The sequence below is a fragment of the Xenopus laevis genome, chromosome 4L (genome assembly GCF_017654675.1).
Source record: "Xenopus laevis strain J_2021 chromosome 4L, Xenopus_laevis_v10.1, whole genome shotgun sequence".
NCBI lineage: Eukaryota > Metazoa > Chordata > Amphibia > Anura > Pipidae > Xenopus > Xenopus laevis.
In genome coordinates, this window is record NC_054377.1 from 130,703,923 (window position 1) to 130,954,239 (window position 250,317).

Consider the following 250,317-nt stretch of genomic DNA (forward strand, 5'->3'; position numbering starts at 1 on the left):
ATGCAATATTCACTCAAGAAAAATGCTGCTGCACATCAGGATTTATTGTGAAAAAAGTTAATCCTTTATTTGATCGATGTTTCGGTCCTCACCATGGACCTTTATCAAGATCAATTATAGGGATATGCACAGGCAATGCTTCTGGGAAAGGTACATCTTATTTATATATATAAATATATTGATAATGGGTTGAGTGCAGAGGAATTTTGTATTTGTCTATATGTATTTTGTGGTCACAGCCTCATTGCACCCCCGCCTAAGGATTTTGGAAACTAGTGGTGAGCACAACTTTCCCTTGTTTGTTATATATATATATATATATATATATATATATATATATATATATATATATATATATATATATATATATATATATATATATATATATATAATACACAAAAGACATAAATATTCTGTAAATTATATCCTTATAAACGGTGAGTTCTGATGTCATCAGTTATAAACGGTGAGTTGTGATGTCATTTCTGGCACATCATTGGCACTCACTGAAATTTGTGTATTATAATAAATAAAGTACCCCCAGTTGCTAAAATATGAAGATATTAGAAGTTCGGTGTTTTTATATGGTCATGAAACTCCTCGGTAACTTATAATATCCTTATATTTTACAAGAGGGGGTACTTTATTCACTATACAAAATCACTTGTAGGCAGCCTCACTCTGATCCGGATTTTTTGAACTATTGTGGGTGCTGGCTCAAATTCTACATGTAAATCTTCACTTACTGCCAATATTGAATGAATAAAGTCACATTTATTGCATAAATTTGTGTGTCCAACGTTTAGGCCCACCTTAGGGCCTTTATCAAGGATGAGATCTTCTTCAGGAGTATACAAACAAGCTTGTTTGTGTACTCCTGAAGAAGATCTCCATGAGGGATCGAAACGTTGAGTTAAATGAAAAGTTTTCTTTATTTTTTCCTGAAAATCCTGTAATTTTTTCCCTTACAGATAAAGTTATATATCTATATGCCCATATTTAGCATGAAATTATTGAATATTACGGTCAGTTACCAGTCAAGATAATGGTAAGAATTGGGCATCCCTTCCTACAGTTTATTCGAATTACTCTTATATCATGTTTTTTGGTAGGCCCTAGGGCAGTTCCACTTTTTTTGTGATGTGGTATTTTGATATGTGAAGTTACACTGCGGTGGATTGAATGGACTGATATGCTAATGGACTAATTACCTCACTTACGTAGTGGATGACATCATATCCTGCTTTCACTATAAATATTTGCACTATGTGACTTGTACACTATACTTGATAAAGGGCCTGTGTGCCGAAACATGTTGTTGGAATAAACAGATTTGCAGCAAGAACTGCTTACTGGCTCATTCACAGTTCCTTTTTTCCTAAATGCATATATATGAGATCCACCTGGTTGGCGAGGTCCCCAAATAAGCATATCTGTACTTGATATCCTATTTCACCCAGAGTTGGAAGCAGAGAAACCATCTTTTTAGGGTGAGAAAGAGTAGAATGGAGCCAAAGACTTAGGCTATATAGCACGGGTGGGAAATACTCTGACTGTCCCTTTAAATCAGCCTCTGGCCCATCTGTAGAAAGCTGAGTAATTATTAGAATGTGCAGAATTCCAGCGCTGGGTGATTCATACAAATGTTTTGGGAGGAATAGAAATTCAGGGATTAGAGAGAGAGAGAGAGAGAGAATCACACAGACAAGGCAGGGATTGCGTGATCACTTCATGCCATAGAGAAGCTCTTGAACGTTGAACTGAAGCCAATATTTCCTATGAAACCATGAGCCCTTCATATTCTATTTATGTTCCTTCTAATCATCACCCACTGAAGCTTCTCAGAATTCACCGCACTATCCAGCAAGGGGCCCCAGGGACAGGGCCCTAACATTACCTGCCAGTCTCAGCATTCTATGGCACAGACATTTTTGCCTAGTGATTATCTATATGTTCTACCCCCCCCCCCCCTTAGCTCATATCAGGGTTATGGATTTAGGAAACCAGTGTAGGAATTGTAACTCTGCTGTAGCCACAATTATATCCAAATTTAGTGAATAAGTATTCAGCTTAATTAGCTCTCAACTCGCCTCATTGGTGGAGCGCCCCTGGGCCCACGATCAGATCAGCCCGATATCACCCAAATTGGGGAGAGATCCACTCGTTTGAAGACGACGCCAAACGAGTGGATCTCCTTGTGTGCTCCACCTTTAGGAGTGAGACGAGCAGAGAGAGAATGGGAAGAGTCATTTATTGTGCAAAACAACCATGAGATCAGGAGCAGATGGAAAGGGTAAACGCACAGAGTTTATAGATATAACTAGAGCCACCTTGTATTTTATACTCACCACAGTCAGCTCAAACACATACACTTATATCAACTGTTATGTAATGTAGCCTATGGGGAATAGTGCAGATGAGATATCTGCGAGAATCTGATAAACATACACACTATTCCCTCCAACAATATTATATATGCAAGGTCATTTTTAGTGGTGAGAGTGCACTATATATATGAAAAAGCTGTCAGACCCTTCCCAGAGACTATTATCCCACTGTTACTATAGGCACCATCTCTCCCTACTATATCTGCTATCCCACAGTCACACTCCCTTCCCAGAGACTATTATCCACTGTTACTATAGACACCATCTCTCCCTACTATACCTGTTATCCCACAGTCACACTCCCTTCCCAGAGACTATTATCCACTGTTACTATAGGCACCATCTCTCCCTACTATACCTGCTATCCCACAGTCACACTCCCTTCCCAGAGACTATTATCCCACTGTTACTATAGGCACCATCTCTTCCTACTATACCTGCTATCCCACAGTCACACTCCCTTCCCAGAGACTATTATCCCACTGTTACTATAGGCACCATCTCTCCCTACTATACCTGCTATCCCACAGTCACACTCCCTTCCCAGAGACTATTATCCCACTGTTACTATAGGCACCATCTCTCCCTACTATACCTGCTATCCCACAGTCACACTCCCTTCCCAGAGACTATTATCCACTGTTACTTGTTGCTTGCGGAACTTCCTTTAGGCTTGTTTCCAGTCCCAGGCATGTGTATCTTGTTACCTGTTACAACACAGTCCCATCCAGCAGGAAGTGAGGGCTTTGCTCTTTTCTGAAACACTCTCTGTTCCTAGTAGGGAAAATATGACCAACATGATTTTCTTTCCTAAGCTTCTGTATGTGTCGGCACAATTCCCCCACTCTTGAGATTGGTTACTTCCATATCTCCCCCTGTGACCACCATATCTATTGTAATGCATCTAATAGCTAAGCAACAGGTCATTTATTCTGAGGTTCGCTGCATATGTTTCATAGAATTGCCCATCATGAGGTTTGGCACACAAAAGATTAAGAAATTACTTAATTTAAAAGGAAGGAAATAGTGAAAACTTTAAGTACCAAGATAAGACTAGAAACCTCTGCAGACCAAAGTTAATGTCCCCTTATGTCAATCTATAGCATTGTATATAAAGCTTATAGGAATATAATATACACCAGTTTACTTATATAGTGCACCTTAGAGTCCCCCTTTCTATTCTGCAAGCCAATGTAGAGATTCATGGTAGAACTAGAAACCATATATCTGTATCGTAGATGACATATGAGTGTTTGCTTCTGGTTTAGATGGGGTGTATTTATTTGATCTGCCAGGTGGAAAGTTCTGCTTTGCAGAACTTCAAGGTCTGAGCTGTGTCTTGTGATCCCGAGGTACAGTATATAAATCACAGCTGCTTCCATCACCTTCTAGGAAGGGAGGATGAATTTCTGTATCCCCTCTTATATTGGTATGAGCCAATAAACAGTATTAAGTGCTGCTGAAATTTAAAAATGTGAGGAATTCTGGGGATTCAGAGAAGCACAGTATCCTGCAAAGAGCCTTTCATGGTCTTCCCAAAATCCTTTGATGTGATTGAAACTAGTTGCTTAGTCTTTGGCATAAATGGATTATGTTAGTGCATCATATAGGGCAGGAGCAGGGGATTAACAACTGTCTCCTCTTCCTATGCATGGTATTTAAATATAAAAACAGGGGAAAAGTGCTGGTATAGTTTATCAGTGGTTCAAAGAATATTTTGATATATTTATGCTCTATTAGACTTATCATGCCCAGTATGAACCCTCAATATGACTTTTTGCAATGCATTTTGCACTTGGTGCCTTTAAATCAGTGGCCAACTCGCTATTAGTGTACTATCCATTGGCAGCATGGGATAATGGAAATAATAGTCTATGATGAAGGGACATATACAGCATACAGCCCTGCCAAGTGCCATGCAAGTATTCTGTCCTCCAACACTCATACTGGGATAACACATAGGGTTTTTTTGTTTTTTTTTTACTAAAATCCGAATTTATCTAATTGTTTCATTAAAAGAAGCTAGATCAAACTCCCATACCTGATTTTGGCTTATTTTTTAATTAAATAAGTTAAAAAACGTAATGATATCAAGCAGTACAATTTTTTGGGCTTTTTCCCCCAAATCACTTGTTTTTTTCAAGTTTTTGCCCGAAAACACCGGAATGGTTTGATTTGCGGGCTAAACCCAGCGCAGACCACGACAACTTCCAATTGAGATAGCGGCCTCTCACATTGACTTATCCAGGACCTCCACAAGTCGGAGATGGTGGATTTTCAGATTCTGGCTTTCTGCAACCTCGAGGTATAATAGATTTTGAAAAATTCACGTTTTTTTTCCAAGAAAATTTTTGCCAAAAAACCTCAACCAGAAAAAAATTTGAGTTTAGTAAATAACCCCCTCCATTTCCAAGTCTCTGCCTGTCATTAAAGGAAAACTATACCCCCAAAATGAATACTTAAGCAACAGATAGTTTATATCAAATTGAATGACATATTAAAGAATCTTACCAAACTGGGATATATATTTACATAAATATTGCCCTTTTACATCTCTTGCCTTGAACCACCATTTCGTGACTCTATCTGTGCTGCCTCAGAGATCACCTGACCAGAAATACTACAACACTAACTGTAACAGGAAGAAGTGAGGAAGCAAAAGGCAGAACTCTGTCTGTTAATTGGCTCATGTGACCTTACATGTGGTTTGTATGTGAGTACAGTGAATCTTACGATCTCAGGGGGCGGCCCTTATTTTTTAAAATGGCAATTCTCTATTTATGATTACCCAATGGCACATACTACTAGAAAAGTATATTATTATGATAATGGTTCATTTACATGAAGCAGGGTTTTACACATGAGCTGTTTTACTCAGTATCTTTTAATAGAGACCTACATTGTGTGGGGGGTATAGTTTTCCTTTAAGCAGTTTAGTGTAGCGGGGGCAATGCTCATACCTTGTACAGTAATGGGGGGGGTTGTAGAGACATGTTATCATTATTACATATAATCCAGCGCAGGTTGCTATGTCCATTGTCTGCACAGTCAGCAAGTAAAGTTGGGGTGCTTGTTGCCTCTTCATACTCCTTCCTATACCTGCTCTAATAAGGGGACCTCAATACTCCCCATACCACTTACATCCATAAATGGAGGATAGTAAGTGCCACAGATGGAATCCAGTGCTGTGTTAGAGAGGAAGCAGGTTAGGAGTTTGGATTTAAAGAATAACTTATACGAGCCCTCTCTGCAAACACTGTCACTTTGCTAGCCTTCCTGCTAGTTTATATTTAATAAATAACGTCACAAAGCAAAGGCCGCTCCGTCTGCACACAGACACTTTTATAACTGTGAATAAATTAATGCACTTGTTCCGTGTCTGGAATTAGGTTATAGGTTGTACATCTGCCTAATTGTTATAGACCTAGAAATATGTAAGAGCTATTCTGTGCCAAGAAATATGCTACTGCCTACAGAACTATATGGAAATACAGCGGAGCAGCCCAAGGCAGGCTCTATATGTAGCACAGCACAGGGCAAAGCATAGTATGTGAGGCCTGGCTATTTTTTATAGGTGGTTATTTATCAAGCTCTGAATTTATCTCAGATAAGATAAATATCTAAGCAACCCCGAATTCACGAATGGACCTTATTTATTATTCAAAAAAAAAGAACCTTTGCCCGAAAAGTCAGAAGTTTTTGGTCTTTTCCACAAAAACCACACATTTTTCTGAATTTCGGTTAAGGTCCGAAAAATTAAATTTTTTTTGGATTTCGGGTATTTGGAGCTTAATAAATAACCCCCATAATGTATATATCCTGGCAGCTGTTTGCTTTGCCAGCTGAAGGGCTGCAGGTCCTATAAAACATGTCCCCAGATTAAATTAATATAAATGAAAAACAAGGGTCTTACAATTAAAAGGGGTTGTTCACCTGTAAATTAACTTTTAGTATGATGCAGAGAGTGACATTCTAAAACCATTTGCAGTTGGTTTGAATTTTTTTTTTTTTAAGCTGCAATCTCAGAGTTCAGCAGCAATCTCAGTGATTAGAAATGTCGTCTCAAGTTATGTTTTGACGCATTGCGGCTGTCCACCTTCCAAAACGAGTTCAGTTGCTTAAAGATCACCAGGAATAAAGACTTTTTTCAATTGCTTTCTATTTGTGATAGTTTTTCGAATATTGAAGTTTAAAGTTTTATTTTTCACCTTCTTACATTGTTCTGAAGATGTTGGGGGGGGGGGGGTTGCTGACTTTGTAACTGTTCTAAATTGATACATTTAGTTGATACATTTGTTATCTCTGTCCCTGTAGACCAGAATCGTTAGTACACATCGAAAAAAACACCATCACAAATTAAACTTTAAAATAGCAAAGCCTTTATTAAGAAATAACTAACCGAAACTCCACTTCCGGTCCTCTTCAGAAAAGGCGACAGGGCGACCATCCATCCTGCGGCGCTCGATTTCTCCTCCTGGCTATTGTAAAGGACAACATGTGAAGGAGTCCGATTTCCAGCTGTGCCCCCTGTGTAAGGAGATGTGTCCAGCTCTTCTTCATCCTCCTCCCAGTCGAGGCCGAACCGGTGCTTTTGAATGGTCCTTTATTTGGCAACTTTCGGTGACTTTTTTTCTGCCTCCCCATCAGCTGGACCACAAGGTGCTCAATGGACGCGCTGCCCTCCTCTACCTTCCTACACATCATGTGGACTAGGAGCCAATGAGACAGGGCAGGCGAATCGCTTCTCTGTGTTTCTCTGTGTTTCTGTGTTTTGATTCTGAATGGCATCCCTTAGTGGCCATGTGCAGAATTCTTGCACCCAAGGCAATGGCCTGTGCAGTTTATGATTGCAAACATATTTTTCATTGAATAAAGTCTTGCACTTAGCTCCTCCTATGGGCACATGCCAGCTGGCTTATCTGAGTAACACACAAGGTAGAGGACGTACCAGGGAATGATTTTGTGCTGACCACTAATTCCCACTTCTACTCTGCCCAACACAGGTAGGACTGCACCGAGAGTGATGCTCAGCCCTCTGAGTACCATTCTTGATAATTAGGGCCTCATATATATATATATATATATATATATATATATATATATATATATATATATATAGCGGATGTATTCACACACAGTGAATGGCTTGCAAAGGAAGCTGTCTGCTTTCAGATAAAAATTGTGGTGCCCTAAACATCATTGCTGTTATACACTGATCAATTTAAGTCACCCTTACAAGTCTGAAATTGGGCCTTGATCTACTTCTGATTCCTATCACTTTGGATGGACCTGACAGTTACCTGAACCCTAGGTTAAACTTATGCCCACATAGCAAAGGGATCAGTCCAACAGCTGAAGAGAATTTTGCCAGTTGGCACCTATAAAGGACACCTGCTGGGCTCTATATGAACATGCACAAAGCATCGTCCAAGCCAATGTATTTATCATTTATTCATTACTCTTTAGACAAACCTGCGCCAGCCACATAATAGATGCATTTTAGCAGTGCATTGAAGCCTTATCCATCTCTGTAATTACTGTTCATTAATAAGTCCCAGTTATTAGCACTCTGCATAGATTTGTTAACATGGTCATTTTGTAAAGCGCACATTTTCTTTAATTAAAATTCTTCTTAATGTTTCCATGTCTATTAATGCGATATCAAACTATTCACAGTACTTATATCAACTGGGCACCAGCCCCAGTCTCTCCCATCCCTCTATAATTATTCAGTTTCTCTGTACTCTCCCTTTTATTTTTTCTAAACAAATAAGAGAAGTCATTAGTTTGAATATTTGGTCCAGATGGCTCCAATAAAGAAGCAGTAGTATTTGTATCAAAGCCTGATAACATTAAACATTAAAGACCAACATACAGTATGTACAGGTATGGGAACTTTTACCGAGAATGCTCAAGTCCTTGGGTTTTTCTGGATAGTAGATCTTTCTGTAATTTGGATCTGCATACATTGTCTACCAAAAAATTAATGTAAACATTCAATAAACCCAATAGGCTGGTTTTGCCTCCAACAAGGATTAATTATATCTTTGTTGGTGTAGGGCCCTATAGGGATACAGGCCCTATAGAGTTAATCTTTTCACCATTTCCTTGGGTTATTGGGTAGAATCCCTGTTGCAGAATAACCTTTACAGTGATAGGCTGAGAGATTTGATGACACTGCTCTGACTCACTCCTATATAGTGTGTGCAGGGAGTGGCCTCTTCCTCTTTTGCCTCTGGATGTGATTCCAGCTGGATGTGCTCAGGGGGACTGAGTGCAATAGGCCCAGAAGAAGGCATGTGTCCAAGTCGGGGACCAGGAAACCCCGTGAATGAGGAACAGATATACTAGGGCAGACTTGTCATAGTCTCTCTAGGAGAGAAAGGCAGAGAGGATAGAGAGAAAGAGCAGCTGAAGCTCCAACAAGGATTTGCAGTAAGGGAGTAGCTTCCCAGAGGCTTTATGTGTTGCCTCCAGTCAGGGACCTCAGTGAAGAGGGACTGTAGGGTAGAAGCTGCTTTCCTGACAACTTCCAGGAGGGAAAGGTTGTACTGCATTTGCCTGTGTACTCTCTGTGTGAGCCTGCCTTGTTCTGTGTGAACTCTCAATATGCTGTTTTCCTCAACTCCTGCGTGAGTACTGAAACCTGTGGTCATTTGCCCTTTTTGGCATAATAAACCGTTCCTGATTGTTAAGAACCTCCTGGCGCCCAAGTTGTTTTTGTGTGCACAGTAGCCTGGGGGGGATGTAGTTGCACTACACCATAGAGGGAACACTTCCACTTAGCGAAGGCCCTGCCCTGGGTGTGAGTTGCGTGTAACCCATGCTCTAGTGTTCTAGCTGGTGAATTAACCCCGAGTGGCCCAAATAGGTGTTGCATTGGTATGTTTTATTATTACAGAGAAAAAGGAAATCATTTATTTAAAATGTAGTTTATGGGAGACCATCCCCAGATTTGTGGGCAGGCCAGAAAGCCCAGGCCTAGGATGGCATGCCACCTGATGGCCACAACAAAACCCACCCGCCTGTCGCACAGACTGCAAACTTCAAGAGGTAAGGAGGAGTAAAAAGTTAAAGTCTAACAAAAAAAAAAAAAAAAAAAATATATATATATATATATATATATATATATATATATATTGCCAATTAAATATTTGAGTACAGAATATATCATTATAAAATGTAGTGAGAATGCCTACAGTGCTGACCAGAAGGTGCAGAACGGAGGCGATTTAGGCTCATGGGTCGGATTTGATGATTTGCCACTACCGGGAGCTTCCAGTAAAAACTGACATAAGAGAAACATTTCTGTTGAAATCCTTGGAAAATGGTATTGCTGCAAAGGCTCCAGACATCACTGCAAATAAGCCTTCTGAGCATTTGTGTCGCTTCTAGCTTGACCAGCAATACAACTGTGGAGCAGGGTAATATCTAGTGTGCCCAAGATACAATAAGCAAACATGACTGCAAGCTACTTCCCATAATAAAAACTCACAGAAGTAACTATATGTTTCTGTATCACAGAATACTATTTACTAGTAAGCTACTAAACCCCAGGATACATTTAGCTGCTGTTCCCCAAAATATAATTTGCAGGACACACAATTATAGGTTACTATGGCCAAAAATATTGGGCATAGGCCAGCTGAACCTATTTGAACTAGTAGGACCCACAGCATGTCCTGCACTAGGATCACTCCAGTTTTGAAAAATAAGATGAATAAGGCCCATCGGGGAAGGGATTAATCCCACTTGGATGGGCATGGGATGGTTGTAGGGGAGATCGAGTATTTGGAAAATTTCCTTTATGCCTGTTCTCCCTTATTTCATACTAGATATATGTTAGGATACTTAGGCTATAACTCTTGCTGCCAGTGGATATTGGGTTCACCTAACTGGTCCATTACAGCCCGTCAGAAGAGCCCAGAAAAACTGACCACCCACCCTTTTAATTTTACAATAAAAATATATATGTTACAGTTGTTGGTTTGTCTAGTTTACAGGTTGGCGGTTTGGTTAGATTTAGTTCTGGCTGGTGGGCATGGTAGAACCTGTAAGCTCAGGCAGGTACTGATAGGCACAATGTTAATGGGTTTAAATCTAATAAACTCAAGCTGAGCTGGAATTTTAGTGTCAGTAAGTTAAAAACTGCTGCTTTCTCTGCACATCATCATGGCCTGGTGTTGGTTATTCATGTATTTTATATTTATTGGGCATTTCATTTGGTTTCTATATTTATGATTTTATTTTGGGGTAGGAACACATGCCTACAATTCCCATTGGGGTTTGGGCAGAGAGCAAAAAGTTTTAAGTATGCAGCCAAAATCAGAAGCTGAATGTACCATAATGTATGCCAACAACAACAACAGTGTAGGTTTAGATACATTTTTGGACATTTCTTGGAGAGTATGAGAGTTTTGGATGGAGTTGATGTTTGGTACTACCTGCTTTAATGCTTCCAAATCCATTATACTCCCCACATATAGTACAAAGAAGCCAGTAAGCCTCATCAAAATGTGGTCCCACCACAGTTGCCAAGGCCAACACTTCATCACACAATGTGCAATACTGGATTCTGTTGCTGCTACTTCTCTCCCACTTTCCTCAAACATTATTGTTGTCTTTCTTGCTTTGACTCTGCTTTGTTCTGTGCAAGTGTTGTGCCCCTCACCCTTTCTGACTCTATAAGGTTCCTCTGGGAGGGGGGTTGCGGCGGTTTTGGTGACACTTATACAGCTGAATATCCCCACATCTCATGAGAAATTCAGATAATCCTTTGTGATTACTGTTAGGATTCCATATTATGGCTGCTAACGTCGCATTATAAAAATCCCATGGTTGTATCATTATAACTGTCCCTTCTAGAGGTGCATAGTCCTCACATGGCCTTTACGGCACAAATTTCCGGATATCCTGACATCATGTTCTACCTGACAGTTGTGCCTGAGCTCATGTGAGGATATCCTGGATAGGGGCCCTCTGGGACTGGAATTGAATGATTGGTACACCGGTACAAGTTATTTAATGCTGAACATTCCGGTGCTGTGCTAAATTTAGCCTAGTGATTCTGTTTATAACCCGATGATTAATTATTGTTTTTTTTTTGCAGCATATTCACAGGCCATCGCAGCAAGTGGACATTTTAAGGGTGGTGATAAATTCTGCTGTGGCCCAGTACAAGGAGAGAACATTTCGGAGAAAACAGAACACCATTTCAATATTTATTCAATGAATTACAATACAAGGGAGCATACATTAATAAGATTATTCTATACTTGTACAAATGAAAGTCAAATACAGCATGAAGCATAATGTGGGAATCACACACTTTTTTGGAACAATGGAATGATTACAGCAGTAACATTTGCACATGTTGGGCAAAAAGTGAATCTTTACTGCTTACAGCAAAGAGAGAAGAAGTAATAAAGGATCATACACAGGATAGTAAAGGGGAAGCTCACCTTAAAATGAACTTTGTGTATGATGTAGAGCTTGAAATTGGTTTTCTCTGTTTATTTTCTGTGGAATTTGAATTATTTAGTTTCTTGTTCAGCAGCTCTCCAGTTTGCAATTTCAGCAGGTGTCTGGTTGCTAGGGTTCAACTTGGCAGAGATACTGAACGAGAGGCTGGAATACAAATAAGAGAGGGGCTGAATAGAAAGTTAAATAGTAAAAGGTAACAAAAACTATAACATTTTAGCTTCACAAAACAATAGTTTAAGTCTGCTGGGGAGAGTGATCCCCTTTTGACAGTTGAAAATAGGAAGAAGGCAACTAATTCACAAACTATAGAAAATAAAACATAAAGACCAGTTGCTAAGAATGGCCTTTGTATAATATACAAAAAATTAAGACTGTTCTGGGTTCTACGACCCAAATGGACTCCATGAACACAAAGAACATTATCCTTTATTGTAAAAAGGGGTTTGTAATGTGAACTAAAATGACCAACATACACAGGGGTTAAAGGGCAAATAAAACAAATAATTTATGCTTTCAAAGTTGACTACAGGGGGTCACCATCTTGTAACTTTGTTAAACATCTTTGCCTATGGACTCTCAGAAGGTTTCCTATTGTCCTAAGTGTAGAGAGCAAAATGTTGATTTTTTTCATTATATATGGTTGTGCCCATTTATTAAACAGTTTTGGGAATATGTTACCTTCTTTATTAAAAAGTCTATTAAGTCAGATATTGTATTAAATCCACATTTTGCTTTATTGGGTCTGAAGGACTCCTTTTTGGAGGCAAATAAAATTTCATTAACAAATTTTTCAACCAAAATATTTGACTATTGCTGGTTAGTCCTGGCAGCTTCCCGGAAATCTATTTTCTTATGTTGGATTAGAGATGATTCTCCACAGTTGAAAGATGTATTTTCATATTTATATAATTTATGTATCCAAGAGGTCATTAGATATAGAGTTGATGAATTATCTCAGAGGAATAGGATTGAACGCAGATGGTCTTTTTATATTGCAACTCTTGATGATGCTAAAAGAAAATTCATTCACAAACTTATGGGGAAAGATCATGAAAACTAGTTATTTTATTTAAAGACTAAGCCCTTTCACAAAATGCATTGTTTATCTTATTTAAATTTTCTTGATTGAGTCTTCAATTTTATTTTGTAAAGCTTGAGCTATATGGAAAGTACAAGTCTATTTATATTTATATATTTATATTTGTATTTGTTTTAACATTTTTTTGTTCCAATGTGTATGGTTGATATTGTACGAATTCTTTTAAAATTACATATACATGTTTCTGCATAGCCATACACTTGTGATTATCAAAAAGATATGTAAATTATTCCTATTTTATTGCAAACTCAATAAAAAGAATTTGAAAAGAAAAAAAAAAAATCTTTGCAAGACTAAGACTGTGCACATGCTCAGTGTGGTCTGGGCTGCTTAGGGATCGTCATAAACAAAGCTGCTTGAGTTCTGCATGGCTGGGAAGTAAGGCTGTTCATAAGTATGATTGTTTCCCTGATCAGCAGTTAGGGACCGTCTGACAATTCCTATCCACAGCAGTAAATGAAGGGAGAATTTCACTGCATACAGTCAGGTTTCTTATAAAAATGGTACACATTTTTTAATTAAACTATATTGGAGAAAGGTTTCTTTTTCATTAAAGAAAGTTATATATGCCTTTCCATGCCCTTTAAGGCAGCTCTCCTGAACTGATGGATCTGGGCTAAAATAGGGAGGCCTAGTCTGAAAGCCAATTAAGTAGATACATTATATAGAGTGTGAATGCTTAGTTAAAATCGAGGATGTCCCTGGCTTGCTAATTGGATGTTTATTATGATTGCACAGATAATATGAAGAATATCCACGCACTAAGGTGAGACAATATATACTGAGCTCCTAAATAAAACTTGCCAGTTGGAATATTTGCTTTAGGCTGTAGTTTTTACAGAGATCTTTTCTGACTGCCGCTTATACATGTTTAGCACAAGTCTGTTTTGAGCTAGTAAAACTGTCAGGCCCATGCTAAACCCTTTTCTTATTGCTTAAAGCGCTTAGCACGGCTTAGTGAGCCCATAACCTGCAGATGAATTCTCTATAAACTGTATAATGATAGGGGCAGCCGGCCGACCCTGCAGATTACCTATCCCAGTAATAAAAGCGCAAGAATTCATATTGAGGGATTATTAGCCAATAAGCTTGGCCTTGGTGCACCCTGTCGGATTTGCATGTTAAGAAATAAAATGAATCCTTTATTATCCTAAGGATTAGTGCACCTTTACCAGCTGAATAATATAAAAGAATAAGCCTAATTAAAGAAGTGTCCCAATGAGATCATTTACATATATTTAGGATATTAGGTTACACAATAATATATTTTAAGAATGTTTAAGTGTTTTTAATAATGGCATTGTTTCATTTAAAGGCATAATGTCTTCAAAAATCAAAAATTCCAAGGAGCACTCTTTTTCCGGTAGAGTCTGGAATACAAGCATTATGCTCACTGCCCAAAACTGCACCCAAGGCCATATATATATATATATATATATATATGACCTGCACATGGTTAACTTGTGTTGTTGTGCACCTTGCACCCTATGCACCCTATGCACCCATGGATATTGTATCTGGCTGAAGACACAGACCCCAGCATTCTAGGAAATACAAGGGACCCTTTAATTAATGCCGAATGCTAAGTACAGGGGTTGGCTCCATACAGGCACCTTCAATTCTGAACAGGTAAGGGTATTACAGATGTGGCTCCCTTTGCATGGAGGGTTTACCTTGTCCAGCCAGCACTGCAGAATTGGGCACAACTATTCCTCTATACCAGAGGTGCCTGATTATCTCCCTTCTAGTGATTGGCGAAACTGTCCCATTTGCTTAGAAGAAAAATTCACAAATTTGCAAAACGGCAAAAAATTCGCAAAACACATTCAAGTCAATGGGCGTCAAAATAATTTTGATGCATGTAAATTTTCAGGAGAGTGACAATTTTTATACGTGCGACTATTTTGTCCAAGTGCATTAAAGTCAACATGCGTCTGAATAATTTTGACGTGAATTTATTCATGGGCGGCGAAACAAGTAAAATTTGCAGCGAATCCATGCCTGGCGAATTTATTCGCCCATTACTACTCCCTTCCATTTGAAAGGAGCTCTGTAATACCTTAAGAAAAAGTAAAAGTGAAGGTGTAGAGAGAACTGAATACAGACTCAAAACAATTGGACACTGGGAAAAAACCCAGTGGGCCGCGCCAGCCCAGACCTGCTCCCCGGCATCCCCATCGAAAACTGTAGGCGCCCCCGCCCCCCAAATTGCAGCCAAATAGGACAGAAGTGAAAAGATATGAGGGAGACGGGTGAGGTTTGTGGCCTCTAGACAAGCTCAAGGCTGGGGTAGAGGCACCAGTAATGGCACCGACCCTGTTGAACGAAATACTTGACCAAATAAAAATACCCTTTAGACAAAGAGCAAGAGCCGAGACGTTCCATTACTCTAAATGAGTTCATTGTCAGCCTATATATATATATAATACACAAAAGCCATGAATATTTTGTAAATTATATCCTTATAAACGGTGAGTAGTGATGTCATCAGTTATAAACAGTGAGTTCTGATGTCATTTCTGTCACATGACTCACTGAACTTTGTGTATTATAATAAATAAAGTACCCCCAGTTGTAAAATATGAGGATATTAGAAGTTACCTCGGAGTTCCATGACCTGTATAAAAACACTCGGCCTTCGGCCTCGTGTTTTTATATGGTCATGAAACTCCTCGGTAACTTATAATATCCTTATATTTTACAAGAGGGGGTACTTTATTCACTATATATATATATATATATATATATATATATATATATATATATATATATATATATATACAATATCGAAACAGGGGGGTTGTGGGAGCACTCTAAAGGCTTTAAAGTATATATATATATATATATATATATATATATATATATATATATAAGTATAATAAATGCTATTGCATATGTACCCAAATAGGGGTTATTTTGTTACAAAGTTATGATCGTAAAATTGATAAGCCACCATACCTTGACGTGGTATGGTGGCTTATCAATTTTATGATCATAACTTTGTAACAAAATAACCCCTATTTGGGTAGATATGCAATAGCATTTATTATACTTATATATATACTTTAAAGCCTTTAGAGTGCTCCCACAACCCCCCTGCTTTGATATTATATATATATATATATATAAATATATATATATATATATATATATATATATATATATATATATATATATATATATATATATAATACACAAAAGCCATGAATATCCTGTAAATTATATCCTTATAAACGGTGAGTAGTGATGTCATCAGTTATAAACGGTGAGTAGTGATGTCATTTCTGTCACATGACTCACTAAAATTTGTGTATTATAATAAATAAAGTACCCCCAGTTGTAAAATATGAGGATATTAGAAGTTACCTCGGAGTTCCATGACCTGTATAAAAACACTCGGCCTTCGGCCTCGTGTTTTTATATGGTCATGAAACTCCTCGGTAACTAATAATATCCTTATATTTTACAAGAGGGGGTACTTTATTCACTATATATATATATATATATATATATATATATAGTGAATAAAGTACCCCCTCTTGTAAAATATAAGGATATTATAAGTTACCGAGGAGTTTCATGACCATATAAAAACACGAGGCCGAAGGCCGAGTGTTTTTATACAGGTCATGGAACTCCGAGGTAACTTCTAATATCCTCATATTTTGCAACTGGTACTTTATTTATTATAATACACGAATTTCAGTGAGTCATGTGACAGAAATGACATCAGAACTCACCGTTTATAACTGATGACATCAGAACTCACCGTTTATAAGGATATAATTTACAGGATATTCATGGCTTTTGTGTATTATATATATATATACTGTATATAGAGTCACATTTGCTATAGTAAATGACAGCTCCCATTATCTAAAGAGAATCATAAACCATTTATGAAATAAGTGAATAAGTCTGGTCAGTTGGGAATAACTAGGCCGGTCTCGGACCATTGCTTGCAGTCACTAGTTACACATGTATAATCATCTCCTCGATTTCATCTGGATCATCAACCAATTATAGGAAACGTACATTCTGATGAGCTTTTGGCAGTAACACCATAAAAACCTCCATGTTGGGGTTGTTTCAGGTAGAACTGGTTCCTGTCGAGGCAAAGAAACTGGGTTGACATGTTCCCCCAGGCTTTTGCATAATGGCCCTGTCTCCTTCCCAGAGAAAAGAATGAACTCCCTCCCTATGAAAAGCTTTCTTGCTTGTAACTGATTATAGACTGTGATTGCACTTACTTGTGGTTGGACTTGGACTGAATACAAACAGTGACACGCAATATAATATAATATGTCCGTGACTAAGTGCGTGACTGCAGGATGAGTAGACAAATAGACATTGTTTCAAGGCTTTATTCATATTATGTTGCAACCACGTCCTAAAGCTGCGCATACACTCACCAATAAAATCACATCACACGGGCCGAATTGGCAGCTTGAAGGAGTTATTCACCTTTAAATTAAAATTTTAGTATGATGTAGAGAGTAATATTCTGAGACAATTTGCAATTGGTTTTCATTTTTTATTATTAGTGATTTATGAGTTATTTAGCTTTTTATTCAGCAGCTCTCCGGTTAGCAATTTCAGCAATCTGTTTGCTAGGATACAAGTTACCCTAGCAACCATGCACTGATTTGAATAAGAGACTGGAATATGAATAGGAGAGGCCTGAATAGAAAGATGAGCAATAAAAAGTAGCAATAACTATACATGTGTAGCCTTACAGAGCATTTGTTTTTTTTACATGGGGTCCGTAACCCCGATTTGAAAGCTGGAAAGAGTCAGAAGAAGAAGACAAATAATTCAAAAACTTAAAAAAAATAAATAATCATGGCAAATTGAAAAGTTGCTTAGAATTAGCCGTTCTATACCATAATAAAAGATAACTTCAAGGTGAACGTCCCCTTTAAATCAGCCCTTGTATGGCTGCATTTAGGGGGTTATTTACTCAACTCTGAATGCAAAAATCCAGAAAAATTCATGATTTTTTAGTATAAAATCAGACTTTTAAAAAATCCCTAATTTTTCAGAATTTATTATACCCCGAGGATGGAAAAGTCCAAATCATATAATCTGGTATCTCAGACCTGTCGAGGTTGCATATAAGTCAATGGGAGAAGATCAAATGATTTTTTGATGTGCGCTGGGTTTCGTGCAATACCCCGAAGCTTTCGGAGTTTTCAGGAAAAAATCTGAGTTTTCGGTTGGAAAAAACGTAAAAATTGTGAAATTCACATTTTTTTCCAGCAAACCACATTTACAGGTAAATCTAATAATAAATGAGTGGAAAAAACCCGTGTGGATATAATCAGAGTTTTTGGTAGAACCTGTTGAGATAAATTCTGACTTTGGTAAATAACCCCCTTAGTGAGCAGAGAAGACGTTAATCTTGTTAATAGAAGCAGAGCAACATCACAAGACTTTCCTTTTCTCACTGACTTAATTTTCTTCTGACTGTCTAGTTGGTCAAAAGGAAGAGACAGCAGCATTGTGGCTTCAGATGGATTAGCTGTGTAAAAACTGCTATTAAAAATAGTTAACTCAATTTCTGTTCATTTGTTTCAAGGGTTTACATTTCCAGGTTATCAACAGAGGCTTCTTGGTACCTTTGCCTCATGGGTAAAATGACACTTCCTTCAGCAGCTTCAGGCACTTTTCTCTAGAACACGTTTGGGCAAAGTTAAAGGCAAACTGAAAGAGAGTCAGATCAGGCCTGGATTTGCTGTTGCGGTTATACCCATTAATTCCAAGGCAAGATATAACACAGGGCTGGCAAATGGCTTACTATACTACTACATCCTTTACTTTTTATATCTGGGAGTTTTGCTCCAGTTTTACACCCACTGTATTAAACGGTATAAAAAGGGTGGTTCACCTTTAAGTTAACTTGATGCATTTTATAAAAAAAAGCTATTTCTAAGCAACTTTTCAAATGGCCACCACTTTTTTTTTTTACAGTTTTTGAATTATTTTTCTTCTTTTTCTAACTCTTTCCAGCTTTCAAATGGGGGGGTCACTGACCCCATCTAAAAAAAAAAAACAAAACCTCTGCAAGGCTACACATTTAGGGGCAGATTTATCAAAGGTCGAAGTGAAGGTTCGAAGTTAAAAACTTCGTATTTCGAAGTAATTTTTTGGTACTTCGACCGTCGAATAGTCCAACTTCGATTCGAAATTGAAAAAAGCTTCGCAATTCGAAGGTACTGTCTCTTTAAAACTTTGACTTTGACCATTCGCCACCTTAAAGCTGCCGAAGTGCTGTTTTAGCCAATGGGGGACCTCCTAGAACCTGTATGGAGGCAATTGGAGGAGTTTGGGAGATTGAAGGTCGAAGTTAAAAAAAACTTTAAATTGAAGTAGAGCTTCTCCAAATCATACGATTTTAAGTAGGCCAACTTCGACCCCAAAAAACCTCGACCACCATTCAGTTGGACTTTTTGAATTCGAAGTTTGAAGTTTTTTTAACTTCGACCTTTGATAAATCTGCCCCTTATTGTTATTGCTACTTTTCATCACTCTTTTTTTTTACTCTCTTGTTCGCATTCCAGTGTCTCATTTAAATCAGTCAATGGTTGCTAGGGTAGTTTGGACCAATAGCAACCAACTTGCTGAAATTGCAACCTGGAGAGCTGCTAAATAAAAAACGAAATAACTCAAAAACCACAAATAATAAAAATCGAAAACCAAATGCAAATTGTCTCAGAATATCCCTCTCTACATCATACTAAAAGCTCATTTAAAGGTGAACAACACCTTTAATTATGAGTAGTGGGTCACCAGCCACATCAGTGAAGCACCGCACCTGACCATACGATCTGCTCCATATCTGAACACCAATGACTTCACCAGGTAATACTGCTGCCAAGTCCTACAGGAAAGATTTGCTCATTGTGCTGCTTATTTGAAATAAGGTTCTTTTGTGTTTTGTTTTATTTTGTTCTATTTAGTCTCACAGAGTGCCGTGTTCATGGTGTAAAAGGACTGATGCCCACCCAGAGCAGAACTCAGACATAACACAGGTTTTATTTGGAGGTCTCCACCTGGGGGGAACAAAGCCCTTCAGTGAGACCCTTGTACATCTGGAGATACAGTCAAATGCTCGCACATTAAAGGATAACGATACAGGGTGTTGTGCCTGTACCCAGCATTCCCCTGTAGTGCATGGGGCGGGTGCCTGCCAGTACAGACACAGTGATTTCTTAATTTGACTCATGAAGGTGCCCGGGAGCAGATAAAAAGATGGCGGTGAATTCTGCAGAAAGTGCATTTTTATGACAAAAGGGCCGGTCAGGGTTTAGCAATTACAGTCTCTGGGTGGCACAGAGCAAACTGGCACCACCCACCTGTGAAACTGCCACATTACACTTCAATTCCTGCTTTGACAAATGTGGCAGTTTGTTAGGATTGAACTGAATTCTTGCCTATGGAGTGTTGTGCTTGAGTGGCCGCACTAAATTCTAATGCCCTAGCAAATCAAATCAAGTTGCCTGAAAATAATTTTTTGGATGATATAGTAGGTGCCAATGTCATTTTCCATGACACTTAAACACATATAAGGTCACTTACCTACACAAGTGCAGTGTGCAAAATACAATTGCAGGCGCTGTTCTCTCTTCTCTTTTTTTTTTTCAATAGAATACGGCGTTTTTCCCATAATTCCAGCATCGGTGTGGCCAAGTGCAGCATTACATTGATCAGAATTTCTTCTGACAAGATAAAACAAATGCAAAAAAATAGCAAAAAAGGATTTAGTGAATAGCAGTGAATTTTTATAGAAAAGGACATTGAGATAACCTGTACCACTTCTCTCATGTGACACAAAAACAGCTCCCATTAATGCAGCAAATAATTCCCTGGGGTTATAGACAGTATATAGACAGTGTCCCAGTGCTAAACAGGATAAATGGATAACTGCAAGAAACATGTAACATTAGATAAGCCCTGACATTCCAAGGTTTGGCTGAGAAGCCCAGGGGTCCGTGTGTGACAGACGTGAGATGGAGACAGGGGGAATGGGGAACATCAACCCAGACAAGGGCATTAGAATTATAGAATGGAACCAAGAGCCAAGGAAATGTTTAGGATAAAAGGTATTTTTATTGCAGCCCAGAGCCAGGAATTTCCATAACATTTTGCTTCCAATAAGGATTAATTATATCTTATTTGGGATCAAGTACGAGGCACTGTTTTATTATTATAGGGAAAAGAAAATCATTTTTAAAAATTTGGACTATTTGGATAAAATGGAGTCTATGGCACACAGCCTTTCTGTAATTTGGAGGTTTCCTGATAAGGGATCCCATGTATGTACTGTGATACAAACCAATCATTTTACTGAAAAACAGGGGTGTAACTATAGAAAGTTTGGGGGCCCGATGATGTGACAATGGGGACCATGAACTATTCATCCCACTGCTGAAAATTCAGTAAATAGATCCCAATATAAACAGCTGTTGTTACCCTATAATAAGCAGTTCATATAAATAGTTCCATTAATTGATGTGCTAATTAAGAGTCAGTTCATTGGAGTTTAAACCCGGCCCACCTACCTGCCCCTGTCACACTGCTCTGCCTTCTCATTGTTGGATCCCAATGTTACATACGTTTTTGCACAAAAGTGGATGTTCACCTTTGAGTTCATTTGCAATTGGTTTTCATTTTTTATTATTTCTGGTTTTTGAGTTGTTTAGCTTGTTATTCAGCCGCTCTCCAGTTTGCAATTTCAGCAATCTGGCCGCTAGGGTCCAAATTATCCTAGCAACCATGTGCTGATTTGAATAAGAGACTGTGATATGAATAGGAGATTCAGTTCAGTGTGAAAAAGTCATCTCATGGTTTATCATGTGAAAATTCATGGATGAGATTCAAGTTGAAGAGAAAAAAACTTTTCTCCTAATTCAGCTCCAATTTCCCCCTCCCCCCCCCGTTTTCACGCGGAGAAAGGTTTTTCTGAATTGAAGGTTTTTCTGTAAATGATGTTACGTTTCTAGGCAAGTCCGGGCAGTTTTTGCAGAAGTTATGTTAATTGCATAAATGTTAATTTTACTTTTAAGTGACACAATTTGCATAATTTTTGCAGCTGCAGATTTCACTGACTCCCCCTCCCTGATGCTAGCCCTGCCTAATATATAGGGACAGAGCAAGAGAATAATGTTGGGTTACTGCCTGCCCAGCTTTCATTTCCCCTCGAGAATTAAGGATTGATAGCACTAGGTAGGTGCCTAATATAAAGTACTGTATAGGGGTAGAGATGAGGGGTTGGAAGTGTTGGAAGGGTTACTGCCTGCTCAAGGGGCTAGGGATTAGTAACATTATATAGCTGCCTAATATCCTTAAAACAATGTACATCGTATATTTTCTTTGACTGTATTACACACACACACACAATATATATATATATATATATATATATATATATATATATATATATATATATATATATATATATATATATATAAAAGGTTCACTTTCAGAAGCTCACACGTTATTTGTAAATCCTTTGGCACCCTCTAGTTAGCTGAGCCTTGTATCACTAAGGGCTCTTACACATTGGCGTTTTTTGCTGAGAAATGCACTCAATTATTGTCAAGACGCATATACCACGAGTATAAGCCTATCCGAGTATAAGCTGAGGTGCCTAATTTTACCTACGAAAATTGGGAAAACGTATTGACTCGAGTATAAATGCAGCAGCTACTGGTGTTTAAAATGGATTTAAATGTCCTGCCCTCTAAAAATAAAATGCAAAGTGGGTTTAGGCTCTGATTACAGTCCCCAATAGACTTTCTGGTCTAAAATATGGGTTGGATGTAATGAGGAAGGTGGCATTGTAAAGGAGGTACAGTTTGGGTTGGATCAGAAGATGTAGGGATTGGTCTTTGAACTAAATAAAATTGTGGTTATCAGTAAGTACCGTTCTGTAATTTCCCGCCGTCACACGTGTCACGCCATGTTCAGGGGCGGAGCAAGGTGGCGTGACGACGGAGCAGCTGCGGCTTGCAGAAGAGCACACTAGCCGCACAGTGCAGGATGGACTCCGGTCAGGCAGCCATCTGCTTCAGGGAAGAGGCACGCAATGTCAAAAGGCTTGCAGCTCCGTAATCACGTTGATCAGCTAGGTAAGTTTATACTGACTCGAGTATAAGCCGAGGTAGACGTTTTCAGCACATTTTGGGTGCTGAAAAACTCAGCTTATACTGGAGTATATACAGTACGCATCAAATGCAGATGGGACACAGCATGTTGCATCCCACCTGCGTTCGATGCTTACATGCGTCTGTGTGAGTACAACCCTCTTGTTAATAATTGAATGTGTTTACTCCTGCGCTCCCCTGTGGCTGAATGGAAGAAAGTAGAACGCAGGGGAGCACAGCAAAAAAACGCCTGTGTGTAAGAGTCCTAAGTGCTGCAGTAAATCCAGGTGAAACTTCACTGACCTAAGCCATTACTCACTGTAGCTTTATGCATTAATCTCCTCCTTGGAATGGTATCATAAACCTTAGAATAAATATAAAAGTAAATATATTAGGGCCCATTGATGGACACGCTCCGTCCACTAGGATGGACGCACTTTGCCACTGCTAGTAAATGAGGCCCACTTTTTTCAGTGTCTGGTCCAGTGACACCAGCATAGAAGAGGTAGGAGATTATTAGGGATGCACCAAATGCAGGATTCAGCCTTTTTCAGCAGGATTCGGATTCGGCCGAATCCTTGTGCCTGGCGAACCGAATCTGTATGTAAATTAGAAGCAGGTAGGGCAAACATGTGACTTTCCACAAAAGAAGAAATTTTTCCACATTTTCCTTTCCTGACCCTAATTTGCATATATATATATATATATATATATATATATATATATATATATATATATATATATATATATATTATATATATATATTTGCAAATTAAGATTTGGTTAAGGATTCGGCTGAATCTTTCACCAAGGATTCAGGGATTTGTCTGAATCCCAATTAGTGGATTGGGTGCATCCCTGGAGATTAGGCAGCATTGATATCATTCCATGCACAGAGCTACTTTATTTGAGGATTTGTTCAGCAGCCCTGAGCTCTATATTACACCTGTGTCACACAAAGCAGTTAAGGTTTTAGTGGCGCTTAAAGAGTATAATCCTGGCTTTAAAGGCCTTAACTAAATGGAGCTTGCAGTGTGTGTCTCCTGCCATAGGCACAATGACGGGAAATTAATTGCCTGGCTAATATTTCTGTAAATAATCCAAGCAGTTCATCTGACTGGCTGTAACCAGAGGTCTGCAGGAATGTGTGTCTCTCACAGACTCAGCCGCACAGGGGAATTTTCCTTTTAGCCCAGTGGGTTCAGTCACATCAGTTGATCTAATAGAAATGGATGTCGGCTGTTCTTCATAAGCTCATAGCAATGGCAAAGCAGCCATCTCAGAGGTTTACTATATACATACGTTTGCTCCTAGCATGAAATAGAGGAGATATTCGGCTGATGGCTTCGTGAAAAAAGAAGAGGCTTCACCTTGGCCATAAAGAGAAACCATTGACTGTCAGTTTCCCATATGCTCTTCTATTTTGCACATGTTGGTAATAATAGAAAACAATAACAGATCTAAGCTTCATTTTATAACCCAGGGCTTTGTGAAATTTGCTGAACTCTTGCGGAGAAATGTACAGTATCACACGCATGGTGCATGGTGCAAAGTGAATAACAAGCCTCCATGTAATTCCTATTTATCACCTGCCCTGGAAGTGCCAACAGGTACAGGACTTTGTGCTGCAATATGGAATTCACCTGTGCCCCCCCCATGAATACTGTGCTGCCTGTGTTTGTACATGAGTACTGTGCCTTTTGCATTTGCACGGATTGAGTGAGGAGGATAAATGACATCTGACTTCACTAAGGATTATTATTATTAACCTTATGGGCCAACATCTTCTCTTACTTTCAGCTCATGCCCTCTGGCACATTCACCTCCTGCTAAGCTGGAATCCAGAGGTGTAACAACAGCGCTCCAAAATATTCGGCATAGGGACTCCTGCGGCCGTAAGCGCGTCAATTTAAAGAAAAAGAAAGCGAGGGGAGGGGATTTCAACACTATGGAAGGTGTCCGGGCCCCCCTGTTCAAATGGTCTTTTATTCAAATGGTTGCTATGCTGATTTGCACCCTAGCAAACAGATTGCTGAAAGTGCAACTGGAGAGCTGCTGAATATAAAGCTAAATAACTAAAAACTCCACAAATAATAAAAAATGAAACCCAATTGCAAATTGTCTCAGAATATCACTCTCTAGACCAGGGATTCCCAACCTTTTGAACCCATGAGCAACATCCAGAAGTAAAAGGAGATGGGGAGCAACACTAACATGAAAAATGTTCTTGGGATGCCAAATAAGTGCTGTGATTGGCCAATTTGGAGCCTCTATGTGGATTGTCAACCTACATTGAGGCTCCGTTTGGCAGTGGACCTGGTTTTTGTACAACCAAAACTTGCCTCCAAGCCTGGAATTTAAAAAATAAGCACCTGCTTTGAGGCCACTGAGAGCAACATCCAAGGGGTTGGAGAGCAACATGTTACTCACGAGCTACTGGTTGGGGTCCTCTGCTCTAGACTCTAGATCATACTAAACGTTAATTCAAAGGTGAACATCCCCTTTAAGTTTGGACACAATAGGGCTTAGAGGCAAATATTAATAATGGAGATTTTCATTTGCCCAGAAATGCATTTGTAAAGACACTGCCAGCATATAAAATAGAAGAGATTCTATAGAGAAGAGGTTACATTTGCACCCTGAGCATTTAATTTCTTGGGCATTAATAACTTCAGCTCTGAAAGATGCTCTGCTGGATTGGGTGATTTACCCCAGATATAGAAGAATACGTTGAATTACTTTTGGCTGTCTTGCTGCCAGTGCCAGGCATGTAGGATAAGTGAGGAATGGAGTGCTGATATTTTTGCACTTCTACAGGAATCTTGTGCTGTCGGTGGGGCGTTGATAAAGAGTTCCATGGATTACACTCAGGAATTTCATTTGACATAAGAGTATATAGGGAGACAGTGTAGGGACTGGCTCAGATCTAAAGCAGAGGAGCCTTGACAACATAGAGCCAAACAAGACTTCACTACAGCAGCCGTCAAATAAAAAATGACGGAAGGAATAAGCAGATGAAATAGCAAGGAACGTTTATGAGCGCTGTAAAAAAGCAACTGAACTTTTACAGTGATGATAAAACGATGTCTCTGCGCTTAGCCCAGAATGTTAGAAATGTTGCAACATGTTCTGTAAAAATGCCAGCATGTTACATTGTGCTTAAATAATTATCTGCCCATTAAAAGATTTCAGAGTGCATGTTGTAACAATTACACTTTATAAAATACAAAACATCAGAGGCAATCATGGACTGGGGGCTGGAAAGCCGAAAGAGTCGACACCATTGTGGACCACTACTCGTGTGCTTCATCCAATGTGGAAAACATGATCACATGTACTAGGTGCTCTACAGGAGGCAGATACATTGGTGAAACAGGACAAAAATTGTGCACAAGGATAAACCATCACAGACATAAAATCAACACCAAATCATGGGATACACCAGCGGGGCAACAAAATCACAGTCTTCAGGACATGCAGATCTTAATTCTAAAAGGGAACTTTAAAACTGAACAGGAAAGAAGGATTTAAGAATTCAAATGTATGGAGTTATTTAACACATTAAGACAGGACCTTAATTTAGGGTCAGGTTTCATGTCACACTATGTGACCTGACTGAATCCAGACTCCTGGACTATTTACAACCCACCTTAATTCATTGTATTATCTCTAAAAATGATCTCTATCTATCTGTAACTTCCTAATGTATTGCCCATGAATAATTTCACTGATCTAACAGAATATATGCTGTGCCTTTCTAGCTTTCATTTGTATTTTGCCTGACGAAGGGGCCTTGGTGCTTCAAAAGCTGCAATGTATTTTTAGGGGCAGATTTATCAAGGGTCGAAATTCGACCATCCATTAGAATCCAACGGCATTCGAAGTCAGAGGATTTTATTCATTGTATGATCGTATTCTGATCGTACTCCGATCGTACCTCGAATCGTACGATTTTTATCATACGATCCTGCGATTTTCCTTCGATACCCAAAAACTTAGAAATATACTCTGGCAGGTCCCCATACGTTAACATAGCACTTCGGCAGGTTTAAGTTGGCGAAGTATTGAAGTCAAAGTTTTTTTAAAGAGACAGTACTTCGACTATCGAATGGTCGAATATTCGAACGATTTTTACTTCGAATCAAAGTAAATTCGAAGTCTTAGTATCCTATTTGATGGTCGAAGTATCCAAAAAATTACTTTGAAATTCGAATTTTTTTACTTCTAAAATTCACTCGAACCTTGGTAAATCTGCCCCTGTTAGCCAATATAGGTATCACTTCTACAATACTTTTTGTATTTGTTTGTTTTTTAATTTATTACTCATATTCCGGGACAATTGGGAAACTTTTACAGGGACATATGCCAGAGGCACACGATGCTTTTCCTTCAATGTAGAATAGGGGTACAACTGACTTACTGTATATACATATGTACAATATACTGTAGTGCTCATATTAGGAGGGCTGCAGTAAGATGCCATAGACAGATTCTATTTATTGGTTCTGTGAGGGACTGTTTGTGTACTTGAAATGCCACGGCCTATTTTGAATCCCAGACTGGACCTGCAGGAAACCCTTTAGTGTACTTGTAAAGCCCCTGAGTTATAGATATTTCCCTTGAGTGAGAGATGAGTGCCCTTAGTAATGAATTGTTACCTTGAGTTGAACTAAGTACCATAAATTATGGATATTTCCCATGAGTGAGAGCTAAGTGCCCATAGTAATGAATCGTTCCCTTGAGTGAGAGCTAAGCACCCTGAGCTATGGACCTTTCCCTTGAGTGAGAGCTATGGATCCATAGTAATTAAGTATTCCCTTGAGTGAGAGCTAAGCACCCTGAGCTATGGACCTTTCCCTTGAGTGAGAGCTAAGGATCCATAGTAATTAAGTATTCCCTTGAGTGAGAGCTAAGCACCCTGAGCTATGGACCTTTCCCTTGAGTGAGAGCTAAGGATCCATAGTAATTAAGTATTCCCTTGAGTGAGAGCTAACCAACCTGAGTTATGGACCTTTCCCTTGAGTGAGAGCTAACGATCCATAGTAATTAAGTATTCCCTTGAGTGAGAGCTAGGCACTCTGAGTTATGAGTCTTTCCCTTGAGTGAGAGCTATGTGCCCTTTGTTATAGATCTTCCCCTTGAGTTAGAGCTAAGGCTTCTAAGTAATTATGTATTCCATTGAGTGAGAGCTATGCACCTTGAGTTATGAGTCTTTCACTTGGATGAGAGCTAAATGCTACCATATATTATGGAGGATCAGGCAACCTAAGTTGAGGATCAAGGGAATGGAACTCCAAATGCCTAATATTATGAATGCTTAGCAACTGCCTGGATGCTAGGACAGATTAAAGGGGCAGCTCGCATTTAGGGTAAGGGTGCAATATACAACTGTGTTCAACATCAAACCAATGAATAAGGATTGCTTAAATTTTTTTAAAACTCTTGTCTTTGTACTAAACACTAGTGAACAGTAAAACTCAAAACATTTAACACTTCTTCTAGAAAACTACAAAGTATAGGAAGGCCATGTCCCATAGACTCCATTATAATAAATAATTCAATATTTTAATAATGAATTTTCCTTTTTCTCTTTAACAATAAAACAGAACCTCATACATGATCCTAACTAAGATATAATTAATCTTTACTGGATGCAAAATAAAACCAACTGGGTTTAATTAATGATTTTTTAGTAGACTTAAGGTATGGAGATCCAAATTATGGAAAGCTCCTTTATCTGGAAAAACCCAGTTCCCGAGCATTCTGGATAACAGGTCCCATACCTGTAAGTTGTGATAACAATTACTTTCTGCAGCTAAAAGCTGAAGAGTTTGTGTGTGTAAATATTTCACCGCAACTCTTAAATTTTAAGTTGAAATAGGAAGCCATTAAAAGAAACACTATAGGGTCACTACATATATTAGATTTTTTTTTTTTTTTTTGCACAGTTCAACAATATTTTTTCATGCTGGAAAAAAGTGGCTGCTTACAATTTGCATTGAGGATTAACTATTCAAAAAATGTGTTAGAGCTCAGAGCTAACATCTAACACCCGATTGTGTAGGATGTTGTGATGGACATCTGTATTGATAAATATGTGCTGACACACATTAGCATGGAAATTAGGGATTCACCGAATCCAGGATTCGGTTCGGGCAGGATTCGGACATTTTCAGTAGGATTGGGATTTGGCCGAAACCTCGTGCCTGGCTGAACCACATCTGAATCCTAATTTGCATATGTAAATTAGGGTTGGGAAACAAAATCACTTAACTTTTTGTAACAAAACAAAGAAGTAAAAAAAAATACAACTTGTTTCCACTTTTTTCCTTCCTGTTCCTAATTTGCATATGCAAGTTAGGTTTCAGTTCGGTATTCAGCAGAATCTGAAAATATTTCCGACCAACAGGTGCCCTTTACGGAGGTGAAAATTAAATTTTATACTTCAATATTGAAAAAAATGGTCACAAAAAGAAAATTAAAAAAATGATCTGAAAACAACTGAACTGAAAAAAGTGAACACATCTATAGCTATGGGACTGGGATTAATGAGACAACAAATGTCAGGTTTGCTGTATTTGTTATATTTGACAGGGTCAGAAATTGGAAAATGCAGTAGACCCCTGCATCACCCTTCCCCATCACGTGGTCTGTGCCTCCACTAGGCAATAGTATGGATGGACCATTGGTGTAAGTTTGGGGGGGTTGCAGGTTGCCACATTTGTCTTTGCAAACTTCCTAAGTGTCATCCTTTACTTATTTGTGTCAATGAAGCTTATGAATAAATGATATCTATTATATTACTGTGATGTGGTTGATCATTACACATACAATCTGCTTACACTGCTTTGGGCCTGGAGACATAACTGCACTGCTGGTTCCGGTCTCTCCAAAACAGCTCGAGAACTAGGGGAAAGCCGAAGAGGCACATAGTGAGAGGGGTATGAATGTATCTCTCTGTTTGACTAAGTGGTGGTTCAACTTAAATTTTAATGTTATACAATGCCTCATTTTCAGCAACTTTTCAATTCCCCTTTATTTTTTCATTTTTTTTATTTTATTTTTATAATTTTTCAGTTATTTACCTTCTTCTGTCTCTTTCCAGCTTTCAAAAGATGGACCATTGATGTTTTATGCTTCCCTAGCCTCGCGTTTCTCCATTTTCTCATGTGCTGTATATTTCTTATGCTTTTTATTATTATGGCCGTCCCCTTTCTGTTTTCACCAAACACCCCCTTATATATCCTCTCCTTTTGTATTTATCTCACAATGTCTCACTATACTACAGTACAGGTATGGGACGCTTTGTCCAGAATGCTTGGGGTTTTCTGCATAATGGATCTTTCCATTATTTCGATCTTCATTCCTTAAAGGAAAACTATAGCCCCAAAATGAACACTTAAGCAACAGATAGTTCATATCATATTAAGTGACATATTAAAGAATCTTACCAAACTGGAATATATATTTAAGTAAATATTGCCCTTTTACATCTCTTGCCTTGAACCACAATTTTGTGATGGTCTGTGTGCTGCCTCAGAGATCACCTGACCAGAAATACTACAACTCTAACTGTAACAGGAAGAAGTGTGGAAGCAAAAGACACAACTCTGTCTGTTAATTGGCTCATGTGACCTAACGTGTATGGTTTGTTGGTATGTTTGCGAGTACAGTGAATCCTACGATCCCAGGGGGCGCCCCTTATTTTTTAAAATGCCAATTTTCTATTTATGATTACCCAATGGCACATACTACTAGAAAAGTATATTATTATGAAAATGGTTTATTTACATGAAGCAGGGTTTTACATATGAGCTGTTTTATGCAATATCTTTTTATAGAGACCTACATTGTTTGGGGGGTATAGTTTTCCTTTAAGCCTGTTGTATAACATTTCTAGCCTACTTCTTTATTTAAGCTTTACTTCTCCTTTAAAGGAGAAGGAAAGGCTTCGTACACTTGGGGGTGCCAAATGTTAGGCACCCTCAAGTGATTGTATTGACTTACCTGAAAGCCCTGGTATCCCAGCCACATGCCACAGGTCATACAAGTTCCCCCAGTCTCGGGGTAATAGGAAAGCAGTGTCCTTAAAGAAGAAGGAAAGGCTTTGTACACTTGGGTTGCAAATGTTAGGCACCCCCAAGTGATTGTATTGACTTACCTGAAACCCCGGGCCAGTGCTCCTATCAGCAGAAAACTGCACCTGCTCAGGGTTCTTCCAGTGAGCACCATGGAGAGATACACTTCCATCTACCTTTTCGCACGGCTGTGCATGCGCAGTAGAATGAAAAGCCGAACTTTAACTAAAAAGTCGGTTATTTCGTTAACTGCGCATGCGTTTGCCCCGGGAAATTTGAAGAAAGAATAAGTCGGAAGAGGATCGCTCCGTGGTGCTCACTGGTATAACCCCCGGGCTGGTGCAGTTTCCTGGAGCACAGGCCCGGGGTTTCAGGTAAGTCAATACAATCACTTTGGGTACCCAGGGTTGGACTGGGGGTCCCGGGGCCCAGCGGGACTGCTGTTCAGGGCCCCCCTCTGACCCCCCGCCCCCCTACTGTGATGCGCTGGCTTGTCGCGCATGTACGGTGGTGTTTGGCGCGCATGCGCAATGACATTGCTCGGCATCACTCGTCGCACATGCACAGGCAGTGCTGCGCAGCACCGGTACAACATTTTCTTTTTTGCCAAAACCAAATATCTGGAGAGGGGGTCTGGCCCGGTGGGAGCCCGTGAGGGTTGGGGCCCACCGGGTTTTTTCCCGGTGTCCCGCCGGGCCAGTCCGACACTGAGAGTGCCTAACATTTGGCACCCCCAAGTGTACGAAGCCTTTCCTTCTCCTTTAAAGGACACTGCTTTCCTATTACCCCGAGACTGGGGGAACTTGTATGACCTGTGGCATGTGCCTGGGATGCCCAGATCTAACAGCAGCACAGACCTGTGGAGTAGCAGCTATAGTAACACTTCTGTTCATGCATCAACACCTACTCATACCTGTCGGGGATAGTGGAGGGCCCCATCCTCACTAGCAATGTATTCAAACAATAATATAAACTAAAGCTGTTAATACGAGTCAATATATGGATATATATAGATATATAGATACCTGCATACACAACGCATGTCCGTATGCTTAGCTCTGTGCAATGGAAAATGATGATAACAGTGTTTGCACACGGAGCGTGTAAAGGAAATACGAGAGATTTCATTCACCCCGTCGCACGAGAGCCTTTTAGCTCTGGATATTGCTCATTCCCTTCACAAGTCTGACTTGAGGCTTAGGGTGGGGGTTTTGTATATACACACACACACACACACACTGCCTGCCCGCAACGCATTATTCATGTTCCATAACAACAGATGCATCTACTCGTTCTGCCAAAAAAAGAGAGAGAAAGCAGCCAAATGTGCTTACTATGATAAGGACAGAGATTTTCCAATTTAGGGATAATTGGCTGGTACCCGGTGCCACTGTTACTGAAGGAAAACAAACACAAAGTGGCTCATGCAGCTAATTGTCCAAACAGACAACAAAACATCTATACACATGCTCCCAAATGTGTTGATTTTAAGATCACAATTTCTATAACAAAGTATTGTCATTATCATCCTTTTTCCTTTGTATAGCCCCAACATATTCCTTTCCTTTGTATCCCCTGCCCCAGTAGAGCTCAACACCCTACGACATTTACAAAAACACTATTCACACACATTGCAGATACAGCTGGAATTGAACCTAGGACCCCAGTCATCATACTTATAAAGAAGGTAAAAACATCCACATATCTTCTTATCAAATCTTAATTAACTAGTAGTAGATCCACAAGAAGAGAAAGATACATTGGAGCAGTCTCTCCTAGGACAGGAAATAATTATTTCCTAATCTCTGGATTAAAGGGACAGTATACACCTCTTTTCAACACAAACTGAAAAAAATAGGGCTTGTGCTGCACCCACTTTTTGTCTATTGATTTAGTTGCTAAATATCTATGGTTTATGTTATTCCTGGCTGAATATTAACAAGAACATTAATTCCACTTCAGCATTTCCTGTCACTGCCACAAAACTTTAGAAGAGCCGATGAAACTAATTACCAGTCCACTGAAAAGCCCCTGATAATGAGCTGCTCAAAACTGCATAGATAAGGTTGTTTTTTTCTAGTTTTCAAGATATTTGCCATTAAATCTTATTTAATGAATCTCAGTCAACAGGGCCACTGTTCTGTATGGCCTACCGGCCACAGTCGGCAGAAGATTAAGTGAGTGAGCAGAGGAAAGTCATGTGATGTTGCTCTGCTTCAGAAAATAAGGTTATTGAGCAGAGAAGAGTCATCTGATGTTTCTCTGGTCAGTTTTACACAGAGCAACATGAAAGACTTTCATAGGCTCGCTAACATAATTTTCTGCCAACTGCAGGATGTCAGACAAACTGAATTGCTGGTGGTGCTGTTGATTCAGATTCTGAATGATTTTACTTTTATTTGTTTCGAGGGTTTACATTACCTTTAAAGGAGAAGGAAAGCTACAGAGGCATTTTATTGCCAATAGATTAGCTGCAATAGTGCAAGCTAGAATGCTATATTTATTCTGTAGAATATTTTACCATACCTGAGTAAAAAGCTCTAGAAACTCTCTGTTTGTTTAGAATAGGAGCTGCAGTATTAATGTGGTGTGACATCACTTCCTGCCTGAGTCTCTCCCTGCTCTGGGCTCAGATTACAGTAGAGAAGGGAGGGGTGGGGGGAGAGGAGCAAACTGAGCATGCTCTTGCCCAGGGCAATGAGGTTTAAGCTGAAGGCAGGAAGTCTGATACAGAAGCCCATGAGTACACAATAGAAGGAAAGAAATGCAGTGTTTCTTTTGACAGGGGACTCAGAGCAACATTACTTTGGGGGTTTACTGGTATATTTAGATGGACCTTTCTGATAAGGCTTACTTAGTTTTAACCTTTCCTTCTCCTTTAACACTTTAAAACTCCTTTAAAGTTTCAATAAGGAAAGGAACATCACGGTGCAATGCATTGTGGGTTATGTAGTTCCTGCATGCTGTCTGTAAGCTGTGGAGAAGTTGTTACAATTTGTAACATCAGTGTTTAGTCCCTCCTTCCCTGCCAGGATTTCAAATGATGCAGAAAGAGAAGAACAGCTGGATTTCAGCATAGAAAATGGCATTTATTCATACTTTATGAAGAAACTATGATGGGTATATTATGGGTTTCTGTGTTATGTGGGCCTCTTTATCAAATTTTGGTTTGGAAGCCGGAGTTCCCCTTTAAGTTGTTCCCATTCTGCCCGACCCCTACCTGGACCAGACAGCTGGGTCACTCCTGTAACACATTTGTTGGTGTAAAATGCAAAACTACAAATATACTACAATTTAGTGCTGATAATGCAGAAGAAAGCTGAGGCTAAATGGAGAAATCGTTCTGTCGTTGCAAGGGATCAGTTTTTATCTGGAAATTCCACTAAGTACTATTTCATTCATCCCGTGTCTCGTGATTCTGCCCCTTCAATCCCATGTTCCATTTCAATATCCTGTGTGTTATCTAAGGAGATTTTCTTCTTTATAAATAGGATCCGTAGAATGAACTCATAAAGTTGGAAGGATTATAATAGTTACATAGTAACCTGAATGGAGCTGCACAGAGGCCTCCAGGGACTGAGGATAATGGCCACTCAGGTCAGACTTCTCATACCTCACGAATGTTTAACATGTTGTTTCAGCCGTCGCACAGTATTTCAGTAACTTGAAAACAGGAGGAAAACTAAATAGCAGACTCCTGCCTTGCACCTCTGACATAGTAACACAAACCCTAACCGGCTCCAGAAAGGAACATCATTTTTAGATTGAAACTGCATAGAATATATAAGCGTATGTGTCTTTTCTTATCAGGAGGGTGAATCAGGAGGGTTAATACTACAAAATTATTCAGGGGTTGGAGTTCACAGCAGCCATCTCCGGGGTCTTCATGTCTTCTTCTGGCACTGCGGCAATTTCTGTAACCTTTGGAGCATACGCAGTAGTCGCGAACCGGGAAATTGCTCCAACTACGCATGCGCCGCCACATTGGTCTCATTCTCCAATCCCTAAATCTGCACGAGGGGTAAGTAAAAAGTTAGGGGCATTTACCCGGGGTAGCAGCTAGGCTGGGGGTGAGGAGGGAGGGGTCTATGTGGGGTAGGGTTTTTTTTAATAAGGGGCTTGTTTCTCCTTTAAGCTACGAAAAAAATGCCTTACCCTTTAAAGAAAACAGGGATTGTTTGTCCATATATTGCAATATATTTAAGCTGGCCAACTACATCAAAGTCATCCCATATCTGGCCAGTCCTATGCTCAATTTTATCTGATTCATTAAAATGCATGTAAAGGCAAAAAATAAAATCCCATTTTTACTTTCTTTAATGAAAAAGAAACCTATCTCCAATATACTTACTTAAATTAAAAAACGTGTATTGTTTTTATAAGAAACCGGACTGTATGCAGTGAAATTCTCCCTTCATTTACTGCTGTGGATAGGAATTGTCAGATGGTCCCTAACTGCTGAGCAGGGAAACAATCATACTTATGAACAGCTGGGGAGCCCCCGCCTTACTTCCCAGCCATGCAGAACTCAAGCAGCTTTGTTTATGACGATCCCTAAGCAGCCCAGACCACACTGAGCATGTGCACAGTCTTAGTCTTGCAAAGATGTATAACAAAGTTACAAGATGGTGACCCCCAGGCCTGGACTGGGAGTCAAAATAGGCCCTGCCATTCTAAGTACACAGAGGCCCAAACAGCCCTCTACCAGCCCAAACATCCCCCTACCAGCCCACTATATGGTAACTTTCTATTGAACCATACAGCAGCCCCTCTGGCATTTGCCAGAACCCACAGATTGCCAGTCCGGGCCTGGTGACCCCCTGTAGCCAACTTTGAAAGCATAAATTATTTGTTTGTTTAGGCTTGTGGTGCAGTAAGTTCATGTTTATATTTAGTATACAAAATACAGCATTTCTAGCCTTATTCTATTTTAGACTTTACACGCCCTTTAAGAATTCAATTGCTTCATTATACATTTTACAAAGGGATTAAGTTTTACCTGCAATTTACTAGCTGCTTTCAAAGTAAAACTCCCAAACTTGGCTGCAATTTTATTAGACACCAGTGGGATCACCTGACTATAGCTGGGAAGGGTGGGAGCTACAACATGGAGCTGGTCACTGCTCCTGTATTACTATAACAAACAAGGGAAAGTTGTGCTCACCACTAATTTTTGAAAACCATTAGGCGGGGGTGCAATGAGGGTGTGACCACAAAATACATATAGACAAATACAGGAGTCCTCTGCACTCAACCCATTATCAATATATTTAAGACAGAGACATTTTGTGCATACTGCTACTGAAAAATGCCTTACCCTTTAAACAAAACAGGGATTGTTTGTCCATATATTGCAATATATTTAAGCTGGCCAACCACGTCAAAGTCATCCCATATCTGGCCAGTCCTGGGCAACTAATCTCCCCAAATTGCAATGTGTGTCTCTGCCCTAAGTCTACTAGAAAATCACGTAAACATTAAATAAACCCAATAGGCTGGTTTTGCTTCCAATAAGGATTAATTATATCTTAGTTGGGATCAAGTACAAGCTTCTGTTTTATTATTACAGAGAATGGAGGGAATCATGTTTTAAAATTTGGATTACTTGATTATAATGGAGTCTATGGGAGATGTCCATTCCGTAATTTGGAACTTTCTGGATAACAGGTCTGATACCTGTAATAAAAAATTAAAATCAATTGCAAATTGGCTCAGAATATCACTCTCTACATCAGCGCCGACTCTGGGGCTGCCGCCGCCCTCCTCTCCCACTCCACACTTAAAAATTAGCATCATAGCGGGTCTAAGGGGGCAGTATCGCTAGCGCAATGGCGCTCTCTGCACTAGCGGAGCCAAAATTCTGGGTTAAAACACGGAAGTTCGGCTCTTAAAGTTACAAGAGGCGACTTTTTGCTGCCCCTTGTAACTGGCCACTTGCTGCCGCCTCTTGGCAGAAGCGGCCCTGCTCTACATCATACTAAAAGTACGGTGAATAACCCCTGGTATAGCTGAAGCATGCTGTAAAACATTCCCTATGTGCCTGAAATAGTCTTGGGACAGTGTTGCATGTAATGATGCCTACTGTATAGATGGCCCCTCACAGAGCCAGAGATATCCTGGGAACAGTGCAGATCTTGAATGCAATTAAGTTTAGTAAATACAAATAAAGTGGTTATTGCCCAGCACTAAACATTTATAGCTTATACATGGGGAGGCCCATGTATCAAAGGGCGAATTTCGAATTGATGTGAATTTTTTTTTTTAATTCGAATATACTCACGATTCGACTGGGAGGTTATTTAAGAAAAAAATTGAATTTGATCGAATTTGAATTTACTGTTCGACCCTTGATAAATCTGCCAGGGGGTATTGTGGTTATATGATAAAGTTGGTTTCATTATTTCCTTTTTCAGTTTCCACTGTTGCTCAGTTAGGCAGTGAAAAATCGCCAACCTGGCTGCCACGCAAGGATTCCTTTGCTTACGGGCAGCAGTTTTTAAAGGGATCCTGTCATCGGAAAACTTGTTTTTTTTCAAAACACATCAGTTAATAGTGCTGCTCCAGCAGAATTCTGCACTGAAATCCATTTCTCAAAAGAGCAAACAGATTTTTTTTTTATATTCAATTTTGAAATCTGACATGGGGCTAGACATTTTGTCAATTTCCCAGCTGCCCCTGGTCATGTGACTTGTGCCTGCACTTTAGGAGAGAAATGCTTTCTGGCAGGCTGCTGTTTTTCCTTCTCAATGTAACTGAATGTGTCTCAGTGGGACATGGGTTTTTACTATTGAGTGTTGTTCTTAGATCTACCAGGCAGCTGTTATCTTGTGTTAGGGAGCTGCTATCTGGTTACATTCCCATTGTTCTTTTGTTTGGCTGCTGGGGGGGAAAGGGAAAGGGAGGGGGGTGATATCACTCCAACTTGCAGTACAGCAGTAAAGAGTGATTGAAGTTTATATGACTTGGGGCAGCTGGGAAATTGACAATATGTCTAGCCCCATGTCAGATTTCAAAATAGAATATAAAAAAATCTGTTTGGTCTTTTGAGAAATGGATTTCAGTGCAGAATTCTGCTGGAGCAGCACTATTAACTGATTCATTTTGAAAAAAATGTTTATTTCCCATGACAGTATCCCTTTAATGCTTGTACTTCGTATTGGGGCTCTCTGAAAAATGCCCTTATCCCATCTCCCCGCTGTTACTTTGAGGCGTGTAATTGACTGGTGTCTAAAAAACAAATATCAGCTCTATCTTCTTGTAACTGAAGGCTGTAAAGTTATCATGAGCACAAACTCACCCAGATAAGCCTCAGCCATAGCAGGAGGCAGACATGATCCCCCTAGAAGCATCTCCTAATAACACGGAATGGCTGTTTTGTATCAGTCAGGAAACTGAAATCTCTGGGGCTTATCTATGATCAGCAAGGAGCTGCTTTCCCTTGTAATGTAGTCAATCGCCCAATTCTTAAGCCATTTCAATTGTTGGAAATTCAATGAAAATTACATCGCAGTGTATAAGAAAACAAAGAATTGCCCAACGAATACTTAAAGGGGTGGTTCACCTTCACGTTAACTTTTAGGGGCCCATTCATTAAGTTCGAGTGAAGGAATAGAAGAAAAAATACTTCGAATTTCTAAGTGTTTTTTGGCTACTTCGAACATCGAATGGGCTACTTCGACCCGACTTTGAATCGAACGATTCGAACTAAAAATCGTTCGACTATTCGACCATGCGATAGTCGAAGTACTGTCTCTTTATGAAAAAACTTCGACCCCCTAGTTCGCCACCTAAAACCTACCGAAGACAATGTTAGCCTATGGGGAAAGTCCCCATAGGCTTGGCTATCTTTTTTTGGTCGAAGGATAATCCTTCGATCAATGGATTAAAATCCTTCGAATCGTTCGTTTCGAAGGATTTAATCGTTTGATCGAACGATTATTCCTTCGTTTGATCGAACTATTTGCGCAAAATCCTTTGACTTCGATATTCGAAGTCGAAGGATTTTAATTCCCCAGTCGAATATTGAGGGTTAATTAACCCTCGATATTCGACCCTTGATACATTTGCCCCTAAGTATGTTATAGAATGGCCAATTCTAAGCAACTTTTCAATTGATATTCCTTATTTATTTTTTATAGTTTCTGAATTATTTTACTTCTTCTCCTGACTCTTTCCAGCTTTCAGAAGGGGGTCACTGACCCCATCTAAAAACAAATGCTCTGTAAAGCTACAAATTTATTGTTATTGCTACTTTTTCTTATCTCTAAAAGAAAAAGTGATTTATAATTACCACTCTTTGGCTTAAACTCATTTTTGGCTATAATTTTTTAATATACATTAATGGCATGCATAGGTGTTTTTCTAAATTATTCTACATTTTGTTAATATTGGACACAGACATGAATAGCAATATCTAAAGTCTATATTATCGCATTACATTTAGCACATATAGAATAACCGGAAGAATCAATTTCACCATATAACCAGGATGTATTAATCTAATGCTGGTTTCTCCAGCTTTAAGAATTGATTGAGGTTTGTTTTAAATAGCTAAAGAATGTAAAAAAAAAATGGGGGAGCACTTGTAAAATTCAAAAAAGACCATCTATCTGCTGTTTTATGAAGAGGATGAGGCGCTAGACCAGATACTTGTTTGAGAAACTGAACATTGAATTTAGAGATTAATTTTTCACATAGATAGACAGTTGATGAATTTATGTTTTGTTTTAGATTTATTCCATATTTAGGGGCAGATTTACTAAGCCTCAGGTGAATATTCGCATTTCAAAAAGTTCGAATTTAGAAGTAAATTTTTGGATACTTCAACCATCGAATTGGACTTAGACTTTGATTTGAACAATTCAAATAAAAAATCGTTAGACTATTTGACCATTCGATAGTCGAAGTACTGTCTCTTTAAAAATACTTCGAAATCAATACTTCGCCAAGTTAAACCTATCGAATTGTATTATAAGCCTATGGGGACCTTCTACAAGCAAGTTTTTGGCAGCGAATAAAAATCCTTCGATCGATCGTTGAAAATCGTTTGAATCGTTCGAATCAAACGATTTTTATTCGATTGATCAAATGCTTATTTTAGCGCTAAATCCTTTGAATTCCATATTAGAAGGATTTCAATTCGATGGTCGAATTCGAGGGTATTAAACCCTCGAAATTCGACCCTTGATTAATACCCCCCTTAAACAGAAAATACGTAATTGATCATTCTTGGGGTTTACTTTATGTATAATTTGGAATTTCTTTTTTCTCTAGTATATGAATAAAACTTTGGGCCAGATTCAATTCAGTGAGAAAAAGTTACTTCATGGTTTATCACATGAAAACTCGTGGACGAGATTCAATTCTAGGAGAAAAAAAACTAATTCAGTTCCATATTTTTCCTGCAGAGTTTTCATACAATAAACCATGAGATACGTTTTCTTGAATTGAATTGCACCTCAAATTGAATCTCTTCCATGAATTTTCAGGTGATAAACCCTTTTCTCACTGAATTGAATTTGGCCCTTTGTCAGAATTTGGAAAACAATATAAGCAAAGTGGAGAAAGGAAATGGGGAATCTGGTAATTGAAACTTTTTATTACTGTATCTCTAAATATTGGATTTCTTTTAATGTCTACTGGTTCAGAACTCCATTTCCTGTGTAATAGAGAAAATATGTGATCTTAAGATTCAAACACAGTTTCTATTTCAAGGTCAGAGTGTTTTCCTTTTTCAGAAATAAAATCTAAGATCTATAGCGTTATTGATGCAAGATTAGACATTCTTACATCTGGAACATTTAATTCACTTGTGGTTTTCTCAGCTTAGATAAAGAAATCTACGTTTTCTGTTTTTCTAAATGAATTCAGTTCAAATGGCTGCCAATTTTTGAACAAGTTGGCAGAGACATAACTAGAGGGGGGCGGGCCCTGGCGCGGGACGTGCACCCGGGCCCCGCCCCCCTCTGTACGGCCGGAAACGGCCGCAGAACAGAGTGGCGCGCGAGCTGCGAGCTGTCTTAAGACATACTGCTACTGAAAAATGCCTTACCCTTTAAACAAAACAGGGATTGTTTGTCCATATATTGCAATATATTTAAGTTGGCCAACTACGTCAAAGTCATCCCATATCTGGCCAGTCCTATGCTCAATTTTATCTGATTCATTAAGAATTCTATTGCTTCATTATACATTTTACAAAGGGACTAAGTTTTACCTGCAACTTACTTGCTGCTTTCAAAGTAAACCTCCATACTTGGCTGCCCTTTTATTAGACACCAGTGGGATCACCTGACTATAGCTGGGAAGGGTGGGAGCTACAACATAGAGCTGGTCACTGCTCCTGTATAACTATAACAGACATAATGGGTTGAGTGCAGAGGACTCCTGTATTTGACTATATGTATTTTGTGGTCGCAGCCTCAGTGCACCCCCGCCTAATGGTTTTAAAAATTATTGTTGAGCACAACTTTCCCTTATTTGTATATATAATTTTTCATGTCACCCACCTAACACAACTATTCAACCACACAGAAACCTGGGTTGTTGACCCCCATAGAAGCATTTACGAGCCATTGGTTATGCAATGCTTATCCAGTGTACAGCCTACATGTAGACACTATCAATAAACAGCCTACAGGAGCAGCATGGTCTCCTGTGCTTGTGTACAAACTGGGTAAACAGGTCAGATATTCTCAAAGCCTGTAAATTGAGATGTTAAAGGGGCAGTATGTTTGTTCAAGATGAGTTCACTGAGTAGGACTGGTGCTTAACATACTTTGAGAAAATTAAGCTACTACTGGACTTTTATGACATACAGTATGTATTGTAAGAAATGTACAACACTGTGTATATATGTGGAGCTGTATAGCTATCCATCTGTATATAATGACAGAGACTAACATTTTGCATATGTATATTCCCCCACCTGACTTGAATGGATTCTGTTCTCAAGCTAGTAGGTCACTACTACCCTGGCCTTGAGGGCAGAGCCACCTGCTTGGCTGTAAGAGCAGTTCTTTGTTTTTCTGTGCCGTGAAGAGATACGGTATCTCTATGCTCCCTTTTACTTACGTAAGTTCTCATGTCATGCGTTCTCAAGTCTATAAAAAGCTGTGATTCCTTTGTTCAGGGTTCTGACTCTTTGTGAGTTCAGAATCCACAGAGCTTGTGTCAAATAAATGTTGTCTTTCACCTCAAGTGATCTAAAAAATTCCATGACAATATTTACATATATAATTGAAATAATTATCATACAGGGTTATCATGCTACACTCTGGTAAATGTATATATAAACCAAGGAGCTCAGGGGACATCTTTGTGCTTTTACCATTTCTAATCATTTTCTGTTTTTGGTAGTTTCTTACATATCACTTTTCAATCATAAATAGAAATCTCTCTTCTGGTTGGCCATAGAGGTAACAGTGCACACTATCTCCTTTAGATGCCCCACTTCACATTTCTATCTGTAATTGCTTTCATTTTAGACCTGTGCTAACAGCTGGAGGGAAACAGCTGCTTCCCTCCAGCTCAAAACAGCTTTGTAAGTCCCCCCAGTAGCAAAATATCAGGTCCTGACAGCGGCGTGACATGGCACCAGGTTCAGGACCTGCTATTTTGCTACTGGGGGACTTACAAAGCTGTTTTGAGCAGAAGGGAAGCAGCTGCTTCCCTCCTGCTTTCAGCATGACTTTAATATCTAAAGGAGTCATGAAAAGAAATGCAAAGATGCTCCTTTAGTCAACAGCCAGTCATATCTATGAAATTAGATAGAATTTGAAAGTTCAGCTCACTGTGGTGAACTCTATTATGCCCCTAGGTGTTAGCTGTTAATGGAAAAATACTGAGAATATTCCACCAGTAAAAACGACTTCAGTCAAAGCAAGTCAACAATTTCATAAACACTGTGTCCCAGAAGAGCCTAGAGCTCGTATTTATCATGCGATAGCCGCATCCCTATGTGTGTACAATAATGTCTGTGGTTCAGTTACTGGCAAAGTGCCTGAAATACGAAGGAGTGTCGTTCCTACTTGGAAATGGATTATATGGTGATGCCTTTCCAGGTATTCAGGGAACTGGGGCACCACCTTAATTTGAAAAAAGAAAGAAGAGCAGGTGAAAATATTTAAATACAGGTGCAGCTCTAGGAACAATAATAGCCAGTTGAGCTTGGAGCCTGGGCACAGGGTGTAGCAGACTTTACAGGCATTACAGATAGGGATCCTACTGTGCGGCATGTCTGTAGGGATTGACTAGTGGACCTACTGAACACAATTTGAGCCATTTTTCACACTGTGCATCTAAAGGGCCCTATGTTGACTATCTGACATTAAACCCTGCTAAATCAGAAGCTTGTTCCAGTAAAGCAGCTGGTTGATAGATGTAGTATGTATAATTTTAATTGAGTAGGACCATGAGAGTCTTCATGGATGGCTTCTAATCCATGGTTGGCAGCTCAGGGGCCCTAGAACAGAAACCATCTAGGAAAGGTTTCATGATCACCAGTAGGTGGAAAATAATTCAAAATCATTATGGAGTTTTTTTTGTCTCTCTCTATAGGAGTCCACAGCTTATCTGTAACATCATCCGTTACTGACCTACTACGTGTAGCTTCTCTTGTTTCCTCTGAGTGCTGGGAGATGTAGATAAATTGCTGGAAGAGCCATAGATTAATTTGGAAGATTCAAAAGCACTGGGTACAAAAATCCAAAGACTCAAGGACTGTAGTAATCAAAAATATCAGTATTACTTGTATATAAATATACATTGTAGAAAAATGTACCTGTTAGAACATAAATAAAGAACACATTAAAGAGATTGTTCATCTTTGAGTTTATCTTTAGTATGATGTAGAGGGTGATATTCTGAGACAATTTGCTATTGTTGTTCATTTAATTATTTGAGTTATTTAGCTTGTTATTCAGCAGTTCTCCGGTTTGCAATTTCAGCAATTTGGTTGCTATAGTCCTAATTACACTAGCAACCATGTGCTGATTTAAATGAGAGACTGGAATATGAATAAGAGAGGCCTAAATAGAAAGATGAGTAATAAAAAGTAGCATTAACAATACATCTGTATACTATACCTTTACTCTTCTTCTAATTGTATTATGTTTAATGTTTAAAATTTAAATAAAAAAACTTAAAAAAAAAAACAATACATCTGTATCCTTACAGAGCATTTGTTTTTAGATGGGGTCAGTGACCCAAATTGGAAAGCTGGAAAGAGTCAGAAGAAGAAGGCAAATAAATCAAAAACTATAAAAAATGAAAAAATTAAGGGCAATTAATTAGTTTCTTTGAATTAGCCGTTCTATAAGATACTAAAAGTTAACTTAAAGGTGAAGCATCTTTTTCAAAGTGCCAAAATCAAATGTTTGAAAAAAACGTTAAGTAGAAACCAACTGAAACATGTTGTTTTGTACAGGAATTCCATCCCCACAATGTAATATTTTGTAGAGCTTCACTGCAGTAACAGTCTTTAACCCTTTGCTGCTCTTTCACTTAAAGGAAAACTATACCCCCCAAACAATGTAGGTCTCTATTAAAAGATACTGAGTAAAACAGCTCATGTGTAAAATCCTGCTTCATGTAAATGAACCATTATCATAATAATATACTTTTTTAGTAGTATGTGCCATTGGGTAATCATAAATAGAAAATTGCCATTTTAAAAAATAAGGGCCGCCCCCTGAGATCGTAAGATTCACTGTGCACATATACAAACCACATGTAAGGTCACATGAGCCAATTAACAGACAGAGTTCTGCCTTTTGCTTCCTCACTTCTTCCTGTTACAGTTAGGGTTGTAGTATTTCTGGTCAGGTGATCTCTGAGGCAGCACAGATAGAGTCACGAAATGGTGGTTCAAGGCAAGAGATGTAAAAGGGCAATATTTATGTAAATATATATTCCAGTTTGGTAAGATTCTTTAAAATGTCATTCAATTTGATATAAACTATCTGTTGCTTAAGTATTCATTTTGGGGGTATAGTTTTCCTTTAAGGGGCATTTCTTGTGGTGGCCAGTGACCGGCTTTATATTTGACTGGAATTCATTTATAAAATTGGGAATCACTGGGATCACCGAGATTTAATGTAATCGGACAATGTATAGAACATTATTTTACATTACATGCAGACATATATTAGCAGCCCATGAAACAAAGGCTTCCTGGTGGTTTCACAAGCATGAAGGGGGGGGGGATAAGTGATTTCCAGCCGTGGAATTAATGGGGTTGCTCATTCATTTTAAAAAATAAATATGACTTGTATATAACTTTGCCCATCCTATTACATAACCCATATAAGTCCAGTTAGACTAGCCACACTCCCTAATGACAGAGTACCATGCTCCTGCTCTGCTAGGCTCACTTCTGCTTATTTTAAAATATTACAATTCTATAGAAGGCCTATGGGAGATGATAGGTAAACCTGTGAGCCAGCAAAAATGGCTGCTAATAAGGAGAAACAAACCCTTGCTACTAAAATCACCTACCCCCCCTACACTACATAGATCCCCCTCTCTGCTCCCCCCCCACAGCCTAGGTGGTACCTTTGCTAAATGCCCCTAACTCTTTACTTACCCCTGGGTGCAGATTCTGTCCAGCGGAGTTCACGGGCGTCACCTTCAGCCGCTTCGGTAATCTTCGGGTCTTTCCTTTGGCAATTTCCGTGACTTTGACACAGTTGTCGCGAAATAGAAAATTGCTCCAACTGCGCATTTGCCGATGCACCGCTCTATTCCCGGAGAGAAGCAAATGGCTGCCTTAAACTCCACTGGACAGAATCTGCACCATGGGGTAAGTAAAGAGTTAGGGGCATTTACCGAGGGTACCACCTAGGCTGGGGGGGGGAGTAGGGGGTTTTAGTAGCAAGGGTTTACTTCTCCTTTAAGCAAGGCTACTGCAAGCTGAGCCAGTAGTAAAAATACTGGATCATAAATCCAGGCGGAAATCCATACAGAAAATTGAATCAATATATGGAGTCCCTTTAAGGCTTTGCTGTTTTGTATAAGGATCCAGCAAAACCAAAAGCTCAGGCTGAATTACGTTGCTCTGTATGTTTTGGCTCTGATGCCATTTCACATACTAATGTTTAATTGGGATGACTGCAGCCAAGAAACTCCAGGTCGCGGCAGTTTTTTCAAAATGCATTTATTTTCTATTTAAAGTCTTAGGAAAAGCTGCTTTCTGCCAAATATAAGTTTCTTGTGACTACAATACCCAGCATGCAATGGGACTGACTTGTGTAGAAGTTGTGAGTTACCAGATTTTGGGCTCTGTAATCCATTCTACCGTCACTCTAACGTATTCTTGCATTTTCCAGTGACTTTCCTCAATTTCAGACAATTTTGGGACAAAAATCTGCTGGCCACCAAAATGTCTAGAGGTTGAGCCGTTTTACCAATAATTATTGAAATATTAGGGCCTTATGGGGCCCCTATACCTCCTGGGGCCCCTCTGTAGTTACACCCCTGGTGACGGGCAAATCTGTCCCATTTTGCTTCATGGAAAGATTTGGTGTATTTTCTCATTTATTTTTTAGACTTATTTTTACTGCACATATTGTGCTATTCTTGGGCTACTTTTGAAGTGCTGCTTGGCTAGTTTTGGACTGGTTTTGAAGCTGACTTTGACTGTTTTTTAAATTTTTCAATATTTAACTGATATTAATTTAATGATATGAACTGTGAGGGAATTATGGTCAGAAGCAGGTATGAATTTTAAGGGTCTCCTAATCTATTTATTCATTCATGTATGTATTGTAGGGATGAGCGAAATGTTTTGCCAATTTTCAGCCAAATATAATGTCCATAGACACTAATAAGTTAAAACAAATTATTGCGCATCAAAAATTTGCTGCACAATATGTCATGCGCCAAAAAATGTTGTTCGATGCATTTTGGGTCAGATTCGCCCCTCGCTAATGTATTTATTTTTATTAATTATTAGACAGGCTAGTCACTGATTAGTTATATTTATATATATATATATATATATATATATATATATATATATATATATATATATATTAAAGGACATTTCAATTTCTACTCTGTGTTGGTTATGGGTTAAACCATACGCATTACCTGCTGGCCTTGTACTGATGTTGACTTGCTGCTTTCTGTACAGGTGCTCTCTAAATTTGGGGGAACACACCTGTGTTGCACAACATAAAACTGGCGCCATGCTGTGGATATGATTTGTGATAATAGATTTTGCTGTTCACTTGGGCTGTCGGGAATTTCCTCCCTTAAAAGCAATTTTGAGTTTCACGGTACTGGAATTCTAGGAAGATTGCTGCTCGATTGGAACTGCCAAGAAACACTGGAGCTCATTGTGTGCCTAGCAGGTGTGATTATCACAGCTTGTGTGTGGTTCCTGCGGTTCATGTAGAGATATATATGTATTGAGTTGGCACACTACTGTGAGGTTTAAGCACTCCACACAAACGCTTCACTTAGAGAACTAGCAGATAAACTTGAAAATACCCTTTAGTCCCAGGCATCATTGAAATGTGTGGATTTGATCCTTTGCCTGGCTGGACTCTTCTTAGATATCAGTAACGGCCAGCATCTACACTAATGGCACAGGATGAGTTATACGGGCAACATTATATGCCAATTAGGTGTCCATTTACTCCCTCCTGCAGCTGCTTTAATTCTAGCATGTCAAGTACAGGTATAGGATCCATTATCTGGAAACCTGTTGTCCAGAAAGCTCCATATTACAGAAAGGCCATCTCCCATAAACTCCATTGTAAGCAAATAACTCAAATTTTTAAACATTCTTCCTTTTTCTCTGTAATAATAAAACAATACCTTGTACTTGATCCCAACTAAGATATAATTAATCCTTATTGGAAACCAAACCAGCCTATTGGGTTTAACATTTAAATATTTTTCCCTTATCCAGAAAACCCCAGGTCCAGAGCATTCTGGATAACAGGTCCCATATCTGTATAACACATATCTGTATAAGTACTTGGTACTAAATAGATGTATTTGTCAGGATCATGTTACTGTGCAGAATGCTGGACAGGACTAGAAGTATGTGTTACGAATCTGAAGTGTTTCAGTACCATACTATTATTATATTAGTGTTGACTGTGGGTGTCTAGAATGAATCCAAGTTTTAATAGAAATAAAATAAGGGCTAGGACATTTAAGCCTCATGAAGAGGGTGGGTCTGTGGATGGAATAAGAAGTGGAATACAACGTATTCTTCCAGATTTGTAGGGCAGGGCTTTGTGTCTTCCTGCCGTTATCAAATATTCATCCTCCGTAACATCCAGTTATGGTTTTAACAGGATGTAAATATCCTGGTGTCCATCAGTAACTGCATTCCATTATAATCATTGTTCAGTTTACTTTCAGATTCTTCTGATAAACAAATGGAATTAGAAGAGTCCCAATATAACCCACGTGGAGAGTAAGGCTACACTAGGAAACCACAAGAGTTGTTTTTCTATGTAACCATGGAGAACCCTTTGGCAAAGCTTCTTAAACTGTACATACAGCAGGTTACATTCACATGGATACTTACCTGTCAGCATGGATAAAACCTCAAAGTGTAATGGTTATGTGGGAAGAGACTGGGAACCTGCTGGCACCCAAGTAATATATGCAGTGGGGCTTCACTTAATGGTAAAACCATATCATAACAATTTGGAGTCTGGTTTGACTGGGTCTTAAAAATCCATATCTGAAAATGCTCCAGCTAAAACCTGTCGAGGTCATGTAGAAGTCAATGGCAGGTTTCTCTTTTACAACTTGAAGATGTTTCTTGACATCATGATCTGCGGTGGTTTTTGTACGATAATCCAAAAAAAAAAAGTCAAGGTTTTGAGGCAACAATTTGATAAAAAATCTTGTGATTCAAGCATCAAATTAAAAAAATCGTGTGATTCGAATTATCACACGATTTTTTCGAGGAATTAGGTAAATTATTGCATGGGAGTTAGGTCGACTTTGCTTTAATAATAAATTGGAAAAAAAATTAAGTCTTAGTAAACCCCCCCCTTCTCCAGTTTCCACATATATCAATTTTCTTTCCCCAACATCCTCACCCATAGTGGGTGTCAGTAGGTTGTTGGACAGGCCCACCTTAAATCATATGGAATTGTCTAAGCAGAGCTAAACAATCCAATTGAGACTCTGCTGTCGATCAAGGTAAGACAGTGGGCTATAATAATAGCACTAAAACTTCTAGTGAATGTGTGTTCACGCAGTAAATACATTGAGGGAGAACAGTCACATTTATGGTGGCTCAGTGGGTAGTGTGTCTGCCTTGCAGTATTGTGGTCCTGAGTATGTTCTCTCCATGTCTGCACAAGTTTCCTCCAGGTATTCTGATTTCTCTCACAATCCAAAAACCTACAGGCGTTAACAGGCTTTTGATTAAAATGTACCCTATTGTGTGTAAATGTGATAGGGGCCTTAAACTGACCAAACACAGGCTGATAAAAGCTGCAGACAGTCCAAGTTGGCAGCTTATTGGCCTGTGCGCGGGGCCCTCAGATGGGCTTTTCCCGATTGATATCTGCCCAAAAGTTGCCCAGATGACGATCGTGCAGGGTTAAAAATCCTGTCGGATCATGGCCGCATCTGTTCCTTGATTCAGTCCCACAATCCCACAGCCCGTATTGGCTGCATTATGATCCGATTATTGGGCCCTCGGGCCCATGGTCGGATCAGCCCGATGTCGCCCACCTCGGTGTGGGCATATCGGGAAGAGATCTACTTGATCTCTGGGGGGCAAATTTACTTATGGTCGAATATCGAGGGTTAATTAACCCTTGATATTCGACTGCCGAATTGAAATCCTTCGACTTTGAATATCGAAGTTGAAGGATTTACCGCAAATAGTTTGGTCAATCGAAAAAACGTTTGAACGATTAAATCCTTCGAATCGTTCGATTCGAAGGATTTTAATCCATCGATCGACCGATTTTTCTTCGACCAAAAAATGATTGCAAAGCCTATGGGAACTTCCCCATAGGCTAACTGACTTCGGTAGGTTTTAGGCTCGAAGTTTTTTTTTAGAGAGACAGTACTTCGACTATCGAATGGTCGAACGATTTTTACTTTGAATCGTTCGATTCGAAGTCGTAGTTGAAGTAGCCCATTCGATGGTCGAAGTAGCCAAAAAAAACATTTGAAATTCAAAGTTTTTTTTATTCTATTCCTTCATCCGAGCTATAATGGGCCCCTAAGTGTATGGCCACATTTAGACTGAAAGCTCCACTGGGCAGGGTCTGATGTAAATGATGTATCATCACTGTAGAGCTCATATTAATTGTGTTGGCACTATATATAAACAACAGAAAATAAAGAAATACTAAATTCTCACTCTCTAGTAAAACCTCAGTGGAGGATGTATCCCTAAGCCTTGTGTGGGATTAGTGAGGTGTGTGGCAGACGCAGAGCTAACGTTTTACTCTGTTCAATATTTATTTCACAGTTTACTGTATGTAACGCTAATGAGTTACTAAGAATTCCAGATGGTTAAGTGCCAAAGCAGAACAATTAATAGACTTAGCTGCATCTTGAACATCACAACTCAGTAAACATTCCCACTGAAATGTTAGTGGTCCCTGATGGTTTAAAGACTCTAAATATAGAAAATTTAAAGGGTGACAGAATCTCAACTGGTGACATCTGCAGTGAGTAAGAAAGGCATCTCCATGCAAGAGCTGCACTATTCTTTCCTAGATGGGAGAACGGAAAGATACCAACAATAGATTAGAAACAGATTGGCTATTTAGCATCACAGTAGAACGTATGGGACATGTTCATTCTTTTGCAAAATACATAAATGTGTCTAAAGGTACAGAGGGGTGTAGGAATGGACCTGTGAATGTTGCACTAATATGTATAGGGATGTATAGGCCACGGCTGTTTTGGGGTGGGTTTCTTCAATGAAGCCACAAGGGAGGGAGATGGATTAACATGCCCAAGGACATTTCTGAATATTAAATGGGCGGTTCACCTTTAAGTTAACTTTTAGTATGTTATAGAATGGCTAATTCTAAGCTACTTTTTAATTGGTCCATGTCTTCTTTTTGACGTTTTTTAATTATATACCATTTTCTTGACTTTTTCCAGCTTTCAAATGGGGATCACATCTAAAAGAACAAATGCTCTGTAAGGCTACGAATATATTGTTATTGCTACTTTTTAATTACTCCTCTTTCTATTCAGGCCTCTCCTATTCCAGCCTCTTATTCAAATCAATCCATGGCTGCTATGATCATTTGGATCCAAGCAAACAGATTACCGAAATTGCAAACCGGAGAGCTGCTAAAAAGCTAAATAAGTCAAAAACCACAAATAATAAAAAATTAAAACCAATTGCAAGTTGTCTCAGAATATCAATCTCTACATCGTACTAAAAGTGAATATGAAGGTGAATAACCCCTTTAATAATAATTGAACCCGTTTGATCACAGCAACAGTGTATTACAAAAGAGAATATCCGCATTATTACATGCAAATCCACTACATTTCCCCCAGAATCAGTACACCTTTACAAAGATACGCAGCCAAGCATGTAATATTTGTGCAGAGTTTATACAAGCCGATATTTGCAATTGAAATTCGAAATGGTAATTATAACCACTGCCAAAATATCTACATTACAGTTTGCATATGTAATAGAAAATTATATAAATGCTTTCAGAGTACAAAGAGGAATCCATGGTAACAAAATAAAACTTATAAGCCTATGTCCCCCCCGAAAGCATAACTGCATTTTCTATCCCTTTGAAACAGGGGCCAGAGCCAATCAAGACCTGATTAGTGCACATCTTGTAGGACTTTCCAATTTGTGAAGCAGAAGGAGGTAGTGATTAAGTTTCCCGGCCCTTCAAGGAGCAGAAAACCAAAGAACAATTTGTCTTGCCATATCAACTAATTATGATTTTTGGCAGGGGGGAATGATAACTTAAATATTGTTATTGTAGCTGATTTTGCTTTTTCTTTGGATACAAGTTAATTTCCATCTATGTGTCCCACGGCACCGATTTTATACCAGTGATAATATGAATATTATATTATTATATTATATGGGTGTTGTTATAGAATGCCAGTGAAGAAAAATACCTGGCATTCTGAAGTGTGTGCTGAACTGTGGAGCATCTGTTAATTCATTTTATAAATGATTGCAGTCTCTCATTTTAAGTACTAAAGGGTAACTTCACCCAAAACTAGTTTTTGTAAAATGAAAGAATAGGTTATTCAACCTAAGTGTACGTGTAAGGCTGGAACAACACGATGCGTCTCCAGACGGGCTGAGAGGATTCGCATGCGAGTAGACGGATGCGACGAAAATAAGGTAAGTAATAGAAACGTCAGACCTTGTCGCTGCATGCATCCAACAAAACGCGACTGTTGGATGTGAACGTTGCGTCTTCATATGACCATCATGTCGGATGCAGGCAGCGGCAAGGTCTGGACATTTATCTATTGCTTATCTTATTTTTGTCGCATCCGTCTCATTGCGTTGGATCTCAAGAAGACGCATCGCGTAGCTCCAGCCTTATTGGTATAAAAGTAGTGGGGTTTTTCTAAACCCATTTTGGTTGTGACTATTGAAACAATTTCACAAAAGTCTGCTCTCCTCCAGGTCTGTTAATCAGTTGGCATCTGCTGCACTGTTTCTGGGGGGGAGATAATAAATCCGCCAGACAAACACTGCTTTCAATTGCAATGACATTTACTAATAATCTGAAACCACTGCAAGTGTTTAATGACTGTATATTGGGAAGCTGCTTTCATCATGCAAAATAAACAGTTTTTGGATGGAGTTCCCCTTTAGCACAAAAGAGCTCAATTCTTCCTGCCCAAACCTGTCAGTTCTCCTCATACCTTTTTCCATCATCTACACCCACTGCCATCTCTTGTCTAAAACAATTCTACCTTGCTGCTCCTTATCTCTGGCATTCTATCCATGAATTCCTCCATAGGGAACACTCAATCTCTTCAAAAAGTAACTGGGATCCCACCTTTTAAAGCCCTACAACTTTGTCTAGTCCAGTCCTGGTACCTAAGGCTCAGTGACCAAACCTTTCTTACTCTCCAACTTGTCCCGGTGCGTTAGACACCCACTTAGACTGTAAGCTCTACAGGGCAGGGATATCTCTGTATAAAACATAAACTTACAAACATCAAAAGGGGCAATTATAAAACATATTCACACTGATAACAGCAATAATAGCAGTTAAAAGGAAAACTATACCCCCAAAATGAATATTTAAGCAACACATAGTTTATATCACATTAAGTGAAATATTAAACAATCTTACCAAACTGGTGTAGGGATGTGTAAAATAGCCACCCCTAGTATTTTGTGCAGGCAGTCACTCCATGTTATGGACACCTAATTGGGTCCTAAAATACAGTTGGGAGGGGTACTGTTGACTCTTGCTACTTCTCACAGTGACCAGCAGATGGCACTGTGCTAGAGTATAAAAGCTTCTGAAGCCATACTTTCAGGGTCCATCTTGTGCTGGCTCTAGCCTGAGCAGGAGGCAGAGCTCGAGTGGAACCTAGACAGGTCAGGTCTAGTAAGAATAGGCTACTCACCCTTATAGATCACTCTAGGAGTGACAGACAGTCAGATTATTTAGATGAGCATCTTGAGGCTCCTACGAGGATTGTAGTGGGATTAAGATCCATGGGTACTCATTGCCCAGAAGTAGGGACTAAGTGTACAGACCTAGGGTAGATAGATTCCCCTCAGGTTCCACTTATGGAAAAGGCTGAAAGCTGGGTGTACCTCCTCAAAGCTGCATGTATTGTTCCTATCTCTGAGGAGAATCATACTGACCAAAGGTGTTGTGAGTACTGCCTATTCAATGTACTGTTTGAACCTGCAATGTTCACTCCACTGAGGATTGTATACTGTGCTCAATAAATCTGTTCTATGGCTAAAGGTGGCCATACACGGATAGATCCGCTCGTTTGGCGATGTCGCCAAACGAGCGGATCTCCCTCCGATATGCCCACCTTGAGGTGGGCAATATCGGGCTGATCCGATCGTGGGCCCTAGGGCCCAACGATCGGATCCTAGCGTTCGCCAAACGGGCGGTCGGATCGCGGGACCGCATCAACGAACAGATGCGGCCGCGATCCGACGGGATTTTTAATCCCATCCGATCGAGATCTGGCCGACTTTCGGCCAGATCTCGATCGGGGAAGCCCGTCGGGGGCCCCCATACACGGGCCAATAAGCTGCCGACACGGTCTGTCGGCAGCTTTTATCGGCCCGTGTATGGCCACCTTAAATTATAAGAACCACTGGCGCCCAATTATGTGCACCCTGATTACAGTTACACTACACCCTGCTTCCACATCGCTGCAAAGGCTCACTCCCTCAGGTTTTAAGGTCTCATCCGGAGCATATGTACTGGGAGTGAAGCTTATAGTAGAGTAAGGTGCACTCAATTTACTATAGCGCTACACTGGTATTTACACTTAAGTAAATACTGTCCTTTTACATCTCTGGTCTGTGTGCTGCCTCAGAGATCAGCTGACCAGAACTACTACAACTCTGAGGGGCAGATTTATCAAGGGTCGAAGTGAATTCGAGGGAATTTTCAAAGTAAAAAAATTTGAAATTCAAAGTAATTTTTTGGATACTTCGACCATCGAGTAGGATACTATGACTTTGACTCGAAATAAAATAGTTTGAAAATTCGATAATCGAAGTTCTGTCTCTTTAAAAAACCTTCAACTTCAATACTCCGCCAAATTAAACCTGCCAAAGTGCTATGTTAGCCTATGGCGACCTTCTAGAGCAGTTTTCTAAGTTTTTTGAAGTCAAAGAAAAATCGGTCGCTCGATCGCTGAAATCCTTCGAATCAAAGGATTTAATCATTCGATCGAACGATTTTACTTCGACCTCAAATGGCCAAATTCGATGTTAAAAACGTCAACTTCAATATTCGAAGTCGAAGTACTCCAATTCGATGGTCGAATTTCAAAGTAATTTCCACTTCGAAATTCGACCCTTGATAAATCTGCCCCTAACTGTAACAGGAAGAAGTGTGGAAGCAAAAGACAGAACTCGGTCTGTTAATTGGCTCATGTGACCTAAAGTGTATGCACCGTGAATCATACGATCCCAGGGGGCGGCCCCTATTTTTTAAAATGGCAATTTTCTATTTATGATTACCCAATGGCACATAATACTAAAAAAGTATATTATTATGAAAATGGTTTATTTACATGAAGCAGGGTTTTACATATGAGCTGTTTTATGCAATATCTTTTTATAGAGACCTACATTGTTTGAGGGGTATAGTTTTCCTTTAATCCCGAGCAATAATTCAATTGATAACTACAATTTATTTTACTCCTTTTTGCTCTTTTATATCTTGTATTTTCAAGGAGAGTGTCACAGAGATGTATTTTTTTTTATTTTAGAATTATTACATGACGGGTGGGAGACAATACCAGGGGCATTTTGACTTCAGCTGACAGTCAGTAGAGATCAGCAGTGGGTAAAATTAGAAGCACTGAGGGGAAAATTCACTAAGATTCGTAGTTGCACCAGGCGTAACTTCGCCGCACTTCGCCAGGCGTAGTTTCGCCAGCGCTTCGCAAATTCACTAAAATCCGAAGTTGCGCTCAGGGGTAGCGTAAGGTTGCGAAGTTGCGCTAGCGTTGATTCGCTAAGTAAAGCGAAGTTACGCTAGCGAAGGCTAATTTGCATACGGCGTGAAATTCAAATTTCAATGGAGGAATACGTATCAGCACTACAAATAGCTAGAAAACCTTCAAATCATCAAATAAAAATTTATTTTGCCCTACACATGTGCCCACTGTCTAGGTAAGTTGCCATGAGTCAGGAAATGTAGGGGGGAAGGAGGGGAGCCCCAAAAATGTTTTCGATGTTTTTCAGCCTATCACCCATAATGTAGAAAACACGCCAGCGTTTTTTTGGGACTTAGAAATTTTTTTGACTTTTTTTGAAACAATCCCTATCTACTCTATTGCGCTTTGCCAGGTCTGAGGTGGCGAAGGAAGTCTAGCGTAAAAGGTAGCGTTCAGTACACTGCGCGCGTTAGTGAATTTGCGTAGTTACGTCGCTAGCGAAACTTCGCCAGGCGTAAGGGTGCGAAGTAACACTAGCGAAACTACGCCAGCGTTCGTTAGTGAATTTGCGCAGTAACGAAATTGACAAACGCTAGCGAAGTAACGCTAGCGTTCGGTGTTTAGTGAATTTGCCACTGTGTGTGCAGCACATGAAGAAGTGGCAGACAGAGCTCATGCTCAAGCAAACATTGGAAATGCAAAAATATATTTCATAGTACAGGCATGAGATCTGTTATCCAGAAACCCATTATCCAGAAAGCTCCAAATTAAGGAAAGACTGTCTCCCATAGACTCCATTTTATCAAAATCAAAATGATTTCCTTTGTAATAATAAAACAGTAGCTTGACCTTGATCCAAACTAAAATATAATTCATCCTCATTGTAAGGAAAACCAGCCTTATTGGGTTTATTTTCTGTTTATATGATTTTCTAGTAGATTTAAGGTATGAAGAGCCAAATCATGGAAAGATCCATTATCCAGAAAACCCCAGGTCCCATATCTTTAGGGAAGGTAATAATTAACCTTAAGCAACTTTGGGGTATTGCACGAAACCCAGAGCACATCAAAAAATCATTGAGACTTCACCCATTGACTTATATGCAACCTCGACACGTCTGAGATGCAGGATTTTCAGATTCTGACTTTTCCATCCTCGGGGTTTAATAAATTTGTGATTTTTTTAAAAGGCCGATTTTATTAAAAAAATTTTTTTTCGTGATTTTTGCATTTCGGAGTTTAGTAAACAACCAGTTGGCACCAGTTGGTCCCAAACATTCTGGATAACAGGTCCCATACCTGTGAACGTTTTCTTAATCACAGAACAAAAAGGCGATTTTTCAGCACTATAGCAAAATGATTTTAGCTGTATGACCTTGCCTAGCATACAGCATTCATGTTTAGAATAATAAACTTGCGTGTAGGCAGCAGCTCTTTTAATTTGAAGAGAGTTATTAGCTGGTGATTTCAAAAGAAAAATATCTTCAGGGAAGGTAATAATTAACCTTAAGCAACACAAACATTTTACTTATTTAAACTGATAGAATAATAGTTTTTACTTTCTGATGAAAGACTCAGTACAACACCCTTGTTTAACATAACCACAATAAAGGGCACTCAACCTGCCTCAGACAGCAGCCCCCCACAGGTTACCAGGGACGTCAAAAAGTCGCTCCTAGTAATTTTAAGAATTCCATTTTTTAAATCAGTTTTTCTGCTCTACTAGTGCAGAGAGAGCAATTGCACTAGTGATGTGGGGGCAGCATGGCTTCAACTGAAATGTCGATAGATTGGATGCAGAAAATATACTTTCACAGCTGTATGTGTATATATATATATATATATATATATATATATATATATATATATATACAGGTATGGGACCTATTATCCAGAATACTTGGGACCTTGAGTTTTCTAGATAAAGGATTCGCCTGTAATTTGGATCTTCATACCTTAGGTCTGCTAGAAAATCATGTAAACATTAAATAAACCCAATAGGCTGGTTTTGCTTCCAATAAGGATTAATTATATCTTAGTTTGGATCATGTACAAGCTACTGTTTTATGATGAAGAAAAAGGAAATTACAGGTATTTAATACGTTATCCGGAAACCTGTTATCCAGAAAGCTCTGAATTAAGGAAAGGCCATCTCCCAGAGTCCATTATAATCAAATAATAAGAATGATTTCCTTTTTCTCTGTAATAATAAAACAGTATCTTGTACTTGATCCCAACTAAGACATAATTAATCCTTATTGGAAGCAAAACCAGCCTGTTGGGTTTATTAAGGGGCAGATTTACTAAGCTCGGGTGAATTTTCGAAGTCCAAAAAGTTCGAATTTCAAAGTAATTTTTTGGATACTTAGACCATCAAATAGGATAATACGACATCGATTTGAAGAAGAAATCATTCGAATATGGCTCAGACTGTTGATACAATGTAAGACAAGGCAGCCGATTATCGCAATATTTTCTGCTACAAACTCTGATTAAATCCGCTCGGGTTTGATACGCTTATTTATTATTACGTTTTCCCGAAAATTTGCTTTGCAGATTTTCACTATTTTTTCAGATTCTTTATCCAATTTTCACGATTTTTTTTCAGATTTTTCATCCGATTTTCACAGAATTTTCACTCCAGAAAACCGAGCGCACATCAAAAAATCATTGAGACTGCTCCCATTGACTTATATGCAACCTCGACAGATCTGAGATGCCGGATTTTCAGATTCTGACTTTTTCATGCCTGGGGTATAATACATTTGTGATTTTCTAAAAGTCCAATTTTATTAAAAAAAGAAAAATCACAAATTTTTGCATTTCGGAGTTTAGTAAATAACCAGTTGGCACCAGTTGGGTGAAAATATTTTCCCCAACCATAGGTCCGGGATAAAAGAGCCCATACTCTGGTTGCGGGTAACAGTAGTTTGTTTTGCCAGCGCTAGGACACTCACACTGGGAGGGAGCAGCCATGTTGTGCATAATGAGCTTCTGACGCCACACACATGCGCATAATTAGCAAGTTCACTCATTATGTGCATGCGTGTGCCCCAACATGGCTGATCAAAGCAGGAGCTCCCTCCCACTGTCCTAGCACTGGCAAGGGGCAATTAAAAAGAATTTAAAAGAAAAGAAAAACTACTGTTACAACTGAACCAGGGCCGTATTTATATATAGGCCGCCGAGGGCCTGTGCCTAATTTTTTTGTTTTTGCTTTTTAAACCCTCCATAGGATATCCGGTGACGGAGCTGAGGGGGTGAAGGGTAGGGGGTCCGAGGAAGAATGCGGAAGAGACGTCAGCGCACACAACATTGGGGTGTGTTTAGTTCCGATGCCTAATACAGCTTTCCCCCTAACCGGAGTGTGGGTTTTATTACCCCAGACCTTTGGTTTGGGAAAATATTTTTGTCCAACAGGTGCTGCTTTCAATATCAATTGAAAAAAGCGCTGAACAGTTCTTTTAAACTGCTTAAACGGGTGCACAATCCAGCACATTAGTGACTTACCTTTACACTGATGTTTTGCACCATTCATTATACATAGAGATTCCAACACAGCAGAAGGCAATGTGGAGCTGTAGCGGCAGAACAAACATCTTTTCCTTATAGAACATGACCCGTTATATATGAAAGACACAAGTGAGGCAAATTTATTTTCTGCTCTGTATAAAACATAGCAATCCAATATGACAATATTTAAAACACATATTTAATCCCCAGGTAATAATTACCATTTTACAAATGCAGTTTAATACTTAAAATAACTACTTACAGGAAACAGCACAGCGATACAAGAAAAGAAGTACATTATATTTTTAGCATTTAGAATGCAATCACTTTTCCTACTGTGGAAAGCACTACAGATCTCCAGCAACCTGTGATTATCTCTTGGAAATGTGCACAAGAGAGGTTTTCGAGTTCTAATCTCTTGGAAATCAGAGGCGCTCAGCAGCAATTCCCATTGAAGAGATGGGAAATGACTGGGAGGGTAACAGGTATTTACACAGCATCTTACACTGAATGGGTAGTTCACCTGTTATCGAAAGTCTTATTTTTAGCAACTTTTAATCTTCATTTTTTACATTTTTATAGTTTTGAATTATTTGCCTTACTTTTCTGCCTCCTTCTAGCATGAAATGAGCCAGCAGCTAAAAAGCTATTACTCTAGTAAAGCTACAATTGTATTACAGTTATGGGATCCATTATTTAGAAGCCCCAGAAAGGCTGCCTCCCATTGACTTCATTGTAATAATAATAATCCACATTTTTTTTAAAAAAGATTTCCTTTTTCTCTGTAATAATAAAACAGTAGCTTGTACTTGATCCCAACAAAGATATAATTGATCCTATTGGGGTTATTTAATGTTTACACGGTTTTCTAGTAGACTTAAGAAATGAAGATCAAAATTATGCAAAGATCCCTTTTCCAGAAAAGCCCAGGACCGGAACATTTTGAATAACAGGTCCCATACCTGTATTATCATTGCTTTTTAATATTTATCTTGCTATTCAGGTCCTTTCTTATTCATATTAGAGACTCTCATTCAGACTACTGCCTTGTTGCTTGCTAAGGTTAATTGATGCCTAGAAACCAGATAACTGGCAAAATGACACCCTGGAGAGCTGCAAAACTAAATCCAAAATAAATCAAAAACAACAAAAATTAAAAATAAAACCAGCTGCAATGCATTTGAGGATGGATGAACAACCCCTCGTCTGAGCATTTTTCCAATTTACATTAAATTCTAGTTTTCTGTTTTTACACTGCTAATACAGGCACCGGAACTGTTATCCAGAATGCTTGGGATCTGGGGTTTTCCAGATAATGGATCTTTCCATTTGGATCGTCATAGCTTAAGTTTACTAGAAAATCATGTAAACCCAATCACCTGCCTTTGCTCCCAATAAGGATAAATTATATCTTAGTTGGGATCAAGTACAAGCTACAGTTTTATTATTACAGAGAAAAAGGAAATTATTTTTAAAAATTTGGATAAAATGTAGTCTATGGAAGACATCCGGAGATTTCCGGATAACGGGTTTTCCAGATAGCGGTTCCCATTACTGTACAATGAATTGGAAACAAAAGCGACAACTGATGTTCCTTTCTGCCACTGGTAGAAATTTAAGTTAGTGAAACAAGAAAGTTTATTTAATGAGCAGAAAAGAGTCATCTCATGTCTCTGGCCAGTTCTAAGCAGAGCAACATCAAATAACATTCCTTTATTCAGTAACTTAATTTTAACCAGCTGTGTCCAGCCTGCCTATGTGAACAGAAGCTGGCGCTGTCGTGTATACAATTTTTTTATATGAGCAATGTATAAACTGCTAATGTCTTGAAAACTAGAAAAACTGTAAATTGCCAAAATGCTCAGAAGAGCTCTATAAGAAATCTTTTATTGACACAGATGACTCTAAATTTGCTTGAATGAACTCAAAGAAGATCCAGTACTGTAACCAATTGTTCTAGACGCTTGAACAGTACTTCTGAAAAGTACAGATGTTTGCCTCGTCTCGCAGCTATAAGCAGCTTCTTGTGATTAAAGGCTTGTAGCACTGCCCAATTGAGTGCTATGCAGTATAACAGTGAATGGAAACAATGATAACATTTTAGAAACAGTTTGTATATTAAACTTGGCCTTTCTCAGTCAAGTCGCAGGTTTATATCCGCTGTTTAAATCAGGAAGTGTACATTTTATTTCACAATGGTAAAGGCATTTTTCAAACACTTTACTATATTAATCTTGGCCTGTACAATGGGTTTAGAGCTAGTTTTTAAATAAAAGAGTGCAAATTCTATGCAGACAAGTTTATCTAACAAGCTCCGGTTCCAAGGAAATGGCAGTGTGTGTATATATATATATATATATATATATATATATATATATCTATCAGTTTTATGGAATCCTATCTGGGGCAGCTTTTTGATCAGGGCTGGGGCAGCTGCTTTATATCTTCTCTAGAAAGCATTTTAGGTTTTGTGACGGCTGTATAAAGTGCCAACTGAACCCTCTGGTCTTGTTATCCATTTTACTATTTTCCGTCAGAGCTGCATTCCTATTCTCACATGAAATGACTAGCACTAACTGTACATTTGCACACGCTGTGCTTGGTTCAGCTCTGTGCTGGAGATGAACAGGGTCATTGATCATTCGAGGCTTATAGACATGCAAGACGGGGCCCCCAAACCTGCTGTATAGTGAATAAAGTACCCCCTCTTGTAAATTATAAGGATATTATAAGTTGCTGAGACGTTTCATGACCATATAAAAACACAAGGTAACTTCTAATATCCTTATATTTTGCAACTGGGGATACTTTATTTATTATAATACACAAGTTTCAGTGAATCATGTGACAGAAATGACATCACTACTCACCGTTTATAACTGATGACATCCCTAGTCACCGTTTATAAGGTTATAATTTACATGCATAGTACAAAAAAACCGCTGGCCCGGTGCACACAGATCACTGGTCAATGCCCAGGTGCTGGAACATAAATCTGTACATGCAACAAACATAAAAAGTCTGCACTCATAGGACTGTATCTATAGTAAGGTACAATGGGTCAGTGTCAGACTGGGCCGGCAGGCACTTGTGGGCCCCGCCGGCCCAGATCCGCTACTCAGTGGCGCTACCCCCTCTTTGTCGGGGGTTGTGGTAAAATCAAATGTTGCATGTGCGCACAGACACACATACCCTGCACCGGAGCGACAGGGGGGGGGGGGGGGCGGCGGAGGGGGGCCCAGGGCCAGTAGCCGCCTCATAGTAAACACATATAATTAAAACACCAGGTGTCATGTGAAAGTGACTGAATAAAAACCGGGACAAATACCCGTACAGTGGAAGTTAAAAAGAGATACGCGTTGCAGGGTCAGACTGGGGGGCCACAAACCGGTTTTTATTCAGTCACTTTCACATGACACCTGGTGTTTTAATTATATGTGTTTACTATGAGGCAGATTGTTGACGGGGGTTTCACTGTGAGATCAGCACTGATGATGTCACTCCACTCACACCCACTATCCACGTCATTTGAGCTTTTGCCACTTCTTTTGCCTTTCTCTAAGTGAATAAATATGTTTGTTTGTATTTGGACTGCACTTCCTGAGGACGGCTCACGTTTAAGAGCCAAAACTTTGAATAAACGCTAAACATGTTTTGCAACACAAGACCCATGAGTGCTGACTGTTTGTTGTATGTGTGTGTGTGTATATATATATATTAACCCCATATTCCTTTCGTCAGTCTGTGTAGCAGCAATGTGTCCTGGGAGATGGGTAGCAGCTGTACATGGTTTTCCCTCCCTCCTGTCATTGAGCAGAATTCCTTTTGGTAAATTTTGGCCTGTGGAGCACCTTGGAGAGCGTTCACTTCCGATGGCGTTTGCTTCTGGGTTTTATTTCGCCCGATGAAGTTTTAGGCCTGGAGAGTTTCCGCTTTCTCTTCTGGGGGCCTGAAGCATCTCTGTGGTTACATGGGTAGACAAAACACAACACATTTTAATACAATGTCCCTGTTTCTATTTCCAAATCTAGTCTGTCTAGCTGTGACGGTGTATATACCCACACAACATGGATTTCTGCTAAATCAGAAAGAGGTGCAAATTTGTTCATCTCACATGTTCCAAATCAACAGCACCACATTTGCCCTTTATCATCAGCTCTGTTAGGGCCGCAAAATCCACCCTGCATTCCTATATTTCATAGAGAGTTTATCAGCAAATACACTTTTTATTCTACTTCTGAACAAGTTAAAATATGCAAACAACATGTTATTATTTCTTATGTATATAGTTCCCTGGTTGGAATCAAACCTATGAGCCAATTACTGCAAGACAGCAGAGATAACAATTGTTCCTCCATGCTGCTTTACATTACATACCAGCACTTTTTTTTTATATGTAACACTTGAAAAACACATTCAGACAACAACTTATCAAAACCATGTTTCTTTATCAGACAGCCAGAAACTGCACTTTTTGCCAAGAAATACCACTGGGTTTTAGATTTCGGTCTCAGGATACAATCCATAAATGTCACAGAGGAAGGAAATGTGTTTCCTCTATGAAAGCTGTGAGCCCAGGTGACTATCACATTATAAGGAATCCCATCCAACGTACAAATGGATTTTACAGTTCAAGTTAGAAATGCTGCATCTTATATTATGGGCTTCTGCGCCAGTCCGTGGCCGCTACAGTCCTTTGGCAGAGAAGATGCCCTCAGTAGATTCTCACTTTCTCTTCTGCTTATTCACAGCTAGGGTTGCCAGTTTTTTTAGAATAAAGTTATCAGCCAGTGCTGGTGGGAGGGGGGGGGGCAACAAAAGGGCCAGTTCATGATGTAGGAGAGGCAGGGTGGTGACAAAAGGGACGGAGGAGCTATGATGTCACGGGCCATCTCCAGGCCAATCGGGAAAGGAGAAAAAGTAACAGAAGGGTTACATTTTACGCAGGGTCCACATGTATCGGGGATTAATTGAGAAGGAAGGTTAAAACTAAGTAAGCTTTATCAGAAAGGTCTATATAAATATACCAGTAAACCCTCAAAGTAATGCTGCTCTGAGTCCTCTGTCAAAAGAAACATAGCATGTCTTTCCTTCTATTGTGTACACGTGGGCTTCTGTATCAGACTTCCTGTTCTCAGCTTAAACCTCCTCCTAAAGCTTGGGCTTGAGCATGCTCAGTTTGCTCTTCTCTCTCTTTTTCCCATCTCCACTGTGATGTCACACCAAGCTAATATGGCAGCTGCATTCTACAGAATAAATATAGTGTCATAGCTTGCACTATTGTGGCTAATCTATTGACAATAAACTGCTTCGGTAGCTTTCCTTCTCTTTTAAAGGAGAATTCAAGCCTTTGCCCGACAAAAACCCTACCCACCCCACGTAGACCCCCTCCCTCCTAGCTTTATACTTACCCCTCGGTGCAGAGTTAAAGCAACGGAGTTCATGGCAGCCATCTTCCTGGTCTTCGTTAAGCTGAGACGGAGACCGGCGAAGTGGGGAATATGCAGTTGGAGCAATTTACTGATTTGCGACAACTGCACATGAGCTGAAATGGATGGAAATTATTGAAGCGCTGGAAGATGGCTGCGGTGAACTCCGATGTTGTGACTCTGCACCGAGGGGTAAGTAAAAAGTTAGTGTCATTTCCCCGGAGGCAACTAGGCTGGGGAGGGAAGGGGGTGGAGGGAGGGGTGTCTATGCGGGGTGGGGGTAGGGTTTTTTTTTTTTGGTAATGGGTTTGTTTCTCCTTTAAGGGGCAGGCTGGGAGGCAACCATATTCACAGCACATGCTCTGAGCTGCTGTCACTTACCTGAGCTTAGGGACAGTACATTGCAAAATGAAAGATACAAGACTGACTAGTAATTCCGTTTCTCTGTATATAGCAGCAAAGACTCCACTGTTCAATCATATTATGGAATAATAACCAGCCCTATAGCATTGGCTTTAGTGCCCAGAGCACACTGAGCATGTGCAGTACCACAGCGACACTTAACAGATGGACAGATTTAAATACATAAGTAATTGCTGTTTAAGGACTGCGGAGTGACTGGGCAGGTGCAATACGATGAATATACAAAATAAGTGTACAGCATTTCTAGCCATATTGGTTATTTTATAGGTATTTATTCTTGCAGTTCTTACAAATCAGCATTAGGAAGCACTCAAGTTATAAAGAGCAATCAAGTTCTTTGCTGTGTGACTGTAACGCCAAACACTCAAGCTCTATTCCCTGATGTGCAGAAAACCATTTGCGCAGACAGAGAAACCACTTCATATCTGCTTCTCATGAGACCTACATTAATCCAATTAGAGGAAAGCTGCCTTGTTACATTCTGCTAAATTTGCTTAGTTTACTTATTGGCAATGCATGAAGCAAAGACTCATTAAGCCCTGCAAGAAAGAGACACTTATAGCCATCTTCTTCCTCTGAGATACAAAGAGAAAGAGAGAAAGTGTTTAGCAGAAAGCAAACTCGGGTTATAGACAGATGGTTGCATACTGGAAGTGATATGTGCAATCAAATGCTTTTTAAAATAAATGGGCAGCTTTGTCCTTGCATCTGTTGAAATGAAACAAGGCCTGACATGTAGGGTTTGAAGCACCACCGGTTGTCCTAACTCATACCTTCCAACTGTCCCATTTTTTGTAGGAAAGTCACAGGTTTTTCGCAGGACTGTCGTGTTTTTGGCTCAACCCGCAGTCCCGTATTGTTTCTGAAATGTCCTGACCTTCTCTTTAATCTCCTGCACTGAACCGCCAGAAAAAGATACAAACTTTCTAACTTAATTGGCTTTTGTCAGAGAGCCCAGAATTGATACTTAAGATACTTTTGTAGCAATATAAGATAAGCAGTTCTCTTGGGGAAACTGTGATTTGCAGCTTAAAGGGCAATTCACCTTCATTCACTGTTATAACATAAAAAACACAGAACATGTGTTCAAACTTTCATTACCTGCCAAATTTAGTATAATGGAAATGTTAATTAATGGAAATGTTAATTAGGGGTGTGGCCACAAAAATGGGGGTGGTCAATAATGCCCCCACGGCAAATCTTTTTGTATCTCTTTCTGTTTCCAAAATGTTGGGAGGTATGCTAACTATCAATACTGACTGCCATAGGATGCTGAGAGCCATAGCTCATTCTCAGCTGAAAAGCCACAGGTTACATAAGGACAGTCTCCCCGGCCAGCCTGAAGTCCAATACACTATTCCTGAAAGAGTTTCTCCAATTTCAGAACTTCCCTAATGCATTATATAAAAGAGTTGGTTCACCTTTAAAGGAGAAGGAAAGGCTTGGTGCACTTGGGGTGCCAAATATTAGGCACCCCCAAGTGATTGTATTGACTTACCTGAAAACCCGGGCTGGTGCTCCTATCAGCAGAAAACGGCACCGGCCCGGGGTTATACAACTGAGCACCACATTTGACACCCCCAAGTGCAGCCTTTCCTTCTCATTGAAGTTAACTTTTAGTATGTTATAGACATAGGCAAATTCTAAGCAAATTTTCAATTGCCCTTTTTATAGTTTTTAAATTATTTTCCTTCTTCCTGACCCTTTCCAGCATTCAAATGATGGTCACTGACCCCCATCTTAAAGGCAAATGCTTTGTAAGGCTACAAATGTATGGTTATTGCTACTTATACCACTTATCTTTCAATTCAGGCCTCTCCTATTGCACTGAAATCAGTGCACGGTTGCTAGGGTAAACCAGATTTGCTGAAATTGGAAATTGGAAAGCTGCTGAATAAAAAGCTAAATAACTCAAAAAACACTAATAAAAAATTAAAACTAATTTGTCTCAGAATATCACTCTCAACATCATACAAAGGGGCAAATTGATCAAAATGTGAGTTTAGAGCTTAATAAATAAAAACTCACATTTTCTATACATTCCTTTGGGGTTTTTCGAACTGGTGAGTTCAAATTTCACCCATTGATAAAATAAATGCCATAGGAATGAAGAACTTGGGTGAGTTTTTATTTATTTATTAAGCTCTAAACTCACATTTTGATAAATCTGCCCATACATAGTAACATAGTAAGTTAGGTTGAAAAAAAGACACCCGTCTTTTTACTTTTTTTAACCTACCTATCTGCCAGTTGATCCAGAGGAAGGCAAAAACCCCTTCTGAAGCCTCTCCAATTTGTCTCAGAGGGGGAAAAAATTCCTTCCTACCAAAATGATAATCGGACCAGTCCCTGGATCAACTTGTACTATGAGCTATCTCCCAAAACCCAGTATTCCCTCACTTGCTAAAAAGCCATCCAACCCCTTCTTAAAGCTATCTAATGTATCAGCCTGTACCACTGATTCAGGGAGAGAATTCCACATCTTCACTGTAAAAAACCCCTTCCGAATATTTAGGTGGGACCTCTTTTCTTCTAATCGGAATGGGTGACCTTGTGTCAGCTGGAAAGACCTACTGGTAAATAAAGCATTAAGAGAGATTATTATATGATCCCCTTATATATTTATACATAGTTAACATATCTCCCCTTAAGCGCCTCTTCTCCAGCATGAATATCCCCAATTTGGCCAATCTTTCCTCCTAATTAATCACCCTCCCCTAAGTCATTAATGAACAAGTTAAATAAAATTGGACCCAATACCGAGCCCTGAGGGACCCCACTAAGAACTTACGCCAAGTAGAGAATGTTCCATTAACAACCACCCTCTGTACCCGATCCTGTAGCCAGTTTCCTTAGACCTTAGTTTAGAAAGCAGTCGTTTGTGGGGCACAGTATCAAATGCTTTGGCAAAATCCAAATAGATCACATCTACTGCCCCCCACTGTCCAGCATCTTACTTACCTCATCATAAAATTTGTCTGACATGACCTATCCTTCATAAAGCCATGCTGATTGTTGCTCATAATGCCATTCACTAGGACAACATTTTGAATGTGATCCCTTAACAAGCCTTCAAATAATTTGCCCCCCTCGATGTCAAACTTACTGGCCTATAATTGCCAGGCTGAGATCGAAATCCCTTTTTAAATATTGGAATAACATCAGCTTTTTTCCAATCCATAGGCACCATACCAGATGAAAGTGAATCTGAGAAAATCAGAAATAGAGGCTGGTCTAAAACTGAACCAAGTCTCTTAGAACCCGGGGGTGTATGCCATCAGGCCCTGGAGCCTTGTTTACATTAATTTTTATTAAAGCTTTTTGGATCATATGCTGAGTCAGCCACTGACTAGATTGAGCTGAGCCATTAGTGCAGCTATGAAGTGAGTCTGGGAATACAAGTTCATATAAAGTTGAACAATTCTTTTACGGTACACATAATTTAGCAAAAGGCTGCCATGACATTTTACCTAACTGCAATATTCAGAATACAGGTATGGGATCAGTTATCTGGAAGCTCATTATCCTGAAAGATCTGAATTACGGGAAGGCCGACTCCCATAGACTCCATTTTAATAAAATATGTACTTAAAATTTAAAAAAAAATTATTTTGTTTTCCTCTGTATTAATGAAATAGTCAGGCGCCTCTTAATTTAATTTATTAATTTATTTTAACTGTTAGGTAGAAACGGAAAATGAATGGGTACTGGTGAAAGGGCGGAAGGGTGGAAGGGTGGTTTGGGAAACCGCGTCCTTTGCATCTAGCTTAATGTATTCCGCTAGTCGGATACACTGTTTCTAGTTCCTCTGCTCTACGTTAAGGAAGGGAGGTGTGCGAGGAACAGAGGCAGCACTAATAGCACCGTCTGATAGATCCTCCTCTCGTCACTGGCAACAGTGTCGCATCAGGCGGCTGATCTTGTATATACGGCGCTCCGGCTCTAACTCAAAAGAGAGGGGAGCGGGTCCTAAGAGGACACTGGAGTTTGGGGTCTCTAATTATTGCCCGCATTAACCCCACTTGCGCCGTTATATGGTCAAATATATGTGGCCATATATGAACGCACTAATAGCTTAGAGATATAAGCGTGGTGCCATATTCTGGTTTAACTATCCACAAATGACATATAGTGACCCACATTTTCATCCGGTCCGTCAAGGCCGCTTATACAGCGGTTAACCAGTATCCTGCTGTATGTGAGAATATAGGAATACAACAGGTGTGATTGTTAACACCAATTCACTAGACTTTCTCAGTCTACAGTTACCGTTCCTGAAGCTGCTGACTCAGTGTCGATTCAGCTTGTGTACCTAACCTTGTTTTAAATATTTTACTATACACTCTTTTGTTTCATATCAATTTTATGTGGTTAAGTAATAAAAGTTAAGTTTTACTTATATCTTTTGGGACCTCAGATTAAAAAGTGGGTAGGTGCAACACTATGGGTCGTACTTTTTCTTTTTCTCCTTTTGTTTAGCCATATATATCTTATGACCCTGCACACCACTGAAGGTTATTAATCTCAATCAACGGAAGGTGCTACCTACTTTTCTTTTCACTTAATGAAATAGTACAGGCATGGGATTTGTTAGCTGAAAGCTCATTATCCAGAAAGTTCAGAATTACGGGAAGGCCATCTCCCATAGACTGCATTTCAAGCAATTAATTAAAAAATTTAAAAATCATTCCTTTTACTCTATAATAATAAAACAGTACCTTGTACTTAATCCCAGCTAAGATATAATTAAACCTTATTGGAGGCAAAACAATCCTGTTGGGTTTAATGAATATCTCAATGATTTTTTTTAGTAGACTATGGGGCAAATTCACTAAAGTCCGGAAATACGCTAGCGCAGCCTTCGCCAGGCGAATTTTCGCCAGGCCGCCGCTAATTCACTAAAATCAGAAGTTGCGATCAGGAGGTGAAAGGTGCCGAAGTTGCGCTAGCGTCAATTCGTCAGGGTAAGCGAAGTTTAACTAGCGAAGGCTAATTTGCATACGGCGCCAAATTTAAATTTGAATGGACGTGTATGCAGCAGCGCACTACACAAGCCAGGGAAAGTTAATAAAAGTTTATTTAGGTGTTCTTATGCACTACACATGTGCCCACAGTATATTTAAGGTGCCATATGTTAACAAATTTAAGGTGGAATGCGGGCACTAAAAAAAAAAAAATTTGTTTGTTTTCAGCCTATCACCCAAAAAACTTCAGCGTTTTTTTGGTACTCAGAAATTTTCAACTATTTTAGAATTTCTTTTTTTTTTTTTTTACTAACTCCTATCTACTCTATTGAACTTCACCTACTCTGACCTGGCCAGGTAAACTCTGGCAAAGGAGGTAACGTTCAGAAAAAAATCTTAGTAAATATGTGTAGTTTTGCCCCCTTCGCCAGAGTGCAACTTCGCCAGTGTTAGGGTGCTAAGTTGCGCTACTCTTTCTACATCGCTGGCGAATTTTGGCCAGGGTGACTGTTAGTAAATTTGCCAAGTGGCAAAATGCCATCACGCTGGCGTTAGCTACTTCGAAATTTAGTAAATATGCCCCTAAAGGTAGGGAGATCCAAATTAGCCCAGGTCCACAGTATTCTGAATAACAGGACCCATACCTCTACCTTATACTTCATCCTAACTAAGATATAATAAATCTTTATTGGAGACAATCCTTGATTTAATTCATGTTCAAAGGTTTTTTTTAGTACTTGAGCATTCTGTATAACAGTTCCCATGGCTATATATGATCTTTAGTTATATATGATGACTGTACCAAACAGTTCACGTTTAAGAGGTAGGAATCCATACATAAGGGGTTAATATTCAGTCTGCATGGTGCAATGCAATGGCCGAGCTGTCACTAAGGGAGGATTAAAAGGTGAGTGATTTATCCCACAGTTTTCAGTTGAAGGGAAAGGCCACTTATTAGTCATTTCTGTGTGTCTGAGTGCTCCTAATCAATTCTGGCCCTGCTCTGCACCTACTCCACTCACTAAATATTGGCTCTGCAATGCCAGAGGAACAAAGGACATGCCATTAAAGTCAAACTTACATTTAGCGAGATCCTACCGTTCTGCAGTCAAATGCTCATTCTAGTGCTGGCTATTAATCATTGCTTCATAAAAGAAGACTGGCTTAAAAGGTCACAAAACAAGTGGCTATGAAAAGGCAAAGGGTGCTTTGTGTTTCAAGCTGTAAAGGGTATGAGAGCAAAGATTTTATATTTGCATTGTATTGCCCTAATGTGACATGAGTGATAAAGTTGTCTCTTGACTCTATATATGTCTGTCCCCTAGCAAATAGGCTTGTTGTCCCTCCAGCAACACATGGTATCAGGGGAAAAAAAATCTTTATAGGGCAATAAAGCAGCCTTTCCCCTCCCTGGAATGGAGAGAGCCAATCCTAAATGGAATAAAGGTAAGAAAATATAGTTTATTCCAACATAACACACGCACGCAGCTTCTGAGAAGCACAAGTTGACGAGGAACAAACTATGTTATTGTCCCCGTGAAAGTTCCCAACACCTGGGAAACATGTGAATAGATTCTTGAGACTTTTTAGACTTCAAAAGCTTCTGCTCACCCTTTTGTGATCAACGCATTACTGCTTTATTAAAGCACACGGTTTGCTTATGAAATATTTTAATGCAACCACATGTGAAGTGCACATGTCATGTTATATTTTGGCTCTAACAGAAAAAAGGAACAATACTGGAAATAACTGCTTATCATATACATGTAGTTCAGTAAACTCAATACAATTTATTTCCAGAGATACAGCAACATAAAGTATAGTGGATCCACACACTCCCTATTCTGTTGGGGTAAACATACAGGGGTGGCACAGAAATAAAACCAATGTGTAATATTTTTATTGCCCTGTCCTGATCAGTGTGTCAGTTGAATTATGAAAAGAAAAATACAAGAGACCCAAGTGTTGAGCAGCTGAAATCCTATATCAGGTAAGCATGGGACAACATTTCCCTTTTAAAACAGCAACTTGTCTCCTCAGTTCCCAAATGGTTACAGAATGTTGTTTAAGAAGAGCTGATTCAACACAACCAACTTTTTTGAAACGTGTCGCTGGCAAAACAAGACTATATTTTTCAGAAAACAATAAGATTTCTCTTTCGGACTATTTTTAATATAAGATTTAGATTATTTGAATTTGAATATGGGGTTTAAATGAATCTTTCTATGTATATTTTACACAACGTCCCAACTTTTTTGGAAACAGGGTTGTACATGCAAGTAGTGGTTGTGACTGTAAAACAGTTGCAAGTAACATATGCCTTGGGGTATCAGCAATTAGAAATTATTGAGCCCAAAGTAAAATCTATTTTTGGTTCCCTAATAGATAACCTATTTTGCAAACATATATTAAAACTGTAAATCATTCAAGCTCCTTTGTAGCGTATGTTTCCCCTATTGTTACACTTTGTATTGTCCCAGAGCTTTGGCTCTCAATAAATCTCTAGATCATGTCTAAAGGTTGCCCTACATGGGCAGATCCCTCGTTTGGAGAGGTCGCCAAAATAGAGGACCTTGCCTGAATAAGCCGACCTTAAGTAAGCAGCTTTGGGCTGATCCCAAGCCTGGGAATGCAGGCAATGGGACTAAAGACTGCATCAACGAACCGATTCGGTCCTCGATCCATCTGGGTTTTTAAAGGAGAACTAAACCATAGCCCTATTCCATTGCCCCCCTCCTAGCTTAAAGGAGAAGGAAAGGTTAAAACTAAGTAAGCCTTATCAGAAAGGTCCATTTAACTATACCAGTAAATCTCCAAAGTAATGTTGCTCTGAGTCCCCTGTCAAAAGAAACACAGCATTTCTTTCCTTCTATTGTGTACACATGGGCTTCTGTATCAGACTTCCTGTTTTCAGTTTAAACCTCATTGCCCTGGGCAAGAGCATGCTCAATTTGCTCCTCTTCCCCCACCCTCTCTTCTCTGCTGTAATCTGAGCCCAGAGCAGGGAGAGACTGAGGCCGGAAGTGATGTCACACCACATTAATACTGCAGCTCCTATCCTAAACAAACAGAGAGTTTCTAAAGCTTTTTACTCAGGTATGGTAAAACATTCTACAGAATAAATATAGCATTCTAGCTTGCACTGTTGCAGCTAATCTATTGGCAATAAAATGCCTCCGTAGCTTTCCTTCTCCTTTAATGCCGCAGCATCTTTTCCTTTTAAAATTCTGCCTGTCTCCTGACCTTAGAGGAGCATGCACAGTTCAATCGATGTCCTGAATTGGCTTCTACTATGCATGCTCTTGCCAGATCCATATTAGAAACTGACAGAAGAGAATCAGAAGTCAGACAGAAGCTGGCCCCTTTGAACTCTGCATATATACAGTATATAGCAGGTCAAGATACAGGGAGACTTTTAAAAGGAATAGATGGTGTGGGGAGGAAGCTTGGAGGGGGAGCAATGGAGAGCAGTGTTAGGGGGCTAGGGTTTATTTCTCCTTTAAACCTACCTGACCAACATTTGGCCTTGGGGAAGCCTGTCAGGGGGCACCATACACTGATCAATAAGCTTCCGACTTTGTTTGTCAGTAGCTTTGGCCGGTGTATGGCCACCTTAACTTCCTAATGCTCTGTGGCTTAGTCCTCTGTTTTACAGGACTAAAGCTGGCCAAAGATTACAAGAGGATCTTATAATGTATGGCCAGCTTTAGTCCTGCAAAACAGAGGACTAAGTCAAGGTTGTCAAACAAGTATCTTTCATCAATATGAGGCGGAAATATCAGGTTGATCTGATCGTTTCAACGAGCAGATGCGGACCTTGATCCAATAAACCTGTCTGACAAGTTTTGGCCTGATATCAGTCGGGTGGGCCCATATGTGGGTAAAATGCCAAATCGGTCGGAAGGGCCTGAACTGGCATCTTAAATCTGTCAGTGTATGGCCATCTTTAGTAAGAACGTTTATTGAAAAGTGAGGAAACTCATAACAGCATGGAAAAAACACTGATTATCTTGCTACACCAAAATTACTTTTTCATGAAAGTTCAAATGAGTCAACTAATAATAATAATACAGATAATAATACAGATAATAATACAGATAATAATACAGATACAAATTGAACTAGAATGAAAGCATATGCAGAATAATAAGAAATAATCCAATGCAATCCTGATAGCATTTGTGGATGAATTATTAAAGAAGAGTCCTGAATTTCATCATGTAGATGACAGGTCTTTGTTTCATTTTGGTAATCCGTTTTAGGTTCTTGGTAAGAAATCACCAAAAGTTCTTGATCGACAAAATGCTTTATAATAAAAGCATTTGCTATTACAGAATCAAAAGAATTGAGGTATTGTACCGATACTGCCAACCAATCAGATTTCTAATTTATTCAGTCTAAATACACTGGAGAGGCCACAATGGGAGAAAAGACTCGCATCAATTCTTTAAAGCTGGAATGTAGTGGGCAAAGCCCATAGAAATCGAGAATTGAACTCTTTCTGTATGTAAATGATACCTAAAGTCTTCAAATTTTCCGAATTTTATCACATGGATAAAACTGTTATATAAGAAAAAAACAGCCCAAATCCGGGTAAACAACACTCTATCAGGGGTATTCGACTTGGGTAGAGGAACTAGACAGGGTTGCCCCTTGTCGCCCCTGTTATTTGCCATAGCTATCGAACCGCTGGCAACAATTCTGAGACAAACTCCCTTGGTTAAAGGTATGTCAATTGGTAAAGTAGATGAAAAAGTGGCTTTATATGCAGATGCTGTACTACTTTTCCTTGCAGATGCTGGTCCTTCACTAAGGGCAGCATTGGAAGTGCTAGAAAGATTTGGGGCAATAAGTGGCCTACAGGTAAATAAGGACAAATCAATACTATTTCCCCTGGGGAACCTGTTGACATAGAAGAGACCTCTGCACTCACTGTAGCAACTAAATTCCACTACCTGGGTATCATTATTACGACAGACACCTCCTTATATATAGCTGAAAATTTGGAACCCATCCTAACAAGGTTTAAAATAGCAATGGCAATGGCACTGGATTAAACTACCACTAACTTTGTGGGGTAGAGTTAATTTATTCAAAATGCTATATTTACCTAGATTCTTGTACCTGTTATGGAACTCACCTCTACATATCACTAACCTTTTCTTTAAAAAAATAAATAGTGATCTAATCTCCTTCATATGGGCCAACAAGGCCGCAAGAATGTCATGGTCTACTCTAACTGCCCCTACAGACAAAGGGGGACGCGCCCTCCCCCATTTGCAACATTATTATTTTGTATCCCAACTATCCTACATTCACAACTGGTTTAACCCAGATGACAGTAACCCTTTAACAAATATACATACCTCAATTCTGGGATCTCTGGAGGCCATACGTAACTCTCCCTATAGGCGGATATGTGACCTCCCTCAGTTGCCAGGAGTAATTACTAGCCCCATTAAAGTATGGGCAAGTATACAACCTAAAGCAGGGAGCCCCATACCTAAAGTTTCTGGCAAAACTCCTCTTTGCAGAAATTCTAATTTGCCCCATATAAAGAATCTAGCAGACTTTAATTACTGGCCACAAATGGGTATAAGACACATTGAGGACTTGATTATAGAGGATAGCTTTGTCTCCCTGGAGCAATTAAAAGCCAAACTGAATCGTAAAGATATACAATTCTTCCGATACTTCCAACCGAGACATGCATTTCATGCACAGTTCAGTTCTTTTCAAATTACACCCACATTGCTGGCATGGGAAGCCAGACTTTGGACTCCAGACCCCAACAAACTGCTATCTCAGCTCTACAATATAATTCAATCCTCACAATTTCCCCCATTCAATAAAGCCAAACATAAATGCCAGTCACTTACTCCTTCTCTAGAGGAGGACCAATGGGAAGAGGCTATAGATAACCTATACCCCTGCCTAATATCACTCAGGGATAGAATGATTCAATTTAAAATGATTCACCAAATATATATTACCCCAATGAGGCTCAAAGCTATGGGTAGACTAGACGGAGCCACCTGTGTAAAGTGCGGCAGAGACTAAACTGGTTTCCTCCACTTGATATGGGACTGCCCTAGGGTAGCAGCATACTGGGCAGAAATCATACAATACACCAATGCATTCCTCTCCTTTCCAGGAATCAAGTCCCCGGAGTTTTGCATATTAGGCATTATAGATGAGGTAGTTCCCTTACAGAAACCCAGAACACTTCTAAGGTCGATTCTTTTCTACGCAAAAAAACTAGTAATTATGAAATGGATGAGCCCCAACCCTCCCTTACTGCAGCAATGGATTGACTTAATAAATGGTACATTACCCCTAATCAAACTGACGTACAATGCTAGGGGAACACCTGGGAAATTTGGGAAAATATGGGACCCTTGGTTGGACGTCAACCCTCATGCATCCCTTCCGGATGATTGATTTATTGAAAGTACTCAATTATTTCTTCAAACCACCACCATACATATAAAATAATTGTAAACGAAGCTGAATAAGTGTAAAGCATATATGTGCTATTTATTGTTTATTTTTTGTTTTGTTTAAAATGCAAAATAAAAACCTTTAAAAATAAAAAAAGTCTTCAACTTTTATTTTTTGGCATGAGCATGGATTTTGTGTGTGCCTACCTATTCTACAGTCACAGGCCCTTCAAAACATGAAGTTTGCACTGCATCCTACATTGTGAGAATATAAGAGGTAGCAAGGCATGTAATTACTTTTATGGCAGAATTCCCCCCACTGATATCGGAAGTGTGCCTGGAGCTGCGAAGAAAACAGTTACAAGACTTCCAGTCAAAGAATCTAAAAATGTCAGCCACATAGATCACAAACTTGTATTACCATTTCATGCACATGATGGCAGTTTTTATATTTTTATTGAAGCAATATCATTGCATATCCATCATAGTATCTGTTCAAACAACGTAGCTCTTGGGGCAAAGGTTCAAAAGTCCATTTCAAGATTATTACCTTTATTAAAAACAATTAAAAGCTTTACCAGTAAGCTGGAAAATTACTTGGTCAGACTCAGAGTAAACAGTTTGATGCGTGGTGAATATTGAATCATCACAGGTCAAATGAACTAAAATCCTTAGGTCTGTTGATATCCAGAACTAGGGATGCACCGAATCCACTTTTTTGGATTCGGACGAACCCCCGAATCCTTTGCGAAAGATTTGGCCGAATACCGAACTTAACCCTAATTTGCGTATGCAAATTAGGGGTGGGAAGGGGAATGCATTTTTAACTTTCTTGTTTTGTGACAAAAAGTCAAGTGATTTCTCTCCCCACCCCTAATTTACATATGCAAATTAGTATTAGCATTCGGTTCGGCCAGGCAGAATCCTGGATTCGGTGCATCCCTATCCAGAACCTGTCCACACCCAGCAGTAGAACAACTATCATCACAAAGGGAGATTGAATTCATATGTTCTAAAATGCTGACCTTAGCCTTTCTAGCTTTCCCCCATTTCCTATTCAGATATGGGATCTGTTATACGGAAACCCATTATGCAGGTCCCTCTCTCATAGACTCCATTTTATCCAAATAATCCAAATTTTTAAAAATTAATTTTCTCTGTAATAATAAAAGTACCTTGTATTTGATCCAAGCTAAGATATAATTAATCCTTATTGGAGGCAATCCTATCCTATTGTGTTTATCATCTATCTATCTATCTATCTTTCTATATCTAATCTATCTATCTTTCTATCTCTCATCTCTCTCTCTTTATCTATCTATCTTTCTATCTCTCATCTATCTATCTCTCTATCTATCATCTATCTCTCATCTATCTCTCTATTCATCCATTCCTATCTCTCTCTCATCTATCTATCTATCTATCTATCTATCTATCTATCTATCTATCTCTCTATTCATGCATTCATCTCTCTCTCTCTCTCATCTATCTATCTTTCTATCTCTCATCTATCTCTCATCTATCTCTCTCTCTCTCTCTATCCATCCATCCATCCCTCTCTCTCATCTCTCTCTCATCTATCTATCTATCTATCTATCTATCTATCTATCTATCTATCTATCTATCTCTCTATTCATGCATTCATCTCTCTCTCTCTCATCTATCTTTCTATCTCTCATCTATCTATCTCTCATCTATCTCTCTCTCTCTCTTCTATCTATCTATCTATCTATCTATCTCTCATCTATCTCATCTATCTCTCATCTATCTATCTATCTCTCTATCCATCCATTCATATCTCTCTCTCTCATCTATCTATCTATCTATCTATCTATCTATCTATCTATCTATCTATCTATCTATCTATCTATCATCTATCTATCTATCTATCTCTCTATCTCTCTATTCATGCATTCATATCTCTCTCTCTCTCACCTATCTATCTATCGACTTCATTAGCCCTGGTTATCAGTATATTTCCAAGGTCATCTGTGTCTACAGTTTTTTTCTATAGACTGTTCAGGCCAAGAAACAAACAACAGAATTGATTTGTGGGTAATGTCAAAGCATCATTATGGGATGAATCTTAAACATGATTATTGTATCTTTGAGGACTTGGCGACTATTTTCAGAAAGTTGGACATAGTTAAATGTGATTCTCGACCAAAGACAACTGCCTTGCCTGCCCTCCAGAACAGACTATTGGTGACATTTGGGCAGACTTTGACTAGTTGAAGACTGTCAGAGCCAAATGAATTGGTCTGCAAGAAAAACAAATAAAATCAATAGAATAGAACATGTCTGGATAAAAAGTAAGAAAAAAGAAAAGACTGACTATCCAGTCGGTAAGGAAAACTGTTTTAACAGCAGTAGCTCATTTTTCAAAAGAATTGCTTCATGTAATGCAAGAACATGGATCCTTTTAATCCCAATTGGGTTTGTGTATTTGGTACAATAATATCTACAGGCTGCTATGTATCAGTATAGCCATATACATTGCAGAATTCATTATCAAAAAAAAAAAGTTAAATTTTTCCATCAAATGTTTCCAAAAAGGCGCGTGGCTGAACTCACTACATTTGCCTGACACAGAGGAATGAGAATGCCATGTGGCTGCCTTAGTTTGTGTGTGGTTAAAAGCACAGCCCGCACTGCCATTCATGAAGCCAAATAAAAGACCGGGCAAGCTGCTAGCATAACATTATGCTTTCCAAGAGGTCTATAAGTTATGGAGGTTTCCAAGAGGTCTATAAGTTATGGAGGTTTCCAAGAGGTCTATAAGTTATGGAGGTTGTCCTGTTTTACGAATAATTTCTCACTAATTAGGGCCTCTTGAGCCCCCCTGTACCCCCATGCATCCGCAGGGTCTGTTTCCACTGTAGTTACTCCCCTGATCTAATGGAATATATGCCACATGGCATGCAATTTGAAAAAATGAGATTACGCATGCTGTGACACAATATTTAAATCTTGAGTTAATATGTAGCACCCTGGCTTCACCCTGCTTGTACTAACCGCTATAGGACATGGGGTGATTCTCACACAAATGGAATTGAATTGACTCAAAAGAACCGCTACTGATGTTTCCACACAATGTCCATTAAACACAATAGTTGCCTCAAAGGGTGATTCAATGGGCCAACAACTCATATTTTCATTCCAAGTTTCTATGGGAATGGTAACGTCACTGTTGATCTTACTTACTGCACTTAAAAAAAAAACGAATGCTTTCTTGGCAGACCAGTTATATTGCAGTCATTAAGTCCTTTAAGAAAAAGGAATCAAAATAATGTTAATTAAATATTTTCCCAGGAGTGTTCAGTCTGGAGTGAAGAGGTACAAATCTTAACAGACATGAACTGGCAAACTAAGTACACTGCTCGGCAACAGCCAAGGAGCAAATGCAACATCTAATCATAGAAATGAACAGAAAGCCATAAAATGTATCTGCCTGGTGATGAAGTCACCATTTTACTCATGTCTCCTAGCAGCAGAAAGATGAATGAATCAAAAGAATTAGAAGAATGCTTTGATGGGTTTCGCATCATAATAAAAATATGATGGAGCATATGTAACTGGTTGAATGAGAACATTTCGTGTTTCTATTGAAAAACCTTGATTCATGCATAGCTTCCATTTACTTCTCAATGTTTCCTCGCTGAAAGAGAAGCTGAATAAGAATAAGAGACAATGCACCAGGCTCCAAAACACAGGCTGCAATAGTTCCCAGGGGTCTATCTATTATCTACAATTTAACTATCATCTATCTATCTTCTAAAACATAAATCTCTTCCCTATACCTCTGTAATAGGGATGCAACGAAACCAGGATTCGGCCAGGATTCAGCCTTTTTCAGCAGGATTCAGATTTGGCCGAATCGAATCTGAATAGTAATTTGCATATGCAAATTAGGGATGGGGAGGGAAATTGCATAACTTTTTTTCACAAAACAAGGAAGTAAAAAAAGTTTTCCCCTTCCGACCCCTAATTTGCATATGCAAATTAGGATTCAGATTCGGTTCGGTAATCGGCCGAATCTTTCACGAAGGATTCGGGGGGGGGGGCGATTCCAAAATAGTGGATTCGGTGCACCCCTAATCTGTAATAACTCAGAAATTCAACAACACTACAAAATGACCTGGAGCTCACACACTTAGTAGGTCAATAAGTAAATTTCAGAAGATTAATGTACATGTGAACTCTTTTGTCTATTTGCGCAGCAGCAACCTCATGGCCTAAATACTAACTTTTAAAGGGGACCTGTCACCCTAAAAAATAATTTCAAATCCTGTTTTATGGTGTTATTCGAGCAAAATAAACTTCAGTTACACTATATAAATGATTTAAATCATGTTTCTTTCAGTTTTGGAATTCACCATTATGTGAAACAGGCAGCAGCCATTTTGTGGACAATGTTATTAAAGGAATTGTTCAGTGTAAAGATAAAAACTGGGTAAATAGATAGGCTGTGCATAATAAAAAATGTTTCTAATATAGTTAGGCTAAAATGTTATGTATAAAGGCTGGAGTGAGTGGATGTCTAACATAATAGCCAAAACACTACTTTCTCTCTTGGTTTCCACGGATTGGTTACCAGGCAGTAAATTGCATAAAATTTGCATGGAAAGTGAAAGGAATTGCTTGCTCCACCTCTATGCCTTAGGCACAGAGACGGGGCAGGCAATATATGATTGACAGCTGACAGTTTTAAAATAATTTACAAGTATGGTTATTTTAATAAAAAAATTGTGGGTTTCATGATTAATTTTAATATGACTTATTATACAGATTTTCAGGTGTGGGTGACAGGTCCCCTTTAGGCACGACTAATATCATTATAAATTCTGGCATGAGCATCACATTATAATGTGGTTTTCATTTAAAGGGGGAAATACCACAAAACTTGATTAAATAACTATATATATATATATATATATATATATATATATATATATATATATATATATATATATATATATATATATATATATATATATCTATATATATATATATATATATATATATATATAGATCTATATATATATATATATATATATATATATATATAGCTATATATATCGATTAAATAACTTTATATACATATATATAATCAATTAAACATTAAAATCTATTAATCTATTATTTTACACTATTCTCCTCTGAGCAATTTGCCTCTACGTGCAGAAAATAGAGTGAGAGACGGGGCAGATTTATCATAAGTGAGATTAGAGCCCGCTGTAAAAAAATTCACTCACTTTCTATTCATTCCTTTGGGATATTTAGAATTAGTGTTCATCAAATTGTGAATGTGAACTTTTACTCTAAAATTCCTGCAGGAATTAATAGAAAATAAGTGAATGTTTATATGGTGAGCTCTAATCTCACATTTTGATAAATCTGCCCCAAGTGTTTGGCAAGACGCATTAGAGCTTACTGGCTTTCAAAATAACCCACTGGCAAAAAAACTGCATGAACAGAGACAGAATACCGTATATACTCGAGTATAAGCCGACCCGAGTATAAGCCGAGGTACCTAATTTTACCTACGAAAACTGGGAAAACTTATTGACTCTAGTATAAGCCTAGATACAACTACAGCCCTGTCTCCCAGCAGCGCACATTCTGCCAAAGCGACCCCCCCAGCGATCAACCGGACTTCTTTGCAAAGCTGATGGTGACAGAGAATTGCCAAACGGATTACTATGTGCATTGTCCGACTACCATGTGCAGAGGGTGCTGTGTGATATTGCCATCACTGTTAATCTTTCGTATAACCAACAGAGGGCGCTGTGTGATATTGCAGTCACTGTTATTCTTTGATATAACCAACAGAGGGCACTGTGTGATATTGCAGTCACTGTTATTCTTCCATATAACCAACAGATGGCGCTGTGTGATATTGCAGTCCCTGTCATACAACCAACAGAGGGTGCTGTGTGATATTGCAGTCACTGTTATTCTTTCATACAACCAACAGATGGCGCTGTGTGATATTGCAGTCACTGTTAATCTTTCATATAACCAACAGAGGGCATTGTGGGATATTGCAGTCTCTCCCCAAGTGAACTGTTGGTATAGGAATGATTAAAAGTGACTGCAATCTCAGCAACTCGGGTCGGGTACCGCTGACCCGAGTATAAGCCGAGGTAGACTTTTTCAGCACATTTTGGATGCTGAAAAACTCGGCTTATACTCGGGTATATACGGTACTGAAGATAGTGAAGAAACTTATAGAACTGATAATATTTAGAAATATTCGTATTGTTCATTTTCCCAATTGTCTACTTTAAGTAACGAACACCAACAGCTACAACCACCTGCAGTAGACAAGATAAATAAAATATACAACAAATAAAAGAGAATACTATCTACATCTAAAGAAAAACACCATATTGAAAAGAAGGAATTATCAAATAAAATTGCAGCTCCTGCTATGTGTATCCTTTGTCAGGACAGAGACAGTAAACCATTAGGATTTCCAGAACACAATTGCCACAGTATCAATGAAAGTTTTTGAAAATTCAAAAAGATAACTTCTATTGGGTCATTTGTTTCACTCGTGATGGTTAACTTTCCAACAAACACAAATCAAGATGATATACATGAGAGGATTATAAGTGAAGTTTATGTTAGGGTTTTCCTTCATTTGTGTGAGGCGCCTGTTTTAGCTGTTGGGTAATATTTCACTGGCTGGTACAAATAAAAGCTGGAGTACAAACGAGACAAATATGTGAGGAGTAATCATAACGTGACTAGTTCAGTAAAGGATTCTGCCTCTCAGTATCTAGTGTGCGTCATGGAAGGAAAGAGAAAGGGATAATTCTATTGCATAGAGACCTGTAAATCAGATATACTGACAAGCAAAGTGGTTTAACATTTGGTACTTTATTGGAATATGTACCGTCCTCCTAATACTGCTTGGCCTAGGGTGGGATTAAATACATACGTATGCCTTGGGTAAATCCTATTTATATTCCAACACAATGTGCTACTACAAACCTATCACTATTACATCGGTATAATCAGATTTGACAGTAACAGATCATGTGAAGTATATAAAACTCTTCACTAAATCATTTGAAAGTTTCTGGTGCATATCATATATAAGGTACTCTCAGAAGTAACTGGCTGCTAATGCCAAAAAAAAAAAGTAACAACACAGTAGAAGTGACAGCACTCGCAGGTCTTCAAAAAAGTTTTTTTTTTTTAAATGTCACAGACTCAGGTCTAATAAATGTTGAAAATAAAAACTTGTTTGTCAATATAGGCCTGAGACAACTTGGAATAAATAATTCCAAAAGTATTTTACATACACATAACTTAAAGCTCACTTTGCACAATACACACTATCCTTGAAAAAGGTCCCAAAGAGGTCCGGAACATTGGAATTTTGTATCATGTGTATGTAAAATAAAAAGACATCACAAAAGGAAGTGCTGGTTAAGGAATTATTTATTCCAAGTTGTGATTATACGTGTGTATGGACCCTCCCTGACTGTCTATCCAATAGATATCTAGCTAAACACTTCCCATATATCTATCGGACAGGTTCAAAACTCCTGTTGGGGCAGTGAACACATTGGTGCCCCTATGTGGCCCTCTCCCGACAAACTTGCAAAGGTTTCTATTATCAGGGTTGCACTGGGCCGGCGGGGCAAGGGGAAAAAATCTGGTGGGCCCAAGCTCTCATGGGCCCGCCAGCCCAGATCCACTCCCTACTTTAAGCACTGTCTTGGATCCTCTCTTCGTGGCTCTGACACTGCCCATCCCTCCCTGGCCCCATTCGCTGCTGCACAAAGGAATAGGTAAGAGCGGAGGGGGGGGGGCAGAGGAGGGATTGTGGCTGGGGTGGTGTGGGGGCCCATAAGGCAGCAGGTCCGGTGGGCCCTGGGCCCCCCAGTCCAACACTACTTATTGCGATGCAGTTATTGGCCCAGGGGCAGCTGGATATGTAGGTGGCCTAATCTGACAAAGATCTGCTCGTTTGGTGACTGCAGTACTGGCAACTGTTGCGTGTTTTGAAGATGACGAATTTTGAGCACATTAACTGCATATAAATATTCAGTATTTTGGATATGCCCAGGAACCAGAATAGTGCTAACTATTACATTGTTGTAAAGCTCTATGGTGAAAATTGTGTATTTACTACCTTGACACCAAAATAACAGAATGTGCTAAGCTTTATTAATAAGAACATGTAATGACTGAAATGGCAAGCTATAGCTTGGGGAAGAAAAAATACACTGGCACACGAGGGATGTAATTGCAGGGAAACCCCTTGCCAAAAAAAGTTTTTGCAAGGGGTTTCCCTGCAATTACATCCCTCCTGTGCCGGTGTGTTTTTTCTTCGCTGGATTTCGTAGGTTGCCGTATCCTTCAAACACTGAGCACCGGGGTAAGCTGGCTATCTGAATAAAGGGTGTGCGAGGGCCTACCTAGTAAGGTATAGCTTGGTAACAGATATACATAGAGAAATCATAAAATTCTGCTTGTACAGTTCTATTCCGCTATTCTAAGCACAGTCCAACAAGTACATTTTACAGAGAGTGTATTTAAATAATAATTTGTAGTGGCTAACAGACATTTAAAATGGGTATGCCGCATGGTCTGTTATCTATTTGGAGGATATGCATTACTCGTTAACTTGTTCAATTTAAATAAGCAAAATGCTTTGTGTGCCTCAAGCCATATGCAGAATACAGATGCATTTAGCAAATACTGACACTTTAATCATTTCAGCACATTATTCACAGTGTGGGACCTTCATCAAAAATGTCTGTTACCTATTTCTAAAGTGTACTTGGTAAGCTGCTTGCAAATTAGTATCCCTGGATAATCAATAGTTGTTGAAAAAATTGTAGTAATTGTAAATAAACGCAAGGTAAGTTGCCGGGGCCTGAGACAATTAGAACTGGATGGAGCAAGCTGTTTTTATTTCTCATCCATGTGTGGATTTTTAATTCCATGGACCATAATTTATTGTTTTATGCAGATCTAGCACAAGATGACAACGATGTGAGCACATATAAAACTGACAACTACACTTACAGCCTTGTAAAGCCAAGGAATTTCTGATTCTGGGTTGGATTGTCTACATCAAAGCAAAAGTAATTTCTGGGCAGATGTTTCTCTTTTCCAGCAGTATAAAATCCTGATGAATGCAGGGATAATACTTTGCAGCTAAGCCAAAGTTAGTCTGGAAGATACTTACAGACTTGAACTGGAATCTTCACTTGTCACGGCTTCATCAATGTCTCTCAGAATATCTGAACTTGAACTGAAATGAAGACAGCAGCAGAGAATAAATACATAAACATGACAATACAGCAAAGATAAAATACTTTGAATTAGAGCGCATCCAAACCACCTCAGAAAAGAATTTACAAATCCAAAAAAGACTGATGTTTTAAAGGGATTGCTCACCTTTAAATTAACTTTTAGTATGATGTAGAGTATGAGATTGTGAGACAATTTGCAATTGGTTTTAATTTTTTACGATATGTAATTTTCGAGTTATTTCGCTTTTTATTCAGCAGTTCACCTGTTTGCAATTTCAGCAATCTCGTTGCTAGGATTCAAATTAATCTAATAACCATGCATTAGTTTGAATAACTCCTATGTATAGGAGAGGCCTGAATAGAAAGACGTGTAATAAAAAGAAGCAATAAAAATAAAAAAGAAGGCTACAAATAATTCAAAACCGATAAAAAAAAATCAAAAAGTTGATTAGAATTAGCCATTCTATAACATAGTAAAAGCTCACTGAAAGAACCACCGACCCTTTAAAGACAATATCTACAGGTATGGAACCGGTTATCCAGAATGCTCAGGACCTGGGATTTTCCATAATTTGGATCTTCATACAAGTCTACTAGAAAATCATAAATAATCCCAATAAAATGGTTTTGCTTCCAATAAGGATGAATTACCGGTAGCTGGGATCAAGTACAAGGTCCTGTTATATTATTGCTAGGGATGCACCGAATCAACACTATTTTGGATTCAGCCGAACCCCCGAATCCTTGGCGAAGGATTCGGCCAAATACCTAACTGAATCCGAACCCTAATTTGCATATGTAAATTAGGGGTGGGAAGGGGAAAACATTTTTTACTTCCTTGTTTTGTGACAAAAAGTCACGCAATTTCCCTCCCAGCCCCTAATTTGCATATGTAAATTAGGGTTCGGATTTGGTTCAACCGGGCAGAAGGATTCGGCCGAATCTGAATCCTGCCGGAATCCCGAACCGAATCCTGGATTCAGTGCATCCCTAATTATTGCAGAGAAAAAGGAAATATTTTTTAAAAAATTTGGATTATTTGGATAAAATAGTGTCTATAATAGACAGCCTTTCCTTAATTCAGAGCTTTCTGGATAACAGGTTTCGGGATAATGTATCCCATAAGCGTATATAATACACAAAAGCCATGAATATCCTGTAAATTATATCCTTATAAACGGTGAGTTCTGATGTCATCAGTTATAAACGGTGAGTTCTGATGTCATTTCTGTCACGACTCATTGAAATTTGTGTATTATAATAAATAAAGTACCCCCAGTTGCAAAATATGAGGATATTAGAAGTTACCTCGGAGTTCCATGACCTGTATAAAAACACTCGGCCTTCGGCCTCGTGTTTTTATATGGTCATGAAACTCCTCGGTAACTTATAATATCCTTATATTTTACAAGAGGGGGTACTTTATTCACTATATATACTGTACTTATACTGAAATTACACTACATGCATACAGCTTCTAATTAGTGGAACTGATCTTAATTATACAGGTATATACAGTAACTGAGCAAACAGCACAGTTGTATTCTCCAGCAAACAGTGTAATTTCTTTCTGTCCTTCATAAATTGTCCTGGACAACTGTATATGAAGTGATTATGAAGTATAAACATTTAGCAGCACCAATAGTTTCACAAATGGCTTCCTGCCATTCACATACAAGTAGAACTTGTTCAATCCCACTGCAGCACTTCTATTTGGTCAATAGAGAATGAATATGGGTATAAATCAAGACAGACTGTCACATTCATAGGACAGCAAGATGAAGCCTCCAGTGTCTTGACTACATATATTTCATTATGGCATTGCACATAGCAGCTGTAGGGATTATGGGGTCAGCAACCCCTCTGTTTCAAGTGGGAGCCATACAAAAGGATTACCGGCTGTGTGACGACCTCAGGTGAATAAATTGAAAATAGATATATATCCAAAATATCTAATGGAAATATCTGTTTACTCAATGCTAGTTTAGAAAAGGTGAACACTCTGCAACACTAGAAACACTTTCCCTAGAAACACTTTAAAAACATGCTTCACCAGGCTACCTGCCTTAATGTGCACTGCCAACGGTAAAGCTTGGCAGTGGAGAAATAATTGCCTGATGTTGTTGTTCATGGTTTGGGACAGGGCCCCTGGTTTCAGTGAAAGCAAACACTACAGCGTGCCATTTTCAACAATTTATGTGGCATTTGGGATAGGCACTTCCACGTTTCTTCTTCTTTACTGTATACAGCACTGACATATTCCTCAGCACATTACAGAGTTTATACATTTTCCACACTAGTTCCTGACCCAGTGGAGCTTACAATCTAAGCTTCACAATGATAAAGTCCCCATGCACAAAGTGAGGTCCATACAAAATTGGTTGTAACATAATAACATAGTAAGTTATGTTGAAAAAAATGGCACACGTCCATCAAGTTCAAACTTTTAAGTCTATACATCATCTGCAAAAAAAAACCCATCTGAAGCCTCTCCAATTTGCCTCAGAGGGGGAAACAATTTCTTCCTGACTCCAAGATGGCAATCGGATCAGTCTCTGGATCAACTTGTACTATGAGGGATCTTCCATAACCCTGCATTCGCTCACTTGCTAAAAAGCCATCCAACGCCTTCTTAAAGCCATCTAATGTATAAGCCAACATGACTGATCCAGGGAGAGAATTCCACAACTTCACAACTGTCACTGTAAAAAAAAAAACTTGAATATTTAGACAGAAAACTCTTGGCACAGATGAAATGCTTCTTCTGCAGGGTCACCATTGTACATAGGTTCTTTCCAGGCTGGAAGCTTTGGGAAACCACTATGCAAATAAAGTTATGTCATCAGTCATTAAAAGAAAATGACTATAAAAATGGGTATTTACTGTAGACAAAATGTGAGGGATCAGCCTGAATATACAGTCATATGAAAAAGTTTGGGAACCCCTCTTAATTCTTTAGAGTTTTGTTTATCATTGGCTCAGCTTTCAAAGTAGCAACTTCCTTTTAATATAGAATATGCCTTATCGAAACAGTAGTATTTCAGCAGTGAGATAACGTTTATTGGATTAACAGAAAATATGCAATATGCATTATAACAAAATTAGACACGTGCATACAGTAAATGTGGGCACCCAACAGAGATATTACATCAATACTTAGTTGAGCCTCCTTTTGCAAATGTAACAGCCTCTAGACTCCTCCTATTGCCTTTGATGAGTGTCTGGATTCTGGATGGAGGTATTTTTGACCATTCGTCCATACAAAATCTCTCCAGTTCAGTTCAATTGATGGCTGCCGAGCATGGACAGCCTGCTTCAAATCATCCCATAGATTTTCCATGATATTCAAGTTGGGGAACTGTGAAAGCCATTCCAGAATATTGTACCGTACTTCTCCCTCTGCATAAATGCCTTTGAAGATTTTAAAGTGTGTTTAGGGTCATTGTCTTACCCCTGTTTAACTTCAACTTTGTGACTGATGCTTAAACATTATACTGAAGAATTTGTTGATATTGGGTTGAATTCATCCGACCCTCAATTTTAACAAGGGCCCCAGTCCCTGAACTAGCCACACAGCCCCAAACACTTTTTGTTATGACCAGATAACTCAATTTTTGTCTCATTAGTCCAAAGCAATTTGTTCCAAAATGACTGTGGCTTGTCTCAATGAGTTTTTGCATACAACAAGCGACTCTGTTTGTGGCGTGAGTGCAAAAGGCTTCTTTCTCATCACCCTGCCATACAGATGTTCTTTGTGCAAATTGCACTGAATTGTAGAACGATGTACAGATACACCATCTGCAGCAAGATGTTCTTGCAGGTCTTTGGAGGTGATCTTTGGGTTGTCTGTAACTCACAATCCACCACATATGCTGCTCTTGTATTTTTCTGGGCCTGCTAGACCTGGGTTTTACAGCAACTGTGCCTGTGGCCTTCCATTTCCTGATTACATTCCTTACAGTTGAAACTGACAGTTTAAACCTCTGAGATAGCTTTTTGTAGCCTTCCCCTAAACTATGATACTGAACCATCTTTGTTTTCAAATCTTTTGAGAGTTGCTTTGAGGATCCCATGCTGTCATTCTTCAGAGGACAGTCAAAAAGAAGCACAACTCGCAATTGGCCACCTTAAATACCTTTTCTCATGATTGGACACACCTGCCTATGAAGTTCAAGGCTTATCACAGCCAATTTAACCAATTTGGTGTTGCCAGTAATCAGTACTGAGCAGTTACATGCATTCAAATGATCAAAATTATAAGGGTACGCAAATTTTTGCACACCCAGTTTTCCATATTTGATTTCATTTCATACAACTCAATACTGCTTCACTAAAAATCTTTGTTCAGAAAACACCCCAGTACTCAGATGCACCTCGGAAATGAAAGAGATGCCACTGTTATCTTTTTTGTTGAAAGTGGAGTAAATTAGTATGCAGGCTGAGAGGGGTTCTCAAACTTTTTCATATGACTGTAAATAAAAAAAGTCAACATGAGAAATGTAGCTCAGTACTGATCACCTTTTGGACTGTAGCAATAGCTGCTTAGCAGTTAGAGGATTGTGCAGATGAAACAGAACACACTGTGAAAATGACACACATAAAACTCTGACCTTCAGGAATTCTAGAAATGAAGGAGTGCATGGTTACTGCCAAACATTTTCATGTAGACTCATGCCAGCTTTGTATTTTCAATTTAGGAAAGTTTTGCACTTCAATGAATTGTGTTTGGGTTTGTTGACAGGGCTATATTTTAAGGCGCAGTTCTGCAACTTGTATGCCTTCAGAATAAACTTACGCTCTGTCTTACATCAGTGGCTCTCTGGGGACAGAACAAATGCTCCTAAAAATTCCATTTAAACCTGTTACATCAGCCACTATATAACTTTCAATATGACTTTATGAATATGGTAATGCAGGAAACACCAGATGTATATACAGTATTCATATGCAACATTCAGTTCATACAGACTGAATAATTACGGTAGAATCCTGCATCAGTTTGGGTACCTACGTGCAAATCAGTCCGATCTGGGGAGGACAAACTCTGATGTTCCAAATGTGCTGGGCATTTTGACCTTCATTCTCCTCTATCTAGCTTTTATTTCAGATGTTGTAACCATTTCTGAAAGCATGAGTTCTTGGATTTGGCACAGATCTTGGACCTGCATTATCTAAAGCTCTGTATAAAACGCTGTCTGTGAGACTGAATGGAGAGGTGCTGAATACTCAAGACTAAAAATGTCTGCAATTAGAGAACAGAAACACACCACACTTATTTGCTCTGATTCCATAAACAAATGGAAACTGGCAGTCGCTCTGCACATTGCAACACCACTAATTACTCTCAGTATCGGCTTCATGATTACTTCAGTGGGTCAGATTCATTTTATGTCAAATATTGGCAGCACCCATGTGAACCTTTAGACTAGTACCTTGTCTTAGATGGAAACATGACTGGGGAAATATGACAAGTTTTAAAATCTCCAGTTCAATATATATATTCTCTCTATATAGAGAGTATATTGGTGTATATAGAGAAATGGACAGCAGTTAATCAGAACTCTCCAGTGTACTGTTTACTCCTCTTCCTTTTTTCAACCCTGAGTCACATATTGCCTTTCTTCCAGCTTCACCTGGATGTCACAGTACTACCTCTCCAAAAAGGGATCCATATCATTCATTACACCCTTCCCTGTACCTTACATTTCCCTCATAGTCAACAAGATCCCCTTTCATTCAACCATCCAGGTTTGGGAGTTTTGTTGGATCGCTCCCTTACAGCGCACACATCCAACCCCTTGTCAAACCCTGTCATATAGTATGTGCAACATTGCCTACTGTAATTCACACTAACCTTAGAAACCCCCAAAACACTTATTTAATCTAAAGATTTCCTACCTAGATAACTGCAACGTTCCATATTTCACTACTTTCGTCTTCAGTTCTAAATGTTATTGATTCATCCACCTTATCTCAGTTTTAGATCAGCTGCTCTCCAATTCAAATCTCTTAATTGGCTCCTCACATTCAAGGTCTGTTATGATGTAAGTCTTTGCAATATTGCAGCTGTGACCTAAAAACTTATAACCCTTAAAGCCCTCTTCACCATATTTCTGACAGTCTGACCTCTTTTCCACTATCATCAGTACATTCAGTTCTTGACCGTAAAGCTGGGCATAGACGCAAAGATCTGATCGTACGAATTGAGGATTCGTACGATATTTGGACCGTGTGTGGAGAGTCCCGGCATTTTTTAGTCCGGCGGAGATCGGTCGTTTGGTCGATCGGACAGGTTCGAAAATTTCTGTCGGCTGCCGATAATATCTCTGCGTGTATTGCCGATCGTACGATTTTCAGTGGGAGACTGTCACTAGCTTTGGTTGGACATAGATATCGTACGATTGCTGTCAGGGGCAGAACATCAGCTGATCTGTTCTTTAACTAATCTGACTGGTAAGACTTTGATCTGAATGGTTAGTGGCGGGTCGGGAGATTGGAAATCTTTGCATCTATGGCCAGCTTAAGACTTCTCACTAGTTTCTACCTGGCCCTGGAATTCCCTACAATAACCTTTCAAACATTCCCCTTATTTACCTGGAAATCAATACAGCCTTTCAGACTCTCCACTTCTTATTTTTTTTATAGTTTTCTAATTATTTGCCTTCTCCTTCTTCTGACTCTTACTAACTTTGAAATAGAGGTCACTGACTCCATCTAAAAAACAAATGCTCTGTAAGGCTACCATAGGTGGAGCGTGACCTTTTTGTTTGGGGAGGCTAAAGTTGGCCATGCACAGACTAACTTACATGGGGACTTGTATAATAATTATCAAACCAATTATCAGTGGAAACTGTGACAAAGCCCAAGGGAGTGCTTTATCCAATAAATACCCTCTGATTTACTAGTACAGGTATAAGATCCAGAATGCTCAGGACTTGGGATTTTCCGGATAACAGATCTTTCTGTAATTCGGGTCTTCATGCCTTAAGTCTACTAGAAATTCATTTAAACTAAAATAACCCCAATAGGCTGGTTTTGCTTCCAATAAGGATTAATTATATCTTTGTTGGGATCAAGTACAAGCTACTGTTTTTTTATTACAGAGACAAAATTTGGACTATTTGGATAAAATGGGGTCTATGGGAGACGTAATTTGGAGCTTTCTGGATATTAGGTTTCCGGATAAGGGATCCTATACCTGTACTGGAATAACTGTATTGTGATTCTAATTCTGAGCAATCAGAAAATATTTTTGGGTGCTTTGTTGTCAAACTGCATATGGACACAACAAATATTGACATGGCAGCACTCACTGAAAGGCAGACAGTTAATGTATGCTATCAGTCATTTCCAGCAATTATACCATGAGAAATAGGTAATAGAATCAACACAGTCATATTATACAATGGGAGGGGTGGCCATGCAGCAAGCACTTTGGCTGTGAGAATTTACACCCCAAGTACATTATGTACAGTTAGAGAAAGTGGGTAATGGCACCCAAGTACATTAAATACTGTGAGAGGCAGTGCTTACACCCCATGTACATTTGTGCACTGATGTAGTAGCATGATAATTAAAGTTGAAATAAAAGACACGTCTATCAGTTTAACTTTTTCTCTAAATGAAATCTGTCTGACTGCCTTCCTAACAGTTGATCTATAGCAGTGGTCCCCAACCAGTAGCTCGCGAGCAACATGTTGCTCACCAATCCCTTGGATGTTGCTCTCAGTGGCCTCAAAGCAGGTGCTTATTTTTGAATTCCTGGCTTGGAGGCAAGTTTTAGTTGCATAAAAACCAGATGTACTGCCAAACAGATACTCCTGTAGGCTGCCAGTCCATATAGGGGCTACCAAATAGCCAATTACATCCCTTATTTGACGTCCCTATGGACTGTTTCATGCTTGTGTTGCTCTCCAACTCTTTTTTACATTTAAATGTGGCTCATGAGTACAAAAGGTTGGGGACCCCTGATCTATAGCATCCAGCAGTGGATACTTTCACACAGGTATATTATATAAAGTGAGGGGCAGTGGGCACTGACACCCTCCAGTATAGTGAGTAATGGTACACCAGGCTCATTATCTAATGGATACAGAAACATTAGATGGTGAACAACCCCTTTAATTGCAGTGCCAGTTTCTTGTAAAATACCCTCAGTACATGCAATTTCATGTGTAATACCCACAGAACATATATCAGGATAAATAAATATTTTGTTCAGCATTAACCCTTATCTTGTACACACACCTATCACTCTACCCTTTTTGCAACTATCTTGTATTTATAGCTTCTAATGTGTAATCAAACCAATGTTTAATTCACATGGGGTGGGTTTAATTAAAAAATAGCAGGGTTTGCTATGACATGAGATGGGTTAATGCCGGTATGGTGGGAAAAGCTACAAATCCACAAGCACATATGGGCTGGAAGATTAGTCTAAATAAATGTTGTTTTTAGGGAGAGAAAGCAGAAAAATAGTGGTTTTATAAACAAGATTCCCAAAGCCTTTGCCTCTTTATGATCTGAAACTGGTATTATTTATGGCACTAATAATTCAGGGAGGTGGAGGGCTCATTACCTCTGTGTCAGCAGCAGAAATCTTATAAATCCAACAGAAATTCCAGATCTCTGTGGCATCTCCACTCCATGCTGCTCGTTCAGCCCTGAAAGTCTAAGTCCCAGTGCAGGAATATGATTGGTTGGAGCGAGGTTCAAAGTTAACCTACCAGCCAATCGAATTGCTCAGAAGTACTGCCGGGACTTAAACTCTCAGGGCAAACCAATCAGTATTCAAACATGCTTGAAAGAAGGGAGATGCCTGCCTGTGTGACAGAAAATACACTGACCCTTCAAACTCCTCCACCGCTGCTCACCAGAGAAAGGATTTTATGTTTTTTTCCCTCTGTTTTTTTTTAACCTTACTTAATTTACACTTGTAAAAGTGTCAAGACAGGTTTGGGGAGGCTTAGCCTACCCTAGCCTTAAATAAAATCCACCTATGACTGCTACTATTTATTACTCATCTTTCTATTCAGACCCTCTCCTATTTATATTCTAGTCTCTTAATCAAATTGATTCATAGTTACACAGTTACACATTTAAATTGGGTTGAAAAAAAGACAAAGTTCATCAGGTACCAATTGAAAACCCAGCATCCATCCATACACACACCCCTCCCTACTCTCAGATAAATTCTATATACCCATACCTATACTAACTATAGAGTTTAGTATCACAATAGCATTTGATATTATGTCTGTCCAAAAAATCATCCAAGCCATTCTTAAAGGCATTAACTGAATCAGCATCACAACATCACCCGGCAGTGCATTCCACAACCTCACTGTCCTGACTGTGAAGAACCCCCTACGTTGCTTCAAATGAAAGTTCTTTTCTTCTAGTCTAAAGGGGTGGCCTCTGGTACGGTGATCCTCTTTATGGGTAAAATGGCCCCCTGCTATTTGTCTATAATGTTCTCTGTACTTGTACGTTGGGAATTTTATATTAAAGTAGAAACCTAAAAAACATATTTGGGGGAGGGTGTAGCTCATAGGTTTTACATCCACCACCACTGACAATGTCCCTTAAAGTTTTGACTCCCAACTGTGCCCACCTGGTAATGTCTTGAAGCCCATGAAAGTGGTGGAGATAATTATCGCCCCAGAGTGGGGTTCGAGGAGACCAAACCTCATACAGGCCCTGTATCAATTTTTGGGCTTTCTGAAAGGCCTGTACAACTGTGACCATGGAAGGTGTGGTGTATGATAAGAAGAGGCACCTCGGTACGGAAGTTTGGATAAGGCTTCAAGCGGGCCTACTATGGCGGCTTTTAGTATCACCGCTGCATTATTCATATCGGGGACCATCCACCAATGAGCATAGACTAGCTGAGCAGCAAGATAATACACGTTAAGGTTAGGTAGGGCTAGTCCCCTTCAGAAGAAGATGCTTGCAATATTTTTATTTTCAGGTGCAGATGGTTACAGGAAACTATTTTTAAAGCTTTTGATACCACCTTAATTTACTTTTCTAATGCAAGTCAAAATGTGAAACTGTTATAAAGGTATGGGACCTGTTATCCAGAAAGCTCAGGACTTGGGGTTTTCCAGGTAACAGGTCTTTCAGTAATTTGGATCTTCATATCTTAAAGGGATCCTGTCATCGGAAAACATGTTTTTTTCAAAACGCATCAGTTAATAGTGCTACTCCAGCAGAATTCTGCACTGAAATCTGTTTCTCAAAAGAGCAAACAGATTTTTTTATATTCAATTTTGAAATCTGACATGGGGCTAGACATTTTGTCAATTTCCCAGCTGCCCCCAGTCATGTGACTTATGCCTGCACTTTAGGAGAGAAATGCTTTCTGGCAGGCTGCTGTTTTTCCTTCTCAATGTAACTGAATGTGTCTCAGTGGGACATGGGTTTTTACTATTGAGTGCTTTTCTTAGATCTACCAGGCAGCTGTTATCTTGTGTTAGGGAGCTGCTATCTGGTTACCTTCCCATTGTTCTTTTGTTTGGCTGCTGGGGGGAAAAGGGAGGGGGGGTGATATCACTCCAACTTGCAGTATAGCAGTAAAGAGTGATTGAAGTTTATCAGAGCACAAGTCACATGACTTGGGGCAGCTGGGAAATTGACAATATGTCTAGCCCCATGTCAGATTTCAAAATTGAATATAAAAAAAATCTGTTTGCTCTTTTGAGAAATGGATTACAGTGCAGAATTCTGCTTGAGCAGCACTATTAACTGATTCATTTTGGGGAAAAAAAAATTTCCATGACAGTATCCCTTTAAGTCTACCAGAAAATCATGTAAACATTATATAAACTCTGTTTTGCTTCCAATAAGGATTAATTATATCTAAGTTGGGATCAAGTAAAAGGTACTGTTTTAGTATTACAGAGAAAAAGGAAATCATTTTTAAAAATGTGGATTATTTGGATAAAATGGAGTCAATGGAAGTAGGCCATCAAGTAATGGGTTTCTGGATAATGGATCCCATAACTGTATTGCCTTGAATTAGCTTGAAACAGTGTTGAAATGGTGTGGCTGCATTTTACAGACGAAGACAAAAACCATGGTGCTGAAATAACCAATGTAATATTGTCCCTTTATAACAACACAAGCCACAGAAGGCTCATACATACAGGTAGACCTTTGTCTTTCTTTATTACCAAAGATAAATAAACTCTCCGTGCAACCAGTCTGGAACATAGTGAGCTCCCAGGTATTTTGCTTGGGTGCCTGGATTAGATAGGAGGAAATTGAAAAGATCAAACAAACTTCTGCCTCGTCCAAGTCAATGTTCTACTGACAGGCACAGTGGGGGCTTGAAATTGAAGCCGCACTGTTTAACAACCTGTCCTCATACAAAGCCCTGCCAGAATGCAATTACCTGCGGTTTTATTATCATTAGTCTTTCCGACTGCTCCAAGAAATTTCATAATCTTGCAGCGCAATATGTATGTGATGAGAAGAAATAGGTTTTCACAGACCTCTTGAGATTCTGCATTATTTTTTTTTTTACAAAAATGGTAGTACTTTACAAAATGTAAATAATAATCATTGGGGGTCATTTACAAAGTGCAACAAAATGAAGAGCAATCCAGCCCAGTGCTCAGTCATACAAATGCTTCTACTATGGAGATTGGTGCTGCCCCTTCTCACTGTGCACCGGAATTAGAACTGTGCAAAAGGCTTATCAGAATCCCAGATACCATTCTAGGATAGTTGTAGCCCTAAAAAGGCATGGAGGGGCAACAGTAAAATACAGGTATGGGATCCATTATCAGGAAACCCATTATACAGAAAGCTCACTTGGATCTCATTTTATCCAAATAATGGAAAGTTTTAATAATGATTTCCCTTTTCTCTGTAATAATAAAACAGTAGCTTGTGCCAAGATATAATTAATCCTTATTGGAGGCAAAACCAGCCTATTGGGTTTAATGAATGTTTGCATGATTTTCTAGTAGACTTAAGGTGTGAAGATCCAAATTATGAAAAGATCTGTTATCCGGAAAACCCCAGGTCCAAAGAATTCTGGATAACAGGTCCCTTACCTGTATGACAATTTTAAAGCTGCTCTGCTGTGCTATGGTTTGATAACATGCATTACTTCTACTTCATCTCCGGCGCCATCTTCTGTATCTTCTGGTTCCTCGTGGAAGTGAGCGCCGGCACTGAGCTTTTTCGCGCATGCGCAGTTGGGACCATTCTGGTATTCGTGCATGCATGGAAAGCTCTGAAGATTGCTGAAGGAAAAGAAGAGTATCTGAAGATACAGAAGATGATGCTGGAGAGCTCATATGCACTACTCTGCATGAATATGCCAAGGTACGACAGGGATACTTTTTCCACTGAGATACTAAGGAGGGAGAAAGCAGTGGGGGGGGGGGGCAATGGACGGAAGGGGATGGGGATTTCTGATTAACAGGGGGTTTAAGGTCTCCTTTAAGCTGACCCTACATAAGACGATTCCATTGTTTAGCGATATCACAAAACTGGCGGATCTCTCCTTGATATGCTCACCTTGAGATTGACGATATTGGGCTCACAATGAGAAGAATAAGGAGGTCGGATTGAGGACCGCATCAACGAACCAATGCGGTCCTTGATCTGACGGGATCTGTCTGTGTATGGGGGCCTTTAGCCCTTTTCTCATTAATCCTTACCCATGCACAGAGCAGAAACATAAATGGTAACCAGGAAAGTTGCCAGGTAAGCGCTAGAGTTTCTTAAAAGGGTGATTCACCTTTAAGTTAACTTTTAGTCCCCAAAAAAACTTTCAATAAATAGAGATTTACAAAAAAGTTAACTTTTAGTATGTTATAGAATGGCGAGATCTAAGCAACTTTTTAATTGATCTTAATTTTTTATAGTTATTTTTTTTAAAAATATTTGCCTTTTTCTTCTGATGCTCTCAAATGGGGTTCACTGAGCCCATCTATAAAAACAAATGTTCTGTAAAGCAACAAATGTATTGTCATTGCTACTTTTTATTACTCATCTTTCTATTCAGGTCCTCTCTTATTCAATTCAATGCATGGTTGCTAGGGTAATTTGGACCGTAGCAACCAGATTGCTGAAACTGCAAACTGGAGAGCTGCTGAATACATGCTGGGTACATACAGACAGGATAACTGACTGCTGATAAAAGTGCCCATAGTGTGCTTGCGTGTGTATGGTATGTACTTTAGAATATAAGCTTTATTGAGGCAAAAAGTAGAATTGCTCTGTAATAGAGGCAGGCTATAATATCTATGGTAATAAAAAAAAAGTATAAATGGAACCAAGTTTAACACAGTAAGATACACTTTGTTTCCTGAATGAAAGAAACCACTTACTTCTGTAGCTAAAGATTTCATAATCTCTCTTTAGACATTTTATTAGTGCAGCAACATATTTCAGCTTTACAGAATAACTCAGCAAACAATGGCATCCTTTTGATCAGCAATCCTTTCTAAACCTATTCATGCTATCAGAACGGAAACCTATGATTCTATTATATGAAAATTACTACCAACTGTATAGCAGCTGTCCTTAAGGGTAAGGCCAGACGAGGAGATTCGGGGAGATTTTGTCGCCTGGCGACTTATCGCCACGTCTTTTGCGCAACTATCTCCCTGAACTGCCTCAGCGTCTTTTCCCCATAGGCTACAGCACAAAATCGCCTGCGCTAATGCACACGCAGCGATGCGTTTTCAATAGTCGCCCAAAGTTGCCTCAGTGAGGCAACTTTGGGCGACTATTGAAAACGCATCGCCGCGTGTGCATTAGCGCAGGCGACTTTTCATTCGAGCCTATGGGGAAAAAACGCTGAGGCAGTTCAGGGAGATAGTCGCGCAAAAGACGTGGCGATAAGTCGCCAGGCGACAAAATCTCCCCGAATCTCCTCGTCTGGCCTTACCCTTAAAGGGAGAAAACAATAGAAAAAGTGCAAATCAGCCAAGCGTAGAAACTACAGAGCCACATACTTAAATAACTTTTTTGGGTTCAAGGTTATTCTACTCGTAATATTACATGTGCAATTTCTGCAAAACAATGCAGGACTGTACTTATATGAGACAAAAGAAAAATCCTTAATCCACAGTATGAAACGTTCCCAACCTTACATATACACAGAAATATGAGAATATGCATTGCTGCCCATAAATATCTTAAATCTTAGGTCCACCGTTGTGTGATTTCTATTGACATGCCAATGATGATCATACTTGTCATTAAAAAAAACTCTTTTATTAAACCTGTGAGCCACATTCAGCTGTAAAAAGAGTTGGGAGGCAACACAACCATAAAAGATGTGTTTATTGGCCATTCGGTAGCCCCTATGTGGACTGGCAGGCTACAGAAGGCTCTGTTTGGCAGTACACTTGGTTATTATGCAACCAAAACTTGCCTCCAAGCCTGGAATTCTAAAATAAACACCTGCTTTGAGGTCACTGGCAACAACATCCATGGGGTTGATGAGCAACTGGTTGGCGATCACTGGTTTAGAGAATGTATCCACTTGCAATATATGAATTAGTTGCAAAACATAGGGTCAGGGATTGTGCATTGCTCAATCCATTTTTTGCTTATTTGTAGCTATTTTGTCAAGATTTGCAGCACATTCATTATATTAAAATTAGCCACAACCCACTTTTGACATGTTTGTTTCCTGTTAAAAAAAAGTGACACCAGAATTTTGTGACCGTTTTGATAGTCTTTCTTATGCACATAGGACAGTTTGGTGTTTTGTAAAATACCTGTCAGTCTTTGTGACAACGCACTCGGCACCGCACAGTAAAAAAAACACCGAATTCAGGATTCCAGGTATCCTGACTTCAGTGGCTTTTTCCTGTGAGGTCTGGAGTGCGCGGTCACAAAGACTGACTACTATTGATACCGTTTTTCATTTGTGACGGACTCGGGTGGCTGCACCCGGGTCAAAGCACCAATCTGGTAAGAAAGCTTTCTACTGTGTATTATTAAAACAGAGTATTTAAGTAGAGACTTTGTCACCTTTTAAGCGTGTGGTTCAGGTGGTGCGCACCCAAACCAACAAACACAATTGGTGAGCAGTAGGCAGGAACTTCTAAGCTAGACTTGCTTTTTGGTGCCAGTGATTATTGGATTATTAAGATAATTTTAAATAGTGTTCCCCGTGTCTATATTGGATATAGTGCTGGAAGTAACTTACGTAAAATACCCGTCCAGTATTTTTCTCTTGGAGATGGACTTATATATGTGGTGCTGGTTAGGCCTTTTCCATTACAATGAGTGTCCGCATACCGGTGTGTCCCCAAATCTCAGTGCTTTACTCACATAACATGCTTTGGGTTAGCATGAACCTGTTATCAAGCTGGACAATATATAAAGGATTTATGATAACCTGAAACTTGAACTTGATGAATGGATAAAGCACTGCTAGGTAATTCTGCTTGGTTCCAGCTTCCTTGAGTTTAAACAATGGTAAGCATCAGAATTGGACGGGGTAAGGCAGAATCTGGTTGTTTGGTTATGGATAATATTATAGAAATTATGTCTTTTCTGCTGCTTACTCTATCCTTTGTATGAATATCACTGCTTGCTGCCTGCCCTTAACCCGTGGACCAATCCTGACTATACCTCTCCAAAACTGAACTCAGCCTGCCTGACAATTCTAAGGCTCCACAACTCCCGCGTGATGGCTGTGAAACTGCAAAATCTACTAGTACTAATGCCTGAACTATACAGCTGGAAAACAATATATTCCTCAATGAATCCCGATTCTAAACAAAAAGGAGTAATAAAATCACTGGCTTGGTAACAAATATTTGACAATGCTCGCAAAAAGCCGTAAAAATATTTGTCTTATTACCATTTTATTATAAGGCCAAATTTGGTAATATTCTCTGCAGTTTTTCATTCTGGCAAGTTTAAATGAATCTATAATGCATTAACACCTTTGTACAACAATTCTAAAAATCTAAAAATGTATTGTCTTAATCATAAAGTGGAGAACAAAAAAATGCTATTGTGTAACAAATAAAGGTTATAAACTGCAGAACACAAATAATTTCAAGTGAAACACAAACAACTACGAAAGGCAACATGATTGACATTGCCATTTATCTTCTATTAATTGCTGAATTCTATTTTAAAATATGTGTTTAGCAAACTCTTGGGCTAGGGCCAATCTGCTCTCGATGAGCCTGAAAAATACAAGAAAAAGCTAGCCAAGAAAACACTTGTGTGACAAAATGTGACTTTACTATTAGGACAGAACAGAGACATAAAGATGAACTAACCCCAGAGTGTAGGTTATGAGGAGTCATAGGAGTGCGGCATTAGATCCATACAAAGAACATTCATGATACAATATCATAAGTACAGGATGAACCAATTGCAGAATGAGATTTGCATATTTAGGACAAAATATGCAGAAAACGCACATGTGACAAAATTTGGAAACATATTGCCAAGAGGAATTAAGGTTAACGTTACAATCGAGGATGTATTATTTTATGTATATGGCTATATATCAGCCAACACTTGCTTCTGTATAGGACGTTACGACGAACATCCAGTTTTGCAGAACATGTAGGGCCGAGTTCACAGAAATGTTAGTAATGAAAAATGTTGTAACTTCCATTTTCCATAATTTTTTCGCCTCTACCAAGTTTGTTTCAAAAACGGGTGTGGCTAGATTTGTTTTGCATGGGAAACATTTTTGAGAATTGGTCGCGCCCAAACATAATTAAACCGTTGGGGAGGGGGAATATAAAAATATTAATAACAATTTGGCTCAATAACCTTTTTACAGAGCAATATGACAAATTCTGCTTTTACTTTTTAAAAGTTGGCGACATTACGATAAATCCATAAAACTACAAGATACCTTGTATACATTTGTTGTACTTACCACTTTTACAATTTTGTGACCTACACTTTGGGAACTATCTAATTACAGACACGTTTGTGCATTCCCCACAAATTCTTGATTTATAGGGACATAAATCTTTTCTTCCATTTTTTGTCTGTGGTGTTTCCATGCTAAATGTGTAGATAACTCTGTTTACAGATTCTGCCTTGGTTTAGTGAACTTGTATCTTTCTGAACCCCTGACTAGGTCTTCTGCTAAACAATGTATTAATAGCCTTCTAAGAAATCAGCATGGTCACTGTATGCATTGTATGTGCTTGCAAGAATTATTGCTCTATTTGACTATGAAACAAACAATTTAGTATATAGCTGTAATTAGCCTCCTAGAACCAAATAATCACCTCTGCCTATGCATACACTACTGTGTAAGGAATCAGATGAAAGTATCATCCAAATAATGCATGCTTTTTCTCCCTAATGCATGTGGGCAATTATTTTTTGCACTTTGCACACTGCATGGGGGGTTGTAAATAAGCCCTAAGATCTCTTGCATAGCATGGAAAAGCAGCAACTGCCGGGGGTTGCTAGTAGAGTTTTTGGGGAAAATCTTTACTAATGTAGCATAAAAAAGAAATATTCCTTCAATTTTAGTGATCTATAATGAAAAAGAATATATTTGCTTTTGACACTATAAGATCCCTATGAGAGTACAGAAGCATGAATTATTAGATCCCAGTTTAAGCAGAATATACCTACCATAATGGAACAACAAAGCAAGGCGACACTAAGAGAAAGTGTTAAGGTCAGTGTAAGAACACACTGTATGTGCTTTTGCAGAGGAGAGCAAAATATGTGGCAAAACATAATGGACAAATAACAAGTATTTTACATTATGAATTTCTAAATCTGAAACAGGGATGTGCTGACTGTGCAAGTAGCTTGGCATGTTGCATTTAAACAACTGCAGTTATGCTGAATAATATTTCTGCCTTTTAGCAAACAACACTTGCAAGTCAGTGTTTCATAATCATTGGTTGCTACATTGTCTTATTCGTTGTGCCGAAAATGCGAAACCCTTTAAGTGCTATAGACACGGTTCTGGTTCTAGTGTACCACAGTACCGTGCCATAGAATTTATGTTTCTGGTTTGCTCTTTGAGCTAGGATTCGTGCATATTTACTGACATTGCAGCATGATTAAAGAGCAGGAACATGGAAAGGGTGAAGAGGAAACTAAACAGCTTTGAAACCAAAGCCTAGTGTCTGTTAAATAGCAGTATTGGCGATGGATGTATCCTTTATTCATTTATTTCTTTTCTACCTTCAGTGGAGTTGTTACTGACATATTCGGCATATAAGACTCTAAAAATGTAACAACCACAGCACCTCTCATTAGCATAGACAGATTGTTCCTGTAAAGCTGGCCAGACTTGGCCAGTTCTGGGCTCAATCAACTGATCGATCCTATCAATTGGGGCCTACGGAGACTCATGGATTAGGAGCAAATTAATGTGCCAATTTACTCCTCGTCCGATAGAATTTTAAAACCTCTCATTGACATCTGTCTGATTTTCAGCAGGGATGCACTGAATCCAGGATTCGGGAATTCTGCTTTTTTTTCAGATTCGGGCAAATCCAAATGCCTGGCTGAACCAAATCAGAATCCAAAAAATTATGGGACTTTTTGTCACACAAACAAGAAGTTAAAAACTTTCTCAACCGCGTTCTTGGTTCTCTTTTCCCCCTAATTTACATATGCAAATTAGGGTTTGGATTTGGTTCGATATTCGGCCAAATCCTAAAATAGTGGATTCGGGGGATATGAGTAGATCTGTTGGTGAAACCCATAAATGGGTAGATAATATGCTGACTCCGTCTGAAGGGGCAACTTAAATCTGTTACTTATCTATTTATCTATATATCTATTGCTGTATTTATTAGAGGACTGTAAAAGCAATACAAACCGCATTAGTCCTCCTTCCAATATGCACCAGACCCACTACAGATTATGCCAGAAGATAAATTATTACAGTAATGCTTTCCTCTACAACTCTAAAAACATAAAGCACTGAGCATCTTGTCAGAGATATATAAATAAATGATGATATAGACGCATATAATTTAAAGAAAATCTGGAGAGTCTTTGAAAGTATGTAGTTTTATTACCGCACTACATGTTTCGGACCCAACTGGTCCTTCCTCTGATGATATAGAAGCCCCTACCTGCAAGGTGAACCCAACAATTTCTGCCTCTTTACAGGGAATTGATTGGATTTGTACTAAAGCGGCAAGCTTTAAGTTGAGGTTAAAATGTCAGCTCACATTCTCAGAAACAATTTGTACATTTTTATAATATACTTCCAAGAGATTTTGGCCTTGGAATCTTATGTATGAATCCATAAATCAGATGCCTGACAACCAGTAGCCATGCAGGCACGGTATGGAAAAAAACCATATGCGGAGTGAATCCTTAACACACGATTTCTATTAAAAATCCATTCTTCGGGTCATGGAAACATTGACTCCATTTTTCACCTGCAGACACCCAGACAAGCGGCACAAGTGAAATATTAACAAATCTATATGCCCTAGGAAAGGAAGACATAGAAGAAAGTAATTGTATGCAGTTATAAAAAAAGAGCAGTAACAATAAACAGGACCAGTCAGAGGACAAGATAAATGTAAGGGTATTATTTATATTGCAGCATGGGTTTAAATCACTAGGCATGAAAAAAAACAATTTAGCAGTTGTTCACTATTCTTGCAAAATTCTAAAGAATGCCGTAGATGATTTCCTAAGGCTATAAACTACATACAGATTCCTTGGCTACCGACGCTTCCAACTGCACACACCTGAGAACTGAGAATAAGCACAGGTTGTCCATCTGTGGTATGCTGTAATGTGATTTAGACCTTATAAGCAAAGAGACATGCCAGGGAGGTAGAGATGTCTCCAGCAGGTCTCAGGATTATCTCTATATCTGAGGAGTCATCTACCGTGAATCATGAAGCAGAAACTCCTACAGAGGTGTTCATTCATAAATGATATATTAAAACAATAGCCTGCAATTTAATGCTTACAATTACAATTGATATACAATACTCTTGCAGTCTGGAAAAAACGAAAGGAGGAACAGGCACAGGCACAACAGAAAGGAACAGAAAAAGCACCAGGAGACAGCTCCTGCATCAATAATTTTTAATGTTTTGATGTTCTGCCCAGGCAAGTGCTCCTGTTACGCATTTTTGATATTAGCAGCATAAAAACTGTCAAAATGTAAACTACAAAAGTTATCAGCAGGCCACTGTGAGCAATTTTACATTAAAGGGATAATGTGAAGGGGAAACATTAGTTAATAGCACTTCTCCATACTGCATTGAAATCAGCAGGGATGCACCAAATCCACTATTTTGGATTCGGCTGAACCCCCGAATCCTTTGCAAAACATTTGGCCGAATATCGAACCGAATCCGAATCCTAATTTGCAAATGCAAATTAGGGGTGGGTAGGGGAAAACATTTTTTGCTTCCTTGTTTTGTGAAAAGAAATCATGAGATTATCCTCCCCACCCCTAATTTGATATGGAAATTAGGATTCGGATTTGGTTCGTCCAGGCAAAAGGATTCGGCCAAATCGGAATCCTGCTGAAAAAGGCCAAATCCTGAATCGAATCCTGGAAATTAGTTTTTCAAAAGAGCAAACAGATTTTTTAATATTTAAATTTGATGTGGGACTTGACATGATTTAAGTTTCCCAGGTGCCCTAAGTCATGTGACTTGTGCTCTGCTAAACGTCAGTCACTCTTTACTGCTACAATGGTAAGGTAACAAGATAGCAGCTCCCAGACACCTGCATTGCAAAAAATGCTCCCATGCCCCACTAGATATGAAAACAACACTCAATGGTAAAAACCAAAGTCCCATTGTGACTCCTCCAGTTACATTTAGTAGGAGAAACAATAGCTTATCTGAAAACAGTTCCATTGTGAAGTGCTGGCTCTTTCTGAAAGCACTGAATCAGGCACATTGAGCTGAGATGGCTTCCTACACACCAATATTACAATTAAAAATATACACTTATTGGTCCAAAAATACAATTTTAAATGGTAGAATAAATTATTTAAATTTTACACAGTATAATTTAGTAATAAAACTACACTATAAAAACCACGACAGAACCCCTTAGTTATATGGCTTGGTATATGCTCCTTTTAAATGCAAATAGCCCCCTTGAATCTATTTAGGAGAGTGTGACAGCAGAGGCCCATTTGGTGTAGACGCTATAAGTATTTCTTTACTACATGCCAAATACTTTTATTGCTCTCTTTAAAGTATCTGCAGCTAAAACATAGCAGCCGTGTTTTTTCACCCAGTGTTCACGATCACTTGCGAATAAATTCTTGTACAGGATTTCTCAGAATTACACAACAGCTTTTGTTATTGTAACTTCCAAGAATTAATTTTTAAGGGCTCGGATTGAAGTTCATTTATGCAAGGGATAAACAAAGTGGTCCATTACTTAGGTTAATTTTTTTTTTCTCAGTCAAGAGGATCACACAAACTCCTGAAATCATTTATTTCTATAGCTATGGTCCCTATCACATTTACACAACAGTCACACAGACACTACTGTCCGTTTCAGAAGACAATTAAACTGCTTCTGAATTTTGCGGTGAGTAAGGAAAATTAAGTACCTGAAAGAACCTCACAAAAACACTGTGAAAATAAACTCTATGCAGACACTGCCAGGATTGCAATTAAATCCAGGCCCCAGCACTGTAAGGGAGCAATACTTACCACCATGCTACACTATTTATTCTCATTAAGGTTTGGATAGGGTTGTGAGTGCACTTGTCCTGTCCCCCCATTATCCCAGGGGGCCCCTAGGAGGGGAAATACTTGTGCTACACAATAGTAAAAATGAGAATAAGATGTAAACAGTTATCTTAATGTGTTAGAAGATAAAATCTAGGGGGGTCTCCTCTGACTAATGGTGCGCAATTCAAGAAATTTTCAACCCGCACCCGACCCTAACCTGCACCCGGAACGGTTTTCCACCTCAATTTATAGATCTGCGCCTGACCCAAGTCTATAAATTTAGGGGCTGAAAGACGGCATTGCTAGGTCGTGGGCGGGAGAACAGGAGAAGAGCTCAACCCGGACCTGTCCATGACCCGAAGATTTTGTGCAGGTGCCACGCATCACTACCTCTGACCTTTTCACATGATATTATTGCTATAAAATGTGGCAGTGTATTGTAACTGACCCACGCAAGGCAAAATGCCAGGATACAAGTAGCACCTCATCTAAATTATTCACGTATACATAGCCTGAAATTATTTTATTCAGAAAAGTATGATGGAATACTGCTTCAAGCTGCAATTACATTGAAGAGAAACTGACAACAGAAATTAAACCTTTTTTTAAATCTATCATAATTAGGGATGCACCAAATCCAGGATTCGACCAGGATTCAGCCTTTTTCAGTAGGATTTGGAATCGATAGAATCCTTCTGCCCGGCTGAACCGAATTTGCATATGCAAATTAGGGGTGTGAAGGGAAATCACGTGACTTTTTGTCTCAAAACAAGGAAGTTAAAAATGTTTTCCCCTTCCCACCCCTAATTTGCATACGCAAATTAGGATTTTAATTTGGTTCGGTATTCGTATGAACCTTTCGCAAAGGATTTGGGGATTCGGCCGAATCCAAAATAGTGGATTCGGTGCATCCCTAATCATAATATTGCCTTTGAAAGCAACTTATAATTTTGCCATAAAGTATTTGCAAAATGCTTTTACATTGTCTGTCTGATGCCCCATGTTCCTGTATGAGGGGGCTGCCATATTTGTGCTGCAGGAGTCTGTTTGCATTAGAAACTTTAACTGACAGGCTGAGATGTGAGATGAGATGTCAGGTTGGCAAAACAGTCAGGTTTAGACATTTCAACTAACCATTACTTACAAAAACAAACCTCTCAGTAAGAACGATCAACATGACCTATAGGTGACTTTTAATGTACATTAATATTTTGAAAAGTTTTTTTTGTTTTTTTTTTTTTAGTTTTTTTTAAGGTACTGGAATGTTGCGGAGAATAACATTCTTTCATTATCGTAAAAAAAAACAAAAAAAAATGTTTCTAGATATTTCCCTTGACCATTCGCACAAATATGTTGTCATTTTGTGCTCCACCTAAATTCCAGGCACAGTTTCACTATGTAACAGTTATGTTGATCAGACTGTTAAAAGTTGCAAGGAGATATAGATATGTATGTATGACAGTGTGAGTATCTATGCATCGTTGTGCATACTGCAGAGCTAAATCCAAGATTTACAGTCACTATGATCAACTATCCAGAACAAGTTACATACCTTCCTCTCCCTCCCTTAAAGGAGAAGGAAAGGCTAAAATGATGTAAGCTTTTTCAGAAAGGTCTATATAAATACACCAGTAAACCCTCAAAGTAATGCTGCTCTGAGCCCTCTGTCAAAAGAAACACCACATTTCTTCCCTTCTATTGTGTACACATGGGCTTCTGTATCAGTCTTCCTGTTTTCAGTATAAACCTCCAGGGCAGGTCTTGAGCATGCTCAGTTTGCTCCTCTCCCCCTCCCTCCTTTCCTCTCTGCTGTAAACTGAGCCCAGAGCTATGTCTGAGCAGGGAAACTCAGGCAGGAAGTGATGTCACACCAAGTGAATATGGCAGCTGCTATCCTAAACAAACAGAGAGAGTATCTAGAGCCGTTTAGTCAGGTATGATAAGGTATGATAAGCATTCCACAGAATAACTAGTGTTTGAGCTTGCACTATTGTGACTCATCTATTAACAATAAACGGCTTTGGTACCTTTCCTTCTCCTTTAAACTCCATATCTACCTGGACTCACAGTTACCCCAAATCAGTGTTATGTATCAAACCAACCTTACACAATCATTTATTTTTTTTAAATTTTTCTTCCTTTCAACAGGCATCTGTAAACACGTGTTATTTTCATTCAGACATATATTATACCCACTTGCCCGCTGCCTCGTTAGTAAGGCAAACATTGACGTTTCCTACATTTAGGGGGTTATTTATCAAAGGTCGAGTGAGACTGGGGCTAAATGTTCATCTCTCCTTGAATACATCAAGCACTGCCTCCCACAGTAAGGCAAACATTGACGTTTTCTACATTTAGGTCATTTTTTTTACCACAAATTAACCTGAATGACCTCAAACTCGAATGGTATATTATTTAACAAAAAACTCTAACATCTTAAATTCGAACTAACCATACCAACCCGAAAACTCGTAACAAATTCGGAATCGAAGGAACTCAATTTGAGTTTATCTCTGAAAAAAACTCAAATGTCAGGAAGGCTATTAACCTCTTCAAAAGGGTCGATCTCTGCCAGTGACTTCTACATGAATTTGGCAGATTTTAGGTGGCATACTATAGAATTCGAGTTTTTCCCAGGGTCGAGGTATTATAAATCTTGAATTCGAGTTTTGACCACAAAACCCTACTTGAAAATCTGAATTCACCATTTGAACCTTAGTAAATCTGTCCCATACTGTTGCACCAGCAGATACAGCCTTATTTATTAATGATATAAATATGTGGAAAATATTCCAGATATGCTCATGAGCTTATTGCCCGGTATTCTAGCTAAACTTACATTAAAAAGACAGCTGTGAGCCATCTTTATTATGAGTGCTTCAAACAGCATGTGATTCCTACAAAACATGTAATCGCCCCGATATGACAGGAAGACAGTTATGTCCCAGATGGCTGTAAGATGTGAAGCAAACCATAACTTACAGAAATATAACACAGATTGTACTTCTAAGAACATCCGGCACATGAGAATATTCATTTTTCTCTAAAGAATTGGGTCACAATTTCAGTTTTACAGGTAAAACTGCGGCTAAATGTTCATCTCTCCTTGAATACACGAAGCACCGAAATCAAGTCCCCTCATGTGAATGTTTAAATCTAATTGCTGATTGGTTGCTCAGGACAACATCATTACTAATGCTTCACTCCACTTTTACACAGCTTGATAAATAGGCCCCATAGATGGCAAGAGAGCAGAGGAGGGACACTGCTGCTGATATTGCATAGAAAGACACCCCCGTCTGTATGAGAGAAGTGCTTTTTCTATATTGGCACAATAAAATTGTGTGTTTACTTGACTCAATTATGAGTTTTCTTGTAGCATTACTTTTATAAGATGGGCACTTACAACTAATTTATTTGACACAAATGTGTGAGGAACTATTAAATAAGAGATGTGAAACACACACAGGCAGAGTATGGCTCACACACACACACAGGCAGAGTATGACACACACACACACACACACAGGCAGAGTATGGCGCACACACACAGGCAGAGTATGGCTCACAAAGGTAGGGTAGTGCAGGCAGAGCAGGGTAGGGTAGGAGAAAGGGGAACCTATCAGGACCACTATAAGACGAACAGTAGGTACTGCACTATGTACACAGGTGCAGTGTCAGTGCTGCTGCTACAGTCTGTATAAGGGGTGTACAATGTATGCAGTGACAGTCTGAGGAGTGATCAACGCAAAGGTTACAGGTGTGAACAATGAAGGGGTGAACAATGCAGGGGGTCAGTTAATCTCAGTTCTGATACCTTTTGAAGTTTACACAAAGGCAAACAATCAAAGCAACTAGACTTTAATGGAGGACCACACAAGGGGGGGGGGGCTGTGTGCTGGATGTAATGGGTGTTGGTGAGGGCGCATACAATACAGTATGGTACACACACACACACAGGCAGAGTATGGCCTGACTTTAATGGAGGGCCACACAAGGAGTGGCTCTGTGCTGGATGTATTGGGTGTTGGGGAGGGTGCATACAGCTAGGTATCTGTGTCAGCAGATAAAGTCTGTCATGAATGGCCAGCTTGCGTCAGTTGTCTAAAGACCAGATATGACATAATGTGGCTCATTTAATAACAATAGACACATTTGCAAGAGGGGAAATGAACTCACTGCAACCAATTATATTACTGCTTCAATTGTTGGACCCAGGGATGGCTGGAAAAAGCTAACAAAACAGCATTGGCTGCTACGGTTTACTGCCCTGGTGCCAATAAATGAGCCCCAATGTGTAGTGCAGTGGCTTAAAGAAAAGTACTGAGAGTTAGGACACCCTCTTCTCATTTGTATGTGAAGCAAAAAGAAACCCAATACAGCTGTTAAAATGTCCACTCATACCACACCCTATAGGCAAGGGCATATGAGCAAAAGGTACTACGGAAGCTGATCAAGAAATCCTGTACTCCATTAATGAGCCCCAGTAAGGGTCTCTATTAGTGATGTGTGGGTCCAGATTTTTTGGACCTACCCCGACCTTAACACGTCATCGCCCAACCCGACTCCTCCATTTAAAGATCTGTGCCCGGCCCGCAGTGATGTCACAAAAGGGGCGGGGCAGTCACAAATCTATAAACGGCGGAGCAGGAAGTCGGAAGACCAGAAGAATTGATGCTGGTCCCGTGGGTTTTGGGTCAGCAAGCACATCACTAGTCTGTATGTAGTTGGCATCTGATCAGCAACTGTCCTGGCTATACTTGAAAACCCAGTTGATGATCTTTATCTTGTTAGAGGAAAGTGGCAATTTTAAGCGCTATACTGGGTTTATTTCTTAGTATTCCTTCTACTGTGAAGTGATCTTGTGAGTATTAATCAAATTACAGTCTAGTTTCAAACCCAGGAGTGCCCAAGGCTTGGCTCATCATAGAGGAAGGGAATAGTAGTTTACTGAATTCCTGAACCACAGATCTCCTGGGCTCTCGCTGCTCACAGACCTATGGACTTAGCGTGACAACAAATGGCGTTGGATCCAGACAGAGAAATTCTATAGGTGATGCAATAAGATAAATGGGGATAGAACAGTTCTTTGAAAGTGAGCACAGCAGAAAAAAGGTCAGACATTCCCCCAAATCAACTTAAAAAAAAGCTTTCTAAAGGCAACGGAAATAAATCTGTCTCTCCTTGACTGCAATACAAAACCTAGAATTACACATGGAAAATAATCCGTATAACATGATACAATATACATATGTAAGAAATCAGTGTGGTGCATTGTTTTTAATTATAAAGCTAAGTTACATATTGCTTTCTATGACATAATCAATTACATTCTCCAATATAAGTATAAAAGTTTCCATAACTCGTCCGAAGTTTTTAAATGTACATTAACGGATTGCTTAAGCACTTATGCAATTTATTTTTTGAGACAGTTAAAGGAAAACTATACCCCCCAAACAATGTAGGTCTCTATTAAAAGATACTGAGTAAAACAGCTCATATGTAAAACCCTGCTTCATGTAAATGAACCATTATCATAATAATATACTTTTGTAGTAGTATGTGCCATTGGGTAATCATAAATAGAAAATTGCCATTTTAAAAAATAAGGGCCGCCCCCTGAGATCGTAAGATTCACTGTGCACACATACAAACCACATGTTAGGTCACATGAGCCAATTAACAGACAGAGTTCTGCCTTTTGCTTCCTCACTTCTTCCTGTTACAGTTAGTGTTGTAGTATTTCTGGTCAGGTGATCTCTGAGGCAGCACAGATAGAGTCACGAAATGGTGGTTCAAGGCAAGCGATGTAAAAGGGCAATATTTATGTAAATATATATTCCAGTTTGGTAAGATTCTTTAATATGTCATTCAATTTGATATAAACTATCTGTTGCTTAAGTATTCATTTTGGGGGTATAGTTTTCCTTTAAGAAGACTAGACTGTTTTCCCTGAGACAGCTGCTGCAAAGACCAAAGACTGCCTTATAGGACTGGCAGCAGAGGGGTTAGCAGATTGGGGTTAATGTGACTGGTTTACCTCCTATTAGGGATTTACAGTTATGTGGTTTGATTAAGTTTGAGTGGAAGATAAATAGGTTCCAGTCTAAACAATAATGTTTGTAATAAAAGTTATAATAACAATAACACTGTAGCCCAAAAAGAAACATACAACAAGCAGAAATCACTTTAAATTTGAGTTTGAAGAAAAGCAGAACATTTAACACTATACAGAAACATTGCTGAAGGAGGATACTTTTTATCACCAGCAGTCTGTAGAATTCTTACAAGGCATTTCTGAATGAAAACACTTTAGCCATAGAGCTAATAAAAAGGCACCTGCCACTCCAAAACTGTTTCCCCCACAGGATAAGTGGGTTAATAAAAGCCCAAACTCAAGTTGGGGGAAACAATAGTTTTTCAAGTCAGTGTTATTTGAAGAAGAACTAACTCCTAAAAATGAATATGGCTATAAATGCTTATTTTATATACTGAATGTACTGGAGCACCCTGAAGGTTCAGCATTTCTATAGTTGACCCAGGCCATCATAACTTGTCATAGGAGAGCCCCCTCTTGGATACTGTTAGAAGTGTCAGCGACACGCACATGCTCAGTAGGTTCTGGGCAGCTATTGAGAAGCTAAGCTTAGGGGTCGTTGCACATTAGCAAATAGAAAATGATGTTCATCTGCAATATCAGCTGATTATAAAATTCCAATGCTAATTGTGCTTGTTTCTGTGCTGCCATGTACCAATAATCTGAAGTATTACTAATCAGCCTTATACAGTCACATGTATATTGATTTTATGTTTGGTTTAAATGAAGTGTTTAAACTAGGATTTTTTTAATGTCCGGTGTATTTATATGTATTTATATGTATTGTGTTATGAATGTATTTTATATATAGTTGCATTAACTGTGTTATGTCTTAGTGGTAGTCGCTTAATGGTGACAATGATGATATGTCATTGTGACGTTGGCTGTTTTCCTGCCAGTTTATGTATTTAAGCCATTTCCACTGAAAATTAGGCACTTTGAGAAAGGCCTTGGAGTAGGCCGAAAGCTTGAAGGAAAACTTTTGTTTAAACCTGTAAGTGTGGATCTTATTCGATGGATAGATTATATATATATATATATATATATATATATATATATATATATATACACATATATATACGTATATATATATATATACGTATATATAAATATGTATATATATATATATGTATATATATATATATATATATATAAAATATGTAAAACAAAATTCACAGAAAAAACGATGTAAAAGCTTTGTAAAATAAATGGCAAATTTATCTAGGTGTGTGCGAATGCCATGTTTACGGCAGTTATTTTACATTGCTTCCGGCGGAAGTCACGTAAAAAACATGTAGAAATGTTATAACGTTTTTTACATGGCGAAACCTGGTGATGTGTGGTGTATTATCCTGATGTTTTTTACAAAGCATTATAAATATGCCCCTAAGTGCACTGTATGGCTGTCCCTTAGCACAGGTTACTGAAAGCAGCACAGAGCATGTGCAGTAAATGAGCAGAAAAAATGATACAGCACAACTAGGGGCACTTTTGGAGGCAACAATTTTCTTTGCCAAAGGGCTGGAGTAGCATTTTTGCCCTACTTCTTTAGTTGTCCTTTAAAATGGCCCTACAAACTCAAATTGAGTCAGGCTGTTTGGCTGATTTTAACCATACTGCCCAATTATTCGGATATGGATGGTACCTATGGGAGTCTGACTTGACACATACACTTACTATTGTCCAAAACACACTTCTTATCTTCTGCTGACTCATATAAGAGTGGGAATGGGGCATCTATAGATGAGAAACAGATCTATAGATGCCAAAAACTTGCCTTTTAATTGAAAATGTACAAGAGATGTCTGCACCCCTTTTTACAGAGGTGTATAAATGTAGCCCCTTATAAAGGCAGCCATATACAGGCCAAGGGAAGTGTGCCATGCGCCTATCAACAGAATGGCCATATGGAGCAGAGGAGAGGGTGACTTGTGGCTACACTTCCATTAAATCAGATTCACTTGTTAATGGCCCGTGCTATTTAGCCATCCCTGTGGACACATAGCAAAAAAGTCTAGTATTCTAAGGGCAGAGACACACAGACAGATTCCAGAAGATAAGTCGCCCAGCGACAAATCTCCTCTTCTTCGGGGCAACTAATCGACCCAAACTGCCTCCTGCCAGCTAGAATCTGAATAGCTGGTGGGATGGCACTCGAATCGCTTTGTTTTCCGAAGTTGCCTCACGAGGAAACGTCAGGCAACTTCGGCAAACGAAGCGTTCCAGGTGCCATCCCGCCAGCGATTTACATCCTAGCCAGTGGGAACGCAGGGGAAGGCAGTTCAAGAGGAGATTTGTCCCCGGACGACTTAGTTTCTCCGAATCTGACCATGTGTCTCTGCCCTAAAAATATCCAGATGGCAATAAAAAAAGATTCTACAGACGTGAAAGGGTTTTAATCACAAACACTGCAAATTATTTCAAATGCCAAAAGTAATCATAACTCAATTCATTACTGCATAAAGAAAACAAGAAAGCGGTATCAGGAAAAAGGAAGCAGGGTTTTGAAGGGTAATCAACACATCATATAACATGCTTTCCACTGACTGCACACCTTTTATATAGTTGCTGAATTAAAGGGGTAGCTTACCTTTAAATTCGCTTTTAGAAAAAAGTTGGCAGCAGTATTCTAACCAAGTTTGTAACTCATCTCCATATTTTCTAAAACTATTTACAGCTGGCAGGGATGGGAGTTTGCCTGCTGTTTGATTGCTAGTGCTGTTGTTTGGCTGCTAAAACTTTACTCTCAACCAGTTTTATGGTTCTCAGGGTTAGTTATCTCGACAACCAGACTTAATTTTCAGTTGCAAATTAGAAAGACACAGAATAAGAATACCAATTAATTGAAAACCTTTGAAAATTACCAAACTGAAAAGTTGCTCAGACCAGTCTGAACACACAAGTTTATTAAAAGGCGAACTTCCCTTTTAAACATAAGGTAATGCATCCCTAACACCTGTCTTCATAATTGACAAAGTTGTTCATCCAGAAAACACAAGACATCTAAAGGATCAATGATTGCCCTAAAAATCTTGGAGATACAGGTAATGGGATCCATTATCTGGAAACCCATTACCCAGAAAGCTTCGAATTATTGCAAGGTTGTAGGCTGTCTACCATTTTACATAACCGATATCCAAATAATATTTTTTTTTTAAATTACCGTATATACTCGAGTATAAGCCGAGTTTTTCAGCAACCAAAATGTGCTGAAAAAGTCTACCTCGGCTTATACTCGGGTCATCGGTACCCGACCCGAGTAGCTGAGATTGCAGTCACTTTTAATCATTCCTATACCAACAGTTCACTTGGGGACAGACTGCAATATCCCACAATGCCCTCTGTTGGTTATATGAAAGAATAACAGTGCGCCCTCTGTTGATTATATGAAAGAATAACAGTGACTGCAATATCACACAGCGCCATCTGTTGGTTATATGAAAGAATAACAGTGACTGCAATATCACACAGCGCCCTCTGTTGGTTATATGAAGGATTAACAGTGATGGCAATATCACACGGCGCCCTCTGTTGGTTATATGAAGGATTAACAGTGATGGCAATATCACACAGCACCCTCTGCACATGGTAGTGGGACAGTGGGACAATGCACACAGTAATCCGTTTGGCAATTCTCTGTCACCATCAACTTTGCAAAGAAGTCCGGTTGATCGCTGGGGGGGTCGATTTGGCAGAATGTGCGCTGCTGGGAGACAGGGCTGTAGTTGTGTCTAGGCTTATACTAGAGTCAATAAGTTTTCCCAGTTTTTGTAGATTAGATACCTCGGCTTATACTCGGGTCGGCTTATACTCGAGTATATACGGTATTGCCTTTTTCTCTGTAATAATAAAACAGTATCTTGTACTTGATCCAAACTAAGGTATAATTAATCCTTATTGGAAGCAAAACCAGCCTGTTGGGTTTATTTAATGTTTACATGATTTTCTAGTAGACTTAAGGTATGAAGATCCAAACTAGAGAATGAGCCCTTATCCGGTAAACTCCCACGTCCTGAGAATTCTAGATAACAGGTCCCATAACTGTATGAGGATCAATTTGGACAGTACAGGGGGGTACCTAGTCATATAGGCTGTTTAAAGATTATTTCTTTGACGTTTCAATTTACCACTACAAATAAATTGAAAAGAAATATTGCTTCACATAATCCTTTTGTTTGACGTATCAGTTTAAGTGTTTGTATTTAAGAATTTAGTACTAAAAGGTATCACCAGCTTTTTTTTAATTCTTTATTTTAACAGGGACTTAATATCTATTCATGTAAGCAATTAGCATCCAGTTAATCCTGTTAAATTAAGTTAATGACCAAAATCCCGTGGTCAAAATGGACGTGCATAAAACTTCTAGACTGAAACCTTTGTCACAATACAGCCTATTTGTCTTTGTAGATGGAACATCTGCCTTTTAATTGTTGGAGCACACGTAGAGCTGGATTTGATTTTAAAAGCATACACTGGCCAACTAAGTGATTTTTCAGTGAAAGTTTTTGCTATGTCTACTTTGTTCTTATTTTCAAAGGGGTTGCTCATATGGTTGTCACACCTAAAGCAGATGCAAGGAGTTTTTAACATCTGCTGATTCCTGTTCAACATATGCTGCAAACAAAAACTTAAAAGTACACAGCTAAGGGGGCTAAATCCCACCACTGCTGCACACACAAATATTACAAATATGAATCAAACACATGAAATAATGTGTTTAATTAATCAAACCCACAATAAAATAAAATCAACTGTAACCACTAAAAACATGGCAGGAGGGGCCCCCTCCTTAAGGCACAGTAAATATATCAATATAAACATAAGTAGCAATGAGCATGTAATTATTCTCATATGCTCATAGAACATATGATTTAAATTTTTTAAATGAACCAGGATATAATGTCCACAGTCCAAGCAAAAAGTTCTTGTTTAAGTGATGTTTCTCCAAATCCTACACAATGGGCTATGTTGCCCACAGATTTTGCCTACTGAATTAAAACATGTTCGGAACATGAAAATCCATATTTAAATATGACCAGCAGAGAGTTTAAAGGAGAAACAAACCCTTTATTAAAAAAATCCTACCCCACATAGAGCCCCCTCCCTCCCCACCTCCAGCCTAGCTGCTACCCCGGGCAAATGCCCCTAATTTTTTACTTACCCCTCGTGCAGATTCAGGGATCAGAGTTCATGGCAGCCATCTTCCAGGTCTTCGTGCCTTGTTCCGGCGCTTCTGCAATTTCCGTCAATTTGGGTGCATGAGCAGTTGATGCAAACCTGGAAATTGCTCCAACTGCGCATGCACTGCTCCGCCGGTTTCTTTCTCAGATTACCGGAGACCCGGAAGATGGCTGCCGTGAACTCTGATCCCTGAATCTGCACCAAGTGGTAAGTAAAAAGTGTAAAAGGTTAAGGGCATTTGCCCAGGGTAGCAGCTAGGCTGGTGGTGAGGAGGGAGGGGGGTCTATGTGGGGTGGGGGTGAAGCACTGTGGCCACTGATAATGCAAATAGAATGCTTAAAGAAGACTTAAAATGCAATACTTATCTCCCTTGAATGGCAAAGTATCATTCCTTTTAATGCTTACTAACCCATGACGGTTCCAAGAACACTGCTTTCGAGGTGAGGGATTGGTTAAATATGCAGTGAGCCTAAAGGTGGCCATAGACACACAGATCCTATCGTACGAATCGAGGATTCATACGATTTTCGGATCGTGTGTGGCGTGTGCCGACATCTTTCGTCCGGCGGAGATCGGTCGTTTGGTCGATCGGTCAGGTTTGATTTTGACCCGACCGATCCCGCCGGAGCCCACGGCACATCGTAATCGGATCGTTCGGCCTTACACCCGAACAATCAGATTACCCCCAATATAGCCATGTTTGTTAATGGCATATCGGGGAAAAATCCGCTCGTTTGGCGATGTGGCCAAACGAGCGGATCTTTGCATCTATGGCCACCTTTAGGGGGGTGGGGACTGGTCCCAGTGAGCTCACAGACAGAGTATCATGGTTTAATTCCAGTCTGTGGAATCAGTAATGTCTGTGTATGGAAATATAATTATATTCCGTTTTTGAAGTTCAGGTAGTGTTTATGTAACACAAGCCCTAATGAATAAGCCCAAGTCAAAAAGTGGTACATTTTCCCTTTAAGAGGCTTCAGTTTCCCTTTAAATGTTGATTTCTACAGTTGTAAAAGGTTATTGAATAAGTTAGGGATGGGAACAGATGTATGTGATATATGACACACTCCAACTATTACATTACAGAATTCTGTTTTGAAAGCCATCCAGCTGACAATGCTTGCTGCCTTATAGAAACATCTGTTTTCCAATGGACAGTTGTTGACTTAACATAAAACTACAAAAAGCAATAAGAATGTTTCCCCAGGATGTGGTAAGTGATGGCAAAACACAGAAAGGAAGGAGATTCAGTGAAATTTCCCTTAATCTTTGCATCCACGCATGCTTTCATTCAACACTCACTACAGTGTGAAGACTTAAAACAAAATTGATGAGAAAATGACAACACAAATGAAAATGTAATTCCAGGGAAAAGGTGTAAAATAAGTAGAATGTTTGAAGCAAACACAGTGTCCTGGAGAATGCATCCATGTTCTTTTTAGAGCTTTTTAAATAAGCTTAAAGGGGTGGTTCACCTTTAAAGTAACTTTTATAATTTTATAGAACGACCAATTCGAAGCAACTTTTCATTATTTATTTTTTTACAGTTTTATAGTTATTTGTCTTTTTCTTCTGATTCTTTGCAGCTTTCAAATGGGCGTTGTTGCCACACATGTATAGTTACTTTTTATTACTGATTCTTCTATTCAGTCCCACTCATATTCCAGTCTCTTATTCAAATCAGTGCTAGGGTAATTTGGGCCCTAGTTACCAGATTGCTTAAAATGCAAATTGAAGAGCTGCTGAATAAAAAGCTAAATAACTCAAAAACCTTCAATAATAAAAAAAATTAAAACAAATATGCAGATTATCTCAGAATATCTCTCTCTATGTCATACTAAAAGTTATCTCAAAGGTGAACAACCCCTTTAAGGGCATCTAAAGTCTAAAATAGAATAAGGCTAGAAATGCTGTATTTTGTATACTAAATATAAACATGAATTTACTGCACCACAAGCCTAATCAAACAAATAATTTATGCTTTCAAAGTTGGCTACAGGGGGTCACCATCTTGCAACTTTGTTAAACATCTTTGCAAGACTAAGACTGTGCACATGCTCAGTGGGGTCTGGGCTGCTTAGGGATCGTCATAAACAAAGCTGCTTGAGTTCTGCATGGCTGGGAAGTAAGGCGGGGGCTCCCCCTGCTGTTCATAAGTATGATTGTTTCCCTGCTCAGCAGTTAGGGACCGTCTGACAATTCCTATCCACAGCAGTAAATGAAGGGAGAATTTCACTGCATACAGTTGGGTTTCTTATAAAAACGGTACACATTTTTTAATGAAAGTATATTGGAGATAGGTTTCTTTTTCATTAAAGAAAGTAAAAATAGGATTTTATTTGCCTTTACATGCCCTTTAAATAAGCTGTAAGACATCAAAAAGTTACCATTCTACATAATAAATTAAGGTGTAGTTGCTGCAACAACAAGTTATACAGAGAAAACTGTAATTGTAACTATTCTCAATAGTCATGGGTGCAAGGTTCATATGTTTATATGTTTGTTGACATCTCAACTTGCACTTCCTGCAGAAATGTTATATATGAGAGAACTAGTATGATATTTGCTACTACTAGTTTGCAGGCCTTCTTTGAAAAGTTAAAACTAAAGAAGAAGAAATTGTAAAATCATTGGGGAAGGTTGCCAAGTTGTTAGGCACCCCCCAGTAACTTTTCCTGCTTACCAGCCCTGTATACTGTTTGCTAAGCAATGTGTTGTCAATATCTTTGTTCTCCCAGTTTGGCATTAGAAATTTGGATATTATATAAATATTTGATAGAGGACATCAGCTAAATTTATCCCATTTATAAAAATACATTAAGGGGCAGATTTATCAAGGGTCGAATTTCAAAGTAGAAAAAACTTTGAAATTCGACCATCGAATAGAATCGTCCGACATTCAAATTCAAAAGATTTTATACATCGTATGATCGTATTCCGATTGTAGTACGATCATACTCCAAATCGAACGATACAAACTATTTTATCGTACAATAAACTTAGCAAAACACACAGGAGGTCCCCCATAGGCTAAATAGCAATTCGGCAGGTTTAAGTTGGCGAAATATTGAAGTCGAACTTTTTTTACACAGACAGTACTTCGATTATTGAATGGTCGAATAGTAGAACGATTTTTTCTTCGAATCGAAGGTCGAAGTCTAAAATTTACTTTGAATTTCAAATTTTTTTACTTCGAAAATTCGATTCACTTCGACCATTGATAAATCTGCCCCTAAAAGTGAAATCAAGACCTTGTCTATGAAATGCCTGTTCAAAAGTGTCACAAAAATGTCCCTTCAGGGAGACAGTAGAAGCACATAGCATTTTAGTGAAAATCAATGGGTGCAAGTGTTCATACATATATATCTGCCACATTTAAATGTATCATTTGGAATATCTGAGAATAAACTTTACACTGACTCAGCATCAGCACTCTAAAAAGTCTAGAAGCAGCATGCATTGCTGGTTTCTAATCCTTTCATTTGATTAATCCCTTCCCTGCCATTGGTCATTCTGGAGCTGCATATTACTGGTCAATTTCATTTGAGTGGAATCTGGAAAAGTGGAAACTTTGTGGTTGGCACATAGTAACTTTATTGCCAGTCATGTCAATTGTATGTTGCTTTCAGGAATTAAGCCAATTTGTCACTGGTCTTCAGTCAATGTGTTTATTTATTTGATCTATAGATTAAACCGGTAATAAATTGCCGAGATAAATGGCCCTAGCAACCAAAGCTTGATCAAGTCTTTCACTTTGAAGAGAACCATCAATTGTTCTCTGGTTCGTATATAAAATCATTAGGATTAAACAGAAAGTTGCAGTCACTTTTAGTTGCATTACACTTGGGGAAAATCCTAAATAACTTAACATAAATATTTTTTTATGATTCTAATATATTAGGAAAAATGTACAGTGCTAATATAGCAATGACACTGTCTAGTCCAATTATGATCCAGTTGGCACCACGTCAGAAGTTAGAGAGAGAATTGTTCTTATATCGCTTTGCTCAGGAAAGACAAAAGTTATTTAAGGCTTCTGATTCCTTCCCTGAGTAGAGAAACATTGGAACAGTTCTTTTTCTGTAGTTGTACATAAGACAAGCAGGATATACCCAGTGTTTCCATGGTGTTATAATGCGCTCAACCATATGCAGTAGAAGAAATCACAAATAAAATGGGTTTGATTGAGGCACTTACCTCACTGCAGATTGAGGAGACCCTGGAAATTCAGTAAATTCTGAATTGTTGTATACTATCAGGTTGTCTGTCTGCACAAGGGGATTGTCCTGTTCCTGTAGGCGATTATGCTCTTGGCTATGTGCACTATTAAGTGCTACATGCTCTTGTTGTTGGTCATTTTCTAAAGAGAAGTGGAACACAGTATTTAGTTTCATGAGCAAAAAGGAAAAACAAAAAAAGAAGAGCTATGCCTTATATTTAGGTGGTCCAACTGGGTCATTTATAGTCATCACACCCCCCTACCACTCATGGAATTATGAAACAGCAGAATACAACAATATATATATTAACATATAGATCTACTTATTGAAAATATTTATTGCCCTAAATATGTTATTTAATAGATTGTTATTCATGTCGATACAAGTTTAAAGGTTTTTTACTTTAATTTACCTGCCTTCTTAACAACAAAGCCATTAAACGTGTCTCAGTGCAAGCTTTCAGACATCGCTGATCAATTAACATGTCTTAAGCATTAAAACAAGCCGTCATTTTATTTCCGAGCTGCCTGGAAATGAACAGTCCAACTCGACATGCTGGAAAGTCACTGAATGGGTTAAATGCACCATTAGCTTTGAATAATTCTGACTTTATAATTAAAGTGGTTTTATCCATCAGCAGCTTAAAATATTCACCATGGCCCTACTAAAATGTTATAGTAAAACAGTAAAACCTCAATTTTACATCTCCTGATTTAAAATTTTCCAAAAAGTTTTCATTGTTTATCTGAGGTCCCACCAATATATAATAGGCATGCACCAAATCCACTATTTTGGATTCGGCCGAACCCCCGAATCCTCCACTAAAGATTTGGGCAAATACTGAACTGAATCCTAATTTGCATATGCAAATTAGGGGTAGGAAGGGGAAAACATGTTTTACTTCCTTGTTTTGTGACAAAAAGTCTCGAGATTTACTCTCCCCTCCCTTTGGTTCGGCTGGGGAGAAGGATTCGGCCGAATCCTGCTGAAAAAGGCTGAATCCTGGATTCAGTGCATCCCTAATATATAATGCATAATACATTTCCCTGTTATTACATTTTTCGAAGATTTTACACTATTTTTTTCAGGTTCCCTTGAAAAACGTAAAAAAGGGTGTTTACTGTATAGTTTTTCAAAAACGAATTCTTCTTCATAACCAACTGTACAAGCTTGTAAATGGTTTATGCCATGAAATGCCACCTTTTACACAGATAAGGTGGAGACTAATGATAACTAATCATTGTAACTAATGATCCATTGCCTGATAGTCAACTGAAAGTCTCATTTCCGTGTGAGAATACTGACAATGCTGTAGATGAGTTGTAATTTCTAAAAGCATCTCTTCCAAATGAAATTCTTGGGGAGTTATTTACTAAACTCTGAATGTAAAAGTCACGCAAAATTCATGATTTTTTTAATAATAAAATCAGCTTTTAAAAAAAATCACAAATTTTTTCGGAATTTATTAAACCCCGAGGCTGGAAAAGTCAGAATCTGAAAATCAGGCATCTCAGATCTGTCAAGGTTGCATATAAGTCAATGGGAGAAGTCCCAATGATTTTTTGATGTGCGCTGGGTTTAGTGTAATACCCCAAAGTTTTCTGGTGAAAAAAATTGTGAAAATCATATGAAAAATCCAAAAAAAATCATGAAAATCTAATTTTTTTCCTGCAAAGCAAATTTTTGGGAAAATTTAATAATAAATAAGCTTATTCTCCTCCAGACTCTGAGCAGAGAGACAAAAAGATACATCAGTGGTAGGTTTGTCAAATGGCAGGAGACAAGGAGCCCTGGGAATATTGATACACAAAATTATTGGCTGTTGTCAATAAATCAATTTTACACTAAAGACTAAGATCTAGACTGAAGTGCATGTGAAACCAAAGAAATGTGAAAAGAAAAATCAGTTCCAGTTTCTGGATCCTACACAGAATGGATCGTAAAGGTGCAACTTACATGTAAAAACTGTAGTAGAGTTTGATTTTCCAAACATTACACAATTGTCGCCTTTGTCAGGTGTAAGTCTGTGTGGTCTTATATGAATGTGAGACCACACAGAAAGTAATAGGTTGTATTTCACAGCAAAGAGCCACAGTTAATCATAAAAAAGCAATACTTTTCCTGTTCCTTAACATCTTTCAGCAGCTGGAATTTTTTCATGGCACCTAAGGACACGATCTTTGAACAAGGGGTGGTGACTGGGTCATATTTTTGGCTGAATATTGTTTTTAATTTAAAGGTGCACAGTTTATGGCTCAACAAGATTATCAAATAATAGGAATTTAAGAAATTTACACTAAAAAGCGTATAGTTCTTGAGATACAGTATGTTGTATGTACACTCAAAAATTCTATTGATTTATTAATTATGATTGCTAATACAATTTTCAGTTTGGGCTCTCATTTACATCAGGTACTACTGTATGTACTGTAGTGTATGGGAATTATTATCAAGAATGCTCGGATGTGGAATTTTGCAGATAAGGGATCTTCATGTAAGTTGGATCATCATACTTTACATCTACTTAAAAAATAATTTAAACATTAAATAATCCCAATAGGATTGTTTTGCTTCCAATAAGTCTTAATTAGGATCAAGTACATGGTACTGTTTTATTACTACAGGTATGGGACCGGTTATCCAGAATGGTTGGGACCTGGGGTTTTCCGGATAATGGATCTTTCTGTAATTTGGATCTTCATACCTTAAGTCTACTAGAAAACCATTTAAACATTAAGGGGCAAATTCATCAAGGGTCGAATATGAGGGTTAATTAACCCTCGATATTCGACTGGGGACTGAAAATCCTTCAACTTCGAATATCGAAGTCGAAGGATTTTGCGCAAATACTGCGATTAACTATTAAATCCTTTGAATCGAACGATTCGAAGGGTTTTAATCCAATGATCGAAGGATTGTCCTTCGACCAAAAAAAGTTAGGCAAGCCTATGGGGACCTTCCCCATAGGCTAACATTGGGTTCGGTAGCTTTTAGGAGGCGAACTAGGGGGTCGAAGTTTTTTCTTAAAGAGACAGTACTTCGACTATCGAATGGTCGAATAGTCGAACGATTTTTAGTTTGAATCCTTCGATTCGAAGTCAAAGTCGTAGTCGAAGGTCGAAGTAGCCAAAAAAACAATTCAAAATTCAAAGTTTTTTTTCTTCTTTTCCTTCACTCGAAGTTAATGAATTGGCCCCTAAATAAACCCAATAGACTGGTTTTGCTTCCAATAATGATTAATTATATCTTAGTTTGGATCAATTACAATGCACTGTTTTTTTATTACAGAGAAAAAGGAAATCACTTTTTAAAATTAGTATTTTCAATCTTTTAAAAAGTTAGATTATTTGGATAAAATGGAGTCTATGGGAAAAAGTCTTTCCTTAATTTGGAGCTTTCTGGATAACAGATTTCTGGATAACGGATCCCATACCGGTACAGAGAAAAAGGAAACATTTATATACTTATTTCCTTATAAAGGAGCCTTTGGGAGATGGCCTTCTGGTAATTCAGAGCTTTCTGCATAACAGTTTTTCAGATCCCACGCCTGTACATGTATGGGACCTGTAATCTAGAATGCTCAGGACCTGGGGCTTTCCAGATAACAGATGTGTCCGTAATCTGGATCTTCATATCGTAAGTCTACTTAAACATCAATTAAACATTAAATAAACCCCATAGTCTGGTTTTACTTCCAATAAGGATTCATTATATCTTAGTTTGGATCAAGTACAAGCTACTGTTTTATTATTACAGAGAAAAAGGAAATCACTTTTTAAAATTAGTATTATTCTGATAAAATGGAACTTCCTGTAATCCGGAGCTTTTTGGATAAAGTTTTTCCGGATAACGGGTCCCATACCTGTACTATATTTCTGCTACAGTTAATCTGAAAATGTTGTCTATGCTCCTTCAACATGACATTTTTGTCCAACTAGTTCATTCAGTCTGAATTTTGGGTTAATGGACAAATATTTAACTGTACATAAAGCACAAAACTACTTATAAAAACGACTCGTGAAACAAATTTGTTCAATTACAACTAAATCACTGTTACCCTTTAAAGAGAAGCAGTTTCTAGTTTGCGTGAACTTTAAAGGGACTCTGTCATGGGGGAAAAAACAATTTCAAAATGAATCAGTTAATAGTGCTGCTCCAGCAGAATTCTGCACCGAAATCCATTTCTCAAAAGAGCAGATTTTTTTTATATTCAATTTTGAAATCTGACATGGGGCTAGACATATTGTCAAATTCCCAGCTGCCCCAAGTCATGTGACTTGTGCTCTGATAAACTTCACTCACTCTTTACTGCTGTACTGCAAGTTAGAGTGATATCACCACCTACCTTTTTCCCCCCAGCAGCCAAACAAAAGAACAATGGGAAGGTAACCAGATAGCAGCTCCCTAACACAAGATAACAGCTGCCTGGTAGATCTAAGAACAGCACTCAATAGTAAAAACCCATGTCCCACTGAGACACATTCAGTTACATTGAGAAGGAAAAACAGCAGCCTGCCAGAAAGCAGTTCTCTCCTAAAGTGCAGGCACAAGTCACATGACCGGGGGCAGCTGGGAAATTGACAAAATGTCTAGCCCCATGTCAGATATCAAAATTGAATATAAAAAAAAAATCTGTTTGTTCTTTTGAGAAATGGATTTCAGTGCAGAATTCTGCTGGAGTAGCACTATTAACTGATGTGTTTTGAAAAAAAAACGTGTTTTGAAAAAAAACCATGTTTTCCGATAACAGGATCCCTTTAAATTGCCCATAACTATCGTAGTTTTGCAGCTTTAAGTTTTTCCAAATTGTTACAAGAACGTATTAAATATTATGAATCTGTACGCGCAGCACGCTTAAGTGCAGCTGAAACAGACCCCAAGACATTTACACAAATCACTTATGGGTCTATTAAGAACATTTACATTCAGATCTTCAGATCCTAGCTGATTACAGCAGTTATTTCCTACTCTAATTACTTTGCTATTGCTGGAAGACATGGTTGTAATACAAAGTTCAATATGGAATAATTGTATTCAAATGATTGTTCTGTTGGCTACAGTAGGTTTCTAAAAAGAACACAACTGGCACCTGCTACAGAATACAAATATTCTTGAAAGCTTTTAAACTATGATGCAATTTTGAGCTCTAATATGTTTGTGGAACAATGCCTCTGCTGGATTTACCATCGACACTGCCAGTAAAGAAATGGTCAAACCAGTTACTTGAGAAGGAGACCCTACCTTGTTGGCAAATCCAGAAGAAGAATCCAGACATGTGCTAAAGGGTTTGTACAGCTGCATACAGGAACCAGATAAATAAGAAATTGCCCCATCCATTCAGCTGCCATCACTAACAAATTTGGAAAATTGGTAATGCAATAAAAGTGCAAACTTTACTACAGGCCTAGCAATTTGCAGCAACTGGTCTACAGGTAGAACCTACTGGTTTGCTGCGTGAAAGGACAGTGACCTAGAATAAAAGTTTTAAGTGTTTTGTAGAAATATTGAATGGCAAATCCGTGTGTAATGGCAGCAATCAAACAATTTATGTAAATAGATGTTCTTTTCCTCGTTTACCCCCCATTTTAGGAATTGTATGTAACATTTGTGATGTTTTAAGAAACCAAAAAAAATAAGAGCAGGATTGTTTTTTTATTATGAGCTCTGTGAACTTTAATTAGAAGTCGGTTTTGAAGAAATTACTTGGAGAAAGGCTTGCTGTATTTCTGGAATACTAGATACCTTCACAGAAATATATTTTGGGGGTAGGGGAGAACAGTTTCAAATACTGTACCAGATTCTGGTGACCTGTATTTACCAGTGACAGTAATTCATTTGTTTTCAGGATCCGACTAAAAATATTGAGCGTGAAATGCACAGGCATGGTATCATACAGAAGATATTGTCTAGAATAATATGTATGGCTAATGCTGGGGGTGATATTTATGAGAATGTTTGCCTTGAGGATACAAGAACAACTATGCAATAATAGATTATATGTTTGACCAGCAACTGCAAATAATACATTTCATGGCAGCATCTTGCAAAAGAAAGTGTTTATTTTTTTTATTTTATTTTTTTATATCATATAGGTTTGAAGGGAGTCGTAAATTTATTTCAGTTTTTTAAGAAACTATAACCTTATAAAATTACTAGGGATGCACCGAATCCACTATTTGGGATTCGGCCGAATCCTTGGTGAAAGATTCAGCCGAATACCGGACAAAATCCGAATTTGCATATGCAAATTAGGGGCAGGAAAGGAAAAAGTGGAAAAAAATTCTTCTTTTTTGACTTCCCTACCCACCCCTAATTTACATATGCAAATTAGGATTGGGATTCGGTTCAGACGGGCACAAGGATAAGGCCGAAGCCAAATCTTGCTGAAAAAGGCAGAATCCTGAACCGAATCCTGGATTCAGTGCATCCCTAAACATTACTGTGTTTTAAATATGTTATATGAAACTTACTATGGAAAAATGAGTTCTACACCCTAACTGGACAATGATTAGAAGCCTTTTGTGCTGTGAGATGACAATTCTTAAAAATTATATTGGAGTTTCTTAAGAAAAAAACATGATATTTACAAGCGTTCACAAATAATTATATATTCTGTTGTTACTGGTACATAAAGTAAACAAAGAGTTACGGAGTGCACTTATGATCAACGCTCTTCCTCGAAACACTGTCAGTTCTTTCAATCCACATTATGAACATCAAGTAGATGTGCTACAAACAGATTTGATTGAGTCAGCAAAAAGTAAGATTCTAATTTTTTATTTTTTTTCCAATCTCCATATACCATTGCTCTTATTAAAGTTTTTAAGAAGAAATGTAGCTTGAGCAGTTATGGGACCTGTTTTCGAGAATCAGAACCTGGGTTTGCCAGATATCTTTATTTTACTTAAAAATCATTTAAACATTAATTAAACCCAATAGAATTGGTTTTCACCAATAATGATAAAATATTATCTCAATTTGGACCATGTGCAATTTTTGTTTTTATTATTACTTTTTGTTTTTATCACTGCAGTTATAATGACTGATAAACAGGTAGAGAGAAAATTAGTTTCAGTACAACTGGCAACTTAAATTGTGCCTTGGGCTGATTCTCTCTGCAGATAAGCTTTAGAATAATAACCCTTGAACAAAACAACTTCCAGAAATCGCAGACACCTTGCTTTAATCAACTAGAGATTTACAACTTGACATTGTTTGTGGAAAAATGTGAAATAACACACGCAAGGCAGAATTTTGTAGCTTAGATTGACCTGAACCTCCTTATTAGCAAAATTCTCACAATTAATTTAAAGAAGCTTCAAGCGAACAGAACACACTCAGCAGCCACTCCCCTTTCAATACAATTCATAAAATAAAAAATGGGCTTGCACATAAAATGACAGCTAATCTAGTACACACAATTTGTTTTCATGGTTCTTGGCTATGGAGGACATCAAAGCCAAAACAAAACACATTTGTAAAACCATTGCCTTTCTAACAAGTCTCTTAACAGGGCAGAAAACAAAATTTATCAGATCTTCAAATAAAAAATGATCCCAACAAAGCAAACATACAGCAAGGTGATTCAAACATAATTGAAACTTTTAAAGGAGAACTAAAGCTTAACTAAAGAAGTAGCTCGAAATGTTGTACATTATGTTTTGGGTTTCTGTACCAGCCCAAGGCAACCACAGCCCTTTAGCAGTAAAGATCTGTGTCTCCAAACCAGGCCCGGACTGGCAAACTGTGGGCTGCCGTAAGATGCCATAGAAAGTCACTATTTAGTGGGCTGGTTGGGAGCTCATTGGGCTTCTCTGTACTTGTAATGCCTGGGCCTATTTTGACTCCCAATCCAGACCTGCTCCAAAGATGCCCCAAGTAACTCCCCATCTTCTTTTCTGCTGATTCAGTATATAAAATATGACATTTTTAGCCATATTCATTTTTAGGGTTTGGTTTTTCTTTAAGGTATAAAAAGACAGACAAGAAAAGCAGGAAGACATACAAATAACTGTAGATCTCTGCATAACAAAGATTCGTATAATAATTTTCGAGAGTTAGTAGTCTTTTTTTATCAGATGTGTTCATGCAATAATAAGAGAACAGTGCCACATGTTAGTTCTCATGTATCATATCTATAAAAGCTAAGGACATGCACAGTACGACAAAATTCAAATTAAGTTCTGTACTGCAGATTTCATGTATTCTTTTAAACCAATCAAGAACTGAAGGATTATTTGTCATATTTCATCTCAAGGAGATACGAGCTTTCGCTATAGCATCATTGCTATTTGTAAGTAAGTTCTAGCAGAAGTTGCTCAAAGAACCAGATCGTAAATATTATCCCATTTTCACATGGCGATGCCTGGCAAATTATTTTACTGTTTTTTACACCACATAAAAAATATCCCCTTATTTTCAGTGGAAAATGAAACAAAGTACCCGATTCTGGTGTTTCTGTGTACCCAAAATTAATTTTAAAATAGCCCTAGCAGAAGGAAGGTAGGGTGTGTTTGGAATAAGTACTGAAACTGGATGAGTCTGTCCATCTTAATAATGTTTATTCTACCTCTCCAGGAGAATGGTTCTTCAGCAACCTACCGAACAAATAATCATAGTTCTATATTAATGTTTCATTGATATTGGAGAGGGTTTTAATTATATCAGAATATAGGAGGGAGATTGGGCTCGTTTGTGTTTTAGAGCAGCATGGTGGGCCTCAAGCCTCCCAATAAATACCTTCCCCAGTCATCGTTGTATTTGTGGCTTCTTATAATCCATTAAAGCAGGAAATGGTGAAAGCATCTGTCCTTAGACCTTTGCCCTATCTTAAGGTTTTTACTGCTAATGAGAATTCCTCTTTAGTTAAGGGGGCATTTCTTGCACCTGCTTTTTGTAAATCACTGGAAGCTTAAACTGACGTTTAATTATAATTCATGATATATACGCTTGTTTTAGACGCATGGAGGCAAAGTATTTGTTAGATGTTTTTTAAGCAAATCTATATCGAAAAACGAGAACTGTGAATAGCTGACTTCATGTAAAACAGACTCATATAATAATAATATTCTTATGGGGTAATTCATTTTACTAAGAGAGCTTCATCCATTGTTTGTGCTATGGCAAAAACACCATATATTATATATATAATTTTTCAAATCCTGATGGTCGGATTGGTAAACGGTATGGAGTCAAATGCAAATATAAACAGGGAATATTGGTAATTCCATGCAACTTTGCTGAAACAAAAAAAAAACAAACACGTCCGAAGTATAATCAAACTCAATCCACAATTTGCACATGGATAGATAAGAGTGACAACTTTTTGAAAGTACTAAAAGCACTACAAGCAATTGATACTCTTTAAAAAAAAATATATTGAAGAGTACTGAAGTTATAGTCAATAACAGACGATAATCCAGATAGAGAGGAAAAAGAAAGATACAAGGCAAATGTCCATACTACAAATGGCAAGTATTGACATTTTCTTTAGATAGAGAGCACGCTATTTTCAGGTCAGGTTTTTGATGATATGGTAGTAAGAATTTAGTTTTCATTTGTCCTAGTGACCCATTATTCTTCAAATAAAGGTCAGCAGTAGCCACTACACGTAGATGAATTGATGTCTTCTGTTACATGCTTTGATATTCACCGTACAGTAAGAGACACAAAATGAACTTGGTTTGCCCATCATGCCCTTTGGCTGGTCTTTATTATCACCAACAGATAGTGATGGAACAGCAACAATACAGACAATTCATAAGGAAATGGAAAGTGCTGCCCTACTGTGCATCAGACAGAAAACTAAGCGGCCATGAAAGGAAAGAACTGTAGTGAATGGACTAGTTCTGAAAAAAAGCCATAAAAGAGTCGAATAACAGGAAATCAGTGACTGAGCTTCAACATGAGTCTGGACAACAAACAGTTGAACCCACGCAGTGCATTACAGAAACTATTCATCATTTACATGTCACTGGCTCACTAGAGCTTATTCCCACACAATTGGGTCATGAGAAGAACATACTGATGTTTCTTAAAAATGGGTCATTAAAGTTGGTTTGAAGTAAAAGATTTGTTTTTCAGTTGAATGATTTAAAAAAAAAATGTGTTGAGTTAAATTTGATCAGTTGTGTTTATTTTTAGATGCAGGTTTTGTCTAGTCTTCATTGTCATACAGCACACTGGACAGGACTGTACAGCCAAACCCCAAATCCATGTTTGCCTGATTTGACATTTTCCTATATTTTACCCATATTTTCATAGTTCCACCAATTAAAAAGCATTTTCCATTTTATTTATGTATGTATAACTTTATTTGTAAAGCGCTGTTAAGGAGCTGCAGGGCTGTAAAGTGCATAAAAGTACAATCTATATAAAAGTATACATGGGGGAGACAGATCACATAATAAATATATACAGAATCATAGGACAAAGAGCTTAAGTGCTATGTGGGAAGAGACATAGTGGAAAGGTGGTCCCTGTCCCATAGAGCTTACAGTCTAAGTGGATAGGAGGCTCACATAAAGGTAGCTTTTTCTTGAAGAGATTAAGAGAGGATTCCTTACGGAGGAATTCAGGGATGGAATTCCAGAGGTAAGGAGCAGCAAGATAGAAGGGTTTGAGATGAGTGGATGTGGATGGTGTGAAGAGAAGGTGGCTCTGAGAAGAGCGGAGAAGACGACCAGGAACGTATAGAGACAAGAGAAGAAATGTATTGAGGAGCAGAGGAATGAAGGGCTTTGAATGTTAGTAGAAGGGTTTTATATGCGATCCTTTGATTAACAGGCAGCCACACTAAGGATTTTAGTTGGGGTCCTTGTAGCAAAGTTTAAGACTGATTGGAGGGGAGAAAGATGGGAGTCATTTTATATCATGTCATGTTTCCAGTATTTTATGTCTTTTTATCATAAAAAAAAAAAATCTGTTTGCTGTTGTAAAAAGCAGATTTCAACTCATAAGTCTACTGGAGGAGCGCTATTTACTAATGTGTTTTAAAATCCCTAGCATGTGCTTTAATAGGCAACTGGTTTTCTGTGGATTCATTATTATTGGCAACTTACCAGCACTGCTCTGCCCATCTTCAGGCTCTGATTTCACTTTTTTGTTCAACCTCTTCCATCGGCCCTTCACCTGATCAACAAGCTGCTGGAATTCATTTTTGTGCTTTGCTCCTGAAAAACAATGACACTGTTTATACACTGTACACATTTAACAGCTCATACTGAACAGCGAGTTATACTGTAATTACTAAATGCAGGCTATGGCAACATTAGGACAAAATGAATATGAAAAATTGCTGAAACCATCAACTAAAAACTTAAAGGGGTTGTTCACCTTTATGTTAACTTTGAGTATGATATAGGGAATGATATTCTGAGACACTTGTCAACTGGTTTTCATTTTCTATTACTTGTGTTTTTTTTTAGTTATTTAGCTTTTTATTCAGCAGCTATTCATTTTGCAATTCCAGCAACCTAGGGTCCAAATTACCCTAGCAACCATGAATTGATTTTAACAAAATACAGGAATATGAATAGGAGAAAAAAATAAAAGTAGCAATAACAATAAATTTGTAGCATTATAGAGCAGTTGTTTTTTAGATGGGGTCAGTGACCACCATTTTAAATATGGAGAGAGTCAGAAGAAAAAGGGAAATAAAATTAAAAAACAATAAAAAAATACACGATGAAGACCAATTGAAAAGTTGCTTAGCATTAGCCACTCTTACATACTAAAAATTACCTTAAAGGGGACCTGTCACCCCAAGAAACAATTCCAAATTCTTTTTTATCGTGTTAGTTGAGCAAAATAAAATTTACTTGCACTATATTTATTATTTAAATTGTGTCTTCTTCACTTTTGGAATTACACTATCATACCAAGCAGGCAGCAGCCATTTTGTGGACACTATTATTTAGATAAATTGTGTGTCACCCCAAAATCTTGTGTAAGCACGAGAATGGGGAACCTAATGCCCATACAAAGTGTCCTACATAAGTATAGGGCCTGGGGAGGGAAGGGGCAATGTAAGAAGTGCAATGACGTAGGAAGTGCTGAATGGAAAGTGAAAGTAATTGACTGTCCCACCTCTATAACTCAGGCATAGAGACAGGGCAGATAATATTTGATTGTCAGCTGAGATATAACAGGTATGGATGTTTTAATGAAAAAAATAAGTTGTGTTTCATGTTTAATTTGCAAAGGACTTTTTAAGTGTAGATGACAGGTCCACTTTAAAGGTAAACCACTCCTTTAAACTAGCATATATGCATACTTAGTATTAAACATTTAACGTTTATTAGCGCACACAACAGAAAGTATGTTTTTCCTTTGCACCTTAACTAAAGTGTTGAGGCTTACACCCCACTTTGTGATACAGCATTGGTTTAGGCAGACCAAACTTCAAAAGAATGATGCACACTTTACAGACTGTCAGACAGTGGTGAAGATTAAAAACAGCTTTATTTCCCCGATACTGATGTACGTCATTCTTCTAAAGTTTGGTTGGCCTCCCCTTGCTTTGGGTTCGGGGCGCTGCACCCAGACCACCAATTCGGATCCATGAGTGACCTGCAACAATACTTTGATGAATTGAGCGTGAGCACCTGAACCTGCCGAGTAACTGGGTGAGCACACGAAAGTTATAAAGTCAAATAATAATTTCGCACTCGATTGTGAATTTTGTTAGATGGGAACTGGCATTTGGGTTGGAGCACCTCCGAATATTTGTATATATTAGTTATTGGTTTAGGCAGCCTTAATTCATAGCAAGGTTACACAACCTACAAAAAGTCAAAATTACTTATTTGTAAAAAAGAAAAATATCTGTTCATCATGTTCAACCATAGCACATATACTTCAACATCAGTGACCTGCATTATGAAATTTCATGACTCATACTCCATTAGAACACTACCATTTGTAGATCTGCAGCGGAAGCATACACTGTACTCATATTTTGTGCTTTCTGCTTCAGAAATAGGTCAATACGGTTGAAAGGCTTTTAACATTTCATCATATTTTTCCATTAAGAAAAATCCAAAAATACAAGCATTGTTTTTTACTATTCATGTCCTGTATAGACATTACAATAAATAGAATAACAATTTTAATATTCACTGATTAATCCTAATTCTATTAGAGGTGTGAATGTGTATATATATTATTAAATACTGTATAGATTTTGCCCTTCTCTATCCACCAGTTAAGCACGGACTCATTTCTGCTTTAAAATTTTTATAGGTTTCGGCATATGGAAGTGAATACCTTTTATCCTTGACAACATTCTTTAAAGTATAATTATATATTCATTTTGTGAATGGCTTATTCTTTAAACACTAGGATAAAAGCGCAGGGGATGAGATGAACTTGCAGGCTTTGAGGTTCTCTCAGCAGTCATCTGAATTGGGAAATATTAAACTATGGATAAAGTTCTTTGCTTATGTGAATGTCTTAATACTTTTGCTTTATATATAGTACCATAGTAAGTTAGACTGAAAAAAGAAACACATCCATCAAGTTTAACCTTTTAACTCTATTTTACCCTGCCTGTCAGTTGATCCAGAGGAAGGCAAAAAAAAAGCCCATCTGAAGCCTCTCCAATTTCAGAGGGGGAAAAAATTCCACGAGGGCACAGAAAACTCCAAGAGGGCAATGGGACTAGTCCCTGGATCAACTTGTACTATGAGCTATCTCACATAACCCTGTATTCCCTCACTTGCTAAAAAGCCATCCAACCCCTTTTTAATGCCATCTAATGTATCAGCCTGTACAACTGATTCAGGGAGAGAATTTCAAATATTCACAGCTCTTACTGTAGAAAACCCCATTGAAATATTTAGGTGGGCTTTCTTCTAATCGGAATGGGTGACCTTGCGTCAGCTGGAAAGACCTACTGGTAAATAAAGCATTAGAGAGATTATTATATGATCCCCTTATATATTTATACATAGTTATCATATCACCCATAAAAGGAACAGTAACACCAAAAAATTAAAGTGTTTTAAAGTAATGAAAATATCATGTGCCCTGCACTGGTAAAACTGATGTGTTTGCTTCAGAAACACTACTATAGTTCATATAAACAAGCTGCTTAGTAGCAATGGCGGATATTGAAAAAAGGCTGTACGGCACAGGATAATTAGTTGATAACAGATAACACCATTATGTTCTTCAGAGCTTATCTGCTGTGTAACTTGAGTCTTTTCCCCTTTGAATGGCTGCCCCCCAGCTACACAGCAGCTTATTTATATAAACAATAGTAGTGTTTCTGAAGCAAACACACCAGTTTTAGTAGTGCAGGGCAACACTATAACATTTTTATTATTTTTAACTATTTCATTTTTTTATGTTACTGTTCTCTAGTGTGAACATCCCCAATTTGGCCAGTCTTTCCTCATAGCTAAGACTTTCAATACCTTTTACCAGCTTAGTTGCCCTTCTCTGTACCCTCTCTAATTCAATAATGTCCTGTTTGAGAGATGGAGACCAAAACGGTATGGCATATTCTATATGGAGCCTTACCAGTGCTCTATACAGTGGAAGAATGACCCCCTCCTCCCACGAATCAGTGTCCCTTTTAATACAGCTCAAGACCTTATTTGCCCTTGATGCTGCTGACTGGCATTGTTTGCTACAGCCAAGTTTATCATCTACAAGGACTTCAAGGTCCTTTTCCATAATGGATTTGCCTAGTGCAGTCCCATTAAGGGTATAAGTGGCTTGGATATTTTTACATCCCAGGTGCATGACTTTAAATCAACAATGAATCTCATTTGTCACTTAGCTGCCCAGATTGCCAGTTTGTCAAGATCATGTTGCAAGGATTCTATTTAAATATTTTTTACAGAATGACAGTTTTCAACATAAGACATAACATAATTCCTTATTACTTTAAAGCATCACCTCTTATCACGTATTCCTGAACTGGAAATTGTTAAAAAAAAGATATAGCATAATTCCACAAAGGTTATTTGCATTGGTTTTATTGTCATATTCTCAATGTAATTAATACATCAACTCTAAATATTAACTATAAGCAATCCCTCTCTAAAAATACATTATATTTTTCTGACTTCCAGCCTAGGTTAAATTGCTGGACCATTGTTACCGCCCCAAGAGTAAATTTATACTGTATTCATAAGGAGTGGGCAAGATGAAACACAAAGGCATTCTGTCTCCTTTCCCTTAACATATACAGGTATGGAATCCGTTATCTGGAAACCCCAGAAATTTCCGAATTACAGGAACAACATCTCCCATAGACTGCATTTTAATCAAACAATAAATTTTTTCAAATGGATTTACTTTTTCTCTGTAATAATAAAAGAATACATAGTACGTCATCCCAACTATGATATCATTAATACTTCAAAAGAAAAAAATTGTGAATCCTAAAGTCCCACTCCAAACCAGAACTTATCCCCAACCGTCAACTCCAGATTCAAAACTATGTGCACTCAACCAGTTCCAAATATGGAACCATGTGGGAAAAAAGGAAATATATATAGTGTATTTCTTTGGCTACAATTTTCACCCAAGAGTAATAAATGTAAAATTAGAAAGAGTGCTAATAAAACATGATCACAACACCAGGGACTTTGTTTAACAGGCCCCCATTCATCAATATTAATCTATTAGAAAATAATTTGAGATGGGTAATAGATAAATCAGGACAGTACAATTTTGCAGTCTCTGTTACAACTCCAGTCTGACATTATACTCATAGAATAGATGTGGTTAAAATGATTCATCGAAATATCCTCCACTAATTGCGAGGATATCGCACTTCCACTTTCTAAAACAAATGCTCTAACACCTCGCACTTCTACATCTAAAACAAATGCTCTTTAAGGCTACACATTTATGTTAATGATACTTTTTATTATTCATCTGTCTATTTAGGCCCTCTGCTATTCATATTCCTGTCTCTTATTCAAATCAATGCATGGTTGCTAGGGTCATTTGGCCCTAGCAACCAGACTGATAACACTGCAAACTGGAGAGCTGCTAAATAAAAAACTAAATAACTTAAAAAATAAAAATCAATAGCAAACTGTTGCAGAATATCACTCTCTACATCATACTAAGAGTTTTAAAGGTGAACAACCCCTTTAAGATGCACTCAATTGGCTAGGTCACCTAACAAGCACATATTTGCCCATTTTTGCCTACCTACATTTTTGGTTAAATTGGGCTGATCCAATCATTTGGTCCCCAAGGCCAATCACCAGATCATAATAGGAACCTAATTGTGCCAATCAGGAGAGGAATGCATTAATGCACAATTTGTAAACCTTCCCAATAGATATCTGGCTGATCTGGGTTCATGCTCCGGCAGATTAGCTGGCAACTCAGTCTGAAGGGGCCAACCACATGTTGAGTGCAAAAAAAAGCATATATTGTGTTTAAATTAAGTGAGTTATTACTGTTCCAAACACAATTCTCTGCTTTATTGTTAGCTGAACGGCGTCAATCGCAAGAAAATGCAACATGCAGCATAGAAGCAAAATCAATAAAACGCAAATGGAGTAAAATGCAACTCAGAACACTCATGAGTACAATCAGGGAGAACATAATGGAATCAATTAGGGAATGCATTTATTTGCAATCTAACCTGTGTTTAAATGCGCGTTAAACACAGAAAAAACGATAAAAAAAAAATTCAAAATCAAGAAATGAAGTGTCAGTCACGAATCCCCCACTGCAACATTTATATGCATGAATGGCACCTATTTTCTGGCATCCAGATACCCTGACCACCAAAAAAACCCAGACATGGGTCACCACAAAACTTAATTCCAAATCCAGAGAATGCTAAAATGATGAAAGCTGTTAGAGTGGGTTGAGGGGTCTCTCCTCTCAAACTTCTTTTTTTTACCAGAAGTCTTATTTTCCACTAACGAAAATGTTATTGCACAGTTCCAAATTTTGACATCCCCGGACTCAGCAAGCCTTGGGTCCTGAGAATTCTATAAAATGGGTCTAGAATGGTCTCATAGCTTACTGTTTTAAGCAAAATAAATTTAAAGCCTGCCAATAAACAATGTCCATTATGGCTTTATGATCCCTTATCCAAATTCACAATTTTCATGGCAAGCTATAGTCATTATTAGTGAAAAAGTGCTGCGTCAATTCCTCAACCTGCTGACTATGTTAAAAGAAAAAACTGAAAACTGGATGAACCTGCAGGTGGCTCAAACAATAAGTTATAAATATATACATATGTGTGTAGACCCAAAGGTTTACCATCCTGCTTTTTAAATCTCTCAGTGCAGGAAGACTTATTTGGGGTGATCAGGAGTTTTACTACAAACAGATGTATCTGAAGTCCTTGAATGCTTCCTGTGCTTCGACAGCGACTGTCAAACTCATTCTAGGAATATTCTCTCTACAAACAAATCTTGCATCCGATTATACAAGTATATAGTGAATAAAGTACCCCCTCTTGTAAAATATAAGGATGTTATAAGTTACCGAGGAGTTTCATGACCATATAAAAACACGAGGCCGAAGGCCGAGTGTTTTTATACGGGTCATGGAACTCCGAGGTAACTTCTAATATCCTCATATTTTGCAACTGGGGGTACTTTATTTATTATAATACACAAGTTTTAGGGATAAATGACATCAGAACTCAGCGTTTATAACTGATGACATCAGAACTCACCATTTATAAGGATATAATTTACAAGATATTCATGGATTTTGTGTATTATAATAAGCATAATGTTACCCGACGGCTCATTTTTGTTTTATCAATATAAATGCTAGTAAAATGTGGTATAGGATAAAACTTTAAAGCCTTCTGAATCACTCCAAACATTATTACATATTTACAGATACAATTTATAGTTCCTTGGCGAGTGTTTTTTTCCCCATACAATTGCAGCTTTTTAGTGATTTATTTCTTCTCCTAGAAGCACCACAGATTTAAGCAGCACCGCAAACCGGAAAACTGCATTCAGTAGGGACATCCAGTAATAATGCTACCATTATAAAATCATTACTATTAAGACATTGCTCAGCAGGACATTAATGGAGATTAGGAAATTATTTTACTTGCTACCCTCGGCATCCCCCCATGCAGCAAGTACCCAAAGCAGTCACACATAAGCAAAGCAAGCCGCAAAGGATGGGAGAGAGACATTCTTGTTAGAATCATTTAACAAAGGGTTACAGAATACATATAGTAATAGAGGATCCTGTTCACAAGCTTACAATCTAATTAGATGTTATTGAGTGCTTTCCTTTCTGGCAGCCGGATATAATTCTAAAATTATGTTCAATAACATACAACATTAACTTTTAGCCATCCCAATGCCAAAAGCATTACAGCTCACGGAGTGGCATAATTGGCTGGTGAGATTGGGGACTTTGCAGTTAATGTTTAAAATTTATATATATATATATATATATATATATATATATATATATATATATATATATATATATATATATATATACGTAGTAACGGACAGCACTCGCTTGTAATGCTCAAAGGTTTCTTTATATCAAATCGTAAAAAAATGACATCACCATATGTGTGCACATATAAAACGCGACGTTTCGAGCCTACATAGGCTCTTTATCAAGCCATGTGTAGCAATGGTATCAAGAACAAACACAATCCATGTGAGTATTTAAGGATCATCAAAGGAAGTGACATAGCAACATATTCATTATCCTCTGTACAGGGTTGATACAATGTATACTGAGCACTGGCTGAATTAAATACACAATACATGTAGAAACAGATATAGCTACAAAAATAGATATAAATTGTAATCCTTATTAAGACCTGCTGGATGAAGTGAATTTAATCTTTTAATCCACCATACTTCCCGTTGTTTGAGCCTAAGTTCACGGCCTCCTCCCCTGACTAATGGGGGCACATGTTCTAGTACCATGAACCGTAGTTGATCCATAGTATGGCCCTTTTCTTTGAAATGACGTGGCAATGGTAAAGCAATGTTTCCCAATTTAATGGTAGACTTGTGTTGTGATATCTGTGATTTGACCTTTTGGATAGTTTCCCCAACATAGATCATACCACATGGGCAAACTATTGCATACACCACAAATTGTGATAAGCAGGTGTGGTATCCCCTAATTTGAATGGAATCTCCCGTACCTGGATGTAAAAAAGATTTGCCTTTAATCACGTCTGCACTGTTTGCAATCAAGGCAAGGATACATGCCACTGTTGCGTTGTCCCAAAAATGTGCTTGCGACTGGTTTATCTTTTGGCACTGAAGACTTAATTTGGACCCTATGGTTTTTCCTCTTTTGTACGATATCAGTGGAGGGGAGATAAATTCCCTCACTGTAGGATAGGCTCTACATAGAATCGGCCAATGTTTCTGTAGGATGCCATTTATTTGTCTAGATAGCCCACCGTATTGTGTAACAAAGGTAATTCTAGGGCCCTTCACTTTTTTAGATTTTGACTGTCCTATGGCCTTTTCAGCTTTATCCAATACTTGTAATGGATACCCCCTCTTTTTAAATTTGTGTCTCATTTGTTTAATTTGGACATCCCTAATCACTGGGTCACGAACCAATCTATGAACCCGTGTTAACTGGCTGATTGGTATCGAATGCTTGGTGTGCGTAGGGTGATTGCTATCAAAGTGTAAAATCTGATTTCAGTCAATAGGTTTAGAATATAATTTAGTTTGTAGCCCTCCTTCTCTATAGACCAGTACATCCAAAAAAGCACTGGCTGAATTAAATACACAATACATGTAGAAACAGATATAGCTACAAAAATAAATATAAATTGTAATCCTTATTAAGATGAAGGATGAAGTGAATTTAATATTTTAAACCACCATACTTCCCGTTGTTTGAGCCTAAGTTCACGGTCTCCTCCCCTGGGGGCACATGTTCTAGTACCATGAACCGTAGTTGATCCACAGTATGGCCCTTTTCTTTGAAATGACGTGACAATGGTAAAGCAATGTTTCCCAATTTAATGGTAAACTTGTGTTGTGATATCCGTGTGCCCCCATTAGTCAGGGGAGGAGACCGTGAATTTAGGCTCAAACAACGGGAAGTATGGTGGATTAAAAAATTAAATTCACTTCATCCAGCAGGTCTTAATAAGGATTACAATTTATATCTATTTTTGTAGCTATATCTGTTTCTACATGTATTGTGTATTTAATTCAGCCAGTGCTCAGTATACATTGTATCAACCCTGTACAGAGGATAATGAATATGTTGCTATGTCACTTCCTTTGATGATCCTTAAATACTCACATGGATTGTGTTTGTTCTTGATACCATTGCTACACATGGCTTGATAAAGAGACTATGTAGGCTCGAAACGTCGCGTTTTATATGTGCACACATATGGTGATGTCATTTTTTACGATTTGATATAAAGAAACCTTCGAGCATTACAAGCGAGTGCTGTCCGTTACTACGTTTCTAGATTGTGGAGGACTGACCGGAATCCCCAAGGGACGTGCACCGCTGAACTTGCTGTAAAGCGTGAGTGCTGCTGCTATTTCTTTTTGTATACATACATATATATATATATATATACATATATATACATATACAGTATATATACACATATATATATATATTATACACCAGCGCCATGAATATCCTGTAAATTATATCCTTATAAACGTTGCTTAGTGATGTCATTGGTTATAATTAGCGATGCACCGAATCCACTATTTTGGATTCGGCCGAACCCCCAAATCCGTTGCGAACGATTCAGCTAAATACCAAACTAAATCCGAATTTGCATATGTAAATTAGGGGTGGGAAGGGGAAAAAATTTTTTACTTCCTTGTTTTGTGAAAAAAAGTCACACGATTTCCCTCCCCGTCCATAATTTACATATGCAAATTACAATTCGGATTTGATTCGGCCAAATCTGAATCCTGCTGAAAAAGGCCGAATTCCGAACCGAATCCTGGATTCGGTGCATCCCTTGTTGTAATCAAAGCTTAGTGATGTCATTTCTGTCACATGACTCACTGAAACGTGTATTAAAATAAATAAAGTACTCCCTGTTGCAAAATAGGAGGATATTAAAAATCACCTCGGAGATCCATGACGTTTAGCATTCGGCCTCATTTTTTATATGGTCATAATCCTTATATTTTACCAGAGGGGGTACTTTATTCATTATTTATTTAAATAATATGCCAAGATTACATAATGAGAGTGTGAAGGCTACAAGGTGACAAGAGAACAAAAAACCGTTCCACCAGAACATCAGAAATTCAGACTATCAATGATAAAGCCATTAAGCAAAGTCTTTTTAATAACATCCTAATTTATGCTCTAAATTAACATGACTATCTCTTAACAAACAATGATATTGTTCAATAACAAATGAGCCAATAATAAACAAATTAATAAAAGTCTAAATAGCAAAAACAAATTAATTAGTGAAAAAGGAAGAGCAAGGGCTCTTACACACAGGCAGTTTTTATGCATTTTTCAAAAGCATAGTAAAAATGTAAAAAAAACACAGAATGCTTGGGACCTGATGTTTTCCGGATAATGGATCCTTCCATAATTTGGATCTTAAAGGACCAGTAACACCAAAAAATTTTTGTAAAAAATTGGTTAGTATATATCGAAAAATAGACACAAACACAAGTTAAACTTTTAAATTGCAACGGCTTTATTAAAAAATAACTTACTGAAACTCCACTTCCTGTCCTCTTGAGAAAAGGCGACACGGCGACCATCCATACTGCAGCAGTTGATTTCCTCCCTTGTCGCTCGCCGTGTCGCCTTTTCTCAAGAGGACAGGAAGTGGAGTTTCAGTAAGTTATTTTTTAATAAAGGCTTTGCAATTTAAAAGTTTAACTTGTGTCTGTGTTTATTTTTTGATGTATACTAACCAATTTTTAAAAAAATGTTTTTGGTGTTACTGGTCCTTTAATAATTGAAGTCTATAAGAAACATTAAAGAAACCCACTGGGCGGGTTTTGCTTCCAATAAGGATTAATTATATCTTAGTTTGGATCAAGTACAAGCTACTGTTTTATTATTATAGAGAAAAAGGAAATCACTTTTAAAAATGTAAATTATTTCACCTGTACTGCATTTATACTAATTTTTATTTAGAGTGACTTACCTGGGTGCAGGTAAGCATGATATACTGGAAGGCTGCAGAAAAAGCAGAGCCTCAGTGTGGCAGGGGGTGGTGTTGGGCTGCCATGTGTCTTCTGTTTTATTGCCCCACCGGGTAATTGCACCCCAGTTCCACTCTTCTCACTGTCTAGTCGTAGGGTAATAAAGCAGAAGCAGACCAGCTTCAGCCCTGACTAAGATCAAAGCACATGATCACTTAATCCAACATATCACAGATTCTACAATCCGCCATTTAAAGTGGACCTGTCACTCAGACACAAAAAGTTGAAAAATTAAAGTCCTTTTCAAATTAAACATGAAATCCAATTTTATTTTTTTTATTAAAGCATTCATATTTTTTTTTAAGCTCATTTAAAAATCTCAGCTGTCAATCAAATATTGTCTGGCCTTAGGCATAGTGGCGGGGCAGACAATTACTTTCACTTTCCATTCAGCACTTCCTAGATGTCCCTGCTCTCCCCACATTCCCCAGTTCTCTTCAATGTTTAATTGTGTAGCCAGGGCATGGGGATGGACATGAGGTCCCCCATTCTGGTGCACAAACAAGATTCTGAGATGATACAAGACTTGCCTTAATACCAGTGTCGACAAAATGGCTCCTGCCTGCTTGCTATAATTATGAATTCCCAGACTGATGGAAACAAGATTCAAATAATTTACATAGTGTAATTAAAGTTAATTTTGCTTGATTAATTTGATATAATAGGATTTTGAATGTTTTTTTTGGGTGACGGGTCCCCTTTAACACATTCAGAGGCCCATTTTTTAAAGGTCAAATTTCGAATTCATGTGCATTTTTTTCTTTACTCTAATAAATTCGAATATACTTAACATTCGAATTGGAGGTTATTTAAGAAAAGATTTGAATGTCTTTAACTCGAACGAATATTACCGACTTAAAAACTCAAATCGAATTTGACTAAACTCAGAAAGGCTATTAACATCTTCAAATGGGTCACTGGACCTCTCCCATTGACTTCTACTACAAAAAGAGAGATGGTGCATCCAACCTATATAAGCACTACTGAAGTCAATGCAATTTCAAAAATAGAATATGAATTAGGAGGACATCCTGACAGTGTGCATGTACATAGGAACAAAACCAAAAGACGTCAGTTCCTCCAAAAATTGATCAAGCAGCAAGTAAAAAAAATACAAAAAGTTTATTACGGCCTGTTGGGCCATTTAGCCTACAAACAAGTGCCCCAACAGGCACAAAACGTGTCAGGCCATGTCCTAATAAACTTTTTGTATTTTTTTACTTGCTGCTTGATCAATTTTTGGAGGAACTCGCATCCTTTGATTTTGTTTATAAGTGAATGCAGCAGGTTTTAATTCAAATTGTTCCCAGGGTCAAACTTTGATAAATCTCGAAATTAAAATGTGAATCGAGTTTGGATTATTTACTATCCGACCCTTAATTAATCTGCCCCTTAAAACTGCAAGTTGTGAGCGCATTCTATGGTTATATTGAGGGAATAAATAAATGCTTATATTTATCACCTCCAGCGCCATGTATTAACTGAAGCAGAGCCTGGAGGTTTATTATAAAATGTGCTGAATCAAATGCTATGTATTCATTCTACTGATATGAGTACTTAATTAAATCATTGAACATTTTGCAGGGGAAAAACAAAAATTGACTAGATGTTCTGCTTTAATACATTCCAAGGAACCACATACTATAAATCACTTTGCAACATTAAAGAGATAAACAGAACTGGACTTTAACAAACTGCAATAAATGCTTCTTAGCCTTCCATAGTGACAAGGAGCTCAGTAAAACTGCTAGTAAATGTTTAAAGGGCATGTAAAGTCTAAAATAGAATAAGGCTAGAAATGCTGTATTTTGTATACTAAATATAAACATTAACTTACTGCACCACAAGCCTAATCAAACAAATAATTTATGCCTTCAAAGTTGGCTACAGGAGGTCACCATCTTGTAACTTTGTTAAACATCTTTGCAAGACTAAGACACTAAGACTGTGCACATGCTCAGTGTGGTCTGGGCTGCTTAGGAATCGTCATAAACAAAGCTGCTTGAGTTCTGCATGGCTGGGAAGTAAGGCGGGGGCTCCCCCTGCTGTTCATAAGTATGATTGTTTCCCTGCTCAGCAGTTAGGGACCATCTGACAATTCCTATCCACAGCAGTAAATGAAGGGAGAATTTCACTGCATGCAGTCAGGTTTCTTATAAAAACAGTACACATTTTTTAATTAAAGTATATTGGAGATAGGTTTCTTTTTCATTAAAGAAAGTAAAAATGGGATTTTATTTTTTTGCCTTTACATGCCCTTTAACTTGGCCAGTAACAGGTAGATATGAATAGAGTTCTGTCATTAAAACAGAAATGTAAATTCTAGCTGCTACTTTCTGGCTGATATAAAGGCAAGAATCCAGTTATACAAAAGAATGGAAAGGCGGCACTCCGGTTAAAAAGAAAAAAGGTGGTTTATTACAACAGGTCACAGACCGACATCACCTGACGCGTTTCGGGAGCAACTCCCTTAATCATAGGCTATATCTGACTACAGTGGGAACGCCAGTGGTTGAGCACCCAGCACATCAAAATGGAGCTGCACTATTTATGCACACAGGAGGTGAGTCTGGAGCAGCCAAAATCCCTTTTTTCTACTTCTAAAAGAATCCAGTTGCTGCCTTGAGGACCTGATTGCAGACCTGTTAAAAGAAACATTTCAACCTTCGCTTTAATGGCGTTTTGGAAGAGATGGTGTAACTACAGTTTGCTGCCTCCTCCATCAACATTCTTAGGGAAGATGATCTCTTTTACAGTCCCTTCCCTAAAAAAAAGATCTCCATCGAATGACACCACAACCTATGGTGGGATGCTCTTAAATAGATTGGTGGTTGCTGGGAAGGTTTCAGGTCTTTCTGCAAGTCGTAGGACTTTGCAAAAGAAGCCCCTATTACAAATATAATCATGTAGCGAAAGTGTTTGGTTTGCAGTATATACATTTTTAAAATATCAGTTACCCCAAATCAGTTACCCACCTGAAAGAAGGGGTTGTAGACCACTTGTTCTACTATTCACACGCAGAGATTGGCAGCAGATAGAGATAAATCAGAGTGGACATCGCTGGGTTAAAACCTTCGGCGCATGCCTAGTCATTTCCTTACTCCCTTTCAGCCAATTGGATTAGTGCAATTTTGCAATGCTCCATCCTAACTGGCTGTCTTTATCCCCACTGAAAATCTCTGCAGCTATCCTGACCCCAGCATTGGGTAAGCAGTTCATTTTAATATAAAACATGAAATGAAGGAAGCATTTTTTAAATGAGAAAAATATTTCATTTGCCAACTTTACCATTATAATCAAATAATCCAATGTTCTTAAAAACTATTTCCTTTCTCTGTGTAATAATAAAGCAGTACCTTGCACTTGATCCTAACTAAGATATAATTAATCCTTATAGGAGGCAAAAAACAATCTATTGGGTTTATTTAGGGGGTTATGTATCAAATATTGAGTTTATGAGGTTGTTTCTACCTCAAATAAACTCGTGTGTATGTAATCGGAGGGAAAACTCCAATACTCAAGTTGATTAAGTTATTGGGAAAAAAAAACCTTGAATACCTTTTAATCAATTGCACCATTAAACCCCCCAAAAAAATCATGAAGGCTAAATACATCTTCAAATGGTTCAAGGGACCTTTTGACTTCTACATGACCTTGACAGGTTTAAGCTGGAGTATTTTCGGATTCTGTCTTTTTGCAGCTTCGGGGCATAATAAACCTTGAAAAATTAGTTTTTTAATCCTGAAAAATTCAAGTTTTTAGTGAAAAATCAAATTTTTCAGGAAAACACAACTCGACCTTTAATAAATAGCCCCTAATGTTTAAATGATTTTCTAGTAGACTTAAGGTATGAAGATCCAAATTAAGGAAAGATCTGTAATCCAGAAAACTCCTTGTCCCAAGCATTCTGGATAACAGGTCCCATATCTGTACAGCATAGTCTAGTTCAGATGGAGAATAAATAAAGCCGGTACTTATAACATCTATGAAACAATACACACAATTCACAATATCCTTAGTTAAATTACAAGTAAATAAATGTTTGTATACTGTAATCTCATCACAATATTCTATTGACTGCACAAAACATAATACAGTTCATAAACGATACATCTAATAGATACCGTATATACTCGAGTATAAGCCGACCCGAGTATAAGCCGAGGTACCTAATTTTACCTACGAAAACTGGGAAAACTTATTGACTCTAGTATAAGCCTAGACACAGCTACAGCCCTGTCTCCCAGCAGCGCACATTCCGCCAAAGCGACCCCCCCAGCGATCAACCGGACTTCTTTGCAAAGTTGATGGTGACAGAGAATTGCCAAACGGATTACTGTGTGCATTGTCCCACTGTCCCACTATCATGTGCAGAGGGTGCTGTTTGATATTACCATCACTGTTAATCTTTCATATAACCAATAGAGGGCGCTGTGTGATATTGCAGTCACTGTTAATCTTTTGTATAACCAACAGAGGGCGCTGTGTGATATTGCAGTCACTGTTAGTCTTTCATATAACCAACAGAGGGTGCTGTGTGATATTGCAGTCACTGTTAATCTTTCATATAACCAACAGAGGGCACTGTGTGATATTGCAGTCACTGTTATTCTTCCATATAACCAACAGATGGCGCTGTGTGATATTGCAGTCACTGTTATTCTTTCATATAACCAACAGAGGGTGCTGTGTGATATTGCAGTCACTGTTATTCTTTCATATAACCAACAGAGGGCGCACTGTTATTCTTTCATACAACCAACAGAGGGTGCTGTGTGATATTGCAGTCACTGTTAATCTTTCATATAACCAACAGAGGGCGCACTGTTATTCTTTCATACAACCAACAGATGGCGCTGTGTGATATTGAAGTCACTGTTAATCTTTCATATAACCAACAGAGGGCGCACTGTTATTCTTTCATACAACCAACAGATGGCGCTGTGTGATATTGCAGTCACTGTTAATCTTTCATATAACCAACAGAGGGCGCACTGTTATTCTTTCATATAACCAACAGATGGCGCTGTGTGATATTGCAGTCACTGTTATTCTTTCATATAACCAACAGAGGGCGCACTGTTATTCTTTCATATAACCAACAGAGAGCATTGTGGGATATTGCAGTCTCTCCCCAAGTGTACTGTTGGTATAGGAATGATTAAAAGTGACTGCAATCTCAGCTACTGGGTCGGGTACCGCTGACCCGAGTATAAGCCGAGGTAGACTTTTTCAGCACATTTTGGATGCTGAAAAACTCGGCTTATACTCGGGTATATACGGTACATACTGTCTCCTGATAATGCTATGTGGAATCTTACAGGATATGCTGTGCTATATAAATAACAATATACTAGCATAGAAAATACTCACTGTATTGCTGGTGTATCTCATCTATTTGCTCTTCAGTTTGTTCCTTTTTAAAGGTCATACCCTGCAAAAGAAAAAAAGAACTCAGCTGCAAGTATGTGCATTCATCCTAAATGCATTTAATTTAACAAAAAATTATTTGGGTTTTGTAGCACTCCATTGACATTGTACTTTACAATATTTGAATCACATACTGACAAATCACACTGTAATATATATCAAGAAAATCAGCCTAAAGACATTGTACTGAAACTAATTTTCTCTATACAGGTATGGGATTCATTATCCAGAAACCCATTAACGTTCCTGATTTAAGAATGAATGAAAGTTAGGGAACTCTAAAAATGGCTAATGGAGGAATGGGCTAAAATTCTTCTGAAGGACTGATCACCAGTTACTGAAAACGTTTAGGTATAGTTATTGCTGCACAAGGGGGTATGACAGCCTGATTCATTTACTTTTCCCACATGCATATATGTTATTGGATCTTTTTTTTTATCAATAATAATAATAATATGACCAGATATAATCATATTCTCTTTGTCTCATTTTCCTTTGTCTACTTTTAGGACTTGTTTGAAAATCAGATAATGTTTTAGGTCACATTCATATAAAAATATAGAACATTTTGAAGGGTTCACAAACTTGTATGTGTGAGTGTGTATATTTTTATATATACAGTTAGGTCCATAAATATTTGGACAGAGACAACTTTTTTCTAATTTTGGTTCTGTACATTACCACAATGAATTTTAAGTGAAAAAAGGCTTTAGTTCCTCTCATTTTATGCAATCTTTTTGTTCAACCCATTGAATTAAAGCTGAAAGTCTGCAGTTCAACTGTATCCGAGTTGTTTCATTTAAAATTCATTGTGTTAATGTACAGAACCAAAATTAAAAAAAAGTTGTCTCTGTCCAAATATTTATGTACCTAATCTAAGTGTGAGAGAGTGTGTGTGTGAGAGTGTGTGTGAGAGTGTGTGTGTGAGAGTGTGAGAGTGAGAGTGTGTGTGAGAGTGTGTGTGTGAGAGTGTGTGTGTGAGAGTGTGTGTGTGAGAGTGTGTGTGTGAGAGTGTGTGTGCGCGCACATACATTTTTTTATATATATATATATTATATATATATTTTTTTTTATATATATATATATATACATTTTTAATTATGTCACTATCACTATTGCTCATTAAGTTATTGAACTAAAATTATTTATTGGAATTTTTAGATATATTAGCACTTTAGCTGGTTTCCAGCACGGTCACGTGATGTGGGTGAGGCTATTTAAGTGTTTGATTTGTATGTATTTGCACCTTAAAAAATGTCCCAAGTGGGACCGAAACGTCTGTTATACATACCAAGGAAACAATATAAGTATTTTTTTCACATTGAGACCCTTGGTGCTGGTTTATTTTTGATATATATCGAAATATAAATATATATTTTTCGATATATATATCGAAATATATATATATATTTTTCATTATACATAATTAACTTGCACATGGGCAGCTACTAGGTAGCTATATGGGAATTGGTGCTGTCCAGGATAAACTTTTTATAACTATATATACAGTTGACTGCACTCATAGGGCTTTCGTTTCGAAAAATAAGATTATGTACCAGCAGTGTGCACTGGTCTAGATTTAATTCTGGTCTAGTGATGGCACTCACAGAATTTTCACCAAAGAAAAAAATGTATAGTAAAATAAAAAGGTTTATTAATCCAACGTTTTGGTCCCACACAGAAACCTTTATCAAGGAAAACAAGTGTTTGTGTTTTCCTTGAGGAAGGTTCCTGTGTGGGACCGAAACCCTTTTCTTTTATTGTGCACTTTTATAAAATTCCTGTGAATGCCAAATATATATATATATAGATTGATTACATGCTGTTGGTCTGTATTATTTAATACATAGCCATGCAAACCTAGAGATCATGGCTAAAAGCACTTAAGGATAACAAGGAACCATATCAAATCTCATTTTAATGTGCACTTACAATTTCTTCTTGATTTGCTTCCAGAAGTGATCTTGTTTTCTCATTACTTTCAATTTCACGAACAATTTCTAAAGCTAATGAAACAAAGCTTGTTAAGTAAAATGTTTATTGGCATTTCTACACAAAAGTCCCATGTAGTGCCATTCTTCATTAAACCATGCAATAAACAAATTTACTGAATAAAGGTGGCTATACCACTGACTTATCCATTCATCTGTTTGATCTTGTACAAACTGGCCACATACAGGGATTGATAAATTACACTTTATAAAGTCTGTTAAAGCACGGGCCAATGTTATATTTTGATACATTTTTCCCTCAAATTAATTATAAAGCATTGTATGACAACATAGCTAACTGTTTCAAGAATATTATGCTTCTGTATTCTCTTCTACTCATGTATACATAAAAAGGCCTGGCCTCACCAAGGCAACTCAATCCAAGAGAGCAGCAGAATAAAGTGCAAACACTAGTGATGTTTATGAAGAATACCTTTTCAAGGAAAGCAGAATAGCTAACCATTACTATAGTTGTACACAACGGAAGTGAAAAAACAATTCTTCCAGTTAAAGAAAAAAACATAGCAAAACAAATGAAAATGATATATTTCTACAAAAAAATGCTGAATTAAGGCAATGGTACTAGGGTCAGTACTGAACATTTTTAGTAATCCAAATATGGAATATCAAAATGATCAAACTTCCCCCTCCATCAGTTGAAATCTCCATCAACAGACTCAAGCCAGGCCTAGGGGTGCACCTTTTAGAAATCAGGCCCTTAAAGGGCATGTAAAAACAAAAAATAAAATCCCATTTTTACTTTCTTTAATGAAAAAGAAACCTATCTCCAATATACTTTAATTAAAAAATGTGTACCGTTTTTATAAGAAACCTGACTGTATGCAGTGAAATTCTCCCTTCATTTACTGCTGTGGATAGGAATTGTCAGACGGTCCCTAACTGCTGAGCAGGGAAACAATCATACTTATGAACAGCAGGGGGAGCCCCCGTCTTAATTCCCAGCCATGCAGAACTCAAGCAGCTTTTTTTAAGATGATCCCTAAGCAGCCCAGACCACACTGAGCATGTGCACAGTCTTAGTTTTGCAAAGATGTTTAACAAAGTTACAAGATGGTGACCCCCTGTAGCCAACTTTGAAAGCATAAATTATTTGTTTGATTAGGCTTGTGGTGCAGTAAGTTCATGTTTATATTTAGTATACAAAATACAGCATTTCTAGCCTTATTCTATTTTAGACTTTACATGCCCTTTAACAGACTACTCCGTACATTTAAGTAAAATCCTATTTATTTATTTATTTATTTATTTATTTAAGGGATATGGCAATACAGGTATGGGACCCATTATTTAGAATGCTCAGGACCTGGGGTTTTCCAGATAATGGAGCTTACCATAATTTGGATCTTCATACCTTAAGTCTACTAGAAAATAATGTAAACATTAAATAAACCCAATAGGCTAGTTTTGCTTCCTATAAGGATTGATTATATCTTAGTTTAGATCAAGTACAAGGTGCAGTTTTAATATGGATAAAATGGAGCCTAAAGAATATGGCCTTTCTGTAATTCAGAGCTTTCTGGATAACGGGTTTCCTGATAACGGATCCCATAAATTGTTATAATAAGCACTATAAAGATATCTGTAAGGGATGAAATGTAATCTCATGAAATCTCATGTACTGTCTATAAAAGCAAGTGCAGTCTTCAAAAATTATAAAGAGCAGAAATGACACTACTGTCTCAGGGACAGGCCCAACATTCCATGCAACATTCTTATGCAGGCAATGTTTTTGGCTTTATTTGGGCAATAAAATCACGTTGCTAAAGCAGTTGCCTAAGTATCTATTTAGAAAGAGCTACCAGTTTATTGAAACTGCTTTGCCTGCCTTTCTGTTTTATGTCTTAGATTCACAACTCATGAAATTAAGTTCTAAACCTCCAGCTGCAAGTTATTAAAACTATAGCATGTATATGCCTGGTAAGGCTGAATAAAAATCAGGAAGAATTACAAAGCACTGCTACAAATTGAGTGCTTAAAAGGCATGTAAAGGCAAAATAATAAAATCCCATTTTTACTTTCTTTAATGAAAAAGAAACCTATCTCCAATTTGCTTTAATTAAAAAATGTGAACCATTTTTATAAGAAACCTGACTGTATGCAGTGAAATTCTCCCTTCATTTACTGCTGTGGATAGGAATTGTCAGATGGTCCCTAACTGCTGAGCAGGGAAACAATCATACTTATGAACAGCAGGGGGAGCCCCCGCCTTACTTCCCAGCCATGCAGAACTCAAGCAGCTTTGTTTATGATGATCCCTAAGCAGCCCAGACCACACTGAGCATGTGCACAGTCTTAGTCTTGCAAAGATGTTTAACAAAGTCACAAGATGGTGACCCCCTGTAGCCAACTTTGAAATCATAAATCATTTGTTTGATTAGACTTGTGGTGCAGTAAGTTCATGTTTATATTTAGTATACATAATACAGCATTTCTAGCCTTATTCTATTTTAGACTTTACATGCCCTTTAATAACTCCTCATCTTAAGTAGACTATATGTGAACAGTCTATTCTAAACGGGAAACAAACATACAGAAAATAAAACCAATAGGTTCATTTAATTGGCATGTAGTTTTAGGATATATTATAACAATGCCTATGCCTGCAGCTTCTGTAAGGCTGGATACAAGCTGTGCATGACTGATCCAGAATGACCCATCTCACCAACGTAACAGCCAGAACACTACTTCCTGCTTTGCAGCTCTCTAATTCTGAGTTAGTCAGTGACTTAAGGGGGGCCACATGGGACATAAATGTTCAATGAGTTAACAAATGATCCTCAACATGCAGCTGCAGATTCAAAAGCTAACAATTATGACCCATGTGGCCCTCCTAAAGCCACTGATTGGTTACTGCCAGGTAACGAATCAGTGGAAACCAAGGCAGCTGCAAAGCAGGAAGTAGTCATTGTCCCCCCCATTAAAAAAACTTTTGTGGTCAGGGCCCCCCCCATTAAAAAATATTGGTGGCTAGGACACCACATGGGAAAAAAAATTGGTGGCCAGGGCTCCCCACGTTATAAGAAAATTGGTGGCCAGGGCCCCCCTTAAACGTCCATGTAAAAAAACTTTTTTTAAAAAAAAAAAGTTTAAAAGAAAATGGTGACCAGGGCCCCACCACTCAACAGGGACCACAAAGGGTTACCTTTAGGGGGGCCCTGTTATGTTACACTTACTTCATTAGTGTGACCCACCTGCTGTCAGTGAGCTGCCAACTACAGAACGGAGTAGGGGAGCACAGGTGGCTGCATTTTCTTCCCTTATTGGTCACAGAATTTCAAGTCCCGGTAAAGCTTGATTGGATAGGATGAGCAGGAGGGGAAGTTTAAACCTCAGCTATCCAATCCCTAAGCAGCTCAACTTAAACTCTGTGACCGGCTAATCAAGTAAGGGTGGCATGGCCGGGCCCCCCTTACCCTCGGCGCCCCCTACAACTCTCCCCCCCTGTCCCCCCCTGATGGCGGCCCTGAGTATAGGTAAATCTAAAACAACTGGACTTGCTGAGTAATTATTTCAATAATTACTCAGCAAGTCCAGTTGTTTTAGATTTACCTATACTAGATATACCATGACCTGGATGAATGAAAATCTTCATAGTTATAGTGTTCTGTTATTTTAAACATCCAGTCACTCCAGCCTTTATACATTACATTTTTGGCTAACTAACTATATTAGAAACATTTTTTATTTTGCTCAGCCTATCTATTTACACAGTTTTTATTTTTATAATGAACAATTCCTTTAAACTATGTTATTTAACTCTCAAAGTCTTAAAAAATGTATCAGTCAGCTTTCTAGGGGGTTTCAATTACATTCTACTCCTTTAAGATAAAGGCAAGTGCTCACAATCCTCACATTCTGAGCTCTGGCTCCATAAAGGCAATGGGCCCTGAAAGGCAATGGGCCCTGGAAGCCAAACCTTGGTTCTAGTTGACTGTGCCTGCTTCTGCATAGCGATCGTTACCATGGAGACTGGAACTAGAAGTGACAAGAGGTCCTATAACTGCTCTGCAATTCACCAGCGGCTGACTTTTTGGCAGTGGTGGGTGTTTTGGATGGGGAGGCTGCCAAACAGTTAAAAAGTGATGAGCAGGATTTGGTCCACTTTAACTTTGCATTTACATGGCTCCACACACGTTCTACGAAATTCTTCCTCCTAGCAAAATTCTCCAATGTCCTCCTCCTTACCTAAATCCAACTTTCTAGCCTATCCTTATATATAAAAAAATATTTAGTATTACTCATCTCTTTTCATAATCTTTGGCATTCTGTTCTTAAAGGGCAAGTCAAATCCAAAATAAAAAAAAAAAACGAATAAAGGAAAACAAATTTCAAAGCCTTTTCAGTGCTTTTAAAGTGCGTTTAAAAAAATAGCTATTAAAAGCAGCATTAAACTTGTATGCTACTTTTAAAACAATGTTGCAAAAGTCTTATATTAAAATAACAATTATATAATATAGAATATTATATTTTCTTTCATTAGGCAAAAAAAAATTTTTTCAGTTGACATTCCCAGGAAGATCCAAGGAACAGGAAGCAGGTGTAAAAGGCTCAAATCCCTTCTGATTAGAAATATGTACATATCATATAAAAGCCGGCAACTTAATGAATGTATGCTGCTTGCCTAAGTCTCTCATAACGAAAACAATTTATGATAAGTGCATTTGCACATTTTTCAACTTAATCCTCCATATTATGTGGGCCTTCTTTTTTACCAAAGTAAATGGTCCCCACCAATAATAATAAATAAAATATATAAAAAATTACAAAGATGCAAAAAACACCGCGAGCAATGGCTACAGCTGAATCACAAAAATAAAAGAAAAACCATGTTAAATGGCTCTGAATATAGTTAAAGGAAAACTTTACTCCCAAAATAAATACTTCAGCAACAGATAGTTTACATCATATTAAGTGGCATATTAAAGAATCTTACCAAACTGGAATATACATTTAAGTAAATATTGCCCTTTTACATCTTTTCCCTTGAGCCACCATTTTATGATAATCTATGTGCTGCCTCAGAGATCACCTGACCAGAAATACTACAACTCTAACTGTAACAGGAAGAAGTGTGGAAGCAAAAGACACAACTCTGTCTGTTAATTGGCTCATGTGACCAAACGTAGGGTTTATTTGTTTTGTTTGTGTGCACCGTGAATCCTAGGATCCCAGGGGGTGGCCTTTATTTATTTTTTTTTTAAAAAATGGTTTTCTATTTAGGATTATCCAATGGCACAGTATATTATTATGAAAGTAGTTTCTTTACATGAATCAGGGTTTTGCACATGTGCTGTTTTATTCAATATATTTTTATAGAGGCCTACGTTATTCGGGGTATAGTTTTCCTTTAAACTCATGTAATTATAACAGACTTACAGAGAATGCCAGATACAATGAAGCAAATTGTTACGATGATCAAATAGTAATAAATAGTCCATTTGGGGCAAAGTACACAAACAAGTGACAACTTAGACATTTACTGGTCACTGATCCCCAGGGAGGACCAGCCTTCTCGGGGAAGATACAGATTCCGTAGCCGTTCATATTGTAAACCCTACAGAGAACTTTAAACAGTACAAACATTCTTTACAACAGCATGAACTGCAATAAATGTGCTACTGGGGATTTTATGACAATAACTTTGTTTAGTTTCTCAGCCCAGTGTTTTACAATAAAATTTGCACTATGGGCTGGAAATAAGCCTTTACCCTACAAACCCGATATTGTCTCTCACACACAACAGCTTTTTCACAGATTGCATTATTTTAAACTGGCTCATATACAAAATATTTGCAGACCCAACGAGAAAACAATAATCTCTAATTAATATTAACAGGAAAAACGTTACTATTTCCTACAAGACCTAACAAGAGAAAACAAATGTGTGTAGAGAGAAAGAACTTTCACACGGGAAACAAAAAAGCAAGCATTTTATTAACGAAGGGAACTGCTACCATGGAAGATCATTTCTGCAAATGGCTGCTAAAAGAATTCTAATGAGAACCAGTAAAAAGAGGGCAGACATAGGGAAGTAACCTTCAGCAAAGATGAACTGGCCAGACTATCACTAATGACAACAATCAAAGCTGCTCACTATGAGATTCATCTCAAATAATTCTCTCTCACAGTTAGGAAGTACTTGAGAGTGGAACGCAGATATGTCCCAGGCTGAAGTGCAACTGCTCTGACAGCTACTTCCTACAGTCTGCCCTGGGGAATCAACGCAACATGATACAAATTCATCAGACGTTGACAAATAGTCAGATTAAGCATGAGTAAGGTTACTTTTTTTCCTAAAGCTTTGTGTTCACATATTTTAAAATATAATCACTTAGGAGGAAAATGGTAGCTTGTTGTAGCAGACATACATCAAATTGAGGCACTATACAAGATTGTAACACAAGGCCTTTAAAGGGAAAAGTCAACCCAAAAAATAAATTTGCCAGTAAAAGAAAACACAATTATACTTAACTTTGCAATGTACATTCATTAAAATTTACTATGGTTTTAACATTATTTTTATTAGGGCTGCGATTCAGCCGAATCCCACAATCCTTTGTGAAAGATTTGCCCGAATACAGAACCATCCTAATTCTAATCCTAATTTACATATGCAAATTAGGGGCGGAATAGTGGAAAAACAATTTCACTTCCTTGTTTTGCGAAAATAAGACACGCGATTTCCCTTCCTACCCCTAATTTGCATATGAAAATTCGGATTCAGCCAGGCACAAGGATTCTGCCAAATCCCAAACCGAATCCTGGATTTGGTGCATCCCTAATTTGTATATGTATTGCTATTGAAAGCAGTGTTTGTCTGTCCCTTTCTATTATCTGTCCTGGTGGCTCAGACTGTTGATACAATGTAAGACAATAATTAACAGACCTGACTTTGCTCGGGGAACTCATTTTAATCAATGTATATTGGAAAATTGCTTAGAATTATGTTTGACTTGCCCTTTAAACTTCTCAGGTCTGAACAGCATAGATCAACGTTCACATCTACGCAAATATATAATATACGCTTAAAGGGGCTGTTCACCTTTATTTTATTATTTGGTTTTTGAGTTATTTAGCTTTTTTATTCAGCAGCTCTCCAGTTTGCAATTTCAGCAATCTGGTCGCTAGGGTTGAATTTACCCTAGCAACCATGCATTGATTTGAACAGGAGACTGGAATATATGAGAAAGACTGAATAGAAAGATGAGTAATAAAAAGTAGCACTAACAAAACATGTGTAGCCTTACATAGCATTTGATTTTTGAGATGGGATCAGCGACCCCCATTTGAACGCTGGAAAGAGTCAAAAGAAGAAGGCAAATAATTTATAAACTATAGAAAAGAAGACCAATTGAAAAGTTGCTTAGAATTAGCAATTCTATAACATACTGTACTAAAGGTTAACTTAAAGGTTTAATTTAATACATTTCCCTGATTTTACGTTTTCTTGTATTATACACCTCTGAAAAACATAAAACAGGGCGTCCTACTGTTGGTAAAAAAAAATATTGTAGCATTATTTTTAAAATGTTACGTTTAGACAGTATACTTATTATACAAATCATAGAAAAATAATAGAAACCAGAAATTGGTTGGCGCATACCTGATTTTGGATCTAAGGAATCACACTGAGCATTATACATATGAACAAATTCCTGGTGCCTTCTGATCATTTGTTGCTTGGAGCCTCGTGTGGAAAGGCCAATCTCTTTTAGCTTCTTCCTCAAATCTCTCTCAGACAGAAGGTTGTACACAATTTTGGCCATGGATTTTCTCCTGCCAACAGAACTATAATAAAAGAGGAGAATTAAAACTACAAACTGGATTTCCTTGAAATGATGTTACGTAGCAATATAATAAAATGTATATTAATTTTGTGTAAAGCAAGTAATTTATCAGGGATCTCTTGAACCCTAAAAAGCAAGCACATGTTCTTAGAAATTCTTAGAAAAGAGACCACATTTTTAATTAAAAGGTAAATTTTATTGCATTTTCTTTATTAAACACATCAAACAAACAAGACATAACATAGGAAGAGAAACACTCAGCATGTTACTGATCAGTGAGTACAACACTTGCTACAGTATTCTTATCCAAAAACACAGTCAAGGTCTTGCTTGTTTACATTAATACAATTTGAATTGTATATAAAGGTGGCCATAGACGCACAGATAATATCGTACAAAATTAGTTTTCGAACTATATTCGGTGCGTGTATGGTGGGACCGATATCGGCAGATATTGGGCTCGTCGATTGGGCTGGATGGAAAATTTTGATTGGACTCCTTTGAAGGGACCCAAACATCGGCCATTGTTAGTGCTGAATCGTGAGATACAGGTAGAATTCTACTGTTTCTACCTGTATATCTGATGATTCAGCTCTACTCGTGTGTGTTGAAACGAACAATCTTTCTTGGAAAGATATTTTCCAAGAAAGATCGTAATTGTTAAGTCTATGGCCACCTTATGGCTTTTATTCTATAGAAGACAATTTTGCCATTGCTTAGTTTAATCTGGCTGGTGGTTCTGCAGGGTTTGTAGGTCCAAATCAGTCAGTATATAGGTCAGTATAAGTAAGCGTATATATGTTTGGAGGGGTTGCTCCTTACGTTTTTTCAACCCAAATTAACTATGAAACTAAACTATGTAACTATTAAAAATGAATAAAGTTTGTATGTGAAACAGATCTCAAAACATCCACTAGTTTGGTCGATTGTTTAAGTAGCAGGCCATGAATATCAATGTTAATAGCAAATAAATACACAATGAAGCATGTTATTTAAAATAAATGAAGAGGATTGTTTATTTATGGGTAGAAACAAAGGACAGTTAAGAGGTGCATGATAGAGTTAGGGGCAGAGTTATTAAAGTTCGAGTTGTGATTTCCCGAAAATTTTCGGGTTAAAAATTTTTTTTTTTGAGATTTATTATACCCTGACCCTGGAAATAGCTTGAATCTGAAAATACACCATCTAAAACCTGTCAAAATTGTAGAAGTCAATGGCAGAGGTCCCTTGAACCATTAAAAATGGTTATTATCCAGGGGTGTCCGAACTTTTTACAACAAGGGCCGGATTTGGTGAGGTGAAAATGTGTGGGGGCCGACCATTCTAATTGTTTCATTTTCTGGGGGCACAACAGAATGGGAGGCCCTTAAATGGACAGGGCAACTGTAATGTACAATAATTTATTTCAGCTTATACTTGAGGGGATAATAAATAATTACTTACCACACTCATCAGCCCTGACAAGCTTCCTGCATCTCTTTCTCTCTATAAGTCAACAACTTAACAGTAAAATTCTGCAACGTGCTTATGTCTTATGTCTCACATTGTTCTATAAGCAGAATGATTACATAACACTGTCCCTAACCATAATGCTCATATGCCAATGCCCCTAACCAGAACTATTCCAGGCGGGTGTCCTTAACCAGATCCAGAACCATGCTATTTGTAACCTGCGAACCCCAAAATGAATAAGCAAGCGGATATGCTGACAGTGCATAGTTGAACCTAGATGCCTTGAGCTAATGTTATACTAGGGTAACTGCCCTAATTGGGGTTTCATATCTGAATTCACTGGATGAATTGCGCATTATGACAGCCATCAATAGAGATGCATTCCGCAGGTTTAGAAAATAAAGTATTTGAACTGACGGTATTTTTGTTAGGACGACATTACAAATTGGCAATGTCTGCAGCTATGTCACTGCGAGTATGAAAATTGGGGTAACAACCGGAGAACACAGGATTCCGAATCTCAGCCAATATCCTTGGAACCTCTACTAGCGAGCAATTATTCTGCTTCCGCAGCACAAACGCTCAGTGCTGGATCGCAGCTTTTATTATCTAGTCTACAGGGTACTCGTGACAGCGGTCAAAACAGTATGCGAGAGGGGCGTCACATGGGTTCACTAGCAAGACTGGCGGGTGTGGTTTTTAGAAGACAGGCGTATTTTGCGCAGAGGGAATGAGGTGCCTGCCACGGTGGGCGTGGTTCGCCGCAGTTGGCTGGGGGACGGTGGACGCGGTGACGTTTACAGCAATGTGCCGCCTCCCAGTTAGTTAGTCGGTCTGTGGCCGCTGGGAGGTTAGGGCTCGGCTCGCTCCCTGTTCTCCTTCTGGTATTTTTTAGGAATTTGAAGCAAGCCAATTAAAAATGGATCGCGGGCTGTAGTTTGGACACCCCTGTTATTAGCCTTCATGATGTTCTAGTTCTTTTCAGAGGGTTTTGCCTGAAAACTCGATCAATTTGAGAGATTCAAGTTTTTTTTCCCTCCAAAAACTCGATTAATTTAAGTTTTCGGGTGGTTAACCCAGAACTTGCTGATTCGAGTTTTTTCTTAAATTAGAAACCAGTCTAGTTGCGAGTTCATTCGAGGTATAAAAACTCAAATTCAACCTTTGATAAATAACCCCCTTAATGAAGGCACATGTATAATTTACATGGCAGGACTGATACTTCATTGAAAGCTGGAGAACGGAAGTATGATTTCCAACAGGTACTGTTAAAACTGAAGAAAGTAAAGTTGATGATTAGACTAGACACAGGGAATCGACGATCCTGAAAAGGGTCATGAACAAAATGAGTTCTGCGGGCGTTTAGAGCAGGACGAAAGAAGCTGGTCATCAAAGGCAGAAATAAATTCAGTAATAGGCAAGGCCATCTGGTTTCAGTGCTGCAGTTGCCAAAAAAGAACCTGCTGCTATTTGATCAGCACCGAGCTCTCTTACAAAGCTCCCCATGCCAACTGACCTGAGAGTGCTCCCTATCCAATACAGAGTTTTGCTAGCATGCCTTTCACAGCATCTATATCTGACATATAACAGTTACTAACAGATGGCTAGCTCTCACATTCACTGAAGGAATTTAATCACTGCAATATCAGTCCCATAGATTTTGTCTAAACAACATGATAAATTGAAAGATCTAAATGCAAGTGCCTCCCACCTCCAGTTGCGTGCCATGGCAGAAAAGAAAAGCGTGCAATGAGGTATTCATGTGAAAGCAGAGGAGAATTGATGTATATTAGAATATCAGAATCCAATTCCATTGACTCTGCTGCATACTGTACATCTAAATTGAAATTGTCTGAATTTTTTTTGAAATTGTAGGGCTAAATATTTCTGTAGCAAGTACATCTTTAAAAATTCATATATACTCATGGATTAGCAGGAAAGACCAGGTAGCTGCCCAAAGCAAAGCTGCATCATACTTTAAAGTACACCATATTTATTCGATTTTATAAAGCCTGTGGCCCTATACAATATTAATATCTGCCAGATTCACAGATGCTGCACACTATTCTCCCCCACCGCAACTTATTTAAAGGCCAAATCAACCCACCCAAAAAATTTGCCTAATAAACAAAAATACAATTCTTCCCAAGGCACATAGAAATTGACAGTGCTTTTATTTGTAAAAACTACTGCTACTGACTTAACTACTATTTGGATAAAATCAAGTCTATAGGATATAGTCTTTCCATCCCACAGATCCCACTTGTAGGATGGTTGAACTGCAAAATATATAGCAAAATATATATATATATATATATATATATATATATATATATATATATATATATATATATACACGCAAAAAAGAACCGCACACACAGGTCTTTTAGTGAAAAACAAAAATTGTTGGCTTTATTACGACGTTTCGGCTCCTAGACTCGAGCCGTCATCCGAACTCGGCTCGAGTCTAGGAGCCGAAACGTCGTAATAAAGCCAACAATTTTTGTTTTTCACGGTTCTTTTTTGCGTATAGATTACTGATTATAACCAGTTTCGGCACACAAAGGCCCTAATGTGGGCCGGAAAGTTGGACACGTGGGTGATGATTCAATAAAATTCACTTTGATTGAACTACTTGGAGTGCGGGTAAATTCTGAAGAAGACCTCCTTGGTAAAGCTGGGGCACTCTTAGAAAAAAAGAACAACCGCCTGGGTGCTGGTTAAATAATTATTTAAACCAACCTACAAAAGAATCGCATTCTCAGGACTTATTTAGTGCAAAACAAAAAAACTGATTTATTTCGACGTTTCGTTAAAATGTGTTCTACAATATTCAAAGAGGAAATTAAGCCTTTCTGAATGACAAGAGACCTTTTTGACCAACAAATATGCAGCTGGTCTTAATTATTTATTATTTGTGTGTTTTTTTTTTTAATTATTTACCATTTCAGAAATTGATTGCTAGAATCTAAATTACCCTAAGGGCAGGGGCACACAGGCAGATTTGGGAACTCGTGCCGCTTCGCTTTCCAAAGTCGCCCGAAGTTGCCTCACGAGGAAACTTCGAGTGACTTCGGAAATCGAAGCGCTGCAAGTGCATTGTCGCAGGTGTTTTCTCATTATAGCAGGTGAAAGGCAGGGGGAATCTGTTTCATTTCACTATCACAGAAAAATTAGCAAAACTGTGAAAAAAATTCACGAAACTGCAAAAAATTCACAAAACGGTTAAAGTCAATGAGCGGCAAAAAAATTTTTTAACGGGCGACAATTTTTTTACACACATGGCAATTTTTCTCGCTCCAAATGCACTAAAGTCAATGGCCGTTTTTTCTTATGGCGACTTTTTTGTCCAAATGCATTCAAGTCTATGGGCATTATTTCTTATGGCGATGATTTGTTTTTGTTTTTTTTAACTCTTTATTTAAATTTGAGTTTTCATTTTTATATTACAACATCTACTCATTGACATTATGAGCGACATATCAATATATTGTTAAAGAACATGTTGCTTATTATATAAACAAGCTGTGCACATTGTGATTTGCTTACCCCCGGCAAAGGGGTGACCCATGATGTGAATGGCGACTGTTTTGTCGTGGTAAGTATTTGCTACAGTTTCGCAAAAAAAATTGCAGATGGCGAAATGCAGACTTTTGCCACAAAACCACGGCTGCCAAAAAATTTAATCATCAATACATTTGAGTCAAAAGAGGAAAGTACACCATTCAAAAACTACAGAAATAGAAGAGAAAAAAAAAGACAACCAAATCAAAAATTTAAGTTGAAAAGAATTATTGCCTATTCCATAACTTACCACCCTTTTAAAATGCTTAGTGATGCCTTTAAAGACAGAAGCTGATAGGGGGAGTGGAGTCACAAAGCACAACAATATAAGATTAATATACTGTATATTTTTGAAATGAATTAGTATGTAACAATTGCATTCATAAGTGGTATTAATATTGAAATAGACAACAATTAAAGGAGAAGGAAAGGTAGCAAAGCAGTTTATTGCCAGTAGATTAGACACAATAGTGCAAGCTATAACACTATTTATTCTGTAGAATGCTTTACCATACCTAAGTAAACGGCTCTAGAAGCTCTCTGTTTGTTTAGGATCACAGCTGCCTTATTTTCTTGGTGTGACATCACTTCCTGCCTGAGTTTCCCTGCTCACTCATAGCTCTGGGCTCAGATTACAGCAGGAAAGGAGGAGGGAGAGGAGCAAACTGAGCATGCTCAAGCCCTAGCCCTGGAGGTTTAAGATGAAAACAGGAAGTCTGATACAGAAGCCCATGAGTACACAATAGAAGGAAAGAAATGTGGTGTTTCTTTTAACAGAGGACTCCGAGCAACATTACTTTGAGGGTTTACTGGTGTATTTATATAGACCTTTATAATAAAACTTACTTAATTTTAGCCTTTCCTTCTCCTTTAATTAAAAGGATGTACTGCTGCTAGATACTGGTGCTAGATAATGCAGCAACAAGAGGCAAATTAATAAAACAACAGATAAACCTTCTTGAAAATTATACTCTAATCAGCCTTTTCAGCAAAGAATTGTATTTTGGGGACTAGAAGTTTCTGCTATGGAGGTGCAGTTCTGTTTCACACAAGAGCTATCACTAAAATACAGCAAATTTCCTATATTCTTTTTTTTTTTTTAGGTAATTTTACAGGAAAGTGTTAAATAGATTCATTGTTTGATTGAGAAAACCATAAACTGCAGGCAAAAAGCTACTCTCAGTGCCCTAACAGCAACAAATACATTGCTCTGCATGTCCGCTCAGCACTGAAGGAGCTAAACAAAGCAAGACTGAATCAATGATATACGGGACCTGAAATCGGTATTAACACAGAAAGGGAAATGCTCTCGCTTCTCACAAAAGTTAATTGTAACACTGCTGCTTCCACTTAACTCCCAACACTTATACTCAACAGACTTTCTCATGAGTCACAATGCTATGAGTGGGTGGTTTCTCTTTTTCCCATTCAAGATTTTTTTTTTCTCATATAGTAAAGAGGTGTTTGTGAATTGTTGTTGGCTGCTTATCTGCCTCAAAGCACCATAGCATAGAAAGCTTTAAAGCCTTATGGACATATGGGCATGGGATCCATTATCGAGAAAACCATTATCCAGAAAGCTTCGATTCATTTAAAGGCCGTCTCCCATAGACTCCATTTTATCCAAATACAAATTTTTAAAAATGATTTCCATTTTCTCTGTAATAATAAAACAGAACCTTGAACTTGATCACAACTAAGATATAATTAATCCTTATTGGAAGCAAAACCAGCCTATTGGGTTTATTTAATGTTTAAAGTATTTTATAGTAGACTTAAGGTAAATTACAGAAAGATCCTTTATCCATAAAACCCTAGGTCCTATACCTGTATTACTTTCATCTACCGAGTCTGTGTTCATCTTTATCCAAACCATGATTGGGCCATTCTATGTTATAGAATAGCTAATTCTATGCAACTTTTCAATTTGCTTTCCTTATTTATTGTTGACAATTTTTGAATTATTTGCCCTTTTCTTCTGACTCTTTCCAGCTTTTAAAAAAGGGTGTCACTGTCCCCTTCTAAAAAAAAATGCTCTGCAAGGCTACACATTTATTGTTATTAATCATCTTTCTACTTAGGCCCTCAGCTATTCATATTCCAGTTTCTTATTCAAAGCAGTGCATGGTTGCTAGAGTAATTTGGACCCTAGCAACTATTCGCCACCTAAAACCTGCCAAATTCATGTAGAATCAATGGGAGAGGTCCAGTAACCATTTTGAAGATGTTAGTAGCCTTCCTGACATTCAATTCAAGTTTTCGGGTCAGGAATATTCATTAGAGTTTTAAATATTCGATTTTTTTTTGTAAATAGTCGAATTTCAAGTATATTCCAATTCAATAGAGTTTTAAAAAAACTCGCATGAATTTAAAATTTAGAGGCTTGATAAATCTGCCTCTAAATATACTATACAGATATGGGACCTGTTATCTCTTAGTTGGGATCAAGTACAAGCTACTGTTTTATTATTACAGAGAAAAATGAAATAATTTGATTATTTGATTATAATACACAAAAGCCATGAATATCTTGTAAATTATATTCATTATAAACGGTGAGTTCTGATGTAATTTCTGTCACATGACTCACTGAAACTTGTGTATTATAATAAATAAAGTACCCCAAGTTGTAAAATATGAGGATATTAGAAGTTACCTCGGGTTCCATGACCTTCAGCCTCGTGTTTTTATATGGTCATGAAACTCCTTGGTAACTTATAACATCCCTATAATTTACAAGAGGGGGTAATTTATTCACTATATAATGGAGTCTATGAGAGACTTCCTTTCCGTAATTCGGAACTTTCTGGATAATGGGTTTCTGGATAACGAATCCCAGATCTGTACTAACGCTATTTGAAAATCATTAGAATCAATAAATATTGTAATTTGGTGTGTCCTTTTCCAGATTAAAGGCAATTTTGATAAAGACCTAAGCAGAAAAGCAGATGGCTATGAGCTCAAGTTTTCCAGTATCACTGGGATATGCTATTTATATGATGTGTGAGTAAGCATAGGGGACACAGAAAATAATATTAAACTAATCAATGTTCTTGCTTCTAAAAGAACAAGGTACTAAATATATCTTGGTAAAAGGAAAAAAGCTTTGGCTCTTGAAGCAGCGGATTGCTCCATAAATATGTGCTCTCCATCCAGATTAAGAGGAAATTATCCAATGTTCCGGTAAACCAGATATGACAAGCATGTACAAGCTCAGGGGTTAATCACATAAAGTTTAGTCCACAGAGACTATGTAAAGAGCTTTTGAGAGGATTTATTGGCTAACTGGCATTATATCTGAGCTAAATGAATGTAAATTATTACCAGTAATTGGAAAAGTATCTTATAGGTAAGTGACCCAATCACGTAGGTGATCACATAGCAGCAATTAGCCACTGCAGCAAGTGTTATTAGAGGAAAATGTCCTTCAGCAGCAATGATTTAGATTCACAGGGCTACTTTGCTAGATTGCAGGGGGCAGGCAACACAAAGCAAAAACGGAAATAGATCAACATAAAATGTGTCACTTGCATTTACGATAATTCATATCTGTCACAGAACGCTAAAATACATGTTATTTTCAGTGATATAATGGGCCATTCATCAAGCTGGAGATGCTGCAGCTCTTTCATTGATATGGAAGACTATGGTAATTCTACTCTGCACTCTACTTTCTATGAAAGCTCATTGATGTTTAGCTCTAGTGATCACAGCGCCAAGGGACGAGCTTCATTAAATCCCTCTTGAAGTCATTGAGCAGCATCTATAGGCCTATGATTTTCTTAGAGAATGGAAAAATCTCCAGGAAAGAAGGCATCTCAAAAAACAGAGGTTATTATACAAGTTTATTGATACCTGTAGCGGAATTATGTAGTATTGTGTGTCCATGGTAGAAAGACTACTGAAATCATATTTAGAATGTGTGCATACAATCAATTTTGACATCACCACTTTGTTCAACATCACGTTCTTGCCGCCATTTAAGACGATGGCCAAATGCTTCTACGACCACTTGCCATAGATTTGGCTTAGGTATAGGATCCGTTATCTGGACACCCATTATCTAGAAAGCTCTGAATTATGGGAAGCTTTTAAACTTTACGGACATATGGGCATTGGATCAGTCATCGGGAAAACCATTATGCAGAAAATTTATGGAAAGGCCATTTTCCATAGACTCCATTTTATCCAAATAATCCAATTGTTTAGAAATGATTTCCTTTTCTCTGTAATAATAAAACAACACCTTGTTCTTAAACACAACTAAGATATAAGATCCAAATCAAGGAAAGATCTGGTAACTGGAAAACCCCAGGTCCAGAGCATTCCCATACCTGTACAAGAATATATGATAGGAAATAAGTGATCAGATTTGACCAAATCCTTAGTGCTTGCCTAAACTATATCAAAACTCATGCGAGTTTATAGCACTGGATAATTAAGGGCAACAATTATCTTTGCCAAAAATTGAATATGCAAATTCGACAACGACACCTTACTACGTCAGTATAAAATATTCCCTCTCTTCCTGGGTTACAGATAAGGAGGAGTTCTTTATACAGGTCATTTAATAGTGGATGTTCGTATGGTTAACTACCTTCACAACTGCCAAAATGACTATGAAGGACCAAGAAAGTTTTATTCTGATTACAGCAAAACATAAGCAAATCGGCCAACTTCATCACAAAGCATTGTCAACAACAATTAGCTGATATTATTCCAGCATGTTTATTTATAACTGGTTTAGTATATGATCATATACATATCAACATAAAAAAGGCCTTTGAGAAAGTAGGAGACAATTGAAAAGCCAACAATGAGTCAAAATGCAGATTAACATAATATTTGCTTTACGTAATAATATCTCTTGGGTAACAGAGTTTATCCATCAATACAACTTTTGTTTTAGATTAGGTTAGTGCTTATGTTTGTCCTTAAAGGGCATGTAAAGTCTAAAACAGAATAAGAATAGAATAAGGCTAGAAATGCTGTATTTTGTATACTAAATATAAACATGAACTTACTGCACCACAAGTCTAATCAAACAAATAATTTATTCTTTCAAAGTTGGCTACAGGGGGTCACCATCTTGTAACTTTGTTAAACATCTTTGCAAGACTAAGACTGTGCACATGCTCAGTGTGGTCTGGTCTGCTTAGGGATCGTCATAAACAAAGCTGCTTGAGTTCTGCATGGCTGGGAAGTAAGGCGGGGGCTCCCCCTGCTGTTCATAAGTATGATTGTTTCCCTGCTCAGCAGTTAGGGACCATCTGACAATTCCTATCCACAGCAGTAAATGAAGGGAGAATTTCACTGCATACAGTCAGGTTTCTTATAAAAACGGTACACATTTTTTAATTAAAGTATATTGGAGATAGGTTTCTTTTTCATTAAAGAAAGTAAAAATGGGATTTTATTGTTTTGCCTTTACATGCCCTTTAATAAGCAGTAAGATGTACATCAATTTACATATATGTGCATGCATGCAAAAATATTTGAAGCAGTTTGAAGCAGAAACTGTTGGGGAAAAAATATATTTTTTTCTTTTGCCATAAGACTTGCAGTATCTCATCTGACAGTTTGGGGATTTTGTTTGTCGGAGTGTTCACAGCATCAGCAATTGTATACACAAAGCTTATTGACTGTTGGATTAAATATTTTTCTATTAAAGTGCTATTATGTGTTGAGCACTAATCTATCAGAGAAGGCAAATTAAATTTGTGTCTGCATTCACAGCATTAATGCTGAATGAATGTACAACTGGGACATAAAGCACTTTCATTCCATATCTCTTTGAGATGCACATAATGTTACTGTACGAATACATAATAGAGATTAGTCTGTTACTCAGATATATCTGGTCTGACTTATATTTGAATAGTTTTCATGTCCCTATGTCTATGGGGCACTAATCGATTCAGCCTTGTAAAAGTTTATTCTGTGTGAGATTCAAAAAGTATCTCATTATTCTCACGCTATAGTTATACTTCTAATTTGATTAACTTTTATTACTTGAGATCCCTTAGCCATTTAATAAACACAAAATATAATTGTATATTACATAAACCAATTGATCGTTACAAACACAATTTCATATAAATATATTGCATAACCCAATTCATAAAGTGGTAATCATAATATCCCAGTTCATAAACAGCAGTCCAAATTAATTTCATAGCCTGTTAAAAACATCAAACAGGTTGAAAGTGAGCCCGCAATTTTTCTTGTAAGGCTAAAAATGTACATCCACATAGGAACTTTTTTTTTTTAAAAAAAAAGGACCGGAACACTTGTAGAAGGCACAGTAATAAAATGTAATAATTATATGGGACCATAGGGTTAATGTGTCCATGAAGTCATTGTATTTTGCATAACCCAGTTATTGGCCAAGAGGCATTATGACCACTTCCTGTCATACTTTGGTATAGTGAGTGAGAAGGGATGGATCTTCCTCTTTGGCTTCTGATTGCTGATCCATCCAGATGTTCCCATTGAGCCTGGGTACACCAAAGCCAAGTTGCCCTAGAGGGACCAGTACCTCTAGAGTGAGAAAAGTCGGGGAGCAGCCTGTTTGCCTGTTTGGGTTTTATGTTTCCAGAATCCTTTTTGATCCATGAACTAATGATGGCAACATGCTTTCTATGTAATAATAACAACTAAAGCCCTCTTATAGATTATACAGTAAATATGTCTGCAACAGCTAGGAACGGTGCTTTTAACTTCTGTACAGGTAAAGGCCACGGACATTCTTTGGTCTTCACAACAATTAAACAGCCACCTCTATAAATGTAACCAAAGGGTTTGAAGGCTCTGAACAACCCTATACTACATTCTACATACAGTGGTCAAATGAAGCCAAAAGTGTTTGTGTGAGAACAGCATCCAATTATTGTATATTTGTTATAATATATAGACTGTCAGTGAAGCATGCTCATTTCCCTGCTCCAGGCTTGCTCCAGGTTTCTATCAGTGCCATTTTTTTGTGCCTGTAAGTTTTAACGACAATTATTTAAATCTGAAGAGCCATCTTACCTGCGCAGACTGTCTTTTTTTTCTTCCCGGTTTAAGCAGCTGTCTAGATGCTTGTTTATATACTGTTCTGGAATACTAACTCCACAAACTGGGCAATCAACTGGAACGCAAACAAATATAAATATATATAACAAAAAGCCTGTGTAAGTTGATAGCAAGTGAAGGGGTTATTGGATAGGAATCAAAAACAAATACAATTTTGAGATTCTGGTGATCAGTGAAAGGAGAGACCTGGATGAGGAGATCATACTAATTGAGGGCATACACATGGGACAGGGAGATGGAAATGTTTATAATGAAGTGCAATAAACAAAGAATATCACAGCAACAGTGAAGACAAAATCCTTGGGAAAATAATAACGGATTGCAAGAAAAGTAATGTCAGACGTGGAGATTTGTCACCCATGATAAATTGGGGCTACTGCGGGTGCTTTGTTTTTCCTAAGTCGCCGGAAGTTGCCTCACAAGGCAATTTCAGCGACATTGTGAAGCGTCAGTTTTATCAAAATCGATTTCAATTATTGCCGGTGGAGAAGCATTTTCTTGTTTGCAGTAGTGCGAATTTATCATGGAATAAAACATCTCCCCATCAGACATTACCCTTAAAGGAGAAGGAAAGCTACGGAGGCATTTTATTGCCAATAAATTAGTTGCAATAGTGCAAGCTAGAATGCTATATTTATTCTGTAGAATGTTTTACCATACCTGAGTAAAAAGCTCTAGAAACTCTCTGTTTGTTTAGGATAGCAGCTGCAGTATTATCGTGGTGTGACATCACTTCCTGCCTGAGTCTCTCCCTGCTCTGGGCTCAGATTACAGTAGAGAAGGGAGGGGGGGGGAAGAGGAGCAAACTGAGCATGCTCTTGCCCAGGGCAATGAGGTTTAAACTGAAGGCAGGAAGTCTGATACAGAAGCCCATGTGTACACATTAGAAGGAAAGAAATGCAGTGTTTCTTTTGACAGGGGACTCAGAGCAGCACTACTTTGGGGGTTTACTGGTATATTTAGATGGACCTTTCTGATAAGGCTTACTTAGTTTTTGCCTTTCCTTCTCCTTTAAAGGGGACCTGTCACCCAAGAAAATTATTCAGTATCGTATTTTATCACATTAGTCAAGCAAATTATTACACTATATAAATAATTTGCATCTCGTCTGGGAATTCATAATTATAGCAAGCAGGCAGGAGACATTTTGTGGACACTGTTATTAAGGCAAGTCTTGCATCATCTCAGAATCTTGTTTGTGCACCAGAATGGGGAACCCGATGTCCATCCCCATGCCCTGGCTACACAAACGGTGAAGAGAATGGGGAAATGTGTGGAGAGCAGTGACATCTAGGAAGTGCTGAATGGAAAGTGAAAGTAATGGTTTGCTTCCAATAAGGATTAATTATATCTTAGTTTGGATCAAGTACAAGTTACTGATTTATTATTACAGGGTAAAAGGAAACCTTTTAAAATTTGGATTAATTGGATATAATGGAGTCTATGGGAGATGGCCATCGTGTAATAGCTTTCTGGATAACAGGTTTCCAGATAACGGATCCCATATAGGTACAAATAGTTGTGGACACTAGAGGCTTACCTTTAACTTTTGATGCAGAAGAGGGTGCAGCTGGAGAGGATGTCGAGGGTGAAACTGTACCAAGTCCATCCATCAATAAAGAATCTGCTTGTCCGGCTAATTCAATATTGGATATATTAGCGGAGGTATATGAGGAATCCTGGCTTAAAAAGGTTTCATCTTGTAAAGTGTTTGCATTTGTTCGGGTTGTTGAACTGTTGCCTTTTACCAGAAATCTATCCATTAATATATTCTCTTGTTTTACTTGTTTGCCACCGCATCCCTGCATTTTTGCTATAGTAAGCTTGCTTGTGGAGGGATTACTTTGTGGCGACATAGGAGGTGAATCTAACACAATCTTGGAAAGATGCTCCCTAAAGCAAAAAAAAAAAAAAAAGTTTGGCTTTTAATTTATAAAAAAAAACAGAAAATATAACACTATAGCATCTGTTTTAAGACCATGTAAAGCAGAACAGTCCACAATGTGGTAGATATTTATCTTGTTTCTTAGTCATTTTTTTTTTAGTTAATTTATAAGGAAAACTATACCCCCGAAACGAACACTCAAGCAACAGATAGTTCATATCATATTAAGTGGCATATTAAAGAATCTTACCAAACTGGAATATATATTTAAGTAAATATTGTCCTTTTACATCTCTTGCCTTGAGCCACCATTTCGTGATGGTCTTTGTGCTGTCTCAGAGATCACCTGACCAGAAATACTTCAACTCTAACTGTAACAGGAAGAAGTGTGGAAGCAAAAGACACAACTCTGTCTGTTAATTGGCTCATGTGACCTAACATGTATGGTTTGTTGGTATGTTTGCGAGTACAGTGAATCGTACGATCCCAGGGGGCGGCCCTTATTTTTTAAAATGGCAATTTTCTATTTATGATTACCCAATGGCACATACTACTAGAAAAGTATATTATTATGAAAATGGTTTATTTACATGAAGCAGGATTTTACATATGAGCTGTTTTATGCAATATCTTTTTATAGAGACCTTCATTGTTTGGGGGGTATAGTTTTCCTTTAAGGAGTTACGCCGTATTAAAAACTATAATAAAAAGGAAAAAGATATAAAGCAGGCACTACATTTTGTGTGCATTTTTAGATCAATGACTATACTTTAAAGGGATGATTCTCCTTTCAATTAACTTCTAGAGGCACATTAAGGGCTCTTACTGACGAGCGGTTGAAGCTGCGCTCCCCTGCGTTCCGTTTTTCAACTTCAACCGCTCGTCAGTAAGAGCCCTTATCAAGGGTCGACCTTTTTGAGGTTTTTTTAACCCCCCCAAATTAGTTAATGAATTCGAAATTCGACCTGGCAAAAATGTATTAATAAAATAGAATTATTAAAACTCGGGCGAATTTAAATGTCCTAAAAACTAGAATTTGATTCAAGTTTTTTCTCTGGAAGGCTGCAAACATCTCCAAATTGATCCCTGGACCTCTTCCATTGACTTAAACAGTAACTTGGCAGGTTTTAGGTGTCGAATAGTCAATTTCTAATTTTTAAAGGGTATGATAAATCCCGAAAATAGAATTCAAATTTTTAAAAAAAACAAAACAAATCCAGTTTGGATAATTCCCTAGTCAAATTTGACAGTGTTGATCATGAAAATAAATTTGAAAATTTGAATTTTCAATTCGATCCTTAGTAAATCTGCCCTATAATATGTTATAAAATGGCTAATTCTAAGCAACTTTTCAGTTGTTTCTATTCAGGCCTCTCCTATTCAAATTTTTGCAGCATACAGTAAGCCACAGACTTTCTTAGCTGCCAAGCTACATTACTGCACTACTTTTATATTTGAGAAAACATTCATGAATAATATGTTTATTTTATCGCCCCATAAAAGAAAAGCCAACAGATTCTTCGAGGTCTCCTCAGCAGAAATAAAAAAGTGTTTGTTTATCAGGTAGTGATGTCTGTCCAATATGAAATCTTTCTTAGGTAACTGCTCTTCTCTTTGTAAGGTACCTGCTCTTCTCTTTGTAAGGTATCTGCTCTTCTCCGCTTTTATCAAGTAGCCAGAAAATGCAAGGTATTGGAAATGTGTTATCATAGTTATCAGAAGGTCTTCAGGAAGGTCTCTTGAAAAAAAAACACATGCCTGGACTAATAAAAAGGCTCACCAAGAGCAGTTTGTGTAAGAGCTGGCTCACTCTGTATAATTGCTAGCGGACTTCTGAATGTAAAAGAGAAAGAAGGTGATCGAGGTTGGAAATCCCATGAGATACAGGTCTAAAGTGGAATAGTAATTAGCATTACAGATGCTGTGAGTTGAACACAAGCTCTCTACAAATAATGGTAATTTGACTGGGCTAGCAACTCAGTTGTCAGAACATTCAAGTCCATGAGCCACAGGTCATTAGTTTGCATTACAATCTGTTCACCATTGTTTGTAAGGGCCCCAGTTTATGAATGTCAATACTGTTGCTTTAAAGAAAGAAAATAAAAAACAATGGTATCAAACCAAAAATAATAATATTTGCAGTAATGAAAGAGCTTAAAGCCTTCAAATGTTTACGGTATTTTTATAAAATTGTTTTGTATTTATTTATAGAATACATATAATATACATATAATATATATATATATATATATATATATATATATATATATATATATATACATATAATATATATATATATATATATATATATATATATATATATATATATATGAGGAAAGCTTTTCTTTTGAAAGTGAAATGTGCACTTTGAGGTTTTCCAGAATTTAACAAGGCTTTGGAAAAATACCATTAAGCAGCCGTATCTTTGATAAAAACAGGAAGATTCTGTTTTTCATCTCTAACTGTAGACATCAAATGGCAATGAATACGGATATGCTCGCACATACTTGGAATTTCCATCTGATCTAAATTTTACCTCTCTTTCTAACGACATTACATTGTGAGATGGGACTGATGTGATCTCAGTTGGCTGTAACATATGACCTCCACAGAACTTATTCATTATACTGTGCTTCTATCGGAATCCCTCTATATCAGCTTTACTGATAATTAAAAGATCAATGCAGATTAAAGCGTTTTCAGTCCATTATGTGTGCGTTCATTTGTGTTGCTGATTTTCATATAAAATACCCAGAATGCTAGGTAGCACAAAGATAGTGATGAACAAGCAAGTGTAGTATGAAGCATTTACTGAACACCAGACATTATTCCAGGAAATCCTGCAATTCCCACCTGGGATAATTGTTTGGGTGCTGTAGTGAGAAGATTCTAGCACCAGCATGTTGTGCCCCCTTGATAAATAGGCAACCGCCTATTAGTGTTTTGTCATCTTTTTTTAGGTACCCGTACATTCTCTTCCTTCATTTTGGCTTATTTCATCCTCCGCTCATGTTCCCTGTTGCCTTGCCTACCACATGGAGCATATGCAGTATGCAACACTGAAGATTATAAGGTGGATCAATGAATGGGGTTGGCTAGATCACGATTAAATAGGGAAGCTGGTTGAGCAGTTCTCAAAACAGCAACCACAATCGCTAAGACAAGGAAGAACAGTACAGCTAATCATATCACTACTGTGAGGTTTTAACCTAGGTTTTAGAGGGACAGGGTTATACTACAGGCAAAACAAAGCTGTAATCATCCACTTTCCTTTAAGAAGAAGTAAACTATTCTAAATATGCTGAGGCACCAGAAGATTAAATAACTCGTCTTCCAAAGATCCACAAGTCCCTTGCTTGGTTTCTCAGTTTCCTCAACTAATAATTTAGCTTTGTTAGGGTCTTCTACTACAAACAGCTGAGAACACAAACAACTGGACAGTCTATTTTGTGTGGAAGACCCCACAGGCACATGAGTGGAATAAGATAGCATAAATAGAAATTGGAAGTGCACACCCAACAAAGCGAGGTGCAATACTTACGGGACTCCCCAGAAGAGTCACCAAGGTTAGTAGAACATTCCAGAAAAAGCGAATTCTGCACACTCAAAATTAAAACAAATAAATTTTATTCCATCAAAAGAAAAATAGTTACAAAAATTGCCCCGAAGCATAAGCCCTACGTTTTTCGACCGTTAAGGTCTTCATCAGGGGAAATCATACAAAACACATTAAAGAAAAAGGCAGGGTGGAATAAAACTACAATGTCTACAATTCCATTACAAGAAGCAAGGAGAAGGTGTATCCTGACCTAATTTTGGGGTTACCATCTAAAAAGTGTTAATGTTTTAGACGTCTACTGTTGAACGGAACTGAATCTTAAATGCTGGGCTATACTAAATTGGCATTTTGTTTCTTTTTTTGTTTTTTAACAATTATTAGTTTTGATTAATTGGTGTATTAATTTGTGTCCCTTCATGAATCATCTTTTGTGTTATTTTCATTAACCTCACATCACTTCTGTTGATGGTTGTTGCTTTATGACTGTACTCTATTAACACAGCTGCCTGTCTCTCACATCTGCTGACTCGCAGAAATCTTTGTTCCGGTAATCCTTGTTGGATTATAGGAGCGCTTGTTTCCATTAGTGATTCTAACTAAATTAATTGTTCCGCTCGTGTCCATTTCCAGATGCTGCTTGTATGTGAGCTTAAAGGATGACATGGTTATGGATAGTAGGTAAAGATTGCTGTGTTTGCACAGTTTGAGGCCTAACATGCCTACTCAAAAGGCAAGAATGGGTACAACTAATCTCGAAAGCAGAATGAAATATGGTTCTTTTGGTGAAGGTAAGTTCTGTTAACGCTATGAAGTGTACATATATATTTCTCTTAAAAATATAGTGAAGTGCTGGGGTAATGTGTATGATACAAGCCATACCTTTGTGCACCTAAATGGCTCATCCCATGGTTTTATGTTATTTATGGGATGAGCAGCATTCCTGGTTTGTGGTGTGTGTTTCATCCAGAAAGCTCCTGATCCAAATGAATATATAATTTATCCTTATTGGAAGCAAACCAGTCTATTTTGTTTGTTTAATGTTTACGTGATTTTCCAGTAGAATTAAGGTATGAAGAGTGCTGGTCCTTAACAACCATACTTAACCGACCATGCACCTCAACAAATTGTCTGGAGACGAGTGCGGACACACTGACTTTGAGATATATATATAGATATAGATATAGATAGATAGATATATATATATATATATATATATATATATATATATATATATATTCCTTTTTTTGTGTTATATACATTACATACCTGGCGAATTTGTGCTCTGGCGAATGGATGTAACTACGCAAATTCACTAAGATGCGGATTTTATTGAACGGTACCTCTTGCGCCAGACCAGGCGAAGTGCAATAGAGTAGATAGGACTTCCTCAAAAAATATTTGCAAAAAAGCTAGAGTCTTTTCCTTTTTCAGGGTGATAGGCTGAAAAATAGCGTAAATTTTTTTTTGGGGTAACCGGCTTCCCCCCTACATTTCCACACTTATGGCACATAAACTATACACTGGGCTCATGTGTAAGGCAATATAACAACTTTATTTTATTTTATTAAGGTTTCCCGGGCTTGTGTAGTTAATGTATTTGCTGCAACATATACGTCCATTCAACTTTAACTTCCCGTCGTATGCAAATTAGCCAACGCTAGCGCAACTTGGTTCCACTTGGCGCAGTAACGCTAGCGAAACTAGCGAATGTCTACCAAATAACACTTCGGCATTGCTGTTCAGACACAATTCATCTGAATTCCTATTTTCTTTGAGGAAATCTATAAGTGTCAAATCATTTGATATTTATGTGCTCCTTTAATCATCTAACTATTGCTTTTTTAATTGTGTAATGCAGCATAAATCTCTACTGACACATTCAAATTAATAATTTTTCAAATGAATTAAGGAAGCTATAAAGTTGCTAGTTGATATTCAAGTATAATAAATCACGTGTCAGGTCATGCAATAGAAAAATGCTCAGAGGATTTCTTTACTGCAACAAAATTATATTATATTTCATCATGCAAAAACACAGGTGTCAAATAAAATAATCCCTATAAACAAACAAAATGGCTAGCATTACACTCTTCCACGGGGGAACATTGGAATCGGTTCCAATGGCAATTGAACACACAATAACAGAGGAAGGTACAGTCCCTGTCAAGCTTTATGTCAAGCAAAATGACTATTTTAGAAACAATAAGCAATGTGAGCAAAACTACTATTAAGTTACAATAAATGTCTATATCTATCTCTATCTATCTATATATCTATATCTATATCTATATATATATATATATATATATATATATATATATATATAATATCAAAACAGGGGGGTTGTGGGAGCACTCTAAAGGCTTTAAAGTATATATAAGTATAATAAATGCTATTGCATATGTACCCAAAACAGGGGTTATTTTGTTACAAAGTTATGATCATAAAATTGATAAGCCACCATACCACGTCAAGGTAAACCCCGAATGGCGGTCCCTAACTTGTTTTATATATTATGTGCATTTTAGCATTACCTGTAATCAATGTCCGTTGAACGCTGTTTTTTCACTGAGGGCTAAATCCTCCCCAGCCAGCAATCAGGCTTTTAAAGGAGAGATATTCCCAAAACAAACGCCCAATTTTAAAAGCATAGGATCACCACTAATTCAAAGGGGGGGTATGGGGTGCTACAACCACTGAAGCTATGCCACAGCTCCTGGCGAAATATACAATATTACCCCTGACGAAGGCTCCAGGAAGGAGCCGAAACGTTGGATTTTCAATAAACCTTCACTGATGTATAACTATCGCTGAGTTGTGAATATCCTTGGAGTGCTGTCAATACCTGCAGAATGTGTCTATATATTTCGGACTAGCACCCAGGTTTTTTGTTTATTCTCATGGTTGTGCACTCCATTTTCTATATATATATATATATATATATATATATATATATATATATATATATATATATATATATATATATATATATATATATATATATATATATATATATATATATATATATATATATATATATCTATATCTATATCTATATATATGTACATGTTATGTTGGGACACCAGAATGCTCAGGACCTTGAGGTTTCCAAATAAACCATATAAGTTTTTTTTGCTTCCAATAAGGATTAATTATATATTAGTTGGGATCAATTAAAAGCTACTGTTTTATTATTACAGAGAAAAGGGAAATCATTTAAAAAAATTAGATGTATGCTCTCACTGGAAATTTTTTGATAAAGTACAACTTCAGAGTCATTTTTCCTCACAACCATATTGACATTGCAAGTTTCCAGCGATACTTTCTGATCAAAATTTTTTAAAGAATGGCAGACACTTTTTTAGTGTACAGGTATAGGATAAATTATCCGGAAACCCGTTATCCAGAAAGTTCCAAATTACAAAATGGACATCTCCCATAGACTCCACTGTAATCAAATAATCCAAATTTTTAAAAAGAACTTCCTTTTTCTCTGTAATAATAAAACAGTAGCTTGTACTTGATCCCAACTAAGATATAATTAATCCTTATTGAAAGCAAAACCAGCCTATTGGATTTATTTAATGTTTACATGATTTTCTAGTAGACTTAAGGTATGAAGATCCAAATTACAGAAAGATCCGTTATCCGGAAAACCCAGGGTGCCGAGCATTCTGGATAACAAGTCCTATACCTGTATTATAACGGTTGCCTGTGGCTCAGACTATGCACAAGTCGAGTATTATGTATATTATGAGCACATTATCATACATGTGCAAGATTCCAACATGAAGTTTTGTGTGCAAATTTGCCCAGTGTGCAACTGAGTATATGCATTGTGAGTATCAGAATATGGTGGGTAGTAGAGGCAGAAAGGGGAGCGTAGGGTGTTTGCTGTGGTTGTCATAGGCCTTCCTCAAGCCATGCACAATAGTTGTTAGTGCAGTGTTAAAAAGTGGCTATACACATAACAATGGTTTAACAAAGTTACTGGTTACCTACAAACTAGGGATGCAACAAATCCATTTGGGATTCGGCCGAACCCCTGAAACCTTGGCGAAAGATTCGGCCGAATACCAAATCAAATCCGAATCCTAATTTGCATATGTAAATTAGGGTCAGGAAAGGAAAAAGTGGAAAAAATTCTTCTTTTGTGATGATCACATGATTTGTCTACCCACCCCTAATTTGCATATGCAAATTAGGATTCGGATTCGGTTTGGCCAGGCACAAGGATTTAGCCAAATCAGAATTCTTCTGAAAAAGGCAGAATCCTGGCCAAATCCCGAACCGAATCCTGGATTCGGTGCATCCCTACAACAAACAAATTTTAGTGCCCCCTAAACTTTCGGTTTCAGCGTAACCCCCGAATTCTTCACAAAAGATTTGTCCAAATACCAAACCAAATCCTAATTTGCATATGCAAAAAGTCAAGCAATTTCCCTCCCACCCCAAATTAGGATTTGGATTCGGCAGGGCAGAAGGATTCGCCAAATCCGAATCCTGCTGAAAAAGGCCGAATCCTGGCCAAATCCCAAACCGAACCTTGGATTCGGTGCCTTACTGTCCCCTACAGGGTTCATTATACATTTTTGGCAAATATATTACTGACATTACTAGGGTTAAGGTAGTTCTCGGATACCATTTCCTGCAGTGAATTTACTGGCATGTCTGGGGGTGTTTTCTACTTTCTGCATTTTTTAACTTACTTTAATTATATAGTGCCCACAGAGCTGGAATAAATCCACACAGACACAGTGAGAACAGAAAAATTTCTTGCAGAGAGTTATCTTGTTATCCCCAGCACAACTACATAGCAGTTCTTACCTAAGAGCCACGTTTCTGCCAATGGTTTACGGTAACAATGTAAAATGAGATTGAATTGAACTCATACGTAGGATTTACAGGTATGGGATGCAGAATCCAGAAATCCATGAAACATTTCAATGTAATTTCCCATAATGTCCTATTTAACCCTTTACATGACTGGCAATCTATGCAGTTCATCGCCCCTGTCCCCTCCCCTGTATTCGTGCAAATTTTCATCATTGACCAGAGCAATGTGGATTGGTACACTGGAAATTTTAAAAATCTATTATATCTCCTGTTTCTGAACCAATGTGGTGTGGTTGTGCAGCATGCTGCCCCCTAAACTTCTGCCTCTTTAGGCCTGGGCCTTTAGTGGTCTTTCCACAAATCCGGACCTGAATCTATGGTGCCAACCTGAGTACCATTGTGCCAGTACTATAGGTCAATAATGTGTTTTTTTTTTTTATTGCCAACAAGCAGAGTTGCACAGATCTTAAGCACCAGAAAGGGTTACATCAACCAAAACTTAATTTTTAAAATGCTTTGTATACAAACATGCCAGTGTTTTTGCAAAAGGCAATGCTGTTCATCTCGATACCTGATACAAGTACCGGACCTATTATCCAGAATGCTTGGGACCCGAGGCTTCCAGATAATGGATCTTTCCATAATTTAGATCTTTAAACCTTAAATCTACTAAAAGATCATGTAAAAAATAATTAAAAAACTGGTTCTGCTTCCAGTGATGATTTAATCAGATATCCGTTTGGATCAAGTAAAAGCTACGGTTTTATTATTACAGGAAAAAAAATTTAGATTCGATTATTTAGATAAAACTGAGTCTATGGGAGACAGCCTTTCGTTAATTCGGAGCTTTCTGGATAACGGATCCCATGCCTGTACCACCAAAGTCTAAAGGCAAAATATTGAGAGCCTTCTGGTTACGACAGATACCGGTCTATGCTGTACTTTCTGCCAGAAAAGCTAATTAACCATTGCATTTTATAGAGAGTGTATGAGTGTGTGCTACCCTGTTTAAAGTGAATTTCAATTTCCTGTGAGTACATTATTCAAACATATTGACTTAACATCTGACATAACCAACTCATTATGTTTCCTCTGTTTGTTCATGCCGCATTCCTTTTGCTGTTTTTGCATTTTTAGTATTTTATAACTCAAGTCAGAAAGGCAAAGGCTGAATTATCTATAAAGATTAAAATAAGCTTCAATGGCTCCAACTTCAAAATCTGAGCTAAGTGAACCGGGTGTTGAAACGAAACCAGAGCAATGTGAAGGGATCACTATCGGAGAAAAAAAGACTTCCACTGTTACCAGGACATACAGTATATGGCTTCTCACAGCTTATGATTTTTGTCTTACATAAATGGAGTTTATGTAATTTTGTATGAGTGTTGAGTGTTTTATTTCGGTTTTATCTCATTAGGATTTGCACACTTACCAATTCATAAATTAGGATTAAATTTCCTTAGGCTAATGCCTACATAACCTGGGCTGAAAAATAGACCAAAGTCCATCAAGTTACCTCCAAATGGACCCCAATGTATGTAAACACACACAAACACGTATGGTATCAGTTATCTGGAAAGCAACTTTCCAGAAAGTTCCGAATTACGGAAAGCCATCTCCCATAGACTACATTTTATCAAAATAATTCAAATTTGTAAAAATGATTTCCCTTTTCTCTGTAATAATAAATAAAGAATAATAATAAATATAATGAATACTTATTGGAGGAAAAACCAGCTTATTGGGTTTATTTAATGTAGAGCGAAAAGCCGAACTTTAACTAAAAAGTCGGCTATTTCGTTCTACTGCACATGCGTCTGCCCCGGGAAATTTGAAGAAAGAAGATGCCGGAAGAGGATCGCTCTGTGGTGCTCACTGGAAGAACCCGGGCTGGTGCAGTTTTCTGCTGATAGGAGCACCGGCCTGGGGTTTCAGGTAAGTCAATACAATCACTTGGGGGTGCCTAAAATTTAGCACCCCAAGTGCAAGAAGACTTTCCTTCTCCTTTAAAGGAGGCATGCACCAAATCCAGGATTCGGTTAGGGATTCAGCCGAATCCTTCTGCCAGGCCGAACCGAATTTGCATATGTAAATTAAAGGAGAAGGAAACCCCCTGGGTGCAAAACTCCTCCCCGGATCTACTGCGCATGCGCCAAATGTCACTAAGTGAAATCGGAAAACTTTGTGACATTCGGCGCATGCGCAGTAGATCCGTACCGGTAAATGTTCCTACTGCGCATGTGCCAGAAGACGCCGGTCAAAGCAGGAAGAAGACGCGCGTGGGAGAAGATGGCGACTGTGAACTCCGTGGACAGGACCTGCGCATAGGGGTGAGTAAAAAGTTTTGCCCAGGGGGACAGGTAGGCCAGGGGGGAGAAGGGAGGGGGGGGCAACACAGGGGAGGGGGAAGGGGTTTTGCGCCCAGGGGGTTTCCTTCTCCTTTAAGGGCAGGGAGGGAAATCGCTTGACTTTTAGTCACAAAACAAGGAAGTAAAAAATGTTTTCCCTTTTCCACTACTAATTTGCATATGCAAATTAGGATTCGGTTCAGTATTCGGCCTAATCTTATAATAGTGGAGTTAAAAAGGCATTTAAAAAATCAGCCATAAGGCAGGGTATTCCACAACCTCACTGTCCTCACTGTGAAGGACCAACTGCTCTGCTTCAAATTAAAGTTCAGTTCTTCAAGTCTAAAGTGGTGGTATTTGGTTCTTTGTTCTATTCTGTGTGAAAAAAAAAGATCCCCTGATATCTCTTATGTGCAGAGTGACTGGCAGATTCCCCTCATGTAAAAGTGCACACATTGGGCAAAAGGGTGCCAGAGGAGAAAATTCAATGTTGCTATTAGCCGTACTTACTCTATTTAAGCCAGATATATATATATATATATATATATATATATATATATATATATATATATATATATATATATATATAAATTCATTCATTCATGGTTAGATAGCCAATATCTAATATTACAACATTTGTATGACAAACTATGCCTGGATACAAAAAATGTAGTCATAGTTATACCTTGCTGAGATAAAAGTTTTCACCAGATCATCCAATATCCTGTTATTTCGGAGATCAGGCTCTGCAACTGCCTTGAAGAGAAAATATATTTTGTTATCCTAGAGGTTTGGAAAGACCAGCATATAGGTGAGTACAGTAACAGCATAGTAAATAAAAGAACTGGGAAGAACACTAAAGATTTAGCATCTATTTCTAAGATTATTTAGCAAAGACAAAAATAATGAATTTCTAGTTATTAAAGGGGTTCACCTTTGAGTTAACTTTCAGTATGATGTAGAGAGTGATATTATGAGACAATTTGCAATTGGTTTTCATTTTTTATGGTTTTTGAGCTATTTAACTTTTTATTCAGCTGCTCTGCAGTTTGCAATTTATGCAATCTCATTGCTATAACTAAATTACCCTAGCATCCATGCACTGATTTAAATAAGAAAATGGAATATGAGTAGGAGAGGTCCACAATAGAAAAATGAATAATAAAAAGTAGCAACAAGAATCATATTTAGCCTTACAAAGCATTTGTGTTTTAGATGAGGTCAGTGACCCCCATTTGAAATCTGGAAGGCGTCAAAAGAAAAAGAAATATAATTTAAAAAAATAGATAATGAAGACCAACTGAAAAGTTGCTTAGAATTGGCCAATCTATAACATACTAAAAGTAAACTGAAAGGTGAACCACCTTTTTAAAGATTCTTTTTCATTCATCCCTAAAGGCAGCATGAGGATGAGAAAGAGAGGAAAAAAAAACAGGTATAGGATCCCTTATCCGGAAACCCGATATCCAGAAAGCTCCGAATTACGGAATGGCTGTTTCCCATAGACTCCATTTTATCCAAATAATCCAATTTTTTAAAAATGATTGCCTTTTTCTCTGTAATAATAAAACAGTAGCTTGTACTTGATCCCAACTAAGATATAATTAATCCTTATTGGAAGCAAAACCAGCCTATTGGGTTTATTTAATGTTTAAATTATTTCTAGTAGACTTAAGGCATGAAGACCCAAATTATGGAAACATCCGTTATCCGTAAAACCCCAGGTCCCGAGCATTCTGGATAACAGTTCCCATACCTGTACTTAATTTCAGTAGGTGGGAAAAAGCAACAACTCTAACCAAAAAACTCAGCAACTGTTTAAACCCCCCCCCCCCACCCATGCTAAAGTAGAATACATGGAGGGATAAATGTGCTATTTGAAAAAAGTCATTATTTCATTCACATCCTGATAAGCATCATAAGAACGAGTTAAGTAGAAACAGAGTAGGGTAGAATGTACTAGGCAGAGCATAAAGTGATACAGTAAAAAAAATAACTATAGAAAATAATGTGCACTTATAGGGCAGACTTATCAAAATGTGAGAATCAAGTTCCCACAGACAAATTCACCCATCTTCTATTCATTCCTATGGGATTTTTAGAAATGTATTTTCTTTCACCCAATAATAGATATTCTTCTAACAATCCCAGGAATAGGAAAATATAGAAAGCGAGTTTTTCTGCGGGAAACTTAAATCTCACATTTTGATAAATCTGTCCCTAAAAGTTACCTATAGGCCACATTAATTTTGCTTATAGGTCCGTTTTTCCAAGAAACTGTTACTTGAATTTCCTACACCTGACTGTTTTGGCTACCTGACTGCTCCTTCTCAAGCTGTCAGAGTTTCAAATAGGTTTCTTGGTCTTTTTTAAGACACAACACTCATCTTTTTATGTCTAAGAGATGAAAATCTTTTATCCTTATACTTAGGTTTGGAATTTTCAAATTTATATAAAAATGTTAACAATACCTCCTCCGTTAGGAATTCATAAGTAAAGATGTTTGCAAGAAAATGCTGTAGCTTCCTACCTGTCTAGCAGAACAAAAAGCTACAAGAAAGTTGCTGTTATTGGTGAGAAGTAGTAAAAATGTCTCTTTTAGCAGCTCAAAAGGAAATCAGAGATTTGAGGACAAAATCAATATCTCAATTGGGCTTAAGGGCTATTCCACACGGGGAGATAGCCACGCGTTTGCGGTCGCGGCGACAAAGCGCCGCGCCAGTCGCCGCGACCGGCGCAGGCGACAGTTTTGTATGGGCGCCTATGTAAAAACGCCTGTGCTAACCACACGAGGCGATGCGCTTTTCAACAGTCGCCTGAAAAAGCCTGGCGAGGCATTTTCAGGCGACTGTTGAAAAGCGCATCGCCTCGTGTGGTTAGCACAGGCGTTTTTACATAGGCGCCCATACAAAACTGTCGCCTGCGCCGGTCGCGGCGACTGTCGCGGCGCTTTGTCGCCGCGACCGCAAACGCGTGGCTATCTCCCCGTGTGGACTAGCCCTAAGTCTGAGATTGGAGACTGCTAGTGAATATCCTGATTAATGTTTTTTTTTTCACCAAGAAAACACTTCTTAAGGTTTTTAAAGGGGTTGTTCACCTTTGATTTAACTTTTAGTATGGTATACAGAGGGATATTCTGGGATCATTTGCAATTAGTTTTCATTTTTTATTATTTGTTTTTTTTAGTTATTTATGAATAAGAGAGGGCCTGAATAGAAAGATGACTAATAAATAGTAGCAATAACAATACATTTTTACCTTACAGAGCCTTTGTTTTTAGATGGGGTCAGTGACCCCCCATTTGAAAGCTAGAAAAAATCAGAAGAAGGAAATAATGAAAAAACTATGCAAAATATATAACGAAGACCAATTGCTTAGAACTGGTAATTCTTTAACATACCAAAAGATAACTTAAAGGTGAACCATATCTTTAAGGCAGCAATCAGGAACTATTTGCCAATACATTTTTAGCAAAGTATTGATGCAGGAAGACTAAACTTAAATAAACATGTTGTGGGTAAAGTTCTATCTGAAACAACATTTGCTAACGTTTGAACTGTTCCTTTGATATCTTTTAGAAATTTCTTCCCTGAAAAAAACACGTCTGTAACCTTTGAGGAGATTCCTTGGGCTTTCCTTTCACACTATCAGTATATAAATACCTTGTATTTTTTACACTATAACTAAACATGGACACATTCCTCTCTAACAATTTGATATTTGAGTGGGTACCATACAATTGTGTAGTGCAGGAGTTCTTACACTGACTCTAAGGAAAAAGTGAAATAATGAAAAACTTACTACACAGCAAGTTGGGCACTGTGTCTTGTATGACAGAAATTTCCGGATACACAAAGAGCAGTCTGTAAACAGAAAAAAATAAATAAAATAAACATACGGGATCTCAAAATACAATTAGTTACAATGAAAAGGTGCTATGGCTTATTTGTCTTGGGAAATGCATAATTATAGTCATATAATTAAAGGGGTCGCTCACCTTCACAAAACTTACCATTTTCAAATAGTATACCTCAAATAATGAATTTTTTCTATTTCCTATTATTTTTGCAGTTCTTTCAAAATGTCCCCAAATTTCTAAATCAGGGATGTCTAGGCTTTACCTATTATGAAGCTATCCCTTCAGGTACAATCTGAACATCCCCTCTGAACATCCCTTCAGAGAGAGAGAGAGAGAGAGAGAGAGAGAGAGAGAGAGAGAGACAGAGAGAGACAGAGAGAGAGAGAGAGAGAGAGAGAGACAGACAGACAGAGAGAGAGAGACAAAGAGAGAGAGAGAGAGAGACAGAGAGAGAGAGACAGACAAAGAGAGAGAGAGAGAGGCAAAGAGAGAGAGAGGCAAAGAGAGAGAGAGAGAGAGAGAGAGAGAGAGAGAGAGAGAGAGAGAGAGAGAGAGAGAGAGAGAGAGAGAGAGAGAGAGAGAGAGAGAGAGAGAGAGAGAGAGCGAGAGCGAGAGCTGAACAAACAACATCTATTTCTCAAGCATTTAAGAAATCTGTTTACAAGTATGGGACCAGTTATTCAAAATGCTCGGGACCTAGGGTTTTCTGGATAACGAATCTTTCCGTAATTTGGATCTTCATACCTTAAGTCTAGCAGAAAATATGTAAACAATTAATAAACCCATTAGGCTGGTTTTGCTTTCAATATGGATTCATTATATCTTTGTTTGGATCAAGTACAAGCTACTATTTTATAATTACAGAGAAAAATGAAATAATTTTTAAAAATGTTGATTATTTTGATAAAATTGAGTCTATGGATGATGTCCTTTCCATAATTCTGAGCTTTCTGGATAACTAGTTTACAGATAACAAATCCCATACCTGAAATAAAAAAACAAACATGATAGGGTTCTGTGTAGACAATGATCTGCTCCATATCTACTGACTGCCAGCTGAAGATGTACTAGATCATGTGCAACCTTTTGTGCACCCCTGTTCTAAAAGCTTTAAATCAGATACATTTTTTGGCAGCATCAAAATGATGCCAGCTTATTTTATCAGTTACTGTCAACAATTATTATTGTATCAACAGTTTCTTTGTAACAGACTTCAGTAAAGCGGGGGCCATGCTCAGTAGGAGCTGAGGCTTCTGAGCAATATATCAGCAATTTAAGAAATTGTAAGTTTAGAGTCAGCAATTAGAGCTGCTTCTAAAAAAACATGTGAGGGAAAATAAAATAATTTTTAACTGTTGAGAAAAAGTTTAAAAATATAGAAAAAGCAGCTGAAAAAAATGAATTATTCGTAGTGTACTATTTCAAAATGATATGCTTTGCTACGGTGACTGCTACGGTGACCAGTCCCTTTAAGTAATACGGATACATTATATTATAAATTTCCAATCCCTTTACAGATGTCAAATTACCTGTATTGTGAACAGCACAGAATGCAAATTACATAAAAGTTACCCAGTTCAAATATGCCCAAGGCAGAGAATAACAATCAAGAACTCTACTTCTACTCAATTTAGTTTGAATGAAACAGTAAAATATAACAGAAATATTCTCTGAGTATTTGCAATTTAAAAGTGCAACTTTGAGCCACTCTATTACTTCTCGTGACAGTTTGCAAACAAATCAGCAGTGCAGTTTCAGGTCAAATAAAACTGCAAATCTATTTTGGGAGTTTTTTTAGCTATAATATTATTTTTATATATGAGTAGCAGTCTTAAGTGTCTCTACATATGCCGATTTAAAAACCCCTGCAAAATGGGAACTAGGATGGGTAAAGAGAGAGTGGGTGCTTACTCTACCCAAAAGTAGTATTGCCACCTTTTCTGGAAAAAAATACCGGCCTTCCTATATATTTATCTATTTTCCCTATTAATAACATTGGGATCAACCATCATTTTTACCGGCCTGGTCAGTAAAATACCGGCCAGGTGGCAACCCTACCCAAAAGAGAGAAAAGAGCTGGAGCAATGCAGCCTTTATCTGCTCATAACTTACAATAAAATAAATATATTCTTCCAGCTTGACAGTAAAAACAATTCCAGTCAATGATGCTGCTTTCATAGTAACTTAGTACCTGCAGTGCTAATAGATGGTTGCTGCACTGGTCCTGCATACATACAATTAATTCACTTGTAGCCAGAAACATTTTAATGAAGCAGGAAGGCAATTATTTACTATAGAGCCAGTGGGTGATTAGTGCATGAAAGCATGAGGCAGTGAAAGGTAAGTATGAGCAGCATCAGGAATGTAATTTCAAGTCTGATGTAACTATAACAAGATTTCTTTAACATGTTCCTACTGTACTAGACTTTTCTGCCTTATCTGATTAAATCTCTTATTGACTGACAATGGCTGTTTAAAAAGTTTAGTCCTTCCTACAAAATGTCATCATTTAAAAAAACAAACAATGATGATGTGGTTATGCGAATGAAAAATATATATGAAGAATATATGTTGCTAGAGGTGTTACTTATAACACTATAAATCATCAATGCATGAGGCATAACTCATGAATATTAAAGGGAATTTCAACCTAAAAAAGAATTTGTTGCCTAATAAAATAAAACCTAATTCTAAGCAACTTTGCAATATACATTCATTGCAATGTTTCTATGGTTTACAAGTTATTTGTAGATGTATTGCTATTGTAAAGGTGGCCATACATGGGCCGATAAAGGCTGCCGACAGGCCGCGTTGGCAGTTTATTGGCCCGTGTATGGGCCCCCCCCAAAGGGGATTCCTCAATCGAGATCTGGCCGAAAGTTGGCCAGATCTCAATCGGATGGGAATAAAAATCGCGTCGGATCGCAGCCACATCTGTTCGTTGATGCGGTCCCGCGATCCGACCGCACCGTTAGCATTCATTAGGATACGATCGTTGGGCCCTAGCGCCCACGATTGGATCAGCCCAATATTGCCCACCTCAAGGTGGGCATATCAGGAAGAGATCCGCTCGTTTGGCGACATCGCCAAACGAGCGGATCTCTCCGTGTATGGCCAGCTTAAGCAGTGTCTGTCGCTTTATATTCTCTGTCCTGTTTATACAATGTAAGACAAGGCAGCTGATTAACAGACCTGTCTTTGCTTAGGAACTAAGACTATTGGCAACATTGTTTAAAAAGTAATAGGAGCAAATACTGCTTTAGAAAATACTGCAATAGAAAATGTTTTGCAAATAACTTTAAAAGGACAGAAAATGTTTAATAAATGTATATTGGAAAGTTGCTTTGAATGTTTTCTTTTCTTACACAAATTTTTATTTTGGGATTGACTTGCCCTTTAAAAGACCATCACAATGTTTCTGTTTTCTTTTTTCTTTGAATGCATCATATCTTATATGGCTTGCATTTTCTTTAACATTGATGAGTACTACATGGACTTATCTGGTCCATTGTTGTTCGACATGCTTGCAAACAAACTTTCAATAAAAACAATTTATAAAAAAAAAAAAAGACCATCACAGGGATACACTTGCTTTCATAAAGGTCCCACAAATAATTACAATATTTCAGCTAACACTAAGGGGCAGATTGTTGTGTTTTCCATGAAAATTCGAGCTGGAAATATATAAATATAATTTTACAAAGGTTTGGAGTCATTAAGTAGCAAAGTGTCAGGGAGCCGGGAGCCCCCTCTGGGGAGTAGTCCGGATCTAGGAGGAAGCCCCTCAGGAGGGATCAGGGTCGTGGTATCCAGGGGTTAGGCAAGAGAATAATCAAAGTCCAAGCACAGGTCAGAAGGCAGGCGGAATACAACAAAGTCCAGGGCAAGGCACGGGGTCAAAGGCAGGCAGAGTAACAGCGAAGTCCAAGTCCAGGCAAGGGGTCACAACAAGGGATCAGGCAGATATAAGCAGGGAAAAACAGCAAGGGAACCCAGGAATCACTCAGGGAACAGGATCCTATTTTCGGGCGCCATCTTGGCGTCTCAGGCGTCCTTTTATGTTTGAATTTGGCGCCCTTGCGCCAGCGTCAGCGCGCCTGCGACCGTCGCGCCGTGCTGGCGTCACAACGCCGGCGTCGGAACCCACGTGGGTTCCCTGGGCGCCGCCATCTTGGATTCTTCGCCGCCGGGAGCGGACGCGACTCCTCGCGCTCCCGGCGGTCTTGACACAAAGCATACACAGGTCTTCCTCTTATTTCCCTGGTAGGGGCTAATCTGCTAAGTATGCCACAGTTCACTTATGTTCAAAACCAATAAAAAAAAATTAAGGCTAAAGAATGACCTCAATCTGCCCCTGACATTTCCCAAAACATCACAGACGGTGTATTTGTATTCCAGATTTTTATATCTGTACAGTATAACAGAATTATGCCTGACTGATGAGACAAGCTACTTAGCAGTAAAAACAAAACATATTAAGATATAATTTAGGAGCTAGAATCATGCCTGGCATGGAGTCATTTCAGCGGTTAGTTCTGTTAAATCAGGTTCTTGGGCCTTTGTTTTCGCAATTCAATTTCAGGTCTCTCTGGAACTCCCATCGCTTGGGATTCCAATACTCAAGACTTTATAATCAATACTTGCAATAGTGGCCATTTATAAAAGAGAACTTAAGTAGCAAACTTTATAAAGATACTTTATTCAAATTAACTTTCACTGTGGAACATTTCTGTGTACCCACAACTGGAATTGCAACACTGAATTACCAGGCCAATAAAACATAAGGGATTATTTACACCCGCAGACATATTGGGCAACTTGCAATTTTCCCAAGTGAGTTGTGACTAAAACAATTAGTTCAAAGGTATTTGCATCAAAATAAGCCCTTTATCATTCAGCTCACACCTGACCCTAACTGCAAAATGTTGCCATTTTAGGACCCACACCCAAGCTGTATGCGCGTCTTCTGTTACTGTAAACTACTTCTGTGTGTGCCTCTAGTTCCAAGACAGGAAAATCTTTGGGCATAATTGAGGAGTGTACTTCTCTAGTCAGACCTGCACCCAACCCTGACCTGTAATGGTTGGCCAAATTTCAGCCCAAACGGTGGTCAACCGACGTGTGATCATGGGTTTCGGTCATCCTGATCATCACTAGCGATCAGCACAGCTCACTCCTTCCATTCCAAATCAGGCACTGCTACCCCTATTAATACTGGAGCTACTGGCATCTCCTGAGCGGGCAGTAGCTCCAGGGTTCCTTGTACGCCCTGCATCAATAGGTGCAGCACAGACCCACCTAAAGTATCACACACAGGCGTCTGAACACCATGAATGACACAAGACAAACTTAAAGTGGACCTGTCACCCAGACACAAAAATCTGTATAATAAAAGTCCTTTTCAAATTAAACATGAAATCCAATTTCCATTTTTTATTAAAGCATTGATAGCTGTTGTAAGCTCATTTAGCTGCCAATCAAATATTGTCTGCCCCTCCTCTATGCCTTAGGCATTTTGGTGCACAAACAAGATTTTGAGATGATGCGAGGCTTTCCTTAATAACAGTGTACACAAAATGGCTCCTGTCTGATTGCATAATTATGAATTCCCAGACTGAAGAAAACAAGCTTCAAATAATTTATATTGTGTAATTAAAGTTCATTTTGCTTGACTAATGTGATAAAATAGGATTTTGAATACTTTTTTTCAAATTTGAATGTCTAATATTCAATCAAATGGTTCCGACCCGAAAAATTCGAATTGTATTCGATTCATACAAATCAAGCTTTCTCACAAAAAAATGTCAGGAAGGCTAGTAACATCTCCAAATGGCTTAACGGACCTCTGTCATTGACTTGTACATGAATTAGGCAGGTTTTAGGTGACGAATATTCAAATTAGGACGGTTTCTCATATTCGAATTTACGTTTGAATAGGGGGATTAAAATTCAAATGTGTGAACTTTGACACTCGAAATTATGAATTCAATATTCGACCCTTAATAAATCTGCCCCTTGATGAATATCCAAATTATAGATAGATTATGGATACATTCTGGATACCAGGTCCCATACCTGTATTTAACCTTGGTTTTAAAAGAACTATTATCTAAAATGCTTGACAACTGGAATATTCTGGATAAGGGATCTTTCCATCATTTATATCACCATAATTTAAATATGTAAAAATTATTTAAACATTAAATAAACCCAATGGGATTATTCTGACACCAATATGGATTTATGCAGTTTAGTTACTCTCAAGTAAAAAAAACTGTTTATTTATTATAAAATAAAGGAAACATATAGTGAATAAAGTACCCCCTCTTGTAAAATATAAGGCTAATATAAGTTACCGAGGAGTTCCATGACCATATAAATTAGGGATGCACCGAATCCACTGTTTTGGATTTGGCCGAATCCATCTTGGAAGATTCGCCCGAATACCGAACCTAATCCTAATTTGCATATGCAAATTAGGGGCGGGAAAGGAAAAAGTGGAAAAAAATTGGTTTGCTTCCTTGTTTTGTAACAAAACTGTGCGTGAAGTCCCGCCCTCCCCACAATTTGCATATGCAAATTAGGATTCGGTTCGGCCAGGCACAAGCATTCGGCCGAATCCCAATCCTGCTGAAAAAGGCAGAATCTTGGCCGAATCCCGAACCGAATCCTGGATTCGGTGCATCCCTAATATAAATACACGAGGCAAAGTCTTTTTATACAGGTCATGTAACTCCGAGGTGACTTCTTATATCCACATATTTTGCAACAGGGGGAACTTTATTTATTATAATACACACGTTTTAGTGAGTTATGTGACAAAAATGACATCACTAAGCTCCAATTATAACCGATGACATCACTAGGCACCGTTTATTAGGATATAATTTACAGGATATTCATGGCTCTTGTGTATATATATATATATATAATTTTTTTTTCTTTAAATAAGAATTATTTGCTCAAAACAGAAGGCCTTCCCGTAATTTGGATCATTCTGGATAACAAGTTTCTGGATAAGGGACACAATATCTGTACAGAAATCATAGATGAAGAGCAATTCTTGATTGAGGGAAACGAAAAATTAAAGATACCTAAAAAGTCAGTCAGTTGTTTGAAACAAACATTTGGTTGGTTGTTATGGCTTTACAGACCTGGGAAAACATTGTCAATGGCATTACATTAACCCCTAAATGGTTGGCTACAACTGTCAAATGCTTGAAGATACATGGGAAATAAGCAGTTAACCTCTCAGGTCAATGCTCTGTTTAAGTAATCAGCTTCCCAGCTATGCATTGAGATGTTTTGCCTTATTACTGTTAGAGCAGTTCTGTCTGCCGCAGCATATTTACATATTAACATTTTGACAAATGAACTTGAGACAAATTAAATGTAGTCTGTAATATATTTATGAGATTAGGAGGGAATGTAAAACATTAAAAAAAAGCCCTCATGGCTGTAAATAAATTGGTTGTTCTGCTATATGCTACTTTTCCCATGTCCCATGAATACATTAAACTTATTTTTATACATCACAACATTCAATGAATGCATTGAGATTCCCATGTATAATCATTACGAACAAATGAATTCGTGAGACACTTAATGCAAGAAGTTGCTCATGTCAGCAAACGGCTGGCTATGTTCTTCATCACAGTTAATAAAGAAATATACATTTTCATGGAAAGATTGGTAATTCCAAAGCTGCTCATTAATCTTCCACAATGGCAGAATGCATAGATTTTTTTTTTTTATTCATTTTTCCTTAACAAAATAAAGGAGTCTCCTATCATATACAGGGGCGTAACTACAGAGGAAGCAGACCCTGCAGCTGCAGGGCGACCAGGAGGTATAGGGGCCCCATTAGGCCCTAATTCAAAATCAATTTTAATAAATATTGGTAATACAGGTCAGCCTCTAGACATTTTAGGGGCCTGAAAAATAATTTGCTGTGATGTATATGATCAGTGGCTAGTTACGCCACTGATCATATACATCAGTTGAAAGGCCTATTTATAAATACATTTTAAAAAACATTACAATAAAGAGGAGCAAGAGAAGGTAAATCCCAAGTCTCTTGGGAGAACTGAGACTAGCAGCTTAAAGGACAATTCACTTTTATTAGTACAACTATGAGAACACATAAAACATTGCACTAAAACTCCCAGAAATGTTTCATAACCTGCCAAATATTGTAAAACGAAAGTGGTAATTAGGGGGTGTGGCCAACAATGTTCACTGTGCACATGGCACGGCACAAGTTTTTGTCCCTCTTTTCGTTTTTCAAATGTTGGGAGGTATGCCTAACAAAATATTCATGCACACACACTTGTAACCTTTAAATAGAAGGTATGGAAGACTTTCTTTTAACCAACTCCACTTTATCGAGTGACTTATTTTCCTTTCATACAGCTCAGTTGTGGCACAATCTTGGTTCTTTACCTTTCGCTGACATAGGCGGCTATCACTGCTAAAATGGCCACCATATTTCCTGTTCCTGTTTCTTTATTTACTTTTCAGTACCAACAACTTTATACTTCACAGTTTACTTAGGACTCACTGCCACCTAGTGGCCAAACTAATTATACATGAACTTTCACATTTTACCTCCTTACACGCTGACAACCCATCTCTGTATGATCATTTCGACAGAGCATCCAGCAACCCTAGTAAGTCACAGTTGTGTCCCCAATGTGCAAATTCACCTTCTCAGTATTTGGGTGGGTCATTGGCTGAGTCCCTCGCCCATCTGAGATCCACTCTTTGAGCCATGAGCCTAAACAAATGGAACAATCTTCCCTGTCTATTCAAGGAGATTGCCTACTAACACAATATATGGCACATGTCAGAGGAACAAGTTTCAGCGCAATGCCGAGGACTACAAAACCGGCACTGTATACCGGTGGAAAACCAAGGGATACGGAGAGTCCCTTAAAAGCCGCAAGCCGATGTATCAGCCACAACAGAGGGGTTATGCAGAGAGACGCGAAAAAGCAGGGCAGTCCGGATCAGTCCCAGGTTCCCCAGCGTCAACGTCCTCTACCTCTTTTTTAGATGGATCTCAGGCCACAGCTACATCGGAGGAAGAAAACGCGGAGGGCGCAAACACCACAAAAAAACAGCAGCGATCATACAACCGGCGCAGACCCAAACAGTGGTAAACATCTCATCAATCATCCTGACACAACCCCAATTACAGGTACTGGAAAAGGGGCTCTCTTTTGGACTTACTTCAAACCCAGACTTTTTTGAACTTGACCTTGAATTGTATAGATTTGTTCGGGTAATTAAGTTAAAATCACACTTTGTGGGTGTAGATTGTGTAGATCCCCCCTTAATGCTTAATACCTTTAAAGGGAAAGAATAAAATTTGAAGAGGCCTAGCCGCTATAACCCTGAAGATAATAATGTGTTTATTGATGCGTGTATTCAGAATGTCACTAAGGATGTTTCCATCTTAGAAGACAGAATTAGAAAGGGTGAGCGACATTTTTCTACACATAATTTAACCAAAGAACAATATACCGTCCTTAATGATTTAATGTCTAATCAAACACTTGTTATAAAACCAGCGGATAAAGGGGGAGCACTGGTGGTAATGGACAAAGCATCATATATAGAGGAAATAATACGCCAATTATCGGATGATAATACTTATAGGTGTGTTACCACCAGTCCTCTACCCCCTATTAAAAAGAAAATATTGGAATTGGTCGGGGAGGCATTGAAAGCAGAAATTATTGATAATGCACTATTTGCTTTTCTACAAAATGAAAATCCGGTCCATCCAATCTTTTATATCTTGCCAAAGATTCATAAAAGATTACAATGCCCACCCGGCCGGCCAATTGTGTCCTGTATGGATTCTGTATTAAAACCACTTTCTGTGTTTGTAGACAAAATCATTAATCCCTATGTTCCCCAACACAGGTCTTATATTAAAGATACGGGAGATTTTGTGGTAAAACTAAAAGAGATAGGCCCCATCCCTGATGATGCTTTATTGGTAACCTTGGATGTAGAGAGCCTCTACACCTCCATCCCACATGATGGGGGTGTCAAGGCTGTCCGTATGGAACTGGAGAATGACGATGCCTTAGATGGCTCACAAAAAGAATTTGTCCTGAATTGTCTAGAGTTGGTTTTGCGTAATAATTATTTTCTTTTTCAGAATAAATTCTATGTGCAAATAAGGGGGACGGCCATGGGGTCCAATGTGGCCCCCTCATATGCGAACATATACATGAATGGATTCGAACAGAAGTATATCTATATCAATACCGAATACCATGAACATTGTTTGCGGTGGTATCGCTACATCGATGACGTGTTCGCTATATGGGTGGGGCCACGTTGGACCTTGGACAACTTTGTCCAATATGTTAACTCAGTGTCACAACACATTAAGTTTACTTTACATGTGCACACATCTGAGATTTCTTTTTTGGATACCCGGGTATATAGGTCTGGTGATACATTACTACCAGACCTATATACTAAACCAACAGACAGGAACACACTGCTCCATTTTGATTCAGCACATCCAGTCCAAGTGAAGAGAGCTTTACCAAAATCACAATTTACACGTGTTAAACGAATAGTCAGTGAATCCAGAGTATTGGGACATAGGTTGAATGAAATGCAGGAGAAATTTAGGGCAAGGGGATACCCTATGGAATTACTTACACAACAGCGTTCAGAAGTAGAACAGCTAGATAGAGATTGAGTTCTAGTGGGTGGCCCCCAGAAACAGTTGGAACATATTCCATTTGTCTCCACCTTTACTACAATAAGTCCCCAAATAGCTAATATTTTACGGAAACATTGGAGTCTTTTGAGGGATGGCCTTTCAAATGTACCAGCTTTCAAATCTCCTCCAGTAATGTCCTATAAAAAAGGACGTACGATTGGCTCAATGTTGGTAAAATCCGCCTTGGGAGGTGGGGATGACAGACAGTCGACCCTACAACCGAGAAAAAATGGAACGTTTCCATATTAGAATTGCAATTGTTGCACTAATTGTTTAAAGGGTTCGACTGTCTATCATCCTCGGAAGGGAACCCCCATCAAAATTAAAGGGTACCATACTTGTTTGACTACTTATGCAGTATATGTGATTAAATGCCCGTGTGGGTTTATGTATGTAGGACAAACTACTCGCCAAGTGAGGGAGAGGATAAGGGAGCACAAATCGGCCATCAAAACCAAAAAGATTGAGCAAGCTGTAGCGGGGCACTTTGTGGAGATGGGCCATGGGGTACAACAGCTGCGGTTTCAGGTAGTGGAATCCATACCCCACCCCAGACGAGGTGGCGATAGAGTAAAGAAACTCTTAAAAAGGGAAGCATACTGGATCCACCGCCTAGAAACCCTAGCCCCTAATGGCCTAAATAAAGAATACGATTTGCAGACAATATATTAGAGTTCAGTTTTTAACTTTGATTTTAATATTTATATTTTACAGATTTATTTACACACAATAACGTGAACAATTTGGATTACATGAACAGATAAGTGCCAGTCGGAAACAAAATATATCGTTTATATCAGTATCGTTACATTGTATAATATTGGAAACTTTGTGTGTATTGTTTTACATTGACCATGTTTTGTATCTATCTTAATACACCAGAGGGCGCTATTTGGAGTGCTTTAAAAGGAAGTCTGATAAATGTATCAGTTAGTTTGACAAAGAGCCAGGATGTGGCTCGAAACGTTACTATATCGTTGGTCGTAAGCCATGTAACAATAAAGGCTTTTTATTCATACAAAGAGGTGCTGTCCATTATCGAGATTTTTGCTGTACTGAGTGGATTGTGGCCACTATCGGAACGTGCACCTACAAAGCAGAGGAGTGTGTGCTGACTTGTATATCCTTCTACATGTCAGATCATTGGCATCTTTAAGGGGTGGTTCACCTTTAAGTTAACTTTTAGCATGTTATAGAATGGCCAGTTCTAAGCAACTTTACAATTGGTGTTCATTATTTTATTTTTTATGAATGAAGTGATTTATCCTTCTGAAATGCTCTGTAAGGATACACATTTATTGGTATTGCTTCTTTTTATTACTCATTTTTCTATTCATATTACAATCTCTTATTCATATCAATGCATGGTTGCTAAGGTAATTTGGACCCTAGCAATTAGATTTCTGAAACTGCAAACTGGAGAGGTGCTGAATGAAAAACTAAAAAATTCAAAAATCCCAAAATAATAAAAATAGTAACAAATTGCAAATTGTCGTCAGAATATCACTCTCTATGTCATAATAAAAGTTAATTTAAAGGTGAACAACTGCAAAATCAAGTTACAAATCAAGTTACAGCAGATGATTTGCCTATCTACGGCTAGTAAACAGTTCTTATTCCACTCAACGGGAATTCAACTTCCCCACATGACACTGTAGAGCATTCATCTTAACTTGATTGGCATTCAGGTTTGGTATACCCATGGGGGAAAGGAATTAAAGGAACAGTAACAGCAAAAAATTAAAGTGTTTTAAAGAAATGAAAATATCATGTAGTATTGCCCTGCACTGGTAAAACTAATCTGTTTGCTTCAGAAACACTGCTATAGTTCATATAAACAAGCAATGGCGGAAATTGAAAAAAGTCTATATGGCACAGGATAAGTAGTGGATAACACATAACACCATTATGTTCTACAGAGCTTATCTGCTGTTTAACCTGAGCCTTTTCTACTTTGAATGGCTGCCCCCATTGCTACACAGCAGCTTATTTATATAAACAATAGTAGTGTTTCTGAAGCAAACACAGCAGTTTTACCAGTGCAGGGCAACACCGCATTATATTTTTATTACTTTAAAATATTTTATTTTTTGATGTTACTGTTTCTTTAACAGAAATTATCACTAAGCAATTACCAATAAGAAGAAGAACGTAAATGTTAACAGGGTCAACAAATCCAGAGACCACACATTCAGAAACAGAATAGAAGGGCATGTAATGCCAAAAACACAAAATATATCAACTGCAATATAATAAAGGCAAAGATACCCTTTCAATGCATACACAATAAAACTAAATGTTTACAACAAATCTACTGAAAAGAAGAAATAAAACACATTTGTAATATTGGCCAAGAAGCAAAAAACTAAACTATTGACAGTATAAATGTAAGCATTCTTGCCTCCTCATGCAAGGCTGTTCTTCCCATTTTCTGGTTTTGTTATTCTTACTGTTTTTTGCTGCTTTTGTACTTAACATTCAACCTTAGTTCATATAAATCTTCACTTGGAAGGAATAAAAACCTTTTTAAAATAAATGATTCAAGTACTGAATAGTCCTTGGATTATAGAAAGCACTGCACAAAGCTGATATACACGCAACATCTTACACCATCGCTGGGCAATGTACATACAACTCGTTCAACACTTTGCTCACAGTTCTGTGGTTGTAAAATCTCTATACTCTTAAGCACATGGCTTTCAAGGGTACCCTGGGCACATGCACAGGTTGTTAAAAAGAAGTTCCCCCTGCCAATGCACACTTAGGTTACACTACAGGTATGGGATCCATTATCCGGAAACCCGTTATCTAGAAAGCTCAGAATTATGAAAAGGCAGTCACTCATAGGCTCCATTATATAGTGAATAAACTCCCCTTCCCTCTTGTAAATTATAAGGATATTATAAGTTACTGAGGAGCTTCATGAACATTTAAAAACACGAGGCCGAAGGCCGAGTGTTTTTATACAGGTCATGGAACTCCGAGGGGCATCTTTGGAGACACAGATCTTTAATGCTAAAGGGCTGTGGTTGCCTTGGGCTGGTATAGAAGCACGAAACATAATGTACAACATTTCTAGCTACTTCTTTAGTTAGTCTTTAGTTCTCCTTTAAGGTATGAAACTGGCATTATCTATGGCACTAACAGTTCAGACCACAGTTCAGACCAGAAGAAGTGCAATGGAGTGCATTCTTCTGTTACTTACATCATATTTTTTTGTGGAAAAAGTCCAAAAAAGTGTGATAGCCTGTAAAAGTTCTGGAAAAATTTTTGGGTAACCGAGTGCCCCCATACATATTCTAACATAAGGAACATTAACTATACAGTGGGCTCAAGTATAGGGCATTATAATAACTCTATTGTCTTTATTAAAGGTTCCCTGGACTTGTGTAATGTAATGTATTTGCTGCAACGAATACGTCCAATCAACTTTAAATTTCCTGCCATATGCAAATTAGCCTGAGCGAAGACCTCCAACGAAGTTGCGCTAGGATTTGCCGAAGTAATGCTAGAGAAAATTCGCCAGAGTTCGGCGCCCTGGACGCAACTTTGCATCCTAGTAAATTAGCGCTGTCTGAGCGAATTTTCGACTGACGCAGTGTTGCGATGGCTATAAAGCCGTCGCTGGCGAATTTTCACCGCTTACTAAATTTACCCCTTAGGGTCAACAGCCTGGAAATTAAAATGAAGCACAGAAAGAATTATAAGCTCACAGAGAGGCGACTGTGCCAAGAGCATCAGAAGGGAGTGCTGGAGGATGATACATTGCCTCCTACAGTGCACAAAATACACCAGTGTAACACACATGCACAACCAAATATTAAACTCACAGTCTTTCTGAACGAAGAGTAAACCCACAGTGGAACTGATGACCATTATGTCAGCACTTGCCACAGACTGAAGGGGCCCAATGGTCTTAAAAAAACAGAAAAACTAATAAAAGAACTAATGAAAACTACTATCTCTGAGTTCTTTTATTACAGTTGAAAGCAGATTAAGGAATGACATTTTATGAATTATTCCCTTTAGAAGATTTCTTTTTATCTTTTTCAGTAGAAGCAACAGGACATGGCACAAACTTACTAAAATGCGAGTTGCAAAGTTGGTTTAACAGATCTTTCAGAGAATGGTCTTCGAATATAAATATAGTATTACAAATGTCATTCAAAATGCATGGTATAAAAGCATTAAGAGACAAAAGCAGCCTTAACTTTGCAAGGAAGTCTTGTAAACATTCCTGAAACTCCCCTTCAACTCTAAAATGTTTTATAACAAAAAGAAGAAGACAGAGCACTTAATAATATGGAACAGAGCAAGTAATCATGCTGTCAGAATATATTCAGTTTATCCCACTATAAATCTTGGATGCCCACCACATGCTAGAAGTAAGAAATGTAATCTTTAAGGGCAGGGAGGATGAACAGTGCTAGGGTTATTTTACAGGTATGGAACCTGTTATCCAGAATGCTCGGGATCTGAGGCTTTTTATAACTGATGACATCACTAAGCACCGTTTATAGGGATATACAGAAATTTACAGGATAGCAATGGCTCATGTATTATATAGCGATTAAACCCTTAATACACATTTGCATTGCCCTGCCTATTAATTTAACCAGGTCCCTCTCGAACGTATTAACTTCTGACCAATAAAGTATAGGGAAAACAACACCCGCACAAATCAATATCTAAACTTCAAATTTAATTTCTGAACTCTAGACAGGGACGGCTGGAAAATTCCATTGGTTGAAGGATACATGGGGTCGTAGAAGTAGTCCTCATCCAAAGAGTCTGCATGAGCCCAACAAGTGATAACATAGTTGGTCAGTAAGCCAAACAATAAAATCAGTCCGAAGTTGCCAATGATGAAACCTTTGTATGTACCGTCTATGTGCTGACTGGTACCATTACCTATATGAATTGCTTGCTTTGTAACTCAAGCCATGTCCAATAACTTATACAGGTATGGGATCGGTTATCCGGAAACCTATTATCCAGAAAGCTCCAAATTATGGAAAGGCTATCTTCCATAGACTCCAGTTTACCCAAATAATCCAAAATTATTTCACTTTTCTCTGTAATAATAAAACAGTATTTATGCTTGATCTAAATTAAGATATAATACACAAAAGCCTTGAAAATCCTGTAAATTATATCCTTATAAACGGTGAGTTCTGATGTCATCAGTTATAAACGGTGAGTTCTGATGTAATTTCTTTCAAATGACTCACTGAAACTTGTGTATTATAATAAATAAAGTACCCCCAGTTGCAAAATATGAGGATATTAGAAGTTACCTCGGAGTTCCATGACCTGTATAAAAACACTCGGCCTTCGACCTCGTGTTTTTAAATGGTCATGAAACTCCTCTGTAACTTATAATATCCTTATATTTTACAATAGGGGGTACTTTATTCACTATATAATTAATCCTTATTGGAAGCAAAACCAGGCTTTTGGGTTTATTTAATGTTTATATGATTTTCTAGTAGTAAGGTATGGAGATCCAAATTACAGAAAGATCCATATTCGGAAAACACCAGGTCCCAAGCATTCTGGATAACAGGTCCCATACCTGTACTGCTAAAAATGGAGCCCTCTAACTTGTTCTACAGTGAAAAATGTTTTTTCCACAGATGTTGCAGAACTTGTGTCCAATCAAAAGTTTCATGGGCTGCTGCTGAGCTACAGTTCCTATCCTACCCAGGGTTGTTGAAGGCAGCTAAACATCTGTCATGATCTGAAAATCTTTATAAATATAGTACATCTGACTGTAGAGCACATTTGTTCAGTTTTCATTAATTACACGTCACTGAGCTGAAAGCTTTTATGGATTTATGATCACATTAAAAGCAGCGCTAATATGACGTAGCGAACATAGAAGAGCCACTACATTCCTAATTCATTATTGTATTATTTTTTTCTGGCAAATGTTTACACCACTGATATCATGAATGTGTAACAGGGACACCTTCCTGTTGTTCTGTCCTGTCCATTTACACTATGCGCATAGCATTTTCATATTCAAACGACTAGTTGTTTTCAGATAGATTGCCAGAAATAACGACTTTTTCCAATGACTTTCTATTTACTATGTGTGACCGTTTTTCTAATATTGACGCGTAACGTGTCATTTTTCACCTTCTGAAGCAACTCTGGGAGGGGGGTCGCCGACCCTGTAAACTGTTCTAAATGGATACATTAAGTTGACATTTCTTATCTTTGTCCCTGCTGAGCAGAATCTCTGGGTTTCATTACAGGCAGCTGTTAGAATTGATGCAATAGTTGCTAATACTCCAGAGATGCTGCTGAGAAATGGATCAACTCAATGTTGCAAAATTGTAACAGTCTAGAGTCTGCACCTGAATTACTGAGCTGCCAGACTGAAACACCAGAGACAGGGACATTCAACTTTAAAGGGCATGTAAAGTCTAAAATAGAATAAGGCTAGAAATGTTGTATTTGTATACTAAATATAAACATGAACTTACTGCACCACAAGCCTAATCAAACAAATAATTTATGCTTTCAAAGATTGGCCACAGGGGGTCACCATCTTGTAACTTTGTTAAACATCTTTGCAAGACTAAAACTGTGCACATGCTCAGTGTGGTCTGGGCTGCTTAGGGATCATCATAAACAAAGCTGCTTGAGTTCTGCATGGCTGGGAAGTAAGGTGGGGGCTCCCCCTGCTGTTCATAAGTATGATTGTTTCCCTGCTCAGCAGTTAGGGACCATATAGTCTATGAACGGAAGACAAAATGTGTTTATAAGACATTGATAAGAAAGTAAACAAGAACCAGCCAATGCAAGGTCATTTGATGTATTGTACCTAGGTGAGCAGGTTAGCACAGACAACATTACAATACTCACAGTTATGAGAACACTGCGGGATTATCACGGCTATGTTGAAGTAATCAAAGCAGATTGCACAGCGCAGCAAGTCATCTAAATCCTGCAAAAAAAATAAATAAATAAAGCCATTCTGACAATTTTCTGAAAAACAAGAAATACACATGAATAACACACAAAAGAATACAGTAACCCTAATTTTCCACCCAGGACTAGCTTTCACTTAACATCAGACCTCGCACACATGTGTGGATGGAAAGGTGTTGCAGAACCATCCCTCTCAAAAAACTCAAAACAGGATTTTTGGACGCCAGGAGTTCTTGAACAAAATAACAACTTACAGTAGAAGCCCCATTTTACGTTTTTCAGGGGGACCAGGAAAAAATGATGTAAAATCCGTGAAAATGTAAAATCAGGGAAATGTGTTAAAGTAACTTTTTCTTCAAGTACTGAAAGGGAGTCTGTTTTACTTTGAGATACAATATTAACTGTGTTAATAACATGGGTTACACACTGTAGCATTAATGTTACACTATGGGGCATGTGCAAGTCTCTCTGTCAGTCACATACACAACCTAAAGCAATAAGTGATTGGTGCAGAACTGTATAAGGGGCACATTAATTTGAATTGACCATGTACAGGCAGAACCATGGCAAAATATACATCTGGTTAGTATTTTAAACCTCTTTATTTTCGCAAACAAAAACATTCATAGAGGAAAAAAAAACAGTTTTGGGTACATCAGGACAAAATTTTAAAGTAAAATCCGGGAAAACATTAAATAAAATTCCCAATTCACTATGATCTCTACACTAACAGGCAGCATCATCTGGGAGAGATCCCGTCAGTCTACTCTCCTACGTTAGAGCACAGAACTGCTATTTCTAGCTTGACTGACTTACATTCCCAGAGTGTAATATGACAGCAGATACACCTACAACTATCTCTGTACTATATCTCATTCACGGGGCCCTGTTCTCCGACTTCTCCAAGGTTCACCTCCCTTGGGACTTTTCCTTATTGGAGCCTAAGTCCCAGACTCTAAGAAGAGATCCACCTTTTCAACACATCGCACCCAAAGAGAAAGAGCACACAACCGTGACACCACCTGACAAAATCTGGAACTGCCAGGAGCACACTTCAACCTGGAAAAGGAAACCCTCCCCATCCCATATCTAAATTTGCTGGCCAAACAAGGGGATTTCCAAAACATATGGAAAATGAACCCTAGGGACCCTTACACAAGCATGATTTGGTTATACTTGTGGATGGCCAATGTGCACAGATACTACTAGTTAGTCCAAACTGTCCAAGTAGTCATATTCCATGTAAATGAAGGAGTGTCCCCTACGGAACACATTTTAGGACATCATGAGGAGAACACGCTCCTGCATGCGCTCTCGTAGTGAAGAAGTATGCAGACTTGTCTCGTGCTTCCCACATTCGCTGTTGCAATCACCCCCTCGTGGCTCTTTCCTCAGTCCTCCCTCCTCAGTCTTCATTATAAAAGCTCTCCGTCCTCAGCCCTCCCTCCTCAGCCCTCCGTGCTCAGACCTCAGCTCGTAAGCCAGGCTGATAGCTGAGGATGGAGGGCTGAGGATGGAGGGCTGAGGATGGAGGGCTGATGACAGCGGAGGGCGGGCTGAGGAATGAGCCACGAGGGGGGAGATTGCATGGAGGAGTGACAGCAGTTTCTTTGGATAAGCGAGTATAATAAGAGACAAGTCTGCATACTTCTTATTTACGAGAGCGCATGCAGGAGCGTGTGTTCTCCTCATGATGTCCTACAACGCTTTCTGTAGTCCCCAGTCTAAAGCAAAAATTGGTAGCAGTGCAGGGTAACAGAAATGACCATTTTTTTAGTGGTTTGTACTTTAAAGGCCCCTTTTCAACTACATTCAGCCCTATAGGACTCCCTCCCAATAAGCACCTAAATCCATACTAACAGCCAGGGCCAGAACTAGGGGTAGGCAGAGTAGGCACGTGCCTAGGGCGCAAAGCTTGAGGGGCATCAGGCACGTACCTTTCTTTTTAGAAGGTCATTATTAGGGGATTTTATAGAAATCTAAGCTTTATAACGGTTAAGAAAGCCTTGCCAACATTCCTTCATCTCCCATATAACACAAAAAATCCTATCTATAGCATAGCAGCTAAGTTAAATAAAGAATATCTGCGTGCTTATTATATTATTAAGTTATACTACACACTTTCTTCTCATCTATACATGAATTTCCCTGCTCAATAATTCCTCTGTGTAGTCCCTCCACTTGCTGGGCAGTTCTAAACCTACATTGGGAAGGAAAACAGGCAAGAGCAGCAGAGTCTGAGCCGAAGAAGATTCTCCTTTTCCAGCAAGTTGGAGAACACTGTGGCTCGATTATTACGGGCTTTCCCTTCTCATCTTAACCCTCCCCATAGAACAACAGTGTATGCTTTTAACCTGTTGCCTCCCTCATGTTTATTAGTTAAGACACCTTTAATTAAATTTACAGAGCAATTAAGTTTGGGGAGGCCACACCCCTAATTATCATTTTCCAAAATTTGGCAGGTTATTAAAGTTTGAAGATTTTTCTGTGTTTTTTTTTCAGTTATTACAGTTTTGCTAATGAAGGTGAATAACTTTTTCCAAGGGACCTGTTACCTTATATTGTTACAATTACATATTTGCTTATCTTGAAATTGTTACAAACGTATCTTATGTGAACCTTGTGGCTGTTCTGGGCTCTCTGCCAAAAGCCAATTAAGTTAGGAACTTTGTATATTTTTCTGGCTGTTCAATGCAGAGAAAAACTGGACTTTCCAGTACAAATGAGGAACTGTTGGTCGAGCTGTCGAAAGAGGGACTGTCCCTCTAAAAACGGGACAGTTGGGAGGTATGCATCAGTCTATGAGTCCTGACAGGCTCAAGTCAATGGGATCACACAACACTGTCACGCTTAGGGGCAGATTTATTATGTGGTGTAAACGGCAGGATAATTCACCACAGTTCACCAGGCTTCACTGTGTAAAAACAGCTTAAATTGTTTGGAACTGGAACTTAAGACTGTCTGAAGCAATGTCAAATAACAAATCTAGCATTCGCATGGTGTAAAATAAAACACACCTTGATAATTTTGTCATTTATTTTACACAGCTTGTCTTACACGTGCCCCTTAATGTAGATGGAGGTTTTCCATGCGCTGATCACTCACTCTGCTTCATATTTTTAATTTGCCAGCAGACACTCAACATCTGACAATAAAAATGGGGCACACAGAGGGGTAAACGCTTGGTGTGTTAAAGTACGTCCAGACACGGTTTGTGTTGGTTGGTTTTGTTACCCATACAAAACACTCCATGTATGGCTAGGAATACAAAAGAAATACTGTAGAAACCCCATTTTACATTTTTTTAGGGGACCAGAAAAATTTATGTAAAATCTTGAAAAATTTAAAATAAGGGAAATGTGTTGTGAACTCTATACTAGTGGAAACTCAAAAATGAAGGGATGCTTAGGCGTCACTGTATATTAGAATATAATAATTAAACTTTGCAAGGAGACCATTTTCACCACAAAGTGAATGCTCTTTACATCAATCAATTTTCATTTAGCTTAAAGGAGAAGGAAAGATACTGAAGCATTTTATTGCCAATAGATTAGCCACAATAGTGCAAGCTATGAGACTATATTTATTCTGTAGAATGCTTTACCATGCCTGAGTTAACAGCTTTAGACACTCTCTGTTTGTTTGGGATAGCAGCTGCCATATTAGCTTGGTGTGACATCACTTCCTGCCCACTCATAGCTCTGGGCTCAGATTACAGCAGGGAAGTTGAAAAAGGGAGGTGATAGGAACAATCTGAGCATGCTCATGCCCTAGTCCTGGAGGTTTATGCTGAAAACAGAAGTCTGATACAGAAGCCCATGTGTACACAATAGAAGGAAAGAAATGTGGTGTTTCTTCTGACAGAGGACTGAACATCATTACTCTGATTTTACTGGTGTATTTATATAGACATAATTTTAGCCTTTCCTTCTCCTTTAAGCACTTTATTGCTCAGTATGGTGGTCACTCTACATTCTATACTTTAGAAACTGGGGGGTAGATAGGTCACATGCATCAGCCAGCGGGCCAAACAGCGACAGTGAGAACAAGGGACCTATACAGAAGATGGTGAAGAAGAGCTCCGCTGCGCTACTCTGCATGAATATGCCTAGGTTAATGCCAGGGACACTTTTTCAACTAAGGTATGGAGGAAGAAAGCAGGGAGGGGGGCCAATGGAGGGAAGGGGATTATTGATTAACAGGGGTTTAGTTCTCCTTTAAACTATAGTAGTCTTTCTAAAGCAAACATGAAAGTTTTACCAGTGCAGAGCAACAGCACATTATATTGTAAATACTTTGATACAAGTTCAATTTTTTTTTTTTTTATAACAATTCTTTTTTATTAAGCAGAAATGTGTACATATTATTACATTGCATAGCAAATGAGCAATCGTTTGTTGTACAACATATGAACTGTAGGTAACATTTCAACCCCAGCCAAATAATAAAAGAAAAAAAAAAAAACAATAACGGTGCAGTGTAATCCATCACATCTTCCATATACATGTACTTATTCGCCCTACCCATGACAAGACATAGTACCAACAGAATTCCAGAACAAAAGCTATATATATCATTCAATCTGAGACGGGAATCAGAAAACATTAGCTAATGATTCCTAGGTGGGTTCAAAATCCACCCAAGATGCACATATTTTATCAAATTTTTGTGGGCACCCCCGCCTAATATACGTAAGCCTGTAAAGAGGGATGGCTTTGTCGATCAGTGTCTCCCAAGTTACCAGGTTTGGGACCCTCAGCAGATTTCCAATGGATTGCTATAGGTTTTTTTGCATACATACACAGTAATATAATCAACATTCTCTGAGCTCTACCATATGAAAGATCCTCCACCTGGTTAAGTAAGATTACTAGTGGGTCCAATGGGATGACTAAGCCTGTCCTATCCCGTATATGATTCACCACGGTCCCCCAAAAGCGTTGCGCCCCTAGCACAGTTCCACACCATATGAAAGAAATCTGCTGGAGAGTATCGGCATCTCGGACATTCTTGCCCAATCTCCGGGTTCATTAATGCAACCTATGAGGTGTAAGATAAATCCTATGTAGAAATTTTAACTGAGTTAGTCTATCCCTGCTACAAATAATCCCATCAAAGGTAGCCTCTAGTACGTCTTCCCATTGTTCTATTGAAAGGTGTGGGATATCTCCCTGCCATTTGCTATACAGTTTAGGGAGGAAGGTGCTACCTGCTAGCAGTAATCTATTGTAAAAGGTTGAGAGGGGTTTCTTAAGATCCTCAGAACGTCCCAAGAGTTCCACTCCTCTCGGAGATACATCAATAGGTTGGGTAACAAACTGGGACCCCACTGCATGTCGCAGTTGCAAGTACATGTTATTGGGGAAAGAGAAAGAGTGTTGTAGTTCTGGAAAGGTTAAAAGAGTGCCTTCCGGCATAATATCCAAGATGTATTTGATATCATAACGCGACCATAACTGAGGGTCTGGGATAGTCTTAAGATGTTGAAGCTTGGGGTTACACCATAGTGGAGTATACTGCGAGCAATGTGGTTGAGGTTTAGGGAAAAGTTGGCACACCATTCTCCAAGCTCCAACTATTGCTATCATTTGTGGAGTCACCCTCCCTACAGAGGCCGTGCCCCTGTACAATAGGTTCTTAAGACTTTCCTGAGATCCCACAATTTGCTCCTCTAACATAGTAGCTACATTGGTAGGCGAAGGCGCCATCCATCTCCATGCCACCACCATTTGCGCTGCCAGATAATACATATACAAATTTGGTGCTGCCAACCCCCCTCTGGTAGTTGGTAGTTGCAGGGTTTGCAGTGAAATCCTAGGCTGCTCCCCATTCCAAAAGAAGGTTAACATAAGCCCCTTAATCTTATTGAAGATGGAACAGGGGATCATTACAGGGGACTGACGGAAAACATATGTCAACTTTGGGAGAACTACCATTTTAAATAAGTTGATTCTGCCTGCCACGGTAAGTGGAAGACGTTACAAGTTCAATCTTTAGTGGGGATTGCCAGCCCACATTCAAGCACAGAAAATCATACAAAGATTTTATTTGTGCATTTATGGCCATCTTAACACTACTCACAATGTGCCTTACTGGCTTATGGCCACCAAGACAGACAAAAAGCAACAACAATATCAAACAAGATGAATGGTTCAAGGGACCTCTGCCATTGACTCCTACATGACCTTCGACAGGTTTTAGATGGTGTATTTTCGGATTTGAGCTATTTCCTAGGTCAGGGTAAAATAAATCTCTAAAAATTAGAGGGTTTTTTTAACCCAAAAAATGGCTTTTTAACCAGAAATTGGTGTAGTGGAGGTGAAGTCACTTCTGCCTGAGCGTCGACGAAGGAACCCCCACCTCAGTTGCTAGATTTGATGGAAAAGTACCCAGCAGCAGGGGATGTGGGGGTTTTTTTTCCACAAAAGTTTTATTTACCATATAGGCATCCAAAAGCTATCCCTCGATTGCCTTTATGGTAAAATGAAGCCTCTGGCTCAGTTAGCAGGCACATCACAAAGCTTATAGGAGCACAGGGACTGATTTTCGGCCTGCATTTATCTGGAAGTGCTATTGCTGCAAACTGGAAGCGACATCATCAGGGAACTTGCTCATAATGAGACCTGTGATCCGGAGACCCGTGATCCGGAGACCCACACCCATTCCTGCAGGTAAACCAACCCAATGCAGTAGGGATGTGTGGATTGACCTGTAACCAGTGGTGACCAAGTGAGTTGACCACCGGTTGGACGGGTTCCAGTTGAGATTTGGCAAGCCATTGCAGGTTAGGGTTGGGAGCGGCTCAGGCTGGGGAAGGACAGTGCTCTACTGCTCCTGAAGATTCCATGTCTTGAAACCAGAGGTGCGCACAGAAGTAGCACACTACAGAGCGAGATGACACGGGTACGGGTCATGTGTGGGTCCTACAATGGTAACATTTTGCAGGTGCGGATTAAAGCTTTGAGGTTAAGGCTCGGGTGTGGGTTGAGTTTTCCTAACCCACACATCATTACAATGCAGGACTAACACTTCAGATGGGAAAACCAATAGTATCAATGGATATCCGAAAGCTAGAATTTGTTCCTTTCATTAATTTTATTTATGGCTTTATAACCCCTTTAATTGATGTTCAAAATATCCTGCTGTGATTTACAGTAGCCTTACACTAGGAGGCCAGGTGGAGCTACAGGAATAATGAATCCACCCCCCCCCCCCTAAGAACACTGAACCTTTTCCCCCCCAGGTAACAAAAATATTTAGAAGCAGCTGCACTGCCAATATAAGGGTAAGGCCAGACGAGGAGATTCGGGGAGATTTTGTCGCCTGGCTACTGCGCCTATGGGGAAAAGACGCTGAGGCAGTTCGGGGAGATAGTCGCGCAAAAGACGTGGCGATAAGTCGCCAGGCGACAAAATCTCCCCGAATCTCCTCATCTGGCCTTACCCTAAATCACTGAAAGTCACCAGTCAATGAAGTGGAGTCACCTAAGGGCAGAGACACACATAGAGATTGGGGGAGATTTAGTCGCCCGGTGTCAAATCGCCTCTTCTTCAGGTGACTAATCTCCCCAAACTGCCTTCCCGCTGGCTAGAATCTAAATCCGAAGCCGCCAGAAGTTTCCTTGTGAGGGCAGAGACAGACGAGAATATTCAGTGAGATATAGTCGCCCGGCGTCAAACCGCTTCATCTTTGGGTGACTAATCTCCCTGAACTGCCTCCCTGGCTGCTAGAATCTAAATCGTCTCATGAGGAAACTTCAGGCGACTTTGGAAACTAAGCACTCCGAGTGCCATCCCGCCGGAGATTTAGATTCTAGCTGGCGGGGAGGCAGTTCGGGGAAGACTAGTCCCCTGAAGAAAAGGTGATTTGTCACCGGTCGACTTAATCTCCTTGATTCTTCTCGTCTGTCTCTGCCCTGAGGGAATAAGCGCATATAAATCAGCGATGTTTAACTGTAGCCCAACAACTGTTGATAAAGGGAACGCCACTCAAAATTCTAAGCAACTTTACAACACACATCCAGCCTTTCCGTCAAGTTTAAAGGGATACTGTCATGGAATAACATGTTTTTTTCACAACACATCAGTTAATAGTGCTGCTCCAGCAGACTTCTGCACTGAAATCCATTTCCCAAAAGGGGAAACAGATTTTTTTTCTATTCAATTTTGAAATCTGACATGGGGATAGACATATTGTCAGTTTCTCAGCTGCCCCCAGTCATGTGACTTGTGTCTGCACTTTAGGATGGAACTGCTTTCTGGCAGGCTGTTATTTCTCCTACTCAATGTAACTGAATCAGTCTCAGTGGGACTTGGATTTTACTATTGAGTGCTGTTCTTAGATCTACCAGGGAGCTGTTATCTTGGGTTAGGGAGCTGCTATCTGGTTACCTTCCCATTGTTCTGTTTTTAGGCTGCTGGGGGGGAGGGGGATGATATCACTCCAACTTGCAGTACAGCAGTAAAGAGTGATTGAAGTTTATCAGAGCACAAGTCACATGACTAGGGGCAGCTGGGAAATTGACAATATATCTAGTCCCATGTCAGATTTCAAAATTGAATATAACAAAATCTGTTTGCTCTTTTGAAAAATGGATTTCAGTGCAGAATTCTGCTGGAGCAGCACTGTTAAATGATGTGTTGTGAAAAAAACATGTTTTCCCATGACCGTATCAGTAATGTGTCATTGTTACTGAAAGCAATGCATTCTCTGACTCTAAAACAAACAATGTTGCAGGAGCCAGAGGAGAGTTGACTTCTACCTTGTTTCAAGAGTAGAACCAGAGAAAACTGGTATAGACTTCAATTTAATCTTTCCAATTGTTTAAAAAAAATACAACAGCTTCATTGTTGCTTACAATGATATGCCCCAGTTTAACAACAGCTGCACACGTAGGAGATCTATATAGAAACCATGTAATAAGTCAGGGTTACACAATACAGTCCAATGTTATACATAATACTGCAGCCTTGGCTAGAACAGGAGGAGGCAGGACTTCCTGTAAAGGCACAATGATAACGCAACTCTATTAGATCGCAACAGTAACAAGTTCCCTTTATTTCAGCGTCTCATACAGAACCTTACCTCTACGGGCTGCTTGCCCTTTGCCTTAGATACCGGCTCCGGTGTCGTTGCCATGGAACCTGGAATACAGCGGCCCGAACCCTAGCTACCCCCAAATTTCGCGCGCTATTGTGAGCGTCACGTGAGCCTGCGCAAAGCATGTCGGGAAAGGTAGTTCAATCTTCGTGACTACAACACAAAGCAATATGCCAGAACATTGCCAAACTGGGTTTAAAGCACTTTTGAAGGTCCCCATATCCAAATAAACGCAATATGTGACATAGCACTGGGTAATTTAATGCGGTCATGTACTTTAGATGTGTTCTACGTGTAAAATCGGACAACGATAGAAGAATGTTTGAGGGTCTGACACCTGACTGGACAAAATGTCAAGCGTGAACGCGGTTATTGCCGCAAAAGGGGCGGGGTTTAGGCCTGTGACGATGCTGCTGTTAACCCAGATCAGAGATGGCGATTCCTAGCAGTAATTAGTCTTCACAAGTCACCCCTGTTGTTATTGGCTTGTGGGAACTGACCTGCCATTCTGTCCCTCAAGGACCTGAGCAGCTGCTTAAAAGCGTGGTTAACCTTTAAGGTGGCCATAGACTCAAAGATCCTCTCGTTTGGCGTAGGGTTGCCACCTTTCCCTGTGGCTCCAGCCGGACAGGGGGTGGTCCCGTGACGTCAGTGGGCGTTCCCGTGACGTCAGTGGGCGTTCCCGTGACGTCAGTGGGCGGTCCCGTGACGTCACGGGGCGGAGCTATGACGTCGCGATCGCCGATTGGCCGATCGCGGCGTCAATCAAGCTAATCCCGCCCGGTTTTCCTTATTTGGAAAACCGGGCAGGAAGCATTGAACCGGGCAGCCCTTCAAAATACCGGGCTGTCCGGTTCAAAACCGGACAGGTGGCAACCCTAGTTTGGCGTCATCGCCAAACGAGCGGATCTTTCCCCGATATGCCAATAACGGCATGGCTATATCTGGGGTAATTCGATGCGCCAAGGGGCTCCGACGGGTCGGTAAGCTGTCAAATCGGTCCAAACGACCGATATCGGCAGCTTTATCTGCCCGTGTATGGCCACCATTACTTTATTAAGGGGCCCATTTACTTAGATCGAGTGAAGGAATAGAGGGAAAAAACTTCGAATTTCGAATGTTTTTTTGGCTACTTCGACCATCGAATGGGCTACTTCGACCTTCAACTACGACTTTGACTTCGAATCGAACGATTCGAACTAAAAATCATTCGACTATTCGACCATTCGATAGTCTAAGTACTGTCTCTTTAAGAAAAAACTTCAACCCCCTAGTTCGCCACCTAAAAGCTACCAAAAATCGTTCAATCAACGGATTAAAATCGTTCGAATCAAACGATTCAAATGATTTAATCGTTCGATCGAACAATTTCTCGTTCGATCGAACGAATAGCGCTAAATCCTTCGATATTCGAAGTCGAAGGATTTAACTTCGACAGTCGAATATCGAGGGTTTATTAACCCTCGATATTCGACCTCAAGTAAATTTGCCCCTTAATAGTTGATATATTATAAAATGGCCAGTTTTAAGCAACTTAAATTTGTCTTCATTATTTATTTATTTTTTTTATAGTATTTTAATTATTTGCCTTTTTCCAGCTTTCAAATGGGGGTCACTGAACCCATCTAAAAACAAATGCTCTGTAAGGTTACAAATGTATTCCATACCTCCCAACATTTTGGAAATAAAAAGAGGGACAAAAAAAGTTGCCGCTCATAGTGCAGTGATTTTTTTGACCACTCCCATTTTTGTGGCCTCACCCCCTAATTACCATGCTCATTTTACAAAATTTGGCAGGTTATGAAAGTTTGAACATATTTCTGTGGGGGTTTTTTTTCAGTTATTGCAGTTTTGCTAATGAAAGTGAATTGCCCTTTAAGCTGTGAGTCTAACTTCTCCCAAGAGACCTGTTATCTTATTACAATTACTTATTTGCTTATCTCAAAATTGTTACAAAAGTATCTTTATCTGCTGCTGCCCAAAATAGAAGAGGGGAATGGTGGTTAGCACAGCTTTTCCAAATGATATGCGTCCAATTTCTTAATAGTTGCTCTGTGCTGCAACTGCTGCAAAAAATCCAAGTATAGGAGAAGGAAGAGGAACTCCAGCAGTGTTACTGCAAACAACTTTTTATTCCAGGCAGTGGTAAACACACATTATCTGCTGCTGTGGCTGTTCTGGGCTCTCTGCCAAAAGCCAATTAAGTTAGAAACTTTGTTTCTTTTTCTGGCTGTTTAGTGCAGAGAAAATCTGAACTTTCCAGTGCAAATGAAGGACTGTGGGTTGAGCTGTCAAAAGAGGGACTGTCCTTCTGAAAACGGGACAGTTGGGTGGTATGTTGTTATTTCTTTTTATTACTCATATTTCTATAGAGTCCCTCTCCTATTCATATTCCCAGTGGTGTAACCTTGCCCCCCCCTGCAAAAAAATCTTCAGAGTGGCCTGGCACACTCTGATCCCCATCCTTCCGCCCACTTCCCGCCACGGCCACATCCCACGCCATCTCCTCCCACATCCCACCGGATTTGCTTCCCCCTTCCTCGACAGTAAAGGTGGCCATAGACGCAAAGATCCACTCGTTTGGAGACATCGGCAAACGAGCCGACCTTGCCCCAATATGCCACTAGCGGGCATGGCTATATCGGGGGTAATCTGAACGTTCGGCCCTATGGCCGAACGATCGGATCACGATGAGAGCGCAATGGGCTCCGGCGGGATGGTCGGGACAAAATCAAACCTGTCCGATCGACCAAACAACCGATCTTCGCCGGACGAAAAATGTCGGGACTCTCCATACACGGTCCGAAAATTGTACGAATCCTCGATTCGTACGATAGGATCTTTGCGCCTATGGCCACCTTAACAGAGAGAGGCTGGGGAGGAGCGTTTTTTAATTAACTATAGAGGAATCCACAGTCCAGCCCCCCCCTGTGACTGTGGAGTCTGCTTCCTCTATAGTTACTCCACTGCATATTCCAGTTTCTTATTCAAATCAATGCATGGTTGCTATGGTAATTTGGACCCCAAACAACTGTCAATCCCGATGCTCTTTTATAAATATAATTCCCCTACCAGAACGCCACTGAAAGAGAACCAAGAAAACACAGAGGGGCCTATGAAGAGGCAACCTGCAGGGAAACATGTTATGCAATGGTGTGTTTGTGTGCGCACTAGCAGTGGCGGAACTACCGGGGGAGCAGAGGGTGCGATCAGGCCAGGGCCGTACGGAGGGGGGCGGGGGCCCGGCTGCGCGTCACCCACCAGGGCCTGCCCCCCTCTAGTTACGATACTGCGCATTGGTGTGTAAGAGAAGGTGCTTTTCTGTAGGGCAGCAGTGATAGGAAGCTGAATTCCTTCAAGGTACTGGACCTTATTTTGTTTATGGTCTAAAACTCCATGTAGACCCAAAAGAGTGAGGGTCCTTCGTCAGGTTAACCAGCGACTTAAGGTGGCCATAAATGGGAAGATTTAAGCTGCCGATTTGGGTCCTTTAGAAAGATAAGACAGCTCATATTCCCATGTATGGTGGGGCCCTTCAACGGGCCCACCAGATCAATATTTGGTAGAAAATTGGGCAGATGCAGATCAAGCAGGTTTGATTTTCCCACGGGATCGAAGACCACATTGGCTACTTGATACAGTCCTCGCTCCTACTGATTATATTCAATCCTATCATATGGCCCTAGGGCCAACAATCAGATTTAGCACATCATTCAATTGAGGTGGTGGCAAAGTCACCAAACAAGAATATTTTATAGTATATGGTCAACTTTAGAGAAACATTTCTTTCATACGTACTTTTTCTGTTTGATTTGTAGATGTATTGGATCTGTTACCCAGAAACCTGTTATCCATAAAGCTCTGAATTATGGAATGGCCATCTCCCATATAATCCATATTATCCAAAAAGTCCAACATTTTTAAAATGATTTCCATTTTCCTCTGTAAAAATAAAAGAGTACAGGTATGTTTGGGACCTGGGATTTTCCAGATAACGGATCTTTCTGTGATTTGGATCTTCATACCTTACGTCTACTAAAAAATCATGTAAATATTAAATAAACCCAGTAGGATGGTTTTGCATCCAATAAGGATTATCTTAATTTGGATTAAGTACAAGGCATTGTTTTATTATTACAGAGAAAAAGTAAATGACTTAAAAATGTTGATTATCTGGATAAAATTAAGTCTATGGGAGACAGCCTTTTTTGTAATTCGGAGCTTTCTGGATGAGTTTCGATATAATGGATCTCATATCTACTTGATCCAAACTAAGATATAATTTATCCTTTCTGGAAGCAAAGCCAGCCTATTGGGTTTAATGTTAATAACATGGGAGACAGCCTTTTTTGTAATTCGGAGCTTTCTGGATGAGTTTCGATATAATGGATCTCATATCTACTTGATCCAAACTAAGTTATAATTTATCCTTTCTGGAAGCAAAGCCAGCCTATTGGGTTTAATGTTAATAAGATATGAAGATCCAAATTACAGATAACAGGTCCCAAACCTATATTGCTTTCTATAAAGTGCAGTGAGAAATCTGTTTTCAACTGAAATTGTCCTCTGTCTCCCATCCGCCTTGACTCTACTAATAACAGTGTGAGCAAATCCCCACAATATGTATACACACACAGAATGTAGTGGTTCTGTTGTAGTTAATTGATATGGATATAATTAAACATATACTTAACTCCAATACCTATAATGTATAATCATACACACCGACTGTTAGGCACTGCTTGATAGTAATGTATATTGAAGCTAATAAACATTCAATGAATCTTACATGCCATTTACACAAAAACAAGTGCTTTATTGAATCATAAGTTAATTTGCCCTTTGTCTGGGTTTGCCCATCCTTATATAAATCTGCATGTATTCCAAAAAATATCAGCCAGCTGAGCCCAGAAATCTAATTCTCTGATCATTGGCAGTCCAAAGTAGAGCAAAGCAAAAACTTCCATTAGGCTGTGGTCACAGATGATGGTTATCATTTAAAAACACACACACAAAATATGGGAGCTTTGAGTAATCAAGGTGACGGACCAATTCTGATTGCAATCACCAGTGAAACGGTCAAGTAGAGATTACATTTTACAGGGACTGGGTTTCTTGTGGTTTCAGCGGCTGCTGGTTCCAAGGACTTAAAACCACAAATAAATGTGTTTGAGAGTTGTGCAAGTTTATCTAATTGCACACACACACACACATATATATATATATATATATATATATATATATATATATATATATATATATATATATATATATATATGTATATAAATAAACAAAAGGAGTCCGCACTCAAAGGTCTTGTGAAGAAAGAAAAGTGAATTTAATCAACGCTTCGGCACTTAAATGTGAGCCGTCTTCAGTGTCTTGCTATTGCCCAGATGGTGATATCACATGTCCCAGTTGAACAAATGCACTGTGCATTTCCAGGGACTCCATGCATATCTGAGTCAGTATGGTTTGAAAATATCAGTTTCATTTATTTTTCCAAATTGTTATTGCATTGTCTTGCAGATGAAGGGAAAGAAATAATGATGTCCCAGAGTGCTGCATTGCAGAACAAATGTATAGGCATTGAGTGATGCTATCCGAGGATGAGAAATGTTATTGCCAATAACATCGTAATTGCAGAATGTAGGAAACAAGGTGAAATTGTAAACTATCTTGAGGGTTTGGCTATAGCAGGCACGATTTAAATGGTTTGTGAACAGTTGGTTAATATCAGAGGCTGTGAGTATATCTGGATTTTAAAGTCATTGCTGCAAACAAGGGCATAGTAATTATTATACACATGAGCCATGAATATCCTGTAAATGATAGCTTAGTGATGTCATTTCATAGTGACATGACTCATTGGAACTTGTGTATTACAATAAATAAAGTACCCCCTGCTGCAAAATTATGAAGATATTAGAAGTCACCTCAGGGTGTCATAACCTGTGTAAAAACGGCCTTCAGCCTTGTGCTTTTATATGGTCATGGAACTTTTTGATAGCTTTTAATATCCTAATATTTTACAGTAGGTTGTACTTTATTCACTATATTTTTGATATAGGGAATAATGTACACCCTATTGTATAATGTAAGGATATTAGAAGGTGCTCCATGACCATGTAAAGGCACAAAGATGCAGGTATTGAGTGCTTTTTTTTTTTGCAGGTCATGTAACTCCTTCTACAGGCAGGGGCAACCCTGAAAAGGTGTTTATTAGGACATGTGTAGCCTAACGCATTTTGTGCACAATGGTCACTTACTTATAGGCTAATGCAGAGATCCCCAACCTTTTGAACCCATGAGCAACATTCCGAAGTAAAAGGATTTGGGGAGCAACACTAGCATGAAAAATGTTCTTGGGGTGCCAAATAAGTGCTGTGATTGGCCATTTGGTAGCCCCTATGAGGATTGTCAACCTACATTGAGACTCTGTTTGGCAGTGGACCTGGTTTTTATACAACCAAAACTTGCCTCCGAGCCTGGAATTCAAAAATAAGCTCCTGCTTTAAGGCCACTGGGAGCAACATCCAAGGGGTTAGAGAGCAACATGTTGCTCACGAGCTACTGGTTGGGGATCACTGGGCTAATGGTTCCACCCTCTATAAGCTTTTTATAGGGGTGGAGATATCCTTTTCTGATTGGTCATCACCCCTATAAAAAGATTTTTATAGGGGTGATGATATCCTTTTCTAATTGGTCAGCACCCTATAAAATGCTTGTACAGTTGTACTCATTAGCCTATGAGTAAGTACCATTTGGCACAAAACGCATTAGGCTATACTTTTCCTAATAAACTCTTTTAACATTTTACAACTACTTTTGCTACTGCATTTACTATTAGTAAGCCTCTTCAAATTTTGGCAACCCTTGGACTGGGGTGTTTGTGATGAGACCGCATGGTGTTACTTTTTCTTGATCATGATATGAAAGTAATTGATTATACTTAGGTATGTGTTAGATATATGGCAGTTTGCTGTATTATGCTTACACTATGAGCTTTTGAAGTGCTAGTTTTGTATCATAGGGTTTCACCAAATCTTTGCAGAATGTCAACATGTCTAATTAGTAAAGCACAATGATGTTTGTTGTGCAAACTGATCTCACAATTCAATTAATTTTACTTTGAAATGATTTAATGCTATTAGTATGATTGGGTTATTCAGCAAATAATGAGAGCTGACATTTCAAATTTGACATCTGTATACTACCTCATGGGGAGAGGCAACAAAATAAATGAATCTTTGTGTCCTCTATAATAAGGTTGATATTTCTGCCACTAACACTGGCTTAAAGAGACGGTCAGAGAGAAGTGAGATGAGAACCAAAAGGCACAAAGTTAGAAGTATTATATTTAATGAAGGGAGTAGTAAAACAAATGGAAATAAGGAATACAAATATGTTTAAATAAGCAACCATTATATCTGCAAAGAATCCTGAGTGCCTTAGGTTTCTTAAAGTTTTTCCTTACTATCCCCTCCTGTGTACCAGCAATCCATATAAATTCAGGCAGTGCGGGAATGGACTCATGGAGGAGTAGGCCATTGGGAATGGACTCATGGAGGAGTAGGCCATTGGGTCTACTACTCCTTTAGTTTTGGCACTAATTTTGTTCGCTTTCAATACTTAAAAGAGGGCTAATAACTTTTATACACAATGGGCCCCATGCATAGCCCCCCTGCACCACATCAACCCCTACCTCTAAATTCAGAGTTGTACAGCAGGGTTGGCAGCCACCATGTATGGACTTGCCTGAGTTTGTCAGTTTCTTCAGCTGTCATTAGCTGGATCATGTTCACTAAAAGCCAGAACCTTGTTATTAGCCGTTTGGCTAAGATAAAGTGTAGTATCTGTCCTAATCAGTTGGTGGGTACCTCTCAGGGAAGTATGGAAGAATCCATCCATTATGGAAGACAGAGAGAAACACTTGACCCTCTGGCCAAAGGCTCCATAACAGATTTAGCCCTAGTAAGCTCCCCAGGATTTGCACCTCTGGGAGCCTGATAACCATGGTGAAGAGGACACCATGGACACTGGCCGGTCTAATACCCACGGTTCGGGCGGGATTGGGGCGATCTCATTGCACTGTTTGCAGGTCATGATTCAATGCATCCCTGCTGCACTGTGTGTGCGTTTTGCAATTTTTGCAGTTGGGTGAACAAGACAGCTCAGGCTTCAATATTAGAGGGAAATTGTGGAAGCAATTCAATACAAAAAAAAGGAGCGGTAGGTGGTCACTGCCGTACAGGTACTGGCAGGCTGTGATGTGACTAACCCCATTGCACAGCAATCTATTGGGCCAACAGATATAGTGGAAAGGGGCACTATTTAGAAATATAGATGGTATGATGGGGGGCCTGGTGTAAATTAAATACTTTACTTCTTTAATATTCACAAGCCGATTGATCCTTACACTGATTTTCATGCATACATGCTTTCAGTTATAAGGTATGAGTAGACTGCTGTAGTTCTTGCCTCAACTGAGGTCTTCTAGGCACCAGGTTAATTTCACTGTTCATTTATGTTTCAAAGACAGAAGTGCTGTACAGGTATGGGACCTGTTATACAGAATGCTTGAGGCCTGGGGTTTTCCAGATAACAGATTTTTCCGTAATTTGGATCTTCATACCTTAAGTCTATTAGAAAATTGTGTAAACATTAAACCCAACAGGCTGGTTTTGCTTCCAATAAGGATTACTTAATAAAATACTGTATACAGTATTTTAGTTTGAATCAATGTACTGAAAAAGGAATTTATTCTTAAAAATTAGAATTATTTGCTTATTTTGCAGTCTGTACATAAAGGGTTTTTGGATAACAGATCCCATACCTGTATTTGAAAAAACACAGAGAAGAACACTTACAGATATACATTGGCCTTTACTCATGACTTTTCTGTTCATAAAAGAAAACAAGCAACAGAAAAACATTACCTGGAAAATTCCATTGAGTGCTAGATGTATAAAATGGGATTGCGTAGAGCTTGGCTAAAACATGAATAAAAAGTGTTGTTTTCATGTGTCAGTGGAATTGCGACCTCCTATCCTTCTGTTTATGGCGTCTGGAGATTCGTAGCATATCTTCTTTGATTTGTATTGTGTATATTTTCTATGACTTCCATTTGCACCATGCATGAGACGTCTGTGTGGGACTTGTATGTATCTGAGGATTTATTAACAGTCTGCTGAAAGCCTGCCATGGATGTGATTATTTTAAACATGTTTCCTTATCCTCCTATGAATGATCACTTCTAGATGCTATGAATACTTTGGTAACGTTTGGAGCAAGTATAGTTTCCTGAACAGCAGTGTTTGTGAGAGCCTGAGTTATATAAAATAAACTTAAAAGGAGAAGGAAAGGTCTTTTAACTTGGAGTGCCAAAAGTTAGGCACCCCCAAATTATTTCATATACTTACATAGTAACATAGTAACATAATAGGTGAGGTTGAAAAAAGACACACATCCATCAAGTTCAACCTTTTGACTCTTTTTTTAACCTGCCTAACTGCTAGTTGATCCAGAGGAAGGAAAAAAAAAACCCCATCTGAAGCCTCTCCAATTTGCCTCAGAGGGGGAAAAAATTCCTTTCTGACTCCAAGATGGCAATCGGACTAGTCCTTGGATCAACTTGTACTATGAGCTATCTTCCATAACCATGTATTCCCTCATTTGCTAAAAAGCCACCCAACCCCTTTTGAAAGCTATCTAATGTATCAGGTAGTTCCCTGAAACCCTGGGCCGGTGCTCCTATCAGAAGAAAACTGTACCTGCCAGGGATTCTTCCAGTGAGCACCACGGAGCGATCGTCTTCCGGCTTCTTCTAACTTCAAATTAGTAGAAGGAAATCGCCTACTTTTTCTTTAAATGTCAGTTTTTCGCACTACTGCACATGTGCAGCCACGAGAAAAAAGAAGATGATCTCTCCATGGTGCTTGCTGGAAGTGCCAGTGCATTTTTCTTCTGATAGGAGCACCGGCCTGGGGTTTCAGGTAAGCACATGCGATCACTTGGGGGTGCCAAAAGTTATGCAACCCCAAGTAAAAAAAACTTTCCTTCTCCTTTAAGGGTAAGTGTAAAAGGTTAAACTCCCCAGATGTTGCCCCCAAGTGATTGTTATGGCCCCAAAGTCTGGCCAGGGGCATTAATGGTATGGTTTAATGGTTTTATCATAATCTGGCACTCGTGCACACAGTCTAGTGGATAATCAACCACCAACTAAATAAAAAAGTTGGGCGGGTCTGCTTTATACCCATGCATCCCTTTGTAGAGCAGGTATTTTCAATGATTTCTGTGCCAAATATTTCAGGATCTGGACACACTGGAGAAATTTGAAATTATAATCCATCAAAATGCCATTGGTTGAGAGAACAGAAAGGTTGAGTACATAAACTGGGGCATCAGTATACACCTATAGACACCTTTGTATAACATTAGCGCAATACAAGATTGAAAATGTATTCTCTTCTGTTTCTAATAAAAAGGGCATTTTTATTATAATTCCTGTTGTAAAGTACTGACGACTCAATGTTTGTAAACAGTTATATAATAAAAGGATAACCAAAAGAAAGTTTGCTGCAGCTCTTTTTACCCATAGCACACATTCACTGTAACCTGTCTAAAGGCAAACATCTTATTGGCTGCTGTGAACCTATGCAAACACTGTGCATTTTATTACATATGGAGGCACTGTATAAACAACCCCCAAGCTGCATTCTGTGTCTGAGAGTAGGAGTTCATTATAATGGGGATTTATCTGTAGATTATCTCTAGATTTTGATTAAACTACACAATGCAAGGAGAGCATAAAGTGTTAGGCTAATAATGTGTATTGGAAAGTTGCTTAGAGTTAAATTTTGGGAGACAGAGTTCCCCTTTAAGTGCAGATTATTAATATCACATAAAATACACTGGGCACAATATAATGGAAAAACCAGAAGCTGAACAGTACACGTTGAAAGGAAATGCATGGTGAGCTTGGACGCAATGAGCTTTCTGAGTTGCCAAGGAACTGGCAGCCAAGTCTGAAGCACTCGCTTCCTAAAGCAATGACGGTGCCACCACTCCTGGCAGCCAAGGAGATTTGTATATTTGTAACTACAAACTGGTGGGGAAGCAAAGAAGTTCACACCTATGGCAGGGAGTTTGTGAGGCATAAAGCTGTATCTAAGGCTTGTAACAAGCAACTTGGCAGCTCTAACAAGGCAACTGGGAAACTAAAAACAGTAAAAAAATCAAAATATTTTCGCAGTTGTAATTCATGTGTCAAGGTAAATATATGAAATATAACCTATTAATAAGTATTGCTTTCTTTCTCAAGTAATTCCGGATTAAAAGATGGCATACAGGGTATGTAAAAGTCACCAAAGAGCAGATCTTTACCAAACCCAACACGGTGGGCCAAAGCAGGATGGTGATCAGAGACTTGTTAGTAGAGGACCAAATCAATGTGGAGTTATAAGCAGTAAATCATCTATATAAACATCATCATGTATCAGTAAATTAAGCCTTTGCCATTCTGTTCAGGAAAGGACACATTCATGGTATTATCAATTAATAACTACATGTATGTAACCTATTATCCAGAATGCTTGGGACGGCGGGTTTTCCAGATAAGGGATCTTACTGTAATTTGTATCTCTACAAAATGAACAACATGAAATAAACCAACAGAATTGTTTTTCCTCTAAGGATGTATTGTTTCTTAGTAGGGATCAAGTACAGGTATGGGATCTGTTATCCAGAAACCTGTTATCCAGAAATCTCCAAATTACGGGATGCCTGTCTCCCATAGGGGTAAATTTATCAAAGAGTGAAGTTCTGCCACTCGAGTGAAATGCCGCAGCTCTCAATTCATTTCTATGGGATTTTGAAAGGCGTATTTATCAATGGGTGAAAGTGAAAGTTCACCCTTTGATAAATACGCCTTTAAAAATCCCATAGAAATGAATGGGGAGTGACGGAATTTCTCTCTAGTGGCGGAACTTCACTATTAACTTCACTCTTTGATAAATATACCCCATAGACTCTATTTTATCAAAATAATCCACATTTTTCAAAATGACTTTTTTCTCTGTAATAATAAAACAGTATCTTGAACTTGATCCAACCTAAGATATACCTAATCCTTATTGGAAGCAAAACCAGCCTATTGGGTTTATCTAATGTTTACATGATTTTTTAGTAGACTAAAGGTATAAAGATTCAAATTACGGAATTTCCGTTATCTGGAAAGCACCAGGTCCTGATCATTCTGGATAACAGGTCCCATACCTGTACAAGGTACTTCTATAGAAATAAGTCAAATCAATTGGACTTGCTATGTTTTTTTCCTTGAAGACGTTTCACCACTCATCCAACTGGCTTTCTCAATTCAGAATAACTTTTAAATCTTCCTCGAGAATAGATATCCTCTGAAATGTTGCTCCAATCAGCATAATCTGTTTATCATAATCCACAATGATGTCATTAAATTAAGGGGCTGATTCACTATGGGTCGAATATCGAGGGTTAATTAACCCTCGATATTCGACTAGGAATTGAAATCCTTCGACTTCGAATATCGAAGTCGAAGGATTTAGTGCAGAAAATTCGATCGAACGATTAAATCCTTCGAATCGAACGATTCGAAGGATTTTAATCCAACGATCGAAGGAATATCCTTCGATCAGAAAAACTTAGGCAAGCCTATGGGGACCTTCCCCGTAGGCTAACATTGACTTCAGTAGCTTTTATCTGCCGAACTAGGGGGTCGAAGTTTTTTTTAAAGAGACAGTACTTTGACTATCGAATAGTCGAACGATTTTTAGTTTGCAACCTTCGATTCGAAGTCGTAGTCGAAGTAGCCCAAAAAAAACTTAGAAATTCGAAGTTTTTTTACTTCGAATCCTTCACTCGAATTTAGTGAATCAGCCCCTAGGTGTTGATTGTATTAGCAAGATTGGGGCTTTGTGTGTTATTAAACCTTCCAGGGAGAGGTGCCAAAACAGCATTGTATGTGGCAGACCATAGATGTCGCACCCCCCCCCCCCCCCAGCTTCTATTTAGACTTGGTTTTTCAGTTTTTACATATATGGCTTATTTAACATCTCTTTTGAACCAGTCGCTCTCCCGGTCTAGAAACTGGACTTGGCAGTCTTCAATTGAAATGTCTATTTAAATGTAAGGGGCTGATTCACTAAGCTCGAGTGAAGGATTCGAATGAAAAATACTTCGAATTTCGAAGTATTTTTTGGGTACTTCGACCATCGAATTGGTTAAATTCGTTCGAAGTCGAACGAAATCGAACGAATCGAACGAAAAATCGTTCGACTATTCGACCATTCGATAGTCGAAGTACTTGCCCTTTAAAAAAAACTTCGACCCCCTACTTCGGCAGCTAAAAGCTACCGAAGTCAATGTTAGCCTATGGGGAAGGTCCCCATAGGCTTGCCTGTGATTTTTTGATCGAAGGATTTTCCTTCGATCGTTGGATTAAAATCCTTCGAATCGTTCGATTCGAAGGATTTAATCGTTCGATCGAACTGAAAATCCTTCGATCGATCGATCGCAGGATCAGCGCTAAATCCTTCGACTTCGATATTCGAAGTCGAAGGATTTCAATCCGAGGGTCGAATTTCGAAGTATTTTTAACTTCGAAATTCGACCCTTAGTGAATCGGCCTCTAAGTGTTACAAACCTGTAAAAAGCACACAATATTCAAATAACAGACAATGTAAAAACTCAGTCGGACTGCTCGGTAGTGGACCAAAGAAAAAAAGAAAAAGATACGAAATAGAAGAATATGAAAATATGCGTTTTTTTCATACACCAGTAGGGATGTAGCGAACCGCCGCCGATGTGTTCGCGAACGCCGTTCGCGAACACCGGCATAATTTGCGAACTGTTCGCGAACTGTTCGCGAACTTCGATCATCCGAAAATCGTTCGATTCGAACGATCGAAGGATTTTAATCGTTCGATCGAACGATTTTCGTTCGAATCGAACGAAAATCGTTCGATTTTAGCGATCGAATGGTCGAATGGGCGACCGATTTTGACGCGAACGCCTATTGACGAACGTCGCGCGACGTTCGCGAACTTGCGGCGGACGCGAACAGTCGAAGTTCGCGCGAACTAGTTCGCCGGCGAACAGTTCGCTACATCCCTATACACCAGCATTCAGCTTCCAGTGCTAATCATGGTGGCTCTGTATTGCTATCTCATCTACTCTTTTGACATATTCATTCTTTTCTATTATCATTGTATGATGAAATTATTTTTTTCCCAAAGAGAAAGTAATATACATTTGCCAGATGTCTTTCTTAATACTCAAGACTGTTAGCAGTAGGGATGCACCGAATACACTATTTGGGATTCGGGAAAATCCATTATTTGGGATTCGGCCAAATTCCTTAATCCTTTGTGAAAGATTTGGCCAAATACTGAACCAAATCCGAATCAGTTCAGTATTTGGGAAAGGAAAAAGTGGGGGGGAAACATTTTTTATTTCCTTGTTTTGTGACAAAAAGTCATGTGATTTCCCTTACCATCCCTAATTTACATATGTGAATGATTCGGATTTGGTTCGGCCAGGCACAAGGATTAGGCCAAAAAAAAAGGCTGAATCCTGACAGAATTCCAAACCAAATCCTGGATTTGGTGCATCCCTAGTTAGCAGCAGTATTAGCAGGGCTGCCATCAGAAATCACGGGGCCCACACAACAAAATTTTCTGGGGCCCCCTCGCCACCCCTCCCTTAGTATGAAGGCCACACAAGACACAGGCATTAAAACATTAAGTGCCCCCCTACAAGTTAAAAAAATAACTTTGATGCCAAGGCCCCTCCTACATTGGTGGCCAGGGCCCCTACGAGTTATTAAAAAATAAATAAACAATTAGCCAGGACCCCACCCAGGAAAAAAAAATAATTGGCCAGGGACCCCACACATTTCTTTAAAAAAAAACAATTAGCCAGGGCCCCCACACATTTTTTTAAAAAAAACAATTGGCCAGGGCCCCCACACATTTTTTTAAAAAAAAGCAATTAGCCAGGACCCCCACACATTTAAAAAAATAAATAATTGGCCAGGGCCCCCACACATTTTTTTCAAAAAAAACAATTAGCCAGGGCCCCCACACATTTTTTTAAAAAAAAACTATTGGCCAGGGACCCCACACATTTTTTTTTAAAAAAAACAATTAGCCAGGACCCCCACACATTTAAAAAAAAAATAATTGGCCAGGGCCCCCACACATTTTTTTTAAAAAAAAACAATTGGCCAGGACCCCCACACATTTAAAACAAAAAAAAACAATTGGTCAGGGCCCCCACACATTTAAAACAAAAAAACAATTGGTCAGGGCCCCCACACATTTAAAACAAAAAAAACAATTGGTCAGGGCCCCCACACATTTAAAACAAAAAAAACAATTGGTCAGGGCCCCCACACATTTAAAAAAAACAATTGGTAAGGGCCCCCACACATTTTTATAAAAAAAAACAATTGGTCAGGACCCCCACACATATAAATGGCAAAAGTTCTTAGAAACACTTATTTTTAAGGTTTACTTATCCTTTAATAAATAATTTCATCTTCTAGCCTCTGAAAATACAATACCAAAACATAACATAGTAGCTGCCCTATTTATCTTCACTTTCACTGAATTTCTGAAAGCAACTTCATGAAAGAGGATGCCTAATCCCTCCTGTGCAATTTTTCAGAATTCATTTTTTGTAAAGTTCTTTCTGGATTTCATTTCTTTGACCTTGGGGTTTCTCTCTATGTGGTGCTGCTATATGAAGACATGATATCAGCTGTCAAGTTGCAGTACAGCCGTTGAGGAGATGAGGGAATCAACAGGTCTGTCTAAGGTTCTCCAGCTTTGTGTTTAAATAGCTGTTACTGTCTGTAAACTGTTCCTTGACTGTGTTTATCAAGGGATTTACTGTTCCCTTACCCAAACTGTTTTGCAAGATGGAGTTGTCTAATGGAAATATTAAAGGAAGAAATGTGTAATGTTTTGTTTGCAAAGATTGTCAATGATCGTATGAAGGTCTTTATAGCTTTGCGTGAGAATGTGCCTTGAAAAGAGAGACCACAATATAACCATAATTTAAACTGTCACCTGTCGAAGTCTTATTTATTTAAATAGTCCCCTAAAAGAATTGATGGAGTGGAGATGTGGTCTCGGCCAAAACTATAAGGAACTGTAATAGCAGACTGCAGTCATAGGTAAGACAAGCATCATACGTTTGTTCATGGGATGTGATAAGAGACATATGTAATGTATGTATAACTTATATGCAGCACAATACATTTTTACAATATATTATCAGTTCATAACAGTATCATATTATTTGGAGACCAGCCTTCCAGGCCATTTCAGTTCATGTATGTGACTCATATTACTTTCCAAATGTACTTCTGCATGAGCTAGTGGCTCACATCTATTTAACAATATTATAGCTACAATCAGATTTAGAAACAAATGGAATTTATGGACCACAAGGCTTTTACTCTTAGGGCTAGTACCTTAACATTAAAGGGATTCTGTCATGATTTTTATGATATAGTTGTTATTTATAAATTACACTGTTTACACTGCAAATAATTCACTCTACAATATAAAATTTAATTCCTGAACCAGCAAGTATATTTTCTTTAGTTGTAATATTGGTGTGTAGGCGCCATCTCAGGTCATTTTGCCTTGTAATGTGCTTTCAGAAAAGAGCCAGCACTTTAGGATGGAACTGCTTTCTGGCAGGCTGTTGTTTCTCCTACTCAATGTACCTGAATGTGTCTCAGTGGGACCTGGATTTTACTATTGAGTATTGTTCTTAGATCTACCAGTCAGTTGCTATCTTGTGTTAGGGAGCTGCTATCTGGTTACCTTCCCATTGTTCTTTTGTTTGGCTGCTGGGAGGGAAAGGGTGATATCACTCAAACCTGCAGAACAGCAGTAAAGAGTGACTGAAGTTTATCAGAGCACAAGTCACATGACTGGGGGGCAGCTGGGAAACTGATAATATGTCTAGCCCCATGTCAGATTTCAAAATTAAATATATAAAAATCTGTTTACTCTTTTGAGAAACGGATTTCAGTGCAGAATTCTGTGGGAGCAGCACTATTAACTGATTCATTTTGAAAAAACATGTTTTCCCATGACATTATCCCTTTAATTGAAGGGCACCAGGTTGAGTAGCACTGTGTTGCTGTTGCCATCTTGTTCTGTTGTTCCCATCTTGTTGTACAGGTATGGAACCATTTATCCAGGATGTCTGGGTTTTCCAGATAAGCGTCTTTCTATATCTTGGATCCCCAAACCTTAAATCTACCAGAAATAATTAATACATTCATTTAACCCGAAAGGATTTTTTTTCTTCCAGTAAGGATTAATTATATCTTTTTTGGGATCAAATACAAGGTATGGTGTTATTAGTACAGAGAAAAAGTTGATCATTTTTAAAAATGTGAATTATTTGATTAAAATTAAGTCTATGCAAGTAGAAGGTTTTCCCTTAATTCAGAGCTTTCTAAATGACAGGTTTCCAGATAATAGATCCCATGCCTGATATCCCTCACTCATTTGACCAGCAGCAATGAGTGGCCCTTCTGTGTAGCTGAAAATTAAAATGGTACAGGGCAATTGGACCAGCACAGTTGCCCCCCTACAACACACATTTAATCATGTTTGTTTGAAGGTGCAGTGGTCCTTTAAACAGTGAATGTTCTATTAAGAGCTGCGCTCAGCCTTTGAATCCACAGACCAGTGAATTACTTGCTGCAATTTGTTACTCCTAACAACCGATCTGCTTCTCTGTACGTGGCATCCAATTAACAGGCTGCAATATATCACTCCTGAGTCTGAATAATATCATAGCAGCCGTAATTGGGGGTCTGTGCCCAATCCCTTACAACACAATACATTTGCAGAATGAAGGTGTACTTTCCTTTACACTTACTGATGTCGTTTTGTAAACGTAATCAGCTCATATGTTGACTGTTGTAAACACCTTCTGAGACTTCATGCTTCATAAACCTACGCTTGTTATCCCCAATCATTTATTATTCACATTAAACTTTTCATTGATGTGTAGTGACCTTGTTTTATTTATGTATTAATGAAAAAAGGCCCAATCACATTTACACCAAAAACACATGCATTCTCAGTTTAATGAAAGTTTCATACGACACTATTTGGAAATATACTGAACCCTGTTTATTCAAAATGGAATGGAGTGATCTAGTTAGGGACTAAAGGCAATTAAGCAACAGTACCCATTTGAAGATGGGACTTTCAAAGGTATATGGTTGCAAGTTGTTAGGGCTGTAGGCTCCGCTAGGATTTGCAGACCAAGGAGGAAGCAACAAGTCCAACACAGTTTACAATATCCGAAGGATTCAAGAAGAAGAGTAATCAAGTCCAAGCAAAAGGGTCAATACAGGCACCAAGGTTCTTAGTCGATATAAAAGGAATAAAGAGCCGAGTCAGTCAATCACACCCAGGAACACAATAAGTTGAACCTATAATTGGACAAGTTCTGTAAGGTTCTGGCGTCTTTTATAGGCAGATTTTTGCGCCAAACGAGTGTGATGATGTCATGCGTCACACGCTGATGCTGCGCACGTTTTGACGCATTGGCGTCGGATCGTGCCATGTGGGAGTCCTGGGCTCCGCCATCTTGCCTATGGCGTTGGTGTGGACGGTGAGTATTCCTTACACAAGTATAGACATACCATTTAGTGTTTTGGATTCCCTCCAGTGGAAGCTCTTTTCCATCTAAATGGCCCCTAACTTTAGGCAAGGTATAACCTGGGAGAGTCCACTCCAGTCTATCAGGCCTCAAGAGAGACAAGTGTTGCTATTGCTAAGCTAACCTGACTATGACTGAGCTGTGACTATCACTAAATAAGCCTCATTCACTGGGTCCCTGTTCTCCAACTTTAAAACAGTATGTGTTGGTTACTGTAGGGCACAAGTCTTCTCCTCCAAGCTCTACAGCAGCATCTATTCCTGGTGGAGTCCAAAGAGGAAGGACCTACACGAAGGAATTTTCATGATATGTAAATTCTAAAAGCAAATTCATGTAAAATTATCCTAGAGTACTGTTCTGAGCACTTTATATATTAGCAGTTTGTAAACTTCTATTCTAATAAAATTGAAACAATAGCTCCATCTGCTGGCACGTTCTGAAGTCACTGCAAAATTGCAGAAGAGCAAAGTCTTCTGATGTTGCTCTGCTTAGGAAAGAGCAGAGAAGTAGTGATGGGTGAATTTATTTGCCAGGCATGGAATCACAGCGAATTTTCGCATTTCGCTGCCTGTGAATGTTTTTGAGGCCCACTAATTTCAATAAGTTTCACAATTTTTTGGGGGGGTTTTGACAAAGCGAAACGGGATAGATTCACCCATCACTAGAGAAGAGTCATCTGATGTTTCTTATACTTTCTTACTCTTTTTTAAGCAGAACAACATCAAAAGGTTTTCCTTTTCTCTTTCAAAAATGATCTCCCGACTGTCAACTTTTATAGAAATACTTATTATTATTTTACATTATTAGAGTTCACAGTTTAGAAGCCTGACAATTATAAAATAGTTTTATGTTATTGGACAAATGTTATGTGTCTTTACATGAAGAGCTGTGTAATATTTTGGGATGGTTTGCCCACACATTATCCCACCAGTCTATTTTACAAGAAACTTGTTTTATGGTATTTATTAGGGGAGTACTGCTGAACATCAATAACATACTTTTATTACACAGAAAAGGGAGACATTATAACAGTACAAATAACTCATTAACTCATTATTTATCGGAAACATATCGGATACAGGAAAAAGAAGATGTTTATTTTCCCAAGGATAATCTGATTTGTATAAATCCCCGTGGAACTTGTATAACTCATCTACTAGTTGACCCTAAAATATATTAGGGATGCAGCAAATCTATCATTTTTTGCTTTAGACGAATACTATACTGAATTTGAACCGTAATTTACATTTTCATGAAAAATCATTTCACAAAAAAATAAGTTTTACATTTCATTAAAAATAATTAAAAAAAAACTCCTGGACAGTTTTGTTTGAAATGTTAAAGTGAATCAAAGATAAAATGCTGACATGGATAAATGGGTTTTATTTTCCGTGCCAGTATCACTTTAAGGCATTTGAGGGCCAAGTAAATTGATATGTTCCAGAGCCCATTAACAAGCTTCTGCGGGTACTGTACACACGTTTTCTTGATCTATATTTCAGTAATATATTTAAACTCACATTTACTCCATCATTGCTTCTTAATCTTGCAAACATCACATGCAAACAGGCTCATTCCAACCGAATAAGAATGATTTCTTGCAAAGTCCAAGCAAAGTGTTTATAGATAGCATCTGTTCCTACAAATCCAAATACTGCAAATACAACAATCAGAAGCAAATTAACAGGAGAGGCCAACAAACTTCATTTATTTTACAGTATATTTATGTCTCCTTTAGCTTTAAGCATAAAAATAATTATGGTTATCAAATAAAAAATGTTATAGCAACAAAATCTAAGTACGGATAACTGTACACATTTCTACCGTTAGCCAAAGTTGCAAAGATGTTTAGATATAACCAAGGAAAGTCTGGCATGTAGGAATCCTGGGATGCTTGTGGTTTTGTTTACATGCCAAGACAGAGCAGCCCATTTATATCAGCCTTGCGTGTAAAAGAAATATTCATTTATCATTTTGGTGGTAACCAGTGAGGCTTGGGGTAATGGTTTGAGATGTAAGTAGTACTTATTGGCCAATGGCCATGTATTCTGCTCTCTAGTCATGTAAGAATTTGGGACTATGAGTAAGTGTGAAAGAGTTCCAGAAACCCTGTCTGTATAAGTGGAAACATTAGAGCAGTTTAGTATTATTGCTGATTTTTAGTATTACTGCTGGTCAGAGAGACTCAGAGAGTAACATGAGCCAGGTGCCTGTGTTAGACAGATTAGACAGGTTACTGTAGGAAGAGTTGGGCAGCAATGCAAGCATAAATTATGTTATGGGTGCCAAATAAGGGCTGTTATTGGCTATTTGGTAGCCCCTATGTGGACTGGCAGCCTACAGGAGGCTCTGTTTGTCAGTACATCTGGTTTTTGGCCAACCAAAATTTGCCTCCAAGCCTGGAATTCAAAAATAAGCACCTGCTTTGAGGCCACTGGGAGCAACATCCAAAGGATTGGTAAGCAAGTTGCTTATCGGACACTGTTCTAAATGCAGGGCCGCTCCTGCCATGAGGCAGGGTGAGAACTTTGCCTCAGGTGGCACAGAGCGGCCAGTTACCACGGATGGCGAAAAGCCGCCTGTGGTTACTTTTAGAGCCAAATTTCAGGCAGCAACCCCTGCTCCCTCCCAGGGAGGTGCTGTGTTATTACTATTCCTCTGTGTAGAGGTTATTTTGAGCAGGCAGGGCCTGACCTAGGGTAGGTGATGAAGAAAAGCTGTATTTTGTGCCATTCACACAGTGTCATGCCCACATCCACATAGATAGACAACTGCAGAAGGTGGCTAAAGTAATATTTTGTTATATTATACAAATGTGTACTGTGTACTGTAGCATTTTCTAGTAGCATTTTCTTTCAGCAATGACCCATGGCCAATACCCTTTCTGGCCTGCCCTAAAACTAACTCTGAAGGAGCTCAATTAAATAGGGCCAGAGCATACGGAACTTCCCAACTGTCCCGATTTTTGCGGGACAGTTTGGATTTTTACAGCTCAGCCTGCAGTCCTGGAATTCTAATCGAAATTATTTGATTGCCTGCATTGACGCCAGAAAAGATACAGTGTTTCTGAAACTTAATTTTATAAGAGGCTTTTTGTCAGAGAGTCCAGAATACTCAGCACATGCACTAAATGTTTGTAAATAGTTAAGATGAACAAAGATACAACCGTAACTTTAAGATGACCCAAAAAAACCCAGAAATGTGTTCACACTTTCCAGATTTTGTAAAATGGATATGGTATTTAGGGAGTTGTAGCTACAAAATGGTCATATAAAAAAAATCACTTTGCTATTCGCGTCCCCCTTACTGTTTTTCACATGTTGGGAGGTGTGAGCCAGGGGCCAGTGCTGGCAGTTAGGGATGTAGCGAACAGTTCGCCTGCGAACTTGTTTGCGCGAACTTCGACCGTTCGCGTCCGCCTAATGTTCGCGAACGTTTGGGAACGTTCGCAATTTGAGTTCGCGACCATTCGACCGCTAAAATCGAACGATTTCCATTCGTTCGAACGATTTCCATTCGTTCGAACGATTAAAATCCCTCGACCGTTCGATTCGAATGAAAATCCTTCGATCGAACGATGAAAATCCTTCAAACGTTCGAATCGAACGAAAAATCCTTCGAACGTTCGAATCGAACGATTTTGCGGGTGTTCGAAGCTCGCGAACGGTTCGCGAACCGTTCGCATTTTTTGCCGGTGTTCGCGAACGGCGTTCGCAAACACCAAAACGGCGGTTCGCTACATCCCTACTGGCAGTAGGATACCTTTGCAACTGGACTCTTAATAGCCAATGGGTTAGGTGAGACCCTTGCCTTAGGCGGGAGTAACTAAGAGCTGGATTTGCTTTTTTCTATAACACTGCACTAGTGATGTATTCCCTCCTTGACATGCTCCAACACAGAGCGGGAGAGGGGGGCAGCATTGGGGCTGCTGCTTCAGTCTTCAGAACAGGATAAACCAACCTTCATATTTATCTAGGGTCCAGTAGTGCAGAGAGTCCAGTGTGGCCTTGCCTAGTGAGCAGTTTCAATATACTATAATAATACACTTTCCTAAGTTTTGCTGAGCCCTAAAATTGTTTTGTTTTCAGCCCCATTAGCTTTCAGCATTTTATTGCCAATATATATCTCACTCTTTGGAGCCTATTTTGGCCACAGCTGGGCTCTGTATGTGCCCTACTATGTGTGACAAGATTAAATCCATTATATACTTGTCTATCTGTGTGCAACACATAAATGTAAAGTAGCCGTGAAATCCGGATATGCTCAGCTTGCAGTAACAAGATAGCCGTTCATAAAGACTTGCAACATTGCCGCTCATACAAGTGTGACTCCATAAAGTTTTCTATTTAATTGGGATTTGGAAAGGTTCCCTCCCAGTGAGTTTCAGTTAAATGGAATTCCATTGTGACTGACAATGAGTAATAACTCTCTGATGGTATTGGCCCTGTAATAGAAGATGGAGCTTCCACGGCAGCCATAATAATAGCCGACAATACACTGTCACTTGCAGAATGAGTCCACTAAATACAATACTTCCTTAGTGCTAAATAGAAATGAACCATTTGTAATAATATCATATGGTAGCCTTGCTTTTCTTTGTCTCTCCCTCTCATCTCCTCATCACTAGGGTCCTGTCCTTAAATTGGGATAAATTTGCACCTGGGTAGTAGCCTATGATACCCAATCAAATATTGCTGTCATTGTATTACTTGCAGCTAGCTGAACAACTGATGTGGTGCAATTCTGCAGGTACTGTAAGATCACAACTAAAGCTTTTTGGTATAAAGACCTCCCCAACCCAACCTTAAGGTGGCCATAGACGCACTGATAATATTGTAGGAAATTAATCTTCATGCGATATTTGGTGCGTGTATGGTGGGAGACAAGCTGACCGACATTAGCAGAAGACTTAGATATCGGTCGGCTTGTCGATCTGGTTGGCCATAAAATTTTGATCAGGTGCCCTTAAAGGCACCTGAACATCAGCCATTGTTAGTGCTGAATCGTGAGAAGCAGGAAGAATTATATTGTTTCTACCTGTACATCTGATGATTCAGCTCTACACGTGTGTATTGAAACGAACAATCTTTTCTGGAAAGATCTCTGGCCACCTTTAAACTTCCACTTTCAGATATTATATAGCAGCCAATCAGTGATTCGCTTTTATTTCAGCCAGCTGCAGGTAGAGCAATAAAACAAACATTTAATTGGCTGGCATCTGTTAATGTCTATGCGTAAACATTCCCAATGTTGGTCTTACAGAGTTGATCATCTATAATGACTGATTTATCCAATCTTTTCTAGTTATTATAGTTATTGGGTTGTTCCCTGTACTGCTCTCAGGGTTGCCACCTTTTCCGGATAAATATACCTGCCTATATTTTTATGTGTTTTTCCTATAAAAAGGAGAAGGAAAGTAGTCATATTGCACTTGGGGTGCCAAATGTTAAGCACCCCCAAGTGATTGTATTGACTTACCTGATACCCTGGGCCAGTGCTCCTATCAGCAGAAAACTGCACCGGCCCAGGGTTCTTCCAGTGAACACCACGGAGCGATCCTCTTCCTGCATCTTCTTTCTTCGAATTTCCCGGGGCAGACGCATGTGCGGTAAAACGAAACAGCCGACTTTTGTTAAAGTCTGCTTTCCGCTCTACTGCACATGCGCAGCCGCGTGAAGAAAGCCAGAAGAGGATCGCTCCGTGGTGCTCGCTGGAAGAACCCCCGGGCCGGTGCAGTTTTCTGCCGATAGGAGCACTGGCTCAGGGTTTTAGGTAAGTCAATACAATCACTTGGGGATGCCTAACATTTGGCTCCCCCAAGTTCAAGAAGACTTTGATTCTCCTTTAATAACATTGGCATCTAAGAACACTTTTACCAGCTAACTTGTCTACAAGGAAATCAAAAAAAGTTTCCATTTTACACTAAAAAAACTATTTGGGGGGGGTTCAAATAACTTCAAATAACGAAAAAAAAAGCAGTTGGTAAAAGAGAAAAGTTCCATGCAGAATTGTGATTGGGAAAATTGAATTCATTTTGGTGGCTCTTTAGGCATTCTAAAAATTGATCGAGTTGTTTATAAAATCAACATGTTTTCATCAGTTTCACATTGAAAAACTGGCGAGGGACTGATTCATCTTGCCAAGATTCCTTTTAATCTGCTGAAGTTTTTGCTCTAAGTCTACTGGATACAAGCAAAGATATTCTAGGTCCCATCACTCACCCTGTGATAAATGTGTGCTGTCAGGATAGGGCCAGACGGGGCTCTTGGGAAGATGCTGCCCTTCTAGCATTTATATTTCACGATGGATGATTCCGGCACAATTTCAAATCTCGTTTTACATATACCTTACGTAAAAGCTTTGTTTTATTTTTGTTACCATCATATCACAACATGTGACCAGGTTTGGGAATATTCCCTCCAGCCTTTCTTTTAAGGTGCAGATATGGGATCTGATAACCGGCAACCCATTTTCCAGAAAGATTCGAATTATGGAAAAGCCGTGTCCCATAGACTCCATTTTACCACATAATCCAAATTTTGAAAAATTATTTCCTTTTTCTCTGTAATAATTATGGATGCACTGAATCCACTATTTTGGATTTAGTCAAACCCCCAAATCCTTTGTGAAAGATTCGGCCGAATACCGTACCGAATCCAAATCCTAATTTGCATATGCAAATTTAATGAGGGGAGGAAAAAGAGAGCAGTGCCGCAGCTACAACATTTTTTACTTGTGCTGAAAAGTCACATGATTTTAAGGATTCTGATTCTGGTTCTGCCCAGCACAAGGATTTAGCCAAATCCTAATCTTGCTGTAAAGGACTCTGGCTGAATACTGAACCGAATTCTGGATTCGCTGCATCCCTAGTAATAATAAAACAGTACCTTGTACTTGATCTGAGATACTAAAATATAATTAATCCTTTTTGGCTTCAAAACCAGCCTATTGGGTTTATTTAATGATTTTCTAGTAAACTTAAATAATGAAGATCCAAATTACAGAAAGATCTGTTATCTGGAAAACCCCAGCATTCTGGATGACAGGTCCCATAATTGTATCAGTCGACTTTATCTCCTGTAGAGTCCAATATATAGAATCATTCCGTTTACTTGCTGGTCTGTGCTATGAACCTTTGTTTGTGTATCATTATTGCACATTATTGCATTACTACTCTTTTGTCCTGCTTTTCTACTCTTAGCAGGCATAGACAGGGCAGTCATAAGCAGCTGAGGAGTCAATAAACAGGAAATTCTGCATGGATGCACGCTGTGGGTGTGTCTATCTTAAAATATCTGCTGATTAAATACTCCTGGTATAACAGCATCAGAAACAGCACCCTGTGTTTGCTTATACCCAAAAAGATATTAGAAATCTGTATAAGTATTCCCCTGTACAACAGAACCCTTTAATAGTACAGGTATGGGATCCATTACCCTGAAATCCATTATCCAGAAAGCTCTAAATTACGCGATTGGTCTCCCGTAGATTCCATTTTAATCAAATAATCCAGATTTTTAAAATTGATTTACTTTTTTCTATGTAACAAAGAAACACTACAATTATCTTATATTCCAAATAAGAATATAATTAATCCTTATTAGAGGCAAAACTATTCTATTGGGTTTCTTTAATTTTTAATTTAATTTGAAGTAGATATAGGGGGTTATTTATTAAAGGTCGAGTTGTGTTTTCCAAATTGGGATAAAAAAAAATAGAATTTTTCTATATTTATTATGTCTCGAAGCTGAAAATACTCCAGCTAAAACCAGTTGAGGTCATGTAGACGTCAATGGCAAAGTTCTCTTGAACCGTTTGAAGATGCTTTTTGCCTTCATGATTTTCGGGATTTTTACAGTGGTCAAAAAAACAATCGATTCCAGGTATTCAAGGAAGCACAACCCTCATCAGGTCCCTGTCCTTAACACCTGCCAGGGCTGCTACATTCTGATCCTTTGCACTGAGTACCATATTTTTGATTCTGCACTTGCAGCAGAGAGCAGCAGACCAGACAAGCAAGTGCTTCTTGATGAGCATTGTTCCCTATAGTGCTCTAGCCATTGCTGGACTAGGAGTAGGTGGGGAGGAGGCAGGGCCGCCATTAGAAATCACGGGGCCCCGTACAACAAAATTTTTGGGGCCCCATGGGCCCCGCCCACACTGCCGACCAAGCTCCACCCCATATGCCGCCCACTCCACATCGCAGTTAAAAGACCACACAGACATCAGCGCTAAAAAGTAACCCCCCCCACACACAAGTTATAAAAAGCTATTGATTGTCAGGGCCCCCTTATAAAAAATTGGGGTCCCAAAAAAAAAAATTTTATAAAAAAAAAATGTTTTTTAAAAAACATTGGTGGCAGGGGCCCCCTTATAAGTTAAAAAAAACTTGGGGCCCCAACAAAAAAAAAATGTAAAAAAAAACTGAAAAAAAAAAAAAATTGGTGGCAGGAGCCCCCTTATAAGTTAAAAACAAATTGGGGCCCCAAAAAAAAAAAAAAAAAAGTTTTTTGGAAAAAAAAAGTGGCAGGGGCCCCCTTACAAGTTAAACAAAATTGGGGCCCCAAAAAAAAAAGTTTTACAAAAAGATTGGTGACAGGGGCCTATAGAATATTAAAATAATACATTGGTGGTCAGGGGATTAACATTGGTGTTCAGTAGGATTGAACTCATGGCTTCAGTACTTCAACTTTGCCTCCTTTCGTGACTTCGGGTCTTTGCGGTGCTTCAGGACTTCGGCTGTTTTTGTGACTTCGGGTCTTTTGGCGCTTCGTGACTTCGGGTCTTTTCAGCTCTTCGGGACTTCGGCTTTTTTCGTGACTTCGGGTCTTTTCGATGCATCGGCTTCGGCTTTTTAGGCACTTCAGCATTCGGCAACGCAGAGGGAGGACGTACGGCTCAGGCGCTCGTAAGGGGGGCCCGGATCTTCAAAAAATGCAGCGCTGCCGGGCCCCCCTTCATGCCCGGGCCTGGTACGCTTGTCCCCCATGTCCCCCCCTAATGGCGGCCCTGGGAGGAGGTATGAAATACTTTATTCCCTACACTTCCTATTCTTGGGGGAAAGCTTGTTTTATTAACCCACTATATTATACAGGGGTATTAAACCCCTTAGTTTTAAACTCATAGCCCCTGTGTTGAGTCCCTTCACCACCCTAACTGCATCACCTCCCACTGCGTAAAAATGAGCAGATCCCTTTTACCCATTGGAACGTTTTAAGGTTCGATGGCAGTGGTAACCATCCATTCAGAGTGTATGCTTCTGGCTGCTGCTCAAGGTAATTCAGTCAGCACCTGTGACTTTCAAATTGTCTGACAGTTTCCACTCAGAACTTGTTTGCCAAATACTTGTATCATGGACAGCACCACTCACGATTTTCCTTTTCTTTAAAATGCCTTTATTGAAACATGGGCTCTGACCCAAACAATTCGGCAAGTTTCAGACCGCCATCAGTGTTTTATCAAGCCACCAAGGTTTATCAAGGTGGCTTGATAAGAGACCGATGGCGGTCTGAAACGTTGGCGAATTGTTTGGGTCAGAGCACATGGCTTAATAAAGGCTTTTTATCTGGCCGCTGTCAACAACATGGAACCATTCCTGATGGACACGAACCCCACTGAGCAACTCCGTTCAGGATCAGGGACAGAATAGCTCATTTTTAGACACATTTTTAGAGGGTGATGTGGTTGGGTTGACAGTGAGGACTAACAGGCGATGGTGGCAATGTGGAAGTTAAGTTCCTTTAAATTCCTGTTCCCTCATTCTTTCTTTTATAGAATGTGTCTATATGTGTGAGACTCCACTGTGTTGTGAATTGTTTGTCTATATGTACACATGCATGCTTGTTGGCAGGGCCGGATTTACATAGTGGGCACCCCTAGGCCCACTGTCATTCGTTGCCCCCTTCTCCTCCCTTTTATTTGCTCAAATTTTCATTATCAGGACAGAAGCAATGGGGATTGGCGTACAGGTGATTAAAAAAACTATAGTATCTCCTGCGCATCCCCAGTTTTTCTGAACCAATGTGGGTGTGGTTGGGCAGCATGCCATCCCCTAAAATCCTGACACCCAAGGCCCGGGCCTTGGTGGCTTCTCCACAAATCTATTAACTGATTCATTTTTTTCAAAATGAATCAGTTAATAGTGCTGCTCCAGCAGAATTCTGCACTGAAATCCATTTCTCAAAAGAGCAAACAGATTTTTTTATATTCAATTTTGAAATCTGACATGGGGCTAGACATATTGTCACTTTCCCAGCTGCCCCAAGTCATGTGACTTGTGCTCCGATAAACTTCAATCACTCTTTACTGCTGTACTGCAAGTTAGAGTGATATCACCCCCTTCCCTTTTCCCCCCAGCAGCCAAACAAAAGAACAATGGGAAGGTAACCAGATAGCAGCTCCTTAACACAAGATAACAGCTGCCTGGTAGATCTAAGAACAGCACTCAATATTAAAAACCCATGTCCCACTGAGACTCCTTCAGTTACATTGAGAAGGAAAAACAGCAGCCTGCCAGAAAGCATTTCTCTCCTGAAGTGCAGGCACAAGTCACATGACCAGGGGCAGCTGGGAAATTAACAAAATGTCTAGCCCCATGTCAGATTTCAAAATTGAATATAAAAAAATCTGTTTGCTCTTTTGAGAAATGGATTTCAGTGCAGAATTCCGCTGGAGCAGCACTATTAACTGATTCATTTTGAAAAAAATGTTTTTTCCCATGACAGTATCCCTTTAAGGATCCATTAGCATTATTCCCTGGATAAGTGAATTCAGTCTTCCCCAGTATCTAATGCATCAATGTAATATGTTCTTTATAGAATAAGGCAAAGACCAACTTTTCAACCCAACCTTGTAGTGATGTGCGGATTTGTGGAGTTTCACTTTGCCTCGCCGAAAAATTTGCGAATTTCCCGTGAAATTCGCAGAACGGCGAAAAAGTCTTATCGTTTTTTACGCCGGCTTCCACTTTTTTTACACCTGTGAATTTTCACTAGTGAATTTTCGAGGCGGTTTCGTGAATTTATTCACCAGTGGCGAATTGTGGGAATTCGCCGCAAATTTTCGCCTGGCAAATAAATACACCCATCACTAATTGTAAGTGTATTCAGCTCTTGTAATACACAGGTGCCACGCATGTAGTGCAGTTATATAGTAACTTGGACACAATATATCACCAATTTTTTAACCTATAGCAACAAAGCAAATTTTGCTTTCAATATTCCAACTGCATTAGTAAAAGCCAACTGCTCAATGAGTTCTTTTTCTACTTACAATTAAATTAACTGCTGTCAAGTGCAGTCAGTCCAACATAAATGCTTTTAGAAGTAGTTATTGTGCTGCCATCTGATGAGTATGGTTTATTTGTTTACCTTTTCTCTGAAGGCCTTTGTCATTTCTCATTTCTCCTTAAATCATGTTTATGATGTTTACTGTGGCTTCATTACACGGGTTACTTCTCTGAAGGCATTCTGAATGTGAACAAAAGAGTCATGTGAAAAGGCTCCACTTTAGAATCTCTGGGGGTGTATGCTCACACAAGAGATGGTTTTGGGTCTTACCACACCAGGATCTGCTGTTTGTTTCATTCATGTTACTTATTAACATTTCCGAGGCTTCCCCAGAGCCCAATCATACTGCAACTTCTGCATCTATTCTCAGCCTGGAATCCTTATTTTGCTGCAAGGTGCCCAATCCAACAGGCTCCCACCAAGTAGCACTGGCGTTTCCCTTTGCTATTGCTTTATCTCACGGTGATCGAGAGGCTTTCCCATTTCTGTAATAATAGTCTATCCTTATAATTAATAACTTGGCTGCAGGGTATTGAATCACTAAATTACTAATGACCTCTAGCCCATTTTTAGCCCACTGGTCACCTGAGTGGTGGATCCTTCCAACAGAAAAAAATGGGGTCCCACCAAAAAGGAAATGCCTGCAATAGCACAACCCTGATACATTTAGCCATACCCCCATTTTGAGGAAACCCAACCCATGATATGCCCAAACCACACCTATTCCCTGTACATCCCACCCTTCCCAGTATTTAAAGTATTTAATAACAGTAATTTCAGTAACTAAGTCAGCCAGACAAAAAAGTTTGGGATAATACTTTTTATATTCTGTATATCTGCATATGTCCCTGAGGAAGTTCACTAAACCTGACGTTAGATCAATGGATTATTTTTTTCAAATAAAGCCTTTTATTGTGACCTGTAGTGCAGTGCTAATTGTTGACTATTGATCACACCTCATCTGCACCCAGGCAAGTTTGTATTTCTGGTTGTGGGAGTGCACTTCCAAGGACTTATATCTTTATCTGTATAAAGATACCCTTATTGGATGATAATCACAGCAAGCTTTTAGACCATTTAGGCTAAGGGCACACTAGGCGATAGCGCCGCGATTTGACTCGCGGCGACTTTTCGCCGTGACTTTTAAGCCGCAATCGCTGGGGAAACTTTTGCGCTGGCGTCTATGGGGAATCGCGTAAAATCGCCAGCGTAAAAACACACGCGGCGATCTTTTTTCTATTGTCGCTCGAAATCGCCTAGCGAGGCAATTTCGAGCGACAGTAGAGAAAAGATCGCCGCGTGTGTTTTTACGCTGGCGATTTTACGCGATTCCCCATAGACGCCAGCGCAAAAGTTTCCCCAGCGATTGCTTAAAAGTCGCGACGAAAAGTCGCGGTGAAAAGTCGCCGCGAGTCAAATCGCGGCGCTATCGCCTAGTGTGGCCTTAGCCTTAAAAGGGAACTCCGGCTTCCAAACCAAAATTTGATAAAGAGGCCCACATAACACAGAAACCCATAATATACCCATCACAGTTACCTGTTTCTTCAAAAAGTATGAATAAATGCCATTTTCTATGCTGCAATCCAGCTGGTTAACATTTCTTCTCTTTTTGCGTCATTTGAAATCCTGGCAGGGAAGGAGGGACTAAAACATTGATGTTACAAATTGTAACAACTTCTCCACAGCTTACAGACAACATGCAGGAACTACATAACCCACAATGCTGGGATGTTCCGTTCCTTATTGAAATCATGGGGCAAATTTAGTAACCAGCGAAAATTCGCCAGCGCTGGCTTCGCGCACATTGCAACACTTCGCCAGGTGTAAATTCGCCTGGACAACTCTAATTCACGAAGATCCGAAGTTGCGCACAGGGTACCAAACGCTGGCGAAATTACGCTAGCGTTGGCTAATTAGCATACGGCGTGAAGTTAAAGTACAATGGCCGTATATGCTGCAGCAAATACATTACATAAAATTATATAGAGTTGTTATAATGCCCTACACATGTGCCCACAGTTTAGTTTAGCTGCCATATGTTATCAAATGTAGGGGGGAAGGAGAGTACCCCAAAAAAAATGTTTGATCTTTTTCAGCCTATCACCTTGTAAAAAGGAAAAGATGCCAGCGTTTTTTGTGACTTAGAAAAATGTTCAACTTTTTTTTGAGGAACTCCTATCTACTCTGTTGCACTTCGCCTGGTTTGAGGTGGCGAAGACAAGTCAGGCACTAGAGGTATCGGTCAGTAAAATCAAAAAAGTAGTGAATTTGCGTAGTAACGCTCTTTCGCCAGAACGAACATTTGCCTGGTGTTACAATACGAAGTTTCGCCAGTCTATCTCCTTGGCGACTTTTAGTAAATCAGCGAAGTGCAGAAATGACGTCACGCTGGCGAATTTTTGCCAGCGTTAGCCACTTCGCCCTTTAGTACATTTTCCCCCATGTGCACAGGGAATTGTGGGGTTTGAAGGATGCAGGCTGAGGACAGCTGGCTATTGATACAAAGTAACTGTAGTCAGCCAGCTCAGCAAAGTAGTCAGACAGATCAGCATGAGAGCAGGAGGCTAGGCTTAGGGAACTGTCAGAAACCATTAAAAATCATGAAAAGTCTGCATATTTTTTAATTGATGTATATTGCAAAGTTGCTGAAATTATGTTTACAATTCAAAAAGCTTAAGTTATGTTTTTGTGGAGTTGTCCTTTAAGTTGCCTTTTCAAACATGAAATAGGACCTGAAATGATATGAAAGCTTGCTGTGATTATCATCCTATTTAGCCGATTAAAGTATCACCTTCAGTCCACTATTATGTTTCATTTTCAAAAGTATTCCCCCTGTAGCTGAATTCATGAAACTGACACCAAGTTATATTGTGGTTCTTTTGAGAAACAGGTTAAAAAAATAGATTCTAGGCTTTTCTCCCTATAGGATTGTGAATGGTTGTGTAGTGCAAAGGCTTCTTGATAACACTTTGTGATCATATACGTTACCCTGCCAGGGTCATACAGGAAGGTTATTTCACATACTGGAACCTGATGTTTTTCTCTTTCTAAGCAGCTTGTCTGTGATCATCGCAGTGAACAAGGGATTAATTATTTGTCTCTTCGCATTTACTTTGCATACGTGAAAGATTTGATTAGGATGGAAACATCCCCATCGGCAGCATAGTAAATATATAACAAATCTAATCAGCAGAGCGAGGATCAGCAGGGGACGTGAGAGGGCAAACAGAAGCAATGACAGAGATCTGAATAACTTTCCAGTACGTTATATCCATATATAAACTGATGCTTCTCCTGGTGTAGGGTTAAGTCTTGGCTGGGAATCATGGCAGCTACGTTAGTGGTAAGAGTTGGTAACTGGTCTCTGGGCTAAGCCCATCATGTACAGCTTTGGTTCCCTCAGTCAGGATTGGACTGGGCCGGTGGACCCCGGTGACGCAGAATCAATCCCCTCCTGCCCTGCCCCATTGCTCCCTGCTGACCCTGTCTGCCCCTGCCCTCAGTGGGATGGACTTGTCACTGTTAAATACACTATCACACACATATGTTAAATATTCTTTTCATCCTATTCAGTGCAGGTTCTAGCCCCAGTAATCAGATAGCAAACAGAGATGCCTGTCACTCAACTTGGTATCCATAATTCACTCTATATGAGAGCGTTTTGGTAGTTCCAAATGTGGGACAATATAACACTAAGGGGCAGATTCCCTAAAGGGTGATGTGACTAACGCTAGCGAAAATTCGCAAGCGTGGCGTCATTTCGGAACTTCGCCAATTTCCTAACGTGCGCAGTAGTCACTTTGATAGCGAAGGAGATAGACGCTAGCGTTGCTTCACACTCTTACGCCAGGTGAATTTTCGCTCTGGTGAACGGACGTAACTCCGCAAATTCACTAAGATGCGGATTTTACTGAACGTTACCTCATTCGCCAGACTTGCCTTCGCCAGCTCAGACCAGGCGAAGTGCAATGGAGTGCATAGGACTTCCTCAATTATTAGTGCAGAATTTTTCTAAGTCCCAAAAATCGCTGGCGCCTTTTCCTTTTTTCTGAGTGATAGCCTGCAAAGGCCCGTAAAAAATGTTTTGGGTAACCGGGGTCCCCCCTCCATTTTCTAACATATGGAACATAAACTGTAAAGTGGGCTCATGTGTAGGGCATTATAACAACTCTATTTTATTTATTAAGGTTCCCTGGCCTTGTGTAGTGTAATGTATTTGCTGCACCATATACGGCCATGTAACTTCATAATTTCCCGCTGTATGCAAATTAGGCAACGCTAGCGCATCTTCGGTTTGATTGCCGAAGTAATGCTAGTGAAAATTCGCCATCTTTCGGTGCCCTGGATGCAACTTTAGGGAATTGGCGTTGTCATAGCGAATTTACATCTGGCGAAGTGTTGCGATGGCTGCCCCTAAATGTTTCCCAACCCTTCATAACTTTAATCATGGAAATATAATTTCCCTGCATCAAATCACAAACACACACACACATCCAATAAAGTATATTATAATGACACATTTATCTTTAA

At 38.6% G+C, this 250,317-nt stretch overlaps 1 protein-coding gene across 5 annotated transcripts; it reads right to left on the minus strand.

Annotated features, from left to right (window-relative positions):
• Positions 1 to 20,524: 20,524 nt before the first annotated feature.
• Positions 20,525 to 216,407, minus strand: rad18.L (RAD18, E3 ubiquitin protein ligase L homeolog). 5 transcript variants are annotated; one of them, XM_041590812.1, is made up of 14 exons: positions 216,262 to 216,407; positions 206,597 to 206,678; positions 188,916 to 188,977; positions 188,373 to 188,422; positions 185,800 to 185,870; positions 174,027 to 174,379; positions 172,442 to 172,541; positions 160,210 to 160,394; positions 152,527 to 152,600; positions 150,538 to 150,598; positions 134,056 to 134,166; positions 122,973 to 123,135; positions 85,769 to 85,834; positions 20,525 to 20,687 (listed from the first exon to the last, which is right to left on the minus strand). In XM_041590812.1, the coding sequence occupies exons 6-14, from the start codon at positions 174,340 to 174,342 to the stop codon at positions 20,540 to 20,542; spliced, it is 1,224 nt and encodes a 407-aa protein (XP_041446746.1). In that variant the 5' UTR covers positions 174,343 to 174,379; positions 185,800 to 185,870; positions 188,373 to 188,422; positions 188,916 to 188,977; positions 206,597 to 206,678; positions 216,262 to 216,407; the 3' UTR covers positions 20,525 to 20,539. The 5 variants fall into 5 exon arrangements, with proteins under 5 accessions (XP_041446746.1, XP_041446744.1, XP_041446741.1 ...); XM_041590810.1 differs by lacking the exon at positions 188,373 to 188,422 and having other exon boundaries at positions 216,262 to 216,406; XM_041590807.1 differs by lacking the exons at positions 188,373 to 188,422; positions 216,262 to 216,407 and adding an exon at positions 215,747 to 216,251.
• Between the last annotated feature and the right edge of the window lie 33,910 nt (positions 216,408 to 250,317).

What these genes read in the sequence shown, in the direction of transcription:
- rad18.L (XM_041590807.1), bottom strand. Translation starts at nt 215,800, where the DNA reads ATGGCAACGACACCGGAGCCGGTATCTAAGGCAAAGGGCAAGCAGCCC. An exon ending in AGGGCAAGCAGCCCGTAGAG is followed by an intron (nt 206,679 to 215,746) that starts GTAAGGTTCTGT and finishes TTTTTTTTGCAG; the next exon opens with GATTTAGATGACTTGCTGCG. An exon ending in AAGCAAATCAAGAAGAAATT is followed by an intron (nt 150,599 to 152,526) that starts GTAAGTGCACAT and finishes TTTCTTTTGCAG; the next exon opens with GGTATGACCTTTAAAAAGGA.